The sequence below is a fragment of the Poecile atricapillus genome, chromosome 17 (assembly GCF_030490865.1).
Source record: "Poecile atricapillus isolate bPoeAtr1 chromosome 17, bPoeAtr1.hap1, whole genome shotgun sequence".
Lineage (NCBI taxonomy): Eukaryota > Metazoa > Chordata > Aves > Passeriformes > Paridae > Poecile > Poecile atricapillus.
In genome coordinates this window covers 142,256-405,526 of record NC_081265.1, presented here as the reverse complement: position 1 = coordinate 405,526, position 263,271 = coordinate 142,256, and the positions used below count along the sequence as shown (strand labels likewise).

At 49.3% G+C, this 263,271-nt stretch overlaps 24 protein-coding genes and 1 long non-coding RNA gene across 55 annotated transcripts in view; 10 read left to right on the top strand and 15 right to left on the bottom strand.

The window, feature by feature from the left end:
* HGS (hepatocyte growth factor-regulated tyrosine kinase substrate) overlaps positions 1–8,010 on the top strand; it is a 9,412-nt gene extending 1,402 nt beyond the window's left edge. The window contains exons 4-21 of one of the 2 annotated variants that reach the window (XM_058852404.1): positions 1–4; positions 1,850–1,973; positions 2,822–2,874; positions 3,327–3,395; positions 3,606–3,730; positions 3,963–4,041; positions 4,129–4,227; positions 4,418–4,513; positions 4,846–4,884; positions 4,968–5,111; positions 5,251–5,461; positions 5,641–5,813; positions 5,953–6,093; positions 6,171–6,348; positions 6,425–6,558; positions 6,807–6,923; positions 7,086–7,181; positions 7,272–8,010. The exon at positions 1–4 is cut by the window's left edge and continues 89 nt beyond it. In XM_058852404.1, the coding sequence (XP_058708387.1) occupies positions 1–4; positions 1,850–1,973; positions 2,822–2,874; positions 3,327–3,395; positions 3,606–3,730; positions 3,963–4,041; positions 4,129–4,227; positions 4,418–4,513; positions 4,846–4,884; positions 4,968–5,111; positions 5,251–5,461; positions 5,641–5,813; positions 5,953–6,093; positions 6,171–6,348; positions 6,425–6,558; positions 6,807–6,923; positions 7,086–7,181; positions 7,272–7,376 (1,987 nt within the window). In that variant the 3' untranslated portion in view covers positions 7,377–8,010. Of the gene's footprint in view, positions 5–1,849; positions 1,974–2,821; positions 2,875–3,326; positions 3,396–3,605; positions 3,731–3,962; positions 4,042–4,128; positions 4,228–4,417; positions 4,514–4,845; positions 4,885–4,967; positions 5,112–5,247; positions 5,462–5,640; positions 5,814–5,952; positions 6,094–6,170; positions 6,349–6,424; positions 6,559–6,806; positions 6,924–7,085; positions 7,182–7,271 lie in introns of both variants that reach the window. The other variant, XM_058852403.1, reaches the window with a different exon arrangement.
* A 138-nt stretch (positions 8,011–8,148) lies between these two features.
* MRPL12 (mitochondrial ribosomal protein L12) lies at positions 8,149–11,660 on the top strand. Its single transcript, XM_058852411.1, has 4 exons — positions 8,149–8,598; positions 8,682–8,762; positions 8,863–8,997; positions 11,362–11,660. The coding sequence occupies exons 1-4, from the start codon at positions 8,164–8,166 to the stop codon at positions 11,476–11,478; spliced, it is 768 nt and encodes a 255-aa protein (XP_058708394.1). The 5' UTR covers positions 8,149–8,163; the 3' UTR covers positions 11,479–11,660.
* Positions 11,661–12,409: 749 nt separating this feature from the next.
* On the top strand, positions 12,410–19,134 carry SLC25A10 (solute carrier family 25 member 10). The gene is made up of 11 exons (XM_058852409.1): positions 12,410–12,566; positions 15,415–15,534; positions 15,623–15,737; positions 15,817–15,865; positions 16,201–16,242; positions 16,483–16,526; positions 16,987–17,057; positions 17,163–17,255; positions 17,492–17,569; positions 17,677–17,733; positions 18,120–19,134. Exons 1-11 carry the CDS (start codon positions 12,477–12,479, stop codon positions 18,219–18,221), a joined length of 861 nt encoding a protein of 286 aa, XP_058708392.1. The 5' UTR covers positions 12,410–12,476; the 3' UTR covers positions 18,222–19,134.
* A 1,305-nt stretch (positions 19,135–20,439) lies between these two features.
* On the top strand, positions 20,440–31,479 carry GCGR (glucagon receptor). Of its 4 annotated transcripts, none has more exons than XM_058852406.1 (14): positions 20,440–21,034; positions 26,789–26,987; positions 27,263–27,359; positions 27,555–27,662; positions 28,501–28,622; positions 28,721–28,827; positions 28,917–29,070; positions 29,270–29,429; positions 29,506–29,566; positions 29,799–29,868; positions 30,023–30,328; positions 30,440–30,481; positions 30,548–30,682; positions 30,850–31,479. In XM_058852406.1, exons 2-14 carry the CDS (start codon positions 26,919–26,921, stop codon positions 30,982–30,984), a joined length of 1,566 nt encoding a protein of 521 aa, XP_058708389.1. In that variant the 5' UTR covers positions 20,440–21,034; positions 26,789–26,918; the 3' UTR covers positions 30,985–31,479. The 4 variants fall into 4 exon arrangements, with proteins under 4 accessions (XP_058708389.1, XP_058708388.1, XP_058708390.1 ...); XM_058852407.1 differs by having other exon boundaries at positions 20,806–21,034; positions 30,023–30,111; positions 30,190–30,328; positions 30,548–30,990; XM_058852405.1 differs by having other exon boundaries at positions 20,462–21,034; positions 30,548–30,990.
* Positions 31,480–35,469: 3,990 nt separating this feature from the next.
* MCRIP1 (MAPK regulated corepressor interacting protein 1) lies at positions 35,470–37,397 on the bottom strand. 2 transcript variants are annotated; one of them, XM_058852416.1, is made up of 5 exons: positions 37,253–37,397; positions 37,061–37,179; positions 36,879–36,977; positions 36,670–36,770; positions 35,470–35,866 (listed from the first exon to the last, which is right to left on the bottom strand). In XM_058852416.1, exons 1-4 carry the CDS (start codon positions 37,258–37,260, stop codon positions 36,706–36,708), a joined length of 291 nt encoding a protein of 96 aa, XP_058708399.1. In that variant the 5' UTR covers positions 37,261–37,397; the 3' UTR covers positions 35,470–35,866; positions 36,670–36,705. The 2 variants fall into 2 exon arrangements, with proteins under 2 accessions (XP_058708399.1, XP_058708398.1); XM_058852415.1 differs by having other exon boundaries at positions 35,470–36,770.
* Positions 37,398–37,579: 182 nt separating this feature from the next.
* On the bottom strand, positions 37,580–39,646 carry PPP1R27 (protein phosphatase 1 regulatory subunit 27). The gene is made up of 3 exons (XM_058852414.1): positions 39,187–39,646; positions 38,075–38,225; positions 37,580–37,875 (listed from the first exon to the last, which is right to left on the bottom strand). The coding sequence occupies exons 1-3, from the start codon at positions 39,401–39,403 to the stop codon at positions 37,752–37,754; spliced, it is 492 nt and encodes a 163-aa protein (XP_058708397.1). The 5' UTR covers positions 39,404–39,646; the 3' UTR covers positions 37,580–37,751.
* A 2,148-nt stretch (positions 39,647–41,794) lies between these two features.
* Positions 41,795–50,039, bottom strand: P4HB (prolyl 4-hydroxylase subunit beta). 2 transcript variants are annotated; one of them, XM_058852501.1, is made up of 11 exons: positions 49,822–50,039; positions 49,361–49,567; positions 48,467–48,600; positions 48,128–48,265; positions 45,865–45,969; positions 45,461–45,586; positions 45,027–45,227; positions 44,262–44,382; positions 43,875–44,056; positions 43,354–43,440; positions 41,795–42,825 (listed from the first exon to the last, which is right to left on the bottom strand). In XM_058852501.1, the coding sequence occupies exons 1-11, from the start codon at positions 49,979–49,981 to the stop codon at positions 42,739–42,741; spliced, it is 1,548 nt and encodes a 515-aa protein (XP_058708484.1). In that variant the 5' UTR covers positions 49,982–50,039; the 3' UTR covers positions 41,795–42,738. The 2 variants fall into 2 exon arrangements, with proteins under 2 accessions (XP_058708484.1, XP_058708485.1); XM_058852502.1 differs by lacking the exons at positions 41,795–42,825; positions 43,354–43,440 and adding an exon at positions 43,482–43,615.
* Positions 50,040–52,355: 2,316 nt separating this feature from the next.
* Positions 52,356–59,959, bottom strand: ARHGDIA (Rho GDP dissociation inhibitor alpha). The gene is made up of 6 exons (XM_058852244.1): positions 59,805–59,959; positions 55,682–55,891; positions 55,250–55,333; positions 54,723–54,799; positions 54,487–54,550; positions 52,356–54,031 (listed from the first exon to the last, which is right to left on the bottom strand). The coding sequence occupies exons 2-6, from the start codon at positions 55,869–55,871 to the stop codon at positions 53,832–53,834; spliced, it is 615 nt and encodes a 204-aa protein (XP_058708227.1). The 5' UTR covers positions 55,872–55,891; positions 59,805–59,959; the 3' UTR covers positions 52,356–53,831.
* Positions 59,960–60,210: 251 nt separating this feature from the next.
* On the bottom strand, positions 60,211–64,399 carry ALYREF (Aly/REF export factor). Its single transcript, XM_058852241.1, has 6 exons — positions 64,072–64,399; positions 63,780–63,911; positions 61,789–61,936; positions 61,567–61,630; positions 61,269–61,446; positions 60,211–60,487 (listed from the first exon to the last, which is right to left on the bottom strand). Exons 1-6 carry the CDS (start codon positions 64,297–64,299, stop codon positions 60,473–60,475), a joined length of 765 nt encoding a protein of 254 aa, XP_058708224.1. The 5' UTR covers positions 64,300–64,399; the 3' UTR covers positions 60,211–60,472.
* A 91-nt stretch (positions 64,400–64,490) lies between these two features.
* On the top strand, positions 64,491–65,393 carry ANAPC11 (anaphase promoting complex subunit 11). 2 transcript variants are annotated; one of them, XM_058852242.1, is made up of 3 exons: positions 64,491–64,623; positions 64,695–65,134; positions 65,175–65,393. In XM_058852242.1, exons 1-2 carry the CDS (start codon positions 64,515–64,517, stop codon positions 64,838–64,840), a joined length of 255 nt encoding a protein of 84 aa, XP_058708225.1. In that variant the 5' UTR covers positions 64,491–64,514; the 3' UTR covers positions 64,841–65,134; positions 65,175–65,393. The 2 variants fall into 2 exon arrangements, with proteins under 2 accessions (XP_058708225.1, XP_058708226.1); XM_058852243.1 differs by having other exon boundaries at positions 64,515–64,694; positions 64,787–65,134.
* Positions 65,394–66,623: 1,230 nt separating this feature from the next.
* Positions 66,624–77,164, bottom strand: PCYT2 (phosphate cytidylyltransferase 2, ethanolamine). Of its 2 annotated transcripts, XM_058852077.1 has the most exons (13): positions 77,061–77,164; positions 76,491–76,579; positions 75,564–75,725; positions 73,791–73,857; positions 73,224–73,308; positions 72,199–72,243; positions 70,794–70,932; positions 70,229–70,311; positions 69,972–70,049; positions 69,294–69,359; positions 68,998–69,063; positions 68,461–68,549; positions 66,624–67,801 (listed from the first exon to the last, which is right to left on the bottom strand). In XM_058852077.1, the coding sequence occupies exons 1-13, from the start codon at positions 77,144–77,146 to the stop codon at positions 67,711–67,713; spliced, it is 1,146 nt and encodes a 381-aa protein (XP_058708060.1). In that variant the 5' UTR covers positions 77,147–77,164; the 3' UTR covers positions 66,624–67,710. The 2 variants fall into 2 exon arrangements, with proteins under 2 accessions (XP_058708060.1, XP_058708061.1); XM_058852078.1 differs by lacking the exon at positions 72,199–72,243 and having other exon boundaries at positions 77,061–77,146.
* Positions 77,116–89,301, bottom strand: LOC131585695 (transcription factor MafG). Of its 7 annotated transcripts, none has more exons than XM_058852069.1 (13): positions 89,153–89,300; positions 85,512–85,573; positions 85,035–85,430; positions 81,307–81,597; positions 81,094–81,231; positions 80,370–80,474; positions 79,446–79,516; positions 79,276–79,348; positions 78,725–78,823; positions 78,029–78,265; positions 77,705–77,785; positions 77,483–77,589; positions 77,116–77,395 (listed from the first exon to the last, which is right to left on the bottom strand). In XM_058852069.1, exons 2-13 carry the CDS (start codon positions 85,545–85,547, stop codon positions 77,185–77,187), a joined length of 1,845 nt encoding a protein of 614 aa, XP_058708052.1. In that variant the 5' UTR covers positions 85,548–85,573; positions 89,153–89,300; the 3' UTR covers positions 77,116–77,184. The 7 variants fall into 7 exon arrangements, with proteins under 7 accessions (XP_058708052.1, XP_058708055.1, XP_058708057.1 ...); XM_058852072.1 differs by lacking the exon at positions 89,153–89,300 and adding an exon at positions 88,703–88,723; XM_058852074.1 differs by lacking the exon at positions 89,153–89,300 and adding an exon at positions 88,581–88,599.
* A 1,996-nt stretch (positions 89,302–91,297) lies between these two features.
* PYCR1 (pyrroline-5-carboxylate reductase 1) lies at positions 91,298–95,362 on the bottom strand. Of its 3 annotated transcripts, none has more exons than XM_058852378.1 (7): positions 95,164–95,362; positions 94,076–94,146; positions 93,802–93,981; positions 92,988–93,209; positions 92,432–92,524; positions 91,901–92,064; positions 91,298–91,802 (listed from the first exon to the last, which is right to left on the bottom strand). In XM_058852378.1, exons 3-7 carry the CDS (start codon positions 93,976–93,978, stop codon positions 91,652–91,654), a joined length of 807 nt encoding a protein of 268 aa, XP_058708361.1. In that variant the 5' UTR covers positions 93,979–93,981; positions 94,076–94,146; positions 95,164–95,362; the 3' UTR covers positions 91,298–91,651. The 3 variants fall into 3 exon arrangements, with proteins under 3 accessions (XP_058708361.1, XP_058708362.1, XP_058708360.1); XM_058852379.1 differs by having other exon boundaries at positions 95,104–95,164; XM_058852377.1 differs by lacking the exon at positions 95,164–95,362 and adding an exon at positions 94,255–94,695.
* Positions 95,363–97,217: 1,855 nt separating this feature from the next.
* Positions 97,218–102,210, bottom strand: MYADML2 (myeloid associated differentiation marker like 2). The gene is made up of 2 exons (XM_058852380.1): positions 100,764–102,210; positions 97,218–99,832 (listed from the first exon to the last, which is right to left on the bottom strand). The coding sequence occupies exon 2, from the start codon at positions 99,431–99,433 to the stop codon at positions 98,528–98,530; it is 906 nt and encodes a 301-aa protein (XP_058708363.1). The 5' UTR covers positions 99,434–99,832; positions 100,764–102,210; the 3' UTR covers positions 97,218–98,527.
* Positions 102,211–102,348: 138 nt separating this feature from the next.
* On the bottom strand, positions 102,349–109,523 carry NOTUM (notum, palmitoleoyl-protein carboxylesterase). Its single transcript, XM_058852376.1, has 11 exons — positions 108,802–109,523; positions 108,517–108,569; positions 108,270–108,365; positions 107,674–107,734; positions 106,703–106,761; positions 105,591–105,693; positions 104,635–104,826; positions 104,200–104,300; positions 103,954–104,101; positions 103,658–103,705; positions 102,349–103,547 (listed from the first exon to the last, which is right to left on the bottom strand). The coding sequence occupies exons 1-11, from the start codon at positions 109,320–109,322 to the stop codon at positions 103,241–103,243; spliced, it is 1,689 nt and encodes a 562-aa protein (XP_058708359.1). The 5' UTR covers positions 109,323–109,523; the 3' UTR covers positions 102,349–103,240.
* A 5,377-nt stretch (positions 109,524–114,900) lies between these two features.
* On the top strand, positions 114,901–151,607 carry ASPSCR1 (ASPSCR1 tether for SLC2A4, UBX domain containing). Of its 7 annotated transcripts, none has more exons than XM_058852007.1 (15): positions 114,901–115,231; positions 115,309–115,364; positions 119,890–119,990; positions 126,315–126,372; positions 127,175–127,248; positions 128,033–128,450; positions 132,964–133,103; positions 134,434–134,515; positions 135,351–135,417; positions 136,213–136,275; positions 136,566–136,618; positions 147,397–147,448; positions 148,160–148,229; positions 148,555–148,730; positions 150,091–151,607. In XM_058852007.1, the coding sequence occupies exons 1-15, from the start codon at positions 114,916–114,918 to the stop codon at positions 150,102–150,104; spliced, it is 1,740 nt and encodes a 579-aa protein (XP_058707990.1). In that variant the 5' UTR covers positions 114,901–114,915; the 3' UTR covers positions 150,105–151,607. The 7 variants fall into 7 exon arrangements, 6 of the variants coding, with proteins under 6 accessions (XP_058707990.1, XP_058707989.1, XP_058707993.1 ...); XM_058852008.1 differs by lacking the exon at positions 150,091–151,607 and adding an exon at positions 116,057–116,168 and having other exon boundaries at positions 115,077–115,231; positions 148,555–149,391; XM_058852006.1 differs by lacking the exon at positions 150,091–151,607 and having other exon boundaries at positions 148,555–150,054.
* A 1,273-nt stretch (positions 151,608–152,880) lies between these two features.
* Positions 152,881–154,320, bottom strand: CENPX (centromere protein X). Its single transcript, XM_058852019.1, has 5 exons — positions 154,202–154,320; positions 154,067–154,118; positions 153,936–153,989; positions 153,575–153,663; positions 152,881–153,440 (listed from the first exon to the last, which is right to left on the bottom strand). The coding sequence occupies exons 1-5, from the start codon at positions 154,238–154,240 to the stop codon at positions 153,426–153,428; spliced, it is 249 nt and encodes an 82-aa protein (XP_058708002.1). The 5' UTR covers positions 154,241–154,320; the 3' UTR covers positions 152,881–153,425.
* Positions 154,321–154,357: 37 nt separating this feature from the next.
* Positions 154,358–165,578, top strand: LRRC45 (leucine rich repeat containing 45). 5 transcript variants are annotated; one of them, XM_058851998.1, is made up of 18 exons: positions 154,358–154,612; positions 155,091–155,152; positions 156,010–156,080; positions 156,381–156,559; positions 157,259–157,387; positions 157,939–158,087; positions 158,622–158,680; positions 158,800–158,877; positions 159,826–159,961; positions 160,252–160,329; positions 160,511–160,622; positions 160,792–160,862; positions 161,730–161,822; positions 162,430–162,522; positions 163,381–163,554; positions 163,647–163,794; positions 164,174–164,413; positions 164,835–165,575. In XM_058851998.1, the coding sequence occupies exons 1-17, from the start codon at positions 154,387–154,389 to the stop codon at positions 164,368–164,370; spliced, it is 2,055 nt and encodes a 684-aa protein (XP_058707981.1). In that variant the 5' UTR covers positions 154,358–154,386; the 3' UTR covers positions 164,371–164,413; positions 164,835–165,575. The 5 variants fall into 5 exon arrangements, with proteins under 5 accessions (XP_058707981.1, XP_058707982.1, XP_058707980.1 ...); XM_058851999.1 differs by having other exon boundaries at positions 163,384–163,554; positions 164,174–165,578; XM_058851997.1 differs by having other exon boundaries at positions 164,174–165,575.
* Positions 165,579–166,079: 501 nt separating this feature from the next.
* On the top strand, positions 166,080–171,669 carry RAC3 (Rac family small GTPase 3). The gene is made up of 6 exons (XM_058852018.1): positions 166,080–166,204; positions 168,664–168,735; positions 169,006–169,123; positions 169,755–169,817; positions 170,293–170,452; positions 170,563–171,669. The coding sequence occupies exons 1-6, from the start codon at positions 166,170–166,172 to the stop codon at positions 170,691–170,693; spliced, it is 579 nt and encodes a 192-aa protein (XP_058708001.1). The 5' UTR covers positions 166,080–166,169; the 3' UTR covers positions 170,694–171,669.
* Positions 171,646–175,230, bottom strand: DCXR (dicarbonyl and L-xylulose reductase). 3 transcript variants are annotated; one of them, XM_058852016.1, is made up of 8 exons: positions 175,108–175,230; positions 174,921–175,018; positions 174,665–174,819; positions 173,256–173,298; positions 172,830–172,983; positions 172,604–172,668; positions 172,384–172,514; positions 171,646–171,933 (listed from the first exon to the last, which is right to left on the bottom strand). In XM_058852016.1, the coding sequence occupies exons 1-7, from the start codon at positions 175,163–175,165 to the stop codon at positions 172,389–172,391; spliced, it is 699 nt and encodes a 232-aa protein (XP_058707999.1). In that variant the 5' UTR covers positions 175,166–175,230; the 3' UTR covers positions 171,646–171,933; positions 172,384–172,388. The 3 variants fall into 3 exon arrangements, with proteins under 3 accessions (XP_058707999.1, XP_058707996.1, XP_058707998.1); XM_058852013.1 differs by having other exon boundaries at positions 172,397–172,514; XM_058852015.1 differs by having other exon boundaries at positions 172,397–172,514; positions 172,830–172,929; positions 175,108–175,229.
* Positions 175,231–175,652: 422 nt separating this feature from the next.
* On the bottom strand, positions 175,653–183,097 carry RFNG (RFNG O-fucosylpeptide 3-beta-N-acetylglucosaminyltransferase). Its single transcript, XM_058852017.1, has 7 exons — positions 182,963–183,097; positions 181,464–181,566; positions 180,934–181,087; positions 179,956–180,044; positions 179,700–179,865; positions 178,283–178,368; positions 175,653–178,055 (listed from the first exon to the last, which is right to left on the bottom strand). Exons 2-7 carry the CDS (start codon positions 181,556–181,558, stop codon positions 177,989–177,991), a joined length of 657 nt encoding a protein of 218 aa, XP_058708000.1. The 5' UTR covers positions 181,559–181,566; positions 182,963–183,097; the 3' UTR covers positions 175,653–177,988.
* Positions 183,017–193,714, top strand: GPS1 (G protein pathway suppressor 1). 3 transcript variants are annotated; one of them, XM_058852002.1, is made up of 14 exons: positions 183,017–183,616; positions 186,089–186,181; positions 186,489–186,670; positions 187,422–187,586; positions 187,755–187,890; positions 188,045–188,122; positions 188,428–188,488; positions 188,867–188,952; positions 189,524–189,618; positions 190,685–190,790; positions 191,113–191,193; positions 191,321–191,458; positions 191,675–191,809; positions 192,542–193,714. In XM_058852002.1, the coding sequence occupies exons 1-14, from the start codon at positions 183,017–183,019 to the stop codon at positions 192,614–192,616; spliced, it is 2,031 nt and encodes a 676-aa protein (XP_058707985.1). In that variant the 3' UTR covers positions 192,617–193,714. The 3 variants fall into 3 exon arrangements, with proteins under 3 accessions (XP_058707985.1, XP_058707987.1, XP_058707986.1); XM_058852004.1 differs by lacking the exon at positions 183,017–183,616 and adding an exon at positions 183,674–183,932; XM_058852003.1 differs by lacking the exon at positions 183,017–183,616 and adding an exon at positions 183,968–184,178.
* Positions 193,715–198,315: 4,601 nt separating this feature from the next.
* Positions 198,316–213,874, bottom strand: DUS1L (dihydrouridine synthase 1 like). The gene is made up of 13 exons (XM_058852012.1): positions 213,501–213,874; positions 209,877–209,985; positions 208,910–208,960; positions 207,072–207,184; positions 206,255–206,337; positions 205,987–206,090; positions 204,896–205,040; positions 204,234–204,330; positions 203,784–203,872; positions 202,829–202,995; positions 201,987–202,024; positions 199,004–199,079; positions 198,316–198,678 (listed from the first exon to the last, which is right to left on the bottom strand). Exons 1-13 carry the CDS (start codon positions 213,735–213,737, stop codon positions 198,527–198,529), a joined length of 1,461 nt encoding a protein of 486 aa, XP_058707995.1. The 5' UTR covers positions 213,738–213,874; the 3' UTR covers positions 198,316–198,526.
* Positions 213,875–213,933: 59 nt separating this feature from the next.
* Positions 213,934–218,104, top strand: LOC131585671 (uncharacterized). The gene is made up of 3 exons (XR_009279008.1): positions 213,934–214,258; positions 215,151–215,342; positions 216,228–218,104. It is a non-coding gene; the product is annotated as an uncharacterized LOC131585671 (long non-coding RNA).
* On the bottom strand, positions 216,523–258,275 carry FASN (fatty acid synthase). Its single transcript, XM_058851996.1, has 43 exons — positions 258,135–258,275; positions 251,972–252,118; positions 251,022–251,174; positions 249,324–249,497; positions 248,274–248,474; positions 247,733–247,855; positions 246,978–247,093; positions 246,605–246,739; positions 243,768–244,227; positions 243,222–243,409; positions 242,199–242,388; positions 240,689–240,783; positions 240,153–240,287; positions 239,650–239,853; positions 238,000–238,115; positions 237,438–237,613; positions 236,916–237,107; positions 236,564–236,644; positions 236,279–236,464; positions 235,788–235,967; positions 235,359–235,562; positions 234,085–234,395; positions 233,537–233,926; positions 231,667–231,831; positions 231,348–231,466; positions 231,089–231,243; positions 230,547–230,750; positions 229,344–229,494; positions 228,680–228,858; positions 228,008–228,127; positions 227,743–227,865; positions 226,715–226,938; positions 226,199–226,400; positions 225,034–225,185; positions 224,441–224,532; positions 224,140–224,291; positions 223,624–223,866; positions 221,884–222,072; positions 221,155–221,382; positions 220,539–220,759; positions 219,911–220,009; positions 219,530–219,781; positions 216,523–218,417 (listed from the first exon to the last, which is right to left on the bottom strand). The coding sequence occupies exons 2-43, from the start codon at positions 252,096–252,098 to the stop codon at positions 218,280–218,282; spliced, it is 7,545 nt and encodes a 2,514-aa protein (XP_058707979.1). The 5' UTR covers positions 252,099–252,118; positions 258,135–258,275; the 3' UTR covers positions 216,523–218,279.
* Between the last annotated feature and the right edge of the window lie 4,996 nt (positions 258,276–263,271).

Genomic DNA, 263,271 nt, shown 5'->3' with positions numbered 1-263,271 from the left:
CAAGGTAAATAGATGTATTTTACTGTCATTTTTTTGCCTGTGGAAAAGCAGCAGCAGCAGCAGGAAGAAATGTATGTGTCCTCTCGTGTCTTCTTTGGGTAAGGAGCAGAAGGGAAATTGGAAACACGTGTTAGAAAAGAGCAGACTATTGTGTGGTGTGAAAGGGTGAGTGTAGGCAAGGAAGGAGGGCTTCTGGGATCAGGAAATGTGGTGGGAGCAGAGGTTTGTCTGTACTATGAAGTGGCAGGAGTGTGCTGCGGAGGCCTGGGCCATTCCATGAGAAATGCTTCTGGTTGCAACACTTGGGTGAAATACTTCTGGATGCAACACTTGGGTTTGGACAGCAAAGGGAAACAGATGACAGCCTGGCGCCTGTACCAAGGACCTGGGCGAGGTGAATTCCCTCTCATGGAGCAATGTGAGGAACAAAGCAAGAAACAAAGGAAAAACCAACTGGAGCTGCCTCTGTGTCATGGCTGTTTCATCAGCATGTCGAGTTGTTCGGGAGCTCTGCAGGATGTGACCATGGCTGCTGGCACTGGCAAGTTGTTGTTACAAGCTGTCACCAATCTGATGCCTGCTGGAGCTTCGTGTGTCCTTGGACTGGGGAATTCCATTGGTGAAGTGGAAATAAGAACTACTGTCTCCAGCTTGCAGCTCAGAACAGCAATGCCCAGACAAGAGCTTATTAGGATCGTACTGTTCCTTCTTACAGCTTCTGTCTTCCACCAGAAATAAACAAACAGGTGACCCAGATGCTTGGAAGATGAGCTGTGTGAGTCCTGTCACCTCACACACCGAGCAAGGTGTCTTCTCCTGTCACCTTCCTATTAGGGCTGACTCAGTCTCCATGCAGGATCTTCTTCTGAGACAGGAACACTGTCTCATAGCATGACAGCCAGGTGTGGTAGCACAGCTGCTCCAAGGGCTAAGGAGATTGAATCAGATCCAGGGATTTTGTGGTTCTCTCAGTCCTTGTCTGCCTCAGGAGTTTCCCAACTGCTCCATTCTCCTCCCACACTTGGAACTTTGCTGCTCATGAACACCCGATGCTGGTAAGACAGTCCATGTTAGGGTGTGACATGTATGGAATGCAGGATTTTGCCAAACGTTCTAGAAGTTGGAGCTCCCGGAATTGTCAGTAACTGATGCTGTGTGGGCCAAGGTCTTGGCTAAAATCAGAGCTCGACAGTGCTCCTGTGCTTCCTGGGGATTTCTGGAACAGCCAGTCATGTGGATGTGATCATTTGGGCAGCTGATGACACGGTGGCTCTGAGGCTGGCTGAGGTCAGAACAGGCTTGCCAACTTTCCTCCAGTTCCCTGAAGCGTGATGCAGTTGCTCCTGCGTCCAAAGGGCAGATGTCCCAGCTGTCCTCGCTGTGTCACATCCTGAGATGGCTTTGAGAACTCCTGGAGTGGAGGTGCTGACACCCTCCAGGCACCTCCACCACTGTCAGTGGTCAGGCCAGGCGGGCTGTGCTGGACAGGGCAGCTGGGGCTCCACCGTGTTCTGAGTGTGGGATGGGTGGCTCTGGTGAGGAGCTGGACAGAGCTGCTGGGCATTTGCTCCAAGCATCAAGGCCACAGCTCTGTTGAGTTGGTCTGTGCTGCTCCGAAGGACATTCTGTTGTTTGTGCTGGAGGGTGCAGTGGGGCAGCTGAGGGGATCTGTTGTCTGTGCTGTGCATTGTCCTTACTGCAGGTTTCTGACAGCTCTTGCCTCTGCTGAGTACTCTAAAGTCTCTCTTTCCTGAATGGTATTTCTGGCTTCTCTTCAGGGGGTTCACACCATCCTTAGGGTTTCAGGGACATTTTCTGTGATGTTTTTTTCTCCTCCCTTCCTGCACAGAGGCAAGTGGAGACGAGTGTCCGCAGTAAGATCCTGTACCTCATCCAGGCCTGGGCTCATGCCTTCCGCAATGAGCCCAAGTACAAGGTGGTGCAGGACACCTATCAGATAATGAAGGTTGAAGGTGAGGACTGTGGCCACAGGTGAGGGGACACCTGGTGAAGCAGCTCTGCCTTGGCAGTTCCCTGCCTGGTGTGAGCAAAGTCTGGACTTGCAGCACTGAGCTTTTGGTTCCCAATACCCAATGAACCCTTCAGGGTGCTGCAGACATGGGACAGTCCAGTGTTCCCAGGACCAGGGCAGCCTTGCTCTGAGCCTCCAGCCCAGCCAGTGCCTCGGGGCTGGCAGGGAAACCTGAAAAGCAGGAGCTGCAGCTGTTCTTGGGGAGACTGGCAGCAAGTCATCGTGTCCTCTGGGAGGGATTTGCTGTGGGGCAGTTCCTTCCTCACAGGCTTTTGTTCCTGCTCCCAGGATGGGTCCACGCTCACACTTGCTGACACGGTGTTGGTGTGACATTTTCCCTTCTGTCCCAGGACAGCAGTGTGTGCTTCAAGGGCAGGGACACACTGCTGCCTCTGCTTCCTTCTGTGCACCACAAACTCTATGCAGTGGCACAAGCTTGAAGGGTTGGTCCACCATCCTGAGCTGGTGTTGCCAAGCTCTGGCCCTTCAAGGGCTGAAACTCACAGCCCTGCCTGCTGGGTTCTTTATCCCCCTCAGTTCAAAGAACTGAGAAATAATAAGCCTTATCCAGAGGCCTATGATGTCCCTTGTGGGTGTGTAAGGGAAACAATTGGGGATTGTGTTCAGACCATGGCTGAGGGGAGCCTGTTTCTGCTGTGTCAGAGGGAGGTACTGGTCAAGACAAGAGGTGCTGCAGAGCTGGCACCTATGGCATGAGCTTGCAGGCACATGGCCTCCCTGTGCCAGAGGATTCCTCTCACAACGGGGCTCCACTTCTTTCTCCTGCAGGTCACGTCTTCCCAGAGTTCAAGGAGAGCGATGCCATGTTTGCTGCAGAGAGGGTGAGCTCTGTGGTGGGGGGAGCAGCTGGCACTGTGGGACAGACCTGCTTTCCCATCCCCTTCCTGCCAAACCTGCAGGTCTTGCGTTCCTCCATTTTATGCAGATTGGAGACCTTGTTGGGAGAACTGAGCAGGACAGGGAGTCAGACTCATCATTCCTCCTGCTCACTGGCCTTACAGCAGCTTGGCAGGCTGGACATGGCAGCAGGGCATTGCTGAAGTGATTGCTGTGCAGACACTTTCCTAGCAAATCTTGTACTGACTGGGAAAGCGTCACAGTCTCTAAGGAACATGAGAGGAGATAACTGAGGGAAATAAATATTTCCTGTTGAGCTGCAATGCCTCCAGTCTCCCCCATGAGACATGAGAGCCCTGTTAGCCATCAGGGCTCCTGAAAGGCCTGGTGCAGATGCACTTCTCCCTCCTTACACCATTTCCCTTGACCCCTACAGGCTCCAGATTGGGTGGATGCAGAGGAGTGTCACAGGTGCCGCGTGCAGTTTGGCGTTGTGACGCGGAAGGTGGGTGCTGCTCCTTTCCCTCTGGGTTCCCTGCTCTACACAGTCCTTGGGACTTGCAGAACTCCCTGCAGGACTTGCTGTGTGGAAATGTGCTGGGGACAGACCATGTTTCCTGGCTGCTGGCAGGGAAGTGACAGGAGTGTCTGAGTGATGCTGGTTAAAGGAGAAGGAATGTCTTGCCACCACACTCATGTCTCCTGTCCTTCACAGCACCACTGCCGGGCCTGCGGGCAGATCTTCTGTGGAAAATGCTCCTCCAAATATTCCACCATCCCCAAGTTTGGGATTGAGAAGGAAGTGAGAGTCTGTGAGCCCTGCTATGAGCATCTCAACAAGTCAGTACCCTTTGTGGTGGGTTTCTTTGCCTGCAACAGCTGGGACTTGGAGGGGGGAAGCGTGGTGTGGAACTAGCTCCCTGCAGAGCACAGCGAGGGCTTCACTGCTGTGCAGCCTGGGCTGGGCCCTCTTCCTTCCTGGGAGTGGGGTTTGCTGCTGGAACATAGTGCAGAGCTGGGCTCTGGTGCGGGGAAAGGATCATTCAGTCCATACTATCACCTGTCACTACAGGAAAACTGAGGGTAAAGCTGCTGCCACCTCTGAACTGCCCCCTGAGTACCTGACCAGCCCCCTCTCTCAGCAGTCCCAGGTGAGCACCTGCCCCATAGGTGATTTGGTGATCCTGATCTGTTTGTTGATCCCATTACTGACCACCTCCTCATCTTTCCACTTCCAGCTGCCTCCAAAGCGTGATGAGACAGCTCTGCAAGAGGAAGAGGAGCTCCAGCTGGCTATTGCCTTGTCTCAGTCAGAGGCTGAGGAGAAGGAGAGAATGGTTTGTTTGCTGCTGGGATCTGGGAGGGGTTGTTGCTCTTCAGCCCATCTGTGCTGGGCCATAACAGGTCCTGCTGTGAGCAAGACTCAAAGCCTGTGGAGTGAGTGAAAGCAGAGCTGGGTACAGCTGTGTTGTGGTTGGTTTGGAGAATCCTAGACTCTCTCTGAGTTGTCCGTTTTCTCTTTTGCAGAGGCAGAAAACAACCTACTCCATGTACCCTAAGGCTGAGCCCACTCCTGTCACGTCATCGGCTCCCCCAGTCAGCACGCTCTACTCCCCACCCGTGGTATGTCTGTGGCAGCTCCTGGACGTGAAGTGGCTGGACACAGGCCTCTTCCTGAGCCCGAGTCTGCCCTGATTGTGTCCAATTTAATCCCCCTACTGAGGGAAAATACTTGCCCCATTCAACCCCTTGCTTGTTCACTGTGTTTTTTAGCAAGAAGGTGTGTTCTCAGATAGGACTTAGATGCCTCCACTCACAGCTTGTGTCCCCTTTGAGGCTCTCACTGATGCTCAGCACTGGTGGTCATACATGGCCAGGTCTGAGCTGAACATTTCTGTGGGACCTGGAGATCTCTAGTTTTTCTGAACTGCATTTCTCCATTTGTCTCTTTCCAGAATTCCTCTGCTCCCTTGGCTGAGGATATTGACCCAGAGGTAAGGATCCTGGCCCTGATAGTCTGCAGCACAGGCTTGCTCCTGCAAGGCAGTGATGTTCATCTTCCTTCTCCTCCTGGCAGCTGGCTCGGTACCTGAACCGCAACTACTGGGAGAAGAAACAGGAGGAGGTTCGCAAGAGCCCCACACCATCAGCACCCCTGTCCCTGACAGAGCCAGCTGTGCAGCCTGGGGAGGCCCACCCTGCCCCTCTCGGGGTGGTTGAGGTAAGAGGTGGCCTGGGGCTGGGTCTGGCACTTACCATGGGGCAAGAAGCACCTGAGTCTTGGGCTCTGCAGGCTGGCTGCTGCCTCTTGGCACTGGGAGGTCACAGCTGACTGGCTGCCCCATCCTTCCTTCCAGCAGCAGTACCAAAATGGTGAGTCCGAGGAGAACCACGAGCAGTTCCTGAAGGCACTGCAGAACGCAGTCACCACGTTCGTCAACCGCATGAAGAGCAACCACATGCGAGGCCGCAGCATCACCAACGACTCTGCCGTGTTGTCCCTCTTCCAGTCCATCAACAACATGCACCCGCAGCTGCTGGAGCTGCTCAACCAGCTGGATGAGCGCAGGCGTGCGTGGGAGCGGGGGGAGCTGCTGCCCTGGGCATGGGTGGGCGGCAGCCAGGGCTCCACAGTGTCAGGGTTCAGCATTCCCATGACGCAGTGTCACTGGAGAGGGTCTGGTGTGGAGGGCAGGGGCAGTCCAGGTGCTCTGTCCCCGTGTTCCTGAGGCTGTCCCTTCTCTCCCCAGTGTACTATGAAGGCCTGCAGGACAAACTGGCCCAGATCCGGGATGCGCGTGGGGCTCTGAACGCGCTGCGGGAGGAGCACCAGGAGAAGCTGCGCCGTGCAGCAGAGGAGGCAGAGCGGCAGCGCCAGATCCAGCTGGCACAGAAGCTGGAGATCATGAGGCAGAAGAAGCAGGTGAAGCAGGGAAGCATGTCCAGGGTATTCCAGGCCTGCCTGCACTGTGGCCCAGCGCAGGGCTGGCAGGGATGGCTGCCCTGGTAGGGGAGGCTGTGTGGTATCATGGCTCCCAGCCACCACAGCCCTGTTCCCGCAGGAGTATCTGGAGATGCAGCGTCAGTTGGCCATCCAGCGACTGCAGGAGCAGGAGAAGGAGAGGCAGCTGCGCCTGGAGCAGCAGAAGCAGACCATCCAGATGAGAGCCCAGATGCCAGCTTTCTCACTGCCTTATGCCCAGGTACAGCTGCTGGCGTAGGCTCCCCTTGCCAGGTTCCAGGGACTGCAGCTTTAAGCTGGCTTTCCTTCTCCCACCAGCTCCAGGCCATGCCCGCAGCCAGTGGGGTGATCTACCAGCCCTCTGGGCCCACCAGCTTCCCTGGCACCTTCAGCCCAGCTGGCTCCGTGGAGGGCTCTCCCATGCACAGCGTGTACATGAACCAGGCTGCGCAGGGGGGAACTGGGCCGTACACTGCCATGCCCGTCACCGGGACTGGTACGTTGGGCAGCTCAGCCTCTGGGGCAGGGGTGAGCCCAAGGTGGCTGCTCCAACCTCTGCTCTCTCCACCCAGATCCCAGCATGGTGAATGCCTACATGTACCAGCCGGGTGCCAGCAGTGGGCAGGGGCCTCAGCAGGGGCCGGCGGTGCCCACCACCACCCCTGCTTATTCATCCTACCAGCCCACACCCACACAGGGCTACCAGGCAAGTGAGGCAGCGCAGCCTGCAGCCAGCTGGGACAAGGGATGGGAGGTTCTGAGGGGCTGGGCAACGTACCCAAACTCAGCAATGGGATCTCTGAGCAGGGGGGAGGATGGGCTGGTTGGTTCTGAGGTCTGCTGCTCTTGCTGTGGAAGTGGGCTGGAGTTAGATCCAGTTCTGGGCTCAAGGGCCTTGTCTGGAGATGTGAGCCATTTCTGTCTGTGCCACCTCTCACCAGCCTCTTCCCACAGACTGCAGCCTCACAGTCGCAGAGCATGCCAGCCATCTCCCAGGCACCCCAGTCGGGCACCATGGGCTACATGGGCAGCCAGTCTGTCTCCATGGGCTACCAGCCCTACAGCATGCAGGTGAGTGCTCCCTGCTTGGGCACGGAGAACAAGGTGTGCATGGGCTCCAGCCCATGGAGCCATCCTGGGGGAGGTCTGCTGGAGGCTGGGGGCAGTCAGCACTGCCCCGTGGGTGCTGCATGTACCCAAGCCCCTCTGACACCCACCCCCTCATTCCCATAGGGTCTCATGTCTGCCCTGCCGGGCCAGGACACAGCTTTGAGCAGCCTGCCAGCCCAGCAGTCCTACCTGCCCGGGCAGCAGCCCCTCTACCAACAGGTGAGTGCTACCAGCCCAGGGGGTCAGGACCCAGCGGGGCACGTATGCCAACGAAGCCACGCACTAACAAAGCTGTTTCCTCTGCTCCAGGTGGCCCCAGCTGGGGGTCCCCCCCAGCAGCAGCCGCCAGCAGCACCTGCTCCTGGGCAGCAGCCCCCAGGCAGCGGAGAGGCCCAGCTCATCTCGTTTGACTGATCGCGGCCACAGGGATCTCAGGGGTCCCGTGGGTCCAGTGTAACACTACTCTTCATCCGAAATCACTCTGTACTTCGACTACTCGTCCTGCCCCCGGCCCCGTGTCCCAGGGGCGGTGGGGCCACAGGCTCCTCCTGCCGGCTTTGGGGACCAAGGGGCAGGGTGCAGCCCCCCGTGCCCTGCAGCCCGGGGCAGCCCGGCTCCCCGCGCCCGCCCTCGGCAGCTGGCGGCCCCTGGGCCGGGCGGGAGCTCGGCCTGCCCCTGTCGTTGCCCCATCCCTGCTGAGCCCCGTTCCCTGCAGCGCCCGGGGCCCTTGGCCGGCCCGGCCTGTCCCCGTGCCCGCCCCTCGGCGGAGACCGAGCGCTATCGGTGACAATAAAGGATTGGAACGAAGCGCGGCCTCGTGTGCTGGGCGGGGGCGGCTGCGGTGCAGATCCCTCAGAGCTGGCCAGCTGCAGCTCACACCGGCCTTCCCACACCTACACTTCCTCCCTACAGTGTCTGGAACCTTTCTGTGCTGTAGATGCCTAATCCGAAATTATTAAGCTTTATGGAGCGTTAGAATGTATTACTGCAGTTAGTGAAAGTCGAAAAGGTAAAATGACAAGGCTTTCAGACTTTATTTTTGTTTCTTTTAATTTGCATTCATTACGCTTTCAATTTTACCTTTAACCATGGTGTACAGTGTAGAAATACAACCAACTGTCCTTCCAAACATTCGGGAGAGGAAGCAATTTCTGTTCCTTCAGGCATGTTTTATTTTTTCTACTCTTATTCATGAGTAGCAATGGATTTATTACGGTTGATTTTGCCTCCATCTCCCATCGCGCCGTGGTTCGCTGCCTTCTCGTCACCATTGGCTGTCGGTCGGTACCGAGGGGCCCGCCGGGAGCGCGGGCGGAGCGTTCGGTGTCCTCGGGCCGCCATGCTGCCCGCCGCGCTGCCCGCCGCCCGCCGGGCGCTGCTCCCGGTGCCGCTGCCGCTGCTCCCGCCGCTGCTCCCGGTGCCGCTGCTCCCGGTGCCGCCGCCGCGCCCCGGGCCCCGCGCGCTCCCCGCCGGGCTGCGGCCGCTCGGCACCGGCCCCGCGCGGCGCTCGGAGGCGCTGGCCGGGGCGCCGCTGGACACGGCCGCCAAGGAGTACTCGCCCAAGGTGCGGCAGCTGGTGCGGGACATCGCGGGGCTGACGCTGCTGGAGGTGGCCGATCTCAACGCGCTGCTCAAGGTGGGTGCGGGGGCGGCCCGGCCCGGCCCGGCCCGGCCGCTGGCGCCGCCTGACCGGCGCTGGCGCCGCTGCTCTTCCCGCAGGAGACGCTGAAGATCCCGGACGTGGGGGTGATGCCCGCGGCGGCCGCCGCCGCCGTCCTGCCCGCCCAGGCGGCTCCGCAGGTACCGGGCGCTCCGGGAGGGGCGGGAGCGGGGCCCCGGGGACCACACGCGCGGGGGCGGGCTCGGCCGGGGGGCTTCACCGCGCTCCGGATGCTTCCAGGAGGAGGAGGAGGAGGTCCCGCTCAAGAAGGAGAAAACTCATTTCACCGTCCGGCTGACGGAGCTGAAGGCCACTGACAAGGTGAAGCTTATCAAGGAGGTGAAGAACTTCGTGCCAGGAGTGAACCTCGTGCAGGTGAGGAAGTGCTGCCCCAGGCTCTGGTGTGTTGCTCCCAGGTCCAGCAGCCTCGGCTCTCTGTTGAAAAGGAGCCTGGATTTGTGCATTCAGAAGCACAGAAGCAGGGGGATGAAGGAGGAGGCTCAGAACAAAGGACTCAGAGATGTCCATGCCAGCCTCAGCTTCTCCAAACCTGAGAGCTGCTGTGAGCTTTCTTGCAGAGCTCAGGAGTAGCCAACAGCTACAGCTGGGTTTGGCTTGCCTTTCCCAAAGCCTATGTATTTCTGGAGTTAAACGAGCCTCTCTAATTCACACATTTTGCAATCCAGGCTTCCAGCTCTTATCAAGGCCCTTCATTTTATAGATGGGGTGCTGCTTCTTTCCTTGGAGGAGATGGGCCTCAGCCCTGGGCAGTGTCTGAGCTCAGGCCCTTGACCTCGGATGTGGACTCAGCATGTTGTGTGATGAAGCTGCTACTGCTAAAGCATGTAATGTGCTGCACTTCTCCACAGGGTGATGCTTTCATATCTTGGGGTCAATAGTAGCTCTTTTCAGTATTCCAGCTGCAACACTGAGCATTGTAGTGTCAGCTCCTATTGTAGCCCAGGAGAGCAGAAATGTTTGCAGATAATCTTCTGACCCGTTCTTATTGCTGCATTGCAAAGGCAGCAGAGAAGGCCAGTGGCACAGGTACAAGTTTGGCTGTCCCATGGGGATAATTACCTGACTGTCAGTGTGGTTCCTGTGTGGTTCCTCTGGAAGCTGTTTATCTGGAAGTTGTTCATCTATTATTGGTCCCAAGCAAAAAATGCCAAACCCTGTAATAGATACAATCAGCAGATAATTTACTGGAGAGCTGATGCTAAGTGAGCTTGGCTTTGCATGTGGCACCTGCTGGGTGAGTTGTTTGTAGGTGCCAGTTTTTGCAGGCAAACTCAAGTGTGATGTACCAAGCACTTTGGGTGAAACACACACAAACAGTTGTGGAGGTTCTACCTGCAGAGGTTGTGTTCAAAGTGGAGCCAAAGCCCTTTTATTGCAAATTTTAGTGCCATCTAGTCAAGGTGTTTTTTACAAGGTTTTGGGGGGTCTGCCCATGGCCTGTAGGGCTGCTGATAATATGGAGGGAAGCACACGGAGTGATTACTTTGGGCACTGTTGGGACCCAAACATCAGTCCTGTGGCAACAACTGCATGATGAGACAGGTGCATGATCAGCACACACAGCAGACCGAGGCTGGCTGCACCTCAAGAAGCTCACTGGGAGCTGCCCAGCAGATGCTTGCCCTCTGTCACCACCAGCCCTGGGCTCTAGCTGGACTGAGAGCATGCTGCCTCTGCCCCATGGCTGCTGCTGCACAGTTCCCACTTGACTTGGGCTCTGCTCTTCTTGCCACTGAACACCAGGAACAGCTGCTTCTCTGTACCGGGGCTGCTTTAGAGTGGAGTCACACCTTGCTGAACAGGGTTCAGAAATTAATAACCTGTGTTGTGTTGCCTGTCCTCATTGCAGTGAGCCTGAACAGGCTTTTGTCCAAGTCCTGTCCTGGTGGACAGAGGCATTCCTGCCCCCACCAAGCACTGCCCACACATCTGTGCCTTCTAAGCACAGCAAAAAAAAGCATTTTTCTACCACTACAGATATGTAGGCATTGAACCCAGCAGGAATCAAAAGGACAAAACCTTTCTGCCAGCACAGTGGCCAGCCCAGTGGGTGCTAAACCCCTGCAGTGCTGTGGCAGAGAGCTGCTACGTGCAAGAGCAGCAGGGGCTTGTCCCCTCAATAGCAGCACTGCAGTAAATTAACTCTTTAAATTAACAGCTCAACAGTTTTTCAGTTTGCCTTAAGTATTGCAGTGCTGCTTAGTACCAGTAGTTTTGCCTTAAGAGTCTGTAAAACATTAAAATACTTTGTTGTCAAGTAGTCTGTGCTGGAACTCTGTTTCAGCCAGTGCAGCTGTGTCCAAACCCCGCACTGGCCTCCCCTCCTGCTGGTACAAATATGTGAACCAAAACACTGTCACTGAGCAGAGCCAGCCCAGCGCCAGGCGGATGCTGCCTCAGCAGGTCAGTGCACGGGGTCTGCCTGCACCCACAGCTCTGCAGGCTGGGGACACATCTGGGAGCACCATGCCCGCAGCAGAAGAATTTAAGAGCAGTGGATTGCAGGAAAAGGTTTCCCGGCAGATGTGCCATCGCTTGCAGTCAGGTTTAGCTGCCTTCTGGTGGGCTGTGCTGTTGTTCAAGTGTAAGTCTCAGGGTTTGTGCTGGTCAGTGAGTTTCCATGGTTGGCTTAAGCAGAGGTCAGGATCATGGCTCTAAATCCAATAATCCAGTTAGTGAAAGCCTGTTTACAAGCCTCGTACTTTGTCCCTCTCACAGGCAAAGAAGCTGGTGGAGTCCCTTCCACAGGAGATCAAGGCGAACGCCTCCAAGGAGGAAGCAGAGAAGATCAAAGCAGCGCTAGAGGCGGCAGGAGGGACTGTTGTTCTGGAGTAGTCTCGCCATGGAGAGACTGGTGCTTCAGCTGCTGCCCGAGCCGGGCTCCGGACCTTTCCGAGTGCATGTGGCACAGGGGGAGTACTCTCCCGAAGAATGCTGTACGGTTTGGCAGAGCTGCTACTGCCTGCCATCACCATGAACTCTACCGTATAAATATCAAAAAAAAACCTGTCAAATGATTAATCTTTCTCAAGCATTGATTATCCCCATGCTCCCCATTTCAGGGAATCAGAATGGTTTAGGGTGGAAGTGACCTTGAAAGATCATCTCAGTCTAGCCCCTTGCTATGGGCAGGAAGAACTTCCCCTGCCCCAGGTTGCTCCAAGCTCCATCCAGCCTGGCCTTGAACACTTCCAGGGATGGAGCAGCCACAGTTGCTCTGGGCAGGGTGCCCAGAGAAAATTCCTAATATCTAATCTAAACCTACTCTGAGTTTGAATCCATTCCCCCTTGTCCTGTCACTACATGTTCTTGTAAATAGTCTCTCTCCATCTTTCTTGTAGGCTCCCTTCAGGTACTGGAAGTTTGTACCAGCACATCACCCACCTCCTTACACTGCCTTTTGCGGACGGTCTTACCTCTCTGTTTATTATTAATGAGAAGAACACACTTCCACAGGTTGTGGAGATGCATGTGGGGTGGGAAAGAGTATTCTGGGGCTGCTGATTATCCCTGCGCTGTGTGTGCACGCTGGTAGCGCTGCCGTTTGTACCTGTACCTCCCACACCTCTTCTCTCTGCGTTTTGCTGATGGCTTCACTGCGCATTAATTAATCCCCGTTTCATTAACTATTAATTATTAACGGGAAGAGCCACTTCCCCGGGCTTGAAGTGGGGATGTGTGTGGGGTGGGAACGAGGATTCCGGGGCCGGCGGACTCGGGGATGCGAGTCCCGAGCCCGCCCCCCCTTCCGGTACCGGGCGGGGGCGTGGCTTAACGGGCGGGGGCGTGGCCGTGTCCCGGTGAGGGCGTGGCCTCTGGCAGAAGCGGCGCCCATGGCGGAGCAGCGCGTTTCGCGCTGGTACTTCGGCGGCCTCGCGTCGTCCGGGGCCGCCTGCTGCACCCACCCCTTGGATCTGCTGAAGGTGAAGAGGGGACACGCCGAGGGGCGGCTCTGGCGGCGGGGGGAGGCCGCTGAGGGGATGCAGGGCGAGTGTGAGCAGCTGTGGGTGATTGCGGTGCTCTGGGGGGGCTCTGAGGCCATGGGGAGACGGTTATGGGTGACCGGTAGCGGTGAGGGGTTGGGGGGGACAGTTAGGGGGGCTGGTAGTGGTTGTGAGGGTTCCGGAGAGGGTGTGAGAGGATGGGGAGGAGGTTAGGGGGAGTTGGGACTGGCTGTAGGGGTCCTGGAGAGTCTGCGGTGGAGCGGGGAGAACGTCTGTGGGTCTTGGAGCGGCTTTGGGGGACTGGAAGTGGCTGTGAAGGGATGGGGACGCACTCCGAGGGTCCTGGGAGCAGCTGTAGGGGACAGGGCTGCAGCAGGGGGAGCGGCTGCGAGGGGACGGGGAGTGGGTCTGAGGATCCCGGGGTGGCTGTGGGACCGCCTGTGAGGGACCTGGCTGCGGGGCTGCGGCTGTGAGGGTCCCAGAGCAGCTTTGAGGGGATGGGGAATGGCTTGGGGGGAACTCCGAGAGTCCTGGAGTGGCTGCAAGGGGATGAGGAGCGGCTCTGAGAATCCCGGGGGAGCTGAAGGGCTGGCTCTGAGGTACTGCGGAGTGGCTGCCACAGGAGGGGAGAGGGTCCTGGAGCAACTGAAGGGGATGGGGAGCTGCTCTGGGGTTCTGTGAAGCGGGCCTGAGGGTCCTAAAATGGTTGTGAAGGGGTAGGGAAGGGCTGTGAGGGTCCCAGAGCAAATGAGGGAGCTGGAGAACAGCTGTAGTGGTCTGGGGAAACAGCTGCTGGGGGTCGGTTCTGAGGAGCTGATACGCGGCTGTGCAGGGACATGGCTGAGGGGTCACACGACACAGCCCAGGGTCACGGGTACATGTGTGACTGAGGGGTCTGGGGACCTCGGGGTGCCAGCTCTAGGAGCTGTGGAGGGTGCCTTGGCCAGCCCTGCCTGGATATGGCAGTGACTCTGGGGCCAGCAGTGTTGGACACTGGCCCACTGGGCTCTGTGCCCTCCGGCCAAGATGTCACCTAGGCGCCGCAGATGACCTGGCATGCCTGCTCCCGCACAAAGGGCGCCGCGCGCAGCCCTGTGCTGCCAGCACCCACGGATGGGGCAAATGCCAGTGCTGCCCAGAGCCTTGTGTGCCAGCCAAGTGGCGACGAGCCTGGCAGCAGAGCAGGCTGCGGAGGGGGAGGGAAGAGGCAGCTCAGGACAGGACCTGCCCTTCCCAGGGCCATGCCTGTGGGAGAGGCTGGGACAGGCAGCCCCTTCCCACCCCATGGCACGGAGAGAGAGGAAGATGTTCTAGGCACAGGAGAGGAGCCAGCCCTGGCAGAGCAATGCCACCTCCCCGGTGCTCGGCCTGTTGCCTTGTCCAGCTGGCCCTGTCTGCCCAGTGGAAGTGGCTGCCAGCCCGTGGGAGCTTGTGTGGGGTGCCCTGGCAAGGCGCTAAGAAAGGGAATTAGTCTGGCACCTGCCTGTAGGTCTGTCTCTGAGCCAGTATGATGGCTGTGACGTTTGGGCTGCATCCCCATGCTGTGCTGTGTGGATCTGAAGCCTTGCACTCCTGCAGTTGTGAGCAGCACAGCCTAGCCAGCTGTTTTTGCCAGAGAGTTCACACCTGATTATTGAATATAGAACTGCCTTTAGCCAAGAGTTCCCCCAGAGCAGGGGCTGGTGCCAGGCCTGGGGAGGCACAAGGGGCCTGAGGCTCTGGCATGGCAGGGGACGAAGGGCACTTCATTACACCTCTGGACCTTGGCCCCAGTGAGAGGCCCTGGCCAGCCTGCCTGCAGAGTGCTTGTGCCCTTAGGCAAACTTCATGCAGCCGCTGGCCACACACAGGCTGCTGGCCCTGCAGTGATCAGCAGTGACCACAACCTGGCCAGCCCATCCCATGCCTGCCTGCCTCCTGCCCTTCCTGCAGACCTGGGACTGCAGGCACTGGACCGTGTCCCTGCATGGCTCTGCCTGCCCTGCCCACTTCATCTGCCTCAGGCTGTGACCAGCATAAGCTCTGGTCCCTGACGTCCAAAATCCACCTGTGGGGACTGCAAGCGGGCCCCTGCACCCCTGCTGCTGCCCCATATTGGAGAGAGTGGCTGTTCCCAGCGTCCTGCAGTGTGTCCCACGACCCAGCTGTGCCACGGCTTCTGTAGAGGGAGCTGAGCCTAAACCCTGACAGCAGCCCTTTGCCCTCCTTATCTCCTGGGGCCTTTGACCCACGTGTGGTCTCCGCAGTGCTCAGAGCATGCTCCAGCACCAGCCGACACAGCTCCTCTGTCCCAGCCAGCTTCCGTGCCTGCTGCCGTTGCCCCTGGTGATGGGGGGAAGCGTTGGGCTGCTGCAGGCAGGAAGGGGAGCGCCTGGCCTGCTGTGGGGTTCTCTTCCTGCCTATGGCATTCCTACACCGGGGGACAGGGGAAGTGGCTCTGGAGGCCTGCCGCAGAGCTTGGCTGTGATTTCACCAGCCCAGCTGCATCCCTCTGAGCAAACCCACACTGGGCACTCGCTCACCCACACACACCTTCCACCCTGAGGAGGCCCGAAGAGCAGGCACTGCCCTTCACCTTGGGGCCGGCTGTTGAGGGCAGGGCCTGGGAGGTGCTGCCGGCAGGTGCCTGGGCACTCCCCTCTCCCTCACTGTCTCCACCTCTCAGGTGCCAGGCTGGGCCAGTCCGGTGTGGGGTGTCAGGAGCTATTGCTGTTGGCTCCTGTGCAAGTGCTGTTAACCTGGCACGTGTTCAAATCCACACCTGCTCGGTGCGCTTCTATCCCTGCCCAGCCCAGCGCTGGGCTGACGCTGCTGCGCTCTGCCCCAGGTCCACCTGCAGACACAGCAGGAGGTGAAGATGCGGATGACGGGGATGGCGATGCATGTGATCCGCACCGACGGCTTCCTGGCTCTCTACAATGGGCTCAGCGCCTCGCTGTGTCGGCAGGTGAGCGTGTGGAGCTCCTGCAGCACGTGCTGCAGCTGACGAGCTGCCCTGTGCCAGGGACACAGCCACTCATTTCCTCCTCATCCAGATGACGTATTCCTTGACTCGCTTTGGCATCTACGAGACTGCGAAGAACCACCTGGGCAAGGGCAAACAGGGGCCTCCCCCCTTCTACCAGAAAGTGCTCTTGGGTGCAGCAGGAGGTGAGCCAGGCGGTGAGGCCCCTGGCCCTGGCTCCCTCAGGATGGATAAGCCCCTGACCCAACTCTTCTTTGGCCACAGGTTTCGCTGGCGGGTTTGTGGGGACCCCAGCGGACATGGTGAACGTCAGGTCAGTTCTGTCTGCACGACCGGGGCTTTTGGCCCGTGCATGACAGCATTGGGGGTGGTGGGTGCTGCTGGGGTGCTCCAAACATCTCTCCTGGCCGGCCTGCCCCCATGGTCAGTGAGCCTGGAGCTCTGTGCCCGCGATGGCCAGAGCTGTTCTGCCTTTTGGTGACAGCACTCAGCCATTTGTGACCCTCAAGGGGAGTGAGATGGAAAGCAACTTTCTTGGCCCGTTGTAAACGGGCAGCACAATTCCACTGCCCTGTGCTGGGGTCCCCAGCGCTGCAGGGGACAGTGGGGTACCGGCTCCCCCCTCACCTGCAGTGCTCTACCTTGTAGGATGCAGAATGACATGAAGCAGCCGCCGGCTCAGCGGCGCAAGTGAGTGAGGGGCCGGGGCAGAGGAGCCCGGCGGGGCCGGGGGGAGGCGGCGGGCGGTGGGAAGGGACCGGCGTGGCCGCGGGAGGGCAGCACCGCACCGGCGGCACGGCCCGAGCACCGCGGCGGGGTCTGGGCCGGGGCCGCCGCCCCGGGAGCCGCCGGTACCGGGGGGGAGCGGCGGGGCTGCCGCCCTGCTGGGAGGCCTCGGGCCCTGACCTCTTCCCCTCTCGCTCCTTCCAGTTATTCCCATGCCCTGGATGGCATGTACCGAGTCCTCCGGGAAGGTGAGGCCGTGCCAGCCGTGTGGGTGAGCCTGCTCCGGTGTCCTAGCAGGTGCCGGGTCAGGGCTTACCCTGGAAGTTCGCTCAGCCGGGGCAGGGAGAGGGCCTGGGAATGCCCTTGGGGCTGGGGGAGTCCAGGGGAGAGCAGGGTCTGGCAACTCTGCATCGTCTGGCAGGGGCTGGACAAGGTGTGGCAGGGCCTGGCAGCCTGCACATACTTGGTGGGAAAGGGTGACCTGCTGGGAGCTCCAGGAGAAAGTTGGAACAGCAGATGAGCAGAGGCAGGAAGGAGGTCATGCTGTTTTGAAGGACTCCCTGCTCCTTCAGCCTGTTTGCTATGGTGTGCTTCATGCAGGGTTGTGTGAGGAGTTGGGGACGCAGACTGGGCATGGAAGGAGGCTCCCCGAGTAATGGAGTGAGTGATTGCAGAGAAATGTGCTGATCCAAATCTGTCTGTCCGCAGAGGGCCTGAAGAAACTCTTTGCAGGAGCATCAGTGGCATCGCCCCGCGGGGCCCTTGTTACTGTTGGGCAGGTAGGACAGCTCTGCTGGGCAGTAGGTGACTGAGATAGGGACTAGGATGGTCCCTGGTGTGGCAAGGAAGGGGGAACATGTCACTGATTCACCATGTCTCTGTAGCTTTCCTGTTATGACCAGGCCAAGCAGCTGGTTCTTGCAACTGGATTGCTGTCAGACAATATCTTCACTCATTTCCTGTCCAGCTTCATCGCTGTGAGTAGGGCTGGGGTCTGGAGGGACAGCTGGGGCTGGGTTTGCCTGCAGCCAGGTTCAGAGTGTCAGGCTGGGGCTGCCAGAGCTGTCGCTCTGGGCTCAGCAGGGCAGGGCTGGGCACAGTGGCTCCAGGAGGTTCCTGGCCTGAGGTTGAGTCCCAGCGTGGCTCTGAGTCTCTCCAGTGACCACAGCAGTTGCTGGCACGGAGGTCTCGTGACTTGGATGACTCTCTGCAGGGAATATGTGCCACATTCCTGTGCCAGCCCCTGGATGTGCTCAAGACCCGCCTCATGAACTCCCACGGAGAGTACCGGGTGAGCTGCCCACCTTGCCCACCTTGCTGCTGCCTGTCCTCCCATCTCTGTGCGCCAACTTCTGCCTCCCAGCCCCTCCCACCTCATCTCTCAACCTCTCACTCCAGGGTGTCGTTCACTGTGCCATGGAGACTGCCAAGCTCGGACCGCTTGCCTTCTACAAGGTACCTGGCTGAGGGTGCATGGGTGGGGTATGCTGGGCTGAGCTGGGAGCAGGAGTTGTGCTCCTGAACACTCCTGGGGCAGGGGACCTTCCAGGTTCTGCTGTGGCAGCAAGCCCTGGCCTCAGTGGGACTCAGCCTGGGCCCAGGCACCACAGCTGTGGCCCTGTTGCACCCATCAAGCTCCCACCAGCAGTGCAGGTGCCAGAGGGGGTAGCACATGGTGCTGAGACCTGTGTGCACCGTGGTGGCCATGGTGTGACAGCGCCTGCTCCACAGCCTGGCCAGTGCTGACCCGTGCCTGCTCACTCATGCTGCTGCCGGGGTTGGGCTGCTGGAACAACCACTGGCAGGCATTGACTCTTCCCCTTCTTGCTGTCCCTTTCCAGGGTTTTGTTCCTGCTGCTGTCCGGCTCATTCCTCAGACTGTTCTCACCTTTCTCTTCCTGGAGCAGCTGCGCAAATATTTTGGGATCAAAGTGACCAGCTGAGTCTGAGGGACCGGACCCTGCCTTGCCCCAGGGGGGTGAGCGTGTGGGTCACCCCCAAGATCCCAAAACCTCTCTCTGCTCTCTGGGGCCAGTGCCATTCCCCCTTCTCTCAACTCTATTCCTGTGCCTTGCCAGCACCTGTGGCCAACAACCCCCTCAAAAACTCACCTCTTCTCTCACTCCCATTCTCAGCATCTCCACCTCTGCATTACTGCTTCTGGAGGTTTTTGTGGGGGAAGGTTCTGTCTTCCCATTTCTCTACTGGTTCTGAGTTCTGTCCTTGCTCCCCCTCAGCCTTGTCCCTGATGTGCCCTAGAAGCAGGACTGCTGTCTCAGGGAGTAGGGAGACCTGTACCTCGTCACAGAGCCCATGGAGCTGGGGGGGCTGCTGACCCCACAGCTGCGGGGCTGGGGCTTGGGGCAGTGTGTGTGAGGCCCTGTCTTCCCTCTGCCTTTAGTCCCCATGTTCCTCCCTGACCCCAGTGCAGCTTGGACCTCCTGCCCTGCTCCTGGCCTCCCACCCTCTGCCTCTGCTTGGCCAAAACTCCTCAGTGCCGCTGGCTGCTGGGCTCTTCAGGGATTGTGCCTCATAGCAGTGATGGTGGGGAACATGGCCTTGCTCTGGCAGAGCCTGCTAATGCCTGCCTGGGGACCCAGTACTCACCACAGTGCACCTACCCCACACTGGATCCGCCCTCTGTGGGGGCATCCCCCACCACCACTCTGCAGCCTCACTCACCTTGGGGCTGGGCAGACCCCTGCCCCTCACAGCCCCTCACCCCACACTGCCCAGTGGGTGGGGGCTGTGAACACCAGCCCCTCCGCTATGTGCACCCCTGTGTGTGCTGGCCCCAGGAAATCAAAGAACTGGAATATCTGAAACCTTGATGTATAATAAAGTGTGAAGGTGGCACAGGGCCTGCTGTCCTGTTAGGAGAGGAGAGATGCTGCACCCCCTTTTCATGGCTGAGGGCATGGGCTGAGAACTGAGCCCCCCAGAGCTGAGAGAGGATAGCAAGGCTTGGCCCCTGGCACAATGCCAAGTAGGGGATCCTCACCCCACTCTGTGCCAACACCCCTGGGCCCATGTGCAGAGGGAGCTGCGGGCAGGCTCCACAGCCAGGCCCTGCACTATGCTCTGCCCGCTCTCCGCTGGACAGCAGCTCCAGGGTAGGGCTGTGCCAAGAGTGCCTGCCACCTCTGCGGGAGCTGCCTCCTGGATGTGACACTAATTGGGCTCCAGCAGACTGAACAGAGGCAGACTGGCACAGCAGAGCAGTGAAAGCTCGTCACCTTAACGAGGCCTAATGATGCTAACTGGCATCGCCACTCTGGGCTTATGGCCGGCTGCAGCAGAGGCCATGGGTAGGTGAGTGCTCACGGAGCTGGGCCCTCTCCTCACAACTAGCTGGGGGCTTCCCTGCCAGGCTATGCTTCTTCATCCCCCATGTCCTGCAGCACTGCTCCTGGGGCCGACGGGTACTGCTCTGTGTCATGCAAAGGGCCAGCGTGGAGCAGGAAAGTGATGGAGCCCCACGGCTCCCCAGCAGCACAGAGTCCTGCTCTGCCCCATGATGGCCAGTGGCAGGGACATTCCAGCCGAGCTGTGGTCCCCCCAGCTGTGCCAGCCCTGTGGTCCCGGTGTGCACGTACCCTCTCACCAGGTCCCTTGTGGCAGCTGAGCTGCAGCAGTCACACTGGCAGGACAGGATGTGCCAGACACAGCCGTGAGCACAGCGCCCACAGCTGCAGTGCGGGGGCACTACTTATCTCTTGAGCATCAGAGAACATGGGGCTGGGAGCAGCCTGTGGCCGTGTCTGTGCTGGCTGCCCCCTGGTCCCACCCTGCCCTCTACCAGGGCCCCCGCAGCTGTCTGCAGGGGCTCCCCCAGGGCACGGCTCTGCCCCCACCAGCCAGAGCTGGGGGCTTTCAGTCCTCCCCCAAAGCCCCCGCAGCCCCCAGCGTGTGCCCGGGCTCCTCTGCCCACACCCACGGGGGCTTCCAGCCGGCGGCGGCTGCACAGCGTGGGACCCCGAGGGAGGCAGCTCTGGGGGGATCCGGGGCTGCGCTGCCCGGGGTTCGTGCTGGCTGTACCAGTGCTGCCACGGCCGGCTTAACCAACACGTCCTGCATGGTTCAAGGTAAATGTGTTCGTGCCGGGAGGCGGGGACAGGGCACCCCGAGGCCGGGGGCTCCCCCGGATCCCCCTTCAGCCCCAGCCGGTCCCGGTAGGTCGCTCTTTCTGGGCTGTGTTTACCTGCAGCGGGACAGGGGCGGCAAACGCTGACCCGTCACGGCCGGCGGTGGCCGGAGCGCGGCTGTCGAGGCGGCTCTCGGCGGTCCCTGGGGATCCGAGCAGCCAGCTCGGGGCACGGCAGGAGCGGGCGGCGCGCTGGGACCGGGGAAACCTCCCGGAGGAACGGGCCACCGGCCTGCTCCCTCGCGGCTGCCCCCGCCGCTCCGCCCGTCCCCGCCGCCGAACCGAGCCGGTGCCCGGGAGTGGGGCGGGGCAGGGACAAGCGGCGGCGCTCCCGCAGCTCCCGAGAGCGACCGCCGGTGATGCGGGGGGCAGCGCCAAGCGCTCGGGCGGGGCTGGGGCACCGGGCTGTGCCCCCCTCGTGCCCGCGGGAGGAGCGGGGCGGCGGGACGTGGCTCCGCGCCCGCGGTCCCTCCCCCCGAGCCGGTCCCTCCCCCTGAGTCGGCACAGCCGCTGCCGTCGCGGCTCCGCTAAAGTTTTCGCCGAGTGCGCCGGACCCGGTTCCCACCGGTCCCGAGATGCGTTCGGGAGCCGCCGCGAGCCCAGCCCCGACAGGTACGGGGAGGGAAGGGAGGAGGGCAGGGAGCGCCCAGAGCCGCCGAGCTCGGGATGTCGCGCGTCCCATCGCGGGGATGTGGATTCGAGCGACGACTGCGCAACCCCGGGGCCACGAACTGAGCCCCGGGACCCCAGAACAGAGGCTCCCAGAGCCGCCCGGATGCTGGGAGCCGGCTGTGGGGAAAATGAGCCCCTGGGTGATGGGTGTTCTGGGCTGGGGTCCCGGCAGAGCTGTGCCCGCTTCCCGTCCCACCGCTGCCGCTGGCGTCTCTGGGCAGGGGCGCTGCCGTCAGACTCACAGCACCCCTGGGCTCTGCCCTGGCTATGGTGAGCCCCCGGCCAGCGATTCCAGCTGAGCTCCGTCGCGTCGGGAGTAATTCCCGGAGCAGCCCTTAGTCGGGGTGGGACGCCGCGGTCTCCTTGCTGTGGGCACAGCCGTGCCTGTAGGTCTCCTGCCGAGGGGCCGAAGCAGGGGACACTTTGCCAGTTCCCAGCTCTTCCCAAGCTCTCTGGGTATTACGGGGGCCTGGTGCGAGTGCCCTTTGTGACTCTGTCCCAAGCTCTGCTGTGTCAACACGGTGTTGGTAAATGGCTTTGTTTAACCAGGACATGTCGGGTATGTGACCTTGCCGTCCTCCTGGTTGCAAGTGCATCTTCATAGCTGCTGCGGGTCCCCTCTGCCCGCCACTGCACTCCCCTCGGGATGGTGAGGGAAGCAGGGGCCGCGGGGGTCAGCCTGCTCCCCTCGCACAGGATGGCCTGAGGACAGAGCATCTGCTCTGCTCAGCCCTTGCCATGCATCCCACGGCACAGCACCCTGCCCCATGCAGCGCCTGCCACGGGTGTCCTGACCCACACCAAATTCAGTGATTTCCCCTGTGATTTTGTCTCTGCATCAGCAGGAAAATTTAGGGCCCGCAGGACCCCTTGTCAGCATGTTAGTGCTGCCCCAGCTGCCAGCTCTAGTGGCTTCCCACCAATCCTGCTCCTTTCCGCACACTGTGGTGCATTTTTTTTTTTTAATGTTCTGTTGCCTAGAGAGGGGAAAAGAGAAAAGGCTGAACGGAGAATAGGCAAAATGTGGATTAAAAATAGTTAATGAAAAAATGTGACCACAAACCCTGATCAGCAGCAGAGGGCTAAAGCCAGCCACTGAACACAGCATCTCCATGCACCTCGCTGTGCCAGGCAAGCACAGGGGCAGGGGAATCCGGACACAGGGAAGATGGGATGGCTGCTCAGCTCCATCCCCTTTTGCTCCACCACTGCATCCTGCTTTATCCTGCATCTTCATGTGCTTGTTTATCTACCCCAGCATTGGGGTGGAGTGCACATGCCCGTGCACAGCAGGAACCAGTGGATGGCTGGGCACGTGTGGTCCCCCCAGCCCCCCCTGCCTTGCTGGGGCTGGTGTCTGGCTGTACCCGGGGCTGCAGATGTGCTGGTCGGGTAGGCGCGTGTGGAGCTCCCAGTGCAGGGGAGTGTGCGCACTAGCCTGTCTGCACTGACCTTTTCCTAGGCTTTTCCCAGCCCTGTGCCTCCCCTGTGACATGCTAACCACACGTGTCACACTGCGCCTCTTGTGCCTTCCTTCTGTGTTTCATAGGTTTTCATGCAACGTGATGAACAAAAACATCCCTTTCCTTGAGCCAGGGATGAGGTGCTGTGTGGCTCAGCATCCCTTTGCCAGAGCCAGCTGGGCAGCAAGGTAATTTGGCTGCTGCCAGGCAGTATCATGGTCCCTCTCTGGTACAGGGCAGCTGTGCAGGTGCCCCCTGACTGCCTTGTGGTGACCAGGCAGTAGAGGAGGTGATGCAAAGAGCATTTGTCCTCTTTGCATCCTATGCTGCTTTTGACAAAAACACTGTCAGGGCTGGTTTGGGTTTTCTTGGTCCAAGGTGCCACAGAATCTGACATCACCAGTGCTTGGTGACGTCAGTTCTCTCCATGTGCTGCTGCTCAGGGCTTCCACAATCATGTAGCTCTGTGCAAACAAGTCACAGCCTTGCAGCACAAGGACTGTTCCGGGCTGCTCAGTTGTGCCTCTGCTGCCAAAGTTCCTTGTACTTAGTTCTCAAGGAAAGAATGGAGAAAGGGAGTAGGAAACATTCCCAAGCACAGACACGGGGCAGGGATGGTGCAGGACAGGCCTCCTGGGTCTCCGTGCCATGGCCATCTCCCCTAGCCTTGTCCCGCTTGCCGTGGTCCGGGGTGGAAAGTGGAGCAGCATCTGCAGGGCCAGGCTGGCATTGGCATTGCATCAGCTCTGGCCCAGCACTGTCCCCTCCCCTGCCAAGTGCCAAAGCCCCTGCCGTGCTGGCATGTAGCTCCAAGCTCCAAGCCAAGCCAGCCGTGGAAAGCACCGCATTAGCGCACGGGGGGCTAATCCCCATGTCCAGAGGCCGCACAGCCCCCACAGCTGCCTCCAGGCCAACGGGGTTGTGCTGGGTGCAGGACTGTGCTCACAGGAGGCCAGGTGCCCACCCCACTGGGTGGAGAAGAGTCCTGTGGGAACAGGGTCTGGGGGGCTGCAGCAGCCTCACAGCACTTGGGCAGGGCTGTGGCTGTGCCATGGTGCTCCCAGGTCACGTTGCAGATGCCCACGAGTGTCCTATGGAGACTTTACTGAGCCACTGATCCACATGACTATTGGCTGCAGTGATCCCAGATGTGGAGCTCGTTCATGTGCAATGGCAGCAAAGCCAGAGGGGCTAGGTTGGAAAAATCCCCAGGGGAAGCTGACCACAATGGGATGAGGAGAGTCTCTTCCTAGGCAGGTCCATGCTGGTACAGAGCTGCTGCAAGGTAGCATGGAGGCTGCACACCCATCAGTGGGAGCGAAATCCTAACACAGGCCTTTTCCCGTCCATTCCCTATAGAATGCCATATCCATTCCCATGCCAATGCCATGACAGCAGTGCACCCAGGTCCTCAGTTTGCCCTGCACCCTGCTTAGGCTGGCCCCTGCCTCCTGACCACCCTGGGGCCAGTGGCAGTGGCCATCAGCTGCAGGTCAGCTGGGGGCCACAGGGGCACCAGTCAGGGGGAACAGGGGTCCTTGCTTTGCCCCTGTGGCTGCAGGGGTGGCACTGCTGGCTTGGGAAAGGCAAATGCAGATGCCAGTGACAGCCCCACCCTGAGGACAGATGATGGTGCCTGTGTCTGACCCCTCTGGCTCCCAGCACTGGGGCTACCAGAAGTGGTGTTGCACGTAGCCATACCAGTGTTGGCTCCTTGTTCCTGCTCTCCCAGCACAAGGTCTCTTCTTCATGGCTATGGCTCCAAGTGGAGCCATACTGGGTGTTTTCAACCTGGGCTCCATGAAGGTCAGCAGCCGCTGAACTATGACACAGGAGCATACCACATTGTCCAACACCAACGTGGGGAAGAAGTCCCTTGGACAGCCACTGTCATGCACTGCAGCCCCTCAGAGGCATCAATTCAGCACTCTCCACCCACTGCTTGTGACTTGGTGTGGTGGGGAATCCCCCAAAGCCCAGGCCCAGCTGGGGATGAGGTGCCAGGGCAGGGGACGTGGCACTGGGAGCCAGTTGCGCAGAGCAGAGTGAGAGGAGGTGGTGAGGATGTGGGGTCAAGTCCCTCGTGCAGGGCTGCCTCTAGCACCCAGGGCACAGCTGAGAGGGGCCGCAGCACATCCAACTGGTAGAGCTGCTGGGCAGTGCCAGCTCTGGGGAGGTGCTTGTGCTGCCAGTGGTCCCAGCCACTCCAGACCTTGCTGTTCCACCACAGAGACACTGCTCCCTCTCTGCCATTGCCCACTGGCACCAGACCAGCGAGAGCTGGTCCACGGCTACTTCTGCACAGCCACATCTCTGCTGGAAACAGCTCCCTGTCTGCAGGGACCCCTTGTCCTGTGGGTAGCGGGGATCCGGCACGGTGCCACGGCTGTGCAGCACCACAGGCAGCTGGGGCAAAGGGCCTGGGCAGGGTGAGGGGGAAGACCCGTGCTGGGGCGAGGAGCATAACTGGCCCCTGTGCCAGGACCCCTCACCCAGTGCAGTCTGCCCGGCTTGGCCACAGTGGGGCCAGGGCTGGGGAGCGGCTGCCAGATGGGGGGAGTCCAGGGCAGAGGCCTCCCTGCTGCTAAATCCCACTGCAGCAACTAAAAATAGCGACACCTCTGCCCCAAAGTTGCTCCCCAGCTGCGCCGAGGGGCTGACAACAAGTCACTGTGACCTGTGGACCTGGAGGAGCATTCACAACCAGGGCAGGGACTGATGCTTGACCAGGGATGGGCACTGGGATTTTCCTGTGGGACTGGGACATAGGTGGCAGCGGGATGGGACAGGTAGGAATGATGTGGGGCTGGAGGGGGGCACAGGGATGGTGGGATCAGGCTAGCAGGGGGACAAGGACAGGGATGCTGGCATGGGGCCAGCATGGGAGGAAAGAGACAGGGATCCTGAGGTGGACGGGAGAGGGACTAAGACAGGGATACTGGTGGGGCAACAGTGTTGCTGGGGTGGGGTGGAGTGATGACAAAACCAGGAATTCTGGAATGGTCAGGTGGCTAGTGGGCACCCGACAGAGGTCTGTATTCACAGAGCCCACCCAGTGAGAACTTCCCAGGAGACAGTTCCCTCTGTCCTGGGACTGGCTAAATAAGGCCATCGCAGGTCCTGCTCCCCAAGCTGCATCTGGAGCCCCATGCGCTGATTAATGAGCTTCTCCAGCAGCCACTTGCGACATGGCAAGTGGGTCTGCACGGACAGAGGAAACACGACTTTCCCAGGGATAAAAATAGACACAGGCAGAGCAGCAAGCCCTGGGAGCAGAACTGGTTGGGGAGCACGATGCTCTGGCTGGTGCCCAGGGGGAGCCCAGGGGCTGGGGATGATGCCACAGTGCCTGTGGTGGCACTGGCACTGCTGTCCATCCCATCCCCCCCAGCTCAGCTGCCCTCACCCCACACAGCCGGGCCGTGCCATGGGGCTGCTGCCATAATGGGCTCTTGTGGGAAGAGCTGAAATCCTGCTCAGGAGCCCCATAACCGGCTTAGGGGGATGGAGGGAATTACAGCACCTCGTGAGCCATGGTCTGTGGAGCACCCGGACACCATGTCCCCATGTCGCTGGCAGGAGCTGGGGAAGATGGACCCACAGGGGCACAGCCCAGCTGAGCTTGTCCTAGAGCCACAGCAGCTCCACGAGCCAGAATCCCTGTGGGTTAATGGCCAGTGTCCCCATCCCTGCTGGCACCCGTGCTCTCCGTGGCTCCCCGGCACTGCCATCCTCAGTGGGTGCTGCTGCGAGACCACAGCTGAGTGTTAGTGGTCCAGGTCCGAGAGACCATGGAGATGGGGAGAGCCCAGGTGCCAGCCTCTCTGCCTGAGAGGGTGCTCAGGTGTGAGGAGGGGTCCCTTCCACCATGGGGGTCCTGCGTTCTCAGGATTTAGCAACGATGCACAGCTGGGTCCCAGCAGCAGTGTGGGGTGGCACCAGCCCAGGTTTTCTCTGGGGGTCTGGAGGCAGCACTGCCACTGCACTCCAGCCACACAGGGGCTGAAATTGTCTTGGCAGGCAGAGAACCTGCATGGTCACTGTCCCAGTGCCATCCTGGGGAGGATAATACAGGTGCTTGGTGAAAAAATGAGTGGACAAATAGCTGAATGTGAACACCAAGAAGGGTCGGGTGAGGATGAGGACAGGAGTGAGGCACCATGACTGGGGCTGGCTCTGTGCCAGAGTGGCTGCCTCCAACCTCTCCTGCCCCCAGCCCCATGTCCCCCAGCTCTGTCCCAGGAGTCCCCGTGACCAGGAATCTTGCACAGGGTTGCCCACATGCCAGGGCCGTCACCACCAGGGTGGAGAAGCTGCTGAGGGCCAGTAGGAAGCCGTGTGTCCTGCGCTGTGTCCTATGCATGTGGTCCAGAGGAGGGATGTCCCAGCCACATCTCTTTACCCTCCTGGTGCTGCTGCTCTGCTGCCAGGTAAGGATGGGCTGTTGTACACAAGGGTGCTCTGTCCCATGCTCAGCCCACAGGACTCCCACTGATCCACCCATCCCTCTGCATCCTCTCACCATGGCATGTGGTCCAGCAGCTGGTGCCCCTTTCTGCCTCCCCTGCCATCCACGAGACATGGCATGGCATGTTGGCCTGCACTTGCCTGTGGCTGTCCCCAAGCTGGGGTCACTGCCTGGCACAGCATGGTGGCCCCTGCGAGCAGGACACGTGTTATGGGTGATGCTCCCTGGTGCCTGCAGGGCCCCTCTGCCCAGATCACGGATAATGTCGTTGAGAGATGGAAGGAGTACAGCGAAGAGTGCCAGCGCAACATGAGCCGCCTGCCTGCGCCCACAGGTCAGTGCCTGTGGGGGTCCAGTGGGCTTCTGGTGGGATGGGGTGGGGACAGCGTCCTATTGAGATGGGGATGGGGCAGAGGAACCACCAACACAGTCCCAGGAGGATGGGGGATAGAGCAGAGGGGCCAGTGGAGATCCTAGCACCCAGAAAGAGGGTGAGGCCAAAGCACCACCAGCTCCTGTCCTTCTGCAGAGCTGGTCTGTAACCGCACCTTCGACAAGTTCTCATGCTGGCCTGACACGATGCCCAACAGCACAGCCAGTGTGCCCTGCCCCTGGTTCCTGCCCTGGTACCAGAAAGGTAACAGCAGGGAGATACGTGTGCATGTGCAGCTGTGCAGTGTGTTCACATGTGTGTGCAGTGTTCACACACGTGTGCAGTGTGTTCACACGTGTGCAGTGTGTTCACACGTGTGCAGTGTGCTCACACGTGTGCAGTGTGTTCACATGTGTGCAGTGTGTTCACACATGTGTGCAGTGTGCTCACACACGTGTGCAGTGTGTTCACACGTGTGTAGCATTCACACATGTGTGCAGTGTGCTCACACACGTGTGCAGTGTTCACACACGTGTGCAGTGTGTTCACACGTGTGCAGTGTGTTCACACGTGTGCAGTGTGTTCACACGTGTGTAGCATTCACACATGTGTGCAGTGTGCTCACACACGTGTGCAGTGTGCTCACACACGTGTGCAGTGTGTTCACACGTGTGCAGTGTGTTCACACACGTGTGCAGTGTGTTCACACGTGTGCAGTGTGTTCACACGTGTGCAGTGTGCTCACACATGTGTGCAGTGTGTTCACACGTGTGCAGTGTGCTCACACACGTGTGCAGTGTGTTCACACACGTGTGCAGTGTGTTCACACACGTGTGCAGTGTGCTCACACACGTGTGCAGTGTGTTCACACGTGTGCAGTGTGTTCACACGTGTGCAGTGTGCTCACACACGTGTGCAGTGTGTTCACACGTGTGCAGTGTGCTCACACACGTGTGCAGTGTGCTCACACATGTGCACCTATGCGCTGGGAACACCTGTGTGCTGCGTGCGTGTGCTGCTGCAGGCAGTCACACCTGGGCCAGTGCACGCTGCCCACAGGGGCGCTGGGGCTGGCACAGGCCACCATCCCCTCCCCTCTCAGTGAAGCACAGACACGTCTTCAAGACCTGTGGGCCAGACGGACAGTGGGTGACAGGGCCACGGGGACAGTCCCTGCGCGATGCTACACAGTGTGAGCAGGATGACGAGGACCTAAAGGCGCAGGTGGGCAGATCTGGGTAGCAGGGGTGTGGGGGTCCCTGTCTGCCCCCCTGCCTGCTCCCCCATCTGCCCCTGCTCTCACTCCCTCCCTCCTCTTCCAGGAAAAATTTGCCAAGACCTATGGCAGCTTCAAGGTGATGTACACTGTGGGCTACTCTGTGTCCCTGTGTGCACTGCTGCTTGCCCTGGCCCTGCTGCTGGGCTTCAGGTGGGAGTTTGGGCATGGCTGTCCACAGGGTGGGCAGGTGGAGGCTGGGGGCCTGTGCACAGGCATTGACAATGGCCCCAAATCCACAGCAAGCTGCACTGCATGAGGAACTACATCCATATGAACCTCTTCGCCTCCTTCATCTTGAAGGGCGTCTCTGTGCTGGTCATTGACGCCCTGCTCAAGACCCACTACAGTGACAAGATCGATGGCTACAACGTGCAGGTCTGGCTGAGCGACGAGGTCAGTGCGGCTCTGGCAGGGACAGGGACAGCAGTGCTGGTGGGGCAGGGGGTTGGCTGGTCTGAGGGCACCAGTGAGACGAATCTGGTGGCACTGGTAGGGCTGGGGGCACAGGCACACAAACACAGGCAGTGCTGCAGTGCTGCAGTGCTGCAGTGCTGCAGTGCTGCAGTGCTGCAGCCCTGACCCCTGCCCACAGGCAGCCGCAGGCTGCCGGGCAGCCACGGTCTTCATGCAGTACGGCATCGTGGCCAACTATTGCTGGCTGCTGGTGGAAGGCATCTACCTGCATAACCTGCTGGTGGTGGCCGTCTTCTCCGAGAGGAGCTACTTCACCCTCTATCTGTGCATCGGCTGGGGTGAGTGTGGGTGGGCTGGCCCCACTGACCCTGTCCTCTGCTGTGCCTCACCTGTCCTCTGCTCACCTCCCCTCAGGGGCGCCCATGCTGTTCCTGATTCCCTGGGTCATCGTGAAGTTCCTCTACGAAAACATACAGTGAGTACCAGCTCCAGCTGCTGGCTGCAGGGGGGCACAGGGCACAGGTAGGTGCATGTGGGACTGTAGGGATGTTGTGATGGCCCTGGAGAGACCCCACACCGTTGCCCATGCAAGGAGCAGGGTGCTGGGCCTTAGTGCTTGTGTGGCTCAGGCTGCCAATGCTATGCCAGACTCCAGCAGCTGCCTGGTCAAGGGGCTTCCTGGCAGTCCCCATCCCTCCATTCTGCAGGTGCTGGTCCACGAACAACAACATGGGCTTCTGGTGGATCCTTCGCTTCCCCGTGTTCCTGGCCATCCTGGTGAGCCCACTGCAGTCCCTTGCTCGATGTCTCTCTCACAGGCCCCAAGATGGCTCTGAGAAGGGCTGCTGAGGGCAGGGGAACAGAGGTGTCCTGTCTGCCCATGCCTCTGGCACTGCCTGTGCTCTTGATGGCTCACTCCATTCAATTGCAGATCAATTTCTTCATCTTCATCCGCATCATTCAGATCCTTGTTTCCAAGCTCCGTGCACACCAGATGCGCTACACTGACTACAAGTTCAGGTGGGTGCTGGACATGGCTCACCCTGTGTTCCCATGGTGCACACGCATGTGTGTCCACCCGGTGACCCCATCCCACAGGCTGGCCAAGTCCACACTGACACTGATCCCACTGCTGGGCATCCACGAGGTGGTCTTCGCTTTCATCACAGATGAGCATGCCCAGGGCACGCTGCGTTACGTCAAGCTCTTCTTCGACCTCTTCCTGAGCTCCTTCCAGGTGAGGCTGTCCTGTGGGGACAGGACCAGCCCTCCATGGGGAGACTGAGTCTCAGGAGGGACTAGACTGAGGCCTGGTTATGCACTTTATACCTCTCCTCCCTCTTCCCAGGGGATGCTAGTGGCCATTCTCTACTGCTTCGTCAACAAGGAGGTGAGTGGGACAGTGGGGGCACGGGCAGCTGGGGCACAGGGTCACACTGACAGCTGCTGCCCGCAGGTGCAGGCTGAGCTGCTGAAGCGGTGGCAGCGCTGGAAGCTGGGGAAGGACCTGGCTGAGGAGTACAAACACACCTACAGCCACGGACCCAGTGCCCGCAACGGCGCTGGCAGCACCTGTGAGAAGCACCAGCTGGTGAGTGGCTGCACCAACGGGCTGGGGCGCAGCCTGGCCCCCCACCCCAGCTCCCAACGCCTGGAGAGGAGTGGGCGCGGCACTGCCGAGCACCTCGCCCTGGGGGGCCATCACCACTGCTATGAGTTTCCCGAGACCACGGCTGAGAGCCACTTCTGAACCCGCAGCCGGGCGGGAGGGCTGTGCTGAGCTGCTGGGATGCCGCCGTTCCCTGCCCTGACCTCCCCAGGTGCTGGCGGGCACTGGGACCTGCCACCCTGGTGAGGGTGCTGCAGTGGGCACATGGACAAGGGACACAGTGAGGCAGGCAAGTGGGACCTGGACCTCTGGAAGGGGGAACTGTGGGGCCAGGGGGATCTATGGGGGTGGGAGTTTGTCCTATGGTGCTGCCCCCGTGCACCTTCGAGTCGCTGTGCGCAGTGCTGTAATTTATCTGTCATATCTGTAAATAGATGTGGGCCCGTGCCGGGCTGCAGGGCCAGCTCCGCGTGTGCCTCTCTGTGGGCTCTGGGGACACTGGGGACATGTGACACGTGTGGACCATGCTCCCAAGCCACAGCCATGGATGAGGAGCTGGCACCTGGCAGGGATAGGCTGCACCAGAAGACAGCCCCACTGACTGCCCCACTGCCAGAGCCCCAGCCCAGCAGCCCTGCTGCCCTGCTGCCTGCCCCACGGTGCTGCACAAGTCAGTGGGGCAGACGTGCAGCAGCTGCAGCCGCTGCAGCGCTGCCGGCCGGGGCTCCAGCTCCCCCAGCACGCGCTTTCCTTTGGCCGCTAATCGGCTCTGTCCTCTCGCTGCCAGGAGCCCTTAATTAAATCATTTGGCTCTGCCCGCGGCACCCCCGCTCTCCCGGTAGCTGGCCCAGGCCGAGGCCGGGCATCAGCCGCGGGCAGCGCTGAATTCCGTGAGCAGCAGTGGGGTGTGGGGCTGCAAGACCGCTGTGCCGAGAGGCCGGGCCGGCTGGGGAGGGCTCACAGCGCTGGCCTAAGAGGCTTGTGCTGCGCACATGAGCGCTAAGCCCGGATGCCGCAGCTTTGGGCACCACAATCGCCTGGTGTGTGGGGATTAGGCTGGTGCTGCTCCCCGGCTGGGTTCGGACAGCCGCCCCGCCGTGACCCCCGCCGTGGGCACTGCCCATCACCACCCTTCACTCCGCCCCACCTGGCCCCGAGCGGGTGGCGGTCCCGGTTGTCCAAGGCCCGTACCCAGCCCGGCACAGAGGGCGTGCTGAGCGGGGGGTGAGAGCCCCCTCGGTAAATCGCAGCGTGTCGCAGCATCCCCCGCCCCGCGTGGCCGTGGTGGCCCTGCCACCCGCGCCAGCCGTCGGGAGCCGCGCTGTCTGCTCCCGGAGCACCGGCACCGCCAAAGAAATGGCCCAGGCCACGCAGAGCTTGGCTCCGGCAGCAGAGCCCAGCCCAGCACACAGTAATTTTCCTCTGTTTACTCGACAACTTGCTGTCTGCCCTGGCCGAGCAGGACCCGGCGCCCGAGAGCCAGCGCAGCGCTGGCAGCGGGGATGGGAGCAGCGGAGACGGGACAGAGGGTCAGGGCTGTGGGGTTTGGGGCTGTGGGGCAGCGGCAGCAGCACCGTGGGGCTGTGAGAACAGAGGGACTGTGGCGAAACGGGCGAGGGGAGGGGAGCACAGGGCTGGGGGCCTGCCCAGGCCCCCAAGTGCAGGGATGGGCACAGGAATAGAGAAGGACAGGGATCACCCTGCTCACAGCCATGGTGCCAGAGCGGCCCAGGCAGCCCCCGCGGAGACAACGGCCCTACAGCCGCTGCCGTCACTGCGGCCTTCCTGATGTGGTAACAAGCCTAATTGAGGCAAATTGCTGGAGCACAAAGCAGTTTCTGGGAAGGTAAATATGGTCATGGCACGGGGCCGTGCCCTGCGCCTGTTGCTTCAGTGTTGCTACAGCAACAGCCGACTGTCGACCCCCAACCCTGCTGGAGCCAGGCTGGCCCCCACACCTCGCCCATAGGGTGGCCCTTTGTGTGCCACACAATGATGGAGACCCTTCAGGGACCTCGAGCCAGCCCCAGCCCATGGGTATCCTGTGGAAGTGTCCTGTGTCCCCTGGCACTGAGGGGCAGCCCCCAGCACTGCCCCATGTCCCACAACCCCTGTCACCCAACAGCCCCAAGGAGGGATGGTGTCTGCTGGTGCCCAAGAGCCCCGAGCAAGCACAGGATGTCTGCCTGCACCAGGACGTGTCCCATAGCACCTGTGCCAGCCAGATGTGTCCCAGAGCCGGGCACTGCCTGTGCTGCAGGGCTGAGTCCGCAGCCCTGTGCCTCAGTCACCCCCAGCTCCCACAGAGCTACATGATCTGGCCAGCAGCTCCCCGATAACCACGGTAACTACAGCCCCCAGGACAGCTGGGTCAGGAGGCAACGCTGCTCCTGGGACCTCCCTGGAAGTGGGGCTGGCCTTAGCCCAAGGACACAGCTCCTGTGGCACTGCAGCACTGTCCTTCCCCATCACTGCAGAGCTGCTGGAACAGCACCCCTACCTGCCCTGGCCTGGCACTGCCAGCACTCGGCTGTACCCCCACACCAAGGAACAGCTCAGGCAGCACAGCCCACACACCTGAGCACACACCTACACCCCACACACAATGTACACCACACACACACACAGACACACACACACACACACACACACACACACAGACACACACACACAGACACACACACACACACACACACACACACAGACACACACAGACACAGACACACACACACAGACACACACACACACACACACAGACACACACACAGACACACACACACACAGACACACACACACACACAGACACACAGACACAGACACACACACAGAGACACACAGATACACACACACACACACAGACACACACAGACACACACACACAGACACACACACACACACACACACACATACACACACACACACACACAGACACAGACACACACACACACACAGACACACACAGACACACACACACACACAGACACACACACACACACAGACACACACAGACACACACACACACACAGACACACACACACACACAGACACACACAGACACACACACACACACACACACACACACACACACACACACAGAGACACACACACAGACACACACACAGACACACACACACACACACACACAGAGGCGCTGCCCTTGGCTGCCCGATGGGAGCCGTTCATTCCTGGTATTCAGGGGGATGAAGGTGCTGACAGGAGCCTGGCCAGACTTGTGGGAGGTTTGGGTGGGAAGGGACCTTTAGATGTCCCCTGGCCCAGCCCCTGCAGTGAACAGGGATACCGGCACCACACCAGGCTGCTCAGAGCCCCGTCCAGCCTGGCGCTGAGCATTTCCAGGCATGGAGCACCCAAGCACCCACTGCCTTTCCAGGCAGCCCACGCCAGTACCTCACTGTCCTAAGCAGAGACTCCTCTGCAGACACCACAGTGCAGCCATGGTGCCAGTCTCTCTGGAGTTCATTCCGAGGCATGGAATGGCGCTGGCCCAGTTCCTCACCCCAAACTGGGCCATGTCCCCCAGCCAGTGCCTTTCCTGATGTGGCCAGGCACCGCCCCAGCACAGCTAGGTACCCCTCGGTGCGGCGCCTTGCAGGAAAACTCCCTTTATCAAGGGAATTGAGCACCACAAATTGGTCTCCTAAGTCGATTCTGCCTTCTGCCAGGCCTCTTCCCACCACCTAATTTGATGACAAACACGTTCCTCTCCTCCTCCCACCCTTTAATCTAATGAAGAGCACCGTGTCCAAGGCACAGGGAAATAAACCCTGATGAGGCCGATTTTTATAGGTAAACAGCCTGATTTCTCTGGCCTGTGGCCTCACTCCTCACACCCCTAACAGCCAGCACCTCCCCCTACTGCCTCACCATCCCTGCCCTGCAATTTGGCATTAGTCTTTATAAAAATCACTTGCTTATAGAATGTTTTTTGTACATTTCATTAGAGTTTGAGCAGCTGCCTTGCCTCTGGCTTTACTGTGCCCAAGTAGAGAGGAAAACAAGGCAGAGGCTAGTGGGGTTGTAGGGGGCCCTCGTGGCCAGGGGCATGTGGGTTCCTGCAGACCAGGGCTGGCCCCAGATGGGTGCCCAGACAGGGGTACAGTGCTGGGTTCCATGGCAGCTGAACAGCAGCCTGCCTGGACACAGGACATGGCTCTGGACATGCCAAGGGCTTCGAGCCGGGGCAGCCCCACTGGCCTGTCAGGCTCCCTGAACACACCACAGGGCCCATCCTGCCAGAAGAGACAAAGGAGAGGGGCCATGACAGTGACAGCCAGCATCCCCTGTCCCCTACTGCCTGCAGCTGCAGGGATGTGGGGCCTGGGGTGGGAGGCAATAGAAGCTGAGTTCCTGTCTTGCTGGGCCAGAACCAAGCAGCAGGAATGTTTTGGTGATGGGAGGTAAACAGGGTCATGGTAAGTGTCAAGATGCAGTCAAGCAGAAATTCTAGCAATGCTAAGTATAGCCTAAATGCCATTAAAGCAGGAGAGGGAAGAGGATATGAGGGTATTAATAGTCTCAACATTTAAATCCTGGGTGCAGCGACAGCTCCCAGGATGCTGGCTGCCCGAAGCACAGCCCGAGCCCAAGGGCAATGTGCCACACGCTGCACCTGCCCACAGGGAAATCAACAGCCCCAGCAAGTGCAAGGCCAAGGCCCCTTTGTGGAAAATAAACACAGCTCTTGCTCTCTGCCCCTTGTTCACAACCCAGAGCTGGGCCAGGCTGCAGCACCACACCAAGGCAGCCCCAAAAGGACACCAGAGTTTATTTACAACACTCCTCAAGTGACATACCACAGAAAGGAAAGGGTACAGTACAACTCAAGGACTCAACAAAGGAAAGGTATCGGCAGCCCCAAGTCCCTGCAGCCCTCCCCACAGCCACTGGTTCTGGGCAGGCCTGACAGCCCCATCCCCGCCAGCTCGCAGCACAGGCGGGCAGGGGCTGCCATCCCTCCCCACGGAGCAGCCCAGCAGCTCAGGTGGGCGAAGCTGACACAGTCACTCTCTCAGGCTCAGGCAAGGATGCAGGAACCATCCACGCAGTGCCAGGAGTCAGTGGCTTACAGAAGCACCCCGGTGTGGTTCTACCACCTACAGCCACGCAGGCTGAGCTGGTGGCCAGGTCTCTTCCAAGGGTGCGTATCTGGAAAACGGTGTTAGTACAAAACTGCAGCGTTGCCAGGGCAAGGAGCTCCTGAGCCTTGCTCCGTGCAGCCCCACAGCTGCCCCCATGGCCACTGTCTCCTGTGGGGCTGCAGGTGGCCCAGGTCCCTCTGAGCACCTCTCAGGAGACTGGGGCTGGTGCTGACACTCCACCACTCCATCTGTAGGGAGAGGAACAGCTTCCCCTCCAGCACCACAGGGACCAGGCCTGATCTAAGCAGGTAGAAAACGTGGCCTCAGATGCAGCCCACGTGCTCTGGCAGCAAGCAGCCCAGGCAGTAACTTGCTGCCACAGTGGAACTGGGAGGAGCCTGGCTATGGTCTGCCCAGCCCTCAGCTGCACAGCAGGGCTGGACACGGGTTGCCCCTGTGTCTGGAGGCACAGGAACAGACTTGACTGTGCCTCCTGCCCTCAGCCAGCCCCAGCAGCTGTGGACCTTCGGTGCATAGGGGAAAGAGAGACCCCGCGCTGCCCGATCCAACAGCGCATCTGCCTCGGCCCTGCCCAGCCTAGCACAGAGGGCAGCGACAGGAGGGGAACAGGGGATCGGGTTGCTCAGCATGAAGTGGGGAAGGACAGTTTGAGGCCAGAGAAAGCTATGAGTGGGGTGCTGGAATCCTTTGCAACAGGCTCTGGGCAGTCTCGGTGAGGCCCTAAGCATCCTCGACCTCAGGCAGCTTCAGAGCCAACCCCAAAGCTGACTGGCTCTCCCGCGGGCTTTTAGGAGGACAGACCAGAGGAGGAAATCAACACAAAATCTCAAATTAAATCTGCTTGAGGACCTCAGGAGAGCAGCCGATCCGCAGGGAGGACCCGCTTTAAGACTTCTTTGCATCCTGTGTGTTCCTCCTCTTCAGATCACCCAGGTCGACCGGTTTAAATGCTGCAAGGGAGACAGGAAAGACTTTGGGGGCAGAGGCAGCACAGCCCCCGCCCGGCGCTCGCAACCCCCGGGCCGGCAGAGCCGGCGCGGTGCCCCTGTCCCCCGCACCTTTCAGGCTGGGGTTCGGCATCTTCTCCACGTACTCCTCGACCAGGCCGCGCTCGGAGCCCATCTGGCTGCGCAGATCGCGCTCCACGCACTGCCAGGCTGCAGGGACAGGGACAGGGGCCGCTCGCCTCGGTCGCCCCGAGCCCCCCGCGCCCCACACCCAGCGCCACCGCCCCGCTCACCCTCGTAGATGAAGCGCACGTTCTCCTCGTGGGCCGGCGTGAAGATCTCGCTGCCGGCGCCGGGGGAGCGCGGGCCGCCGCTCCGCTTTCCGTTGTACACCACCCGGGACACGGGGGAGCTGCAAGCGGAGCGCGGGGGGGAACTGAGCCGGGCCCGGGGCCGCGCTGGGCCCGGGGCCGGGCGGGGCTCACCTGGCCATGGCGGCGGCGGCGTTCGGCGGGGCTCGGCGGGGCCGGAGGGGCTCGGCGGGGCTGCGGGAGGAAGGCGAGGCCGAGCCAGGCCGCGCGGCGCCCCCCGCCCGTCGCCGGGCAACGCGCGCCCCTCACCCGGGCCCTCCCGCCTGCGCAGCGCCACGGACGGAAGCGCCGCAGCGCGCAGGCGCAACCCCGCCCTCTCCGGCGGCGAGCGCAGCCCCGCGCAGGCGCGGCTGTGCGCGATGCTGGCCACGCCCCCTCCCGCGCGCGCCCCGCCTGTCGCGGGGCCCGGCCCGGCCGTGAGCGGAGGCGCTGAGCGGAGGCGGTAACCGAGATGCTTTATTGGAAAAGTACAAAGTGGTTCCCGATTCGCAGTACCGAGCGCCGCTGCCCGGCCGGCGCCCGGGCCCAGCCCGGGCGCAGCCCCGGCCCTCGAGCAGGCTCAGGCAGGCGCAGCCCCCCGGCCCGGCCCCGAGGCTGTCGGGCCGTGCCCGGCTCAGCGCAGCGCGGAGGCTCCGAAGAGCTGCACCAGGTCCTCGTATTCGGGGTCGATGAGGTCCGAGGGTTTCTCGCCGTCATCAGTGGTGGCTTCCAGGCTGGCCCCGAGGGACAGGAGGTACCTGCAGGACGCGGAGCTGAGCCGGCGGCCCGGGCGGGCCTGGCCCCGCAGCCTCCATCGCCGCGAGTGGCACGGCCCGAGAAGCCCCAGGCGGAGCGCAGGGACCGGGCACCCCCCGAAGGAGCCACGGAGACTCTGCTCCAGCCCGGGGCTCTCGGTTCTCAGGCTTTTCAGTACTGGCAGGCCTTCACAGCCCCTACCTGGCTATGTCAGCGTAGCCGTCGCTGCAGGCCATGTGTAGGGGCGTCCACCCGTTCTCATCTCTCTGGTGGATGTCAGCACCGTATTTCACCAGGAGCTTGACACAGTCCAGGTTTCCCGTCAGCACGGCTTCATGGAGGGCTGCCATGCCTGAAGGGACAGGAGGTGTTAGCCCTGGCCCAGGCAAGGGCTCTCCGTGCTGAATTCACAAGTTGTGCACAGCTCAGGAAAGGGGTGCAGGAACTCTCCTCAGGGAGAGGACTGTGGGGAAACAAAACAGAAAGCCAGAGGAGCTGCTGTGGGTTCCTGCTGCCCTTCTGCAGCATAAATACCCTGTCTGGGATGGTGCAGCACCCACTGCCCCGGATAGGCAGGGCAGAGGGAGGGAGAAGGAATTGCCCCTTAGAGCAGCTGCTCTGAGTCCCGGACAGGACTCACACGGAGACATGAGAAACGTCTCTGGCGTCCTGCTCTGACTGAGTTTCAGAAGCTCCTTACTAACGAAGAATCGTTGTGGACAGAAAGAAGCCCAGGCTCATTTGAGCCTCTGTCTCCACGGCCTTGTGAGAGCAGAAGCTGAAGCCAAGCACAAGTAGAACGACAAATGTGGGCTCTGCATCAGCCTGTGCAGATCAAGGCATTCCATAAACAGTTGCTGATGAGGCAAACAGAACACGAAGCTTTCCCCATGAGCCCCCAGTCAGACAGGGAGCAGTGCCTGTGAGAAACAGGCGGAGCCAGGAACCAGTGCAGATCCGGCAGTCTGGGGAAAAGGCAGGAGCCCCACTGTCCTGCCCAGAGCTCACAGACTTGCCTGTGCTTGCTGCTGCTCCTTGAGGTCCCACCACGCTGTAGGTGCTCAATTGTGCATTACAGAGACCCAGAAGCCAAGCTCCCCCTTTCCACAGCATGCACTGACTGTGCTGTTGAGGGGAGATGTTGGGGCATTGGCCTGGGGCTCTTGGGCCCTGCTGGGCACTGCTCCTTGCTAGGGAGAGGCCTGGCTTGCTCCAGTCCTGCAGGTGGCCCACTGCCCAGCTCCGGTGTCCCTCACAGCCCCACCAAGCTGTGCCGCTGCTCTACCCCAGCTCTGCCAACCAGCAGCACTCACCAGAAGGGTAGATGGTGTCCAGTGTCACCTTCCTGGCTCGTATGAACCTGCCCACCTGCTCCAGGTCCCCCTGCTTGATGTGGTCCTGAAAGACGACGTCGTTCGGGAAGTGCACAGTGCGCGAGGCCCTCAGACGCGGCGCGTAGCGGCCGTATCGCGGCCCCGACAAGGGGCAATAGTCCCTCATGCTGACAGGAGCTTTCAGGCACAGCGGCATGGGGGGGTGCTCAGCACTCAGCCCCGGCCCCTCACTGCACTGCTGTCTCCTCTTCTGCCTGTCAGGGGCCCTCCTCGCTATAGATCTGTGCCGGCCCTGCACTGCTGTGCTCCTGTGTCAGTGTCCCCTTGCTGCAGGGAAGTGGCAGCCACCCTGCTCTTCTGCACTCTTGAGTCACATGCAGGAGGTGGCACCTGGCACTTGCAGCTCACCTTGGCCCAGGACTGATGATTCTCTGGGAGGACCACATTATAAAGCCTCCCCTGGGCTATTTTGGGGACATGCAGCTCATGCTATTTGCCATGATGCTTCGTAATTGAGCCGCCCAGGCTGCAGCCTCCCACTTTTGGGCAGAAGTTGGTGTCTCATCTTACCACCCACCTGTTGATGTGCCTATCCAAGGGGTCAAATCTACTCTTGCATGGGTAGCCTGGAAGCAATTTCCCAACATCAAGCCCTTCTGGGGGAAGGGGCATGGGCACAACCAGCAACACAGGAACCGGACACTTGTGTCCCAGCTGGCAAGTGCAGTGTGGATGTGCCAGGGCTGTGGTCACAAACACGTGCAGAGCTGTCACCCTCCTGTAGCTGCAGGGGACAACTTGAAAGGAGCAGGAAGAGCTGTGCTGCCCAGCACAAGTGTGGCAGCACACAGCCCAGCATGGGAGCACAACCTGAGTCAGATGCCCCCTGTGCCCTTGCGAGGACAGAGGTGCCGCTGGTGATCCTGAGACAGGTGCAGAACCAGATGCCTGCACTGCTGGACCCTGATGCTTCCTGTCCTACTTGAGACAGGGAAGCAGCTGCTGCTGCTGAGGGCAGGCTACTGCAAGCAGCTGTAGAGGAACAGCAGAAGAATAGCACCACCACCAGACAACTCCTGCCTCTGATACTCTCCAGCTACACTGTCATGACCCAAAACAGAACCATCTGCCACAGAGGAATCATTCAGGTCCATCAAGGGTTTAAAGCAACCAGTTTTTCTCCCATCAAAGTTTGGGTCTGTCAGACACTCAAGCGTTTTGTGCTCTGTCATGTTGATAGGGATTGTGCAGGCAGGTGTGCTGAAAAAATCCCTATGCTGCTTTAGGAGTCAGGGATGTCACTCTGCCCCCTCCTGCTGCAGACCCTTGCCCCAACTCAAGCAGCACAGCCAGCCACACACCTTGGAACTCCTGCATTTGTTTATCTGCTGGCAAATGCATTGATCTCTGGGCCAAGCATCTGCTTCTGGTTAGATGAGCCTGAACATGGCACAGGGCATCCAAGCTCAGTGCTGGGAACAGAACACTTCCAGCCTGCTTTCTTGGAACAGCAATTAGGCATGTACATAGATGGCTAAGCTCCTGCTCTGCCACAGAGAGCCTTGGGCTAGGAGAGGCACCTCCTCTAAGCTGAGTATAGTGGGTGTCTGCCCAGGAACAGAGGAGAACCACTACACTGCTTGATCACAGTTCAGCTGGCTGTACAAAATGGACCTATTGGAGTCCAATTCTAGACACCATCTTTCAGTGGAACTTTACTAGTGAGTTTACTAGTGAGATTCCCTTCTTCCCCACACCAAAAGACAAGGCAGCTGTCACCAACCAGCCCAGCCACCAGCATGGCTGGGTTTGTTTGGGTGCAGCAGTGGCCACTGCCCACCTTTAGTCATGTGGGGGCACAGTCCTGGAGGGAGATGTCTTCAGAGATCTTCACCATGTAACTGCAGGTACAGGTCTCACACACACCTGGCTGCTGTTCTATCAGGGACAATCCTTCCTGATCCCTTGGTGAGTGGGTGCCTGCTCAGCCTCAGCCCTGGTGCTGCTGTGCCCAAAGCATGGAACACCACATCAGGACTCTGCTGGGGCTCAGCTCCCAGGGCACTGGAGACAGAGATAGGTGTTGTCCAACACCCCTGTGCCACTGCTCCAGCACACATTCCACTCGCTGAGAGGTGCAGAAGTGCCCCCAGTTGTCCTCTAGCCTCACTGTGCCCTCCCTGTGACATTTATAGCATATTTTCTAACCAAAATACCTTCAGCAGCAAGCAGCAGGTTTGGAAATAGCAGCGTGGCTCACAGGGTCATGTGAGCCTGACTAGAAGAGCCACAGCAGCCCTGGCGTGCCCTGACTCCCTGCTCAGCCCAGCCAGCTGGCTGAGGGGCTGCACCCTCTCAGAGCCAAACCACGGCCCGCTCACTCCCAACAGAGCACCTGCACGAGCCCATGGAATCTGGGCAGGACACCAGCATTGGAATGTTCTTCTCCTTTACAAATTACATGGAGAAAGTGACACACACCCCATTGCAGCAGAGTCCCTTGAAAATCACCCTACAAACTCTGATCTCCCCCCCTTCAAGGGTAGGGTCAAATATTCTACACTCTGATAAAGACACAGAGACATAATAGTATTAAAATCTCAACTTTATTTGGCCATCAAATTCGGTACCAATGTTATTGTAGCAGAATGCTAAGAACCAGCCTGATGCAGCTCAGGCCTGTGAGGCACTCCCTCAGTCACATTCCCAAACCCCAGTAATTGCAAATGTCCTGTTTGATCTGTTTATCAGGCCCTCCCCCACCACCCACCTGCTGGGTCAGCCCACTCAAAATAATTCATGGAAAGGGATTGCAGCTCTTGTCTTTGATCAAAAGGATGTCAACACAGCTGGTGAGCCAGCAGCCACCTCCACCCTCAGAGCCTGCCACAGCCAGTGCACACAGTATTCCACCCCTCCAGGAGTTTGGAATAGTCATCTCCAAGTGTCTTAAAGGAGAAGGGAAAGGAAACATCCGGCTAGCATGAAGAGAAGCACCTTCACATACACCTTTCCCCAGGAAGCCATCAGCCCTCTGCCCCTACATATACTGAAGGCCAGCCCCAGGGATGAACAGCTGACACTGTTAAGGACCCTGCCAGGTGCAGAAATCAATTAAGGGCTTTAGTTTTGAAAGAAAAAGAGAAAAAAAAGCTGTATTGGAAGATGTTAGTGGCAAAGCTCCAGATTGTCAGGCCACTGAACTCCTGGTACCACCTCACAACCTCCTGCTGCCCAGAAGAACAGAGTTCTCCAGACAAAAGCTGTGTACAAAAAAGTACATCACAATAGAAAAAAGAGCCCAGCTGGCTGGGCTGGCTCCCTAGTGACAGTTCCCTTTTCAAAAGCCAAAAGAAAGAAAAGGTAAGTGTACAGACAAGTGAGGGTAAAGTGTTACTTTAAAAGCCAATCCCTGGATTTCCAGTCATTTACCTTCTGCTTTAAATCTTAATGGGTTTCTGACTCACTGGGCTGCATCACAGCAGCCAATTTAGTGTCTGATTTTTTGCGTGATGTAGATCAGTCTTCTCTTTACAATTCATCCTTTTGGAGTTTCTGCTCATCTTCATCACCTTCCTCAAGTTCCGTTTCTTCATCCATCTCCAGGTCCTCCAGATCCTGTGGAAGTTACAGACAGCTCCTGGTTTCTGGCACATGAGGCAGATCTAGAACCAAGCACTGAGCAGCAGCCCTCACCTGGTCACTGCTCTCTACTGCCATGCTAAAACATTCAGAGACTTCCATCAAGAGCTTCAGGTTCAGGACACTATGGATTAGGAACCCCTGAATGCTGGTACCTGTACATCTGTAATAGCCTCCCCACACCCTCCCCACCCCAGCAGATGAGAGCTTCCAAGCAGACAGACAGGTATGTGGCATTAATCACACAGCCCTCTTCCAGGCTGAGTGCCTCAGCACTGCTAACTGTACACCCACAGGGTGCTCCAGAAAAGGAGCCCATTGCAGGCGCAAAGCCAGCCAAGCTGCACCTGAACAGATCACACTGATGTGGGCACTTTGTTCACCAGCAATACGCTCTCCTGATAGGTAACAAAACAGGATCTTATTTAGGACTGAGGATTCACCCACAGAACCACATCTGACCCATGTTCCAAAGGCCCAGAGTACTTCATTCACATTACTCACATCATCAGCTGCTGCCCCATCCTGACCTCCGCTTTCCAGGAATTTTTTGAATCCTTCTAGTGTCCTTTCCCCATTATAGTCAATTACCTACACAGGGAAAACATAAGGATGCTGGTTATGGGCACTACAGACCCACACCCCTGGAGAGGAGGATTCTCTTTCTGAGCAACAGTGAACATGCCAAGCAAAAGGGAATTTAAAAATTCACCTTCACCCATATGAGACGAAGGAAAACAGCTCAGCCACTAGACTTCAGAGATCACTGCGAGGAAAGAATAGCCTGCAGATGAGCACACTGTCCTCTATGCTCCCTCTTTTCCCCATTCCCACTTCCCACTGCCCCCCAAACTCTTTCCTACAGCCCAGACCCCACAGAGGGTCTCGGGTGTCCTGTAGACTTGCTGTGTTCCATCCCAACAGAATGCAGATCCCTCCCATAGGTCTTGTCCAACTCGAGCAAGCAGCTGAGCATTCCCGTGCTCCCTGGCTACGCAGCCACGCCAGCCTGGCTGCCCGCTTACATTTCTGCCAGAGCCTGCAGGGAAGAACTTGAGTGTGGGGAAGCTGTGGATTTTCACTGCCTCCACTTCATTAGCCGTTGAGTCCATCTTGGCAATGACAATGTTCTCATGGTCCCTGTAGATTTCTCCCAGCTTGTCCCAGATTGGAGCCAGCTGCTTGCAGTGACCACACCACGGGGCATCTGTTAATTACAGAGATAGAGTTGCACCAACAATCTATCAGGGTACCACTCCTCCCCAACCAGGCAGTTCTCACACATCTTTGCAACCAAGGCACTGCTATTAGGGCCCAATCTGCAAAAGGCTTTTCCCCTAATCCTGGTCACGCAGTGTTTTGGCAATCTTTTCACACCAGTTACTTGGAATTAACTGTAGAAAGATACTCACAGAACTCCACAAAGACATTCTTATTCTCATCAAAAGCAACTTCTTCAAAGTTTTTCCCAACCAGAACTTTGACAGGGTGCTTGTCCCAGTCTTCAGGAAGATCCTGACTCATTAGGTGGGGCTGGAATTAAAAGTGAAATCCAGATAAACAGTTTGCTACGTGGCTGCTTAGTCTGAACATGCAATCACATATCCTGGAAAACCCATGTTTCACCACCCCACTGGTGCCTCAGTCACAGACTGTAAGCAACCAGATGAATTGGTCACTTCCTCTTCTCCCACAGTCTCCTTCCCACCCTGACCCAGCAGTAATAGGAGGTGCTGTTGTGCAGAGAGAATGTCAGCAGAGCTCTGCAGGAGGGAAGCAGCACTGCTGACATTCCAAGAGGACTGGGCTTTGCTGCACCCCCACTGCTGGGTGAGCCACGGCTCCTCCAGCAGATGGGAGCTGACAGCTCTTTTCCCTGTGCCACAGAACTCACACCTTCCACAGACTGCTGGCAGAAAGAGCAGCTAGGTAAACAGTACCATCCCCACAGGGAGAGCACAACTGCTTGGCCATGCCCAAGTCCCTCTACTTGGCTTGCTCTCCTACAGCCTCCAGGCCCCAGCAGCTTTGCCTCTCATTCCTAATCACAAAGCCCATGGGATGTTCCCTGCAGAAGATGGAGGCGCTTCTCCAGCTGGCTCTCCAGCCCCTCATAGAGGGCATTTCTGTTCCTGCTCAGCTACCTTGTTCACCATCAGTACTGTTTATCCACATACCTTGATCTTGCCTGCCAGGAACTTGTTACAGAACTCTTTGATCTTGTCTGCTGTGAGCTCATCAGACTCAGGTTTGTATTTGGTCATTTCTTCCTCCAGGGTGATCAGACGTACAGCTGGGCACTCTTCCTTCTTTAGGCCAAAGAACTCCAAAATCCTCTGGTTGTCACTGTGGTCACTGTCTATGAAGATGAACAGGATCTTGGGAGGAAAAAAATGAAAGGCAGGAGGTGAACCTGAGTATCTTGTGGCTGCTGACACTTCACACACGCTCGCACCAAGTGTAGCTGAACTGGTTCTTTTCCTCCCCCTGTCCCAGAAGAGAGAGCCGGCTTAAAGTCCTCCTCCACAACTGCTCCATGGATAGACAGAGCCACACTTCTCTGCTGGAGGTGGGTGATATCTCAGCTCATGATCCAAGAAATCCACCTCACCTTCCCTTTGAAGTTCCCAGCTGCACTCTTGAAGTTGTCCAGCTTCCCTTGATAGTCAGACACACTTTTTGGTAAGAAAAGTAGAATATGAGTCTTGATCTCTCCTCCAAATATTTTAGGAGCAGTCTGAGGAATAAAAAATAAAGTTTATTTTTGGAAAAGAGGCAAATCAGTACCCAAGCCAGTTTAACTCCACTATGCTGACCAGCCCACAGCAGCCTCCAATACTGCAGGACTGCTCTGCACAGCAAGCTCAAACCTTTTTTATTCTGTGTCCTTCCCATTCCTCCATACCCCCGTTGTCAGCTCCACAATAAAACATGACCATAGAATCTACAACTGAAACTCTGCTATATTCTTGCAGCAGCCATGGGATGGGCCTTGTCAGATATCTAAAGACCCACCTGCTCAGTGAACTCTATGACCAGAGGCAATGAATTAGACTTGATGAAGTTCAGCAGATTATCTTTCGTGAGATCCCCTTCAAAGTTGTTCTGGCCTTCATCAAACTGCAAGAATAGACATTCTTCATTAGAACCCTTGTGCATCCCACACAAATCTCTCAACGCCTTCACACCGATCACTGCCCCAAGGGATCCTAGCTGCACTCATTTAGAGCAGACTTCCATCTCAGCAAGGTTACCCCATGTCCACATAAAGTCTGGGTCAAGGTGTTCATCCTTCTTGCCAGCAAAGCTTTAAATCACCCCCCACCAGAAGATAAGCAGCAACAACAGCCAGGTTTGATCTCAGCCTTGCTCTGCACCACTGTGAAACCCTTGGTGGTGCAAGTCACCAAGAAGGACCCTGAGCAGCTGCCTCCAGCTTCTCTGCAGCAATCAATGGTCAGAGCAGACACTTGCAGCCATTGCTGGGAATGTCTGACTTGCAGCAAACAGTGATTTCCTCAGGTCTGGGGGCTTCATTCCAAACTCTGTTAGGGACAGCAGCACATGTTGCACATGACACCAGAGGTGCCACATCGTGTTCTACAGGGCCATCACCCATATCATCCCTGACCAGGATCCCAGAACCCCCTGGCAGCCTGAAACAGGAACAGCTGCAGAGGGCAAATCAAGGTTAGAGGGAGGATGTGCAGAAGGGCACAGCAGTGCCCTGGCAAGACCATACTCAAGATGCTGACAGAAGGCAGCGTGTGGACTCAGATAACCTTCTGTTAGGGGAGGCACACCAGACTCAGTGGAGAAGCCAAGGAAAACACTTAAGATTGGAAAATAACTTTGCAAACACTTCAAGGAGTTTTGCAGATTCCCTCAGCACCATCAGGACAGCTGTGTGAGTGCCTGTGCGAGTCTGGACAACTCACACAGAGTAAGAGAAGAACAATGAGCCAAACCCTCTCAGGTCAGACCCAACTAATGGTATTGAGCCAAAGCCCAAAACCAAAATAGGCCATCAAGTTGTCCTGCCCTGGTGTTTGATTACTGTGGGTGCTTCTTTTCTCCTTGGTTTAGAGTAGATCTATCCAAGAGCTCCATGGCACTGCCATGCCATTGCACAGGAATGAACCCACATAGCTGGACAGCTCTAGGCTGCTTCCTCCATAGAGTCAAGCGCTGCTGCCCTGTCCCAGCCTGGTTCCTCCTGCTCCCAAGACAAACGAAAGGCTGCCAGGCCCAGAGCTCTGCCCAGCCCAGCCCTACCCAGAGTGGGACACACAAAACTGACATACAAAGCTACTCACACAATAGCACACAACTACCAAATGAGACAAGAACAAAACACTCTTCCCTCCCCCACCTCCCCCCATTTTGTCAATGCATTTTGAGCTCGTTAGCCAGATATTTCCTCAGCCACATTGACCTGAGGGGCTCTGACTCAGAATTTAAGTCTACAAGCTTCTACCACCATAAAAAAAAGTGTCATAGGTATAGCAGAATAAAACAATTATTTCAGATGAACAAAAAGAAAAGTCGTGTGTTATGTCAGACTGGGCAGAGTCATGATTGATGAAATTACAGGTTTAGTAAGTCTGACCCCAAAGTCTCACACCTCTGTCCTGCCTCACAGCACCTCTGGGTGAGGAGCCACCAAGCTTGAAGAACCTCTTCTTGTCTGCTCAAACTTGAAAATTCATCCCAGTGATGGGGATTTTCATGCCTCCAATAGTATGCTGTGATTCTGTAGGTAGTCAGCATCCCTCTGTACATAATCCACTGCCCCAGCCCAGTCAGCTGGAACTGCAAATCCTCTTAGGAGCTTCTCTGGAATCCCTGCACTGCAGAACCCACAGCAGTGAGACAAAGCAGCTCTTGGATGCACCAGGGAGCAATGAAAAGCAACTCTATACTAAGACACAACCAAACAGCCAGACAGCTCATCTACTGTTCTCTTGGGCCTGTCCAGGACTGTGTGACCACTGCTGCACTGCAGAGAGCTGAGGAACATGGAGCCGAGTGAAGGAACAACCCACACCCAAAGAAGCCCAGCAGCTCTGGAAGAACAGCACAGGCCTGGGAGACTGACACAGCTGCACACTGTGGGTCACTGAGTCTCCCCCACGCCACAAAGGGGCCACAAAACCAGCTACTAACAGTATGGGGCCTTTGCTGTTTCATCCAGGGCTGACCTTGCTGAAGTTTGACTAATTAAAGAAAAGAGACAGCAGACCCCAGTGTGGTGCTCAGACTTGGCACCAGCCAGTACCTTCTTGAAGAGGATGACACTGTCCTTACTGATCTGGTACTTGGTGAAGACATCAGCACTGGAGGAAATCCCAAAAGGAATATCATCCACAGCTTCTGCTGCCAGCAGGAACTCCTTTGCTGCCTCTGAGGTCAAATCCTGGAGAGTAAAGAAAGGTGTCTCAGAGGGGCCACATCACCTGAAGCATTCACATCCCAGGGCTCAGCCCAAAGAACTGGAAGCTCAAGTAAGGCAAGACAGCAAGTACTGCATAAGGCACAAAGCTTTCCCCAGCCATGAGGAAGCAGGGAAGACCCTGGACACACACAAGAACATCTCCAGTGGAAACACAAACGCTACCTTGAAGAAACCAATCACCACCACTTCACTGGAGTCCACCAGTGCCTCTGCAGCAGCCACATCAGTCAGGGTGGCAGCAGCTGGGCCCGTGCGCTTCTTCAGCCAGCTGACGATGTCATCCGCTTCCCTGCCAGCTACAGGAGATAAGAAGGAGTCACTTTCCCCACCGAGGAAGTCCAAGACCACAAAACACCTCAAGCTTTGAGAGAGAAGACCTTTCAGCAGCTGGTCAAGAGATCAGCAAGACTCAAGGTATCATTTACGCAACTCCCTTTCACTCATGGTGTAATTAAGCTAATCCCTAATTGATAAGTCAGGGTACAAGGGGCTCCCAGGAATCCATTCTTCTCTCACCTCCTGCACCGGCCTTAAACTTTGACCAGCAATGCGGCAATTCCCCTGTATTACTTATGTTATTACAGCACCTTTTCCTTCCAGGATCTTTATTCTGGATGTTACCCTCTGTTACCAGCACTGTGTGCCCTGGCTTAGCTGAATTCTGTCGTGGCCTTCCTTGCAGCTCTCTCACACCCTGTTTTTGCTCCCTCACCCAACAGCCCAGGCACATTTCTAGTTCTGGCTATGGTACTTGAGTCAAGTCTAGCCATACAACAAACCAAGCTCAGGTCACTTCGCTTTCCTACACAAAAGCAACTTCCTCCATTCTAGCTGACCTTCGGGATCTCTCCAGGAGACCATTAAGGCCAACAGGTTGGCCTGTTCCCCATGGACCCAGCACCATTCCCAGGTCGCTGTCACAGTGGACCTTGTCCAGGCACAGCAGCGCAGCTCCAGCACGGGGCCCTGTGCTGGGATCCGGCGCCACGTTGCTGCCCTCTGCACCCTGGCGGCACATCCAGACCCGGTTCACCCGCGTCCTGTCCAAGTCCTCACCCGTGTACTCCTTGGGCGCAGCTTTGTCGCCGTTCTTGAAGAACTTGATGGTGGGATACCCGCGTACGCCGAACTGCTGCGCCAGCTCCGACTCCTCCGTGGCGTCCACCTTGGCCAGCCGGATTTCCGAGCCCTCCGCCTTCAGCTTCGCCGCCGCCTTCGCGTACTCGGGCGCCAGCGCTTTGCAGTGCCCGCACCACGGGGCGTCTGCGGGATGGGGCGTCAGCGCCGGCCGGGCCTCCCCGACTCCGCTCCCGGGCGGACCGAGCCCCGCCTGGACTCTCGGAGTCCCGGGGGGGGCGGGCCGGGGGCCGCGCAGACCCCGTGCCCCGGTCCAGCCCCACACCCGCCCGGGTGAGCCCGTTCCTCAGCTCCTCTCCCCGGCCCGACCCTTCCGTCCCCCAGCCGCGCCCTCGGTCCCCGCCCGCCCGTTCCCCCCGGCCCGGCCCCGCCGCGCTCACAGAACTCGACGAGCAGGTATCGGTGCTCGGCCAGCGCCTGCTCGAAGGAGCTGGCGCGCAGCACCAGGACGCCATCCTCCTCCTCCGCCGCGGCGGCGCGAGCGGGCAGCAGCAGCAGGGCCGAGCAGAGCAGCGGCAGCAGAGAGCGCAGCCCCGCCATGGCTGATGGCGGCGTTCGGGACGAGCTGGGACAAGCGCGCGGCCGCGGCACCGCCTCCCTTTTATAGACCCGCCCCTGCCGGCCGCTGCCGTGCGCTATTGGTCGCGCCGCCCGCCTGCCATTGGCCGGTGCCGCTGTCCCGGCCACCGCCTGCCTTCCATTGGCTGGCGGTCCGGGCACGCCCCTCACTCGCCGCCTCGGGTTGGCCGCCAGCCCCGCTCGCCGCCAGCAGGTCGCGATTGGCCCCTTTCCTCGCCGTGCCGCTCGCGATTGGTCGGCACCGCCGCCTCGCGCGGCCCCTGCCCTCGAACGTGGCACTCGGGAAGCGCCGCCGGGCCCAACTGCGCGTGCGCACGGCCACGAGCGCGTGGTGGATCCTGACTGGGCCGCGCGTACCACGTGACCAGGCTGGCGCGCGAGGCCGGCCTGCCGCGGTTCGCTGCTGCTCGGCCCCGTCCGTTCCCCATCCCCTCATAAACGGCCTCGCCTCGGGGCCGCTCCGGCAGCGCTACCCCCCGACGCTCTCTGTCAGGCCGCCTGGGGACGGTCCCGTTTCGCTTTGCTGCAAGCTCGCCAGTCACGGAGACGGGCCGGGCGAGCTCAGGCGGGGCCGGCGTCCCCGCGGGGGTCGCGGGGCCTCTCAGCACACACGCCCTCACGGAGAAGGCACCAGCGCGGGGGCTCCTCGTGCCCCCCAGGCCGCGCAGGGCCCGCTGAGGCTCTAGAGCACGCAGAGCTTGTGGAGGAGAAACCTAGCGGACAGAGTCTGCTGACCGTGGCAGGGGAAAATCTCCTGGCTCGGGTCTGCCTGCGCTGCCCCGGTACTGCCGAGGCTCCCGACTGCTGCTGGTGTGCGCTGCCCGTGCTAGGGTACCGGTTCAGGGTACACGGCACAGGGCAGCCCCTGCGCACTGTGTGTCACCCGGCTGTGCTGCAGCGGGGCAGGCTCCGGGCTCCGGCCGCGCCCCGGCCATTGCCAGCTCGGGGCTGCTGCAAAGCCGCTGCTCTTTGCTCGGGGCCACGCCCGGTGCCCTGGGCCAGTGGGGCAGGGAGCGAGGCGCTCACCGGTTCCCCGAAGACAATCCGCCTGCCCCGAGTGGCTGTAGACCGTTCCGGAGCTGCGGCCCATACTGAACCAGACGCTTTTGTCAGGCCCGGGGACAGTCCAGCGAAGTCTTGGAAGGTAAAGCTGAGCACACGGTGAGGGCACGGCGGCCACCCAGGGTCTGGCAGGCACAGACACGTTGGTCTGGTAGGGAGGGAATCAGCTGCTGCCTTAGCCCAGCTGTCACCCCGCAGGACGAAGACGTGCCAGACAACAGAGGCAGAGAATCCCCAGAGTTGGAGCATAGCACAGCTGTCCTGCCCATCCAGGCCTCCGGTAAAACGGCCTAACAGAAGCCTCCACACCCTGGGTGTGGAAACTCTTGCCAAAGTGTCAGGGTTGCATCAGCTGGGTACCGCAGAGCGGCTGTTGGGAACCAGCACAGGGTTTTTTTTTTTAACGCAATCAGGCACATCTGGGATGCAACTAACTGACACAACTGAGAGTGAGGCCTGTTCCCTGCTCCCATCCCCACACTGTCCTCCATGGCCCCACACTGTGCAGAGGGCTGGGAGGTCACAGCTGGGCACTGCTCTCCATAGCAAGCAGCATGAGTGGCATGTGCCTGCTGGAGTGGGCACTGGCCACATGCCAGCTCCTGCCTAGCCCAGACTGTTGCCTTCAGCCCTTGTCCTTTCCAAGTTCTATCATCCCCTTTAGCAGTTTTCCAAGGCCCAAGGAAGGGACCTGTGCTGTAAGCTCCAAACACAAGAGGGAGCCTATAGAGTTCTCAGTTGCCTTCGTGAGCCTTTGACCAGGAAGAGAGCTGAGCCCCCTCCTGCAGGTTCTCTCACACCATGGATTCTGTAAAGAGCTTTTCATGGCTACGCTTTCCTTACCCTTAACACAAACATGCCACATGCTCTGTAAACATCCGCAGGCTCTTATCAAGCTGCCTCTCCTGGATTGTGTTCTGTGATCGCCTCCCTCATTCCTGTGACTGCACAGGAATTTCCCTTTGTGTCTGCAGCTGGAGCATTTGCACTGTGGGCTCAGAGCCTGCCTGTTCCTCTGCTGGCAAGAGACCCCACCTTGGAAATCCCTGTTTCCACTGCCCCACACACTCCAAGCCCTCACACTGTGGGCAAACAGCAAGGGACAGATCCTGCACACCTATTGCCATGGGCCTTCTCCTCCTCTGGGAAGGGCTGTCCCAGATCCCGGTTCACATTCTAGCAAGCCCAGAGATCCCGGTCTTCTCCCATCCTAAGTGTTTGCAGAAATCCCATTCAGTTACTTCATGCTGACAATGCAGCATGGACAGTACACTGTCAGTTCAAAGAGTTTATTTAACTGTCATAAAAGGAGAAGCAGACGATGATTTCAAACCTGTTAACCTGGGTCTAGGACTTACAGACAATACACACCAAATCAAATTAACAAAAAACTCTCTAGGGGCAGGGTGAGGGGAGTTAGAGGCAAAGACGTAGCTACGAGAAAGCCACATGTACTTGGTCCCAGTTCTATCCTCAACGTGGTAGATCCAAATCGGAGGGCTGAAGAGGTGGCGCATGCCTGCCCAGCCCCCCCGGTCTTGCAGGGGGCCCCTGGGGCTTCTTTGCCCCAAGAGGTGCAGCTGTGCAGCCAAGGGTGGAGGCCAGCATGCTGCAGGTCTGCGACAGGCACGGGGGGGGCCGAGTGTCAAGGCAGTAACTACTGACAGGCCAGGCACAGATTCTGAAGGCAGAACAGATACATAAGGCATTAACCGCTTCGGAACACTTGTCCATCGCAAGCTCTTTGTTGATCGCATGAGGAGCAGCTGCAGAGACAGACTTGTCCATCCTCAGCCCAAAACAGCCAGGAGGGCAGGTGCTGTCCTGGAATTTCAGTGCTTTGCAGCTACCTGGGCTGCAATGAGAAGTGCGAGGTGATGGCAACGTTGGTGACCCCTGCACCGCCCTGCCCTTCAGCCCCCTCTGTGCCGCAGAGGCACCCAGAGAGCTCGGGGCTCTGCGCAGGCAAGGCTGGGGTCCAGCCAGGCCAGTGCTTGGGACACCAGGAAGGGCAGCCAGGCATCACCCAGGATGTCACACCCTCTCCCCTCTGGAGATGTCCTGTCTCAGGTGAGGAACGGACCAGCAGTGAAGTGGGAAGTTGTGAATCTTTCCTAATAACACATGAGGGGCATGACCAAGCTGAGCCCATGCCAACAGACGGGGAGGGCAGGTGGCGTTTAAAAAGTGTAACAGGGCAGGACCCCCTCCCTAGAGGATACATGTTACACATTTAAGGCATCATGGTTACAGGGAACATCCACAAATGAAGCTGCCCAGGACACCGACGGGGTGGAAAGGGCAGGCAGACAACACTTGAGCCAATAAATGATTTGACAGCTGCCTGGCACCAAAATTCTTCAGCTACTTGGAGGCAGTAGCTACCCTGAGCTGTGCGCAGGAAAGCCAAGCACAGGATCCTAACAGGGGTTCCTCCCCTTTGGCACCTCCTAGATAAAGGAAGGTGGGAAGCAAGAAAGGGCCTGGCAAGGGAGTGGGCACTCCCCTCAGTGCTGGGGCAGCACAGCCCCAGGACGGGCAGCTGGAGACCAGATGCAGACAGCATGGTTTGGTCAATGCACTCAGCAATTCTCTGGGGAAGGGGCACATAAAAAACTGAGCTCTCTGGTCAAATGATAATGGGGGTGACAGGTAAGAGGGTTCCAATGTCAGCACTTTGGTACAGGGGGGGAATTCTACGGTAGCCACTGTCTGATTCACGCTCTCTGGGGTTTGGCCTCAGGAAGGGCTAGTCCTTCCAATCCTTCTTGATAGTCAGGTTCCACTCCCAGGACAGGTGGTCAGTCTTATCATCATCTGTGAACTTGGATTTGATGTTGTAGCTGCCCCGGGCCAGCATGCCCTTTGGGGCCTCTTCCATGGGGGTCAGAAACTCGTACTCCTCTGCTCGGGGGCCATAGCTCCCAACCATGTATTCGGTCTTGTCAACTGAAAGGACAAAAAGAGGTGTGTGGAGGCTGTTCAGGAACCTCCCCTGCATCTGGGGCAAGGCTAAAGCAAACGGAAGGTCTGTTACTGTTACAACAATCTGTAGAGCAGCTCTAACAATAGGAATCTCACCCAGTTCAGAGCTCCCTCCCCCCCAGGAATGGGCCCCTCCTGTGGGGAGTGACCTTGAAGGGCTAGCAATGCTGTCAGCTGTGACCTCCTTCCTGCCAAGATCAGGGGGGAAATGTGCTCGGGGTGGGGGATTGGGATCACATGCTGTGTGGCCAGGACCACAGGCTGCCCCACCACTCTCTGCCTCTGCAGAGCTCCACGGGCGCAGTGGCATTGAGGACTGTCCCCTCCCGTGAGGAGCTGCTGGGCATCCGCTGTCAGAGCAGCAAGATGAGCAGGAAGCCCTCACACACAGCAGCACCAAGTTACAGAGAGGCACTTACTTTTCACGCCTTTCCGGAACGTGTGCTGGATGTACTTCAATCCTGACACAATCTCCCTGTTTACCTACAGAGAGAGGAGCAGGGACTGAGCAGGACTCCATTCACACTGCCCACCCCACCTGCAGGAAGAGCCCATTCCTTCAGCACAACCCCACTTTCAGGGCACAGGGCTCCCCAAGCCAGGACCACAGCAGTCTGATGTTCCATCCATTCTGTTTCCAGATTGGAATCCTTACCCTAAAGGAGATTTTTATCCGGTATTCCACGCCCTCCTTCAGCACAAATGCCTGCTTCTTGTAGCTTTCCAGATCACCTACAGAGATGGGAGAGGGTTGCTCAGAGCTCCTTTGTGCTGTGCTGTGCTCTGGGGTGAATTTCCGTGGCATGAGGTATCTGGGGCAGGAGCTGCAGGAGCAGGGAATGACTCTAGCTGCATGGCCCTCTATGCTGCCAGAGCCAGGCAAGCAATGCCCTGCAAGAGGACACTGCAGCACAACCATGCAATTAATTCCAAACTGTTTCTTTGCAGAGTGTGCCCCAAAGCTGTCATGAATGTCTCTGTGCAGGCTGAAAGACTCTGCCTGGCCCATCTGGCCCCTCACACCTCACAGAATTGCTGCTGGCTCCAGGTACTGAACCCACTGGGGCCCAACCACTGTGCTCTGCCTCCAGCACTTCTGACACAAGAAGGTTCACCCACCTTGCCAGCAGTGCTCCTGCCGACTCTGCCCAGGAGCAGGGCTGGAATTCCCTCCCAACTCACCTGTCAGGTCCAGTTCCAGGGGGCCTGGAGCAGTAGTGCAGACCAAGGTCAGTTTGGTCACCACCACATTTGGAGCGTTGGGATCTAGAGACAAGAGAAAAAGGTGTTAAATACTCATCCCCAAGACTGGCCAACACATATCCTTTTCCTTTCAGGGAACTTCTTGGAAGAGCATGAAAACCAGCAAAAGCAGCCTCTCTAAGGGTCAGGGCTTCAATTGCACAGCCCACAGTCCTCCACAAAGGCAGAGTGCCAGCCCCACCCTTCAGTCCCTGAGCCCTACGCTGCAGGCCAGCCATGGGCATGGGGGAGCAGAGACACAGCTTTGTGCTCTGGGCTGTGCTCCTGCCCAACACAGAGCTGGGAGAACAGCTCCCAGGTGGGAGCAGAGGCAAGGCCAGAAGGGAGGGACCAACACATCCCAGGGCTCACCTGCACTCACGGTGACAGCGCCCAGCAGTGCCTCTTTGTACTTGCGCAGGCTCTCATCATCCTTGTCCAGCTCCTGGATCTCCTGGATGCTCTTCTGGGCAGGTGGCTTATAGTTGACAGAGTGTTCATCCTCCTCATTCTCGGCTGCAATCTGGGCCAGCTGCTCTGCCGTTGGCTCCTGCTCCGCCATCCTCACACACGTGACCCGCACTGAAGTAGAGAGGAGAGGTGTCACTGCTCTGACCAACCACACCAGCAGCAGGGTTCCCCGGAACTGCTCCCACTCTCACGGGGGCCCTTCATGCTACCTAACCCCTGGGAGACAAACCCTGCCAAGGGCCTCCTGCAGAGCCCTCCAGAGGCCAGGTCTCATCTTCAGCCTGCAGAGGCCCAGGCAAGAGTGAAAAAAAAATTCAACCTCAGTGCTTTGCTTCTAATGTAAAGACCCAAAGCCATAGGGAAGACACAAGATCAACCAGGTGAGGCTTTCAACTGGAATAAAGCAGAGCCCAGAATAAACCCAGTTCTGCTCTCCACAACAGGATTCCAGCTAAGAATAGGCCTCTGTCTCACCACTGGCATGAATGCCAGGAGCCTCTGCTGGGATCTGGTGCTCATGTTTTGTAACTCAGTCAGGTCAGTGCTCTGTGTCAGGTGCCTTGGCAGAGTGGGATGAGACACCTGGCTCAGCCCTTTGCAAGGATCTGTGGCACACACAACCAGCGGAACAGGCAAGATGTGGAGACTGGCTCAGCTGCTCAGGACTCTGCCCAGGAAATGCCCAGCTGCACCAAGGGCTGGGCAAAGGTGATGCCAACACTCCATTAAAATCCTTGGTAAAAGCCAATGACACATTGAGAAATTCTCGGTGTTCCACAGGACACATTGTCTGAAGGGTTATCCTATGGCAAATATCAACTTGGACTCTAAAGACTCAGAATACTTCGGCACAGCTTTAGAAAGGCACTGGGACTATACCACAAGCATCTGTGCCAGGAACTTTTCTGCTGTATCTGCACAGCAAACTGCTGGCCCTTCCACACGGCATCCTCCAACATCTTCACACTGAATGATGTGGAAATTTTTCTTCAAAAGGACATTCAGTCTCATGTTACAGATGAACAACTGATGAGATTTCATGCCAGTGTCTCCATATCAAACCCAGCTTCTCCCAAACAGCTGCCAGGCTTGAGGACTCCCAGAAGCGCTGAGCAAACAAACACTCACACAACCTGCACTGCTCCATCTCCTTGCTGCATCCTGCCCAATCCCCTCCTCACATCCTTTGGCTCGCCTCTAGGCTAGATTATACCTCCCACGGCCCGCAGTTCGTTCTAACTCTCACACCTTGCTCTGAGGATATCTGCAGCTTCCAGGAGTGGAAGTGACAAAATTTCAGCTTTATAGAACCGAAGTCTCAAACTTGTGGTGACTCCCAAATTCTGTGACTGGGCCTTCTGTGAGAACACACTAATCACACACGTGGCAGAGGATCCACTAGCATCCACACACCTATCTCCAACAGTGGTGGGTACACTTTTGTGCACGAGCATCCACAGGCACCCTCAACCTTCCAATTTTCAGACCAAGCAGAGACAGAATCTCTCACAAACAGCCGTATCAGTGACAGCAGGAGCCATGAGGCAGCCTCTGCTCCAGCACCTTTAACTCTTGGGGACAGTGTTCTGTGAACAAGAGCTCCAGTCCCAGCATAGCTCCCATGGCTGGGAGACTGCTGCACTGACTGGAAACAGCCTTGGCATTCACAGCCCTGACTGCCAGCAGCTGCTCATGTCCAAGATCCAGAATCCTCTCCTAAGCAGTTTGGAAATGCACTAGTTTGGTGTCAGCATAGAGCTTCTGCTTCAGTGTAACACACATGGTGACAGTTTCCTCCCACGCATCACTAGCCCCATCTCTCCACCAGACCCATGAGGAACCCCTCAAACTGGTATTTAGCACACAGGGCAAAAAGAAGAAAGTCCAAACCAACCAAAAACCCAAATCCCCAGCTCTTTGGTCATGTTCCTGTGTTCCACCCTGACTTCCATGATCCAGAGCTGAAGAATCATGCATACCGCCACATAGATTAATCACAACCCACCCCAACCCCAATTTCTAAGGTGACAGGAGCCCACCAGGACTGAAAACACCCCTGGAGACCAGAACCAGCGTGATTCCAGTCAGTACTGCAGGCTTGGCTCTGGGGAAACAGCCCTCACCTTTCCTATCAGCTTACCCGCAGATCCTGGGGATCCCACTGCTCCGTGGAACAGCACAGCCCCCCAGGAACTGCCACGGCTGCAGGAAGGGACCCCAGCCTGTGCTGGAAACAGAGTACAGGAGGGCTCCTGGATCTTCCGAAACAGACCATGGCTCCCTGCAGATCCTCAGGATCACAGCAGCCTGTAGAAGGCAGCAGGAGGCTGAATCCCCATCTGGGAATTCGCACTCTGCCTTCACTCCTCCCTCAAACCAGCAGTTTCTTCCGGATTCTCTGCATGTTTTGTGCAGGACAGAGCAGCTGCAGCAGCTAACGCGAGAGCCCCACCTCCTGCCAGGCAGAATCACCAGCGGGAATATCCCTGCTCGTGTCCAAACGGATAGTGGGAACCATTGACTTCATACCCCAGAATCTCAATCCCATGGCAGCAGCAAACCCAGCATTAGTCAGAGTATCTTGAGATGAGCTAATCAGCTTCCGACATCCATCAGGCCTCAGCGGCAGCCGTGGACACAGCAGTGCCAGCTCCAGCAGTCCCCACCCTTCCTTCTTCCCGCGCACAGGGAAAGCCTGCACAGCCACCCGGAGAACTTGGCTGGAATGTGACCCAGCAATAAGTGTTTCTACAGGGCCCTGTCCCACTCTGCTCTGCCAGGATGAGGAGCCAGAACAGCCCGACCCGGCCTGGTCATGTTCCGTGTTCCACACGGACAGCTCAGATGTTCCCAGGGCAGCACAGGGGACGGGGGGGGACACCGGTAGCACAGAAGGGACAGGAGCCTAGCTGACACTTCCTGAGGCTGTGTGCTGGCAGGGCACATCCAGGTACCACCGCTGCACCAGTCACTTTGTAAGAGCATCTGAGGGAATTCTCACCCCACCTGATCCCCTCGGCTGTCTCACAGCCCCAGGAAGGACACGGGGAACAGGAGGACACACTACTGCCCAGTGAGGACTCAGCTGTCTGGGGATGGAAGATTTTTTTTGTTTGTTTTTGTTCAGAAATATCCCTGACCTGTTGTTCACCTACACGGGGGAACTGTGCAGAGCCAGGCACAACTCTAGAAGCATAAAGGCTGCTAGCAGTGCTGCACCAGGGATGAAAACCAGCACTGTGGGCACCTGGAGCCAGGCCTGTGACCCATCCGTGTGTGTCAGCATCAGAACCCACAGCAGTGAAACAGTCCCCACTCTGCAGTCATGGAATAACATCTTCCACACTGGAAAAATGCTCGGACAAGCGGAGCAAGAAGCGCGGCCGGGGGCTTTTCTCACCACAGACAAACGACGGTAACGGGTCTCGGGAATTCGCCGCTGCTCCCGGTGGAGTCATGCTGGCGGGGGAGCGCAGGAGCCGCGGCTCCTGTGCAAACCCCCGGCCGGGGCCCGAAGCGCACCCGGCCCGCGGGGTGGAAGGGCCCTGCCTTGACACGGAGCAGCCCGACTCCGGTGCGGTGTCCCCCAGTTCCTCATTCCGCAGCCAGCGGCCATTTATGGACAACCCGCACGCGCCAGAGGCACCGCCGACCCCGGGACGTGTCGGGCCCGGCGCTCCCCTCCAGCGCCCCTCAACCCGAGCACCGGGCCGAGCCCACCGGGAGGTGCCCCAGCCCCCCGGGGGAACGGGGGCCGCCCGCGCTCCGCGCTCCGCCCTCGCCCCACGCGCTCCGCTCCGGGACGGCCCCACCGGGGGCAGCGGCTCCCCCGGCCTTCGGAAGGTCGCGCAAGGGCACCCGGGACCCCGCGCCCGCCCCTGGGCCGCGCCCGGCCCTTCCCGCGGCCCGGAGCCAGCGCGACGCGCCCGGCCCAGCCCTTCCCGCCGCGCGGTACCGCGGTACCCCGCTCCCGCCGCTCCCGCCGCCCCCGCCGCTCCCGCCGCCCCCGCCGCGCCCGCCGTACCGGTCTCGCTCGCTCGCGCTGCGCTGCCAACGCCGCGGATCCGCCCAGGCCCCGCGCGCCCCCGCACTTCCGGGACACGCCCGGCACTTCCCGTTACTCGCGGCCGCGCCGCCGCCGCGCTTCCGGCCGCGGACCGCGCGCGGATTGGCCGGGGGGGCGCGCACGGGCGGGGCGGAACGGAGCGGATGGGCGGGACCGAGGCGGAGCGGGGCAGGACCGGCAGGGCGGGGCACAGAGGGACCGCGACCGGGAGAACGGTCCAAGAACGGAGTAGCGGGGCAGGACGGGACCGGGACCGGGACCGGCAGGGAGGGACAAGTACACGGCAGAGTGGCAGAGAGCATCACGGTATGTGTGGGGGTGGGACGGGGCGCGGGGCACAGCACGGCAAGGCACCAGCCACAGCTCTAGACATGGTTCTATTTTATTACGGCAAAGGTGAAAAAGCCACCTTGGCCCAACAGGCAACCAGAAAAATTTATCCCAAAAATAACTCGGTACAAAACAGGTCTGCTGAGAATTAAAAAAAACCTTTACAGGAGTTAAAACCTATCCCAGAACGTAAAAGTAAAACAAATCCCATCCTCGGTAGTAGTAGCCACAGCCGCAGCCCCTGCCGGGAGTGTGGAGCAAGACTGGAGTCCTTCCATGCGTCCACTGCTGCCGCTTTAGCTGGTGTCCATCTGGAAGAGAGGGGAGGAACTGTCACCATGTGCCTCAGAGCAGCCCTGGCACCTTGTAGCACCCCCCTGCACCCAAACCCACCCCCTTCATTGCAGGCAGCCTGGCCCTGATGAGCCCCCAAGCACCGGGGGACAGGGACAGGCAGGTCCAAGCCACAGCACACCGTGCTGAGCAGGACAGCAGACCACACCCCTACACTGCCCCAAGGCTTCTTCTAGAATCCTGCTCATCCCATTTCTTCCACACTCTTGCCCTGACCTATCCCAGTCCTGAACCACCAACTCCGCTGTCATGGTGTCCTTGTGGCCTCAGTTTTGTTGGGATCCCGACCCAGGTACAGCACAGGCCGAGCATGTTCCACGTACAGCTGCAACCTGCCCATGGCTCCTCAGGATGGGGCTCATTTCTGCCACCAACATTACACCCCTTCCCCAGCAGCACACCACACAGTTCTTCCACGAGACTTCCCTTTCTGTTTTCTCATTCCTGCAACCTATCAGCTCTGTGAGTTTTGTTCTACAGCTGCTGCTCGCAGTGGCTGTTCCAGCTACAGAGCCTGGCAAGAGTGGAAGCTGCTCCTCAGCCATAAGGAACAGGTGACAAAGTGCTCTGGAAAGCGAAGCTGGGGCCCAAGCCAGGGCGCAGCTCAGCTTCAGAGAGAGACTGCTTCAGTCCAAGGACCTGGAAAATGCTTTCCCTCTTGTGCCAGCTCCAGACCGCCAGTGCTTTCCAGGATGAGATGCTGTGGGGAGCCCATGACCATGCCCAAGCAGCACTTACCCTGGCATTGTAAGCATCCAGCTGTGCATCTAGTTCTTCTGCAGAGAGCTGCTGTTTGGAAGTTCTTCCAGCTCCTCTGCCTCTCCCTCTGTTCCCACCACGAGTCCCTCGCCTGTTGCCTCCACCTCCAAATCCCCCTGAGACCCCGCGGTTTCTGGTCATGCCACCTCTGTTTACACTGCAAGTTTTAAAAGCAACTGTTTTAGTACCTTCAGTGAACCCAACCAGGACCCACGTTCCCCACCAGGGAGGGGTCCTGCACCTTCCCACCCCACTGCTCAGGTGGGGGTTCCCCCACCTCTGTGCTGGTCTCCGCTGCGTGTCGATCTGTGACGTCACCAGCTGGATGTTCATGGGGCGCCCTGAGGGAAGGGAGAGCAGCCTGAGTCCACGGGACCCCCAGCAGGAGGCAGCGACACGGGCGTGCAAGAGGGACATGGCGTGGGGAGGGACATGGATGTGCAGGGCGCTCCACTCCAGCTACGGAAACAGGCTGTGGAGATGGGCCACGCAGACTCACCATCCAAGGGGACCCCGTTGTACTGCTTCATTGCCTTCAGCGCATCCGCCTTTCTCTCGAAATGCACGTCTGCCGTTCCTAGACTGCGACCAGATCTGTCATAGTGCACAGCTGCCTTCTTCAAGGTCCCAAACTCCGCAAAGAGCTCCTGAGAATGAGAGGGAAAGGAGCATGCCCATCCATCGATGCTGCAAACACTGCAGCGCCCCACTCAGACACACTTGGCAGCATCAGTGCTTGTCCAACCACCACGGACAACCTGGAAAAAGACCCAATGGCAGAGGGGAGCACAACCCATCAGGAAGACTTCAGGGAGTTGTCACAAGAGGCCAAACCAAGCAGGACTCTTCATTCATGTCCTGCAGGAGGCACATTTACAGCCAGCAAAGCAGATTCAAGGGATGCTGAGCTGGTTTTTTTTCCCAGAACTGGGGGTCTTTGTTGAAGATGAGTCAAAGCGACAACTATTGGAAATACTCCAGACCCTAGACACCTTTCCCACAGAAGATAACGACCATGTGAGTGCAAGGATCCACAAGATGATGACACTTTTACTGTGCTGGACTTGTGCCCATTACGAACATAGTGAGCAAAACTGGAGACCAACCAAGTCCTCTGCTGAGGTCAGTCCTTTGATGCCACAAAGGCTGGAAATAAAGAGGCAGCAACAGAGCCACCAGTTTTGTTTCTCAGGCACTACATTTGGGAAGCCAACAAGGCTACTGCACTGTCTGTGTGAACCTGCTCCTGAGTCACAACAGGGCTCTCAGCAGGGCTGTTGGAGGAGAACTGCAAAGAGCCCCTGGCAGATGCTTTCTGGACAGAATGTGGCCTGCAAGGCTGTGCCAGCTCTGCCCAGAGCCTGGGGTCAGCTGCTCCTGCCTCAGAGGACACAAAGAGCACCGCTGCATAGCTCCTTCGTGCCCAGAGCGCCTTTGGCCTCTCACAAAGAGGCATTTGCCCAGGAACAAAACCAACCCACATCTGAGGCAACACTAAATTATGGGGCTGGGGGCCAAAGCCATTGAGTCAGCCCTGCTGCGTAACAAACCCCAGTGGGAGCTTGTGCAGCAGCAGGAAGGTGAGTGCTGACCACACAAGGCACAGGGGCCGAGTTTTACAGCAGCCTCACTGCAACAAACAGGAACTTATTTAAACCCAGTCTGAACTTACATGAGGAAAAGAGGTGATGTGCAGCACAGTACCCAGTGAGTAGGTGACCTGACAGATCTCCTTTCCAATTCCCCAGGCGCAGCCAGATTGGTGCGTGGAGAGGCTGGGATGAACGAACCAGTGAGGAAAGTCTGACAGCAGTGGTTTGGTTTTCTCCGGTGAGGACATGAGAGCCAGCAGCCAGGGTGATGGCAACACTGTGTGCTGCAGGAACCCCCGCCAGGGACACAGGTGGCACTGAATTTCTGCACAGCTCACAGCCCACGCGTGGCCCTATGACACCCCTCAGCCTCCAGCCCCGAGGCAGACTGCAGGCACTGAGGGGTCAGCCCAAACAGGGCAGGGCCATCACAGGTGGAGGACAGGACACCGAGGCAGCAGTACAGGGGAGCTGTTCCCATGACAAATAACTACCTGGTTACACTCATGGGTGCATCCTTGGGAACCCCCTGACACCCAACAGAATGTGATTTGACAAAGCACCAAAGCCCACGGCACCGTTAGGGATAGCTACAGCTGTGCAGAGCAGGAGCTCAGAGTTCACAGTGAATTCTCCAATCACAATCACAACGTGATCCAGCAGAATCACAGCATCGATACCTGTCCCCCATGCACCACAGGAGTCACTTACAAAGCACGTATAAACCGAATTTTCCAGCCCCCTCGAGACCACCACGATCGCGGCAAAGCAGGCACAAGTAGTACAAACCCCATCACTAGGGATTCGGCCGGGAATGCTCGGCCCCGAGCGCAAGCCGGAGTAGGGCCGGCGGAGTTCCCGCGGGGACCCGACCTGGCCGCAGTGCCCCGAGCCCCACCTGGATGTCCGCATCCGAAACGCCGAAGTCCAGATTGGAGACGAGCAGCTTCCCGCCGGTCTCCACGCCGGCCCCGGCCCCGAAGCCGCTGTCGAAGAGGTCGTGCTGCCACTTCTCGGGGAGTTGCTTCGGCTGCAATGAGAGCGGGACCTCGCTGACCGGCGCCAGGGCCTTGCAGCCCGCGGCCGCGCCGGGAGTGGACAAAGGGCCGCCCGCGCCCCCGCCCCGCGCGGACCCTCCACCCCAGCCCGCCGCGCCGCCGCGGCCCAAGCTCCGCCTGCCCCGTCCGTACCCGGCTGTAGGGCGCGGGCCGGTTCCTGCCGCCGCCCCGGGCCATCACCGGCCGGTTCCGCACGGGGCCGCCGCCCGCGCGCCCGCCGCCCACGCCGCCCCGGCCGGGCCCGCCACCGCGTGCGGTGCCGCCCCGGCCCCGGCCGCCCCGGCCGCCCCGGCTGGCCCCACGCTGGCTCCGGTTCAGCTTAATGATGTCGTCCAGGGACATGTCCATCTTGTCGGCCATGATGGCGGCACCGCTCCCACCCGCACTTCCGGCCGCGCTGCGCCCGCGCCGGAAGCGGAACAGGCGGGGCCGAGGCGCGGCGGGCGCGCGGAGCCCCGCGGGGCGGGCGGCGCTTCCGGCGGGAGCGGCACCGGGAGCGGCACCGGGAGCGGCACCGGGAGCGGCACCGGGAGCGGCACCGGGAGCGGCACCGGGAGCGGCACCGGGAGCGGGACATGCGGGTGCGCGTACGGAGCTGGCACGGAGTGGCGTCCTGGCTGTGGGTGGCGAACGACGAGAACTGCGGCATCTGCCGGATGGCCTTCAACGGCTGCTGCCCTGACTGTGAGTGCGGGACCGGCACCGACACCGGGCACTGCGCCCTGGGCGGGGCTGACGGTGTGTCCGTGCCGCAGGTAAGGTTCCCGGCGACGACTGCCCGTTGGTGTGGGGGCAGTGTTCGCACTGCTTCCACATGCACTGCATCCTCAAGTGGCTGAACTCGCAGCAGGTGCAGCAGCACTGCCCCATGTGCCGCCAGGAGTGGAAGTTCCGGGAGTGACGGCGGCACCGGGCACGGGCCGTGGCCCGCTCAATAAACGTGCGGACGCCAGCCGCGTGTCCGTGTCTGTGTCCGGTGTCCCGCGCCCGGGGTCGGAGCGGGGCCGGGCGGTGTCTCCGCGGGCTGGGCGAGCCGGGGCCCGGTGCTGCGGGCGGCTCGGCCCCGCACCGCTCGGTGGGTGGAACCTCGGGGCCGCTCTCCGACCCGCGCCGCTCCCACTCCGCCGCCGCCGAGCCCCGTCTGGCTGTGCTGCTGCCCAGCTCGGCCCGGCCGCCCTCGGGGATCCGCGCTGCGGTGAGGACCGGGCTGCCCCCCGGCGCTCTGCGGGCAGCAGCGGGAGCGGGGTCCCCACCCCGGCAGGCGCGGGACAAGCTGGGGGCTCCCCATCTCCGGTAGCCGGCGCGGACTCCCCCGGTGTCTCCCGCAGTGCCGTGCAGATGTGGCCGGGAGCTGCCCGGAGCCCGTGGCGCTCCCCCGTGTCCCCCGCGGAGTGTGTGGCTACCTGAGCCGGTGCTGGTGGCTCTGGGGTGACAATAAACATGCTTGGGATGGCTCTGTCTTGTCCGTCCTTGGGTAGGGAGGGGGGATGGGGAAGCCCACCCAGATCTAGGGAGCTCTGGGCTGCTGAGGCCTCCTGCGGTGCTGAGGCTGCTCAGACACCCAGCAGAGCAAGTCCCTTCGGCTCAAGGATGGCCCAGCGCCTGTGGGAGCTGCAGGGGCCAAGGGGCTGTGCTGGATAGCACATGGCTGTAGGCACAGGGTTCTTGTTCCTGTCTCCCCCAAGACAGAAAGGCCCTGCTCCCCTTTGTGCTGCAGGAGATCTGGCATGGCCTCTGCCCGGTCCTGGGGCAGCTCTGGCAGCAGGATACAGACTTGGTGATCACAGTGGGGTGGTAGCAGTCCCCCAACACCAGCTGTTCCCTGGCAAGGCCACCCCTGGACAGGTACCTGGGGCTGCCACCTCCTCCACAGAGGTGAGTCCAGGAACACAGCACCCAGTCTGGCTGAAATCCCCATCCCGGTGGGGATGCCCAGGGTTCTGCCTGGCCCCAGTGGCTACTGCACTCGGGAAAGAAGCCAAGGAGTCCCCCCTGCTCCACCAGCACCCCTGGCTGCAGCTCTGACACACCATGGACCTGCCCAGGTGGAGGCTGCTGCTGTCTGTGACTGCCCAGGAACCTCAGTGGCACTGAGGCCACCAACTGCTGCAGGGGACAGTGCTGCTGCCCCTTCTTTAATGACACCCAGTCACATATCACAGCTCACCACAGGGGCCCAAAGGCACTTGGGAGAAGGGAAGAGCATATGCCAAAGTTTTCAGAATAAACTCAGCAGCAGCTCCCAAGGCCCTGAGGAACAGCACCTCCACCGAAGCAGTGGAGTTGACACACACCCAGCAAGAGCAGCAATAAAATGCTTCTGTTATTTTTTAATAACAGCAGTACCTGTCCATGTCCTGGAGGCGACTCAGCAGCGCGCTCGGTGCAGGATGAGTGCAAAACCAAGGCTGAGCTGTTTGTCCTTAAGGACAAGCTCTGCAGTGCCCATGGGAGGGGACCACACACTGCAGGGCAGAATTGGTGCTTGCAGAGCCCAGGAAGGGGCCAGCAGGGCTGAGGCACGGCTGCTTTGGGGCCGAGAAGCCATTGTGCCAGCCCCAGGCATCAGAGCCACAGGGATGCAGTGGGAGTGTGGCACCCTCTCAGGCCCAGGGCAGTGGGGCTGTAGCACAAGTTCCGTCCTCTTTGCTGCCTGGTCTCGAGCCTCAAAAAGACCAATGCACAACTCTTCAACATTTTATTAATGATCAGCAACAAAAATTTACAAGAGAGAGGACACCAGACACAGCCTGGAAGGACCATCTGGCACAGTGCAGTGAGCTGCTCAGGATACCCACCACAGTATCCTGGAATGTAAGAGGCAAATGGGGCTTAGAGCTCAGGACCCGTTCGCCCAGGCTTGCACGTCCCCTTAGAGACAGGCATGCTGCATGTCAGCCATCAGAAAACAACCCTAAAACTTCACCTGGCCAGGTCCTGCCCTCAGGTAAGCCATCGGGCACTAGGTGGGCTCTGGCAGCAGCAGCAGGTGGGGCTCTGAGCACACTCCACAAAAGGCACTGGGTCCTGCTGCCTTGCAAATGCAAGAGCCTTTGGGAAAAGGCCCCAGGATCCCTATGCCTCAGGTGGAGAAATGCCCTGAACCAGCATCCCAGCACCACCTGCCCTTTCAGCAGCTGCCACCTGCAGCTTGTCACTGGGGCAGCAAAGGATTTGCCTTCGTCCAGCTCAACCCAGAGTAGCTCTGGGTCTGTACAGGGCCAGGATCTGAGAGGCAGCACAGTGAACTCCAGAGCCCACCTCTGGCAGCCAGCCCCTTGTTCCTAAGCAAAAGCTGTAGGAGGAACCACATGAGCCCCATCTTGTCCCCAAGGCTGCTGTCACTGTCTGTCCAGCCACCCACACCACTGCCCAAGGGGCTGCTCTGGGATGCAGACCCGGCCAGGACAGCCGAGTCTGGCAGGGCGAGGGGGCATGGGCAGCTCCTCCACTTCCCTCCTACTAAGAGCCAGAAATGGCAGAAGGTAAAAGCACATCAACATGTTAAAACATTAGTTATAATTAAAACCTTTTGTTTTTTTTTCAAATCTCCTCCTGGGAAAAGGGATGGGGACTGATTAATGGAGATAAAACTAGGCAGCAGAATCCCAACTCGTTATGACTGCATAATTAGTGCAGGAGGAGCTAGGACAGCACATCCTGGGTGCCAGCAGTGCTGCCCCCCTTCAGGGGTCCTTTCCTGAAGAGCAGTTGCTCTCCCAGAGGGTGAAGTTACAACACTCTGTGGCTCATGCATCCACGCTCTGCAGCCTAGTGCTTCTGCTCCTCCAACCTTCTCATGGCCTCCAGCACAGCCAGCTCCTTTGCTTCTTTCTTCTGGTTGCGAGCTTCAAACTCCAGCCTGCAAAAATCACACAATGCCATGAGATTCTCATCCATCCATACCTCTTGTAGACAAAAGCACCTGGAGCAGGAGAGCACTGCCTTCCCCTATGCTGCTCTGCTCTGAGAGCACTTCAGAAATCCCCCAGGACCCCCAGACTCCTCCATAGCCTCTCCCAGAGCATCCCACGGCTGCTGCCAGCACTCTGCAGTCCTGGACTCCCACACTGGTCACACATGGCTTCTTTCTCCCTCTATGGAAGAAGCTGCTATTCCACTCTTGGGTTCTCCTCCGTGTTGTAACACCAAAATCAAGCTTATCACTGATGTGAGCCAAGGTACTGAAAGTGAAGGACTCAGGCCTAAAAGACCAAATCTCTGAAAGAAGCAACATGCTCTTTCCCAGGATACAGCAACAGAAATTTATCATTAAAAGAGAAAAACCAATAAATGTGATGTGCAGAACATTCTGACACAGCAGAGTTCACAGCTGTTCCTTTCCCTGCACATTTGGTACAACCACATTCACAGTCTGCCCAAGCCATGAAAGAGGAAGGACAAGTTTGCTGACTATGCCTTTAGATAACACCTTCTCTTCCTATTTGGTCCCCTTAATCAGTCCCCAGACACTCTGGATGGAACAGTATGTGACATAACCGGGAGACAAAGAAATCCAACCTGTTCTTGATGATTCTTTGCACAATTAGATCTGTGGTGAGATTGCTGCCACTGTCCACCAGCTGGAAAATGCCTCGCTGCTTTGGTTCCTGCAAACAGACGTAGCACTGGGCTGTGAAAACATGTGGGACCTGTGTGTGCAGCTCAGCAGTGAGAGCTGAGCTGTGGCAGGTCCTGTGGCAGGCAGACAGGCAGGATGCACAGTGATCTCCTCACAGGCAGAACAAACACTTGCTGAAAGCAAAGCTCCACATAGACAGGAGCTGCCCAGGACAGACAGCAAAGCACACAGGATTTTTCACCCTCCCATGAAGGCATCAGAAACAGGCAGAGCAAAACAATGTTTGGAAGAGTAGAGCTGTTGGGAATGATTTACTGACTGCTCCACATAGCTACCCTCAGGGGTGGGTGAAAAGCTGCATCACCTGCCAAAGCTGCAGCCAGGTTGCCTCCTCTGCAATGCACCTTCTCAGTGTAGGAACGCAATCAGAGCCAGGCTCTGTCTATCAAGTGCTGACAAAGCACCTGGTACTTTACCTCATATGGATCAGAACCATCCTTATCTGGCACCACCTCAGTCATCCCATGACAAACAAGTGTTACCTGGAGAAGGACACAAAAGCTATTGACAAGATCCAAAAGATGACAGGGACATTTCCTGCCACTACTCCCACTGAGCACAGCCTGGAGACCAGCAAAGCCACCCTCCTGCACCACCTTGGCAGTCCCAAGCTGAGCTGGACACTCCCTCCTTGCACCCCTGTGTTGTCCTGCACCACTTCAGCTCCCCACACACATCACCCACCAGCATCTTGTTGTGTGCAAGGACTCACCCTGAAGTGATCCAACAGATCAGCAGTGACGGCGTAGGGAGCTCCAATCACCACCTCTGAGACATACTAAAAAAGGAACCAGATAGAGTCCAGATTTGGAAAAAAACCCATCAAACAAAAACCCAAAACCCTATCCCAAGCCAGAAGCCAGCAGAGACCTGAGCAGGTGACCTGGCTAGAGAATCAGAAGTTCAAATAAGGGAACAGAGAAGTGGGTTCAGCAACTGCTTGTCACACAACAGCTTTTTGTTCCTCTACAGAATGTCCTTTCTGTGCCTGTAGAGCAAATCCAAAAGTTAATTGCTCCAGGCACACATTTCTGGGGCTCCCCACAATTTTGTCCCAGGCATGTTCTCCCCTGCTGCAGGGAGCAGTTTTCCAGTGGCACATGTCTGTCCACACAGCAGAGCCACGCAGCACCCAGCCCTGTCACTGCCAAGAGAGCAGCTGGATGAGGCAGCAGCCAGGACAGCACAAGAGCCTAGCAGAGCCTCCCAAGAGCTCATCAGCACCTCTGGCAGCCGCAGGGGATTCATCCTGTCTGTCTTCTCAGGACACACCAAGGAACTCATGCAAGATCACTGAGCACAAGTGAACACCCCCAGGCCCCAGGCAATTTCTGGAACAGTGGAGAGACACCTGTAGTAGTGCATATTTCTGCTACAGACACCGACTCACCCTGCAGGCCAGGACACTAAGGGTTCGCTCATGGATGTTCATGATGGGATAATTCTTCCCTTTGTAGCGATTCACCTCCTACAGCAGAGCAGCAGGCAGTCAGAAGAGACACAGAGAACTCCTTTCCCTCTTGCTCTTTCCCAAAATGAAATTCCCATATTGGTCAGTACATCCCTGCCCTGTCTCCTGGGGCACAGCCTGCCTGGTTCAGAGAACAGGCCCAGGCTGCTCTGCCTTTGGACAGGTTCTACACAGACCTGATCAAAATGCAGCCCAGCAATGATATAGGGTTTCTCTGCCAGCTGGTGAACCTTCTCCAGGAAATCCACATGACCAACATCTGCAGATCTGTTTAAGGAATTGAAGCTGACATGGAAAATAGAGGAAGGAAGACAGAAATAGTCACTCAAAAATGACAGTGGGAGACAGGAATCCCTAAGATTTTATTCTTGCACTACTAATTGCCTCTTTCCAAGAACTGTTGCCACCTCCCTCCTCAGGTTCCACCGGTTATGTTCTGGCACAAAGCCTCAAAGCCTGCCCTGGGAGCAGCATGTCAGCTCCAGATGCTGTGGCAGCAACAAACAACAAGGTATTGAGAGTACCCATCTGCCTTCCTGAAATCCAACAGGATCGCTCCACAGAGGAACTATAGCCTTTTTCTCAGCATCCTGTGACTAAGAAACTGCCAGGAAGAACTCACTCCTGACCCCTCCCTCACATGCAGCTACAGAAAAGGAAAAAAAAAAACAAGGCAAATATCCATTCTGGTGCCTCCCAACGTAAGAACATCAAAGACCACTGCCAGAGAGTCAAAGATACGGAACAGGTCGAAGGCTCCAGCCACGTAGATGATGGTGTCTCCCGGCTGTGGCTCCTTCCCCGATGCAAACTGGATGATCTTCTGGGATGTCTGCAGGAACTGCGAGACACCAGTCCAGGGACTGTGACCTTTAGGTCCCTGTGGAAACATAGGCCAGACCAGCTTCTTTTCAGGCTCTGTGAGGGGGTCTGGACAACACAGAGCACAGCACTGGGCAATCTGCTCATCTGAATTTGCTGGCAACTGTAACAACTCGCAGCACCTTGGACTTTCTACATTCCTGGCATCAAGTATTTCAGCAATTTCACAAAAGCCCTTTATGCTCTGTCTAAATCATGGCCTCAGCAGCCAGCTCAGGAGATGCCAAGAGGAAAGGTCAGGAAGGAGGAAGACAACAGGGCAGGTTTGAATTTCCATGAGAAGCAAGATGCGCTCAGGAGACAACACGCGACCAACCAACGCTCTGCCAAGCCTCAGGGCACCTGTCTGGCCCCTCAGCTCTGGGGACAGAGCTTGGTCCCCACTACATGGTAGCTGTGCAAACAGCCACCAAGTCACCTGCTGTGCTATCCAAAGCTGCTCCACGGCACTTGGCAGGACACAGACACTGCAGCCGAGGCCAGAGCAGGCCCTGCAAAGGGCAGCACGCAGACAGCTCAGCTGTCAGGGTCACGTAGGGTACCCGGTGCCCTTATCCATTCTAGCCACATGCAAGCCCCTGGAAACAGCCATGCTGGAGCAAGACGCCCCAAAACACTTCCTCAAAACCCCCAAAACAGTGGGGAACTAAGGATGCCTCAGACAGGTGAGCAAATCCCCTGTTAGTAAAAAAGACTTGCTCCAGCTGCTGGTGCAGCTCGTTAAGCAGGGACAATCCAGCTGCCAAGGAAATAAACAGGGCTGACAGTTCTTTAGAAGCAGTGCAAGCCACAGGCTGGACCTGGCAGCTGCAACACCGAGAAGGCAGCGCTGCCCTCGAGCTCTGCAACACCGTGGCCACGCACCTGCTGTGCCCACACCTCCCAGACCTAATACAACACCCTCAAAACAATACAAGCACTGAGAGGAGCATCCACAGAGGCTGTCTCCAGGCTGGAACCACGGGCACTTGGGTCCCAAGGGAAGTGGCAGGAAGGCATTTACAAGCAAGGAAGAAACCCATCACGGGCTCAGTGGGGACAGTAGCCCTGTGGTCCCACTGAAGGACAGCACATGCGCTGCCCTGTGCCACACCTGCCCATCACACCCACTGCAGGCACTGCCCTGTGGGGACAGCAGACAATCCCTGAGACATTACTGTCACATGTGGGAGGACAAACAAGCCTGCAACAGGCCAGAAAGCACACTGGAAATCCTTCTCAGTCAGGACAACAACCAGACGTCCACAACCAGAACTCACATTACCTTCCCAAAGTTGTCAGTGTGCTTCCGATAGTCTAGGTCCTCATCCTGAAGGGAGATAAAGAGTCAAAATGTTTAAGCACTTGCACAGCTCATCCAACCAAGATATGCTTGTGTGTGGGAAGTGCTGGGAAGGCCAAGGCTCAAAACACACACCAGGGATCTGGGGCACTGAATGCTGACAAACTGGTTAATACCTAAACCAGAGTCCTCTCCTAGCATGAGTCAGAGGAAATGTGTCCTTATCTGATCCCAGCTTGGCACCACCAGCAAAGGTGGTTCTTTCCCAACGTGCAGCCCCAAGAGTGCTGCACAGCTGCATCCTCCCTCAGCCCAGCAAGCCCCTGACAGGACAGCATCCCTTCTCTTGCCAGACTCTCACAAGAGGCAGGCTCAGGTATCTGCAGCAGCCAGCAGCACCAGGCACATCTCGGTGTGAACTCATGTGTTACAGCTCAGCACACCAAAACATCTCCCTCTGTCCCTGAATTCGCCTGTGAGTCACCTGTTTCTGCAGTTATCCAGCTGATTCTATTCACAGATTCCTTCATTACTCGGTAAATGCAACTCATTACCTGACATAAAACCACTGACTTTACTTTTCCCTGGTTAGGTTAGCTCCAACCAGAGAGTGAGCTGAGGAGACTCAAGAAAGGTCTGACCAGACTAGAGGCAACAGAAGGCAGAAGCATGAAGCTCAGTGGGAAGGGAGAGGAGTTTCCAACTCTGGCAGCACCTGGCTGACAGATCAATGTGCCTGCACTGTGTCATTTCACTCTGGGAGAAGTCATGGGCTCGTCTGCAGTTCCCCTAACATTTCCGAGGCCCACCCTGATCATGAAGCATCAGAGTTCCCATCACGCTGTGATCTCAGACATGTTGAAGCAAACATGAGCAGGTTGTTTTGCTGCCACTGCCTGTTCTCCATGCATCTGGGAGCCAGGAGCTCTACTCCATTTGGGGCAGCAGAAGGGAAGAGCTGGCACATGCCCTGTACTCCACCGCCCAGCCAAAGCCCTCTGACTCACTATGTTGCTGTGGTGAGCCTTAGTCATGAGCAGCATGCGGCCAACAAGGTCAGTGGTGGACACGCCTTGAGTGCGTTTGCATTCCCTGCGGGAGACAAGCAAAGGATGAAGCAGAAGCCACAGGAGTGTACTGAAGCCTCTGTCTTCCCACCAGTACCACAGGAATGCCTGCGGCACCTGATAAATCCAAACCAAGGGCTGTCCTAAGGACGCCTTCCTTCTCAAGTACAGCATTTATTTGGGGAGCCTCTGCACCATCCTCACACCACAGCAACTGCTCGTGTGAGCGATTCCCTCACTCAGCCTTCCCAACAGAGCCAGCTCTCAGCGAGGCTTTAAAACCAGAACCAGCATCTGCCAGGAACCAGACAGTTCCACTGGAGAGGACTGTCTGCCCCACCTCACTGAAGCCAAAATGCCGGGAGCAATTGAAGCTCTGACACACACAGAGAACCAAACTCAGGTGTGACCTGAAGACTGGTATGTGTCATCTGACTTCCCTTCAAGGCACAAATTCCCAGAAACTCTTCCCAAAACAAGATAAACAGGTAAGCAGAAAGAGGTTACCTGTATCTCCCTGCTGTCTTTACTTCCTCATAGGTGTCCTTGCCATCGATAGTTAAGGTGATATCATCTGCAGAGAGAGAAAAGCCTCAGAACTGTAGCCAAGCTCTCCTGCACAAAGGCAGCAGCTGGCCCCTAGAGCCATACTGGAACTCTGCAATCCAAATCCCTGTGCATACACAGGGGACATGTCTTGTGCCCCACAAAAATGTCAGAGATTTTTAAGACTACTGTGTCTGTGGAGACAAGGATACTCCTGGCTGCTAAACACCATTACCCACCTGGGCGCCCTGCAGCAGCAGGCACAGCTGATTACTGTCTGAATGACAATAAACTAGCGCTACCTGGATCAATGTTAAAAAATAACCTTTTAAGGCTTCTGGGGCTGGTTTTAACCCTTGGTTCATGTTACAAGTTTTCAGTAAATGAAACAATTCATCCAATGGGAAGTTCTTCTTCTCAATGGTTGCACTTCCAGTGACACCCAGCAACCCTCCCACAGAGGCCATTCCGCTTCATCTCTGCCAGGTGGCTCCCAACTCCCCCTGCAGAAACACCTCTCACACACTTTTGGTGATGGCACAAAGCTTTCACAAGCAAAAGCTAAGCTGGTTTCCCTTTGCCAAAGCAGTCAGAGGGCAGCCCACGAGTGCCCACAGTGAGCCTCAGTCCTGCTCAGGTGTCCCAGAGCCCCACGCCCTCCCCTCTGAGCACAGGAACGGGGGGCACACACTTGGTATGCCAGAGAGGCACAAACAGCAGGGAAGGTGCTGTCACCCTCTCAGGTGAGCTCAGCTATTTCCAAACTCAGCTTTTACACAAACAACCTGGGGCAGGTGTGTTGCTCAGGAGACGCACAGAGTGACGTGGCAGAGGGGACGAAGGCAGGCAGCTGGAGCAGAGGCCACAGGCACTCCTCCACTGCCAGAACCCCGCACCAAGCCCTGTAAGAGCTCACGTACACCAAACATGTCCAGGGCAGGCAATGAAGTTAACAAGGAATTTGATAACCGCTCCATCCACGTGAAAAAAGCATATTTATCTTTTAAAGATTAAGGATTTATTTACACTTAGTGAAATACTCAGCTTATCAATAGCAGGTGGCTGGGATCAGATGAGAGATACACTAAATGAGTGCAAAGACTACTCCTGGTCAAACTAACAAAATTCCTTCAGAGGGGCAGGGAGGAAGGGCTGAGGCTTAATGAGCATTGGCAGCAGCCCAGAGCAAGAACATTTCCTCAGAACACTGGTTCTCTTCAGCAACTGTATACCAAAAAGTGTTCACACTAAGAACTAGGTCTCTGACCACACAGTCAGCTGAGCCACTGAACAGCTTATCAGCTGGATAAAGAGAGAAGCTTTTCAGATCTAACCTTGTCCCAGGATAAGTAGATATAAACATGATTGTATTTCTGCATGCTTTCCTTTTCCATAGTGTTTTTCATACTTAAGTTTTCTAAATGGCTTTGCACAATTTTTTGCTGGTGCTAAGGGTAACTTCAGGATAATTTTAAACTACACATTTCACCTTTGTAAGTTAAAACCAAGGGCCCTGTCACTCTCAAGATTGTGAGCACACTGACATGTCTCCAGACCACAAGACCAGAAGCAGCTGTGCTGCCCAGTGCAGGTGCTGAGCAGGCAGAGCTCTCCACACACCAGGTATTGCTGACCTCTGCACCAGCTGGGACACAGCTCAGTTTGCAGCAGGGCACCTGGAGCACGTCTCCAAGGGCCCATGCTAGCACAGCCTCTGCCTCAAACACCACTCACCCCCATGCACGCAGAAGTCACAGCTGTACTTGTCCAGGGTTTCCAGTGTGGTGACATAAGGAGCTCCAGGAGCAATTTCATCCACCCACTTGATGGCCTGCACCATTTTGTACCTCTCCTCCTGTGTAAAGACGGGGGGACCCTTGTGCTTGGCAATCTCCTCTGGGGGAGAAACAAAATTCCAGTTAGAAGCATGTCCTGCAGCTAGTGATTCTCGGTGACTGCCTCACTCACTTGGTGAACTTCACCAGAGGCTTATCCTCAGCTTTGGATCAGTCTGTGGCAGCAAAGGAAGCCCCAGATAGATCAGAAAATATTTTGATTCAGTTGCATTTCCTCAGCATTTAACAAGGGTCCTGGAATTCACTCAGAGGGCAAAAGGTCTCAGTGCTTCCCTGTACCCTGTACTCTTCCTGAGTGGATGAGCAGGGCCTTCTGGCATCCCCCTAGGAGAAATTTCCCTCTTAAACAGCAACTTCCTACTACACCTGGTTCATACTGGAAATTCTGCACCCATAAACCCATTTAAAATAAACCTTCACATGCTGGAACTTGATTCTGGCACTTAACTTCCAGATGGCCCTGTAATGAGTTTTCTCCACAAGGTAACTTGTTTTGGAACCTAAGTTCTGCAGATCCTATCAGTAAAAGCAGGCTGATTTTCAGCTGTTTCAACTGGTTTTATAGCACAGAAGGCAGATTAACCCGCAGAGCCTGCAAGATCTGGCCCACCTAATCCTCAGTCTAAAAGTGTGACAGGGGTAACTCCATTCCCAGAGAAGGTACATTTTTCTCTTGGAGGCTACTGATCGTGCAGCAGATGCAGGATGAAGCCTGACCCTCTGAGGAACTCTTGGCTCTCCTGGGGCTAATGCCGCTGGGCAATTTGAGCGGCTGCACGAGCTGAAACCTGGTAAAACCTCTTACCGTCCGTGTGGACCCCAACGATCAGGTAATCGCCCATGGCCCGAGCCTGGCGCAGCTGGTTCGAGTGGCCATAGTGCACCATGTCATAGCTGGAAAGAGAAGGGCCAGGTCAGCCCGGGCACACCGGGACGCGCCTCCTCGGGAGCTGCGGGCAACCTGCCCCAGGCTTCGGGGCTGAAGGTGTCTCTGCTGCCGGGCAGAGCCGTGCCGGTACACGCGGTCACCAGGGCCCGCGGCGGCGCTCCCTCCCGCCGCAGCGAGCCGGCCCCGGTGCCACAGCGCTCGGTGCCTCCCCGCAGCCGCCCGGCACCCTGCAGCCCGAGGGGAACGGGCCGGCCCCACCGACCTCCGCCAGGCGGCCGAGCCCAAGGGCGCTCCCGGCTCGGGAGCGGTGCCGTTCTCGCCCGCTCGCCCGGCGCTCCGAGGCGGCTCAGCGCGGAGAGCGTCCTCTGCCTCGGGCCCGGGCCCGTCCCGCCGCAGTGACACAGGAGGCGGAGGCACCGGCGTAGCCAACACGGTTTATTTCTGCGGCGCCACGACATCACCCGGCCCCGCGCCCACCCCACTCACCATCCGTCGCACCAGACACGCACGGGCCGGTGGCCGCCGCCGCCCGCCGCGGCCCCGCCGCCGCCCGCAGCCCCGTTGCGCAGCATGGCCGCGCTGTCAGCGGCGGCCCCGCCCCGCCCCGCGCTCAGCGGCTCCTCCTGCGCCGGCCGCCCTTGGCGCAGCCGCGGCCGAGCCACCCCCCGGGCCGCCCGACCGCCGCCTCCGCCCGCTCCCGGGGCTGCTCCTGCTCCCGGGGCTCCTCCCGCTCCCGGGGCGGCGCCACCGGTTTCCGCGAGTGCGTGCCCTCCTCGCCGGGGCGCAGCGGCTCGGCCAGCGCGAAGATGGGGTCCCGCGCCCTGCGGAAGGAAGGAGAGGGCGGCAGTGGGTGCTTGGAAGCGGCCCCGGGCCGGGGGCTCCAGGCGCGCAGGGCCCGGGCCGCTCACCGGTCGTAGCGCGGAATTTCCAGCCCCAGCTCCGCCATCAGCAGCCGCATCACGTCGTCGCAGCGGCCGTGCAGCTTCAGGGCGGCCAGATCGTCCTTCGGAGTCCACTGCGGGCGACAGCAGAGCCGGCTGCAGGCAGCTCCCCGCGGCGGCTCGGCCCCACACATCCGCAGCCCCTTGGCTCACACCTGGCCAACCCCAGTACCAAGGGCTTTATCTCACCTGCAGGTTCACAATATACAGCTTGGGCCGGCGTGTGGGGGGCTTGCTCATGCACCAGAGCCGCGGGTATTTTTTCAAAACCTGCCACAAAGCACAGAGGATCAGCACAGCCACAGGCACATGCAGCTGTGAACCGTATCAGCGAGAGGAAAAGGAATGTATTACCAGGAGGGGAAAGAGGGAGGAAGAGAGACTATCACAGATGTTGGGCGAATCCTGACACCAGAGTTTACAGTTGTCTGTTTGGGAGGAGACTGCTCAGCACCAAGGTGTATCACCAAGAGGGAATGCTGCTAACAATCTTCACCGAGTCTCTAAAGTTACCTTTAAGCTGGAACCCAGACAAAGAATCACATCTGCTTTGCTTGCAGCTTCTGTTGCTGCTTCCCAGTTCAGGGGCTGTCTCAATGTCCCCTTCTCCCCAAAGTGGACGATTGTATCTCTCAACTGTGCCCCACACTTGTGGCACATCCTGCCCGTGTGATGCCTGTGCAGGGCTGTGCGCTCCGTCACATCAAACACTCGCACATACTCTCTGTTGGGTGTACAGGAAGTGCAGACCTGGTGCAGGACAAAAGCAGAAACCCCACACATCATCAGCACCCCACCCATGAAAGGCCAGGAATAAGCCTCTTCTCTTGGAAGAAAAGCATTTTTGGGGACAACACAGAAGCTGTAGACAGAAGCACAGGGATCAGACGCTAACTTGGAAAACTTCAAGGGGTTTTTTTTGAAACTCAGCAAGTGGAGCCTTTGGCTACATGCTGGGAGGGATTTCAGAGAAGGGCTGAGGAAGAGATGTCAGAAGCAAAAGGCTCCAGCATGTACAGAGGAAGAGCTACAGAGCTGGGTTTGGTACTTTCTAAGTAGTTCACCCCAAACCTGATGGTCTGAAGACAGGAGCTGCACACAGGCCAAGCTCTTGTACTAATCCCTTCTGAGCTAGTGGCAGATCAAGAGCTTACATTCTCTTTTTGTGAGGCCACTTAACACTGAGTTTTTCCTGCTCTGGCCACTCACCTCTATGTACATGTTCCCATGAAGCTCAGATATTGCAGCTCGGGGTAACCCGCTCCGCAGGTGCAGCCCATCACAATTCTGAGACACCACATGCTGCACCTTGAACGGAACAAAACACTGAGCTCCTACAGACCACAGAGGTATCCCTCCAAGCAGGTGATGTGCATGTCCCAAATTGCACCAACAGCCTGTACAGCAGAGCAGGACCCACAAGGGAACACACCTGGACCCCCATGGTGAACAGACCTTTGTGAAAGTTAAATGGAAAGCCTCCTCCTGATGAACAGAACATTTCTAGGGCTGGCTGATTTGTGACCAGTTCCCCAGACCAGCTTCACCAGGTACAAATACAACATGTTAAAGAAAAGGCACCAGGAGAAAACCTGCCAGAGCTGCAGCCTGCAGCTCACTGAGTAAGGCTTGGACACATTTTCCTACATGGATATGCAGGCACTTGAGCCAAAAACATAGTCAGGCAATATTCTCTTCCCTGCTGGGTTTGTCAGTCTTAGGCAGAGGAATGTGACTGAGGTGAGGAAAAAACATCTTACCAGGTTGTGCTTGTGCAGGCAGGCAATGCTCATATGAGTGAGTGTGGGCTCTGCCTCACTCAGGTCTGCAGCCCTGACAAGAAGCAAAGGGGGGAAAAAAAAGTTGGAATTGCCATTAACCTCTTCCATTATCAGCTTTCTGTCACACAGTTCAGAATTTGGCTCCTCACCTGATGCTCCTGCCCTTCTGCAGCAGTGTCCAAATGCCGTTGGGGCCTCTGTAGTCTGGGATCGAAGCCGCCTGTCACCAGGAGAGAAAACCAGGCCTGACGGGGGTGGGGTTGTCACAGCTCTTGCACACAAACACAACCAACCCAGGACAACCAAAGACACCTCCACCCATGGCTGCTTTTTCATTCACTCTGAGTTTTCCAGGATAGCTGTTCCCTAAACACAGGGAAAACCTCCTCATATGTTTTCTCTCTCTCTTCTATGTTTCAGCTCTCATTTTCACCTCTAGTGTTAGCTTTCTCCAATTTTACCATTATGGAATCCCTCCAGAACTCTTTTTCATCCTTGGCATTTCCCATTTCCCTACACAGAACTCCATTCTTGAGCCTTTTCTTATTTTCCCTAGACTCTGTTTCTGGCACCTCACGCTCAGCATCTCTAGCAAACATGCAGGTGACACGAGCATTCAGCCCCCTGCCCTGACTCATGCTCCATTTCAGCAGAGAATAGAGTGGAACCAGACTGCTGCTTTGCCCCAGGCTGCTGCAACAAAACAATTCTCAAACTGCTATTTATAAATCCCAATAATCCCCAGCTGTCTCTGCATGTCTGATAACACATTAAACATTCCTGAGCTAACTGGCTTGAGGTTTTACACCAAGTCATTGAAGAGACTCGAGTGAGGCAAGACCAGTGTCCTCTTGCTTAGGCTGTGCATCCTGCATGTGCTCAGAGGCAACGCAGCCGCAGGATCTTCTGTGCAGAAGAAATGGCCCCAGGATGCAGCCTGGAAACTGTGCTGGCTGCAGGACTCACACAGCATCCCAGGCTCATCACACACGTCCTGTGGCCGTTCAGGAACCACACAACAGTCCACACAACACCGCCCCTTGAACGGGCTCCAGCTGCTGCCCCAAACCCACCGTGCTGATCCCAGCGCCCGTGTAGATGACGAGGTGCCTTGCGCTCCGCACAGCTGCTGCCAGCTCAGCTACCTTTCTTTTCAGCTCTTCTGGTTCATCACACACCTGAAAAACAGGCCTCAGCAGGTTCACACGGATCAGAGACACACTACACCACTGAGTCAGAAAGAGCAGGGATCTCCCCAGAAGTCTGAAGATGGGCTTGGGCCAACCAGGAAAAGCAGCACAAACACAACATCAACAGCAGTTTCCAAATGAAAAGGACATGGGCATTGTTCATGGCAGGATCACAGGAAAATGCTTCCTGGAGATCAGAAGCTGCTGATCCTCCCTCTCGGGAGACCTGCCCACACAGCCACACGCGGCTGGCAGCACAGCGACAAACAGGGCAGTCCCCGAGGGCAGACGCGTTCCCGGTACTGGGGCACAGCGGCTGTACGCCACGGCCTGCAGCGGCTGCAGAGCTCGGCAGCGGCCGCTCGCCGCCCTCACGGACCCGGTTCCCGGTTCCCGGTTCCCCGCCCCCGCCGCCCCCGCCGCTCCCGCCGCTCTCGCCGCCCCCGCCGCTCCCGCCGCCCCCGCCGCTCTCGCCGCCCCCGCCGCCCCCGCCGCCCCCGCCGCTCCCGCCGCTCCCGCCGCTCCCGCCGCTCCCGCCGCTCCCGCCGCTCCCGCCGCTCCCGCCGCTCCCGCCGCTCCCGCCGCTCCCGCCGCTCCCGCCGCCCACCTCCTCCTGCCGCCGCCGCAGCCGCTCGCGCCGCTTGCGGCGCCGCTCCAGCTCCCTGACGATGTCCTCGCTCTCACTCAGCACCTGGCACTCCTCGGGGCTCCGCTCCGCCGGCGGCTTCCTCCAGATGCGGGATACCTGTCCGGTGCACACGCGTGGTCACGGCGGCCCGCAGCGGCGAGATGGAACGGGTCGGGCGGCGTCGTACCGTACCTGTCTCCGGCGGTCCCGCTGCTCTTCCTGCTGCAGGATCTCGGCGCGCGCCGCCGCTTTCCGCTCGGAGCGGCTCAGGCTGCCGCCCGCCGCCATCGCCCCGGAACCGCCGCGCCTCCACCGCCACCGGGCTGGGCTCCGCCGCTTCCGCCTTCCGGTCGGAGCCCCCGCGCGCCGCTTCCGGCTCCGCCCCCCGCGCGGCAGCGCCCCCTGGTGCCGGGCGGCCCCCCAAGGACGCGCAGGCGGCGGCTGTTGAAGCGGTTTTATTGTCGCGTACAAAGGCGGCGGACACTGTACAGAATAAATAACGGCAATAACTTAGCAATAAATACCGCCTGCACCGAGCCCGGAGCCCTCTGGGTGACCCTTCTGTCCGCCAGCCCCGGCTCCGGCCGGGAGCGACTGTACACAATTCACAAGATACACAAATCCCGGGGGTGCCGGGGACGCTCCCCGGCCGGGCTGGCGCAGGACCCCTCCCCAGCGCCTCGGAACGGCACCAGGAACAGGAGAAAGGGAACACGACACCCTTCACAGCAGGAAACCAAACGGACGAGCACCTCAGGAACAAGAATTGTCACACTCCAGAACACTATATACGAGAGAGAGGTCAGCGTGACGGCTCGGGCAAGGCTCGCCTCGGGCACGGGCAGCCAGCTGGCAGGACACAGCATCCTCTAGAGCCGGACGGGACACTCCTTGGACACTGCAGAAATACATCAGTCGGGGTCCTACACCTCACTGAGAACAAAACCAAAACCATAGGGAAGCAACACTCAGGGAACCGCGGCCTCGCTGACATCCAGCCTGGCACCGCAGAGCTTGTTGAACACAGTGGCACCCTTCAGTCCTACACCTGCCCTTCCCTACACGATCTGTCCTCATCCAACACACGGGCCATTGAGGCAGACCCGGGCTCCGAGCAAGGAGGGACAGTGCCGGGGAGGAGGATGAAGTCTGGTGCAGTCAGCGCTGCCGCCAGCCCTGGGGCGCCTCATGACAGAGCAGCACAGGGACCAGATGCCAGCCCTGACCACCGGCAGCGACGACTGGGCACTCCCTGCCACAGAGCACAACAAAAAGCAAGCTCTCCGTGGCTGCACGGTTGCCCATCGTTGGCTGCTATATTTACAGGGCTCTCCTCCACCAGCTGTGGAACCAAGGTCCGAACCAGCCCCATACACACCTTGCCTGCTCCTCTGGCCCATATCAGGACTCAGCTGTGTTCCCAAGGGCTCTGGCTGATTCAGTCTCAGGCTGGGTCTAGGAGGGATAGGGTTGGGAATGATACCCCAGGACAACTGGATGCCTCTGTGACCTGTAAAATCTCATTTTTTCCAATCACCACACAACCAGCTGGAAGACCAGAGCCGGCTGAGTGCTGTGCAGCGTGTGGCCTGTGTGGTGAATGGCTGGAAGTGGCACATCAGACACTTCAGAGAAGAGAAAGTCCAGGGCCAGAAGGGGGGAGTCTACAGGCAATGTTCTAACCTGCTCCTCCTCTGGGAAGTTCACTGGGAAAAGCATCCCAAACAGCTCCCTAAACTCCCTATAAATCAGAGCAAAGCTGATCTCCTTCAGCAGGAAATCCCCATTAATTACCTGCTCCTCTCCTGCCACACTGCAGCTTTTCTCAGGCTGACCTGCTCCTCCGCTCAGGGGACAGCAGTATCAGTTCAACCATGAGAAACATCCTCCAAATCTACCCAAAATGGCCATACCTCCCCACAAGACTGTGGCTTCACTTGTGTTATCCCAATCTGACCCCTCCACTCAGATCTTCAGCAGCCAGGAGATCACATGGGCCTTCCTCTCATGTCCTGCTTCTCTGAAACTCAGTAAATCAGCTCAAATCTTTGGGAACGGGAGAGGGGAGTCAAAGAGTTTGTGGAAACACAGCCTGGCCACAAGCAGCTTCTCAGCTACATCACAGCTGTGAGTCTGAGCACTTTCCTAACTCCCTGGACAGTTATCCTGCCACAGCTCCCTGGCCAGCAATGTGTAGACACCAGGGTCTAGCTCATCCCGTTGCCCCTCTTGTTGCAGACTTGCCCCTCTTGTTCAGGTGAGCCATGAACACAACACAAGTTCTGACCACAGGATCTAATTCCAGAGCTAAATACCAATACCATCAGTCTTCTCCTAAACCTGGACAAGACTCCCTCATGTTACTTCCCTGACAGGTTTGCTGCAGGAGGGTAAGTGCAGCATTTTTCCTCTCCAGGTAACCAAGCTAACCTGGTGTTGGCTGCTCAGCAGGAGCTGCCTGTGCTCCTGCCGCACACCTCTAGGCAGGCAGCGCTACCTTGCTGCACCAGCCGGCCATTCTTGTCTTCAGAAACAGCAGCACCTTTGCCTGTGCACAAGAACCCTTCTGGAGAACTCAATCTCTCAGTCGGGTTTAGGGAAAACAACAACAGTGTGAAATGACAGCACATGGCAAAGGCACCAGCACACCACAGTGCCGCACGAGAGCTTGGGGAGCAGAGTGCCCAACACAAGGGGACGTGACAGAAACTAGCGAGGTCAAGAATAAGTCACTTTTGGTACAATTGCAAAAAGATATCAAACAGGACTTGCCTCTTTTTTTTGTTTTTTTCTAAGTTTTATAAATAAAGTCTGATAACTCTTTATAAAAACTAACCTCAGAGCCACAAACAGTTTGCGGGAGGTTCATGACAAACTTTAAAATTATTTATTTATTAACTTTTAACTAGCAAAGTCTCTGAGAATATTTCCCCACTCATATGGTCAAATATTCTCGCCTTCTCAGGTAAAAAAGCTGACTATAAATACGCTCTCTCTTCTGTCCAATTTTAAACTTAGATAATTTAATAACTCTTAAAATGATGTTTCTCTCTTTAAATAAAGGGCTATTTAACCACATAAACTGGTTGTGTAAACCATCACACTAGAGACACTTGATACCCTCAAAACACGGGAACAACTAGTGATTTTGGTCTTGTTCAGTGCAACACATTAGGCACAAAACCGGCCTGCAGTCAACACAGTACCACTGCTCCCTTCTTCCCTCCTGGGGTGCTGGGCCCTGCCGGGCCTCAGGACCACAGCGGCAGGACACAGCAGCGTCGTCCTTCCCACCACTGCCAGTTTACACAGCTAACGTCATGGACGTCTGAGGGAAACCCACGGCTAGGGCACAGAGGCACACCTAGAAAGGAATGAAAACCTATGACACAGAACACCCCAACTGTAACTACAGGTACCAAAGGAGACAAAAGCAGCAGGTTCAGGTGCTGAGATGCACCACCTGGAAAAGTCATGAAAAAAAGCCTTTGGAAGTGACCGGAAATTAGGGTTCCCAGCCCCCAGGAAGAAAGCTTTCCTCGAGCCACTCCTCCACCCTTCTGTCAGCCTCGCTGCACAGATTTTCTTTGGGTAGAAAACCAAAATCTCACAGTCTGTCCCCAGGGCACCCAAGGGCTACAGACTGCTGGGTGGGAAGCTCTGTCTGCACAGGACAAGGGATGCATCACCACTGCTCATACCAATCTGGACACAACAAAATAAACTGGAGCGATCAGCGGGCCAGTCCTGGGCCAAGTCAAAGGAACCCGGACCCATGTGGGGAGGGCTTGTGCTTTGGGGATTCCAGGCTGGTTTTGTGCCTAACTGCCCTGCACAGACAAGCTCGGGCAATGCTCGCTTCACTAAGACCGGGCGTCCGTTTTGGATTTCACTATTGTGATGACACTAGTAGTAGCAACCTTGCCAGGGACGAGGGGCCCCATACTGGAAGTGAGAGGCCCCCGTGCAGGGGTCACGGGGCTCCGGGCCACGGTTCTGGCGAAGTTCTGGAGAGCCTCGTATTTGGAGCGGAGAGCATCGAGTTCCATTTTCATGCTGGCGTTCTCTGAGGCCAGCTTCTCCACTTCTTGCTGCAGCTCTGCCTTCTGCTTCTCCAGTTCCTCCTTCTGGGTAACGCGCTTCACTCTGCAGCTGGCTGCGTAACCCCGGTTCTTCAGCGTGCGCCGACGCTGCTTCAGCTGGATGATCTCCTCTTTCGACAGGCCCCGTAGATGCTGGTTCAGCTCTCGCACAGACATGGTCACCAGCTCCTCATCTGTCAAGCTGGTCCCATTCTCACCTGGCTCCCTCTTCACCTGGGAGAGAAAGCAGCACACACTTGTGAAACCTGAGGTGGATGCCTACACCCCTCCCTGCCCCTCCTTCCTCCGCATTACCTTCAAGGCCTTGTTTCCTTTGTTGGGGGTCGTCATAACACGACAGCCTTGTCAGCTGGGTTCTGGAAGGGAAGGAAGGTCAAATTAGTAGCTGGGACACAGCAGAGCCCACGGCATTCCTCTGACAAGGTCCAGCAGCAATACCCCATGGTGCTCCACATCCTGGTCTCCACTCAACCCCGCCTTGGAAGACACTCAACAAGCAGCCAGCTGGACTCACAAGGAGCAGACTCTGTCCCTGAACAGCAACTGCTGTCCTTCCACACCTCTGCTCCCATGGAGACTTTGTGGCGATGCTGGCTTTTTGTTGATGGTGAGAGAAATTAAAAAACTAGTAGGAGTCAGAATACATGGAAGCCACATTTTTAAAAATAGCCTTGCAAACAGCAGGCAGGGTCCAGAGCACGGCTGCTCCAGGCCAGTCATGCTGACTCAGCAGGCTGGCACTCTGCACCACTCGTTCCCAGCCTCATCCTTGTCACTCCCAAGCAGGGCAGGTACCTTAACAAACCCTTCCAACAGGTGCCCAAGCACAGCTCAGAAGCTCCCCAGTCCTACCAGACTCCAGATGCCCCCAAGGATGCAGCCAGTATGGTCCAATAAGACATAACCCTGAGCAAGGGGTACAGGGCAAGCCTTGGACACACTGAAATTCCATCACAAATTTGGGCTGATGCCTCAGCAGCATTCACCTCTCCCAGTCATGCAAAACTGACCCCAGTTGTGGGTCTTTCCTATGAGAAAGTATCTGTCAATCCCTGGCATGCCAGGGCCCAGAAACACCTTCTTCCTCCTTTTCTTCAGGGCCAAGGTGTGCTCACAAAGAAACAAAGACTAAAGGTGCCAAAAAACAGAGCAGAGCAGACTCCTTCCCTGCCATGGAAAAGACTTCAGAACTGGTAAGAGCAATTCCTAGCCTGCTTTTCAGAGACTTATACCCAGGCTTCTGCTTCTTTCCCCACATACCTCCTCCCCTCAGGCTTTTCAGTTCAGACTGCTGCTACACTGCCCAAGGAACTGATCCACACAGATACTACCTGACAGACATGGCTGTGACTCAAAAGGCCCAAACTGCACTCCCCCAGCCCAGACTGCACCCACTCAGCCCTGGCCAGTATTCCTGGGCAGTCTACAGGTGCCTCTGCCCCTTTCATCTTGCAGGTGTCAAACAACAATTTTGTTTGCCCCTGCCTTACTCCCAGCAGGACTGATGTCCAGTTACAGTCCAGAACCAAATGCACACATCAGCAAATATGACTTTGTGCTCTTCCAGCAGCCGTGGCACAGGCTCCCTACAGTGCATCTACAACCTGCAGGAGGTGAACAGGACTAGCAGTCCCCAGAACAGCAGCAGAGAAGCCTGCAGCCTGCCAGGAGTCAGGCTATTTATATATACCTAGGGGACAATGCTCCTTCCGACAAGATGTCTGTTACACCCGACCACACTGGCATAGGCATGGTCATTGCTGCCCAAGGAAGGCAGCTGCAATGAGGCAGGACAGGCAGCACAGAGCAACTGCTGCACAAAATCAATTCTTCCCTCCTTCACAGACTGCTGTTTATTCCTTCTGTTCCTACCTGGTAAACAACATGTCTGCTGGGAAAAAGGGGAGGAAAGGGAATAGCTGGAGAGACCAACGTGCATGCCCCTGCAGCACTTCCGTGCCCCATCCTCTTGCGAGTGGAAGGAGTCAAGGGCAGGCATGGTCAGTGGGACCACAGGAATTTGCTTGCCCTGTGGCACTAAAGAATTTACAGCTGCCTGGCAAGCACACAGGCAGGGCACTGAGAAGAATGCTCCTCAGCAGGCTTGGGAATGGCTGGCACTGGCAGAGCTAGACACGGCAGAGGCAGCTACTCATTCCTGCCCCTGCACTCTAACACAACACCCTCTCAGGCAGGAGCCTCTCACAATAGCCATCAGAGCTGTGACAGGACTCCCCAAAAACCTGGTGATCCCACCTCTCCAAGGTGCATCAACACACATGGCATTCAGTGGAATGGGAAAAACAACCCAAAGAGTTTCTTGGGTCCCGTTTTAACCGGGCTGTTTACAGCTCACAAAGAGGACACCCAGAGAACTGGCAACATATCAGAGACGAAACTTTGCCTTACTCTCCAGACTGCTGAGGGATCAGCTTTTGATAGCTTCCTGAAGAAAGATCACACTGAAAAGTGCCGAACACTATGGCTGCAACGAAGAAACTGCAGCCTCGACACATTTCCCCAGAGCTCAAAAGGCCTGAACTCAGCACAAGCACAGCCAATTCTCCCCTCAGCTCAGCGGCAGCACACGGGAACTGACAGCACCATGCATGATCCAACACGGGCCCTTCTCCACACTCCTGATGCAGAATCTGCCACGAGCCCCGTGTAAACACGCTGACACCACCTGCTCCCCCACGGGCTCCACAGCACCGGCAGGCACAGAGCGTGCTTTGGTTCGTCAGCAGCAACGGGGCACACTGCACAACAGTGCTCTCTCCCAGTGCGGATTTCATACCCTGTTCGTTTGCTTGCGGCAAATTAGCTCACACAGTCTCATCTAGTGACTCCCCAAATTACCTGTGTAGCCAAGACAGCGCCCCTCCTGTGCTCCCCACCTCGGGAGTCCCCTGGTGAGATCATCCAACCCTGAGCACCTCCACAGCAATTTTTCCTCCAGGGATCTGCCCACCCGGCTGGATTTAACTCTGCTCACACTGCTAAAGGGCCAGCTCTGAGAGACTCCCTCTCTCCCTTGGCAGTGCCCTTCTCCGACAACACAGCCTCACATATCCCGGACAGCCAGAGCCGTCCGCAGCTCTGAACAGCGTACCCGAGCACACACACAGATCCTCCGCGCTGCTCAGGCTCTGCAGTCCCGCAGGAGCGGAAACCCACCGCACTCGGGGCACACAGCCGGGCACCGGGCAGCCCCCAGGGAGCGGGGGCCAGAGCCCCCCAGCCGCACGTCAGCAGCTAGCAAGTAACCGAGGACAAGGGACCGACTGCGGCCAGCGGGGCTGTCCTGCCTGCGGCCAAGCCTCTGCTCTGGGAACTGGGCGAGACGCCCCGATGGCTCCTCACCCTCCCGGCCCTCTCGTCCTCGGGAGAAGAATCACAGACCACGGCGAACACCCGCGGCCGGGGGGTGGCCGGCGGCGGGAGCGGGGGCCCGAGGCCCCGCCGGGGGCAGGTCGCACCCGTACCGGCGGAGCCCGAGCGCCCGAAGGTGCGGCGGGGTTGAGAGGGGTAGGCTCGGCCTGAGGGCAGCGGGTCTGCAACACGATCGGGGCAGTCGGCAACCGCGGGAGGGAGGGGCCGGATGCGTCCGTGATGCCTGCGGGCGGACCGGGAGGCGGCGGGCGGGGCCGGGGCCGGGCCCGGGGCCAGCGCCCCGCGCACCTGTTGCTCGGCCGCTGAACGGGGCCCGGACACGGCGGGGCGGGGGCCGGGCGGCGCCGGGCAGGCGCAACCCCGAAGCCTCACCATGAGTCAGCGATGGCGGCCTCGTCAGGCACCTGCCGACCCTGCGGCGGCCCCGGCCACCATCCCGGGCCCGCCGCGCCCGCCCCGCCCCGGCCCGCCCCCGGGGACCGGCCCGCCCCGCCCCGGCCGGAGCCAGGGCCGCGCCCGCCCTCGCAGCCGGTGACGCTCACCTCCTGCCGGGGCCGCCGGGCCGGGCCGGGCCGGGCGGGGCGGGGAGGCCGCGCTGGGAGGGACCGGGACTCACAAGCCGCCGCCGCCGCCGCCGCCGCCGCCGCTCACGGACACGTCACGTGATATTTGGGTCACGTGGCTCCATTCATGAAGCGCCCGGGGCCTTAAGGGGGCCGCGCGCTCGCCCGGGGCCGGCGCTGCCGCTCCGCACGAGTACTGCATCGGCCGCGGATCCGCCCGGGGCCGGCGCTGCCGCTCCGCACGAGTACTGACTGCATCGGCCGCGGATCCGCCCGGGGCCGGCGCTGCCGCTCCGCACGAGTACTGCATCGGCCGCGGATCCGCCCGGGGCCGGCGCTGCCGCTCCGCACGAGTACTGCATCGGCCGCCGATCCGCTCCCGCCAGCTCCGGCAGCAGACACCGGCCGCCTGCTGCTCTCCCCGGTGCACATCGCGTGTTCCAGAGCGCGCGGTCCCTCCGCCCGTACCGGCGGCTCCACGCTCCCTTTGAGCTGCGCCTTCGGTCCCTCCGAGCCGCGGGCTCCGCCGGCGCTGACCCGGCGCGGGGCCGGGAACGCTGCTCCGCTCGAAACGCTGCCTTCCCAGGGCACGCCGCGATCGCTTTTCCTGTTTTCCCCTTTGCTACAACCCCGGGTCCGTGGCACACACACTCCTGCCTACTGTTAGTGCCATGCTGCTGGCAAAGCAGGGAGGACAAGATGAACACAAAGGCGAGGGCGAGTGGAAGGTGCAACAATGAAAGTGGGCAGACGGGGGTTAAGGAGAAACCGAGCTCCGCAGGAGAGCAGAGGGGCTTGGCTGGGCTCGGATGTAGCTGCAGCACCGCTGCTCTCTGCTCTGTGCACAGGGGATGTGACCACAAGCCTTGCACGGCCCTTGTGGCCCCTGACAGGCTGGGTTTCCATCTGCCACGGTGGCCAGCTGAGTTACAGGTCTATAACCATCTACAAGTTCATCTATGGCTCTGTCTCCCTGCAGAGGGGCTCAAACTCAGGCATCCATTCATTCTGCATTCCACTTCTTCAGCCACGTGGGATCTTTATCCACAACACTCCCTTGCATTTTGCATCAGCCGGTACTTCAACCGTCTGACTTCTAGCTTGGGCTGTCTGCACAGGTGTTACAGATCCTGAGCAGGAAAGGGAGGAACATGTAACACCTAAGGACTCCTCACCTAGTGGCCACTGCCAGTGGCAAGAGCCTAACCCCAGTGAAAACAGTTGGGATTAGTCACAGCTCTCATCAGAGATGCAGTTTTTTATGGGAAGAGGGAAGACGAGTAACCGTCTGTCACTCCTATAGGGTCATACCTTGCTGGCAGCCAAAAGCCTAACACAAAGAATACTTTACCATCACCAGCTCCTCAAGAGACAGCAGGAAATGTAAAAACTCACTGCCCCTCCACCTGCCAAACCCCCCAGGCAAGGCCAGCAGTAAAGAAGGGGCAGTGAGAGGTCACAGTTCCCTGAACCAGACTGAGCAGAGAGAAGGGACGGGCACAGGAGAGAATAGGAGCATGGTCCAATGCTCACATCTCTCTAAGTGATGGGAGATGGTGTTTCTCTGGCAGCATCTGCTCCAGCTAATAATGGTGGTGACAGGACATAAGCTCATGTCAGCACATGCAAGATGGGTCCAGAGAGGATTAAAACTTTGAACCCAAAAGTTCTGAAACATATTTTAAAAATCCTGTTAAAAAATCCTGCATGGGACACCACAAAAACTGCTTCAGTCCTGGAAGTACCCAAGGCTTCTGGACAAATGATTTCCTTGACAAAGCTCTGATGAGAGTATCACCCTTGCCCAAGAAAGCAACAGTGCCAGGGACAGCTCACACCAACCCCACTACAGGTTAAAGACCCTCTGCTACAGCACTGCCCCACAGCTGCTGCAAGCCACAAGCCTGGTACAGGGGACACCAACATGTAGTGAGCATTTTTCTTTGGACAAAGGAGAAATAACACTGAGAACACCAACAGCTGTGGCTTAGGAATGGTATTCCCTGTATTAGTGTTCCCACTCAAATACTCAAAACCACATGCTGCTCACTCACTCCCCTCCTGTCCCTCTCCCCCTGCGGTAGGCTGGAGAGGAGAACTGGAGGCACAAAAGGTAAAGATCACGGTTTGCTATAAGAACAATTTACTGGAAACAGTAATGAGATAAGAAAACAATAACAACAGCAACAATATTAAAAAGAGTGTAGAAGAGAGGCAAGGGATTGACACGCATTTGTTCACCACATGTTACATGATGTTATTCCCACCGCTCGCTTCATGCAACCAACAAGGGACCCCTTCTCCCCATCCCTCTTCAGCCCCTCTCCCCTGCCACAAACCTTCCCCTTTGCCCACATGCATCATGTATAGAATAAGCAGGGTCCTGGCCACGCTATTCCTGGCTACTGCAAAAATTAACCCTGTCTTAGCTGCAACCAGGACATTGACATTCAGCACTACCAGAATACAGCAGTCTGGTCAATTCTTCTTGCTCCTGTTGGTGAACAGGCTGACTTTGCTAGCAGATGCCACAGACAGAGAAGGAGACTCCAGCTTCACCTTGTCCAGCAAAGTTTTCTTTATGGCTGCTGGGGAAATTTTCTCTTGGTCTGCCAAATGCTGCAGCTCCCTGCAATGGGGCAGTGGGAGAGGAAGACATAGAAAAGAGAAGATGGAGAGGGCGGGGGGCAAGCCTTGCAAGCTCTTTAAGACTTCCAAGGTACCCACCTTGTCCGGATACAGGAAGCCTCCACAGCATTGATGAGGAGTGAGCGAAAGCCACCACTCTCCAGGAAGTGCAGGGCATGGATAGTGGCTCCCCCAGGTGAGCAGACATTGTCCTTCAGCTGACCAGGATGCTGCTCGGATTCTAACAGCATTTTGGCAGCACCCTGTAGCACAGAAAACACCTCTGACTGAGGAAGCCCCCTGTCACACACTCCTCTCCTGCACAGAGCAGCACCAACACTTCCAACCAGCAAACTTATGCTCCTGCTCCTGCAGGCTGCCAAAACACTTTTCAGAGCTGATGAAGCCTGCAAAAGAGCAGAGTTTCCCAGGCCCCAGCTCCCACACCACCACCAGCAGATTGCTGCGGACACTTCCCACAGTGCCTCACCAGGAACTGGTGTGCATTCAAACCAAACACATTCTTTAAAGTAGGTTCTGTGAGAGGACCAAGATCATTTCAAACTGTGATGTGTAGATTTCTCTGAGCAGGCACAGACTCAGATTTGTTATGCAGGAGGTAACACTGACCAGCAAAGCCTGTGCTCCAAGTCGGACTGCCAGCCTGCGGGGAAGGCCCATCTTTACTCCTCCATCCGCAAGAGCATCCAGGGCAGTGAATGCCTGAGACCAGAGAGAGCAACAAGGTGACTGAAAGACTCTGCTCCAGGACTGGGAAGTCTCAAAGAATCCAGGGCTTCAGGACTATTCTGTGACTCCTATCACTTAGTCTTGACAAAAGCCTCCCCCTTTCCTTCATGGATGCCACACCAGGCTTCCCTCACACTAGTTCCAGCTCAGGAGTAGGGGGAACGGGAGAAATTCAGCTTCTGCATCATGTAAACTACAGGCCCAAGTTTTGAAACAAGGATGCATGGACACTGCACACTGGCTATGGACTTCAGACTCATCTCACTAGTAAAAAAATTTTCCAGCTGTCCCAAACTGGACACCTGGATTCATGTCCCATTGCAAATGTGTGTGATGGGGAAAAAAAAAAAGACAAGCTGAAGTTGCACAGACTTTATGGCAGGCAAAGCCAACTGCTCTCCCCAAGACTGCCACTAGCTGAGGAAACAGCACATACATACGCAGGGCCACTGCCACTGAGCCCCGTTACAGCATCGATGAGGTCCTCTTCCACCTCGGTGCAGAAGCCCACACTGGCCATCAGCTGTTCCAAAAGCTTCCCATCTTCCACATCTGCATGAGTTCCAGTGGCATAGACTGTAGCACCTTCCCGGACTATCACAGGGGTGTTGGTCATGCACCTGATCACTTTTGGTGTGGGGCAGAAGGTAGAGAGTTTCTTAGGGCAGAAAATCATTGAAGATAGAAAGTATGAAAAAAGAAAAAAGGAAGAAAAATGAGTTTAGTGCATATTTTTTATCCATGGGCTGTGTAGGAAGACCCCCAAGGGGCAAGAACAACACACGAAGAAGGAAAAGAGAGAGCCGTGTATCTCAAATGCCCTGCTTTGAGCCACAGCAGCCCATCGGTGAATGTGAAGCTTTCATCAGTACCAGCAAAGCAGGAGCTGGGCAAAGACGGGCTGGAAACGGAATCCTAAAGGTGTCAATCCCACATCAACCCACAGATCTCCAGAACAGCTCCTGCAGACACTTAGCATAAAATCTGCAGAAATTCAAGGGAGATGACTCACTGCTGTTAAAAGAAACATGATCGGACAGCACCTCATGTCCGGGGAGACCTGGATAAAACCCCTATTAGCATTTGCTAATGAAGACAGGCAAAGGTGACTGAAAACAAGTTGGCTGCTGCTGCCGTGTAACTTTAGTCCTGAGTAGCACAAGTAACGTCTGTCCCTTGCATCGGCTCCTCGGGGTCAGAGGAGTGGAAGCAGCCCGTGGCCGGCCCTGCAGGGCCCGGTCCGCTCTCACCTTCTCGATGGAGCTGATGGTGACACCGGCCGCGCAGGAGACCACGATGTGCCGGGCCTCGATGTCGGGGCCCACCTCCTCCAGGATGAAGGGGATGATGGGTGGTTTCACGGCCAGGAAGAGGACATCGCTGCTCTTCACCGTGTCCTTGTTGCTCACCGTGAAGTTCACTCCCATTTTCTGCAGCGGTTTGGGGAGAAATGGGACCGCTCAGGCTCGGGACGGCCCGGGAGGGGAGCGCCGCCACTCGGTCCCGCTAGCCGAGCGCACTCACCCGCAGCCCGCTCACGGTGGGCAGGTCAGTGTCCGGGGAGCTCGCCGTGATCTTGTGCGCAGCCAGGACCCCTGCGAACGACACCGCGTGTCAGCCCGAGGCACCGGCACCACCCGCCCCGCGCGCACCCGCGCCCAGGAAGCCCCGTCCAAGGGAAAGGCGAACTGTCCCGCGCGCACCCGCCGCCGTGAAGCCGCGGGCCAGGGCGAAGGCGAGCTGCCCCGCGCCGATGAACCCCACGCTCATGGCCGGTGCCGCGCGGTCCCGCCGCTCCCGGCCCCGCCGCCGTCCACGTGGCCGCGCGCGCACGGAGAGGAGGCCGCGCGGCGGGGCGCGAGCGCGCAGCCAATCGGCGGGCGGGGGGGCGGGGCAGCGCCGGGGCTCCGCCACTCAGCGTCCGGGGGCGGGGCCAGCGTCCGGGGGCGGGGCCAGCGACCGGCGCTCTCCAGCGATTGGGGCAACCCGCGCCCGGTGTTGCATCATTCGCCGCCCGCGCGGCCGCCAGGGGGCGCCCTACTCCCGCCTGAGCCCGCGGGCAGCGCCGCCGCCACGGGCCCGGGCTGGTCCCGCCCGCACCGCCACGGGCCCGGGCTGATCCCGCCCGCCACGGGCCCGGGCTGATCCCGCCAGCACCGCCCGCCACGGGCCCGGGCCGGTCCCGCCCGCACCGCCCGCCACGGGCCCGGGCCGGTCCCGCCCGCACCGCCCGCCACGGGCCCGGGCCGGTCCCGCCCGCACCGCCCGCCACGGGCCCGGGCTGATCCCGCCAGCACCGCCCGCCACGGGCCCGGGCTGATCCCACCCGCACCGCCCGCCACGGGCCCGGGCTGATCCCGCCCGCACCGCCACGGGCCCGGGCTGATCCCGCCCGCACCGCCCGCCACGGGCCCGGGCTGGTCCCGCCCGCCACGGGCCCGGGCTGGTCCCGGGCACCGGCCCCGCCGAGAGCAGGATTCCGCGGGGCCAGAGCGGGACTCCGCGTCCCCTGATGCTCTGCTCGGGTTCCGCCGCCCCCGCCACGCTTCCACCTCGGCCGGCCCGGGACGCTCCGGTGCCCGCGCCCTCCTCCCCGGACGGCCCTGCGGCACCTCGTGCTCTGGGAACTGCCCCTAGGTTACCGAGGGATTTGCCCGCATGTGAACGGTTCCCATCCGGTGCCGCCTCCCGCCGTGGCTCCAGCAGAGCCTTGCGGCCCCGGGCTGTGCAGAGACCGGGCCGGCGTGCAGAGTTCCCGTAAAATCCAGGCAGCAGGCAGTGATTTTTTAACCAAGTATCATCTTACCTCACTGGTTTATTTTTTTTTCTTGCTTCTTTATTGAAGAAATAAATCTCATTGCTTTTTCTGTTGATAAATGCTCCTAAACGCTGATCTTTAGGGGATACTGAAACCTGGGCTTCTGAATAAAGAGGGGAAAAAGCCAAACCAAACCCATTAACAATTCTGATTTGAATCTATCTATGCTGGAATCCTCTGGATGCTGTCTAAATTGGCTGCAGCCACAAGTCCACAATTACTCAACACACATACATCCTAACATTAGTTTACCAAAACAGGTTGGGAACGGTTGGTGACAGGAGAAACCTGGTCCATGGTGAGCTACTTGATCATCATCTATTAATTAAGGGGGTAGATACACTCTAGAAATGACAGGGGTTTGGTGAACTTAATCATGACGGAGCTGGCTGGTAAATCCTGCTGAGCAGATATCAGATGTTCTCTGTCCTGGATTGGGCAATCTCATAGTTTCCAATGGTTGGGGAGTGTTTAACCACTGAAGCATGAGGTTTTGATTTTTGGTTGTTTTTTTTGGTTTGTTTGTTTTTTGGTTTTTTTTTTTCTCCTAAAAGAGAGGATTGTTGTCCACACAATCTTTTTTTTGCCATTTTGACCATGTTCACATTTTTTGTTCAGTCTTTGGCTGGCACATGAGAAAGCTAAATCTGAACGCACTGTTCTTGGCAATGATTTGTGTTTCCACTCCTCCAGTCAGTGGGATCATGATTTTCATGTTAAATTCTCTTTCCTCTTATTGTGAAGGCACTCAATTTTGCCCTCATTGTTTCCCAAGTACCAGTTTCTCTCTGGCCCTTTGACCCTGGCTCAGTGTAAGTTGCCTCAACTCGTGGCATTGCCAGATTTTACCATGTTTCTGCTCCTGCTCCTACTCGGTGCAAAATCTTCCCAGCAAGAAGCCAGCAGTGCCTGCTCAGCCACATGCTATCAGCCAAGGAGTTTTCCAACAGCAGCCACTGCCTGAGCCACTGGTAGTGTCATCCCTGGGGACAAGCACCCCCCGCCTGTGGGCCCTTGCCTCTGCTGACCCCCTTCCCCAGCACCCCCAGAGCCTTCAGGATGGGGCTTCTCTCAAGCCCGTCCTGGACTCGCTGGATTGAATTTTATAACAAAAGCCATGGTCCTTCACAGACACCTGTTTGGTTTCTAGTGATCTGTAGTAACAAAAATTGAGTAATTTTCAAGTGTGACACAGCTTAATTTGTCCATATTGATGGGGTTAGGGTTAGCATAAGGTCAGCATAAATGCTCAGGGTCCCTTTGCATGTAATTTACAAGTGCCTCTTGTAAATTGACTCCTCCAACACAAGTGGATTTCCAAGTCAGCATTCTGTAGTTGTACAACCCATAATTTGTTTGGGTGGCAAGAAATAAAGATCTTGGTTTATATCTATAGCAGATAGCCTTGGGTCTTGCCCTATCAGCCTCCTCTTGTACCACATCTTCCAAATTTCCTGCACTTCACTGGGACTTGCAGAAGAGAAAACCCCCTTGGAAAGCTGTTCCTTTGTGCTGGATCCCAGTTCTTGTCCCATTTCCTGGATAATGCTCCCCACTGCTAAGGGCTGGTCCTTGCTCAGAATTATTCCACATAATCTGTCCCAACAAGTTTTCCCTTTGCTCTTCAAACCCCATACAAAGCACTGATGAAAAGTAAGTTTTCTTCCTTATTCCTGAGCCATTCTGCTGCAAAGAATACACTCAGAGGTCTTGCTGTGTTGTGTCTGTTCTTTTTTGGGTCTGTGTTCAGGCTTTGTACATCAAAATAAAGTGAGCTCTGTTTTCTTGCAGAAAGGGCCATGTCTGCTGGAATGAAAGTGTGGAGAGGAAACTGACAGCACACAGATCTCAGGAGATGTAAGCATACATCTGCCATTCAGCTTTATTTTATTTTGGTTAAACCATAAATCTTGCTTGACAGGCAGCTACTGGAGATTTTAATCAAAGCACTCAAGTCTGCATGTACTGCACAATCACTTGGACACTCTGGCTTCTCCCTGGAACAAATGAAGATTCCTATGGGGCCTGAAATCTGAGCTGAGAAGTGTGGAACTTTAAAGTGGGTGTTTTGTCAGGGATGGGTCTGAGAAATTCGGCTACTCAGTGATGCAGAGTGCTCAGGAATCCTGCACTTGAGCTTCTCCGGGGTACCATGTGCAAGTTCTGTCATGTCCCATCCTGGCCATGTCCCCTCCCCGCCCAGTCTGGTCTCTTGTGCAGCACTGAGAGATCAATTGGTCTCTGCCTCCCCTATCCTCTGCCCCCAGAATTTTTCTTCCAGCCTACAGAAGAAAACCCCCTGTCCTCAGTGTAAAGAAGCGGTGGCCCATGAATCAAGACGGAGCATGTGCCAAGGTATTTTCTGTGCTACTCAGGTGAGGATGGCAGGTCACACACAGTCACTTTGCAGGTTGGCTCTGCTCTGCAACCTGGTTCTCAGCAGTAGAGCCCTGACTTCACAAAGTTTCATTTCTGTAGTTAATCAGTGTTTGCTAAATAGGAATATTAAATTAAATAGGCCTCCTCCAAGGTGTGTACTTGAGGATATTCCTTTTCTGTGCTAGACAGTAAAGGAGAGGAAGGGAAAAGACTGGCAACCTTCAAAATACTGTTATGGCTATGATGTTCTTCTCAGAAACACCCAGACTGGAACTGCCCACACTTTCAGGCATTCCATGTCTTACAACACAGTCCAAACTAACCCAAACTCCGAGGGATTGATTTTCATCTCCTGGTGTTCCTTCATGCAGCTTTTAACTTTTCCACTTCTTGAGTTGTCACTTGGTTACTGGTTAACAGTTTCAAAATCCTTGGTGTCTTTCCTAATATTTGGCTCAGTAACCTGGCAGCCTGCAGCCCCGCTGCTGTGGCTACAAGCATTCCTGCTGCCTGCAGATGCACACGGAGCTGTGTAATTCCTTTGCACTGGCACCAGGCAGGCGAGGCAGAGCCATGGGGGAGTTGGGCTGTGCTTTGCACCAGCTGCAGCCCACCTGCTCCAGGTCATTAACTTGTTAGTGTAGTCAGTCCTCACCTCAAAGTTTGGCTGATGGTGTTGTGTGCATGCCTGCCCAGCACCTCTTTGCCCCTCGCCCCATCCCTCTGCACCTGCAGTGGTTCACAGCACTGAGATGCCTCCACAGAGGCCAACCCACAATTCAGAGGTGTGAGACAAAGCGGATGCGCTGGGAGTACGCCAGGTCCAAGACATAGAGCAGCAGGTTGACATAGGTGAAGATGGCAATCACCAGCTGGCTGTCCCAGGGGCACTTTCCCTTGGCACAGAGGCCAGGGCGTCGTGGGGAGCCGTACTTGCTGTCAAAGCAGAACACTGGCCAGATGACCGCAGCACTCGCGTAGAGCAGCACAGCCCCAAAGGTGTAGATGACCACAGAACGCTCAAAAGGGAACCACAGCAAGGCAGTCTTACCTGTGACGCTGAAGGCCACTACCACCACCGTCACCACAAAGCAAAAGCTGTAGACAGCCACACACCACTGCGTCGCCACGTATTTACCATATTGGCTATCGTTCACTAGTGCCCCAAAGATGATGCAGGCCACAAAGGCCTGAACGATTTTCAAGAGTCCAGAGATAGTGGCCATGTAGCTGGTGACTTGTCCTGGTTTTGCCCTGGTTAAGAACACCTCAGTGGCGTAGGCGACAAACAGAAGGCCCGCGAAGACACTGGCTGCGATACGGAAATCCCTCACCTCACAGCCGATGGGGTAACAGCCCACCTGGACAAAGTAGAGTGGGTAGATCACTGCAGCCGTGATGGACATGAGTGTGGCAAGCATGGCAAAAGCAGCGGTGAAGTTTCCCCAGGAGAGGCTCAGGCAGCTGTGCAGGTGTGTGAACTCACAGGCAATGATGAACACAGTGATGGCAAAGCAGAAGGTCCAGACAAACATGCAGAAGGTGCCATATGCGGCACTGAAGCCCCCTTGATGGGCAACCAGGCTGAATGTGGTACATCCGAAGGTCATCTGCAGCAATCGAGCTATTCCTACAGGGGAAGTCACTGCAGCTGTGTTCAGATACGGCCCTCCCGTGCTCTCCATTATCTTTCCGGTCCAGCAGACAATGCACTCAAAGCCTCCTCAAAAGTCTCTTCTGGCTCTTGCACCTTTGCCCTGGGTCACAGCTGGTCCCAAGTCAGTGGAGTGGCAGCTCAAATCCTGCTGGTCTCTGCTGGCATCAGAGGGAGCTGCCTCTGACGCTGCATCTCTGGCAGCTCTGCACAGACCTGCGGCTGCAGGGAGGTGACTGGCTGGCTCTGCCCACTGGCTGTGAGCTCAGGGTGCTGCTGTTCGCTCTCTGCTTCCTCAGGTCTGAAACCTGCCCCTGTGCTGTCCTTCGGCTGTTTCCTTTCCCACAGGACAGTACTTCTCCCTGGAGGCTGACATTTATTCCATTTTAGCTCTGCAGCTGTAGCTTTCTGCTGCACCGTTCACAGGAACCTGGAGTATAAATAGGGGCTTTATTAATAGTTCTGGAATGAGTCCTGCCCCCACTCAGCTGTTGGGAGCGGGTGTTATTTAACACTGAAGCTGCAAGCTCCATCAAAGGCTCTTGATTATCCTTCTGCTGTTCTTCTAGAAACTCTGGGGTGACTGGAATGCTGCTGCTCTCCACACAACCCGCCGTGCTGAGTGGGGTGTCTGGCTGAGGCAGTGGGCTGTGATCCAGCCCTGCTGCAGGAACACAAGCTCAGCCCTGCAGGCCCAAGAGCCCCTGAGTGGGGGCACAAGCCCAAAGGCAGCACAAACCTTACAAAAGAAAGGATTTAGGCCAGAGGCTGAATAAAAGCTGACTCACTTTGCTGCAGTGGATCTGGAGCAGTGATATGTTTACCTGTTGTGCTTTGTGTGACAGCTTGTGATTGTGATGGTTGACAGTGCCTGTCTTCAACATTCCCTTAAACTCTTCCCTGTCTCTCTTTTACTTTATGTGGAAATCAGCTTTTCTTGTATCTCTGAATGAAATAGCTGAATTTTTTTTTTTTTTTTTTAAATTTCTTTGGTATTCTTAGCTCTGTTTTGGAGCACAGATTTCAATAAATAGTGTTAAACTCTCCCTCCTGTGAGATCAAAGCTTTCACAGTGAGCCATTCCTGGTATACAGTGCCACCCAGACTTCATCCGTACCCAGAAGTCTCTTAATTATATCTCTAAAAGCCCCAAACAAAATTTCTGATGTAATTTCAGAATGGGAATGGGTGAATGTTTTTACCACAACATAGCAGAAAAATTCCTTCCTTACCCCACGGCAGCATTGCTGACTCCTCACCTGCAGTACTCATCCCAGTATGGAAGCAGAACAACTTAACTGTTGGAATGGCTCACATGCCAACCATACAAATTTTTGTCTGTAATGATAAAATGTGCCTACCTTCAGCTTTGTCTCCATCTTGTAACCTCAGTGTCTCTTTCATTCCTCTCAAGTCCCTTCCATTTTCCTTTGAAAGGCCTCTGGTGCTAAAAGTACAAACGCCTGCATTTATTTGGGTGGAAGCTGCACAATTAACATCACAATAACCAGGAAATGTAGCAGGAGAGCCGAGGAACTCCAGATGAACAGGTTCTCACCCCGAAGTCCTGCTCTACCTGACTCTCTGTTTATCCTTCACCTCTAGCAGTTTTCCAGGCCTCACTGGCAATGGGTCACTGGCACTTTCTGCACTGTGGCACTTCCTGGCGCATCCCTTCCCATCTGCCTGGGCAGCAGCAGAAAACGCAGGGACACTTTAGGGTGCCATGGCCCACTTAGGACACATCGCCCGTCAGTGACACCGCGGCTCAAGGCAGAGCTGGTCCTGCTGCTCAGCCTCTGCTCTCCAATGAGAAGTGGTGCCCATCTGGAGAGCCCTCAGCATCAGTCACTGCTGGCAGAGGGCAAAGGTCCCCGAAACCACTCCGGTGGACCAGTGCACCAGACAGACCACAGCTGCTTTTTCCTCAAATAAAGAACTGTATCTAGCCACAGGAGCACAGAATACAAACACATGGCACTAATTCTTCCAGTCTTGCCCTTTTTTCACTGGCTTCTACACAGCAGAAAACAGATGAAAAATGTAATCAGGACAATTTTACTTTTATACCCAAGTCATTAAAACATAAAGGATATCAGTTATCTCCAAACTGATCATAGGCAAACTCCACTGATGTTTTCCCATTTTTCAGTTCACTGGGAGCACCAACCACTTTCTCTTTGGTTTTTCTTCATCTTCAGTCTGTGTTAATCCCATCATGCACAGCAGGACAGCTGATTGTGGTGGTCTGTGTGTGGTCCTGTCAGACTTTCCCTGAAGTCCAAGAAAAGGAACCAAAGGGCTACAGTTTGGTTCATTTTTTGGTTTTACTTACCCAAAACAAGGGATCTCACAAGCAGCACCACTGTTCTAACCTGGCAAGGTTTGTCTTGAAAGTACAGGTAATTCTTCTAGAATCTTCTCAAAATTCTCTGTGGCAGCCACGCAGTGTAAGCATGTTCCCAAGTGCAGGCACACACACCTGGTGCAGGACCTCGCGCAGTCGGGACGTGCAGCCGTGCTCCTCGTGCAGGTGTCCCTGCGCCCCCGCACCGTGCCGCAGGGCAAAGCTCTGCTCCAGCCGCCCACATGCTCCCACCCAAGTCTCCTCTCCAGCCTCAGTCATGCATTCTCCATCCCCCCCTTGTTCTCCTCCCACTGCCATCAAAGGGGATTCTCTATGCTGTGGTGGGTGTGTTCCCAAATGATTAGAAGAGAAATATGTTGGTGCTTGTCTAGCGTTCTCTGCTTTTTCTGCCCCAAATACTTCTGATGCTCTGCTCAAACATTTCCCTCACTGTAAGAGAGGCCTTTGCAGCAAAGCCAGATCTCCCTCCACCTTGGACTACCTGGGGAATCACAGGCAAGCTGAAAAGGCTGTGAAAGTCTCTGTACTTAAACCTTACATTACAACCTCTTCATCAGAGAAACAATGACAAGGCACACTGCAAGGGGAACACAGAAATCTAATTAATACAAAATGTCAACACCACCCTTAGCCCTCTCCCAGGCACAAGTGACCATCAGGATAGCCCATCCAAATGAGCAGCATATACAACTTTACAAAGACATAGGTATGGTTCTCTGGTCAGCCCTTATAAATAGCATTTTACATATTAAAATAAATATGTCCACGTTGCCAAAGTAGCAAGAGGTTTCTTCGTTATTTAAAAAAAATATGTTACAATATCCTTTATACTTCTTGCTTAGTTTAAAAAAGTAATTAAAAAGTCATTTTATAAAATAATATGAATAAATTGAGTACAAGAATGTCCATCCCTAGCATGTGTCCTGGGTCTGTATACTGTGACTCAGCATGAGATGCTAACCTCCAGGAAGTAATAGAATCATTCCTTCACTTCTAGTTGGACAGAAGAAATCCAGTGCTTGCTTTTTTCACCACTTGTAACAAGTCTATGATGTAAAATTCATGGCAAGGGAAGATGTCCCAGATCTGGGAAAGGTTCTCATCACTGCTATTTATGGCTTTGCTACTCCCTGTATCTGACTGCCTTGTGTAACACAGGAAGAGGATGTGACTGGCTGAAACTTAGCCCTGGAGTCTGGAGGGAGGGAACAAGTTCCAGCCAAACAGTGTAAGCAAGAAATTGCTGCTTGCTTTTTTGTTTGGTTTTTCTTTTTTTTTTTTCTTTTGTTCCTGACACACCATAAGCGTGCAAGAGTGTGGGAGCAAGTGAGTGCACAGGTGTGAGTGTGCCATGGGTATGAGCATGCATCTGCCTGCAGGAACATTAAGGAAGAAGATTAGAAAGTTTGGGAGAAGGGCTGAGAGTCTCTCTCCTCCTGATCTAATCTCTGCCCCTCTGATCAGCCCTGCCTAGTTACTACTGCTGAGCATCCCCAGGAGTTTACTGGGCTCCAGGCCCTGCTGCTGTGCCATCTTCTGAACATCAAAACCCATGTGCATGAGGAACTGGATCACATTCATCTCTTGCCCTGTGAATTGGTCCCTGATTGTGGGGCACGAGGGGTTGCAGTGAGGCCATGGACAGCTGTCAATCAGGTGAATCGGGCAGCCTTTCAGAGGAGCCTTCCCATTTTTGTTGCTCTCGTGGAGGCTCCGATCCCAACAGTGGAGGGCACGGGGTAATGATGTTCCCTTCACCTGGATGTCAGTCCAGTGACTGAAAAGACAAACCGTACAGACCACATCAGAGGGGCCAGGCTGCCAGGACACATTCATTCCCAAGCCGTGTCCCCATTCATCTCTCACAGGATCCGCACAAGCACTTACTTGCGTGTGATGATCTCATGGGACAAACAAGCAGGAGCAAAGCTCGCACTAAAGGAAAAAAAGAAATGTGGATAATGTCTTGAAGGACAAAGTCCTGCTGAATCAAACCTTCCAGACTAGGGAGAGAGTGGAATTTTACACAGAAATGAAAAAGGCAAGATTATTGATGTAGATGAACTAATAGTTACAAAATTTACAACACTCCTTTTTCAGCAGAGGTCTGAGAACACAAGCACACCGAATAAGAATGTCCCTTAGAAACAAATGTGCCAGATTTTTCTCAATGAAACACTTACGTCACATCCTTCAAGGTATTTCTCAGCTCTCTACCCAAATTCTGGATGTAGAGCCACTGCCCTTCCTGAACAGGCTGGCCAGTTAGGTGCACATTGTCTACAGTAAGCTGGGCCTCATCAAAGAGCCACTGGACAACAAAGACTGGGCCTAGAAACACAAAAAAATTGGGAAAGGGATTGCTCCAAGTTAGTTAGAGATACAGAGGAAACCCTAAATCCATTTGATCTCTCTCCTTTGGTACTTACATCGAAGAGTGGGGTAAATCTTATATCCAAAAAAGCAATTCCATTCCTCTCCCTCTTTAAACTGCAGCTTACAGCGCTCAGGAACAATGCCATTCCAGTATCTACAAGACAAGGCAGTAACAGAAGGGGAGGCATGGGGCAATTCTAACAATGTATCCTCTCCATATCCTAGTTCTTGCTCTGATTAGAATTCCAACTGACAGAACAGCTCTCTCAGCAGCACTGTCCCATCAAAATATTTTAGAGCATCTATAACTGTACACATTCTTTCACACATTTAGACTTCATTGTCTTTTCCAATAAAATAATTGAAAAAACACTGATATGGACAATAAATACTCCTTAAGTATCAAAATGAAGCAGCACAGCAAAGGAGGACATTTTTTCCACACTCTAACTTCTTACAGTTCTGTACTTTAGAGTATCTGACTGTACCTTATTCCTCTTCTGATGGCCTCTGTTGGAGCACATGTTATGGTATCAATACAGTCAGTTCTGCGATACTGTTTATTATCCAGGAACCATCCAGAGTCTGCCAAACCTCGAACCTGAATCCCTTGATAACCCATCTCCTCCAGCTGCTCTGCCACTCGATCCACGTTCAGGAGCACTCCTGTCCCTCCAGCACTGCAACAGCAACATCAGCACTGCAGTCATGAGGCACCCACAGGTGTAACATCTTGCCAGCAGACTTTCCTCAGCAGTGACACGTTATAAACACCTTCATCCACTCACAGCAGAGCTATCCAGCCATTCAACATGAATTTGGTAGACACCACATTATTTCCTTGCTTTGTAACACTCAGAAATAAAGCCAATGCTGAGTATAATCTGGTAGCTCAACAAAGCCCTGTTGTTACTCTCTTTCCTGGGAGATACACATGCTCTGCATCATTTCCAAGGGGGTTGGCTGCTCAAAAACTAAAATAATCTGAAGTGAGACAAATTCACTCTTAGCAACTTCTCTATCAAACTCCTGTGTAATACACTGAGTGTACTAGAGCTGTGTCCAACACAGAATGATCCAGAGCACCTGTGTGAGGCAACTTTGGTTTTTATTTCAGTGTCCTGAATCAATGCACAGGAGGTGTGTGTCTTATGATGTGGGCCAACAGGAATCAGAATACTTGGTGCAGACAAGAACACAAAGCTTTGTTATTTTCTGGGTTTTTCTTAAGTGGATCTGGACCAGAAGCTGATGAAGTAATATTGTACCATCCCCTGTTGTACCACTTATACCAGAAAACTGACCAGAGATGCATGGATTGCTGTGTTAGTGTTACTGTACTCCTAGAAAAAATGTTTCAGGAGCTCCTGAGATTTCCTCCCTTAACAGCTTTCAACTTTGGAAATCTCCTGTCTTCTCGAAATAGAATCTTGTGGATACCTACCTGCTCCCTGCTAGCAGCAATACTTTCGCAGTGCTCAGACCTCTTCCCACCAGCTCCTTTATAACCTCCTGTATGATCAGTGCTCCCATGAAGGCATATTCATCTAGAAGACAGTTCAGTGTCAACAAAATTTTTTCCTGTCCAGGCTCAGACTTTTACTTCCTCTCCAAAAATGCTTAAGAACTTTCCAAAGTTCTAAACTCAAGCTCATTTTATTCACCTATAAAAAATACACCTAACAAGAGATTCTCCCCTGCCTCATACAAAATGTGCTGCCCTGAAAGTGAGTCGAGTAAACTGAACACTGAATTACACAAGTACCTTCCTATGATAGTGCTTAGAAGTGAGTCAACTTGGAAAAGGAAAACAAGAAGGAAGGTGCTGGAGGAACAAACACACACCTTCCTACCACCTGGAATCTCAGTTCCAATTTACTGCTTCCCCTTTTCCCCAATTCATCAAGCCAATTCAGAGAAGCAATGCTTCACAAGATGTTACATGCACAAAGACACTGCTTCCTTGGCACCACCAGCATCCGTGGTTGCTGATGTGTAACTGCTCCATAGGAACAACCCCAAGGAGCTGGGATGGAGTTAAAAGGTCCCTTACTGTGACATCACCAGAATGACAGCGGACAGCAATGGATTAGGATGAACTATGCTGTTTCCCAAAGAAACCTGCAGACAGCTTTAGCTTGACTCACAATGGCTCCAGTCTAAGGCCAGACAGCCTCTGGATAAGTCTGACACTAAATTCACAGTCCTGCCTCTCAGGTCAGACATGCTAAAGTTACATGCAACAGTCCATGGTCCTTCAGCTGCAGCAATAATTTGCTACATGCTGGAACCTGAAGATTCATCTGAAAGGAATTTTGGTCTTCTAATCCTTGCATACTGCATCAGTGTAACATCTCTTCAAGCAGTGGCTCTGAACTATGTCAAAACAGCCTGAGCTAAAGAGATCAGGATGTTTTATCTGGAAGTAGCTTGATATTCTTTCCTGCCCTTCAGCAAGAAAAAGCCTGTTTCTTGTCCACGTGGTTTCACAGAAGTCTGGCCACATCCTTTAATGTGTGATCTCTGGGGCAGCAATGGCCCATCAGCAACACTCACTTTTCTCAGACTTGGAAGAGGCACCGCTCCAAACATCACTTGAGCAATATGGGATGAATCTGTAAGAGAGAGCTCTGTGAGTCCTGCTGTGCCTCTGACACGCACAACAGGGTGAGGATGGGGTCACCTAACTGGAAGAAAATTAAATCCTGATAAGGGGAAAAGGGAAGAGTTTCTGTCCAGTTTGACAACTTACCTTACTGTACACCAAGTGGTAACTGTAATTGTCTTGAATTTTCTCCTGAACACTGATAGTTTTACTGAATTAAATCAATAAATAACATGTCTTTTATCAATCTAATTGAATCACTAAGCTCAGTGGACAGAACGATGGAGCATGACTTTGCTCTCAGCTATTCTGCCAACACAGTGGATGGCCTGTCACAGGGCAACTCTCTGTGCTTCAGTTTTTCACACGAAAAATGAGAAGACTCTAGTCAGTGCAGTGCAAATGCTGACTGCAACCACTGGAGGTTTTTGCAGGAATTAACTTCCCATGTCCCTGTTTTGCAGAGGACAAATTAACATCCCTTCTGTACTTATATATATATATATATATATATATACACACATATATACTAACACATATAGAGACATCTATATATCTCTCTCATTTCTCTTCTTTGAACTACAAGAGCTGCTCCACATTCTTCTCAAATTGTCAGATGTGTAACACACTATCAGCCCACCACTCGTGATGGATTCACCACTGCAGCTCTTTGAGAAGGGTCTCTATGCTATCCCCAGTTTTTCTTCATTAGATCACCCCACAGCTCCAAGGAGATTGAGCTTGAGTTTCTCGACCGTGTCAGCCCTACATGTTAGAAAGCTGAACAGCAGCGAATGAGGAAATACACAATTTCCTTCTCCAAGTATTAATCTTAACCTGTCTCTGCAGCACTTTTGCTAGCCTGAAAGGCAGGAGATGCTGTTTAAGAATAAAGCTATTTCCCTCTGTTGTCCCTCCTTACACCATGTTTGCATTCCACCAGTGGGGATTTTCTTCTGGCTGAGAGGACAGGATCCCAGTTCCTGCAGATGGGCACAAAGAAACAAGAAACATACAGATGACAGTCTGTGATTTCAGAGGAATCGTAGGAGCCTCATGCAAGACCTCTGACCACACAGAAACAAACATCCATGATGAAAAACATTGGCAAGGGAAGTGGAAGGAACATTTCTAAATTTGCCCTTAGGCAGATTTGACATTCAGAATTTGATTCATGCCACAGATGAAGCCTGTCTAGAAGCTTCTTGTAGTACATAAAAGACCTGTGATGCCTATTTAAGTACCTCCCCAAAAGACAAATCCTATCAGGTAAATTCCAATATACTCAGTTAGACGATCTGTGTGAGTGACGGAGGTTTGGGTACCCAGGAGGCTGCGGCATGAGAAGAGAGCGAAGAGAGGAGCGCTCATGGCCGGCGATACCTGCGCACCCACCCGCCGGCACGGGATCATCACGGGGCAGCGACCAGGCACCTCGCAGGGTGGTGACGGCGGGCGCTGCCTCAGCCCGGTCCCAGGCCCTCGGGGCTGCCCCACGGGGCCGAGGGGGCGACTCACCCACGCGGGTCGCGGGCCACTCCCGGGAGCTCATCAGCCGTCGCATGGTGTCATAGCGGGTGTCGCAGTTCTCCCTGTTGAAGCAGTACCACCCTCCTGGCGAGGGGACAGGGGTCAGCCGCCCCGAAGGGCCGGGGGCTCGCGGGCAGAGGGACGGCGGCCCCAGGGGCCGGGGCACCGAGGGCAGCCTCGGGTCGCCGCCCCGCTCCTGGCCGCCGTTGCGGAAGTCGGGGGCGCCGGCGCTCACCTTCCAGGAACAGCAGCCACCGCCGACTGCCTTTGGACTCCTTCAGGTAGTAGCTGCGGGCACAGACAACGGGCAGCGCCTCAGCGGGAGCCGGGCCGGCCGCAACGCTCCGGTGCCGCTCGGGCCGGGGCCGCCGCCCGGGAGGCGCTCGCTGCACCTGTCGCCGCCCGTGCCGCGCGCCGCCGCGCGGTGGCGCCGCAGCCCTCGGGGCCGGAGCCGCGGGGAGCGGCGGCGGCCGCGCGGGGCAGCCCCGGGGCGCCTGGAGGGGCCGGCGCGGGGACTCACCCGGCCGGGCTGCCGTCGTTGCAGGTGACCGAGGCGTTGTGCAGGAGGTGCAGGCGCAAGTCGTGCGGCAGCGCCTGGGCCGAGCAGGGGTACAGCGACTGCGCCAGGCTCTTGACCTGCGCCATGAAGCTGTCCATGTTGCCCTCCACGGCGGTGAAGTCCAGCGGGAAACTCTCGGCTGCCGCCGCCGCCGCTGCCGCCTCACCGCGCTCGCGGACCACCGGGCCTCGCCGCCGCCAGCCCTTCCTGCCCTCGCCGCCGGGCCCGGCGTGCAGCAGCCCCAGCAGCAGCAGGAGGTGCACCGCTGCCGTGCCCATCGCCGCCCGCCGCCACCCGCCGCTCGCCGCGGCGGCCGCCAGTCCCCGGCGGCGGGCAGCGCCGCCCGCGCTCCGCCGCGCCCCGCCGCGCCACCCGCGGGGACGGGGGTCGGCGGCGGGCGAAGAAGGTAGCGCCGGCGGCGCGGGCTCAGCGGCGCGGCTGCCGGCACAGGAGCCCGCCGCCCGCTCCCAGGCGGCGAGCATGACAGAGGGGCACGGAGTGCGCGGGGAGCGCGCCGGGGGCGCCGCCAGCCCGGGCGCCGCGTGGGGCAGCAGCCGGCCAGCCCCCGCCCTGCCCTGCCCTCCGCCCCCTCGGAGCGAGGCGGAGGGAGCGGGGGGTCTGCGCCGCGGCGCACCGCACCGGCACGGCGGGGCCGCTCCGTCGGGGCGCGCCCCGCGCTCGACGGCGACGCCATCGCCGCCCCTGCCGGCGCCGGAGCCGCGGTGGTGGCGGCGGCGCCCGCCAGCCTCGCCCGCAGGGCGGCGGGGGCCCGGGGCGGCCTCTCGCCGGGGCCGGGGGGGCGGTCGGGCCGCCCGAGCCCGAGACCCCGCACGTGGCAGCCCCCGTGGCGGCGCCCCAGGCCCGCGCCGCGCCCCCCGACCCGCCCCTCTCCCCCCACAGCCCCGACGGCAGCTCCTCCCCGGCTCCGCGTCGGCGGCACTGCCCGCCCCGCCCCGGGACGTGCCACCGCCGCTTCACCGGCGGAGCTCAGCCCCGCGCCCGACGATCGCTCTTTTGCGGGACCCCGCACGGCGGCCCGGGGACGGCCCGCGGTGCCGCGTCCGGCCTGGCCCCGGCTCCCAGAGCGCGGCGGGAAGCGGTCCTTCGGTGCCAGACATCGGCGTCCGGTCTGCTGGCTTCCGCGGGTGACCGGGGCCGGCGGCGGGTCGCCCCCGGCCGGAGGATGCTGCTGCCGGGAACAGGAGGGGACGTGGAGGCCCCGGGCGTGCCGCAGTCGCTGCAGGCCGGAGGCGGGGGTTCCGGCCCCCCTGCAGCCCCCGACCGCCGGCGCGGCTTTCCCGGGGGTCGGAGTCTCCGCGCCGCAGAGGCTGCGCCCTGTTGCTCTCCGCAGCTCGCGAGGTTTACCGCCCGCCGCTCTCCCCCGGGGCCCGGACGTTTCCAGGAATTGCAAGAAAAATCCTAGGGAAAAAGCCGTGTTGTCACCAGAGTGCCGGTCATCTGGGAGAGGGGGATTTCCCTGGAAATGGCCTTATCGTAGACCTCGGAGTTAAAAACCGAGGTAAAACAGAGAAAATGCTACGCTTTGAATAATTCATTTAGATACGGGATAGAGCAACTCACGCTCCTCACCAGCCCTCCAGAGGGGAGCAGGAAGATTGTCTTTAATGGGGAATATAATCTATCTGGGATCAGCAAAGGTGAAAATAGTATAATCTTAAAATAGCACGTGGAAGGCTTTTTTATCAAGCTGGAATTAGGGCTGTCCAATTGCTGCAACTACATTTTTTACCTTACTGTGTTTGGACTTTCTGAGTGTCGGCTCAGCTCTATGTTTCCTACACACGTAGCATGTGGTTTTGGTTTGCTTGCCATGTTGGTTTTTTTATCTTTCTGTTACTCGTCCGTACTCTCAGTTCTTGCTCTGGTCTCAGTGATTTTTACCCCCAAATGTTTTATTTAAGTGCTGATACTGACAACAGTATCTTTAAAGGCAAGAGAAGGTACTCAATTGCCTGTGCACCTCCTCAAATGCACTACATTCACCCCCTGACAAGTTTTCGGTCCCGGAACATTTCTGCATCATTGTATCTTTCTCTCCACTGGCCTAAACCTCCCTTCCTCACTGTCCGCGCCAGGTCCAAGCAATGGATCGCTGAGACTAGTTACAGCAAGTTAAAGAACTCGTCAGTCAGCCTGAGCAGAGCTTCATCTGGAAAGTCAGTTAGTGTAAAGTCTGAAGCAGTTAAGTCTTCACAGTGCTCTAGGATCCCTGAAAAGATGCCTTAACTTCAGGATCTCGTAGCCCATTAGGTACATCAAGAAACCAGAAGGGGTAAGATTGCTGAACTCCATCCTTCGCAGTAAGGCTGCTGTGCCTCCTGTTGCCCGGCTTGTATTCCTTCTGGAGTCCCTTTCTCCCCACAGAGGGCTGAGTTCCCGCACTCTGTAACGCCTTGCTTGGTAACCAGCTGGCGCATTAAAGGATGACTGATTATGATGCACCAGGGAAGCGTCTTACGGCAGAGAGGAATGCACGATAAAGCTGCAGATCTTTGTTGTAAGAAGTGAAGCAAAGAAATTTAAATTTTGCCTGGCTTGGCTTTACTGAGCCCTCTGACCTCTGACCTCTGCTGCAGGTCACTCAGGGGAGGGTTTGTTCAGAGCACTTCTGCTATCCTTCCCAAGCTCAGTAAAATGTTGTATTACTTTTCATGGCTGAGCAAGGGGCTATGGGGAAGAATGTAAGGCTGTGGGTCTGGTATAACAGCCTTTCTGATTTCTAAACATTTAAATATGGTACTGTTGAACTCTTTGACATACTGAACTTGAATTAACACCAAAGTGACACAGATTTTAGATAGTTTTATAATGCTTCTGCATGAGAGGTTCACTGAGTTTTAATCTTTTGATAAAAGCCTCCCTACATTGAATAGATTTGCCTCGGTACAAAAAGAAGCTCAGAGAAAACTGCAAGAATTGGAGTCCTGCTCCAGGCAGTAGAGATTTGGTATTTTTATTGGTAGAAGTGAGGCACATAAAAGGCAAGCAGGAGACTTTTAATGATTGGGAATAATGTTATGGGATATACTGTTTTCATATAATACCCTTGAAAGTGAAATGTTCTGCATAATGTGTTCCACTATGTCACAAGATATGTCTCTATATGTTCAATACATTGGACTGTGCTGTAGAAAAGCTTGTGAGACAATTCTGAATTCCCTCATACCCTGCCAGGATTAAGGCAGCCCCAGCACTTGCCCTTTAGATATTTCCAAAGGAAACTCAGAAACCAAGGGGGTTACACCTGGATCCTGTGTAAGGGCTTGTGCCACAGGTATGGTTCCCCTTCATAACCACCTCTCATTCCTGATTTGAGCCACTCTGCAGCCCTGGCTCAGACTGAGCTCCCTGGCTCATTGCTTGAGTCTTGTGTGTAAATTACCCCATACAGCACCACTCACCAACAGAATCCTGCTTTCGCACGGTCATGCTGCTGCTGCCTCCTCTGACCCCAAGGCCAGGGCTTGTAAAGAAGTCCGGGAGAGCAGCAGAGCCCTCTTAAAGCCTGGGTACATATGTGATGTGCTTGGTGATGCTCTGGTAGGAACCATCTCTTGAACATCCCCAGGACACTCTGTGGTCAGTGGTGTTGGTACAGGCAGCAGGAAACACTCCAGAATTATTGTTATTGCAGTAAGCAGCTTGTTCTGCATCACGTTTTGGAGCTCATTACTACATATTTATAGATGTTCACAGCTAATTTCCTATTCATTTTAAAAGAATAAATAAAAAATAAAAGCAGGTGAGGTTTTGCTGCTTTATGAAGATGAAAATATGTGTTACTCCCTGTGTGCCTGCGACAGCGCAGGTGCAGACAGTGCCAGGGCTATGTATTGAATGCAAAATAGCAGCTGCCTAAAAAGTGGGATTAGGGAAGGTCATTCTGTGGTGTGTTCACTGTAGTTGTCAAAGAAATGCAATTTAAGACAAATTTTTGGAGGATGTTTGGCTCATCTGGTAGATTCATAGGCATCCTCCAGCCTAACAGTGACAGAAATCAGACATAAGAGTGTTTTTAGCCATTCCCAAATGAGTTCCTCTCTCTTTGTGGCACTTTAATGGACTCCAGGTTCTAGTCATCTCCCTCATTTCTTTCCTGATGCTTTTAATTTCAGATAAATATTTGAGATTAGAAGTGGCTCTGGCTATGAAATGTGACCCTTCACCTCCATTCAACTTTGTGATTATGACATACTATTAGTAACCAGAATCACCCTAATCCCACAACTTGGAAATGTTCAGCTCAAATTACACTGGTGTCTTTTTAACATGAGCAACGTTTCTCTAAGGGATGTGTCACTTCCAGATGCAAAAAAGGAAACAGCTGCCTGCTTCAGTCAACAAATAGGAGCTATACCAATCCAGAAATGAGATCAGTGTTTTGGGCTATGAAACCCAAAATGTGTCTTTCAAATCAGAATGGCTGTTCTGCCTGAGCAGGGGGATAGTCACTGCAGTTAACAAAGTCATCTTAATTGCTTCTTCTTCTCCAGCAAAAGTATGGAGGGGAAGAATGGGATATCTTCATTATGCATGAGATAGTTGCAGAGTTTTGGATCTCTCCCTATTTTAAAGACTAAGAAGTACTTGAATATCATTATTATTAGTGTTCTTATTGACTAAGAAGTACTTTATCAGATATTTGTTGCACCCTTTTTTAGGCAAGTGTGTCAACTTTCAAAAAATCTTGTCCTTAAGTCCTCAATTTCTTAATGTATATTAATAGCAAAAGGCAATTCAAAAGGTGAAAAACTATATGTCCTGAACACTGTATCTCTATAAATGTGATGGTGATGATACTGCCCAATGGAACAAACAAAATGTGAAGACGTTTTTAAGCATTTTTAAAAATATTTTACACCTGGACATCCTTTATTACTATTTCTACCTCTCATTGAACAGTTAGGGGACTGGGTGGACTTAGGAATCCACATGCATAAGCCAGAGTAAGTCTCTCCATCCTTAAAATTTCCATTTTTCTCCCTTCTCTGACGCTGCTGATATGGTAAACACAAGCAAGTTTTATCTTTTGTGAAAGTGCCTTTCCTTGGAAGGATTTTTTTCCTTTACAAGCCAAGGAAACCAGACATTTTTGTGGGTGCTGGGGGTAGAGGTGGAGACTTAAGCTTAATATATAGGATAAATATAGAAGAAGTAGAGAAAAGAGAAAGTATTTGGCATGTGGTTACAACTTAGGCTAAATAAATTCCAGTGGTTACTCAAACTAAAAGTTTTGGGTTCTTTTTTTTTGGTGGGTTGTTTTGTTTTGTTTTTATGATAGCAAACTAAACAGACTGTCATCAGATCTGAGAGCGCCTTTGATGCAGAGGCCACGCCGAGACTGAAGGGGAAATCCATAAATGAAATAAAGTCTCTGGGAAATTGTGTGTTGTGAAATGTATTATTTCGGTTCCTTGGCCGCAGCCATCTCTCATGATCATCTGAGTTTGCAGCACTTATTACGAGGTTCCAAATCAACTCTTCTTCTGGGGAGGGGGAAAGGCTTTCAGGGGCAGCAGGATTGTGACACTGCCTGGACACTCCTGTGCCAGGGGAAGGCTGCAGGATGCTCCCCATATCCCTGTGACATGCGGCGTTCGCCAGGGCTGTTCTTTGGCCCGGGAGAACCTTCCCCGTACGCGCAGAAATTCTCGGTATCACTGCTTGGGAGAGAGACAGTAATCCTTCAGCCCAAGGGGTTTCTGGCCACCAGCGCTGCCTGGGGATGACCGGGCGGGCCGGCTCTCTCTTCGGGGTCGCCGCCTGCGCCGCTGGGTAGGGTCCCGGCACACCAGGGAATTTTCCCGACACTGGAAACCCAAGGGACAAGACAAGCGCCGTCGGTCGCAGCGAGACGCGTGGCTCGCTCCCCTCGCTCCCCGCGGGGCTGCGAGACGGCGGCGGCTCCTGAGACTCGGGCCCAGCGGGCAGGCCCGGGGGTAGCCCCCGCCCCACGCCGGGGGAGCAGCCCGAGCCGCCCACCCGCTGCCCAGTGCAGGGGTCGTTGCTGCCGCCAGCGCCCCTCGCGCCCGGGGAACCGCACTCGCCGCCGCTATGGGCGAACCGCTCCGCCCCGGCCTCAGAACCGCCTGCCCGTCCCGCCGCAGGCCGGCCCCGCCAGGCCGGGACTCGTCCCCGACGGCTCGCAGCCGCCGGGCCGGGCCGGGCCGGGCCAGCGCCCCCGTCCCGCTCCCCGCCGGGGCGGGCCCGCAGCAGGACGGCCCCGGGCCGACTCCGCCCCGGCAGCGCGGGGCCGGAACGGCAGCGGAAGATGGCGGCGGCGGGCGGGGGCGGCGCCGCGGTGTCGGTGTTGGCGCCCAGCGGGCGGCGGGTCACGGTGCGGGTGGGGCCCGGTACGGTCCTGCTCCAGGTGGGTCCCCGGTGGGGAGGGGGCTGGGGGGAAGGCTGCGACAGGGGCTGGCCGTGACGCCTCTCTTCTTTCCGCAGGTCCTCGAGGAGGTCTGCAGGAAGCAGGGTGGCAGCCCTGGCGAGTACGGCCTGAAGTGAGTGTTGCCGCAGGGCCGGGGCCGGGGCCGGCTGCCTGCGGGAGAGGCCCCGCTCGCCGCCGTTCTCCACGCCGGCCCGGGCGCTGCCGGAGCCCGCGCCCCTCCGCCGGGCGTCCAGGGCCTGGCGGAGCCCGCGGCGGCCGGTGGGAGTGCGAGGGGCCGAGGTACCCCGGCTCAGGTTCGGCACGTCCCTGTGCCAGGTGCCTTCCGCTGCTGGGACAGACGGCGAGGCCCCGTGTCGCTGTCACGGGACACCCACGCGTGCTCCTCGTCCAGGCTACAGACCAGTTGCGCCCGCTGGGGGTTTGACCCTGTGCTTTTATGGTGTCGTAACTGAGAGCTCATTTGTCTGAGTAGCACTAAAAAAAAATTAATAATAAAAAAATAACAGAGTACACTGGTATTTAACAAGGTTTGGTAATGTAATTGGTTGCTGTTCATCTCTTTAAAACCTTTAAAGGAAGAACATAGTTTTGGGTATCTTCTCTGCAACCTCTACAAACTGCAGGTGTTTTAGTATGCAGAATAGCTTTTGTTGATGATGCTTTTATGATCACCAGTCATTCATTACTGAATCATGTTTGTTCTATGGCTTCTAGTCAGCCTCCTGACTAGAAATTCCTGTCTCCAGGAATTTTCTTGCACAGTACCTGGACTTTGTATTGCTCATAGGCTCTGTTCTCCTTTAGGTTTCAGAGGAATGTTTTGGACCTATCTTTGCAGTGGAGATTCGCTAGGCTGCCCAACAATGCCAAACTGGAGATGGTGCCAGTCTCCAACAGAGCAGGAGCTGGAACTGCGGTATGTTCATTTACGCAGTGTGACCTGATTTGTTCATTTACCAGCTGTGCTGATATGATCCCATCAGATCTAATGATCAGGAGCACAGGCTGGCTTGGCCAATGCCTATGTGTGAGACCAGCTGAAGACTGGTTGCAATGAAGTTGAAAATGGTAATTAAGTAACTGAAAGTCAAGTCTGCATGAGCATGGGGTCCCAGCTGTGCTGGAGGAGATTGGGATGGTTTGGGGAGCTGAAAAACTAGTAGTCATGGATAGCTAAGAGTTTAAACATCAGTGATGACTAATTCAGTTCCCTTTCCTAATTTCTGTTTCAGTTGCTGTTGTCCAGCTCTGGATTTTGACTAAACCTCAGATTCTTTCAGAATCCTCTTTTGCTGCTTTCCCAGCATTGGTGTTCATGGTGTGTTTACACAGCTTTAGAGTCCTTCGTGGCATATTCTGTGTTCATCAGTGGCCAAATGTCCCTATTTAGTATTATTTGCAAAGGGCTTACAGATGCTGTTTTCCCTAGAAATTATGGCCACTTTTAGGAGTGTAAAAATCTTCTGTACATATCCCTGTGGCCATAGGCCTAACTTTTCAAGCGATGTTACTGAGTGTGAACTTTTCATGTTGTAAAAATTATGTGTGATCTTACTTAAGTAACCTGGGAAAGGAAATTCGTCTATCACTAACAGTCATCTTGCTATTTGTTAACTTCCTCATAGGAAGTTTCTTGATTTTCATGTAAGTTTCAGGTCTACTGGTGTTGATGTCTTAGTGTCTGTCAGCCAAGCAGCGTTAGTGGTGTTTGTTAAAGGCAGATACTCTAGCTGTTATAGAGATAAACTGATACGTTGAAAAGTGAACTTTGTGGTGTGAGAAGGCTTTGGAGTCTCTGCTTTAGTTCACTGTGTAACATAGTTTTGGGGGTCCCTGATGTTCATATTTTTCTCTGTAAAATCTCCGTGTTCTTTGTTTTGGCACTAATGCCTTTTTTTCTGACTTTGGGGTAGAACGATATTTGTGCTTCGAATGATGTCTTTGCTTAAAAAAATACCACAAACCAGTAGCATCTGCTTAAAATTTTCAGTGAAATGTTGCAATGGAATGGATTATGTCTTCCAGAGAAGAGTGTTCCTCTGGAAATGGTGCAGTAATGGCTATCTGACATTTGCATCCAGTTTGGGACGTACTGAAGGAAAACAATGATTTCATTTTTTTTCCCTGAAGTTATATTGTGAGAAAGGGCAAGAAGGAGTATTCACTGTTAGGAGAGGGGTTATAGTGTGGACTCATTACTTTAGATCAGGAAATAGAAGAGCTAATAGAAGTGTAAGTTGTTACTGTTTAGTTGCAGTTCAGCAGAACGTCCTACAGAAGTGAGGCTTCCCTGGGAGTGCTGGTTGCTGTGTCGTGAACGTGAGAAGATGCAGCAAATGTGCATGTAAAGAGTGGAATCTAAACAGAGTCCTTGTCCCTCAAATTTGAGCATATTTTACCTGGGAGAATTACACATTGTAAGAAAAGACTTTGTCTAGAACAACTGACTAAAACCAATTTGCTGCCACAGGGAGTATGTGTTAAAAAAATAGGGAATTTTATAACAGCCAGGTGCCTGTGACTGGATTGTAGTGGCACTTGAGATGCAAACTCAGTCATGCTGGCTGGCTGCAGTAACGTTGGAATGATTTTGATTCTGTGTCTTCTGTTACTGTGTGTTCTATTAAGATTATGTGTGTGGAAGTAGGTGTGCTTTCCTGTAGTGACAGCAGTTACCCTAGAGACAGAATACAGGTTTTGATAAATGATGAGTTTGTTCAGCAAATCTGATATTTTAAAAATAGAAAGCTTTTGGATTTGCGTTTACATGTGGGAAGCATGGTTTCCTGTAAGACAGTTCTTTAGTGAAAAATGGAACAAATTCCCTGTGTGATGGCAGGTGACGCAGGAGCACCATCAATACAGCTCTGGTGTTAAAGTTGTCAGCCTCTTGTTTAAATGTTTGTAAACTTAGACGATAACTGGCATTGGTCTCTATTATTTTATGTAGCTCCTGGGGTTTTCAAAGATACTTCTTTAATGGACTGAATAGGACTTTCGTGACATGTTTAGCTTTGAACTGTTGCCCAAAAACTGATGCAACTGGTAGCCTGAATTTCTGGGCTGGATTCTTACAGAATGGTGATGTCAGCTGTCATCGCTCTGCTGTAGCTGAGAATAATCTAAGGCTTGTCTCCCGTCTAGGAGAAACCAGGAGGCTGTGTTAGTGGTGGAATGAAACGACATTGTATTGTCGGCTCATTATTAATGATGCCACTGTTTCCTTTCTGTGAAAAATTCCTGTCTCCAGCAGATCAGCATTTGCAGCCCTGTGAGGACTGGTGGGAGCCAAGGCAGATGACAAACATTCTTCCATGGAAATCACAGTGGATTGCTAGAACGTGTGGTGTCTCTTTCCCATCTCTCTGTAGCCCCTCACTCTTGCACACCCACCATGCGCTCAGTGACAGGCTGCACTGAGAGTGTTAGTAGGGACACATGAAAACACAGAATGAAAGAAAGCGGCTTTGGCTATCTTGGGCTAATGTCCTTCTCGGGCTTTGGAAGAAGGCCAGTTTTTGTGGGCTTCTGAAAACTAAAGTTGACTGGAGAAACCAGGTCCTATCTAGTGGCTACAGGACTTTCTATGATTTTTCTTTAGACAGGTGGGCTAGCAGGGAAAACCTAAGAGTTAGATATTCTGAAAAAGGTTGAATGTTCTCTAAAAGGTAGAGATAACAGCTGAAGTGCTATGCCATTCTCTATCTCTTGGTTAGCTGCTAAACTCTTCTCTTGGGAAAATCAGGAGTTCGAAGTTCTTCAGGACCAGCCCCAGCATATGTGCACTTTAGAACTGTCTTGGATTTTTTTTTTCAATTTTTTTTTTTTTGTGAGGGAGAGCTAGGGAAGCAATTCTCTAAAGTCCGTGTGGTGCCTGATAATGTATGTGGATGTTCACATTCCAGGCTGGAAAATACCTATTAAAATCGGCAGCTAGCTGGCCCCTGCTTTTTTCTGCAGGTGTTCAAGAACTCGGTAATTTAACGATCAGAATTACTGTTGAGATTTTTTTGTTACTTACTTCACTCTTAAGTTGTACGTCAAAAAGTGGTGGTTAGGGAGCATTAGTGAGTTGCAAGTTACAAACGTAGTTTCTTTGGACTAGTAACAGTTGTTTAGGTTTTCAGTAACACAGGGATAGCTGGGTATTGTGTTCATCATTGCTGTGTGTGGATATGCAAGTAAGCTGTTTTGTCCAAGGGAAGTTGTTCTGCAAAATGATGCTGAAGTGGACAGAGCTCTGTGTTGGTGTTTTAGATGGTGCAGCTGCATCAGTTGTGTCTGGGTTATTGGAATTTGTTTTATGTGGCTGTGAAGACCCTTACTGTGAAGTTTCATCTGGTATAAAACAGAACACCTCCGTTGCTCACGATCGCACATTATTTGGGATTTTTGCATTGGCTTTTCTCTGAATATGTTCCAGTTCAAGATACAGCAGGGGACAAGGGCCCACGAAAGCTGATTAGTATTTTAGGATGGCCTCCCCCATGCTCAGGAGCCATTCATCCCAACAGACAAGAATTCAGGCCAGAATGCCTGCATGGATGAACAAGAAGCCCTGATATATTTTGAAAAGTTGTGAAGAAAAATGAGTTTTCATTCAGTTTTCAGATTAATTCATTGTGGTGTTCTTACAGGTTCGGATAGCATTACAACTAGACGATGGCTCTCGTTTGCAAGACACCTTCCTCTGCCAACAGACCTTGTGGGAACTTCTCAACCATTTTGCAGAGATCAGGTGAGCAATGCAGTGAGAAAATACAAGTTTGGATGGATCTCTTCATGCCACTAATTACTTGTTATGGTGACACAGCTAAGTCTTTCAGATTTGTAGAATTTGCATTTATTTGATTGTGATTTCTCCTTTATAACAGAGACGTTTGCATTTTCCATGTTCTTTCACATTTGACAATCCACAGTTCTATTATTTTTTTTTAATCCAGGAGTACCACTCCTGATTTAGGGTGTAAACTGTAACAAACTGCTAAAGCTGTGAAGATACTGGGATATGTTGCACTACCTTCCTTTTACACAAACGTGTTGGAAATTACTGCTAGAGATGTGCGTGTCAAGCCTGGATATTCTTGATCCCCAGTATTTCTGTGCTGCAGTTCCCTGTAGTGCAGGGGGTTCTTTCTTATGGGTTGCTGTTGCTTTTGAGGCTTGCTGTTGTGCAAGCTCTTCAAGGAAATCTGGAGCTCTCAGCAGGTTAATGTGGAATCTTCAAAAGACACATTAGACCCTGTTTAAACAGAAGAATTTCTGGTTCTGCATTTATTGAATATGTACACGGGTTAGAAATCTTGTTCTTTTAGTCCAGTCTACATTGAGTGCTACCTCTTGTCTTTAATTTTGATTTTAAAAGGCTGTATTGTTTTGAAATGTCAAGCTAATAAACTTTTCTTGAAGAAGGGCACTTCTTTTCTTTTTTTTGTGGTTTGGAAGAGGAAACCTTGAAGCTTTTATAGCCATTCTGTTTTTAATCATGGACTAGGTCTACGATGTGGCATTTATTCATAAGAAAAGGAACAGTGTTCATGTAAATGCTAGAGATAAAAGAATTATTTTTCTTTTAATTGAGGAAAGAGGTAGGACAAAAAATACAGGTATAATTTTCCTGAGTGTTTTAAGTCCCTTCTTGTCCCTTACTACACCCTCTGTGCCCCCTGTGAGGACAGGAGTTCTTGTTGCAGTTTGGAGACTGCTAGACTGGTAATTACTGACAATGACACATAAACTTTGTGTGGCTTTCTCACATATTAGTTGATTGCTTCTTTGGTTTAAATTTTGAGCTTTTCATATAATTTTGCTCTTTTGAAGTGGTTTTATTGGTTACAGGTCATTGTAATGCTACTAGTTAATACACATGTTCCTCTTCTTAAACTTCCAACTGCTGCAGTGTGCTAAGCATTCATAACTGCAGAACATAGCTGCCCTTTCCTACCCTCTGGAAGCTGAGTTCAGATGTTTGGATGGACTTTGCAATCTTGATTAAGTTCAACAAGCAGCAAAGGTGCTGTGTGTGATTTAATCACAGAACAAGCTGATCTACAACCATCTCTATGGATTTAATGGGCTGAGTAGCTGTTCAATGTGTTTTGATTCAGTTGACTAAGTAGTCAGCTAATTGTTGATGTTTGCTGAATTCTTCCTTGGACTTTCCAACTGGAGATGTTTTCCTGGAATGCTCAGCCGCTCTAAGTGCGTGAGGGGAAGTATTCTAAATCCACTGGAATTTCCCCTGGGTTTCCAGCATCCATCTTGGCTAATTGGGTCTGAAGAAGGTCTGGAAACTATTGTAGGGCTGCTCCTCCTCTCAGCGTGCGGCAGTCCTTGCACAAGATGTTTACAGGCCCTGTCAGATCACTACATGAAGGAATCTAATCTGCTTGCCGTTTCCCTTCTGAAGAGCAGCACATCAAAGGGAGGACAGTATGTTTGATGTGTGTGCTTGCCTCAGTGGGTTCATGTAATGGATTAGCAGCAGCTGGAGGAGGAGCCTGCTGCTTCCAAGAGTTAGACAAGAGTAAGTCTCTAGGGATCTTTGCGTGGAGTCTGTGCTGCAGAGGCTGGTTGAGGGCACAGTGTTGTCTGCCCTATGAGCAAGAACCCTGTGTTTCTATATCCCACTCTTGCCTGCCTTGCAGCTTCAGCAGCTTTATGGGCTGTTGTCCATAGAGTAGTTGCATTTTGGACACCCAGAGACATCTTTGATAGTCATTATGAGTCTTCACTGCTGCTGTGGGGTCATTAATTTGGTTCAGTTATTTTCCACACATTTTTAGAAGACTCTTTAAAGAGTTGCTTGGATAGAAGTGGAAAGAAGTTTTTGGAAAAGTGAATGAAACTAGGTTCTCTAAGTCAAATGGGCTTCCTCCCCTATTGGTCTTTAGTGAGGACATGTTCCATGTTCCATGTGCCTAAGATTTTTTTCTCCTAAATGGTTGTCACCCACCTTTCCTGACAGACAGCAGCTTGAGGTTCAAGCTTTTATTCCCTGGACTATTCTGTCTGCCTTTTCTGTGATTCTGTACTGTTTCTCTGCATCTCATCAGTTCTTTATCGTTTGTGCACCATTATTGAGGATTCCTCAAGGGATACAGCTAATCTTAACTGGAAGCAAAACCTATTGAAAGTAAGGTGGGGATGAGTATCTCTCCTGGAGTGTCTGGAGAAGTCTGAGAGCAGTAAACTGCTATGGTATGCTAAAGGCACTCTCTGGTGATATTTTGTTCCAGTTCTCCAATTGAGACAAGATTTTTCTTTTTTTCTGCCTTTCATCATCAGGCATTGGCCTTGGGAATTTCCTCAGGTACTGCTGTCAGAGGAGCAAGGGGGGCTGGAGCCTGGGTCTTGTATCACAAGACAATGTTCTTTTGTAGGAGCAACTTAATCTCTTGATTCCTGTGCAGCATTGTATAGTGCTTTTCGTTCCTGAAAGAGAATAACTAATTGCAGAATCACAAATGGAGCAAACCTGTTCTAGTGTTGATTTTGTTGTTCACCTTGAGTCAGAGTTCTAGTGTTGGTTTTGTTGTTCACCTTGAGTCAGAGAGTTAACTGAACTGAAACTTGAATATAGTATTTTGGATGCTCTGGTGTGTCTGTTGCTTTCTGCACAATGGGATTTGTTGTGGTGGCTGGGAGAAGTGTTCTGAAGTGGTGGTCTTACAGTCTTGGTACTATAAACTCCTTGGAATATGTTGCAACTGGTCTGGAAGTGGTTCTCAGCTGCTGACTTTCCTAAAATAGACCTGACCCCCAGGATTGGTTTTATAGCTTGTTCTGTTTGGATTTGCTGTGTCTCTGGGGTTTCATTGTGACCTGCCTTTTCCCATACCACTGTGTGTAAGATTTAACCATTTGATCAAGATGGCATATAGACTGCTACAGCTAAACCAGACATCTCAGTTCTAGTTTGTGCTTAACAGATTTGGTCCCTCACATCCTTCAACTGGAAACCATTGATGTTCTCTGGCTTTTCAGAATTACTCAAAGATTGAGTATCATAATTTTCTAGTGGCTCTTGATCCTGAGTGGCTTCTGGTTTCACTTACATGTCACTGTAGCTGAGTTTTGAGTCTAAGTTTAAATGTCCTTGATGAATTCTCATGGAATTCAGTGGCTACTTCCCTTCATTTTCCACTTCATAGGCCAGTTGACTCCCTCTCAATTCAGTTTCTTTTGCCAGTTCATGCTGGTCTAAATAGGTATGTGTTACAATATGGTGTAATACATTGATTGTATCTAAATTCTACTAATCTGCTCCTCCAGGGAGCATTCTGAATGTAATAGAAAGACTGTGATAATACTGACAAAGCTGTTTTTATTAAGTAGCAGTGAACATGATGATACTCAATTGAACATTAATTGGAACCGCTGCATTGAGAGCACTAAGACCTGTTTGGTTATGCAGACTCTGGTCTTCTGCTGGGCAAGCAGGTTGCTAGAGTGCAAAAGGCTATTTCCTTGTTACCATAATAGAAAATGTTACCCACATGTCCTAAGGTGGTCTTTCCCTGCTGGCTGGGTATGTTGCATGTCTTCTTGTGGAGTTCCCAGCTTTTCCAGCAGCAGCAGTCAGCGTGGGCACAGCATAATGTACGGTCACTTCAGAACCAGACACTTGACTGACTGAGTGGATTTTGGCTGTTACTTAAGGGATCCTTTTCCTACATAGCTCCTTGACATAACTTTGTGTCTGGTAGTACTGCATCTCAAAATAGAAGTGTTTAAAATATGTGATGCTGAAGGCACAAGGTTTTAAGTGCTGTGACTCTGTTCATTAAACTCCTTTCCCAGAAAAGATACAATGCAGCATAAGTCATTGATCACTGACATCGTGTTCTTAGATTTATACCCTGTTCCATGCTCCAGTTACAATGCTCACAAATTTAGGCACAGGCAATGTATCCTGAATGTACAAGTATAGGTGTAAATGATGTATTAGATAGAAGCAGTCTGAATTTCTGCTTAAATTTTGTGATATTTGAATGCCAAGCTGATCAATGTTTTGTGGTTATTACTGCTACTGTGGAATTGCAAACAATGCAGGGTAATGTGAAGTAGAAATATCTTTCCAAAACTTCTGATTTTCACTGAAAACTACTGGAATTTTTTTCAGGCCACTAGGGTCCTGCAGGTTTTGGTCTTTCCTGCGAAATTCACAGGACTAGAACCTGGTGGCTGAAGAGATAGCTAAGTGGAAGTGTTCGCATAACCCCATAAGTCAGCCATTTGCAAAGCTCCTTAAGTGTTCAGTACCAAACAGTCGTGTAGTCAGGCGTAAAATGGCAAGCTAACCTTGGGAAGTGGCTCCAGACTTCTCAGGAGGTAAGCAAGGATGCATCGTGTTCCTGGGCTGCCAGGTGGATTTTCTTATCTGCTTTGCAGAGAGGTGGTTTCTCTTCAAGTCGTGGGTGATGGTTTCCTGGTGGGCTGAGTGGAAAGCCATTCCCCCCACCCACTCCCCCCTAGACTGACTGTAGAGAGCAGTAAGATCAAGGGAGTTTACCATGAGGAGGAGTTACAGCTGTTCTGTGTTTCATGATAAGCCAACTGTTGCAGTGCAGATGGTACATACAGCTCCTTACCGAAGAATATCCTGGTGCAACTGCAAGCACAAGGAGTTTGAGACAGAATGTGCTAAGAAGAGCTACCGGGGTCTATGGAGAAGGATAAATCTTCTCAGTTCCCATTGTGTAGATGGGAAAAATCCGAGGCAACATTCTCACCTTTTGTAGTTTCCCAGGCTGAGGTAGGCTGAAATGTCTGAATCTGAAACTTCTGAAAAAATGCTTTTGAGAATTCAGCCAGGTATATCTTTCCCAACCAGCACTGTCTTAGGGTGGACAGTATTTTCCTGGTCACCTCTTAGATTGGCATGCTTGGAGTGAGAAGCAAAGTGTTCTCCTCAGTCTTGTGTTTTACCACATTTTCTTATGATACCAGTTTGAGTTTTGCTTTGCTGAAAGTGGAGAACAGTGTGACAGAGCTTCTTGTTATGTTGGGTCTGATGCTCTCATTGATTCCAGTGCTTCAGCATAATGAAGTAGAATGGCTAGTTCTTTAAGGCTTTTTAATTTCCGTAGACATCTGAGGTTTTCTTGCTGAAAGTGTCCATCTTTTTTATTTTCCCTTTTTGAAATCACAAGTCTTGGCTGGATGAGAACCAAGACTTGCTGTGATAGGCTGTGATTGTCCTTTCCCTGTCTGTCTTTTGTATTTGATCAAGTGAGCATATTATAAAGCTTCTCTGTTACTGGAATGCCACAGGTTTGCTTATCTAGAAGAAAATGGAAAGAGTAGCATCTTACTGGCTTTTCCCCAATAGCATCCCTCGATGCTAAGGGTCCTTTGCTTCTGTCTTCCTCTGCAGATGGGCTGTCTGGAGTTTGCATCCTTGCTCATATGTGTCCTACATCAGTGAAATGCTTAAATATGGGGTGATTTTCATTTTGTCTACAGTGGCAACTTTTCATTTTGCTTTACTTTTTTCATGGTTTCCAGAATCTGAAAGTTTATGCTCTTTGTTTTTGTTTGTTTACTTTCCCTTTTCTTTTTTAAAAATTATACTAAGGCAGGCAAGTTTCTTGTCCTTAGTTGATCTGCTCTAGAGTGGTATTTAATTTCATTGGTTGCTGAGCATATGTGAAAAGAAATAGACCTCTTCCCAGTGAAAGTTCAGTCTAAACTGTGATGAAGTTTTTAACTTGGATTAAAAAGAGCAAATGTAACTAAGTAATGTTTCGGATTGGGTACTGAGGCACACAAGCAGTAATGAGCTTAAATTTATCTAGTAAGATCAGCTAATTTCAGAATTTACTTTAATTATTTCTTTGTTTTTAAGCTTTTAAGCTGTGTTTGAGAAAAAGTGAATGCATTGAAGCAAATCGTTTACCTAATGTCTAATAGTGATCCTGTAAACTGTGTAATGGTTATTGCTGGAGAAACATGGAGGACAGTGTTGACAGCTGATTTCACTTTGTACTGTTACTCTGTGCTGGTTTTGGAGGGAGTAGGCTGTTCTGCACATGCTGCAGTGTTTTGCTCTTTTTTGCAGGGAGCTGATGGAACAGCACGGTGAATTGTCTCCGGTCTGTATTTACATGCGAGATGAGGTAAGGCAGCAAAGCCTCTCAACTGTCTCATGTCCCTAAAACATAAGAAAACTTAGCTCTGCTTTCCAACCTGGAAAGTGTTTCTTTTGAACTTTCTTGAGAGGGGAAGTAGAAAAATGTTGGTCTTTTCAAAGCATGACATGTCTGTATGGAAAAAAGCTCTCTTGGAACGTAACCTGGTGCCGCTGAGACCTCTGAGCCCATAAAATGAGCTCAATGACCTGTTTGTGTTTTTCTTTCCAACTTCTTTTAAAGCTTGAGTCAAAACAGTGTTTTCATTTCAGTAAATATTTGCTTTTCTCTGTTTTGATCTTTTGCTATTAATGTTTTGTTAAATATTTTGTATGTGGATATTATGGAATTCACTCGCCCTGCTGTCCCCTTTACTTCCCACTGACCTCTCTGGACAGATCGTCTTTATTCTGAATAGGTCACTACAGATGGGTAGGAGGTGTACGTAAGCAAATCGTCTGTCTTGCAGCTCTGAGATGTTGCCTGTCATTTAGCTTTTGACATAAAAGTAGCTTTGCTGTAGTTGGATTCCACTTGGATGTGTGTATGGGATGAAAATATATGTAGGTCATCTTCCACTGAGATGATTTAATAAAACTGTGAATTTGGTAAAACAGTACAGATTGATACAGGTGGATTCAGGTCTGATTTCCAGCTGCAGGAGTGGGTTTTTACCTGTTTCTTGTGTTGTGTTGTGTTTCTTTGGATACAGGCTTCTTTCTATAAAGAGCTTTGCATGGTTTCCTGGGGAATCAGAGGCTATAATTACTCTCCTCTGGTTTTGTTGCAGATATCAGGAAAAGATGCCCTGGAGAAGACAACACTGAAATCGCTTGGCCTGATTGGAGGCACTGCCATCATCAGGTTGGGAGAAGCGAAGTTTGGCCTCTTTATTTTCCCTTTCCACTCTGACGGTGAATTTATTTTGTTTCAAGTATCAAAAGAAAGACAAAGGAAAAAAAAGTCACAAAAATAGATGCCAAACTGAAACTTTGCAGCACTCAGAAATTATTGCATTTGCCTGTTTATCTCAAACTGCTGCCCAGATGCGCTTTGCACAGCAGCAGATGCTGCCACTGACCAGTCATGTGCAGATTAAAAGAGCTGGTTTGTTTTTTTCTTCTTTTTTTTCCTTCCCTTTTTTTTTTCCCTTTTTTCTTTCTCCTTGGGGTGGAACAGACAATTCAAAGTTGAAAGTCTCTCTGAGAGGGCAATCAGCTACCACTTCATTCTTCCCTGCTCTGGGTCTCAGGCACTTAATTCCCAGGCCCTGCTGGCTTTTGCAGGGTGAATTTGGGCCAGGGTAACCTTTCTGTGATCTCCTAGCCAGCTCTTTGCAGTATGTACAGAAGGCAGGAGTGATTAGAAGCTATGTTTTACAACTGACTGCTGCTGTCCTCTGGAAGGCCATTTTCTTCCAGAGGAGCAGGTCCCCGTTCTGTTGTTTGGCATAACCCCCTGACCCTCTACCCCACACTTCACAGCAACTGGAGTTTGTTCTCTGTAAGCATCTGGAAGAAGAAAGTTGTTAAATCAGGGTGTACTTGAGGCAGCTGTTGTCTTTGTGTCGTGGACACATTGAGAATAGGGAGGGCAGTACTCTTAGGATTATGATTTTATTTTTATTCCTTTTGGTGTCTTCTTTAAGAGTTGTCATGAAGAAATGCAGTTCATCTGGTGGGGCAGAAGTTGTGGGTGCCACGGTGCCTTGTAATGAGCCAACAGTGAGGCGAGGCTCTATGGAAGAAGCAGCGGATGTGCCTCTACCTCAAGCAAACACATTTCCAAAGGACTTGGAGCACAGGGATGTGGCTATATCTTTAAACAGCAGCACACACAAGCAAGACTTGATTAAAGATTCTCATGCTAGCTTGGAGGAGCTACGGCATTCTCCAGAGCCTGAACCTACCCCATTTGTCCCTTTTTTTGGAGATGGAGAGCATCTGGGGAACCCTCCTGTAGCTGTACCATCTTCAAAGTTGCCAACAACTTTTTCCAGCCCTGGAGGCCCTTCTAAGCCAAAGAAGTCTAAGAACAGCCAAGAACTGCAAAAGGAGCAAGAACAGGTAAGGGAAAATGTGTTTGCAGTTTGGGAAACAAGGGTTTTTTATTTATCCTGCCTTGCCTGAGGCTGCACTCCCATGAGGAAAAAGATGTTTCCAGATTTAGGACTTTTTCCCTATGTCACAGGATTAGGTGCCTTGATGATATACAGTTCTGCCGGAGTTCAGAAAGGAGGTAGGAAGGATTTGAATTTAAGAATTTGCTGTCCAGAGGCAGGCAAAACTTTGAATCTCTAGGTATCCTTGATGAATAGTTTAAATAGAGGCAACACAGCTGCATTAAATCACAATCCAGAAGATCCTACACCTCAGTGCCTCAGATTTCATGAACAAATGCCCACTTTTTTACCTGAGCCCTGTGACTTAATTTTCTTAGCATTGCAGATGAAGCAGAAATCTTCCATCCTTTTCCTTTTGTATTTCTGTGTGCTTATAGAAGTGTTTTTTGTCCTAATGTAAAATATCTTGCTTCTTAAATAATCTACCTCTCTCTAACTATTACTCAGAAAGACTGATTGCACATCTCACCATTATTGGTGTCTCTGAAATAAAACTGTGTTTGTTAAAATTAGAAGTGCTTGAGCCCATATTTAGATACCAGAAGTGATGGATGAAAAGTACTGTGATGCCATCCCAGAGTGACCTGGGAATGACACTGAAGTGTGTTTTCTGAAGGGCAGCTGTATGGAATTGAATGCCTTCAGGAAGATTGAGTATGTCTGGCTAGTAGCGTAACGTGAAGTACAAGAGCCATTCAATTAATAATTTACTCCTTGTTATTATGCACTGAGAGTTTCCCATTCTGGATTCTCAGTGAGTGGCTCTTTTCTTGCTCCTTTGGCTCATCACTGGGGCTGGCTTTCATGTTCAGAGATCCCCTTTGTTGTTTCCGACTCTTTGGTATCTCCTAGAGTTGGAGGTTTGAATCTCCTGTGGTCTGATCCAGCCAGGATTGAGAAATAGAAAGCTGTAAGTAGAAAGAAAGGGTGCCTGGGGAGCTTCAAAGGGAGCTTAGTCCAGTAGGAATTTAACAAGACTGTGGATGCTTTCACATGTATGTAGAGACTCTACCTTAGTTGACTTCTTTGTGGTTGCAGCCTATTTTTGATGAGTTCTGAATTGTTTAGGAACAGAAGCCAGACCCTGGAAGGACTCTGGAGCAGTTATGAACTACACAAGTAGCAGAAAGAGGTTATACCAACCTGCAGTGGGGAATATTTCAGTATATTGGAAACATGTTTGGGTCTGTCTAATCAGTGTTATCTAACCTTTTGGAGCAGACCTTTAACATGGAGAATTAAACAGTAGGCTGGATGATTTGTCCAGTCTCATGTGTTGCTTGCTTCAGTTTTCAGACACTCGTGTCTATGACTTGGAAAGGAGGAGTTTCCATTGTGTCTGGGAAGGGAGAAAAGCTGCAAGGGTTTGTGGTGGTATCCTTCACCAGTCTTATTGCCCACACCTCTCTGTGCACTGGTGGGAAAGGCAGAAGTCCATGATTTCACTGATTTCACAGCCTGATGTGGAGCTGTGCTTTTTGACATGGGCTGAGTGGTGGTGACTGAAGGACTCACATGAACTGATGTCTTTCTCAGAATCACAGTCCAGTTCAAACTGTTTCTGGAGCCAGCTGCCCTTCCACTCTGAGAGCAGCTGTGGAAGCAGCTGCAGATTCTGTTGGGGGAGTTGTGTCCTTGTGTTAAACAGCATGTGATTTTGACGGCTGCTTTCAAGCCCTTTGATCTCTGGTACTTTTGCTGCTGATTGATTACATTTTGTTCCCTCCTCCACTCCTGCCATCTTCCACTCTCCTCCCAGCAGCAACAGCCAAGTAGGGCTAGCCACATGGCATCTGCTTTTTGTCCTTTTTCAGTCCTGAGGAAAAAAACCCAAAACAAAACAATTTATTTTTAAACATCAAAGGTCCATTTTTTAAAAGAATCTTCCCATTAATGCTTTGCCTGTGTGTGGTTTTTGAAGCTGAAGAGAGGCTGGATAAAATCTGTGCCAGTGTCCCTTCGTTTCTTAGGCTAAAGATGGTTTACAGACAGCTGCAAGCTGACTTTGATGTCAGAATGTTAATTATTAGAAGGTAACTTTAAACCAGATTCACCATGAGATTAGAGCTCCCAGAGGTGGTGGGGAGGAAGTGGGTCTGTGGGGAGAGCTTGCTGCTGTGGAAAGCACAATGACCATAATCTCACTTAAATCGTAAGAGTTCTTCTTAGCTTACCTGCTTCCCTGGGACCAGGATGGTGACCACAGAGTGAACTGCATTCTTCCTGACACCTGGTTTTGTCACATGGGCTGCACTTATGTAGGTGTTGCTGTGAACATACGACTTCAGCCTCATGGTGAAAAGTGCCTGACATTTCAGCCTTGGTAGAATAGACTTTGTAAAAGGAAGGTGCCAAACCTTAGCATAGCATCTTTGGCTCCTGGAAGAAGTAGGACAGCAAAATGCACAGCTTGCTTTCCTCCAAGTTGACATGATGGAAAGTAGGACATCCTTGTGGTGGCCATTTATTGTTACAGGAGATGGTTATTGTTTGTCACAGTTGCAGAAAGCACTGCATGTACAGTGGGTTGGGAACTGGGTTGGTATTCCTGGAGTCTCTTTTGTAATCATTGTGGGAAGTTAATTTTTGGATGATCTGTCTGAGCTTTAGGATTGTTGGAGCCCACAGCAAGGAAGAGGAGTAAACACTTAGGACTGGAGTATGTCTGCCTCGTGCCGTCTTGTGATTGCCAGTGCCTTGGCAGATGCCATTAGCTGTCAACATAATTTGTATGGGGACTGGCCTTTCCCTGTGGAATCCCACTGCTGTTGGGATTAACTAAAGTCCTTATTAGAGCTGATACTAAATGGTAACTTTAGGATTTGCTAATGCAGACTTTGGAGTTCTCTCCATTGTTTCCTAGCACCCTTCACAACATGCTGTAGGATATGCCTCCTCAGTCTTTTGGGTTTGGGCTTTTTCAGAAGACGTCTATTTTCACTACATGTTTAGAATGAAATGAAACTCAAGCCTGTTTGAGGAGATTAAATGTACACTGGCTTCTTGGGGAGGCCTGATTAATATCTCCTTTGGGCTCTGACATAGATGTGCCCTCACTGGAGCATCAGTGGGCAGTGGTTGGGATCACAGTTCAGCCTGCTTCTTCCCAGCAGGTGGTCCTGGGCACTTGGGGTCCTTTCTGAAGCACTGGCACCCCCAGCCCGGTCCAGGGAACGCTGCAGTCGGGCTCCTTTGCCTGCTCCTTAGGGTTGACCCTGCTCAACTTTCTAAAAGTAGCCGAAGGTCCCACCCACACGACCTCGATCTTTTAATTTCTCAAATTACCCTTTGGTGCCCACAAGTAGAGTGAACATTGCCTTGTAATTTGTGTTGTGCTTTAGACAATTGAGAAGACTCCTGTTCCCAAGTGGCCAGTGCCAGGGGGAGGGGTGAGTGGACGGAGGGAGGACATCCGGGTGCTAATTGGGATTGGAAAGAGTGTATGAGAGAATGAGGGGAGATGAGGGTTCATTCACAGAGTGTGTGGTATTGTTAAGCTGGCAGCTGACTAGGAAGAAATGCTGGATTAACTACCAAAATGTTTGTTCCTGCGAGCCTCTTCAGCCACGAGCTGTGTCCTCCCTGCATCTCCTGTAGCCTTCAGTATGCTGTTCACTGTTTGCAAGCTTTGTTCCTTCCAACAGTTTGGGAATGTACAAAGTTTGACTTGTTTGAGAGCCAGGAGGTGTAACTGCCTCTCGTATGCTTGTCTCTGGTTGTGGTTCGTATTCACATGCAGGCGCAGCTGCTGCTTTGGCCGAAAGAGAGAGTAGCCAGCACATAACCTTTCCTGGGGAGGGATCTATTAAAGTCCTACTGCCTGCAGAGATGACAGATGCTCTTGATCTCAGTGGCTGGGGCTCTGGTTTGGGTTTCTTAGGGGATTGCGGGTCTTAGTGTTGGCTTGTTTTGGTTTGTTTTTTTCATAGCTGCAACCACAGTTCTAGGCTAGGCCCAGTTGCACTGAAAGGTTTACCATCGTGACACCCAGCTCTGGGCTCTGGAGGCTGGGGGAGCAGGCAGCCAGGCTCTCTTTGCCCTGCTGGGCAGGTGAGAGGAGTGTCTGTGTGCAGCTTGGAGTGGCTGCTCTCAGCTCTGCTTTGTAGGAAAAGTTGGCAGGAAATGTATCAAGTACCTGTGCTGCCGCTGATGCCTGCCGAGAGCTGCTCTGCGGCATCTGTGTGCTCTGGTTGCAGCAAAGGCGGATCGCAGGGTGGAGTGCTTTGTAACTGCAGAATGAAAGGGTTTCACTGTTTAAGGGATCTTTCTGCACACCAGAAATCAGGATAAAGTTCTGAAAGGTGTGCAATGAAACCCTGTAGAGGTTTAGTTCAGAGAGCTGAACAGGTCAAAAGACAGTTTGCAAATACTGTTCTTTTACTCTTTTTCAGGAACCTTATAAGATAAGCAAAGCAATGCATTTAAAACTAATTGAAGCACATTTTTTTTTCCTGTAGCTTGTAGAACGTGAGCCACTTATATGTCACCTAGACCTACTGGAACAATTTTCTGATGGCCCAGAAGAGCTTCCTGATGAATTTTTTGAAGTCACAGTGGATGATGTACGGAAACGTTTGGCACAGCTGCAGAATGAGAGGCAAGTTCCCTGGCTGCTGGGAGCGAGATTTGCTGTGTCCTGTTGTTGAGCAGAGCGACAGTGTTCAACAGAGCTTGTTGCATTTTTGGCCAGTTAGAAACACCTTATATTCTAAGTAGCAGAATTAACCTTTTGTTAGACCTCACCAGAAAGATCAACTTAGCCAGGAGTCAAGACCTGAGAATGTTTGGAACAGGCACACACACGCACATATAGAAATTATAGGAAGCTGACTAACAGTGTATTGCACTGTTCAGGTAGCTTGATTTCAAATATCCATGATTTTACTTCATCGAACTTCACTTCAATAAAAACTCAGATGAAGATAAACTGGCCTTCCTGTCACAGCAGGATTTTGCTGTCTGTATGTTCCTTAAAGAAATTAATTTAATGAATGTATTTAGTTTCAAGTGGGTAAAAACATTCCTTTAAACATTATAGTAACTCTCCAAGACTGTGAAACAATTTCCTTTATGCTGTAGCTAAATCCAAGTTGAACTTTTTACTTAGAGTTGATTTTTTTTTCCTACAGGCCTCTGAGAACATAGAATATGGCCTGAAAATTGTTCTGCTGCTTGTGGGTCTGGAGTATTTAGTGGTACAAATGTAGAGTCATTTGGTTGGGGGATTACTGAAATACAGACCCCTCAAAAAAGACCCAGTTTCCAAATTTGGTGATGCTTTCCCCTTACAGCCAGGGATAAAAATAAAGGCAAGTTACACATCAGTTACTCAAGTACAATGAAAAGGTACTAAAGCTGAGCATGGGATCTGTTTGGTCTAAGCTAATTTCTTTACTTATGGGCAAATATGTAATTATTTTCTTATATTTATTGTTTCATCTTGAATACAAGAAGACTTTTGTTTTGTCCCCACTATTCCTTTTAATAGCTGCCTACAATGCCAGTTCTTGAATGATCTGAAACTCTTCATTTTTTTTCCCCTGTTGCTACTTAATACTAATTTTTTGTGCTGGTGTTATTTTTCAAGTTCAGTAACTCTTCTGCTGCTGTGTCATCATATCCAAACAGCTTTACTGGATTAATAAGTCCATCTCTTCTTTAGTAGTCTCAGCAGACTTTCCTGTCCTCTTAGGATCTTTTCTTGCATCTGCTGTCACAAACTTACTTTTAAACTTGTACACTAAAAGTAATTTTATATAGTATTGTTGCTGATGCTCAGCAGTTTCAGGAGGTGGGGAAAATGCTGTGAGAAATGCATCGAACAGTTGAGCAGTTCTCATCAGCCCTGCTTTGGTCTTCTGCTAGCTTAATAAAGTAAAAATACGTTGTAAAATTACAGACAACTTGCCTTCTTCCCATGTCTGTAGAAAACGTCTGGAAGAAGCTCCATTGATGACAAAGTCTTTGAAGGAGTCTCAGCTGAAGGAGAAGTTGGAACGTTACCCAAAGGTAGTGTTTTTCAGTCCCTCTGGCTAGTCCAGACTTGGGGATTGAGTACCTTGGGATTTAGTTGTGATTAACAGGCCCTTAAGCTACTTATAGGAATATATTTCAAATTCCCATCCCTATTAATTGTCTGTGGGACTTGCATAACAGTTGTGCCTTGTGAAAACAGCTGTACTGTGATATGGTAGTATGTCACTGGTTGAGTGGCAGGCAGTAGAGTTGCTTCTGTTCTGTTCCAGATGTCTCAAAACCCTTCTGTTGTGCGCTCATCAGTCTGTACGACTGAGCCTTCCCACCTGCCTCTCTGTAGACATTTTAAAATCTCATTGAAAGTTAAATGATTCAATATTACAAGTTAGATTTATTTTACTCTGTAACTGTGACCCTTGTGGAGTTCTAAAGTTAAGTGCTTGCTGACCAAGCTGGAAGTACAAAGGTCAGAGGTGTGTCAGGAGGATTCTTACTGCTGTGGACACATTAGGATGCCAATAAACTGCCTGCACCTCCCCATGAGGGGACTGTCTTTGTTGTTTGTGCATCATTTAGCACAGGGAGCTCCTACGTTCTCAGCAAGTGCTGCTGCACTTTACATCGTAGTGCTTTGACAGATGAGCTCTTGTGCCCCATTTGACAGCCAGACAGCCCTTGTTCCCTGAGAAGGTGCACAGCACTGTTAGCCAGGTTGCGCTTCCATCCCTGTAAGTACCACAGATCTTCCCATTAAAGAAAACAAACTACAAACAACTTGCAGACTCTTAAGCCAAAGACAGGTGTAACAAACAAGCTGTTACAGGGCAGTGATAAACCACTGTCCTAATCAACTTTGTCTCTGCTTTAGGTGGTGTTGAGAGTTCGTTTTCCAGACCGCCATGTTCTACAAGGGTTCTTCCATCCCACTGAAACTGGTAAGACCCATCACCCCTTCAGCCTGTGCAGCTGTAACTCATGACTCTCACTCATGACAGGAGAGAGTGTATCTGAGCAGGTCTTTCTGTTGCCTGGCGAAGTAAAGCTGCTCTGAAAAAGCAGCAGTAGGTAGTTACACGGTTGTTTTAAGGCCCCTGAATGGGCCAAGAAGAGACTTGGGGCTAGTTAAGTTAGCTAAGGGCTACTTGGTGGAGATGGCAAAATACTTGTCCTTGTGTGCAGAGGAAGCTGTCCCACTTGCTATATCCCCTTGTTTGTGTCAAAATGATATGTTACTGGATGCACTTGGAGACTTCCTCTGTGATAATGCATAAAACATTTTTGGGGAAAAAACACCCCCTTCCCCAATCCAAATCAAACCCCAAAAAGCAGGAAGGAGAAAGAAACCCCAACTTTAACAACTGTTCTAAGAGAGGATGTACCTTTATGGCTCTGTCAGTTCACAAAAGGCGATCAGACCATGCACCAAGTAGCTCTTACTGTTATTACGGGAGAGCCTCTTATTTTCAGCTGTCAGCCAGGGTTACCTGCACAAACTTTTTTTGATAATTTTGCAGGCATCCTTAGATTTTTCCAGGGCACCAGCGTGCCAAAATAATTTGTTTTGTTTGTTTTTTTCTACAAGAAATTTGTGATAGCAACTGTGTACTTTGGAGGACAAGGCAATCTCCATACCTGCTAGAGGGCAATTCTGCTGTTACAAGTTAGCCTTCTTGCCCAACATTTGAAGAACCAAATGTAATTTAGCAAACCTTTCTCTCCTTTTTCCACAGTTGGCATTTTGAGAAACTTTGTAAGAAGCCACCTTGCCGATGCAGAGCTGCCATTTTACTTGTGTGAGTGCTGTTGGTAATATCTGGCCTTATTTTACAAAGGCTGTTTCTAGCTGTGGGATGTTGATGCCTGAGAAATGACCTGGGAAGGAATGCCTTCCCTGAAACATAGCTTCACAGTGCAGAGAAGGTGTAACCTGCTCCCTTGGTCATGTTATGCTTCTGCCTAAGAAGCAGCATCTGTGGGCATAGGAACGTATCTCCCCTTCAGAGGGCAGGGATGCCTCCCACACCTTTGTCTGATATTCTGGTTGCTAGGTGGTCCTGTTTTATAACTTGTTTTTTAACTTCAGTTGTTGCACCTCCCAGAATCGTCTTGAACGATGAAAGTCTGACGCTGTTTGAGGTAAGGACTCCCACGTGGGCTCTGGTTCTCTCTGGTCTGTGCTCCCCTTAACCCTGCCTCAGGCTTTAGTTACTTTTAAAAGAAGCTGTATAATGCTGTGATCCCTGTAGGCTTCTACTCAGCCAAGGCTAGTGGAACCAGGTGTTTTGGAGCACAAGCTGTTCACCAGAAGAGGTCCACCTTGTGCAGCAATAGGCAGAGTCACACTGGGGGCAGGGGTGGGGATTTGCATTGTTCAGTACACACTCCGTGCCCTCCAGAGCTGGAGCTGTATTAAACCTGGAATGTTAAAGAGAGCTGAGCTGAGCTCGGTGGGCTCTGTCTGTAGCTAGACTAGGATAGTAAAAGATGAGACTCAATGTGGACAGGGAATTGTTTTCAATTTCTGCAGTGGGAACTAGAGGCCATATTAGACAGAAATCTGACCTTTTTGAAATCACAATATGAGAGTCAATGTACACTGAGGAATATTCGTTCTCTTTGTGTAATTTTTCTCTGAAAGTACTGAGGTACAGCTTTTCAAATTCAGATTCCTGGAGGTTTTTTGCAAGTGTCAGATAGGGTGGTCTTGAAGTCCCTGGCCAGAGACTATTGGCTGTGTAGATCACACACGTGCTGGGAGTGGTTGAGTGATTTTGCCAGTGACTTTGCCCCAAAGTCACACTCTTTAAAATGTTCTGTCATTCAGATCTGCATGGACCATTCCAGACTGGTGCACCAGAGATCATTCAGACTAAAGGCTCATGCAAACAAGAGAATTCTTCTTTGATTCCCCTGAGGGAGCAGAAGAGCTGGGGTGGGGATGGGCATAGAGAAAGGGACTTTTCAGGCAGCATGGTGAATTAGTTAGTGATTGGCATGCCTCAGAAGTTGTTTGCAATGGAGTTTTCCAAGTCTCACAACTTCCTGACCAAGCCATGTGGAAGAAATACACATGAAGATGCTTTTAGAGGATTGAATGTTCAGATATGTATCTGCCTCCTGTTGATCCCCTGATGCTGGTTCTGGTCTCCTTTGTTAACTTTGGTCTGTTTTCTAAAATATTCTAAATCTTCTGCTTACCTCCGTTTACCCCTTGCCTGCCTCCCCCGCCCTGCAGTACTCTTCTTTTATTTTCTCTTTCTCAGTGCACATCTTGTATTTCTCTTTGAAATAAGAAATCTTATGGCAGGAATTTTGTTTAATTTCCTGCGTTAAAGCCTTTGTTCTGTACCTGACAGCACTACTGGTGCTTGTTACGTGTGTGGCATTTTCCTGGTTTCCTAGTTGTGACATTTACTATGAAATTCATTCTCGTGGCAGGTCCCTGAAACATGAAAACATGTTAAATTAATGCTCTTTAAAGACTTGGAGGTGCCTTACAGCCCAGTCTTAGGGACTTCATTAGAAATCACAACTTTGTGAAGAACCTGGTCAGTTTTAGTGTCAAACATCTCCAGTCTGCAGTGGCCTTCCGTGGACTGCAGTGCTTGTTGTGGCACATGGCAAAGGTGCAAAGCCTTGACTTTGGTACAGAACTGGGACTGTTCAAGATGTTATGCTCAAAAGTGGAAAGTTCTTTGCAAATGAACTGTTCTAGGGAAAGGATTTTTTCTCATTTCTCATATCCTCTCTGTCACCATGAAAGAGGAATAACATCCAACTAAGTTAAAGGGTGTCAAATCCAAACTTGATTTAAGGTATGTTTTATTCATGCCACATATAATCACACCATAGTCAAATTAAACTAGTGGTTATGTTGAGAATTTGGGTGTAATTAAATAAAATGGAGTTTTTAAACACAATCTTAATTATACAGAATCAGTACAATTACTTGCAAAATGTGGAAAGCAAGTAAAATCTCATACTTAAAATATTTTTAGGGATTGTAACATGACATTACGAAGAGATTATTGTCACATTAGTTAACAGTTGGATGACTTTGCATTTTTGGCTTACCCAGCTGGCTCAACGTAGGTAACTGTGATGATGTGCCGGGAAAGTAATTTGAGCTTCATACACGGCTCGGTGAACTCTTGTGTTGATCATTATGGCTTTGGAGCAAAGTCTTAAGGTGATGAAATCATCAGCTCATTACTGAATAGCAGTCAAATCAAAAACAACCTCCTTCCAAAGCAAAGTATTCAGAACAAACTAGAGAACTTTGCTGTGTATGGACCAGAGTTTGTCTGAATAACATCCAGATCTGGTCTCACATCTTCAAAAGGAACTGGTGAAGGTGCAGAGAAGGGGAATGAGGTTCATCAGAGATCTGCTGTCAGAGTCTCCTGTCCAAAGAAAGACTGAGTAGATTGGGACTTGCCAGTCTGTAAAAGATGTGAGTGGAAAGGGAATAACATGCCAAGGAGAAGCTGGAATGCATTGAGTTCTTGTTCTTGAGTATAAGTGAGTGGCGTCGAGTGAGGCAAGCAGGAGCTAGAATAGATCAAAGAAGGTAGTTGTTCGTGTGTCAGAAAAATGAGGCATAGAATTCCTTGTCACAGGGTGCTATATACTAAAAGCATATACTGATTTGAGAAAAGTTTGGACAAGTTTGAGGAAGATACGTAGTAAGTGTGTCTCAATATATAGAAACCTTCTCAGGAAGATTCTAAACTGCAAATCGTTGCTATCACTTATAAGCAAGGATACTATTTTCAGTTAATCTGGTTTTTGTTCACTATTAGGGTACTGGCTGGATTGAATGAACTACTGCTCTGCCTGTGGTTCTTCTGTCTTTGGGAGAGCTGTGTTTAATGCCAGTGGCTGTGTAGCCTATGTGCCTTGCTTGGGGCCCTTCAGCCCTTTCAGGTCATGGTCTGTTATGGCAGGAATGATTCTGTGTGTTTATAAACATTTTACTTGGATGAAGCATCAAACACGAAAAAAACAATTTCTGACGAGAACTTATGCTGTTCTGGTTATCCAAACTGCTGTCAAAGAACACAGAACTGACCTGTGAGGATGGTGCCTTATTCCAGTTTGGGCTGGCTGATTCTGGGAGAAGCTTTGCTGCCATTAACCAATGTAAATCCTTATTCTTCTTTAACTTTCACCATGTTAGGGCGGGCCCCGTGCCATAATTTTCCTGCTCAGATCAGTTTCCCGTTCTGCTGGGGTCTGGGTGCCTGGAAGGAAGGGGCTGGAGGGCCTTTCTTCTCTGGACAGAATCAGGTGTGGAAATCCCTGCAGCTGTTGTGTCCATGCCCGCTGTGTCATTGTTGGATGCCATGTTTAGAGGCATCTGTTCTCAAGGAGGCTGCACTGCCTGAGCCTAGGGGCTCTCAGATAAATAACCCTGGCCCAGTGCAGGAATGAAAGAGCTGGGGGTGGGACCTGCTCACTGCTTCTCACATGAGCTTGTGGCCTTCTCAAAACCTTCAGTCAGGAGGTTTGTGTGGGCCAAGGGTCCCTGCTGGCTGTGACACTGAGCGCTGTAGAGCAAGCTGCAGTGTCTGACTGTGCCCTGGATGGGGCTAGGCTCTGTGCAGGGGGGTTTGTGGAGACATTTCCCTTTTCATTCATCTTGTGCTCCATGGAAGGGAAACATCTACTTTAGGCAGAGCTGCCCTTCTAGTCCCTAATCTGGAAGGAGGGAGCTGAAAAGACAAAGCTGTTCTGTAAAGATAGGAGGGAGATGCTCAAGGTACTTTGTAAAATAGTGTGGCATCAGGGCTGCAGCACCCCTGTAGTTAGAAAGCTTGTTCTGGAATAACAGTGTTTGGTGCATGTGAATGTAAATGAAGCGCTGTGGAATATGAAGTTCCTCCAGACATCGTAGGAAAAAGAGAGCTTGGGTAAAGTAACAGTACAACTAATTGCTCAAGTTTTTTGATGTATCTTTTTTGGGTTTGGAGGATGTGTGAAAGACTTGGGAGGAAGTTTGTCTTTAGCAGTAACACATCTCTTTAAGGGATCAGTTTGTATCATGCAACTGCCAAAATTCACCACTTTTGCCCCAAGTCATGTTAGCTGTGGCCTCTTGGGATGCTTGGCACCTGATGTGCTCCCCTTGCAGAGATGCCTGCACATAACCTGATGCTTGATTTTTTCAAAGCAGGTACTACCATAGTGTATCTAGCCATTCAGGATTTTTTTTTCAACATTTAATTTTCGTGTTATTCCAAGTCCTAAATTAGCAGTAGGCTATCATCTACTCTACTGACTACGTTGGTGTTGTTGGTAAGGAAAGATGGATGGTGTCTGAGGCAGTAGTGTGAGCACATTTGAGCATTCAAATATTTATGAATTACTGAAATTTGTGCTGAAGCCAGTAACAGAAGAGACTGCAGATGGTGGAGTACCATATTACCAATACTTTTGCTCTTTCCACCTTCTCCCTCCATTCAAGCTGACAAGTTTGGCACCACATTCATCACATTTGATCACTTGCAATGAAGGAAGAACCTTTATGCTGCTAGCAAAATCAGGAAAAGAGACAAATGTTGTTGACTTGTTTGCCAAGATACTTGGACTGAAAGAACTGTCTGAAGTGAATTCTCCCAAAATCTGTGTGTATTTACAGTATAGTGAACACACAGATTGGCAGCAATGTGGAGTTTTTGGAACCCATAAAGACTTCAAGGCATTGCTTTGATTTTTTTGTTGTTGCTGTTTTTGCTGGCGGCCTTCTCCTCATGTCCCTTGAAGTGTTTTATAATGTTCTGCTCTCCAGAGCTGATCAGCCACAGGCTTCCCTGTTGTAGCACTTGGCTTAGGGTTCTTTATAGCTTCAGTGGCTTGTTTGTGTTTTTTCTAGGCTGTCTGAGCTTTTCAGAGTTGCTTCTTAGCTTCTTTCTCCTCCCAGAAACAGGCGGTTTTGTAGTTGCGTTTCTGGGGTGAGTTAGTGGAAAAAAATCATTGATTGCTGTGTTAATACTAGGAAAGATTTAGCAGAAAGTAGGAGTACCAGTCACTGGAAAAGTTGAAGCAGTAGAGAGGGCAGGAGGCCATCCTCTGTCTACAGAGGAACTAAAGGAATCCACAGGCTTCCATGTAAATATTTAGGTCTTCTAGTCAGATCTTAGAGTGCACTGAGCGTTTACTCTGTCGTATACCACAAGGCAGAAATCCAGATGAGCTGTTTGTTCCTTTTTTTGCCTTTGGTTCTCTTTCCATATCCTATTTGTTAATGCCAGTTTGGGCAGTATATCTGGCATGCTTGTTCACTCAACCTGAGTACAACCCAGGCAGTACGAAGCCTTCTCTTTTGGCAAGAGTCTGAATGCAGTTTCAGAAAAAAATGCTTCATCAGAGTCAGTCCATCAGAGGCATTTCCTGTGGCAAGGCTTATGGTTATTGCACTCACTAGCAAAGAGAATTGCAATTAATACTGAAATTCATCCAGCACAGAGGATGGCATTCACCTGAAAGCCTTAGTCTTCTTCATCCAGGATTTTGTCATCTGACTGCATTTGGAAGCAATCTCACCTTCTCTTTGTGATGAGGTCTGTTACGTATGCTCACAGAGACTGTCCATGCTTGCCTCATGATGCTGGCTTTGAGGACAGCTGGGTTCTTCTGTCCCAATGAGAGGCTGCTTGCACAAGTGAATTAGGAATTGAAATCCTGCCCAAAATCTTCACTGCTACTATCAGTTTTGAAGGCCAGATCCTTCTGAACTCAGCTATCAAGGTCTCAATGAATGCTCTTTATACTTGGATTCCTTCATAAGTAGACTTCTCAAAACAGTGTTTTAAAGTCTTATCTTTGCCTTATCTGCCCTAGCTGGATCAGACCTCCTCCATGTTGGCCACAGAATATCCATCTCCTCTGGCAGCTGATGTCCACATTGGGCAGCTTTGTTGTCAGGTTATAAACGTGAACTGTTTGATCTGCCTCTTTCACCATGACTGTGGTGTTTATTTCTGTTTCAGCAATGCTATGCAATCCTGCTGAAGAAACTTTGATCCACCGGTCTTCCAGTTGAATTTTCCAGGAGGTAGTTTATGTGCTTGGGGTGTGTGTACTGTGCAGTATTTCGTGTTGGTGGCTTGGGTTTCTCCTTCCATGCGCGTGTTCCTTTGAAGTGCTTATTTTCTTATTCATCTTCCTAACATCAGTCTAACAGCAGACCTGTGGCACTCTGATCTTCTCAGATTGTGTAACGGAAAGAATGCTGCTCCTTCTGGCAGCTGCAAGTTCCAGCAGCCTCTGCCTGGTGTGACAACATTGCTCTGTCAGGGAAGAGAACAACTTCCTGGGAATAATGTACATCATCTGCTATGCTCTGTTCTAGGATTTTTTTGCATATGCATGTCTGAGAAAGAGGAAGTATTGAAATGTTATTTGGGGAGGGTTCTGCCTGAAATGTTTTCCGTGTTCTAGAGAGCAAGTTACTAAAACATGCAGTAAAACAAAGCAGAAATGCCTCTCTGCTGTATCACAGCTGGATTCATAAGGGACTGTTGTTCTAAAGTGGATATTTTTATCATGGAATGTGAGATGCAGCAGCCCCAGTGTGCCACTCCACAGCCAAGATGCCATGCTGTCACAAACCACACTCACCACTGCAGTGTCTGAGTAACTGTTCAGTATCTCTCTGAGTAAAGCCGGAGTTACTCAGCTGCATAGTTTCAGACTAAATATGGCTTTATGAGTAACAGGCTGGTCTTCAGATCTCTGAAATAGAAGGTGTTCATTTAAACTTCTGCAACTGTAACTAAGCAAATGGATGAAGCTGTGTTAGATATTTTCAAAATCTGAGGAGCTGGTTATTTAGAGTGATACTTCTTAATTAAATGAGGAGGATAATAGGCGGGACATTGACTTCCTTTTCTCCTCGCCTCAGTGACTTTCTAATCCCTTCAGAAGAAAGCTGTCCTGTGATTATGATCTTGGATGGGGCTCTGGAGACTTGAATGTGTAGTTCTCATTGTTGCTGCTGCCATCCTGTGTGACCTTGAGTAAGTTATCTCTTTAGGTCTCAGTTTTTCATCTCGATAAAAAAAGAAAAGCCCCAAAAAACCGAAACAAAGGGAAACCCACAAAAATGAAAGCAGCCCACAAACTCAAAGTATTCTTATTTACATCGCATCTATATAATTGCACAATGGGACACCATTTTCAGTTGGATTTCTGGTGCAGTAAATCTAACTGTATGTTGTAAATATGCTTTGCACAGTGTGATTTGAACATTATGGTTCAATAGATTAATAGCATCTATTTCCCCAGTCAGAATGGCAGTTTTTTTGGCTGGAAATCAAAGCAGCAACGAAGAGAGATGCTGTAGCAACTGGCTGTTGGCTCAGTCCTGTTGTAGTAATTCTCTGCATGTATGTGAGTGGAGCTTTTGAGTTACTTGTTTTGAACATGCTTCGATTCTTTTGGTCAATCTGGCAGCTCAATGTGATTCTAAGAGTTCTCAAAATCTGTTCTGATTCACAGATGTTCTTGTAAGAACTCTATGCAGTGAAGAACTGCGGAGTTGTTCTTCTAGGAACCTTGGCACATGTATTAGAACAACTGCAAACATTTGAGTAGCTGACTTGAGGTTACAGTTTTCAGGTGATAGTCTGCCCAGTGATTGATCATTACATTCTTAGGTGCATTAGAGAATGCTAAAGGCTTTGACTTCAGGCTCATATGTTTTCATGGACAGAATCTACTAAAACCTTCTCATCTTTATGCCGAGACAGTCCTTGGACAGGTGGGATCATTCTACTGGACTGCTTTTATTTTTTAATGTGAAATTGCTGCTGATTTAAATGCTTTCAGATTATAAAAAACTCTGGGACAGCATTAGGTCCTGCCAGTGACTGGCTAGAGAATTCCCAGGTGAGGTGTAGCTCGCTGCCCTCTGCGCTGCACCCTCAGGGAGTGCTGGGATTGGGATGGTGCCTGACAATTCCGTGCAAAGGAAGCTAGAGCAAGAGTTCTGTGCACGAGCCAGTGGTTTGTTTGAATTGAAGAGAGATAACTTTGGAAAGAGGGAACTCCATGTTGGCTGACCCCTAGGAAAGGATAGGGATGCAGGGAAAGGAGCCATGGGAAGGACATTGCGTTCTGTGTACTTGAGGGCTGCTGTCTAGCTCCTTTAAGTTTCTTTCAATTAAGATTTTGAACTGAAGCATTTGGACTGATGTTTTGCCAGCAATGGGAAATGGTTGTGGACGTGGATCCTGAAACTGAACTATGGTTATTTGATGACCTGTGAGTAAATAGGGTAGAGGTTTATATTGGGGCACAGTCTGTCTGTGTGTTTGTTGGTTGAGTGAGTCTGTCTAGCTCTTGATCTGTTTCTCACTCTCTTTCTCTCTTTGTGCCTCACACAGGCCTTGCCATGAATTTTCTCTGACCCCTTGGGGCCATTCCCACATGAGGCTTTGATGTGTGTGCCCAGAGCTTGATTGACAAGGAAGTTTCGGTGGCAGCAGCAGGGAAACGAAGAGAAAAGGGCAGGGCTTTGAACTAAAGGGCTTTGAGTTCTGAGTTTCTGTGCTTACTTATCTCCTTCAGAATGTTAATTATTTACCAGGATAATTGGTCGGGAGGCAAAAAAAGAGAGGGAAGGTTATTAAAAAATTCCAACACTAACACACTACAAAAACCTCATTTTCCAACTTGCAGCTGGCATGAAAAGGATGTTGTGTGTAAAAGGGCTTGAGTGTATGTGTGTTGGGGGGGCCCTTTTTAAGGCACCCATTTCCTAAATAGACGAGTGCTGTAGAAACATCAAAGCTCCTGTGAGAGTTTTTTCTGGGTTTTCTAAACCGTGTCTGGTACTTTGTAATTAAAGAAGTTTATGGAGTGCTGTCTTTGTGACTGGAGCACAACCAGGCAATCTTAGGCCCTTTTGATTGGGGAATGAAATGTTAAAAGACCTAATAAATCATTATTTTGCTAAAATGTCAGTTCGAGGATGTGAATTCCCCTGGATGCTTTAGCAGGAGCTGAGTCTTGCAGTAGAGTGATAAATATCTCCTGTTTCAGCCTAGCGTGATGTTGACTGTGTTGCATGACACAGTATCCTATGGCCTCTGGATTAATGTCAAAAAAATGCCTAATACCACATGCTTATCTGAAGCTTGTAAGCAGGAAGAGAGGTGAAGCTATTTCATTTTGCCTTAATGCAATTAATGTATTAATTTGCATTAATACAATTTTCTTAGTCTCCATATTAGACTATTTTTAGACATATTAGCCTCCTGTGTGAAGATCAGGGTTCTGTTGAGTACTGGTAATTGCTGTGCTGGATTTGGTCCAAGGACCATCATTCCAGTATCCAGCTTGGGCTGGTGGTGGCAACAGAGGCTCAAGATAACTCCTGAGCAGTCAGTCTGCCCTGCACAGTTTCCAAGTATGTATGAGTGATACCAAGTGGGGCAGCAACTTGCTTTTATCTGGTTATTTATTTATTTATTGGATCAGTGTGACAAGTTTATTGTTACTGTTTTGCCAGGGAAAATGTAGACCATAAATTTACATTTGCTGTACGGTTTCTGGCTGTAGCGGTACTTGTCTCTTTTACACCATGATGATTTAGTTTCTTTACCTGTCTCTTACTACAAGGCTTCCTAAAAACTTAACAGAGTTGTTTCAGCTAGTTGTTCTTTATGTGGTATTATACTGGCATATAATGTAGGTAATAAATATGATGGTTATTTTTTCAGAATCCTTTCTGGTACAGCTGGCTATGCCATGTCATATTAATCTCCTGCATATCGTACCCTTTTAAAAATCTAAGCCTGAGCTTGCATTGATGTCTGTTTTTAGCATGAAATTTAATAACTCTGACTCTCTTGCTCTGTATTTAATTTGGGAACACTTGGATGCACCATGGGATGTGATGGTGTAATGCTTTGTAATGTATCACTGAGTTTTTTTGAAGATGTGGTGTGACACTGAGGTCACTGTAGGCAGCAGAGCAACCTCCCTAGGTAGATCCCTCCTTTATACCCACAGTGCCTTTGTGATTCCTTAGTTGAACAGGGGGTGTGTGAGTCCAGTTTCACAGTTTCTCTGGTGCCCAGAAAAGGACCACAAGATAAATGAAGGGTCCTGCATCTGACATATGGGAAGAGGTAGGGAGAGTGTCAAGGTTGTTCAGCCTGGAAAAAAGAAGCTCTGGGGGGGTCTTGTCAATGTGTGTAGTAAAAGAGATGGGAAACAGCAAGGGATACAGTCTTAGCAGTGCCCTGTAAAAGATGAAATAGACACAAATTACAGGAACTTCCAATGAACATTGAAATAAAAGGAAAAAAAACCAAAACAACCAAACCTACTGGATAGAAAAAAATGTTTGAATATGGCAGGTATTCTGATAAGTAGGAACTAGAAATTCAGGTTGGATTTATAAAAGGAAATACTTAGTCCTGAAAAGGTGGTGAAACTAAATAAACTTCAACTATAGACAGGGTGTAAATGTAATAAAATTATTTAGAATAGATTTTGGGAGGGCATAGCTGGATTTTTCTTCTCTTGGTGTCACAGCCACTCAGGTCTTAGATGATTCTTCATCATATTAATGCTATCTGCTCAGCAGTGGAGAATCTGGGTGCAGTACAATGGCCTGAGATATGGGGACGGAGGAGGAGGAGTGGCAGGGCATTCCTGCAATGAGCACTTGCTGTAGAGGTCTCATCACCTGTTCAGTGGAACAGACCATAACATTTTCCTTCATGTCATACTCTGAGTGGCCTGTGCTCTGCACAAGTTTAAGTTTTCATGAATTACAGATGGTTAGTAACCTTGCCTTGAACTCCATGAATTTGTAGCTGTCTAACCTTCCTCCAATGTTGACAGTGAACTGTGTAAGCAGTGAACAAGCAGTGATACCTTATTTTCCCCTTTTGATGCAGGCTAAACTTTTTCCAGCTGCTGTCATTCATTTTGGATCAGAGGAGTGCAGGGGTGAGTGCATTTCCTCTCTCCTTTAGCTGACTGTATAGTTCTTGTAGTAGACTCAGTATTGCATCCTTACTGTCAGAATTCTGTCAAAAGAAACTGCAGTCCTTGAGAATGCTGGTGAATGTCCCCATTCTGACTGGCTAAAGGTCTTCAGAGGTGGTTTGGTCAGTTAGCTTGAGCACAGCTGTAGACATTGTACCTTTTTGATGGGATTTGATAGCCTGGGGAGTAGGCATTGTCTGCCGTGGGATCAAGAATGACAGAAGAATGACTCCATAGGAAAAAAAAATCCTGTTGTTCAAAATGCTAACTAGACAAATGTCTAAGAAATGCTTTTGCAGAGCTCCTGTGGTAGTAGACCGGCTGGAGATGGTAGAACAGATCTGAATCCTTGGTTCTTTGGCATCTCTGGTTTATGCCTAGAATCCCTGTTTCTCCCAGAGACCAAAGTATGCTCTGGCTTCACAGAAAAGTTCCAGGGATGCAGTGAGTGCTGAAAGAAAATGTCAGGGTCTTGAGGTTTGGATGATGAAATAGACCTTTGAGTTGTGAAGAAACTGGCATGGTTTAGTTACGTTCTGGGTCGTTGGGGGAAGGTGATGTAGGTTTACTGTAGTCTACAGGAGGTACTTTTTGAGCTGAGAGCTGTGTGATACTGTGGTGATTGATGTATCTGCGTTACCAAATAAGTTATTTGGTTCCATTTCTAAACAGCTTGTTACCTGAAATCAGACCTGCTGGGCTCTGCAGTTTCTCCTTCTGCAGCTGATTTATTAGTAGCCAGGTATGTTGGGGTTAAATAGAGTTGCAAATGCCTTAATATTTCAGTAATGGGAAGCATGAAATGAGCCCATCTTACTACAAAAAAAATATGCTTTGAAGGTACTAGGACTTCCTTCTCTCCAGAAACTTGACTTCATAGCTTTGTGAGTCCTTTGCAAAGTACAATTTCAGTGACTTAAGTAAATACTAGTGCTTCTATCATGGAAAAAGAAGAGCTTTTTCAATCTAACTTTAGAAGTTTAAAGGTGGTGGTGGTACAGGGGGCTATTATGAAAAAATGAAGCTTAATTCTGCTTGCTTGTTTCCTTTCTCCAATGTTTGTCCAGATCACTAGTTCCTTCTGCTTCATCAACTTTAGCATCAGTGGCTCCATCCCTGTCTGCACCAGAAGTGGGAAGTGAAAAAAAGACCACTGAGCAGCCAGAAGCAGCCAGCGCTCAGGCAGCTCCGCAAGTGTTTAGAAAGGCCCCTGGGAAAATACCCAAATGGCTGAAGCTTCCAGGTATCAGTGAATCATAGGAGAGCTCTGCTCATTCTGAGCTGCCCCAAAAGGCAGCCTCCTCTCTGCCAAACGTGTTGGATATTGACAGTATTGGTACAGATGTTGGCTTATGCTTGCAGGACATTTGGTTCACCACTTGTCATTCACAAATTTGTTGGTGACTTGAACCTCAGCCTTCACTGGAGAAGTAGCTGAATGCAGATTCTGAGCATTGGGAAGTCTGATGCCTAATCCATATGCTTGTAGCATTTTTAACTGTGTTCTGAGCTTGTTCTGCTAAGCTCTAATCTTTGCCAGTTTAGTTCAAATATTAATAGGCAGGATATTCTGCATACCAAGGGCCCATGTAATCTGTTAAATCTCTGACATAATTTTCCTTTTGCTGTAGTCTGCTTTAGTACTTCTGCTTCTCTTGAATTTTTTAGTTGGTCATCCTTTTTTTAATCTTCACTGCACAACAGTAGGGGTTTTCCATCATTCAGATTGCAACCAAGTGTCCATTATGATTTTTTTTCTTGTTTTATCCTGATGGGAAAACTGTAACCTTGTTTTTAGTCCCAGAACAAATGGCTTATGTGTGTATTTTCGATGAGAATTTATACAGAATGTGAAGTAATTATAAAAAGAATTACTTTTCATTGGCAATATCTGATTTTTGATGCAGGGGGAAAGACAAGGGGAGTGGGGGGAAGAGGAAGCAAAAGAAAGGGGGGGAAAAAAGAAAAGACATTCAGTCTGTTCCCTTAAGGGCAGCAAATCTAGCAATTCTTATATGGAGTGACCTGGTTAATAGTGCCAAATGTTAACTTCAAGGATGAGAATTTTAGTGTTTGTTTCTGGAAGACAGGGCGAGGCTATCAGCTCCAGCAAGCAGAGGGGAAGGTTCAAAGGCTGCGAACAGTGGGTTGGTGTCTCTCCCTTCTGTGGCTGGTCTGGTTTAGAATGGTGCTGAGATGCTGATGTGGTGGGAAATAGGATCTTCACTGTTTCCCATTTCCAGTATGTTTGAAGCATTGCACTTGAAATAGTTTTCTTTTCCAGGATTATCTGGATAAAGTACAAAATATCATCTCACCTACCTCTGCAGGTTTTCCATTTAACAGCTGTTATGGAAGGTTAATAATATGCTCTAAGCTGCATGTTAATAACATGTAGGATTATTAGGATAATAAGAAATTCCCTGCTCCAAAAGTAGTGATGTGTTTACCATTCCATCTCCCCACATGCTCTCTTGGGGTCCCCAATGCTGCCTGAGCACAGCAGTAACCAGAACCCTCAACCACCAGATCAGAGTTACTGAGAAATGAGTAAGTGATAATTACATGTTAAGTGTTTTAATGGTGCTATGTTTATTTTGTAGGTGGAAAGAGATGAAGCATCCTGGGCTGCTGGATCACTGAGCTGTCAGCTGTGCCCTTTTCTCTACAAACTTAATAAGAATGTGCAAAATGTATTGGTGGCCCTGGAGAGATCTAACCTGTATGAACATTAGTTATAAAAAGAGAGTGGCTATTTGAGATACCAATTGCACCTGGTGGTACCTGTTTGTGGTCTGTGTAACTAGAGAAGCAAGGTTACAGGTTAAATTTAAGGTTTCTTGCATGCAAATATAAGAGTAGAGAATTAAGGGGGGCATGATACCTATATACTTTCTGCAAAGGACCTTGTTTCTATCCATATTTTTAAATTCAAATCCTCTCACTTCTACCTTCAGAAATCACTTGTGTCTAGCTGCCTGTTTATCTGTTCAGCTGCTTGGTTGTCTAGCAGCAAGATACAATCTGGTTCAGCTTTACCTATAATTGTTAAGTGGTGCCTAGAACAAGACTTCTCTCTGCCTCTTAGTGATTAGGGTTAGTACTGCTGATAATTCTGGACACAGATGGCTGGAGAATGAAGAGGAAGCATTTAAGTTACTTAAACCAGTTCAGATCAGTGAACTTACCTGTGAAGCACTTGGGCTCCTGCACTCAGGTTGTGTTTGGTTGCCTGAAATTTGATAGCAAGCAGCACAGATGTCTCTTCGTGGAATGCCTGTTGAGCTTGTTTCTGCCTTGAGCTCTAGTTTTATTTTCACTGTGTATAATTACCATCAGTAATTAGTTACAGCAAGGGAAAAACCATCCAGTTACAAGAGTCTCTTCAAATGACAGTTGATTGGTGGCCTGAGTATTCCCAGAGCAGGGTAGCTGTGCTCTGCACTGCAGTAAATGTACAGGGAAAAGGCCCAGATCTTTTTCTCCTGCAGACGTTGTAGGGGGGGATGAATATTGGTTAGAATTGCCCTTACACTGGAGATGAACTCTGTAGTGCCATGACAGTCATGGTGCTGGGCCTTTTTTGAAGTCTTCTCCATGGATCAGTGATCTGTGGAGAGCTGGGGTTCCATGGTACAGTAATACCATGTTTTCCATTTTTCGTATTTCCTCCCTGCACTACATGTGCATCTGCACAATTTGTAGTTGTAATAAAGCAGAGTGGTCATGGGGGCCCTTTTGGTCGGTCCCTTTGATAGCTTCTTGCCCTGGCACTTGGTGTGTCTGTCAGTTCACAGGAACCTGCTCTCTTTTCAATAGGCCTGTCATGCCTCATTCCCTTCCCCCCAGTTTTTTCAACAAAGCAAAACGGAACTTTGTACCATCTGAATGAACTTCAAAGTGGCTAGAAAGGGCACCCTGGGTTCCTGGCACTTGTCATTGTCTCCCTGCCTGGCCAACATTTCCCTTCAGGTCTAATTACTTCCAAATGCTCACAGAATGCTTTGAAGAAACTTGGAGGGAGGGGGAGGCATGAAAGAAAGGTAGAAGAGGGAGACTCAAAGCAGAAGGAGCACAGAATGCTTTACCAGGAAGGTTGATTGATGTCTTATATGACACCTAAATGTAAACAGGGAACGTGTGCGGCCACTGGCAGCAGGAACGCAAGAGCACTGTGTGCAGCTCCTCTACTAAATCCTCCCTGTGGAAAGCAAGCCCTTCTGCCACTTGATAGGCTATAAAAGACATACCACAGCAAACCAAAAAACCAGGCAAATAATGTTTAAAGTTTATTACTGTTTAGTGGATTAAGTGAGCCTACGCTGCATAGGACTGTTGGTGTCTTGGTTCAGGTGCTGTATCAGGCTTATTCATGTTACACAAATCAGAGGTAGGCAGTAGCTGGAGTTGCCTTGCTGAATTTATACAGGATTATCTGTGGGGAAACCAGGAGCCATTGCTAATGACAGGTGGTGAAATACTTCTGCTGGTGTTTTTGGTTTCCAGGATTAGAATATGCAGAAGCAGTGTGGTTGGGAGGAAGTTGCAGTGTGCCTTCAGATGTGCTAGTCCTTGTTTTTTGAAGCGCACAGGTGACATCAAATAGTACAATCTGCTTAACTGATTTGCTTAGTTGTTGTTTAGGGCAACAAGCAGCAATATCAGTATTCCTGGGGTGGTTTCATGGCTTAAGTGTAGGGCTTTTACACTGCTGTGTTCCCTCAGGCACTGAGAAGCTGCAGTGCTGAGGGCTGGGTACTGCCACCAAAATGTGTATTAAAACTACAGGTTTTGTGAGGTTCCCTTGGCGTCCTGAGGGAGGGATGACCCAAATAGCTCCTAGCTCAAAGTGCACAGTGAGCCCCTCTGAGCCTCTGCCTGTCACAGCTGTAGCTGAGAAAAAGACTGCTCACAACTGCTGATCCTGCAGTAAGTCAGCAAGCTGGCAGGCCCGGGAAAGAAAGCTCTTTTCCGTGCAGCGAGCCATGCATTTCCCAGCAAAGCCAGCTGGGTTGTGTGAGTCCTGCCCACATGTGTAAGGTTTCTTATTTCACAGTGGCCCCCCCGCTGCCAGAGGGGCCAGGCTGTCCCGTGATGTGGGATTCTCACACATGCTGTTTGTTATTTTGTCCTTTTTTCCTTTCGTCCTACAAAGATTTAGGGAAGAGGGTGGGTGAGGGGAAAACTCTGCAAGTCTTTGAAGCAACTTGACTTTTGATGATGAATTGCAGCAAAGAGCCTACATAAGGAAGGGAGACTTGTTTTTAACTTACTGATGTCTTTGTGAGAACAAATTTATAGCGGGGGGAGCAGCCTCTGAGGGAAATACTGAATGTTTAAAAGATTTCAAGCATTCTTTGATGTCACAGCCCTGGAGAAATACTGGAAGGTAGTGAGAGACAGACACTGTTTATTTATAAAATAAAGATCAGTTACCTGCTCTTGGCAAGAGCCTGTGCCTAAGCTCCTGTTAATGACCTATTCATTGGAAAGGCTTGGAGCTGCACCTGGAGTTGCTGTTACAGCTGCCTGCTTGAGGCAATGAGAGCCTGAAGGTTGGATGATATTTCCAGCCATTAAATCTTCTTCCCATGCATCTCTGTGAAGCAGCACCCCTTTCTCACATTAGCTGAGAAAGCAACAGCATCTTACCATGTTGTGAAATACAGGCCTCTGTTACAGGAGTGAGGCAGCAAGATGGAAACCAGCTATGCACTCAGCTAAACAAAATATAAGCCCTGTGGCAGCCTCTTCTCCAAAATATTATTGCCAGCATCGTTGCTTTGGGCTCTGTTGTGCTTGGTAAAGGCGAGAGGAAACAGAAGCAAAATGGCAGAGAGAGAAAAAGTTGAGACTTTCTCATAGAGTGTCTCTGAGGCAGAGACATGAGTCAGGTCAGGACTGTCTGCTGACAGGTGACCTGTGCTTCAGGAGGTCTCTAGAAATCCAGAAGCTGTAAGGAAAGAGCAGCAAGCAAGTCAGAACAGAGGCTGGGATCACAAAACAGCTCCCAAAAGGTGAGGATTAGGCTGTTTCAGCTCCTATCCTCACCCTGCACCCCTGCAGTTCAGGCCCACAGTTACATACCAGCTGTGGCAACACTTTCTCCAGCTGCTCAGTGTCCACCTTCTTCAGGTCCTCTGCCTGAGCCTGCCGAGCTGCCCGCGCTGCCGCTTCTGCAGCCCAAGTGAAAGAAAGGGAAGGTCAGGGAGAGGGGGCTGGGAGCTGTCACCTGTTAGTCTCGTCCGGGGCGCCGGGCTGCTGTCCTGGGAGGAGGGGGTGACCCAGCGCCCCGGATGAGTCGGGGCAGCTGGGCCAGGACTCCAAGTGCGCAGGAGGCAGCAGAGCTGAGGCAGGACAGGAGGAGTCGAAGGCCGGCCAGGTGCTCGGGGAGGAGGCGGGAGCCCATCGCTCTACGGCTGGGGCCGGGGTGGCCCTGCGCGCTCACCTCGGACAAAGACCTTCAGCAGCTCGGCCAGCAGCAGCTGCGCGTCGGCGTTAACTGCAACGACACGGCGCTTAGGGGAGAGGGGAGCTCGACCCGCCCGGAGCCGCCCGCCGCTCTCGCCGCCTCGCTACCTCGGGTCCTTCCGTCTCGGAAATGGAGGCGGAGAAGCCGATCCACGGTTTCCTGCGCGGAGAGAGGAACGGATAAGCGGGGCCGGGGCCGCGGCCGCCGCTCGGGGTAGCGCCCCGCGCCCGGAGCAGCCGCACCTTCCTGAAGCCGTCGGCGCGGCCGCCCCGCTCCTCCATGGCGCGCGTGCCGGGCCCGCCTCCCGGGGGCGCGCGGCGGCGGGAACGCGCGTCAGGGAGCGCTTCCGGGGGGAAACGCGCACGTCAAGGAGAAGTTCCGGGAGGGAATGTGTGCGTCAGGGAGCGGTTCCGGGGGGCGCGCGGCCATGGAGCGGTTCGGGCAGGAGTACGCGCGGCTTTGCGCGGCGGCGGGCGCGGCCCCGCAGGAGGCCGTGCTGCGGCGCCTGCGGGAGCCCGACGGGCTGCGGGGCCGCCTGGACCTGGCGGCGCAGAGCCTGTCGCTGCAGACGTGCAGCGCGCTGGGCCGGCTGCTGCCCGGTGCTGCGCCCTTCGCCGCGCTGGCGCTCGGCGACTGCGGCTTGAGCGAGGAAGGTGCGCGCGAGCCCCTCAGGCGGTCCCGGCGGGCCCGCTCTCCCTCCCGCTCTCCCTCCCGCTGCTCGTGCTGGACGCCGGCGAAGGCGCCCAGTCCGTGACCGTGCGGGTGGTCGCGCACCCCTCGGGCCCTCCTGCGGCGGCGGGGACAGCTCCGCTTTCGTTGGCCGGGGACTGGCGGGACAATTCGCTGGCTGAGGTGGCCGGCACTAAGTGGGGGCAGTACATCAGTGTCCGCAGAGCCTGGCCGAACGCGGGCTTTTTTCAGGGCTGTCAGGTAGATGTGTAAGCCGACATGTCTCTGTCCGGACACATTTTTGAGAATGTATAAGCAGTCTCCTGCCCTGAAAGCTCAGGCTCGCGCTTTCCAACAGCACTACCAGTTTACCAAGTAATTTGTTTATCGCTAGGATGATATGCTGCCGGTTTAGGCAGAGGGTTTTGCAGATGAAATAAACAGCTCTTTTTTTCTGCTCAGGTGTAAGACTTTTGTTGCATGGTCTTTGCTCCAACACCACAATCAAATCTTTGGATCTGAAGGTGAGTCTGTTAGAATAGAATTAAGCGTGTTCTGTGGTGGAGAAGGAAAAAGGAGCACAGGCTTAATCAGAAATAGAACTGGACAGTCCTGGTGCAGGATTGTTCAACAAGATGCATACTTCTGTAAGGTTTTTGTTCTTATGTGACTATTCCTTGACTTGTTAATACCATGTCACAGTTTTCTGAAGTTACTCTGCAGATTATCCATTTTTATTCAGTTACCCTATTTTGATAAGTTATTGCTATTTGCCTTTTGTCAATTGCTGCTCAAACAGATGAGGCATATGTAGGCTTTTTGGGGGATTCCTGTATTGATCAATGAGTTACTAGCTGTTCTGCTTGTGTTTCTGTCTTTTGACTAGCCTGGGCTTTGAACTAAGCATATGCCTTCAGATGTGATTGTCTCTCTACTGAGAGTGACTTTCTGTCTGCATTCCTCTGGCACACAGCTATTCCCTTGGATTTACCATCACAAACAGCATCACAGTCACAAACTGCATCATAACTTTCTCATTTGTGCTAGTGTTAACAAAGCCCTTCTTAACGAAGTGTGTTAAAATAGTTACAGTTATCTAGAATTGCTGTTTCCTGTCCCATTGTGGCCCGTGCTTGTTCTGTGCTATTTTGTGATTTTTGCAAGCTCTCAGTCATGGTGCCCTCATAAGAGCAGTGGTGCATATGGATCCACTGTTCCTCCAAGGTTTTTCATTTTGTGGAGGGCAGTCAAACAAATGTTGATTGGACTGTCTTTGCCTGACTGCAATTGGCATTCCAGCTGGGATGCATCTGGTGGTGTTTGTGGTCAAGGTGGACTGGGACAGGCTTAGCCTACTGATCACCTGGGGTTTCTGTTTCAGGGAAATAACCTGCGAACCATGGGAGCTGAGGCTTTGGGAAAACTTCTTAGGCAGAACAAATCCATTAGGAGGTAAAAAAATATATCTACCTCTCTTTGTGCTATTCTTGCTGGATGCAGCACGGCATTTGAAAAGGGTTGAGGGTGTTTTTCGTTGGGGTAGGAGGAATGCTAATGTAAGGGGTGGGACAGGCAAAAGCATGAAAACTGGAGGTGCTCTTTTGGAGAATGCTGGGCCCTGGCAGCGTCCTGCTCTCTAAAACCGAGCCCACTCACAGAGCTGGGTGTTTGACCGGGTATACCATGATTTGTGGATCGTTCATGCCGCTGTCCATTTACTCCACAAACACCAGTCCTGTCTGATTTCCCTAGCCTAACCTTAGAATGGAACAGCCTTGGCATGTGGGAGGAGGGCTTCTCCTTTTTCTGCCAAGGACTGAGAGCAAACAACTTTCTTCAGCGTCTGGATCTGCGCAATAACCAGATTAACCATCAAGGGGCTGGAGAGCTGGCTATGGCACTGACACAAAATACCAGCCTTCAGGAGCTGGGTAAGGGTTCTTTGTCCACATATGCATATAGGCATGCAAACATACATGTATCTTCAGGTTTCTTGCCTCAGTTTCTTCCAACTGGTCGGTGTCATTCCCAATTCTTGTCAGTCTGGAGTGCTTTGCTGGCTTTGTGCAGGGAGAGGTCACAACCCCATGGCCTTTGGAGAGTAGGAACTGAAATGGGAATCTCTGGAACCAAACCTGCATATGAAGAATTGTGTATTTTGAGCAGAACAGTCTTTAGTGGAGGAGGAAGTGTTTTCATTCCTGTTTGTGGTTGCAGTTGGCATGCCTCGTGACAGACTCTTGATACTTTAATTCACACTTGCTTTGTCCGCGTTCTATGGAATTTTGCTGGAATTTCCTTCAGGAGAATGTGGCTTTTGTTGCCAATTCTTTCTCATCCACAGATTCTGTCTGTGTAAGGAAAGCTTGTAAGAGGCAAATGTGAGATGCAGACTTCTGTCATGACGTCCTGCAGTTTACTAAAGATTTATCCTTGCCTTTCCTGCTTTGTCACTTTCTCTTCCTCTCATTCATCTTGAAAGGGGCCAGAGTAGTTGCCTGTGTTTGTGCTAAGGCTATCTGGGATTAGTTAACTGTGCTTGTAGGTACATAAAGAGCACGGGTTCTCTTGAGCCCTGCATTTTTCAGCAGACGTGTGAATACCATAGTGAAAGTTTGCTTTCTGTGTAGATTTGCGATGGAATAACATTGGGCTTCTGGGCGGCCGAGCTTTGCTGAACTGCTTGCAAAGCAACAAGACCCTGAAGAAGCTTGAGCTGGCAGGGAACAATGTTCCTGGCGACATCCTGAAAGCTGTGGGTAAGTATAATGTGTGTACAGTAATGAATCACTTAACTCCGTTCCCAGCTCAGCACTTGGGGGATGTAGGGCACCTGCTGCTCCAGAAGAGAGCTAACCCTCTTTCCCTCCCTTTCTCAATAGCATTTCCACAATGGCCTATGTCACCGCTTCTTGTCCTTTAGTGAGAGCTAGTCAAGTTGAAAGCGTCATTTTCACCAGCAAAAGCAAAAAAATAATTTGGATTGTGTTATTAGAGATTGCTGTGCCATGTGAATGTGGGAGAACTTGATACTTTTGCTCACAGTTTGCCTCTGATGAGCCAAGTTTTTATGTGGCTTACGCAGCCTATCCTGTCCTGCCCACAGCAGAGTTGAACAGCTTTCCTTAGGCTGGGGTGTTGATTACCCCTAGACACTGCTCTCTTTAATCCCATCCCACCTTGTGATGTAAGGTGGGACTCTCTCTACATGGGCCAGCCTGAGAAGGGCAACTGTCCTGGTGCTTCTGATAGCCAGTGGTCATCCTGAGTGCTGTCTCTTCCAGCACTGCTTGTTATTCTCTTGCTTTAGAAACTTGTGCATGTTGTCCTGCTCTCTCTGCATCAGAACAAGCCTTGGATCACAACCAAGACCGTGAGGCTATCCTGAGTGAGGCTCAGAACCAAGTGGACATCCTCAGCAAGGAGGTTTTGAGTCTGAAAGATGAGAAGAACAAACAGGTCAGCAGATGTCGGCAGTTCAAATGGAGTGACTAGGATCCTTTGCTTTCCCTTGAGGTCCCCTCAGAACACTCAGTGGCCGTATTATTGTGCACCTGAAGTTGCATGTGCGTTTTTGTGGCCAGGCACACAGCATCGTTTAGTACATTGGGTCTGTCCTCTGAGCTAGGTTGCCTAGGAATCAAGTAACAGTATGAGTATGGACACATCCCTGCTGAGCGAATTCACTCTGGGTTCTGGAGGAGATTTAGTTATTTGTGGTTTCATTTATTTTGCAATCAGTTTGATATTTTCCAAGTGGTGTAAACCTAGAGATCTGACACCTTAGGGTTTCCATCTGACACCTTAGGATGCAGAGTCCCTATGGCTGATGACCTTATTCAGACATGCTGATAAACCAATCAAATTTCCAGTTTGCTTCCAGTAGAGTGGCTTGACACGTCTTCAGCTGTTGTTGGGAAGATAAGGATGAGAAATGTAAAGGTTTTTCACTGATGCAGTTCATTTTCTCACTGAATTTTGCCTTGCTCACAGTTCATGGATTTTGTGGATACTGTAGACAAGCAGAAAGCAGAAAGAGCCAGGAGTGAGAAGTGAGTTAGATTTCTAAATGTTTTCTGCTCTTTGATGGGAGAATTGAGCACTCTCCATTTCCTGGCAGAAATTACCCACCTTTTTTTTATTTCCTTTTTTCCCCTTCCCAAATATGCAGAATGTCTGCGGCACGGGTCAGCCAGCTGCAAGAAGCATTGGATGAGCAGTACTCCATTATGAATTCACTGAAAACCAAGTATGGAGGAGGAAAATCTTTGTCTTCCCACTGTTTACGCTGTTTAAGCAGTGCTGAGCAGAACTTCTAAGAAGGGGGATAATCTTACAGGGTAGCTGGATTACTATTTTGGTTAGTTCTGCAGTAATATCCAAAGTTACAGTCAGATCAAGTCTTTGAGTTTGCCATACTAGATACTTAGACTGCTTTTAAGTAAAATTACAGTGCATTGGTGTAAGAGCAAGTGAATTACAGAGGGTGGGAAGAAAGAAAAAGGATTGTGCAGATGGGATGGGGGCATGTTCCTTGCATGGTTTACAGCCTTGCAGGAATCTCTGCCTTCTTCCCCGAGCAGCTGACTGCGTTCTCCAGAAACTGCTGCAGGTATGGAGGAGTCTGGCTTGGGAACAGTGAGGAAGAGGTGCTCAAAAGAAGTGCTAGGTTATGCAGAGCCATATGCACATGGTTGTGGTTTGACTTCAAACACTGCTGAGCCTGCCTAGTTTAGTTTTGCCAGGTAAAGGCAGTGTTATTATGACATGCAGTGAGGTGGACATGTCTGTCTTGGACAGAACAAGCAAATTGCTTCTGCTACCCATGTTTAAAATCCTGTCTCTTTAATTTCAAACAACTTTGCAGTGACATAAAATAGCCAGCTGTGTTCTGTGGGAGCAGGCAAATCCTGGAGGAGTCTGGGCAGGGAAAATGGCTCATGGAAGACAATGCAGAGCAAGTGCAATGGGCACCAGAACACTGGGCCCTGAGAAGTCCCAAGTCACTGCAGATGCTGCTGCATACAGAAGTCAGTGGTGTCCTTTCCCTGGAAGCAAAAAATGCTTCATTTAGGTAGCCTGATTTCATCTACTGCAAGATGGACATTAGCACCTTGTAGCAGGTGGCATAGAGAGCTTGCTGCAGTGTCTGCCTTGGAAAAGGCTCTTTTCTTTAAAAAGACGCTTTTCTTTATAGGCTGCAGATGACTGAAGCTGCCCTGGCTCTGTCTGAGCAGCGGGTGCACAGCTTGGGAGAGCTTCTGCATGCCATGAAACAGGAACAAAACTCTGTTGCTGACTGCCACTTCAGGGAGCTCCAGCAACAAAAGCAGGTGAGCTGGATAAGTCCTAGTTATGTTTGAGAGCAGGGCTGTAGGTCATAACTGGTTTGTGTACATTTGGGGGATGCTGGATGCAATAGGGAAGCATGATTTTTACCATGGCCGGGTTAAAGCCACCGTGACAAAAAATCTTGTGTAAATTAGATAGTTGCCTGGTGTGGAGAGGAGCCCTTGTGTTTACGTTGTACGTTTGACTTAGCCAAGTATGATGTTGGTTGGCATAGGCTGGTAGTGCAAGAACTAGGGGGAGTACAGGTTTTTAATTTTGGTTCTGTTTGCAGGAAGGTGCTGATCGGGAAGGCAAGCTTATGCATGACTTGTCTGCTGCCAGTGAGAAAAATCTGCTGCTGAGAAACCAGGTAAACAGAAAACCAGGAAACCAAGTCCAGGTCTGAGAAGTGGCACTTGAACATGTGTAACATCTGCTCCATACATATGGTCTCTGTTTTGATCCTTGGTTGGATGTCTCTTCATTGTCCTGTACAACAAACTTTCTCTGCTAATAGGAAAAGCCTTTGTGGTGGTAATTTCCTTATGTAGGTGGATGAGTTGGAGAGGAAGTGCAAAGTTCAGCAGGATCAGCTGTTCCAGGTGAAACAAGACTTGACCAACACAACAGCAGAGCTGAAGCTGCGGGCTGTGGAGGCTGAAGGTGAGTGGAGGAGTAGAAACAGCTTGTGGACACCTGTGGTTGGGATCATTGTTCCTGAGTCAACAGCACAGGCAGCCAAGGAGAAAGGGCTGTCAGAGAGTGAAAAAGGATGGATACAGCTGTGTGGCAGGAATGCCAGAACTGTGATATGCCTGCTTTTAATCTGCAGAACGTCTGGAAATGGAGAAGAGAAGATTTAAACAAAGCCTTGAGGACATGGAATCCCTTCGGGTAAAAGAGGTACGGATGAGGTTTCTGCAGCATCCTGGTTAGTCATTCTTTGGTCCTGACAGACATCACCACTGGAGGTGATTGTTTGCTGTCATGTGTTCTTAAAAAAGTTAGTGGGCTCAGATTTATTGTGGGAATAATGGGCCATTTCTTCAAGCAAAGCCTGATTGAACAGATCACAAGACTTTCTACCAGCTAGTAAGATTTTCTAGGTTTCAAGAGTATGAGCCAGAGTGGTATGTGATGCTGCAAGAGAGGCTGGCCTTTTTGTTGGTCTGTGCACAGAGGTAATTACAAATAAGGAATATTTTCCTGCCTCTGAAATAAATACATTTTAATGTTTTAATTGCTTATACACAAGCAGTCCTTTAATGGGGCTCAGCATGCTAGTTCCTTCTCTGTTACATTTCAAAGGGGTTGTGTCTGCGTGTGGACAGGCCAACAGACTACAACCAATTGTCTTTGTAGTGTTTCCTGAGGTTTGAAATCTCTCCAAAAGAAAATTATTCTAATAGATTTCTCTGAAGAGATTGGAATCTTTTAAGAAAAGACACAGGCCAGAAAGATTTTACCAAGATTACAGCTGGATAATGAAACTGTTGTGTTTTGTACCACTTGACAATGAGAGCTTGGAGCTTACCTTCCTTGTGGCCTGGGAAGGATCTCTGTCTAAAAGTTCCCAGTTTCTAGAGGACACATTCTCTCTGCATTACGGTTTCTTAGTGGAATTCAGAGAGAGGTAGGAAATTTCTTTGCTGGTAGGCAGGTCAGTGAGAGGATGCTTCACTGTTGTGATGAGTAGCCTTGCTGCTTGCTGTGCCTGGAGATGAGAATGGTTTTCTGTCACTTGCTTGAATGGTTTCTGCTGCTTTGCAGGTGGAACGTATGACACAGCACATGGAGGCCAGTGAACGTTCCATGCACAACAGGATCCAGAGGCTGGAGGCCATCAGGATATCTCTGGAGGAGGTGAGAGAAAGTGCTCTAGGTGCGTTTGAACACTCATATAGCTGTGCACAGAGAAGGCTTCCAGGAAAGCGTTATGGAGTCTCCCACTGCAGACCTTTGTAAAGGCTGTTATGTGCTGTAAGAAGGAACAGAAAACAGCAATATATCAGCTAAAATTATTTTAATTCTTTGGAATAAGGAAGAAGATTCCAAGGAGAAGCTTGTAAATTCAGATTGGACAAAAATAAGGATTCCATTGAACATGGTTAGAGTCTTACTAAGATTTGACTTCACAGGTTTCTCATGTTGTTACAAGTAGTGTAGCATGTTTATCCATATATATTTCCCCAGCCTACATCCAGCACTGCTCTTTCCTATTGCCTTGTTTTGGAAAGCTTTAACCAATACTTGCCCTCATATAACTGAAATCCACATTGAATTATTATTGAAGATAGCAGTCTTGAAGTGAGGAAAGGTTTGTCATCTTTGTTTGCTTTTGCTGCCCCTGAATGAGAAGGAGAGCTGTGACGTATTGGAGCCTGTGACTGGAAGCTGCTACTGTTTCCTGGTCAGTGTTGCAGCAATGCAGCTTCTCTGTCTGGAATAACTTTCCATGTTTCTGTGGCAGGAGCTGAGCCAGGTCAAAGCAGCTGCACTAACTGAGCGAGGACAGGCAGAGGAGGAGTTAGTAAAAGTCCGGAGTCAAGCACGCTTGGAGGAGGTAAGGACAAGACCTGCCTGTGGGCCTGCCCCTGTGGGAAGGAAGTGGTTTGGCTACCTAGTCCGTGTTTTAGTCTTGGGGAGCTGCTAAGTAACTCCTGTCTGGGTTTCATTGACCCAGAAACGGTGGGGTTTCTGACAAAGGAGCCCTGAAAAGTCTTAATTTGAATTGTCTTCAGTAGTAACAGAACTGATGAGGATATGGCCATGGCAGATTTAGTTTAAGTTGCCAACATCTGAAGCCAACAGCCAGATGTTGATCCTTCTTTTCAATGGCAACTTTCATGGAGTGCTCCTGTTTCTCTGAATTCTGAGAAATTTCTTCAAGTGGCTACTGCTGCTAGATATATAAAGTCACAGTTGTATTGAATCTGTGAAAATGACAATGAAGTTAATATCCTGTGAAAGAGAACAAGGGATGAGGAAAATACACAAAAATTATTAGAATATTTACTTATTTGTAACATCACAAAAGAAAATGCTTCACTGAGTTATAGACATAGAAATCTGATGTGTGGGACCCAGCAGTTGCTTAGCTGCATGAAGTGGTGCTGCAGAGCAATTTGAGGTATGGAGGAAGTGAAGGTAGAGCATTGGTTGCAAACACTGGCAGTGACATCAGTGCATCTGCCAAGGACCTGTGTTTCTCAGCTGAGTGTTTCAGTCTCTGTCGAGGTCCTCCCTGGCAAGAGGAAGCAGCTTGAAGTCACTCCTGAGTGCAAGGAGCAGTGCTGTGTCCTCTGCTTGTCAGTGCCAGTTGACTCAATAAAGGGTTCACTGTATTAGGAACAAAGAGGGAAGAATCTCTTCACGGGAATGAAGTGGGACTTGAATTTTCATTTTCCTTTGTGCGTTACAGCAGCAACGAGTAGAACACCTGGAAGAGAAGCTGCGTCTGATGACTGAGTCAAGGGATGAAGCTCAGAACTGCTGCCTTAAGCAAAAAGAAATGGTTGCTGAGGCCCAGGCCAAAGTCAAACAGCTGACCCTATATGCTGATGGACTCAGGAGGAGGCTGGATGAACTTCAGCAGGTAGTTAGGACTGGAGTAGAGATAGTTACCACAGGGCCAGAACAAGTTGCTGAAGTTTTTTGGTTGTTCATGGATTTGTCTTTGTGTGTCAGGACCTGGACAGTAAAGAGGAGGAGAAAGTGACAGAGCTAAATAAGGTGAAAGTGGAATTACAGGAGCAGATTGGGCACCTGGAGGCTGAACGTGCAGCCCAGGATGGGCTGAGAGAGAAGATTGCAGCTCTAGAAAGACAGCTGAGAGGTGATGGGTCCTTTCATGCTTCTGAAATGGTATTGCTGAGTTACCCTGCACTGGGCCTGGAACTGAGCTGTGCTTGCAGGTAGCAACAGCATTTCTTGCCTGTATGTACACCTATGAGTTGTACTCTTCATCCATGTGTATTTAGTGTCTTCATTTTACAGAGACCAAGACACAGATGACCACCGAAAGCTGTACAGCAAGCAAAGTGATGGATTTCCAGTCCCATGAAGTGTGCATGCTGTCTGTGCAAAATCTCTCATGTTGTCTCATGCAGCTCCTTTTGTGTGCCTGTTGACCATACCACTCCCATTGCCTTTGGCCTGTTCTTATTTATTCTAGTGATACCTTGATTTTCTTTACTAATGCTGCTTTTTCACAGCCCTATCCAGTAATCACCGTGAAGCACTGCTGGACAAGGAGGGTGAGATCTCACTGCTGCTGGAGAAGCTGAGAATGAAGGAGGCTGAGATCTCCAGGGTGAGGGAAGAGGAGACCCAGCGAGCAAGTTTCTTGCAGAGTGCCATCATGTCTTATGTGCAGGGATCTCGCTTGGGAACCCACAGTTCCAGGAAGTGAGAGCGTGGCTTAAAGGATCCAAATACCTGCTGTCAGGGAAAGGGTGAGCTACTCAGATACAACTCCTTCTTCTTAAATGAGACAGTTTTATCAGAACGTGGTGATGCTAGGGCTCGCAAACAGAGCTACTCTTGCTGTTCAGAAGTCTTCCTCCTGACAGCGTAAAGGAGAGGAGGAAACAACCATCCAGGCTTGTGGCTCTGAGTCCTTGATATGGAGTCCCTTCCCCTGCACTGTCACAGCCTGTTTGTTCAGGGGGTTACTGGTTACTGGGAGGGGCTTGTATGTTCCCAGGCAGGGTCCTGCTGCAGCATTTGTTTGGTTACCAGGACTGTTCACAGAGAAAAGTGAGAAAAAGTGACAGGAGTGTTTACATTTCCCTGTGGGCTGGAGCAATTTGCCTTACTAATGGGATCCTGAAACTGCTTGAAACATATATTACCCACCTGTGCTTTTTCACCCAGTGTTTACAGACAGAAGCAGAGTCTGACGGAGCCCTCTCTGGCTTGGTTAGCCTCCCTGCTGTGGCTCTGGCTGTATTGGTGGGCAGTAGATACACATTCAGCATAGATAGAAGCAGCTGTACCAAGAGGCTTCGGGTAAAGTGCTGTCCGTGTCCTTGTGGGACGGCTGGGCTTTGGCAGTGGTTCTACTTCTACAGCAACGAGTGCCAGGGTAAGGGTGAGTGGGTGAATGGCTGTCAACATCTGTGCTTCTTCACTGTGAACTGCAGCCCTTAGCTGAAGATGTTGTGGCCAGTACTGCTACAGGATTTAGTTTCACTATGGCAAATGGCAAAACTGTTCTCCTGGCTTCTCACGCTCCTAGAACTGAGTACTGTGGCCTTAACCTGGAGAGGAGCGATGCTTCTGGTGTGACACTGGGAAGTTGCTTCTCAGAGCACAAAGGGGAGAAGGAAGTTCTTCTCTTGACAGCACAAGTCCTTGCATGACCTGGAGAAAGGGAAAGGCTACAAGAGTCTGAATTGGAGAGAGCAGGAGCTGTTGTCAGGCCAGCTGTATTGAGCCTTGGGGGAGTTCTTATGTGAATCTGGGGTGGGAATGTATCTTAGAGTACATATTTTAAGAGACACCTGGTAAATGAAAGTTTCTGTGTGGACTGGTTGCTTTGTGGTCATGATTTTTTATATTGGGTTTTGCTCTGCTTAATAAAGAACTTTTGCCATTAACACTGGACACTTTGGCTGATGTGGAGGGTGGGACCTTCTGCTGTGTTACTCTCCTGAAGACCCTATCAGCCTGTCCTGGAGCTAAAAGGCTGTTAGAGGTGGATAACATGGGGATAGTTTTGGTTCTGGACTAAGATAAAAGCAAAAAGCAGGGAAGATATTCCCTAGTCATAAGGAAGAGAACCTGTGGCAATAGCTACTTTGTGGCTGCTGGGCAGCACTGCAGACCTGCAGGTAAGGGAAAAGCAAAGCCTGTTCTTTTCAGGCAGGGCCACTACTGTGGACACCTGGCAGGCTAACCTGGGGACCGGGGGGAAGCCAAAAGCCGTCTTGCAGAAGGATTTTTGCTACTCCATCTTTGTTCCTCAGCAGCTCTGGGCAGATGACAGCGAACTGTGCAGCTTTCAAAGCTTTGTCCTTGAGCCGGTGAGCCCCAATGCAGTAAAGGGCCCCGAGCAGCACTCGCCACTTGTCTGCCCCAGATGCGGAGCCGCATCTGGCCCCTGGAGAGCGGCGGGAGACGCGGGCCTGGCCCCGGGGCCCGGCCCCGCCCCGCCCCGCCCCGCGGGCGGTCAGTGCGGCGCAGTCGCGGCGCCGCCATCGCGGGCAGATGCAGGCGATCAAGTGTGTGGTGGTGGGCGACGGGTGAGTGCGGGAGGGGCCGCTCCGGCCCCGCAGCCCCGCACCGAACGGGCCCGGCGGCGCCGAGGGAAGGAGGGAGGGCTGGCCCGGGCCTGCGTCCCGGGAGAGCTGCTCCGCCGGCGGGAGGCCCCGCGCCGGGCGGCGAGGCTCGGTCCGGCCTGGAGCCACGGGAGCCTGGCTCGGGTGGGGCGGGGCCGGGGGCGGCGGCAGCGGGAGCGGGAGCGGGAGCGGGGGGAGATCGGGGCCTCGCCGCGGCCTTGCAGGACCCTGCCCCGCTCCTTTCATAGTTCGTGAACTTGGGTGCTGCCTGGGTAGCAAACACAGGCTTCTCTTGGGTTTTACGTTTGCCTCCTTGTTTTATTTAGGTGCCGGTATTTTGCCGTTTTTCATTGTACCTGCTTTATTCCTGACAGAGTTCTTCCAAAAATCTTGATGTTCGCAGGTCTCATATGTCGTTTTGTTGCTTGTTCCGAGGTGAAATGCGTTGTTCTTTATGATTTCACCATGTGCTCCTTGTCACCCTTTTTGTTTTCTTCTTTAGGCTCTTCCTAAATGCCTTTTTTGGGAAGACATTTGCCTGCAAGATGCAGGCATGCACTAGATTTATGCTTCTTTGTAACTTTCCTAGCTCATCCTGCATATTTTTGCTCACAATTCAGTTTACTTTTCTGATCACCTCTGCAAGAACAGAGCTGAGATACTCAGACCTAAATGTGAACTGGTCTTAAGCAGGGACTAGACTTCTCCTTTCTCGTGCATGCCACCCCCTCAAATACACATTTGCGGTGAGGCCTTCCTCAAGGAGGGAGTAGGAGAAAGCACAGCCTTACTGCAGAGGGGAGAGGAATGGCTGGGAGCTGAGGATGTTGAAAATGGAATTCAGCTGAAGGTTTGCTGTCTTGTGTTTTGCCTTGAGACCAAACCAACAGTGCAGACTAAAAGAAATTGGAAACATATAGATACACAGTTTTTTGTGAATTGCAAGCTTCCCTGTCTGATGGGAAAGTGAAGTCACAGTTCAGGAGTATCAGGAAAATTAATCCACAAACACCAGAGGTTTATGTCCAAAAAGGAGACAGAGGAGTCCTTTTACTTTATTTGAATAAAGGCAGAGGCCATGGGGCATTCCCCTGGGGTCTCAAATTTTTGGAGGGCACAGCCTCCTTTTTACCCTAATTTCCTGGCTGCTTGTCCCTTTTTCCCCATTGGCTGAGGTACTTGAGAGGTACAGACTGCCCAGAACTCCGGATACCTGAAACCACCCTCCCCGTGCATAATCCATACTTAATTCTTAATTTGTAGAATTCGTGGTGCTTCCTCAGTGCCTCTTTCATCTTTCAATGGAATTCATCTCATTGTTTCTGTTATCTCTCAGTGATAGTTTCATCTTATCAGCAGACCCACAGCTTGTTTGTAAAGACAAACCTGTCATTCCTCTCAGGAGCAAAGTTGGACCAGTCAGTGTAGTGGTTCGTGACAAAACCTCTCTTCTCAGAACAAAGGGACCTAATCCAGAGGAAAAGTTGTAATACTGGTTATTTGTCTCTGTGCTTTCTGTCATCCTGGTGTGTGCAGGGGACTGTCAACTCTTCCTCTCTTCTGACATCTCTCTTATGTCAGTCTGGTTGCAGAATTGGGTAGGGGATACCACTGGATACCCATTTCTGCTAGCTATTCACCTTCACCCAGGCACCTCACAGCCAGCTTTCCCTGGCACTGGCAGTCTTTCTCTGGAAGGCTGGCTGCAGTTCACAACTTTCTCCATGATAAGGAGGTGACTCACACTGATGGTACTCCTCTGTTCTTACAGTGAAACTCCATTAGGAAATGTACGGGACTGGTTAAGTCCATGCGCCTGTGCTCTTGCCAGCCAGGTCTGGCCTGGCCCCTGCCAGCTGTGCCACTGCTGGGCTGACCAATCCCACCAACCTTGAGCAAAGCCCTGAGCTGGTATTTTTATCCTTCGCTAATCTTTTTCCAAACTGACAGTGGTCAATTTTGAAGTCAATTTTTGTTTATGGATACTTATTTTTCCCCCCTTTGTGTTTACTGATACTGAATTCCTGTATCTGAGGAGCTTGCAGAATTCTGCATTGTTGCATGTTTTTTAACCTCACTGTTTATCCATTTTGCTAAATTACTATGCATCTGTTGAGCCCAGCACACAACCCTAATTTATTCCCTCTCTTGGTTCATGGAACAACTATATTTTGACTGATGTCTTGCTGAGGGGTGAATGGGTAGGGAAGAGGAGTGGCAGAGAGCAGGGTTAGGCGAGGTGCACCTTCTGAGTTCAGGTCATCTCTGTGACAAGTAGGGAATTCCAGCCTGCAACAGGTTTGTTTTCTCACATGGTAACTTTTTACCTAACCATGTGTTTTCAGTGGGGAAAGGGTGAGTTTTACTGCCTTAGTGCTCCATCCCGTACCCTTCTTTATGCTTGTTGCTCTTACCCTCTGCAGAGCTGTTGGGAAGACCTGCTTGCTGATCAGTTACACAACAAATGCCTTTCCTGGAGAATACATTCCCACCGTGTAAGTAGTGGTCTTGGGCTTCAGTTGCTTTTTGATCTGTATGCATGTGTGTGTAAAAGTTGGTTTTGTATGAGAGGAGGTGGCTGTGGCAAATCAGACTGTGAACTTGGCAGGTAAGGATGATGCTGTGGCTGTGTGTGTGAGGAAGGCAGATTGTCCCCACTGAACTGTGCTGTAGTATCTGTTCCTGATTCACTGCCCCTTTGAATTCCATATAGAGATATGAAGGTCACTACAAAATTGTCACTGATGGGAACTCCTCATTGGCAGGTTTGATAATTATTCTGCCAATGTGATGGTAGATGGAAAGCCAGTGAACCTGGGCCTCTGGGATACAGCAGGGCAAGAAGACTATGACCGACTGCGTCCTCTTTCCTATCCGCAGACGGTGAGTGCTGGGCTTGGACTGGCTTGTGACTGCTCCCTCTCAGAGAAGGAGAGGCTCCCAAGGGCAGGCATGCTTCTTTCCCTTGAGGAAAGTCTGAGTTCCTGCAGCTACACCCATAATTCTGATTGCTTAAGTATCACAACTGATTTTCTCCTAAGAAATTGTCCTGTTCTAGTCTCTTCTTTGTAATGGTCGTTGAAGAGTTATGGGTGCCTCAGGGAGGTTTAAGTAAAAGGAATGCTGTAGGGCTGCTGTGCAGCATAGTCAGTTCCATATTCCCATTCTGTCTCAGCCAGACAGATCCCCATTGGGCTGCCTTAGGAGTGTTTCTGGATGTAGCAGTTCCTAAGCAGCTGTGCTGGTGGTGAAGCCCTTAGCGCTGTTTAGATGTTTGAGGCCTCAGGCACTTAACATGCAGAGCCCAGCATTGTGAAAAACGATGTAATCGTGCACTCACGGTCCATTCCTTCCCTCTCTGAATTAGTTTAACACCTTTAATGAGGAAGAGTTTCTTCAAGCCACAGCAGTCCTTGCTTGTGGGAGAAGATTGTCCTTTCTCAGGCTCCCTCTGCAGCCTCCGCTCACTCTAGCTGTATCTTTCTGCACAGCTGACCCTCTTGTTTCTGCACAGGATGTTTTCTTGATCTGCTTCTCCCTTGTGAGTCCAGCCTCCTTTGAGAATGTCAGAGCTAAGGTAAAGTATTCTCCTCCTGGGTGAAACAGTAGAGGGGAAAGAAACAGTGATGGTTCCTGCCCCACCCAGCACCACACCTACAAGCCCAAAACTTCAAGCAGTAATGTTTTGGTGAGGGAAAGTCATAGTCTGCAGGTTTTAAGTGGGGCCTGCTTTTTATTTATGACTTCTTTGGCTAAGTTACTGCCTTTCTGAATCTGTGTTTTAAGATAAGGGATATCTTAGAAGCTAAAATACAGTTAGGGGAAACATTGGGTGCAGAGTTGGCTAGCAATGTCTGTCAGGATTCTGTGTCTTGGTGCCTTTATTATTACATCTGCACCAGTCTCTTTTTGCAGAGAACATTAGAACTGTAGGAAGCAGTATCCTGTTCAGGTGTTGCCATCATGAACCTCTTCATTCTCAATAGCAGCAATTCATCCTCATGGTTATGGCCATTCATATAACTACTTTTCTTATCATGCCTCTGTTTCAGTGGTACCCTGAAGTCCGACACCATTGCCCAAATACACCTATTATCCTGGTGGGCACCAAGCTGGACTTGAGGGATGATAAGGACACCATTGAAAGGTTACGTGATAAGAAACTGGCCCCCATCACCTATCCCCAAGGCTTGGCCATGGCTCGGGAGATCGGTGAGTCTCATGAGCAGGCAGATACCGATGGCACTGAACTTTGTGAGTGGGTGAGGGACAGTGCATGGTGGTGGTACTGGAGTGGTTGAGCTGGAGCTCTCTTTCCCCAGGGTCGGTAAAGTACCTCGAATGCTCTGCCCTGACACAGCGGGGCTTGAAGACGGTGTTTGATGAAGCCATCCGGGCTGTGCTCTGCCCACCACCTGTGAAGAAGCCTGGCAAGAAGTGTACCATGTTTTGAGGGCTGTGGCCTAGGTGTTGGCTCAGCATGCTGTCATCCCTCTGACAGATTGCATATTAAGCTGGGTGTTTCTGAAGGGGGCTGGGATGTGTAGGGCCCTTCATCATGTACGAAGTCAGTGTTTTTTAAATGTCTCTTTGATTTAACGTCAGTGTTGATGTGAAGGGGCAGTGGGGACAGGAGACCAGCTGGGGACTATACAGCCCCCAGGGGAGGTACAGTGGGGAAGGCAAGGTAGCTCCTTCGGGCAACAAGCTGTTTTGGCTCTCCTGAACTCGGAGTGGAAAGGGCTGAGACATCCATCCTGTTCTGGAAACACCTATTTTCAACCTGCAGGTGAACATCCTGGTGGGAGTGGGGAGGGAGCTGATTTCAATGGTGCTGAAAGACAAGAATAGCTGGGAGGGTGGTAGGGCCTCCTTGCCCAGCCTGCTGTGGCTAAGTTAACAAACTGGTGCTCTAGCAAAATGTTCCTGAGACTGTTAAAGAAATCATAACCAGCCCTGGAAGGGGTCAAAGTAAATGGGAAGCTGAAAAATCAATCATTAGGTGCTTTATTGGGTACTAGCCAAACTCTGTGAATGAAACAGCTCTGTGCAATCAATGCATTTGCCTTTTTGTGTGTGCACACCCTAGGACAGCATGGTGCTGCTCCCCCCCATTAGTCTTTAGCAGGGCCTCCCCCCAGAATCCAGTCTCTGCAGAGCAGGGCTGGGGTTGTTGCCTCTATTTTTTTTTTTTTCTTTTTTTTCTACTAAAGACAACAAAGGAAGCAATGAGAAGTGTGCTAACTTCTTTCCCTTCCCACTGCAAATGCAGACAGATTTGGATGGAACAGGGAGAGCTTCTGAAGGGTTGTGGGGGGGGAACAGGGTTGGAAGAAAGGTCCGGTTTCTAATCATCATGTAGAGTGACAAGATAAAACCTTATTTGGTGCAATAAACATTCTCCATGAAGGTGTATGTGAGCTTTATTATATAGCAGCCTTGCAAAGCTGATTTTTCTGCCTCACTTCTAATACAGTCTTCAGCCCTGCTGCCCCTCCAGCAGGAAGTCTGTCATTGTTTTCTATCCAATTTACATCTAGGCGGTATTCATATGAAAATTGAGGACAGGTGTGAAATGCAGGTGTCATCTCAGGAGACAAGGAAGCCCCCATCAATCATCAGTGAGCTGCCAGTTGTCATAGCACTCTTGTCACTCAGCAGGAAGAGAATGCTGTTCACCACATCATCCACCTCTGCAATCAAACAAAGAGAACATCTGATGCCCACCTCAACTTGTACCAGAAAAACAAGCACCTAAAAAGGTCTGCCTTTGACCTCTACAGGTAATGAGAGCTGGAACGAGTTTCTGTCTTCAAACTGTGCTTGATGAAGTGTCTGGGACAGTGTGGCTGAGAGCTGGACATCAAAGTGTCCTTGTGATTAAATGGTGCTTAGGTCACAGCAAACACCCAGTCAGGTTTATGAACAACAGAGTTAAGTTCATTTCACTTGTCCCAAGATGAGAAGGCTGTAGAAAAAGAGGAGGGTTGAGTCTCACCCTGTCCTGATCAAATACTGCAGCAATTCAGCCAAAAGGCATTCAGCAGCGCTGTTGCTTTGCCCAAAAGTCAGCAACTTCTGGCTATGATGACAGTGAGAAGGAAGGCTTGGAGGAAACATGAGAGCGCAGCCTGGAGACATACCTACATCACTGACCTGCAAACTTTCCCAGGGGAATCCGATTAATCATGGCAGCAGATTTCTGAGGGTCACTCCAGTTAATTCTCCCCATGTCAGTCATAACCACGGTGGGGTTCACAGTGTTCACCCTAATCTGGGACCAGGAGCAAAAAACAATCTAAACCCAACTGCTGTGGTTGTGCTCAGGTTCAGCTTTCACGCTTTTCTCTCACAGACTCCTACCTTGTGGGGTCCCAGTTCCATTGCCATTACTTTGCTCAGCATATCCAAAGCACTTTTTGTGGAACCTTTAAGAGAAGGGGAGAAGAGGAAGTACTTAGCTGCATAGCACCTGTTGTGGAACACATGGGTATTTCACTGCCCAAAACTGGCAGCCAGCAGCTTGGTGACTATGGGTCTCCCGCTGGTCAAGACTGAGAAGGGCACTGCTAAAGCTGCACACACTTACAATAAACAGCGTGATCCCTCAGCGCACGCTTCGATGCCTGGCTGGAGACATTCACGATAGCCCCTGGCACCCCCTGTGCAATCATCTGCCGAGCAACTATCTGGGAGGGGGAAGGAGAGAAAAAAAAAAAAAAAAAAAGAGGAAGGCCAGAATCCTAACAAGAGAAATCATTATTTTACTCCATAAGAACCTTGCTGGGCTATTATGGTAGACCAAAGAACAAAAACATCTGGAGGAAGGAAGTCCTTACTGCCTCCTGCTTACAAGAGTCAAAGCAAGAGTGTGAAGGGGTTGTACATGTAGTTTGTCTGATTGACTTTGGACTGCAGTCCTTTCTGCCCCCACAGTGGACACATACCCCTGCTAGGTACCACAATTTAGTCACTACTATTCATGGAGGCAGCTGCAGTGACAATTCTTCCTCACCTGGGAAACATGAAGCACAGCTCCAAAATTCACATCAAGAGACCTACAAATAAATCAAATTTAAGTTATGGAGTGGTTGTAGCCCAGCCCAGGGAGCTGTTTTGGGAGCCAGCAGAGGACAAGTGGCGCTGGTCTCTTGGAAACACTGGTGATACTCTAGGGCATGGACAGAAATGCCAAGTTGTCAGGTGAGCCAGAATGGTCAGGTGAGATCTCAGCAATGAACCAGAACTGTCCATTGGCTGGAAGCCTGGCAGTGTGTGGGGAGGTGAAGGCATGCATCACACACATTTTTCACAGGACTCTGCTCTTATGCAGCCTAATGGAATTCCTCTGTCAAAGATTAAATAGAGCTCTGGGCCTCAGCCAGGGTAGATGACTCTTAGGTCAAGCAAACACTTCACACATCTGTAAAGCAAAGCTGCTGTAAGGTAGGTAGAGGCAGCACTTCTATTTGCTACAACGTGCTTCCTTCATCTGGCTTCCACCTGCCAGTTCTGCAGAATGATCTCAGTAGAATCCAAATAGTTTATGTTCTAGTCACAAACCTTTATTGCAGATTTTCAACAGCCATTTTTAACATAGGGACACAGCATGACCCATATTCTCAGAAGGACGTGGACTCAAGATAGCCTGTATCCTAAAGTGTACTCACAACAAAGCTATGGAGCTTTTCAGAGAAAAAAGATGTCATGTTATTGTAGTTAGCAAATTTAATTTCCCACCATGACCATTTTTTACTTCCTTACCTGGCTTTGTGGTCTCTATTTCTGAAATGTCTTAGTGACAATTGCCTTTCAATTTAACCAAGCTGGAACTAGACTGGAAGCTCTGAGGTTGATAAGCAGCAAAGCCACCCTCCTCCCATGCCAGTGGGATGGCAGGTGCACCCCACCATTCTGGAAGTGAAACTGCAGGTTCTGACTACTTAGAAAGTCATGTAAGAGCCAGTGCTTTGGTTCCTTTTGCTGTTTAAGGCATGAAAGGTGATGATGTAAAGAATGAAAAGACAGTGAAGAAAAAGGACATAGCAGTAACAATCGACAAATACTGGCATTGCTAAAAGTGTGCATGTCAGCCTGTCTGGTGTTTGTATACCAGTTGCTTTTTCTTTGCAGCTGCTTCTCTAATAACACCCTTTTCTGGAAAGCTCTGACGCCGTTTTTGACGTTCACAGCTTTGAGATTACTTGGCGGGCATCCTCGGCCCCAGAGCTCCCTGTGGAGCCGCCGGGGCCGGGGCCGGGGCCGGGGCCGGGGCCGGGGCCGGGGCCGGGGCCGGGGCCGGGGCCGGGGCCGGGGCCGGGGCCGGGGCCGGGGCCGGGGCCGGGGCCGGGGCCGGGGCCGGGGCCGGGGCCGGGGCCGGGGCCGGGGCCGGGGCCGGGGCCGGGGCCGGGGCCGGGGACTCACCGCTGCAGGGCCGAGCGCGTCACCTCCAGGAAGGGCTGCAGCTCCGCCACGGCCGCGTTGTTAACCAGCAGCTCAAACGGCCCCGCAGCTCCCACCGCTGCCTCCACAGCCTCCCAGTCCGCCAGCTCCACGCAGAGGGTCTCGATGCCCGGGCACTGCGGCGAGGGCAGCAGTGGGAGGGAGCCACAGGGAGCCCGGGGCCCCGCTGCGGGGTTACTGTGGCGGGGCAGGGCGGCAGGAGGAGGGGGTCCCGCACCTCCCGCGTCAGGCGCTCCAGGTCCGCCGCCGTTCGGCTCAGCGCGGTCACGCGGGCCCCGGCCCTGCTCAGCGCCACGGCCACGGCGCGACCGATCCCTGCGGGGCCACGGCGTCAGACTCGCCCCGGCCCGACCCCCGGCCCGGCCCCCGGCCCGACCCCCGGCCCGGCCCCCGGCCGCCGTCACCTTTGCCGGCCCCAGTCACCAGGGCCCGCCGTCCGCGGAAGTCGAGATGCTGCTCCATGTTTCGGCTGGACTGTGGCCGGGGCGGGCCCTAGGCCGGGGCGGGGCGGCCCGAGAGGCCGAGCGAGCCCCGCCGCTTGACCCCGCTCCCGCGGCCGGCCCCAGGCTTATCCAGAAAGACAGGCACACAGAGGTGAAGCGTCGTGGCTCTCACCCTTGACTGAAGTATCATTTGAACCAGCACAGAAAAACCAGGCGTTTTAGAGTCTGATGAAAAAGACCCGCCAGCTCTGCCCCCTCGAAGTTGCTGCTGAAGATGACAATTAAAATCCTCATTATCTCAGTTCTTTGACTGTACTGTTAAGAAGCAGCTGCAAGGATTCTTCTTATCCATCTCTGTTCTCCACATCCCAGTCAAGTTTACTTGCTTTTTGTCCCTTGGCACCACGTTAGCCTGAGGAGGGCATAGTTTTCTGAATTAGTGAGAAATTTTGATAGGTCCATTTTTGATAGAGAGCACATGTGAAGAAATATGACAAAGCACAGCCTTTGACATATTTAAATATTTATTTTATAGAATCACTTTATGTATGAAAAAGTAGTTTGATAAAAAAGCTGCATCCTGATAGATCCAGACAGCTTACTGTATTCTCAACACAAGAAACATTGCAACGAGCCTGAACACACTGAACACCTTCATGTGGCCCTGCAGAAGAACATGGTCCTTTTTTCAAGTTCCATAAACACACTCCCAGCTTTGAGGGCACTGCCTCTCTGGCACCTAACCCTAGTGTGACCAGTGACCACAGTGTGAAACTTCTACCATTTAGTTTTGCTGCCATCAATATAAAGTGTTGTAATTTTTTAATTGCAGTTTGCCACAATTGCTGCCCAGTTTTTGCTTATTCTGTGTTATTTTACAAGAAGCTGTTCCCAGTGGAAGGGGAAGAAAAGTTTCAACAGAAGAATTCAGAAGCAGTGCTTGAAGACAAAATCAGGAGCTCATGAAATTTCACAGTTTTCTTCTATAGGATGTTAAAACCAAGAATCCAACAAGTGTTTTAGAAAAAATATATGGATACCAGAACTATGAATGACAAATAACTGAACCACAGGATGCCTCAATTCTAGTCAGCAGAACTAATAAAGAGGTAGAACCTACTATTCCACAAATTCTCCTGTTTTCTGTGACAGCCCATTATGAAACAGCCGGTGTGCTAACTGGGCTTTGATCCAGTTCCCTGCAGCTTTCTTATTTCCATACCTCATATGTACCTTAGTACACATGATAGAAAGGAGAAATACAAGAATGAGCTGCAGGACTGTAGTAAGTAGCAGTCAGCTTATTTGCTCCTCAATGGAACTACCTAAAACCATGCAAAGAGGACATTGTATTGAGGTAAACCCTGAAAGGTTTATTAAAATGCAGGCAACAGGGTGTGTTTCAGGAGGCTGACACCTGTGCTAAGTGGCATACTTGAATACACTACAGATGTTCTCCAAGAAGTTAAGTAACTAGCACAGCTGTTTAGAAACCTGAAACTTCTGCCAGGTCCACAATCAAGCCAGTAATCATAGCTCCAGATCATACAATGGCATGCTATTAGCCTTTCCTTAATTTGGCCTCAAACTAGCACTAAACAAGCAAGTATTTTTTATAAGAGTAAACAGTGATTTTGCAAAGGTATTTTTTAATGGTATTCTTCAGGTCAGGTACAATTTGCACATGGCCAAAGTCTGGGCTAACAAAAAAGTAAACATATGGAGCCACATTCCTTCCACTTTCAAAACAAAGTTTACTTTCTTTAAAAAGCAGCAGATGATACTGCTAGAGCACTGAACTGCTTGCGAGTGTGCAACCTCCTTTTAGTGACTACATGAACTATTTGTTGAAATATTAAGGAGTAAAAACAAGCACTGATCTTGACTTTATGGTAATTAAAAGATTATCTGAAGAAGCTGGAGTAACCATGGTCATACAATTAAAGGTCTTCAAATGATACCATCAAAGCCCTCCTCAGTGCATAGCTGCTATCCAGCATTCCTCCCCCCTCACACTGCTTCAGAAACAGGGCGTGTTTTGCCAGCACAAGCCTCTCCAGCTCATGTGACCAACAACCAGCCAAGTGGGAGGAACAATTACCATCTTGTCAGGCAGATATTTCTTCAATATCAAATACCAAGGGAATTAATCATAATCATCAACCATTGCAATTCAGTTGGCATGCGAGCCAGGTCTGGCAATTACCTCCACAGGAGGAACACATGTATGACGGGGTGAGTGCATGTTATAAGCAATTTATCCAGTCCTGAGTAAGCTTACCCTCACACAGGGTTTTCTCATGACAAAGGCTTTCAGCCTTGTTTACCCTAGTGATTCCAGGATTTCTGTATTCTGGCCCACTGGAGTTTTAATCTGGCAGGCCACAGAAGCTCTTAAATAATTCAGTTCCCAAGAAAGATGAGTGAAAACTTCCTCTCTCTTGTCACCATGGGGACTACAGTCTGCTCTAGCACTCCAGCTTCAAGACAGTGGCTTCTAAAAACCCTTAAGTGTAGTAAGAACACTCTCACTCCCAGTACTGCATTTACCTCAGATGTGCCCAAGCACAGGTTCACATGACATCAGAAAGTGTGAAGTGACTCATACACACAGGACTGCGGTCATCTTATGAAGAGCCACTAGACAAAAGAACAAAGATTCTTCTTGGAATGTCCCAGGCTGCAGCTGAACAAACCTTATTGCTTTTCTAAACAGTCTGTCTACCTCCTTTGTAGATATCACTGGTTGTCTCCCAGAATAAGAACAAAACCACCAAAAAACTCCACAACTCCTGCGTTATGCAAACGAGCTAAGACACAGGTGTCAGTGGCTGGTCAAGAATTATGACATCTTCTTAGCAGGGCACCAAATAGTGTCAGGATAAAGCAGACAATGGACAGATTTAAATCTATATAAAAAAGAAAAAAAAAGAGTATTAGATTGGAATTCTCCATACATGGAACATGCTAGCATTGAATATGCAGCAGTCTGATGGAGCAGAGGGTGGGTCTACCTGCTTTTGGCACAGTAACAAGAGCTGACATGAGAAAATAAGCCCATTAGTGGGTCTGACCATCTTACACATGACAAACATGAACAAGGTAGGGAGATCTTGATTTGGAAGTGGACACTAACCGTGTTGGATCTTGCTGAAGGCCAAACACTCCTCCCACACTCACGACATTGTGTTTGTTCTCAGGGTCACCATAACTCAGGGTTACCTGTAAAAACAAGCAAGTATTCAGAACTTGTAACACTAATGCAGAAAACCTAATGCAGGGTGGAGACTGCAGGGTTATTAATGAGATACCAAGAAAGTCTCCAAAGATGCTGTCTAATCTGAACACAGATCACATTTGGAGGACAGCAGCTAGTTCTGACATAAGCAACATTGGCACTGAATGGCACTAAGGGCAGTGTGGGAGAATACACAGAAGATCTGAAGTTGCACTGCCCTGCAGGACAAGATGAGTTTTAATTCCAAGCTTTGTGAGGACATTAATCCTGCTACTGTCTGTACCTTCACTAAACAAACACGTTCATCCTCACCAGACATTGCCTGAAGTCTGCAATAGCAATATTTTAGCACAGGGGGAAAATATAAATATTTGCATGTTAAATGGCATGGAAAGGATTGTCATGTTTCAAATCTGGAACAAAATTTAAATATTTGGAACCCCAGATGAGGGCTGTTCCTCCACACAAGCACGGCATTAAGAATTTTTCAGGTGTCAGGTACAAGACTTATGTTTTCTTTATAACTGTACATTTCCTGGGTTTTGCGCTAGCTGTGTTCATCTCATTGAATCAGTGATCACCTGTGAAACAATGTATTCATGCTACAGTCAAATTCACTAACATGAAGGAGATGACATCACGGTGGAACTTGGCCCCAAGAACACATTTCTGCTGCCTAATACAACTGCCAGAAAAATATAACCACGCAGCACACAGGGGCAAAACCACACTCCTGTTTCCTTAGGGTGCCAAGCAGCGTGAGGCAGGCAACACTGCTGGGTGGCCTTGTGGCGCCGTCTGCTGCCCGGAAGGTAAAATGTATCCCAGCAATTAAAAAACAACTGGATTTTTCAGAAGCAACTTTAAGTCTCTTGAGATTCAGACAAATTAATCTTAAAAATAATCAAACATTTAATTATGTCTTAGCTATTGAAGAAGTACTTACTATAGCTGCCTTTTTGAACAGTATGAATTAAGATCGAAACTTTGTTAGGCAAACCCAGGAAGACTATTCAGCAAACTTCTACACTTTCTGCTTCTGCTGTAAGAAGTCAGGGTTTAGAAGGATATGAGGAACACCCTATTTAGGCTTCATGTAGCAGAACGTGTCCCCAAAGGAGGGGACAGCTCTATGACCTAGTTGGCTGGGGTGAAACTGCACTTTTCACCTAAATGAAGGAATTGAGCAGGACACAGCTCTGAGTGAGTCTGTGGATATCCTTCTTTGCTGAAGAGTGTTAAGTCTACCCAGAGTATTTTTCTGATTAGACTGAGGTGTAATTATAAGAACAGGAGACATGAGGCATAGCCCTACCTGCTGCAGCACAGACTCGCCTTGCAGCCTCTGCAGATTTTCTAGGTGGGAATGGAACAATGGGCTGTGTAGCAGCTTTACCTCCAGCAGCCCTTCGATGATGTAGCCAATAGTGCAGTCATCGGGAAGACGCACTCTTTCTGCAGTACTAATGAAATTGCCCAGGCTGTGACAGAGAGCATAGGAGACAAGGCAAAATGTGTTTTAAAGCCTCCCAAGCATGTATTGATGGAGCTCAGCTAGGAACAGTACTTACCTGGCCCAGGGACTCATCTTCAGGGCAAGACCTCGGCTGATACAGAATCCAGCTCCACCTGTAGCAAACCAGAATTTCACGGTTGTCTTCTGAAGAGCAAAAAGAAAAAACACACAACAGTTACTGATAATCAGCTTTTTCTGTTTGGCTGGGCAGGGAAGGGAACTCAAGGTTACAGATGAAGCCCTGTCTTTTAGGCTGCTAAAAGCACAGCTAACTGCTCTCTTAAATGAAACTATTTTGAAACAGACAGCAGGTGAACTATCAAATTAGCATAAGGGAGGGAGCACACATGAAGTGGAAAATTATAGTCCCACTTCTACCCAATTCCATCTGTCCCCTGCTCATTTTAATCAAGGGTCATAGCCAGCTAAGCATTACTGATAATGTAAAAGGTGGTCCATATATATTGGCTCAATGTCCAAGGAGACTACTTTGTTGTGCAGAGTCTTCCCTAACAAGTTCTTGGAAAGTCTTCCAGTTCTTGGAAACCTAGTAACCACTTAATATTGGAAATGCTTTATCTGTCCAGAAAGCTTTTGTCACCCATCTGAGGTTGGTTCAAGATGATGTGTGTGATACTGCACTCAAAACAAATAAAAACCCCCTTAAACTTTCACTCAAACTCCCAAGCCCTAAAACAAGGAACACTGCCCACAAAGCCACCAAAGGAAAAGTAAGAGTCAGGGTGGGGAGGCTCTACTAAGCTCAGTGTGAGGGAGATCACAGCATATATGAGTAAAGGAACAGAAACAGATTGCTATCCAGGAGACAACCTCCATTGTGCATGCATATGCATACAACATTTGAGTGAAGGTGCATTTAACCTAGCATCCTGTCACTGAAAACGACCATCACTAGGTTCATCTCCTGCAAATTAAATCACTTGGGTTTATTGGGGAATCCTATGAATTGTCAGTGCTTTAAAGGCTTAGAAAATCGGGGTATCTCTCAGACAAACTGAAAAAGCTTGCTTACTGATCCATCACTTTGGACATGGTCAGCTGCTTCGATGGGATGGTCCAGACTCGGTCGCCCCACGTAGACATCCTGGCTGTGTGAAAAGGCAGACAGGAGATGTAGGAGAGTCCGAGGGTTCACATAGTTGTCATCGTCCACATGGCAAAACCACCTTCAAACAAAACAAAGCAGGAAGTTATAGGGACAAAGAAATGAGTTATAGGTTTACAACTGAGTCATAGTCTTTCAAGCTCGGAGCAGAAAATATTTATTGTCCCAAATTACAGAATAGGAAAGATGAAAGCACCCACAGATGCTAAGTCTGTAAAGAGGCTGAAATTAATAAACCCCTTAGACTATAAACCTTTCCACCTTTCAGATGATGCCTGTTTATAAACACTGCTTCATGCTGTGCTCCCTTTCCCGCACTCATCCCTACATTTTAGCTAATACTGCATTCCTTACTGGAACAGAGATGGTTACTAAAGTTTCCTTTAAGCACAGAACTGGAAGAAACAAAGTCAATCAGAGCAATGTGTTTCACTTACTTTTGCCCAGATTCCAGGAATTTATCATATTCCACAGACATCTTGCAGCAGAGAGCTTGCCGGGTATGGACAGCAGAACAGTTGGTGTTGATCATATGATCCCCTAAAAGAATAAAGATCAGACCTTTCAGGTTTGAGAAGCATGTGTAGTCAAAAAAAGACTAAAAAAGAAGCACACATTGGCACTAATACTGTACATCTGAGGTGCACGTGGTGCATGCATGGAGAAACTGCAGCACAGGCAGGGCTCATAGGTTATCCATCTGGCACGTAAGCTGCAGAGGTCATAAAATTGTGTGAATGCATAAAAACAAGTGAGGGTATATAAATAATGTCATGAGATGTGCACAAAATAAATATCTGCTATAACTTTGGACCACATAAATTTAAGCTTACTAACAAGAAAAATGGGGTTGCAAAGGTGAACCCAGTATACTGGAAGTTCCAGGCATCTTGTCTAGGTGGCAATTGGTGAGAAATTTTCTCTATTTTCTCCATCTTAACTTCCCTAATTGCTTGTACAGCATGAAATAAGGACTTCTATAGAATGCATGAAAGAAATGAACTCAGTTATAACAGACAGTATGTACCTATGCTGCTCCACAGCTCACCTGCTTTCAGGCGTAGCTCCCGATCCTCCCAGTCTGTGAATATAAATGTCTGTGGGAGACAAAAACAGTGTGCCCACATTTAAGAACTGCAGCTGCTAATTTTAAATATGCTCCATTTCAGTCAGAATTCAGAATGCTTTGTCTGTCTTGATAGTTTGTTTCACAGTATCCATTGGAATGGGGGAGGAAGTAGGGGTGCAGAGACCCCCATCAACTTCAACCCCTGCCTAATTTGTTACATTTTTTCACTACAAGCCAAAAGAGTGTCATGTCAATAAAGCAGGCTGTATTTTACCCTCATTGTCTCAGGGTAAGACAACTGATTTTGAGATAGAAAGGATCTTGGTCTTTTTTGGTACTACCTTCTTTCTCTGACTAGGAATCATATACAGCTGTCAAGCAGGTTAAGAAGAAAGAATGCCACTCCAGGTGGGAAGTGGCAGGTGGTCAACATTGTCTTGTTCCAACTGCTGGACAATATTCCATTAATATATTTGAACAGACTGAAATTCTGAAACAAGGGAACAAATTTTATGTTCTACAGAAAAACTTATGTGACTGAACAACTTAGTCCAAAATATCGGCTTAGATGCATCAGCACCAGGAATCTTTCACTATCATGAAAGCACTTTCCACAGTCATAGAAAAAACAGCGAACTATGTCTGCTTGGACTACCGATCCCACACTGCAGGTAACTGACTTAATCAGCAACAAACTCTTTCGGACGCATGTTCACACCAACCATTTATACAAGACGATCTTCCACAGTCTTACAAAGAAAGCCGCTTTTAACACAAGTAAGAGAAAACTCGTGAGAGTGCAGCAGCTGCCCCGGAAAGCCCAGGGCCCAGGCTCCCGGCTGTCCCTGCCCGCTGGCGAAGTCTCACCTGTCCCCTCGCCTGGGAGATCCAGGTTTGGAGGAGCAAGTCCAGCCGGCTCTTATGGTACTTCCTCGTGGTCTTCACCGCAATAAAGATGTCCTTCAGCTCCAGGCTCTCCCTGGCCGAGCTGCCGGCAGCCCCGAGGCGGCCCCTCCGCGCCGGCTGCGGGCTGCCCGCGAGGCCTGCGCCGCCCGGCGCTCCGGCAGAGCCCTCGGGGCCCGCGCGCGGCGGCGAGAGCACGCTGGGCCCGACGGCGGGCGGCGGGCGGGGCACGGCGGGGCGCTGCCCCCGCGGCAGCAGCAACAGCAGGAGGGCGGCGGCGCCCAGGGACAGCAGGACCCCGGCCCTGCGCAGCCCCAGGCAAGGGCCGCTCATGCTGCAGCCCCGCGGGCCCCCGCCGCAGAGCGCGGCCGCCTCATGGCCCCGCGCTACGGGAGGAGGCGGCGGCCCCGCGGAGGGAGCGCCCGGACGTTGTCGCGCCGCCGCCGCCGCGGGGCCGGGCGGGGCCGCGGCCCCTTTAAGAGCTTCACCTGTCGGCCGCGGTCTGCCCGCGACGCGCGGCCCGGAAGCGGAAACGGAAGCGGAGCGGGAGGGGCGGGCGGCCGGAAGCGGCGGTGTGAGGGGAGGATGCCGCTGCCCGTCCAGGTCTTTAACCTGCAGGTATGAGGCAGATGCGGCCCGTCGGTCCGGCCCGTCGGGCCTTGCCGCGCTCCGCCGCGCTCCACGTCCCTCCCACGCGGGGTCTGGGACCTCAGGTTTTCCGCGGCCTCCGGGGGCGCCGTGCGGCCTTCTCGCCGGACTCCACGGGAAGGGAACGGCTTTCGGCTGGCCCTGGGCCCTCGCTCGTCCTTCCGGGTCTGTGTCGCTTCCGCCGCCGTTCGGGAGGAGCAGTGCTCAGCTGAGCGTCCTCCGGCACCCGTGGCGTCCCGGCCGCTGCAGCGGCCCCTGTTTGGTTCCCGCGCTGTATGTGCCGTAGGTAGGGCTGGAGTAGTGGCGGAGGGTACGGTGAGATGGCCCAATGAGGAGGAACTGAGGGTCTGCAGTGCAGGGGAGAGCCCCAGGAGCGCCGAGTGGGTCGGTGACACTAAGTACTTCCGAAGGCTACCCTTTGCAAGTTTCAGCAATTCTCTGTCAGGGCACGAGGCTTTGGGAAGTGAGGAGAGGAAGAGGGAGAGGAACAGGGACAGTTCAGCATCCAACTCAGCTCCTTCAGTAGTGACAGGTCTGTACTGCACCCCCTCCAGCAACAGGTCACACCTGTTCCTGCCGAGTCCAGCAGGAGACTTCAGCTCAGGCACCACTTTATCTGCTTGTGTGGGGCCTGGTGTGATATCCTCAACAGAGTCTCCGTTGGGGCTCAGGAAATCTCGGGGCGTGGTTGTTATATTATTTGCTCTGTGAGTCGTTTTTAAGTTAATCTTGCATCTTCCTTTCAAAATGAAGAGCTTGAAAATGAGTTTGCTTGTCCTACTGGGACTTCCGGCCCACTTGTGTTTTATCTTGTCTGGGAGAGTTAAGTGAGAAATGCAGAGTGCAGCCTCACAGCATAGCAAGACACAGATTGTTCTGTTCCACCAGCTGGAATTACATTTACCTTTGTAATGCTGTTTTCTAAGGAGTCTGTAATTGAGTTTTTACTGCGGTAGGCAAGCACAGCCTAAACAAGCTAACCTTGGCACTTAGTGTTTGTGATATAAGAAAAGATAGAAGGTAGATAAAAGTGGAAAAAGTAACACTCCTAGCATATGGTGAATTACATGTTTTTATGCACAGTTTGTCTGAGGGGTGATCTAGACAATCAGCATTTCCTCTGTGCCCTTCCTCCCTGCCTTCCTCCTTCCCTTTCCTTCAGGAAAAGATTATTAAACTAGGGAACAAATTCTCTTGCTTTTACTTCAGATTTAGGGAGATTTTAGTGTTGAGATATGTATCTGATATGTACCAGTTTGTGAAAAAATAAGACGCCCAGACTGTGGATGAGTGTAATTTTTAGAGATAGGAAATGTGGATCTGCCCTGTTCCTTCTCACAAAAAAACCAACCAACCAACCAATCAACCCAGTAAAAAAAAACCACCCTCAATCTTTAATTTCTTAACAGACAGTAAAATCAGTAAAAATATGGAAATAATCAGATGTGTATGGGGGCAAGGCATGTCTTTTTTGAGATCCACTTTTGCAATTTACACCAAATCAAGCTTATAAAATATGTGCACAAAATCAGCATTCTATAAGAAGACATTCAGCTAAGTTTTCCTCACTTTAAATTGATAATTCCTAGGAGGACTATTCAGCACTCTTTGACTGGGAGGAGAGAAAGAATTTTGTGCCAGCAGACCAGTTAGTTTGTGGAATGGGATAGCAAGCTGGTCTTACTGGGAATACATGCAAGGGCTGGAACAATGCAGCTATGCTGAAGTCAGTGCATGGGTGTGAGTCCTTATGGCTCAAAGCAGTGCAGGATGTACTGGGAGAATAAAATTTTGTTGTTTCTCTGAAAGAGGCTCTGTCTGAGCACTGCGGTAAGTAGCTGAAAACTACGGTAAGATAGTTCAACTAATGGCAGGTCTCTGCGGTGCAGACAAATTATTCCTTGCTATATTGGAAACTCTGAAATTGTCATTCTGAGTTCTATTCCTTATGGTTTTTAATACTTCAAAGAAGTGTAACAGTTTTTGCCTCTTTTCTCCCCAAAAAATATTCTAAGCATTAAAGTAATTTTGAAAGGTTGTGGTGAGTTTTTTGGTGTATTTTGCTTTTCGGAAGTTCTAGAGCTGAGTGTTAACACCTGCTCTTGCTCAAGGAAGAGAAATGGAATGCATATACATACCTCAGGTACTTTGTAGAATCGATTTATTTGCCTCTTCACTTTTTTTGCTTGATAATTTACCAACCCAAATAAACTGCTCTATGTGAATGCTAAGCCATGCTGCTGCTTGTGTTAGACTAAGTATCATGCTGGCTGATGGTGTTGCTACTGAAAAATCCCAAGTATATCAAAAGACTGAGGAATGCTTTTTAATTTTTAAAATTTAACATGTATTTAAGCAAGTCCTTAATAGATTGAATATCATAGTTATTTCCTGCTCAGATATAAGATGTGCACTACTTTTGATCTCATTTTGCTATTTTAGGGTGCAGTAGAGCCCATGCAGATTGACGTAGATCCACAAGAAGATCAGCAAAATTCACCTGATATCAACTATGTGGTGGAGAACCCCACGCTGGTATGTGCTTCTGAGGGCTGTGGGTATAGTTCTTATGTGTAGTCTCTTCCTTTAAGAATTTTGAAAAAATCCCCTCTGAAGAATCATAAAGTGAAATTCAGAAAAAAGTAAATTGTAATGTAGAGTGTATTTCTGAGAAAATTACTTAAGTTTGAAGAAAGCAGACATGGACTAATCTTACTGATTTTTGAGTTGTGTTGCCCTCCTCAAGGGGGTCAGGTCTGCAGGAAAACCTGTGCAGATCACAGTGAAGTAGCCTGATTTAGTGTGTCCATTTTCACCTTCTCACGCCAGGTTTTGTTGGCAGGATTTGGAGCAGTATGCATCTAGTTACAGTGGGCTGATGCGAATTGAGCGGCTGCAGTTCATTGCTGATCACTGCCCACAGCTGCGGGTGGAAGCTCTCAAGATGGCTCTGTCATTTGTCCAGAGAACTTTCAATGTTGATGTGTATGAAGAAATCCACAGAAAGCTGTCTGAGGCCACGAGGTACTAAGAGGCCATGGGAACCTGGGGAGCTTTCCTGACAGAGTTAAGAGTGATGTACCACAGTGGAGAGCTTTGCATGTAATACCAGCATGTACCTTACGCAAATTGTCTTTGCCTTAGAATTTAATAGCAGGGAATGCCTTATCTCATTCTGAAATCTTTGTGCTTTAAAAAGCTGCAGGTAGATATTGAGGTGAGTTTAGTCCTTGCAACTGCCTGAAATATTAATGAACATATTTGTTTTTCCTGAGGTAGATTATGGAGACGTATTCTAGATGCTTTTGTTTTCATAAGTTAAAACCTAATCTAACTCTTTGCCTTGTCATGGTTTGATTTTTCCTTCCTCTCCACTCGATTGCTGTTCGAGGATATGCTGTTAAGGATAACCTTTGATATCTTACTTATCCATCCACGCGTCCCATCTTTGCATTATTTTTGTTGCTATGCTTATTTCATATTTTCTTGTCTGTTTTGCATGGGAAGTCTTTATCATGCGTGTGAGAATATGTTCATCCTAAGATCATTAGGATAATTTTGTGAAGGATTTGTAAATATCTGTGATGCTTGTGTTAGTATTTGCACTGGAGATTTTAGCAATATGTTTCTTTTTTTCCCCACTACCTTTATTTTCTCTTTGGTCTATTTTATGTATGTGGTACTGTTGGTTAGGGTAACCGTGCCAGGCACTTAGCAGACCTCTGTTTTGAAACTTATTGAGCCTAATAGCCTCATTCAAATACTTTCCTTTCAGAGAACTGCAAAATACACCTGATGCTGTCCCTGATAGTGGAATTGAACCCCCTCCTCTTGACACAGCTTGGGTTGAAGCTACACGCAAAAAAGCTCTTCTTAAACTGGAGAAACTTGACACAGATCTGAAAAATTACAAAGGGAACTCCATCAAGGAGAGTATCAGGTGAGATGCAGAAGGCTCTGCTGGAGCCAGGAAGAGCATTTTGCTCCTCTAAGCGCTTAACATGGGATGTGCCCTTAAGCTAGTGTGCTGAGTTACTTGTTTAGAACAAACTGACTTTGTCCCTTTCTGAGCATACAGTTCATTGATGTTTTCATTCCTATTCTCCAGGAGAGGCCATGATGATTTAGGTGATCATTACCTGGACTGTGGAGACCTCAGCAATGCTCTTAAGTGTTACTCAAGAGCCCGTGATTACTGCACCAGTGCTAAACACGTCATCAACATGTGTCTCAATGTTATCAAGGTAGGAAGAATTGCAGGCAGAGGTACCTGGTGTCTTTGTGATGCCTGCTGTGAAGTTGCCCCCTATACTTGGCTCTTGTGTCTGTAATGATGCAGCTTATCTAAGGAGCGCCATTTATCCATGCCTGCCCCACACTGTTTCTGGCTCTCTGCAGGTCAGTGTCTACCTCCAGAACTGGTCTCATGTTCTGAGCTATGTAAGCAAGGCTGAGTCTACACCAGAAATTGCAGAAGTAAGCTCCTGCTCTTTAACTTGCATATATTTTCCCTTAGTTTTCTGTTTCAAAAATTTGTAAAGTGATTTCTTCCTTTCCTCCTTTATGACTTCTCTCATGATGTATGGGTACAAAATCTGGCTCATGGTAAAATTGGATACTTCCCGTCTTCAGTTTTGCTGTATTTCCCAAGACAAATAAGATTAAGTTATTGTGCCATTGAGATTGGCAAGTTAATTATCAGGGTGAAATATCCTGGGGACAATAGTAAGCAAAATAGCTTTCGTACTGCTTGCTCACTACTGCTTTGTTTTATGCTCTAGCAAAGAGGAGAAAGAGATAGCCAGACACAAGCAATTCTCACCAAACTGAAATGTGCAGCAGGTGAGTGAGTCCTTCAGCTTCCTGTATAGTTCGCCTGTCTTTCTACCTGTTAGCTGTCCGTAGGGCTCTTGGGTTTGTTTTTTCTCTTGTACTTGACAGACTTCGTATTTCCACATCAGACATGCAAAATTTAATGAAGCTGGTGAGATAGAGCTGCTGGTTTTTGCCATCTCTTTCTTCTCCCTGAGTTTCTTCAGAGAGGATACCTGTGTGAGTGAATGTAGTTCAAAGGATGCTTGATGCAGTCTGAGGATCTTGTTTCACTTCAGTAGTGAAGGCACTAGCAGCCATGTGGGGGCCTTTCCTATTTCCCAGATTTCAGTTTGCCCTGATTTGTATACTGTCATGAAAAAAAGACTAACTCTTTCTGGTTCCTAGGCTTGGCCGAACTAGCTGCCCGGAAGTACAAACAGGCAGCAAAGTGCTTCTTGTTGGCATCATTTGATCATTGTGATTTCCCTGAGGTGAGGACCAAGAGGCAGCTGTGTGCAAGTCTTCGAGGGGATGTAGTTCTTCTAAGTATTAGGTTGTAAAATTCAGATATTGTAGTTATTCTCGCAGCATTCCTTGAACTGTTCTGTTTGGTTGGGGTTTTTTGTGGTTTGTTTTTTTTTTTTTTTGTTTTTGTTTTTTTTTTAAGTCTCTGTTTTTGGCTTTTCTAAATGTTCTACTCTAGATCACATAAGAGTTAGCTGTGATAATGAGTTTGTTATATACATATATATATACGTGTGTGTGTATATATATTTGTATATGTCTATATTATATTAGTTAATATGTTAGTTTATAATTCTGTGTTGCTCAATCAACCAAAATCTCCTGAAATTGGTGTCTGCTGTCTTAGCAGTGTTACTGCTCTGGCCCTGTCACCCCCACACACTGTGGGTGAGAGCAAGCTGGGTGCTTCCACTGCATTTGATAAGGACTGATCTTGTCACTGCATGAAAGAAAGGCCTGGGGTAGAAGACCCAATGCCACCCTTAGGCCATTTTGGTAGTCAGTGACAGCTAGTTCTGTCTCTCCCTCTCTCTGTAGCTGTTATCTCCCAGCAATGTGGCTGTGTATGGTGGGCTCTGTGCCCTTGCTACATTTGACCGTCAGGAACTTCAAAGAAATGTTATCTCCAGTAGGTGAGTGATGCCTTGAGTGATGTTTGTGTGTACTGGACATCTTTTAGAACATGGGACTTTGGTTAAGAGTGGATTCTGGCCAGGAGTATTTCTCATACGGGAGCGAAAGAACTACTGAGCCTTAGTTTGGCTTTAGCATTAGATGGTGTTTCACAACACAGTGGTAAATCACAGCTGAAATTTTCTTAGTATAAGTTTCCCACCCAGGTTGAATCCAGCATCTGCATAGCCCAGTTCTCTGTCTCCATCAGTAGTTCATATCAAGTATTAAATCGGGGGACACAGCCCTCTGTCAAAGGCAGCTGTTAGGATAACTTGCCTTCGTGTTGCCCCTTGTTCTGGTGTATGTTAATTGTTAAAACAATTTAGTAATTATTTGTACACCTTGGAGTGTAGTCTAGCTATGACATACGGAAGATTAAGAGATGTGTAGTCTTTGGAAGAAAGTGGATATTTGTGTGTCATATATTGAATTGCAATGACACTGAATTCCTGTCAGCTAGATGTACAGAAGCAGTAATCTTAAATTGCTGTGGATTGTTACCCTTTTTTATGGGTTGATATATAGGGTGAGATCCCAAGATTGAAAAATCTATAATGGAGAATTGGGAGTGTGCTGAGTAAAAGTGTACATCCCTAAGATTTACCACACTCACAGTAGGTTGTTTCTCTGAGAAACTAGGAATGCTTGACTTGTCTATGGCATGCTGTACTTAATGAAGGCTGTGCTTTGAAAGGGGGCACAGAGCTGGCCAGCACAGATTACAGTATGACATTTGTTAGCTGGTGATGTATCCTGATCTTGACCTATTCACATTCATTATTTTGTTTTGTGAGGACAAGCACTTCTACTACTTGGTTTGTCAAAAGTCTTTTGTCTTCCTTCATCACAGCTCTGGTGCTGTGCTCTGTCTCTCTGTGTTCCAGTCTGTCTGGTCTGTTAGAGGGTAAATTCTTGGAAACTTCGAATGATAGTGAGAGTTTTTAACCTTCCGATGAGTGATGGGATTATGGGGTATTTTAGTGGTGGGTTCCAGTGTTTGATCACTGCCATCTTTATCTGTAGCTCCTTCAAATTGTTTTTGGAGCTGGAGCCACAGGTTCGTGACATCATCTTCAAGTTTTATGAATCTAAATATGCTTCATGCCTGAAGATGCTGGATGAGATGAAGGTGAGTTGCAGGAGAGCAGTGCTGAGCAGACCTTAAAAGTTCCCTCTGCCTAGCCTTTTGTGACAAGCAGTAATACTAAATGTTCAGCTCTTCTGTGTCTCCTGACATGGTGCATGGAAACTGGGAGTAGTTTATTAGTAGAGAGAAATTATAAATGTTTTAAACAAATTCTTAATTATTTTATTCACTCTTGTTTTATCGTTTTGTCTTGCTGCAGTGTAATGTTCTTAAAGTATATATGCATGAATGTTTCAGAACACAGGAATAACATAGTTTTCCAGATTGCTTCTCAGCTTCTGATGTGGTTTATTGTTTTGCACAGGACAACCTGCTGCTAGATATGTACCTTGCACCTCATGTCAGGACACTTTATACCCAGATTCGAAATCGTGCCCTTATCCAGGTAATTGTTCCTGTCGTCCCAGAGGTGGATAAACAGGGAGATAGGCCATCTCTTTGCAATTGCTTTTCTCCTGGTTTCTTAGAGGGTGGAGAGTGCCCTTGGCAACTGAATATTTTCTTCTTCTTAGTACTTCAGCCCCTATGTGTCAGCAGACATGCGCAAGATGGCCACTGCTTTTAACACCACAGTGGCTGCTCTAGAAGATGAACTCACTCAGCTGATCTTGGAGGGACTGATAAATGCCAGAATAGACTCGCACAGTAAGGTGAGTGCAGTTCACCCATGGGTTAAAGACTGAACAGGTTTACTGAGCTTATAAACTCTCCATTCCTGAGACATTTGGAAGGTGCATTCACCTCTTGGGTCTGGTGTGTTCGGTAGGGGTGAGCTGTGTTTGACTTCAGACTCCATAATGCCTTAGCTGTTTTCCTCCTGTGGAACCCTGGCATAGCTCCCATGTACTGTTCTGTATTGGTTACAGATTCTGTATGCTCGAGATGTGGATCAGCGCAGCACAACTTTTGAGAAGTCTTTGCTAATGGGCAAAGAGTTTCAGCGCCGTGCCAAAGCAATGATCCTGCGAGCCGCAGTCCTGCGCAACCAGATACACGTCAAGGTATGGGCATGCTAAACAGGGACTTAAAAGCAGTGTTAATATTTTAATGTTTTTTTTTAACTAAAACTGTGAAAGTTAGTGAGTTGAAGATTCTGGAAGGGAGTGAATCTATCATGTTCCTGATTGGACAAATTCTTACAATAGTAAATACTAAATAATAAGGATCAGGTGTTTCTAGCCAGTACATTAACCTGCTTGTACAGCTCAGAATCTTCTTTGAAGTTTATATGGTTGGGTTAATTCTGAATAATTCCTTTGGTCCAGTTCTTGATAGACATATCTTTTACCTTCTCAGTAAAGATCGTTTGAAGTAATTTTTTCAGCAGAGGAAGTAAAAAATGCATTAATTGTTAGGAGTATTCCTTCTGGAATGCAATTTCAAAAGGATGCCTTTAGGGAAGATAGGCCATCTGCACAGAATGTGTTCATTTCTATAGTATATTAATCCCTGTGATTACTAAATGCCAGATAGGATTCAATTTCTGAGGTCAACAGCATCTTGTACATAGTAAATAAGAGTGGCTTAAGAGCTCTGGTTTTGACTTTTTTAGGAAAAGTTTTTGTGAGCTGTAGAAGTTGTTAATACAAAACTATCATTAATGAACCTGAGGCTATGCTCTCCCCCTGCTGCCATCCTACTGTGCTTCACCTGTGCTTTATTTTGTCTCTCAGGAAGCAGGCTGCAGAATATTTACACATCGCTAACTAGGATGTGTTTTGGTCTTGTTGCAGTCTCCTCCGAGGGAAGGTAGCCAAGGGGAGCTCACTCCAGCTAACAGCCAATCCAGAATGAGCACCAACATGTGAAAAACTTCATGCACTACCAAAAGAAATGGTCCCTCAGGACTGTACCCAGTGTCTCACCCAGTAACTGCTGAGCTTCACAAACTGTCCCTATCTCCCTCACTTCTTGCTTGGATTGAGAGGCAGGGTTGGTGGTGGATAATACAAATATTTCAGTAACTTCGATTTTCCTTGAAAAAAAATTCTTTTTAAAAGCAGCATGCCTGCAAAAGGGTCATCATTTCAGTTTTGGTAGAAAACCTTCACTCTCCTTCACTCCATAAAGAGCTTTCAGGTTATTCATACAGATGCTGAGTTGAGAGTTTTTCAGCTGCTATTAGTTTTCTTGTTTCAAAGCTGCAAAAATAGTTGAATGGACAGGCATGATACAAGATGAATTTTGCTGGCCTGAAAGTATTGCCTTGATTTTGAGCAATGCTGAGCTTTCTGTTTCCCAAATAAACTTACAAGTGCATTGCTCTCAATTATGGAGCTAGAGTTCTGATGGGGGAGATTTCCTTTGAGAAACTCTTGGAGAATTTTCACCTGTACCAGAAAACATGGCATTACTTCAGTGTGTTCAGTCACAGGCCTTTATTTTAGGGTTACGTGTTTTCCTCTCGTGTGTGACCTGGCTTTGGGGTCCAGTGTTATCATAGCAGTAAATCTCTACTTCATGCAAATATTATTGCTTGCCCAGTCTTACTGCCATAGTGTGTGATGGTTTCCCCACATGTGCAACAGTTGTTTTGAGTAGAATGGATAAATGCCATAAAACACCAGTCAAGTCTTGTGGAAGCGCTAAAAAGAGTCAGTCTAGGTGCCCACTCTCTATGTGCATTTATTCTGCTTTTCCTTTTATAAAGGGGTTAAAGATGGCAGCCGTGTGTGTGTGCACGTCTGTGTGTGTGTTCTTCCTGTGTTCATGAAAGGAGATATGCACTGAATTTTTTGATGTAACTGCAGCCTTGTATTCATCTAATTCATAAGGCAAGCTGAGAATTTTGATCCAGCCCTGACTGGTCTGACAACTGACTACAGATGTTACTTTAATGTGTTCATGCTTTTTTTTTAAAAAAAATAAGTTGTTATATCTAGTGCATTAAACAGCAGGATTGAAAAGCTTCTGAGTATTTGGAGTTTTGTGTTAAAGTTGGGTTTTAGGTATTTTGATCTCAAGCCACTGATTTTTTGCTAAGCATCATGATGTTTCATAGGCGATTGTGTTTTGTTTTGTGATCTGGTTGGAGATGGAGCTTGCATGAACTGTGAAGAAAGTGCAGTTTGAAAGAACATTCAAACAGCAAAATTCCTGTAGCAACAGTGGTCTGTCCTGGCTTTCAATGCTTTTTAGGACTTAGGTGCTGAAAATGGAAGCAGTAGTTTCTGTGAGGTCTTTGGTTACATTTGGCATGGAAAAATTCTCCCATTTTTGAGGGAAGAACTTAGTGTCGAGCATCACTAATGGCCAGTTTGGTGCGAAAGGCAAGCTGAGTCCTTGGGTAAATTGCTGTATATCCTTATAAGAAATGCAGGGAAAGTACTGTTATGCTTTCTGTTCATGCTGAAGGAAAGCTTTTTAGTCCTAAAATGCTACTCAAACATTCTTAGTTTCTTCCTCAAATGGGCCAGTGGTTCTATTTATAAGGAAAAGATCTTGCACTCTGCTCTTTAGAAGATGTTTTCACATCCCAGTGAAGTGCACCATGCCATGTTTCCAATGTTTCCACTTCTGGGATTTTATTGACTGGTATCTGTTCCTTGCTGGAGGGCTCCTCAGTGGTCAGTGATGCCTTGAGCTGACTGGAGTCTCTGTTCCAGACACCAGCAGCATCAGACATCCCTCAGCAGCCACAAGGGGCTCACAGGGTGGCAACAGCATTCTCCAGCTCTGGCTGTGGCCCAAGGCCATTCCATAGCGTTGGCAGAGGTGGTAAGTTTTTGTCCCCCCAGACAAAAGTGCTTGCAGCCTCAATAGGAGTGATCGAGCATTTCTCTTTTATTGCATTGGCATAGTGGATGCTTTGTGCAGAATTGCTGGCATGTAACTCTCTCCTTTAGCCTGTGAAAGAAACTGCTATTGCTTTAGGATATTGTAGATGGGAGTCAGGGCTGTCCAGGCACGTTTCTTCTGCCTCAGTCCTATCTGCCTGCCAGTCCCAAATGCCACAAAATACAACACAGTATGGATATAGTTCTAGGTAAATTGCATTCATAAGCAGTTTCCCCAAGGAAAAATTATTCTTACTTTAAATTTCTATGTAATTTCCCAAGTAATAAATGGAAAAATAGTGACCCACATAGAATGAACTTTAAGTGATTCCCTGTGACCACCAAGGTCATTCAGTGAATGAAGTTTTGTGGAATGTGTAGCATGTTGCTATGTCTGAGATATGATCAGAGGGGCTCATTTGTATGTATTTAATGAATGTATGGATTTAATTTATGAATTTGTGCAGCACCTTTTTATTAAGGAAATGCCAGTGGTAGGCCATGACAGGTTCCTCATGCAGTGTAAGTCCTGCTTTCTTTACATGACCTTGCTAGGAATAAAAGAAAAATAGTTGGAAAGAACCTTGTTCTTTTGGCAAAGGCAGTTTTAATTACCACAATCACTCTTCGTGGTAGAAGCTGCCATTGTGAGATTTGTGTTGAGTAGGTGGGGGTGATTGGTAATTATCTGCCCAAAACTTGTCCAGCACAGTGGTCTGTGATGCCAGGTTTTGCAGGGGAGGTCTCAGAGGTGATTATGGACCATGGCTGATGCAGCAGCACCTGTGAGCTGCTTTTGGCTGAAAGGCATCAGTGGGTGAGGGAAAAAATAACAGCTCAGTCTTTGCCCCAGGCCATGGGAGCATGATCTGTACATCTCTCCTGGGACTCTGCAGCAATGTTCCATCCTCTGGATAGCTTCCAAAACTGCTGCTGAATAAGGTATTACTTCTGATACGTGCAATGTAATATAAACTTTCAGAAAAAGAAAAAATGAGGGAACATTAATCTAATGAAGACCCATTGTGTACTGGTAGAAAGTTCTTGTCAAGCACTGATTAATTTTTCTTTTTAAGTCTCAGCCAACTTAATTTGACTATTTGAGATTCTTCTGCCATCTTCTTTACTCTTTATGAAGCAGATAGTGGGGCAGCAGTGTGCTGCACAGGACAGTGCTCCTAGTATATTTAGTATATATATCACCTGCTTGTGACAGCTAAGGCTGAGACAAGTCAGTGTTTCACTTCTCTGGTATTCCATCAGCTGTGAATTTGCAGTAGGGTGAAAAACACCAAACTGGCACGGAACTGCTGCTCCCTCTGATGCTGTTAGGGAATAGGGAAAGGATTACTGTCCACTTTGCAAATGAGCTTTGTACTCAAACTAATGTTAAAGTATTTTGGCTTCTGTGTTCTTATGGATCTCTGAACTGCATTCAACATTTCATAGGGTTGCTGTGTAGCTTTAGATTCTCTCATAGGATAACTTGATCAGGCTAAAGTACTTAGAAAGGGAACAGAAACTGGCTAACAGGGCATGTCAAGCTCTAAGAGAAAATGTGCAAGATTCAGTAATTAGAAGCTTTGTAAATTCATAATGCAATTAAGTCTCTTCACAGGAAAGAAATAATTCAGGCTTAGGCTTTAGTAGAGTTATTGAAACTACAGACTGAAGGGCAGCTGCATTAGCAGGAGATGGTCTAATTCAAACAAGAACTCAAGTGGCAGGACCTGAAAAATCTGGCTTAGGGGTAGATCAGGCCGGGTATTATTTTTGTCCCTGGCCCTGCAGGTGCTACAGTTTCAGTTCTCTAAGCCTTCAGCTCTGGCTTTGACTGTAGTACTCCCTGTGCCTGTAGTTGATATAACTGTGAACCCTCTGCACATAAAGTTTATATCCCATAAATACATGCTGAAAACTGGAGTTTCAGTCTTTATTTTGATTCACTTTTTGTCTTTAAAGTTTAAAAAAAAAATCTTTCTAATATTTCATAATCTGTCTCTCAAATAAAGGCAATTGGTTGGCTTTCTTTTTTGTCAGGTGAAAAAACATAGCTTTTTCTTTTGTGCATCTGAAAATAATTTAGATGTAAGAATCCATTTTCCTGAAGACTGAGAATCATTTTCAACATCATTCTACATTCAGGGCACTGCCTTTTCCTCCCCCTACTCTATGAAAATTAAAGTGTGTATCTCCTTAAGGGCCTGTGAAAAAGAAACAAAATAGGCCTTGACCTTGCAGAGCTGGCAAACTAAAATGTTTTGATTAAAGAGGATAATTAGTATATTGCCTAGCCTGAAAGTAATCCCTTGTTTGCGCAGGTGTGGTCAGTGTAAACAGTAAGTGGCTTTGCTTTGCTCATGTTGTAATTTGGCCTCAAAGTTCACAAGCGTTGGTTAGTGATCATCTGGACAGCTTTGCCCTTAGTAACTGCAAGGTTGGCATCTTCTTGCATGGCTGTTGAAAGTTCAGGCTGGAACTTTTTTCCATTAGTGTGGTGATTTGTAGCTGGTTGCACAGAGGGGAGTCTGTGTTGTAGTTCCAAACGGAGTGGTTTTCCAGCCCTTTGTCAGGAGTGTGGCAGCCTCAGCCACAGCTCCAGGACAGGAGTGAACAAGAGCGAAGTGTTTGTCTGCATTTCTCCACGGTGCTTGCTAAGAAATGCCTTGGGATGGGGGAAGGACAAGCAGACCTTAAATACTAATTCTTTATAGAAAGGTATCCAATTAGTACTCTCAAGCGTAGCGCCCCTCCCGAATTTAGGAGCCTAAAGCTACCTTGATTGTTCCTTCACACTAGTGATTCTGTGAGAAGATTGTATTTGTGAAAGGGAGGTGTGATCTAAAATCTGTGTGGGTAGGAAGATAAGCCAAATCATGCAGCCCCACTTCTCTTGTGCTGGAACCATCTGTTTTGCTTTTGCAGACTTTGAGCAGGAGAATGACTGAGCTTTTTGATTTTTTGGGAAAACTGTAAATGGAAACAGGTCAGTTAAACAGTTTGAAATTCTAGGCTAATGAATATTTAGCTTTTTTACTAGTGCAGGGAGGAACAGACCAGGAAACTCAGAATACTTAACAGCTTTAGCAGGTATGCCTGGGCAAGGGAAGAAGTGGGCTATTTCCACAGGAGGTAGAAGAGGTGGTTTCAAATTCCCATCTGTAAAAAAGGCATTTGTTGGACCTGCATCTGGTTGTGTCACATGTCTCTCAAAATTTATCACGTGGGAAGGACAAATGACCACATAATGAAGTATGAGACCTTGAGCAGGGAAACATTCATGGACTTGGTTCCAGCTTCCCACATATTTGTAGACAACCCTCTCTAACTAAAATAGAGATTTCATCCTCCCCCAACCTTTGGCTCATGGAAGACTCTTAAGTTTCATTATACTATAAGAAACTAATAATTATTAGTTAATAATAATTAACTATTGGATATAGCAAGATCTTATAGTTCTACATTCACATTTTCCAAGCACTGCTGCATTCCTTTTCTGCATTGAAAATGTGGCCTAAAACACTACCAGATGTGGCACATTTTCTGTTAGTGAGGAAGTCAGTGACGTAGCTATTTTTAGCATGTCAGAAGGCTGTTCTAATACAATACTTTTAGTCCACAGTATTAAAAACAAGAGCATGAAGGGTTAATGAGCATACAGGAGGCAGAGTGTAATGGCAGCTTACAGAAATTGGCTCCACCCAAAAATGCAGCATTTTCAGTCTTTCAAATGCAGCATGAGACATTTAATTGCATCTCTTTTATTTCAAATGCAGGATAATTCCCTGAGTAAAAGCAGTTTTTTACTTAAATAAAACTTTTCCAGAACTTAATCATGTGGAACAAGTTCACACAGCTGACAGTGAGCTGGAGATGACACATTCTTTGGCCCAGGGAAGTAGTGGTCTGGCAGGAGCTCTTGGACTGTTCATTTCCAAAGCTTCACCCTGTACTGTCAGCAGCCTCCTTCAGCACTGCTGTCTCCCCCACCTGTGCATCTCCTCTCTGATTGATGTCTGGGGTTTGAATTCCTCTTTGACTGTGCTGCCATGAAAGGGATTTTTCATACTTGGTCTTAAAAAGTAATCCATGACCTGAAAAAGTGAAAGGGGAAAAAAACTCCAAAATCCTGAAATGAGATTACTACAGTGCTAAACAGAATACCCCATTCATTATAAAGAATGGGTCTTTACAGACTGGAAAGTACATCCCAAGGCTTTGGAAGCAGGAGCAATAACGCACAAACAAGGAAGAGCAGTCTTTTAAAATGGTACTATAAACTATAGCATGTGGCATTTTAGGTAGTATGTAGATTTTAACACTCACCTACACCCCATAACCCAGAAATTAAAGTAATGAATATACATGGGCGATGGATAAGATGTTTGCTTGATGCTTGGTAAGGCCAGATACACTTACCTGGGCAATCTGCTACCTCCTTGAATGCTCTTTTCTTACAGCACCCTCGGCACATATTAAACACACACTTATTGCCCTGGGTTGGGAGAGCGGTATAAAGAAGCTTGTGTCAGTGAAAATAAAATTATTACTGTTTACTATAGTAAGTAACAATACAGCTCTGCACTTTCAGATCTTCAGAAAAAAACCCCATGTACTCAGCCTAATGAAGATGATGGAGTTGGTGTCATACTGGGGGCTATCCACTGTTTGCACATAAAGAACAATAAAACCCCAACCAACCAAAAAAATATCCACATTCAACTTGTGCGGCCCCCCACAGCCTGGTGGGCAGCCCAGGTTACCCACCACAAGCAGACACATGCCATAAGCCCTCTGCAACAAGCATGAACCCATTTGGTGCTGGTGAGCTTGCTCTCATTCTCTGCAACATGGAACATGGTGCCTGACGTGCTACCATCTGCTAAAATATGTTACCACCAGAATTAGTTCCCTACTTGCATCTTAAAATACACCTTTTACTTATTAAAATATAATGTATGACCCTTAGGGGACAGCAGCAGCTGAGACTTGGCTAACTGATGATGTGGCTATATGAGACTGGGTCTCTGGGATGCTTTGTTCACACACATTTTAGAAAAGGGGGTTGATGTTTAGTTTGGTTCCCTCCACCGCAGTCAGAAATTCCTTCATGTTTAGGGAGATTTTAGTTGAGTTCCTTCTCCACATCCCCCACCCCGCCACCCCATTTCATGACATAGCTCAGAAATACATAATCTAGGAAAAAGAAAAAAATGCAGGCCTAGTCAGAAGATTTCAAGAGCTACTTGCAACATTACAGGGATGCAAGAACAAAACAAAAATAAATCTAAGCCTTGGTGCAGACAGTCCTGATTTATGCACCAAGTGATGTCACCTGGATTAGCTATGAAACAGGACAGCTCTGAAAGTAGGTCAGCCCAGTGCTTAATGCTTTCCCAGTAATGAACACAGCAAAAAAAATCCCATTTTTTTCGGTAGCTGCAACTTTAAATTGAGTCCCGGCTGGCTGCCCCTGCTGTGCTGCGGTAACAGGAAGCAACATCACATGCTTGCATTGCAGGCTGCCCCCTGAGGTCTAATGCAAATTTTTAAGCTAGAACACAAAATTACTTGCATTTTACACCCTGCTTTACAGGTATATTTGCAGCAATAAATACACTCAGGTCACACAGCTCAGCAACACTGCCCTGTCAAGCAAACAGCTGTGCTCCCCAAGGGGAAAAACAAACAAGCAAAAGCAAAATTAACTCTTTTGCAAATATCAAAATATTTGGAATTTCAATACAGAACCTGTAAAACCAGCTGCCTCATTTCACATTGCTAATAGTGAAAGCCAATGTTAATCTGCTGCAAAGGCAGAACTGAGGATGAGGTGCTTATGCTTGTTTTGATAAAGGCAGAGATCCAAACACAATGCAAATCAGAGCTGCAGCTGCTGTCTGACACTCACTGCAGCCTGTACTGGGATGGCATTTGAAGTATTTATATTGGTATACTAAGAACCACACCAGTTATTCAAATTTCCACTTTGCAGAAAAACTCCACCCACCACTAACCATAAATTTGTTTTTCATTTCACCGTAAAATACGTATGTCATACACATGTGGAAGTCTGGAGATTTGCTTGGAGATTATCTGGAGATAGTTTGGGAAATTCAGTTAAACTCATTCAACTGTATTAGCAATCAATACCCTCAGCAGCAGCAGGACTGCACTTTTTTTGGAGAGCAAGGCAAATTCCCTCAACCTGTGTATGTTAAGGATTTCTGTGCAGCACCTTCAACCTCAGAGACTGGTCACAATGGTTAAAAAGCTTTTGCCCAAGTATGGACTTTCCTCCCCACACACACACACGTGTGCCTGATGGGGCACTGGCATGGACCTACCTCAGGATTTGGAATAACAATAGAATCACAGAATAATTTGGGTTGGAAGGAGCCTTTAGAGGTCACCTACTCTAACTCCCTGCAAAAAGCAGGGACATTTTCAACTAGATTAGGTTGCTCAGAGCCCTGTCCAACCTGACCTTGAATGTTTCCCGGAATGGGGCATCCATAACCTCTCTGGGAAACTTGGGCCACTGGCTCAATAAAACATCACTTTTAATCTAATGCATATCTAGTCTGGATCTACACTCTTTTACTTTAAACCCACCACCCCTTGTCCTACTGCAACAGGCTGTGCTAAAAAGTCCACTGCTCTTTCTTTTAAGTCCCCTTTAGGCACTGGGAGGGGCAGTGAGGCTCCCCAGAGCCTTCTCCAGGTTCAACACCGCCTGGTCCTTCAGCCTGTCTCCATGGCAGAGGGAATCCATCCCTCAATCATCTTTGTAGCCTCCTCTGGGCCTACCTCAACAGCTCTACATGTGTCCTGCACCAAGGGCCCCAGAGCTGGATGCAGGACACCAGGTGGGGGTCTCACAAGAGCAGAGTAAAGGCACTGGCTCAATAAATGCTGCTTTTGATGAAGCCTGGAACACAGGTGCTTTCCAGCCTGTGAGTGCACATTGCTGAATCATGACCAACCTCTCATCCACCAGCACCCTGAAGTCCTGGGCTGCTCTCAATCTGTTCATCCCCCCCAGCCCAGATTTGGTACCATGGTTGCCCTGACTCAAGTGCAGAATCTTGCAGAGGTTCCCACAGGCCACTGCTTGAGCTTGTCCAGGTTGCTCTGGATGGCCCTGTCCCTCAGGTGTGTCATCATTCCACTCAGCTTCATCTGGTGTCATCTGCAAATGTGCTGAGGACACTCATGATCCCACTGTCCACATCATTGATGGAGACACTGAACAGTGCTGATCCCAATACAGACCCCTGAGGGACACCACTTGCCACTTCTCTCCATCCAGACATTGTGCGATTGATCCCTACACGGTCATTTAATGTCCATTTAATGGAAATGCTCTATGGACACTCTTTGGACACTTGAAATGACTTACCTTAGGGTTTCCACATTGATCACATTTTGCATATTTGGCTGAGAGAGAGAGAGAGAGAAAGCTGATTTTACCAATGGTATTTTTATGTGGAAGAAATAAGTTAAAAAAATCAGAACCAGACAAAGCTTGGTGCTTTTCTAGACAGAGAGTCTTTTTGAAATAAAAATACAGTACCTCAAGTAACAGGTAAAAATACTTTGCATTTTTAAGTGCCTCTATGCTAAAATCCAAGCATTGAAAATTTTAATCCTCAAGTCAAGCATAAAACAGGAGGACATCTGTCACTAAAGGACATGGAATGATTCACATGAACACGTCTCAGTAGTGTGACAGGAAAAGAAAATACTTTTATTTTCTGACTCCAGTATGACAATGACCAGGGATCGGATAACTAAGTTACCACCTTCCCAATCACACTGGTCATGTGAAACATCCATCAAAGACGGTTCTTAGAAGGAATGTGTAAACACGTGTTTACAGTTACTTTCCTGGGAAAGTAACTAATACTATGAAAACAAGATCAGAAGGCTTAATTTTCAGGGACATCAGCTTGAAATTCGTACAAAATTTCCATTTCAAATGCTAGCGACAGCTACAATTCAGTTTGTAAACCATTTTGATCTTAAAAAGATGCTTAGAGAGATATTTTGATCCTTATTTCCTTTACTAGTGAACATGATTTAAATCATGTTACTTGGTACTGAAATTTCAACAGCAAAAATTCCCCCTCTTTTTCAAGAAGTTTCTACAAGTACACAGGACAGGAAAATTCTTAGCGGCAAGTTATGTCAAAGGTGGTATCAGCAACTGTCCATACATTCATGCCAATAAATGGAACTTACGTTTTAAAGATGGATCAAAGCTTTTATTAGGATTTCTTAACTTCTTTTTTTGTTTATTCTTTGACAGAAGCTCAGAATTCCCATCTTCCTCTTCTTCCAGAGCACGTTTCCCTCGCACACCTTTTTCAGTTCCACTATCTCCATTCTCCCTACATCTCTCCTTTGGCCTGAAACAGTGAATTTCATAATAAATTGGCTGGAGGGAAGAAGTAGGTGTCCCTGACCATTATTTTGGTTTACAGAAATATGGGTAAACCATAAACCTTTCTGTCATGGCTACAGTGAAGTGTCATTGCCCTTAGAAGTGGGATAGAAAAACCTGGCTTTTTCAGTTAACACTGGCAGTTAACAGACACACTATCAGATATATCAGTTGGAAAGCCAATTAAAGTTGGTCGGCTAAATTAGGCACCTGTTATTCCCAGGTTTTACTTAAGCATTTTTAAAAGTATTTAATTAAGTATTAATCTTGACACACTTTTTCTCTTCTTCAGCCCAATTTTCAGTAGAAGGGGAATAAGCTATCTGAAAAGCTTGTCCGTACATTAAAGGCATCCTTTACAGAATACAATTTAGTTCTTATCTTTGTTACCACAGCAGTTACCAGCAACATTCATGTTGCATGTAACAATAAAGCAGTGTCAGGTAGCATATTCGATGCACATCAGGTTCTTGTTCTGAGCTGCAGTGGGATTCCTCATTTTTACTTTCCAGAGAGAGAGAAATTTGAGGAGGATCCAAAGGAGAAGATGCAAACAATGAGCAACATCCCCACAAACAAAGCAATAACTAGGAAAAAACTGAACTGGAATAAAAATAATCCAAAGTCTTAATTTTTATTTATTTATTTTTTTAAATGAATGTAGAGCTCCTAGAACAGACTCAATGGCTGATATTGACGATATGGGTGGGAAAGGCCTATGAGTACCTCTAAGTATCAAAATAGGTAACTTACCCTGGCCTGATGTATGGCTGACAGATCCAGTGGAAAAAAGGCAACCCTTCTTTTGGCTTTTCTCCTTCTTTCTGATTAGCTATTTCTTCCTGCAGCATAGAGTTACAGTCAGTCTTCCTGGAGTTGTCAGAAAATACACTACATAACACTCAAACTCCAGGCAATCACAAACTGAAATTTAAGCTAACAATTACAATTACATATAGGCAAAAAAAACATCTACTGCAACAGATGAACTGAAGCACATTTGTAACTCCTAAATCAACTTTATCCCACATAAAGTTATCCAGGTTTAAGGGGATGCTACTGTAGCAAGCTACAAATATCATGGTTAGTAAACCACAAAGTCTCATAGAAGTGACTAAAGGATGTCAGCTCTATGACATACTTGGTACATTCCCATCAAGTGCAGGCAGTGCTGTTCTGGGAGATTAGGGCCCATCTTGGTACCTGGCATCGCAGTTTCAGCTCCCTGTTGACATCTACGATGCCTTCTAGAGTCTTCACTTTTGCTAATTCTTCACGCAGCTGCTGGTAAACTTGAAGCCTAAGGCAAATCCCAAACATCAAATTATGTTTAGACTGCAATCAACTAAAAATAAAAATATACTTTTTTTGATTAATTTGCCTTTAGTAGAAGCTTATGTTCTTCTTCATAAGTCCAAAGAAAAGCACACATATGTCTCTTCCAGACAACCAAGGTAGTCTGACATAAGCTAACCATGAATGCACAGTGCATCATCTGCTTCTCAGTAACTGCCCATAGCCATGCTCTTACTCCACAATAAATGCAACAGCACTTTGCCACACATGAACAAGGAGATAGTTAATTTGTTTGCCACAAAGTGTGTGTGTGTGCATATGGGCAATAACCACATTGCATCTGGTGTGCTGTGACCTCACAACCCTGGCTGATCTTGTGGCAACTTGTTCATTCCCCATGCCCTGTTGAAGGGTAAAGGCCTCAGCCCACACCCTTCTCCAGCCAGGAAAAGCAAAGAAAACCTTGCAGCACACTCATTCTGGCCAAACAAATCCTTTTCCAGAAAACCCAGATTCTTGCTAAGCAGGATGAGCCCTGAAAACATTAAGAGTTCTCTGGAGATACTCACGTGTGATGCCAGAGCTTGAAGAGATGTGCCCTAACATAAGACAATGGACAAGGGTACTTCCGCACTATCTCCAGATACTCCTCAGCCATCTCCCACACCAATGGGTTCCGGCCCTCAAACAAAGCTGGGTTATGAAGATTACCTTCTAGGGAACAAAAAGAAATACTCAAACTTTCATTTCAGGATTGAAACAAAAAATCTCTGCTCTGGAGTTTGATCATCTCTTCTGTAATCCTACTGCCACAGCCACATCACCCATGTACTCTCAAGAACAACACAGGGTCTGTAAAACTCTAGCCTGACCTTGGCATACTGTAATTCACTATACAGTTCCTAATGAGCTGAACAGCTGAACAGCTCATGTCTAATTAGAGTACAGTTTCTAGAAAGGTGTCTAACCTTAACACAAAGACAGTAAATCAATTAATAAATAGAGAAATCACTGCTTTTGTTGCCCAATGGTTAAATACCGGAATGACCGGTGTCTTGCCTTATGTCTTGATAGTTGTCTGGCCCAAGTTCAGAGATACAGCTTCTCACTGTGCTTTTCTCTACCGGCTTCATAAGCCTTTTGTTAATCAGTATTTTCTACAACCAAGATTCTACAACCCTTCTTTAACTGTGTGAGTGATTATAAGCTCTTTCTGATGCCTATCCTAGCTCCACCTGTAAGTTATGGAAATAATGTCAATTCTTTCTTGTCCCAACCCAACATGAGCCACCTGTAGGAATATTAATCCACAGATGTACTTAGTTAATTGAGAACCATTTAAAAACTGTTCCATTAATTAACAGATATCACAAAAATATTCCAGGACAACAGGAGCCCCATATGCCTTTGTCAAGTAGTTAGATTTAAGATCAATGAGTCAATGGTATTACAAGTCCAACATAACAATTCTTACAAATCTTAAGTGATTCCTGGTCCTGGTATGAGATGGTCAGTAGAAGATGAGGGAGAATGGCCACTCAGCTCTCAAGTAAAGCTGTTCACCAAGTCAATCTGACATAAGTTTTTAATAAATGTATACGGGGCCGCTAAGGGAATAAGAAACAACTCGTGTTTTCATCTGAGTAAAAGTTCATTTTACCTGCACTCATGACGCCATGTACTCCTGTCTTACGTATGCATTCTTCCACATCGCTGAGACACTGGATGTTTCCATTTGCAAATACAGGAATGTTTACAGCTTTTCTATACCAGTGAATAAAATGGATGCATAAAATTGAGAATTAGAGTCAACCCAGAAATTCTACTGTAACACAAATTTGTTTGCTCTTCAATGCCATTGTACACTCTGTTTAAAATCTAGAGTGTTAACAGGAATCCACTAAGACTGGCTGGTACTTCTCACTAACCTTACAGCTTGAATGTGCTCCCAAGATGCCACGCCAGCAAGTGGTCCTTTCTGTTCTTTAGTACGGCCATGTACAGTCAGCAGCTGGAACACAAAATTACATTTACTTTCCACATGCATGAACCACTGGAATAAATCCACTGAGAAAAAATTCTTTTCACTCCCTACGCCTCATGGATGCTACTGAGCTCTTCCTGCTATTTCAACAGTGCAGGGAGTTTAGCAACACAGAAAGATATCAGTAGGTCACCTACTGTGGCATGGTCTTAGGCTCCTTTCATTTTCCTATTCCATGTCATGACAAGATTCTATAATGGGAAAACCTACAGATTTCCTTTTGCACTGTATTCCATTTGTGATTCACTTTGGAATTTGTGATATATTGATCTAGCTTTCTCCTCAGCAGAAGGTCCAATACTGTCAGTACTGTCTCTAACTACAGACCATCTCTTCCAATTTAATTTGAGTTAAATCCTAGAAAGCTGCCTGTTTCTTCTAGTGATACCTTTTGATACCCTTTTTCTTCTACAATACGGTGGATTTCATGCATTCACACTGCCTCCTGCAGCACTATGTGAAGACTGAGATGCTCACAGTGCAATGATTACAAGAGACTGAAATCATTGTGTCTTCTGTACCACACTAATGACCCACAGCCTAGGACTGCAAACACACAGAATCTGTCTGCATCCCATTTGCTCTGTCTGCACAATAATGCAGCCTATTCATCTCCACAATACACCAAGAACTGGTCATCACTTACTTTACACAAAGACATGTGTCCCGTGCAAGAGTAGAGGGACCAGCTGCCTTCTTACCTGGCAGCCAGCTTTCTCCAGCATCTGTGCGTACTTCACTGTCTTGTCAATGTCTGGGAAAACGCGGATTTTGCATGTGATGGGAACAGAGAGCTTCTCGTTAGCCAGTAAAACTGAGAAAGATTGAAAAGACAGGTAAGTGGGCTGCACAATGCTATGTAAAGTGTCTGCTCTCCTCAAGATCTGATACCAGGTGTGGTATAGAAAAAGAATGAGAAGTTACTGCTATGCAGCTCTCACAGCTTAAAAATCAGCAGTGTCCTCTAGAATCCTTATTGCATAGTTCAATCACGTAACAGTAACACACGCATGAAGCACAAAATCTGCATCCTAACAAGGTGGCATAAAATAGTCACCCATTTAATAGCCCTAACACTTCCACTGCATTAAGCCTTCACTTTCAGTGACCACCCCCTCACAAATTAATTATTGATACAACTTTATTATCATCACAGGCTACTGTACTCCTCCAACATCAACGTTTGTCTACCTTTCCCACAAAAAGGTGCTTCACTTCTTTGCAAATTATCACCAAAATAATCATTATAGAGTAGAGTCTTATCCATGGCAAGCAGAGGCTTATCAAGCGAGGTAGACAGTGGATGCAATCAAGTAGTAAATGTAGGTTATAGAGCCAGGGTGAAATCTAGAACAACATGGTAAACTCATAGTCCTTACACAGTACATAGAATCACAAAAATACCATAAAGAGAGCTACCAAAGAGAGACAACAGGAAAACACTGAGTAATGCTGTGTCTGAAATTCTCTTCTCTTCCACAGCTTGGATATACAATGTAGGAAGTCACCTGCTGTCTTCTAATCCAAATGCTACGAGCTCTAAAGACAGGTACTTCCCATCACACTTTCAAAGGACCAAACAAAGTCTATACAGGTGCAAGTAGAAAAAAGTGCTCCACCATTTTAAAGGTGGCTAGGGAAAGAAGGAGGAAGAGGACAGTCTAAGACAACTCTCTTACAAGACAGCCTGGGTTCTCACCCAACTAGATGACCTTGAGGCTATTCTGATCTGCATATTTCTCAACAGACACATTACATGCTAGGCATGTAACACTGTCTTATCTTCCAGGTTCCCAGCAGCATTTTTGTACCAAACATCATTCAAGATCCCCCAGACCACTGGGAATGCAAGCAGAAATAAGACTCTCTAACTTCATGGTTCCAACACTTGCTTTGAAGTGGGGTGAAGGCACATTCTTAGTTCTACAAAATGTCCAAAACCTTGCTTTTGATATCAGTATTTCATGTATATAATGTATTTCTTAAAAAATATGATACTGTTCACAACAGCTACTGATGGCCTGAAAATAACCTACACAAATTAGAAGAAAAGCATATTTTGCCATACTGTGGACAGAAAGGGTACACAGAGTTGATTAGAAAAGAGCAGCTGTGGCTTCAAGCAGAAACATGGCTCTGGGCACCTGAGAAATTCAAAGTGAGAAACTGAGGCACTGGGACTTTTATGATTTCTACAGTTGGAGAGCAACTAAGTTATCATATGAGACTGGAACTTCATTGACTGACTTTCACCTTAAGTCTGTTTCAGGTACAAAAGTCTTTAAGTCTTTTTGCAGATGAAGTGCAAATTTACAGTGGGATACCACCAAATATCTTGAGGGTGCCACTGGAATACAGTACGAAATTGAAAAAAAACAAAACAAAAACACAAAACAAAACAAAAAACAACAAAGGCAACCGCCACTTCAAAACCCAAACAGAACTCTGCCCAAAAAAATATGATGCACCTCCTTTCCCCCAAAATCCCTAAACCTCCTCTCAATAATTAGTTCATCCTATTCCTTCTCTAAATACTTACTCATTCTCTGAAGAAGATCCCACTCCTCTTGCAGAAATGCTCCATAGTGACCTATGATAAAATAGCATATGACAGACTTGTGCAGAAGAGTAAGATCCTGAAGCACAGTTTTCATAAACTCTCACAAACAAAGATCCAGACACTCATATGCTTCACTGGCAGAAACAGAGTTGCTCTGTCCTGCCCCAACTGGAAGAGTAGGATCATTCTGTTCTTCCTGCCACCCTAGATTTACAGGATAAACAAGGAATCCCCACACCTTTTTGTTTATTTTTACTTTTTACTGGTACTGTCCAAGGCTGATGTGTTGACACTTGCAGCTCAAAGTCCAAATTCTAAGGGTTTATACCAGATGTTTAATAAATCCCATTAGAGTAACAGATGATCTTACTGAAACATCTATTTGCACTACTAATTATTTCCAATTAGTTTTTGAAAGATATTTTAGAAGAAGAATGGGCAGTTACTGAACAAATATCTTCTCAACACCTTAACTGATACAAAATTTTCAAACACTCTTTCTGGTTTTCAAATATGCAGTATCTAAGGAATTCAGCAGGTGTCATCCGCTTCTACACTATTGTGAAAAACTCTGCAAGTATCAGGGAAATAGGAAATTCTAAGTGTCTGAATGATGTAATTTTCAGTGAAGTTTTTCAAAAAAAGGCTGCTGGAGCAAAAATCAGAAAGAAAATCAAGCTCTCACTAAAAATAATGTTTCTGAAGATATTCTAGGCACAGGAGCTGTCACTTAAGATAAATTAATTAATTAAGAATGAATTATATCTAACTTTTGCTTTAGGTACTACCAAGTGTTACCTGCTACACTGGGTGTAACTGACTTCAGCAGTACTGCAACCCCTCCCAAAGGCTTGATTTGGCCCTCTTGGTATTTTACTGCCAACATTCACATTTGAAACACCATTTGCCATTTCTCTGCTTATCCAGGATTCAGATTTGCACATACCTCTCTTTGCAATCATTTGGGGGCAACCCAAATTTAGGTCTATGGCATCACAGTAATCCTGAGCCAACAGTGCTGCTTGGACAAACACTTCAGGATCATTGGCACAGAACTGTGAAAACCAAAGAGAAGTGGAATAATCAGGCAATAGCTTTCTTCAAGTACTGACAAAATGTTATGATGTGTTTTTGAAGCAACTACCTGCTACAGAATACAGGCAAGTATGCACAGTTAATAATATCAAACACTATTTCTCAAAATGATCAAGGGAAGCGATGTCATGTAATCTTTTTGGATTTCAGTAAAGCATTTGATACTGTTTCTCACAGGATGGTTTTGGACAAAATATCCAGTCCACAGCTCGATAAACACATTGTGTGATGGGTGAACAACTGGCTCATGAGTCAAGTGCAAAGGGTTATAGTGACTAGGATGACACCAGGCTGGTGACCGGTCATGACTAGGATTCCACAGAGCTCCATCTTAGATGAAACCAGAGCTCTTTAATGACTTCATAAATGACTTGTAACCTTGCTGACACTTGTAACCTTGCTGCGGATACTAAATTGGGAGGAGCTGTCCACTCCCTGGGAGGCACAGAGGCCCTGCAGAGGGACTTTGACAATCAGAGGGCTAGGCAAGCATCAACCATATGAATTTAATAGAGACAAGCAGCCTATTCTGAACCTGGGATAGGGTGACTCCACATATACGGACAAATAGGGGAACAAAAGGCTGGAGAACAGTGCTGCAGAAAGGAATCTGGGGGTCCTGGTTGATGGCAAGTTGAATATGAGTCAGCAGTCCCCTGGCAGCCAGGAAGGCCAGCTGTGTCCCAGGGGGCATCAGGTCCAGCATCGCCAGCTGGGCCAGGGAAGGGATTGTCTTGCTCTGCTCTGCACTGGGGCTGCATCACCTTGAGTCCTGGGGACAGTCTGGGATACCACAATGTAAGAAAGATCCAAAGAAAGCTATTAGTGTCTAAAGTAGCTAACAAAGATAGCGAAAGATGTGGAGGGGACATATGAGGAGTGGCTGAAGTCACTTGGCTTGTTCAGCCTAGAGAAGAGGAGACAGAGGGGAGATTCCATACAGTATAACCTCCTCACAAGGGGCAGAAGAGGGACAGCTCTGATCTCTGCTTTCTGTGACCAATGACAGGACCTGAGGGAACGTCTGGGGCTGTGTCAGGAGAGGTTTCGGCTGGATATCAGGAAAAGATTCTTCCTCAGAGGGTGGTCAGGCACTGAAACAGGCTCTCAAGGGCCGTGGTCATGGCCCTAAACCTGCCAGAGCTCAAGGAGCGTTTGGACAACACTGGTGGGATGCTGGTGGCTGTTCTGTGCAAGAGCTGGACTTTGTGAATCCCTTACAAGTGAGGATATTCTATGATTATATGAAAAAAACCCTCCAAATAAAATTTGTGACACTTACCAGCTAAAGATCCTCAACCTTCAAATAATAAAATGAGAAAGATGAGCATTCAAGAGGCAAAGAAATAGCAGATGAATATTTTACATGTGGTGGCCAAGAATAAGTGGAAACAACTTTTAACATCCTCTGAAAAAGAAACAGTATAGCATTTTAATACAGAAAGGTGGTGCTTAAGGAAAGAGTTATTCATAATGTCTCTGAGTCTTGAGACAGCTCAAACTTCATTGGTAAGTACAATTGCCTCTAAAAAGAATTCATGGAATGTGAAACAGACACATGGGCTATCGTAAAATGTTCACTCTTAATTGAATGTAATTAATATTACATTTAAAGTACAGTGCAAAAAGCAAATGAATAAAATAGGTTAATTTGAAGCTTCTTTGTTGAAGAGGAAAGAGACAGACTACTCTTCTCATTTATGCTTTTAAACAGATTTTCTAAAACTCATTTTTAACAAAAACCAGTGCCATCACCTCTTTACATAAACTTGAAACAAAATGTAAGCACTTCTGAGCAGAAGGTGTTACTTAAACCCTACAGCACTAGATAAAATTATGACTGACACCAACTAAAATTAAAAAATAATTTTCTTTCTCAGAGATAACTGAAACTACGGAAAGTCTCCAACCATGCTGCATAATGAGAAAGTTACCACAGTAAGCAAAGTCTTCACAGCTGACTCAGATGTACCTCTGCCTAATCTAATTCCAAGACTCTGTGACCAAATCTGTAAGGACTGCTGCACAAGATCAAGCCAAAGATTAGTTACTTCTGTACTTTACGTCCAACAGTGGCCAGTGGGAAGAAGGGTAACACAGCAAGCTCACAGCAACTGATCCTGTTCAGGTAGAGTCACCCAGAACACACAGCTTGCTGAGCTGAAGATCTGTGACTTACAGCTTTCTAAGATTACTTGAGTTTCCACCACTTGTATTTTTCTGTGTCAAAAGAAACTACCTCTCACAGAAGAAGAATGTACAAGATGCTGAGATTAGCTCATTCAGTTAGAGCATGGTGCTAAAACACCAAGGCTGTGAGTTCTATCCCTGTACAGGCAATTCACTTAAGAGTTGGACTCAATGTACTTGTGGGTTGTGGACTTGTGGGTCCCTTCCAACCCAGAATTTTCCATGATTCTGTGAAAGCTGTACTGAGGCAGATCAAAGGGGAACACCAAAATGACTAGGGAACAGCAGAAGCTGAAAAAGTATCCTTAAGGACTTTGGAAGTGGAGGGTGTGTTTGTTGCACCTAAAGACCCTCAAGTGTTTTCCTTCATTTGCTTTCTAAACTCATGTAATCTTTCAGAATCCAGTATATCCCACAAAAATGAATTCCACAGTTTATAACTACCACTATGCTTACTTGTTTCCCATTCATCATCTTCAAGCCAGCAAAATTTCTACAGGCTTCTCTTATCGCCCCCCCTCAGTCTAGGGAGACACTTCTTTACCAGGGTAAAGAGTCCTCATCCATTTAACTGCTCCACACGTGGAAATCCATCATTCCTCTGTTCATGACAACCGTATTTCCCTGTATTATTCTGCAGCTCCACAAGCCACTTTACCTCTTTGGGATAGAGTGAAGTACATGAACATCAGAGAGTAATCCAGAAGCAGAAGCAACACATGCTTTAAAGTCTGTCCTATCTTCATTGCATCTCTTCTCTATAGCTAAACACTGAGCTCAGGGTTTCAGAGAACTACTCCAAAAACTGTGATCCTCCTTGACTAGTACCAGATCCGGGGCACACCCTGACTCTACAAGACCAACTATAATCTGTTTCTAAAGATGAGGTGCAGGGGACTATGAGAAGTCCAGTGCTCCAGCCCCCTGTGATTAAGACAGCAAATCCTTTGCTAAACATGGGATAAACAGAAAAACACACATCTTCATGAGCTAAGTACTGCCAGTGGTATTTAGACGAAGAAAATGAGATTTCTCTTATCCTATATAACGACGTTAAAATGTGAATGAGGCTGACTACCTTCAATTCGTGCACATTTAGAAAACGCCTGGGTTTGTTAGCACGAGCGGGGTGGATGGCGCGGGTGCGTTTGGCAATGCTGACTTGCGTCCTCAACGTTACCCAAGAACGGCACCGCAGGTGAGCCCAGGGAAGCTCCTCCCGGCAGCCGCCGCCGCTCCCGGTGCTCGGGCTGCCAGGGCGGGCCGGGGCGGTGGCCGCGCTCACCTGCACGATGAGCGGGCGGTCCTCGGGACAGGCCTCCCCGTAGAGGTTCTCGCGGCGATAGTTGGCGTCCCTGACGAAGACCTGGGCGTGCAGCATCGGTGTGTAGCAGAGCTGGGCGCCGTGGCGGCGGCTCAGCAGCCTCCAGGCCAGCTCGCTCTGGTCCACCATGGGCGCCACCACGTAGTGGGCGCTCCGCAGCGTCTCCCTCCAGAAGGCTTCCCCGCGCAGCTTCGGCATCTCCCGCCTGCTCGCCCGCGCAGCGTTGCGGCAGCTGCCGCCCCGCGCCGCCGCCCCGGGGCTCGCAGCCTGAAGCCCGCAGGCTGCCGCGACCGCCGCGCCCGGGCCGGCCACCGGCGCAGCCGGACGGTACCACCGCCATCTCCCTCCGGCTGGCTCAGCGGTGCAGCCGCGCGCCGTCCCCTCCAGAAACCGCGGCGGTGCCAGCAGGGGCCGCGCGCGGGAGAGGCCCAGGGCCGCGGGGTTCCGCGCTGCCCGGGCTGACTGAGGGCAGCAGAGGGCAGAGGGGCGGCTCAGGAGCGGCTGAGGGGTCTGAGGAGTGGCTGAGGGGCGCCGTGCCTGTGCGGGCTCCCCCCGGATGCCACGGCGCTCAGGGAGCCCCGGCACTCGGCCCGTACGCGCCGCTGCCGTCCTTTGTCCCCGAGCCGAGCGGTCTCTGAGCACTTGGGCCTCCGCCACAGCCGGTGCCAAGGGGAAGCGCCGTGACTGAGCACCGCAAGAGCTCGGAAAAGCTCGGAGAGGTCTGTCCCATCCTAGGTGTCGGATGGTCGGGGCAGAGAGGTGAAAATGGTCCATCTGACTGAACCAAATACAACAGCATCCATGACAAAATCGTTCATTCTGCATAGTTTTATAAAGCTACTGACCACCACCAGGATCAGCACAGTGGAGGATTTCTGCTTCTCTCGGCCAATACCTTCCAGCATATAAAAAATGCTGCATCTCTACTCCAGTCAAAACAGCACTGTAACTTGAGTTACAGGACTCCTTTTCTTCAGAAGAGAAAAAAATCCAACAAAATCATAAAACAAAGCACCATAGCCTAAGCAGAGTTACATGTACACACTCCCATTGCTCAGTAAAGCCTGTTAAGTTCTGTCAATGACTCACATTTCAAGTTCGTTGTTAAAGCCTGTATTTCCCTCGTCTCCAGCTTCCTATCACTCATGGCTGTGATGAATTTGCTACAATAATTATGTTTCAAGCTTCTAATTACTTTTTACCATCTTTCATTACCTCTCTACAGCCAAAAGAATGAGGTTGCTATTTTAAATATACAGACTCTGTCCCTGCTATCAGCACTCCCCTTTCCTCTGATGCAGCTGTTCCAGGGGTATTTTTTTCCTTCTTTTGACCCTGATTTGCAGGCACTTGTTTAAGCGCAAAAGAAACAAACACCTGCTTCCTATTCTACCTTAAATCTTTTGGACTTCACATGCTTTCTGGTACTGCTTATTTTAAGTAACCAGTTCTATTAAACTGTGGCCCTTCTTGCATTGTTTTTACTGCTATCTTCAGCAAGAGAGGTGTAGTTCTTTGCCTTCAGGAAGGTGGTAAACTAATAAAGCAAAATAATAGCTTTAATACTGGTGACAACATATGCTGTACATTCTTGAACTCTTTCTATTGCAGATTTAAGGAATATGGACCATCATTTCAAAATGGCAATGTGCATCTGTAAGCCTAAGCAGTTCCTCAGTTAGACAACTGTTGTTCACTTTTGAGATTAAGATCAGCATGGTTTTAGCCTATGAGAAGCTCTCTGAAAAGGATGGAATGCATCAGCTGACAAGAAGAATTCCCACTTCAGTTTCACAGAGAAGGGTAAGTATGAAGGACTTCACTTCTGTTCTCGTCTTCTCAAAATAAGAAATTGCAATATTGGATTTTGCCTTCTTTATTCTACATCTGTCTAATCTGATCTAATCTGATGGGCTACTGAGAAACAACAAGCAATACCAGCACTAATAAGGTTTTTATTTTTGGCCCACTGTGTTCAGCCAGTTATGTAGCAGGTTACATGGCAGCAGCTCATAATCAGATAATTATGGGGAAAAAAAGCCCTAAACAAAACAACCTTTTGCTTTTCCAATAACAACCAAAAGAACATTAAGAGTAAGTAACAGCTGTAAGTAATTAATCAGCAACTTCTATGACTAAAACAAAATCTTTAAGCTCTTAGATGAAACCATACATACTTCTTTTTACAGGGAACTCACCAAACTCCTGCTTCATCAGACAGGATAGCATTAGTCCTTGCTCCTTCCACACAGCCCATTCAGATATTACACACTTTAGCACAGCACTATTTGGACCTGTTTGCTTTACATTTAATCCTTTCTTCTTCCTTCTAGTTTTAAATACAGATAACACAAGCAGGATTCTTTCACCTCTTTTTCAGGCTCACTACAACTGCCAGTAGTTAAACCAAACAAACTATTGCCCATTTGTTTTGTTTGAGGTAGTACCCAATGTCAGTAGGTACAGGACAGTGTGCAGTAGATGTAATGAAGTCCCATGGTGTATGCACACAGCTCATACAGTCACTGCAGTATTAGGATCCAGTATCCCTCACATATCACATACTTCCCTCCTTCTGTTACTGCCCAACACTTAAGACATCATACCTAAAACTTCAGAGCATTTATACCCATTGCCTATCTAACCCTCAGAGAGACCCTGACAATACACTTTTGTTCCATTTTACAGATGGGAAAACTGAGGCAGGAGTATGAATGGCCCGTCCAATACTGCAAATAAAAGCTCATCTAAATGTTTCCACTTCAGTATTATGGTTGTAAATTGGTTGTATCTAAGGTACCAAAATCACGGCAACAAGAAGCCATGCTTCAGAAAACTAAGCCTTCATTATTACTATTATTATTTCTACAGACTACAAATCAGGTAAGTCAGCAGCAGTTTTTGCTTTATACCAAGAAGTGAGAGATTCCAGGTGAAACACGGGATTAAGATATGATGGTAGAAAATAATCCAAAAGCCAACCAGTGATGAATTCTGTTTAATACTAGAAAAGCCAAAAAGACACTCTTCAGACCAAAAAGTATTAATTAAAAGGAAAAAAAAAAACAAAACAAGAACAAGACATTTCAAAATGGTTTAAGCTGACATTATGTTGTTTTATTTCAGATTTCACAAAAGAAATACTTTATAAAACTAAAATCAGTTAACCCAGCCACTATCAACAGAGGGTGGTATAAGCAAAAGACACGAGGTCAGAACCTGCAGTGAAGAGACATCTGTTCCTGTCATGGGAGTGCTCCTCTACTACCAGAATACTTCACTGGGGGATGAAGATGCAGAGAACTGGGGTTTTACAGCAGTTCCGAGAAGCACAGTAGCTCCTCCTAGTTGGTGCTTCGTTGCTACCCAGGTCTCCTCTGTATCATAAGTGTAACAAGGATTTACTGATTTCAGAAAGGACAGATCCAGCATAGCAAAGGCAAGAAATTTTTCAATTGAATTTTATGCAAATTTCCTTTAAAAAGGTACTATTGTGTTTTAAAATCAGACCACCAAACGTATTACTTAGCTAACTTATCTGGGATTTCCAGTCTCATTACTGAAAGGAAAATGAATACACAAGGCTTAAGCAAGCCCTGTGCTAAATAAAATATATAGGGGCTTTGAGTAGAGACTTGTGTGTTTGCCTGAGCTTTGATTATGGGAGAGCTGGGGTGGGAGGATTTATTCAGTTATTGTTAAGGAATTCTATTCCCTACCCTCCCCATTCCATATTCTTCATTGGGTGGCAAAACTGGAGGTGAGAGGGAATAAGGTAAGTCAATAATCTCAGTGCTTTACACTAAGGGTCTGATGGAGCGGGCCACAGAACCTTGCACGAATATAAACAAAGTACCTGCCTAGGCACAGCTTTGCCTGTTTTCATCATGCCCAAGTTATGGCTGCTCAATACAGCAGCATTTGTCAAACCATCCACCCTATCCCCCCAAGCCCTTCTCTCCTCTGAAGAGTACATGATGGCAAGAATCCTTCCTTCTACCTATTTCTTTCTGAAAAGGGCAGGTCAGTGGGAGAAAGGGAAAAAAAAACCAAACAAGAAACCAATTTATTTCAAAGACGGGCAACTTTCCCTTGTAGAATAAACCTTCCCCTCTAAAAAGGGGTGTTTCTTTACTCCTGTAACCCACGATAAATTACAACCAAGTAGGAAGTCTCTGGTTTGACACAATAAATACTTAGAATATAGCAAATTAAAAAATATAGTTACAAAACCCTCAATGGAATTCTCTTTCTGACCTAAACTGCAGACAGATTCTTCACAGACAAAAAGTATCTCCAAAATCAGCTGCAGCTCCTCTCCCTGTTCACTAGGCTTGGTCAACAAGTGCTATCACATACCCTTTGGAATAATGTTAAGACAAAAACAACATAAAGCACAAGAAATCTACTCCTAAATTTGTTTTTTATACTGCCAAGGGTGTAGGAAGCAACCATCTGTGGGGAACCCTCACTGCAGTGCGCAGTGACAGAGTCACAGCATTACAGTTAACATGGATAGGCAGACTAGGGGGAGAAACAGCCATAGGAAAGGAAGGAGACAGAACCCATAAAAGTTGGAAAAGATAAGCAAGAAAGAGACAGAAAAAGACCAATTGAGTCCAGCTGGACCTCCCAGTTCCGGCAGCAGAGCAGATGAGATGTTGAACAGGAAGAGTTCCTTGGGACCTGTCATAACTAGGAATGTTGTTGGCATTTTCTTTGTCATTGAGGAAGCAGAAGTTAACCCTCTCTGACACTGACACGTGGCTCTGCCAGTGAGCTGTGGATGATCCCAATAATTGATTCAACGCCATCTCCCTCCAGCAAGGTGCGGTGATCTCCTTCAATAACGTGGACAGACACTTTCCCATCACATACCTGTGTCAAGTATGAAAAAGAAAAACTTTTCATTCACAATTTACAACCAGCTGGTCACCTAGCCACTTTGGGTTTGTTCGTCTTCTAAGTTACCCATCATTTAGACCACTATCTCTACCAAAAACTCAGTTGAAAACAGCACCAGTTTTACTCTGACATATTTTCACAGATGAGCTGTGGGGCACTGTTTGGAACCAGTTTTAAAGCACAATAGGCTGACAGCCTGACAGGTGATTCACTCAAATATAAACTGGGCAGGAAGTTAACCAACCTAGTACCAAAAGAATAATTTACCTACAATATCAAAGAATGAATGAATGATAAAGTAGCTACTTCCAAGCCCTTAACTAAACCAAATAAACACCCTCTCCTCACCATCTTCTTCCCACAACCAGAAGGTCATTATGTAACCTCAATAACATGTAAATTAGCCTGGAATCAATAATGACTAAATTAGATGTCTGAAAGGATAGGAGATGCCAGAAGCAGGAAGGGAATTCTGAAAATCACTTAATTTTCCCTGGTATTTGCACCAACTTAAGCTTTGTATGTGAGCAGGGGCTAAAGAACAGTGACCTTATCTGGACTGCAGGCCAAACCCCAACCTTTTTTAGCCCACAAGAAACCTACTTCTAACTACTAGCTTCTAAGTGAAAAAAACGTAACTGAGAAAAACTGCCTTGATTGTCAGAAGACTGACACTTGGTCTTCAGAAAGATGCCCTCATTCAGTAAACTAACTTTAGGGTCTACAGTAAAAAGAGACTGAAAGTTGCTCTCTTTTAACATAGTTATTATCCAAAGTCCTTCTAGAGAGCAGCAAGAATCAGCTACAGAAAACACCTATCTACCTAGAAAAAATCCTATATACAGGCAAGACTTACTAGTCCTCACTACCTACAGAAAATGCTTGGAACCAATCAACTCATTTGCTTTTGGAGATTCTTCTTTTTGGAGATAACTTCTATTCTTGTTAGAGCACAACAACTATGGAACAATAATTTCTTTAAGGCTGGTCTTGTCCTTTTTTTCTCAGTAAGGATGATTTCCCATACTTTGGCTTCCCCAAATATCAAAAGAAACTCAACAGACACCAGTGGGCCTGAGACTGACCTCTGAGAGTTTATAGTCTCTACCCAGACCTTCCTCGTATTCATTGTGAGACTTCGCCCGCATCAGTGTCACGTTCCCATGATACTTGGAGTCTGGTATATACTTGTCAGCAGCCTTCAGCTTATGGTAAAATGAAGTAGCAGCAAAGCTGAGTGCTTCACGATTGATGTTTGTATGAATCTCAGTTATTAGATCTACAGCAGCATTCACACGAGCCTCCAGATCTTTCAGGGGCAGAAGAACCTCCAGCAGCTGGAAATATTAACATTTTTTCTACATTAATCTCAACAGCTGAGAATTCATCTCCATTTAACAAAAAAAACATACACAGCCTCTTGTGCAATGTCAAGATATATAGATCTTGAAAATAAGAAACATTACCTTATTGTATTCAGTGCCTGTAAATTGCTGAACGAAGGCACACAATGCTTCAGTCTCCAGTGCAGCCTCATTTCCTTGGGTCAGTTTGGCTCTGTAGCTCTGGAAGAGAGAATACAGTGTGAACGTGAGATGGATGTGCCTGATATTAAAAGTCAGATAAAAACAATTAGAGAACCAAAGGTGTGAACTGGGAAAAAAAAGGAAGGGGGGAAATCCCTTCAGGATGGATTAGAAAGCAAATCCACAGGTGGAAATTGCCAAGAGCCCAGTATTCTCTAATGTATAATGAAAATGAAAGGGAAGCCTTAAGCAAGGTTTCCTCGCACCACCACAAGAGGATCTTGACTTGCAGGCACCAGGATCTTCCAGAAGACATACTAACACTATGATTTATCATAGCAAGAGCAACATTTGTGCCTGAACTCTCGCCATTTAATGAGGACCACCTCTCATGTGCTTTTACCCTTCTGTCATCTCTTAAGTATCCAATGTCTACAGCTGTCTTCCAAAATACCTGTGAATTAAAGTCTGTCTGCTTTTCAGATTGCTCGTATCTAGAACAGTAAGCTTTGAGAAAAATGAGCCCTGATGATGGTCCCCAGAAAAAAAGAATCTCCGTGCCCCTTACCTGGGTATATGCTGCCACAAAGGAATGAGACCCATCAAAGAGGAATAAACTGTTGAGTGCATGGGAAGCATTTTGTTGTGCTTGCAGCTGGGAACACATTTCAAAGGCTACACAGGCACCAAAAGAGTATCCAGCAATGCGGTAAGGTCCTTCAGGCTGTATCTGCTTCATGCAGTCAATGTAATAGGCTGCCAGGCTTTGGATGCTGTCCAAAGGAGCGGCTAGAAATAAGGAACTGAGTTAGAAAGACTGGTGAAAAGACATTGGCAGAGACAAATATGTTCTCATGCACTCAGAAACAATCCTGTTGGAAACATCCAGGTTACCTTGCAGGTAAATTACTAAATTATGGTTAACAACTTGCATTCAGGACAAGTAATAGTTATATTCCTGCTTTTCAAGGACAGGTTGAACAGGATGCTTTGACTTTTGCATACATACACTCTCCAATTTAATCTTCTTGATACCACGGATATTTGACATGACCCTCTGCAGACTAATAGGCCTGACACTTGTTCCTCCAAGTTTAGTAGTCTAAAAACAAAGCCCTCTCTAAAAGCAACCACAGATCAGAATGTTATGTTTGCAAACTCGAGATGCTGAAGAACTGAGATACCTTTTGTGCACTGGAGACCATAGCAGGGCATGTGAAGTCTGGAGGCCAGAGTGTAGAAAACTGCAATGGATCCTTCAATGGGGTGAACAAGGAAAAGAGGGCGCTCCATGCTCTGAACTTCATTGAGACGAGTGATTGTTGGCCCTTCTGGGTTCACCAGTAAGTTGTTCAAATCTAGTTTTGGAGGTTCGCCTGGGCCTGTCTTCATCAGTGGGGATGACTTCAGCTCTTTGAAGGAAAGCACACCAGACAAACCCAATTAGCTTCAGGGTCAGTCTTGGTGATATAGCCATAGTCCTAAAGGACAACCTCAGGGCTGCCCTAGATTAGCCTGTTGCCTCAGTACATCATCAGGTCATAGACACGGGGTTTTTCCTACTGTCAGTTGCTTTGCAGCAACTGCAGATACTTTTAGTTTCCTATAGTATGGCATTAGATTGTTTATTCCCCAGACAAGTAAAAGGTCTCAAATGGAATCCCACACACAGCTGCATAACAGTACTCATGCATGCAGCTGCTAGCCAAGCACAAGCACTTGCCTTGCTCATATACCCTGCTCTCAGTAGTCAATACACTTCTGTGACATGAATGTCACTTAAAAGCTATTCAATTATAACTTTATTTCATGATCTGGTAGAGGTTTATGTCACTACAGATGAAATCAACAGATTGGGAGCTTAATTATTTGGACTCAGGTGACTGGTAGCAGCCCTAATCCAGACACTTTACCCTCTGCTGTCCTGGACTTGGAAGAAAGTTCACGCAGTTTGTTGATCGTAAGGAGTCGAATTTCTCTCATGGTCATAACGATGTCATAGTCTCGCTCCAGTGTCTGGCGCACCTCCACACCCATCAAGGAATCCAAGCCCAAGTCAGCCAAGGAACTCTCAGCATTCAGACTACTCACATCACGGACCCCTGAGAACAAAAGAGCATACTAGCAAAAGGCCAATTCCTTTTCAGCTCTGGGCCTCTCTCTAGCAGCTTTCTTCACTTTCTTCTTTCTCTTAAAATCTCAATAAACTGCAGCTGCAGAGCTACAGTTTACCTTCCAGGATCATCTAATACTTTCATAAATCACTTCTTCTACAACCCCCACCTTTGTCATATGGGATCTAGTATTTAAGAGTATGTATTAAATGTGTACAGATTTATGACAGGGGATACATCAATCCCAGCTATACAGCTGTGAATATTTTCACATCAGCTCTAGACCAAATACAGAACAGTCAGTCAGCTAGACAGATTCCACACACTGGAGGCTCCAATTGAAACTGCAGTCCTAGACCTAATGCAACTAATCCTCAGCTACGACGAGATCAAAGTTATCAGTGTCAGTGACGGTTGACTGCAATACTTGATGCATACGACACTGGAGGAAGAGGTGATACATTTAGGCTTCATTTGTCTTTTCCCCTTCAATTTTCACACTGTTCAAACTCTTACCCTTTCCCTACCTGTAAAAGGCCTCTCACAATAACACCTGCATCTACAGCTCTTTGTCCCCTCCTCCACCTTGTGCTGCCCCATGTTCGGGCTTTCCCCCTGTTAGGCTTCATTACTAGCTCCTCCCTTTGTTGCTTTCATACTCTCTTCTTCCAAACTAACCCTATAGCTGATGTGGTTTCCCAATCCCTTTCTGATCACTTCTAAAAGCCACATCTGCTCTGAGAGATCAGATTTGCTGTCTTTTTGGAAGATTTATCTTGCAAGATCTGCACACAACTCCTTAAGTAACACTCAGGAGACTGCCTTTCATTTATCAGTACCTTTTCTGGTAGAAAACAAAGGATCAATAGACATTTCTGCCTGCAAAACAGATAACTGAAGTGGATAGTAGTAGATAGAGTTGACAGCAATTATTCACTACCAACACAAAAATAAGAGACACAATGGTAAAAAGGAGAATCAAGACAGACAGAAGGACATGGCACTTGTAATGCATAATTAATTATGGTTATTAGATGTTCACATGGGATGACAGACAGAGCTGGTAAGTGAATGCACTACCAGTTAAGCAGTAAGTAGAGAAAAGCTTCTTTTTGTGGCATGGGGACATAAGGTGAATGTTTGAAAGCTGGAATAGTACTCAGAAAGTTAGTTATATATTTGCTATCTCATGTGCTGTCCCAGAATTTTTCTCTTGGGGGCTGTTCTTGTTGATTCTCCATTTGGAGAAAGTGTACCAGTTCACTCTAAATAAAACCCAAGACACTGGAGTATATATGCATATCTATGTAAACACAGTAACAGAGAAAACCCCATACAAGAAACAGTCATTATTTGAGAGAAGAAGCAGTGTAAAGGGAAAAAAAAAAAAAAAAGCAAACAGTCTCACAAAAGCAACATTGCCACACCACAGGAGATCAGGAAGAGCTGCTGAACAGAGCACCTACAGCAGCACCACTGCTTTCCAAAAGTAATTAGAGAGTGGGCTCTGTCCAGTAGTGCTTGAGTGACAGCACTTACCCAGGATGTGAGCAACAGCTTCTACAAGATCCCGCTGACTACCTCCTTCAGCTTTCACTGAGACCTTCTCTGCTAGGACAAAACTAGACATGACAGGATGAGGTTGGTTCAGGAAGACATCAAGCACCTCCAGGCATGAGCTCATTTGTTGGGGAATCGTTCCTCCCACGACAATGTCTTTATTTCCCATTGTCTTCATCAAGATACCCACATCACCAATGGCTCCCCATTGGATTGCCAGGCCTGGAGAAGAAATTAGAACACACTAAGCAGCTAACTAAAGCACATGGCAGCAACAGGAGTGAGTTAATAATGAGCTATGCTAAGGCCTGCATTTCCTCAGTACTGTTAAACAGTCAGTATTCATGCACACATGAATGACTCAGGGTAACATCTAGGAGTGGGAAACAGCCTTCAACTATCACTCCAGATAAGTGCACAGGTTTCTGGCAAGCTGGTCCTCACCTGGATGTTTGAAAGATAGTTTATACTGTGCAATGAGTAAAGTCATCTTACCTGGGAGTCCATCATGACATCGCTGCTCACAGATACGCTCCATGGTAGAATTGGCAAAGCCATAATTACTTTGCCCAGCATTTCCTCTTCCACAGCTTACAGAGGAGAACACAACAAAATAGTCCAGGTCTGGACACTTCTTACGAGTTACCCTTGAAGCAGAGCAGGAGAGAGAAGCCCCATCAGAAAAACCTGCTAACTGTATTACTGTTGAAGGCTAGTGCAAGACTAAAACAACTAAGTTTGATAAGTTCCATGACTTTAAAAGCATTTCTTATTTGCCCCTGCTACAGACACTTACCAATCCAAATGAAGGGTGCCTGAATACTTTGGCTTGTTTACCTCCCAGAATAATTCTGGGGTCTGATTTTCAATCATGCCATCTCTAAGGACCTATGGTGGGGGTTGGGGAGAGGGATTAAAAAAGAAAATGTCATTTCAGTATCTTCAGTTTCTCTGTTTAAATATGCCACATGGCTTGAGATATGAGAGGATATTGCTACACAATGTATTTTTGTAACTTCACAGTACAGACATATCCTGAATATCTCAAAATATGACAAAATGGCTTTTGCCAAGTCTGCTTTTTTCAACTTTTTTTTTGTATTGACACTGTAGAAATTCTGGCAAGTTCTACATGGGATTTTTCTTGTCCACAGGAGTCTAGGGCAACAGACTTCCCACAGAACTGAACTCAGTGGCCAAATACTGTTGCTTCTTAGGTCAAGGGAACAGACCCATAAGCCTTTAGTCAGAAGGTAAGACCAAAGCATAGAGTCCTTTGAAATACAGAGAACTTAACTAAAATTGTATGAATTGTATGACTGCCTTTAGCAAAAAAGTCACGTGAATGGATGTTGCCTCTTAAAAGTTCTGAGCATTTCTAGCACTTACCACAGCCAAATTAAAGATGCCTCCAACTGGTCCAAGCTGCAGAGCTTCTTCTATCAATAGCTGTGTTCCTTCTAGTGTTCCAATATCACTGGTAGATACCAACACTTTGATTCCCAGTGCCTTCCACTCTTTAACACGTTTAGCCTGGTAGCCTAAAAAGAATAAAGGTGGACAGTGCCTGGGATGAAGCATTCCAGCCATAAGGCTTTGGTGAAGCCATTCTTTTATGCTTTTCTGACTAGACAGGGACTGAATAACTAAATAATTCTTGATTCAGCTACAAGATAAAAATTGGACAAAATTTGAACAGTAGCTAGAAATCATTTGAATTTCAGAAATTCTAAATAGATGAAGTGGAGAATGGGAGGGAGGGAGGCAGGCAGGCAGGAAGGGTGAATTGAACAAAAATTTGGGTACTGAGATTGGGAAAATTGGCTAGAGTAGAGCAAAGCAACAGATGATAGTTGCACAGCCAGAAATTGAGAAATAGTATTTGACCTATGTTTTTACACACAAGTGGTGTGATTGTGAACTTGCCAAAAGAAATAAGAAACATGTTGAGACAGAGAGAAGTTATGACTGAATTTGTATGAAGAAATGAAGACTATCACTGATAAAAATCTTAATGCTGCCATTATAATCAAACTAATGCCTTAAATATGAGTAAAAATGTTCATGGATGCTATCAGATAGTAAGGTCCATCTTTATAGATGAGCTATCTAAGGAGCAAGAGTGAGCATCCACACATGTAACTTGAGGGACAAAATATCTTTAACAAGGAGTTTTTAGGCCTTTCCTTGTGGCATGTGATCCAACATGCTACAGCCAGTGGACAAGTCAGTGAGTTAGCTAGACTTTGCAGAGGGCATCATAAAGGTAAAAGAAAGGCTACAGAAAAAAACCCCTGTATAAGAGAGGAAATGGGTTGATAGAATTAGGAAGCATAAAAGCAGGAAAGTATTAGTTGGAAGAAAGGGTCAAGCTAAAAGATAGTTCCTCCTTTACAATAAAGGAGACAACTGCTTGAAGTGAGATAATACAGGAAGGGAAAGGAAAGAGATCAAGACATTGTTAGTCATCAATAGGACACTTAAGGAGAAAACTACGAAGTGATGTCTGTTTAAATGCAGTCATATTCCCTGTTCCCTTGCAATTTTTGCTTACCAGTTCGTATGCCAGAACGAGATGTCAGTATAATTTTCTGTGCTCCTCTCTCAACTAGCCACTGTGCCAACTCCAGCCCAAATCCTCCTAGGCCCCCGGTGATGATGTAGGACTTGGTAGGTGGGCAGGAGGTTCGGGAGATTGCAGAGATTTTAACTGGTTCAGACTTTCTTAAAGGATACTCCTTTTCCTCTTCTTGGACCTTCCCCCACAAAAAAAACCACAACAACCAACCAAAAACAACAAACACACACACATGAAAAAGGTAGTTACAATCAGATAATCAGACACATAATGCATCTCTTATCTTTCCATGCTATACTCCTCCAGTCAATGGGAATGAAACTTGTAGAACCAGTGCCAGACTTGACAGTTAAAATTGTGACAGTGTCAGGCATAAAAATTGACCCTGTGCTGCCCTACTCATAGAACTTCAACTCAAAATGGATCAAAATATCCAATAGTCACCAGAGGATGGCCAGATGCATCACAGAATCAAAATCATTGTCTCGTTACCTTGATCATAACTTTGCCAATATGTTTTCCTTGTGCCATGAATCTGAAGGCAGCTTCGACCTCTTCTTTGTTGAAGACTGTACTCTTCAGGGGCTTTACTACACCATCTCTTATGCCTTTCTTCAACAACTCTGATACTACTTCCCACTCTTGGTTTCCCTCATCGAATATTGAATCTAGCAGGATCCCATGAAATGCCACATTCTTGAGGAAGAGAGACATTCCTAGAAAAAGCAACTAGGTTACGACCTGACGCTGCTGACTTTTCAAAATGGAGCCTATCATCTGCTTCAGAAACATTTCTGGGCCGGTCACAGGAATAAAGCAGTCAGATGCTTGAATTCTACATTTTCCAAACTCATTCTTGCATATGGCCTCCAATACATAATGTTATGTTGCTCTCTTACAAGCAGACCAGTTTCACAGAAACTCTACTCCAAAAAATTGTGTGTTGAGAGGACAGGCTATATCATGGTCAGTCTGGTATTTAAAAGGACATTTTTTCGGACTAGTGACACCTGAGTTAGAGTCACAGGGGAACTAGAATCCTACATCCATCACGTCTATCTCCACAGGAGACTCTTCCTCAAAGCAAGGTTTTCCAACATGATAGGATCTTTTGAAATTTAATTAGAATAAGGAAGCAGGCTGTTGCACTATATGCAATCATTCTATAACAGGAGAGCATTGATGTAATTTTTCACTAACATCACTTTACAATATACAAAATTTTTTTCCCATCCAAGAGAAGTCAGGGTTATCTTGCCCTGTGCCTTCAGAACTGGTAGATTCTGTTAACTGCCTTGAGACACAAGAGGCCTTGCAGAGGGGTCTGGATAGACTGGAACATTGAGCAATAATCATTGACATAAAATTTAACAAATGCCAATTGTGCACTTGAGACCAAGTAAACCAGACACAAGTATAAATTGTGGGGAGGCTGGAGAGCTGTCCTGCAGAAAAGGACCTGGGGGTGCTAGGCAGCAGCTAAAACCTAATGAGAGGTATTTCTCAATGTCCTATCTTACCAAGACGACTGTTGTTAGACAGATCAAATTTGCCTATTTCCAAGAAGCGCCCATGTCGAGCAAGACAACGTAAACTGGCTTGGAGCTTCTCTTCTGCCAAGGAATTTAACACGAGGTTGACACCTGCAATGAAAGGAGAGGCACCTTCTTAACTCTGCTGAGAGCCTAACTTGGTCTTCTGGCAACACACTGTCTTTAGAATGCACAGCTGCATAATGTGGCTTTGTTGACTAAAAAAAAAGGAAAAATGTTTCTTGAACTTCACCTTTTCCGTTGGTAATTCGAAGGATATGTTGCTCAAAGGTAGTATCTCTGGAGCTGGAAAAGCTATTAGCATCTAGCTCTGGGAATCTTGCTTGGAGATACTTACGTTTCTCAGTAGAACCTGGAAGTAGGAGACAGGTTGAAAGAGGTCACTAATTTCATTTTTATGATGAAAAAGCCCATTTTCTGCTGCACATCTTTTCCCCAAGTACTGTTAAGTATGAGAAGCCATCTCCAAGCTTGCAGTCTCTCAAGATGTCAGACTTTAAGACAAAGGCTGTCTGATTGCTACTGCTCGTTTATGAGATAGAGCAAGGACCAGAAACAGATCAGAGCCTTTCAATGGACAGGCATTGGATTCATATTACTAAATTTAAAACGAGGAAGCCATGATTTTCTTCCACATTTTTGATTATACAGTGTACAGACACAGATAAATTTAACTGTGGTGTGGAATTTTCAAGCACAGAGTAGTAGCTGTATTTACAGTGTAACTGTTCCCAGCCCGGAAACTAGATCAAAGCTACAGGAGCTCATTTTGGGGGGAGGAAATAAGTATATACCTAAATAGGTATAGATGCTTACATAGGTATAGATGCATACACACACATGCCTCCTCTATTTATTATTTATAACCTATTTCTCCCCATGACTTCGGGCCCTCAGTACTCACCTACAGTAGCAAAGACACGGCAGCCCATGCTCAGGGCAATGGCAATGGCTGCTTGGCCCACACCTCCTGAGCCAGAGTGAATAAGGATACTCTCACCCTTCTTCATACCACCTCGAACCACCAAAGCATAATAAGCAGTGGCATAAACCACAGGCACTGAAGCTGCTTCTTCCAGAGTCCTAAGGAGCAAAGTGGAAGAGCTATCTTTAGCCTTGGGAAAGACTACTAGATTCTCCTGACAAAACGTGCCCTTCTGCAACAGAAAGGTTCTGTCACTGAGATAGATAAGGAAGTGTAAGTGGTTGCCAGTCATACAGCAAACTACCACAGCTGCCAAGCACAGCCAAGTTTCATCATTCTGCAAAAATACTTCAGTAGCTAACCAGTAACATAGCCAACACTAATATCCCAGTGTATACTGAAACGGGTGAAGCTAAGAGCCCAAAAAAAGATGAGAACCTTGTGCAAGCCACTGTACAAAAATTAGGGCTGAACTCCTGCGGTGAATCTAATCCAAAATCTTACAGTTGCCTGGGACACTACAGCCCTGTTAACATTTCCCGGAGGGGACGCTACCTATTGTGCAGCACTTAGGTTTGATCAGGGCTGTTACCAGCCCCAGGCAGGAAGGCAAATCTTAACCAGAAAACAAAAGTTGACCTACCAGTTTTCAGGCACCTCCCACAGAAACTTTTTCTCACAGTCTACCACTGTGGCCAGTCCCTTTGCTGGCAGCAATCCCATCACTCTTCTTCCAGCCAGGTCCCGTCCTGAGAACTCCATGCCCAGCATGCATTGCTGCAAAGCCCAGTTACCTGAAAGAACATTATCACCTTTTACAAAAAAATTCTCTTCTAAAATTTCTTTACTATAGTAGCAGTCCCTGAATGTCTAAACTCCAGACAGGAAGAGCGCTGGGATTTGTCTATTCTGTGCACAGTTCATAAGTTGCCATAGTTAATGTCTCACTCCAACAGCAGTGGAAAAGGACTTGCTCTCATTAAATCTGAAGTATTTATTCTTGATGATATTGCTTTACTTTCCAGTTTTATCTGAGTAATTTCATTAAAACATCTTGTTTCAGAGGCAATTCTGTTCCTCAGAAAAAGAATGATACATAAATTAGAAAGGATGATCACTGCAAAAATATACTGTGAAGTATGAATTTTTGCTAAGTCACATTTTAGGCAGACACTAATGTCAGTCATAGAATCATAGAATACTTTGTGTTGGAAGGGACCTTAAAGATCATCTACTTCCAACCTTTGGCCATGGGCAGGGGCACCTTCCATTATGCCAGGTGGTTCAGTCATAAACAGGAGCCCAGCCTTACTCAACTTACTAAGTTTTTACATATTCCATCCCCTGTCTTTTAAATACATATTTTAAAATAATTTCATAGACATTACATTAATTCTTAACTCACTATAAAGCAAGGTAATACCACCTCCATTTTGTAAACAGGCAATTACTTCATTGTGCATTTTTCTTCCCTGAAATCCAAGCATGTCCAACTACATGGCAACATGAAACTTCAACATTCTCACCTTGGTATTTACCATGCCCATCTCTGGAACCTCCATCAACTTGTTTTACCCCACACTTGGTATCTATGCAATGCAGCAAAGCAACATTTCTCAGAGCATAGTTTGTTAATTGTGCAATATAAAAAAATGGAACTGTAACTGGAAGTAGAACTTGGGAACTTTTGGTGTATGACCCTGCAGCAAGGCTGTACTTCCTTCTCAAAAGCATGCTTTCTGTCATACTGGCATGCAATCTAGCCAGTGCTAAACTAACAATCAAGAGATTAATTCTAGAACACCAATACATAAATACATTTCCTTCTAGTGTAACTTTAACTCACCAGGGATAGCATCTGGAGAAAGCTTCCCCGTAGCCAGCATAATGTCCCGGAAGTTGAGAGATGCATAATAGACTTTGCAGAGTAAAACATTGGGATTAGTTGTGTGGAAGTGTCGAAGTGGGGAGACAATCCAGCGAAGAGATGAGAGATCTCCACGAGTTAACACATTTACATAGGCATATTCTGTCAGCTCCTGAGGTTGTGCTGCAGAAGAAGGAACAGTAAGAATTTACACACATTAACAGAGGTACGTGCTTTCCAAAATGAATAAATTCCTTGTGCAATTTTCACCACCTCCTCCATTTGCTTATCCAGAGAGCCCTTTCTTGCTTTGCAATACTACGGATGGCCTAAAATAGGCTATCATTCCGCCTGGCACCACAGTGTGCTGTTCACTTTGAGCTGGAGCAGAAGAATTCAAAATTCTTCATTAAAAATAATAATAAAGGGCAACTGTGGGAACAATAACTACACATTTTCTATTAAAAAATTCATTCAGATTCAAGGATTTGCAAGTGATCCTTAGCTCTCAAAGGCTGTACCTTGCTGCAATGGGAGATGCCTGAAGGAGCCCCACTTGCCATCACGATACACATTCATCACCAGGTCATTCTGAACAATCTTCTGCATCTCCAGGGAAGAAAGACTTGTGGGTGGGACAGCAGATGAAGGGTTCAAGTTGGAAATGAACACACACCTGAAGACAAGAGTTGTCATTTTGTTTGTTTTGCTATAGGCCTGAGAAGAAGCTAACACAAATATCTCATCTCCCAAATGTGACTCAAGGGCACGCTTACATACCTGATTCGGTGGCCTTCTGCTTCAAGGCGAAGGCAGTTCACCATTCCCAAAATTCCTGAGTTCGCACAACTGGTGGCAGTCAACCACACAGGCTTCTCTGACGGGTCAGCCAAGACCTCCTACAAGACATACCCCAAAGTGTTTTACTAGGAACCATGAAGAAAATAGCCCTCATATCCTTTGGCAGAGATTAGCAACTTCTATTTCATTAAAAGTAGCTGAACACACACACACATTCTTCTTTTAACACTCCTAAATATCTCATTTAGAAAGAATAATGATTTGGAAATTCAGATACCTAGGACACAGGAATTCTCACCTTTAAGGATTCAACCCACTTATAGTTCATCTCATCTACTGGCAGAAAAACGGGTGTTTTGACAGAGGCTTGTCGACGACACAGGAAAATAACTGAGCCAAAGAATGACTTCTTCATGGCAACAAGATTCAATGAAGCTTTGCTGAATAATTCTTCCCACTGTGCCTGTCAAATCAGGCAAAGCAACATATTAACAGCAAAGTCAAAAGTCAGATTTTCAGTCTTTTTCTTGAAAGCTTGCTCTGTACTGTCTCAGTACAAATACAAGTTTGATTAACGTAACAGTGTTTTATGCACATCTAGACTACTCTTTTTTCCCTAAGGGATCTTCCAAAAGTGGGAGCACAAATATCTCAAAGTCCTGGTAAGGGAATTTCTCTTATAACACTAAGATGTCACTGAGCAGTGACCATGCCATCAAATTCCATAGGGTATCTGAATGGGTCTACCCTATGTCACATAAGCCCTTTTTGCACAGAGTTGGGGAGAAGCGCCTCTATGTCTCAGTTACATTAAAATGATATTTCAGAAAAATAAAAAAATGAAAACCCATGGATATGGCATATCCAGAAACACTTAAGGATCTACTCTCTGAATGCAATAAAGATGACTCCAGGCTCTCAGAAGCATCCATTTGCTTTTCATATACCAGGCACAGATAAGCAGAAGGTTATTACAGTGTGATCCCTTATATCAAGGGCCAGGGACAATGTCTGTATCTGGAAAACTTTGAGAACTATATGAAGTCCGGCACACTCTTGCCTAGCTTGTATAATTTCCTTCAGAAAAGGTGCATTCAACAGACACGTATCTTCTCCCAGTGATTTGCTAATACCAGGCTACTGATACTAATTACAGAGCTATGCTTTTTGTTAATGGTGCCAGTAGCATTTCAGTGTCTTCTCTTTATCCCCCTGTTTATCAGGAAAGATGCAAAGGATTTAATCTTCTCAAATACCCTTGAAAAATGTCTGCAGGAAGTGAAGGGCTAGAATCCATGTAAATGCAAAATTCAAAATCCAACTACCCCACCCCAGAATTATAAACAAAACCCAAACTCTCTGAAGTGTTACTCTCTTATTATTCTAGAAGAAGAGAGCCGAGAGGCCACATCCTCTCAAATCGAGAAAAGTAAGTAAGTTCTGCAGAGGTGCTTTTTTCCATTACTGCTTGGTCTAACAGCTGCCAAGAGAAGATGATACCCCAGTTTCCACCCTTACCCTTGCCATTCACTCTCCTCTTGTGTCAGCTTTGGCATTAATTTATCTGCATGATATACTGCTTTGAAGACATAGCGCTGACACCCTTCTCTCCCTCGTCCAACTTCTCAGGGCTTATTTTACTGTATCTCATTATGGGATCAGATAATGTAGGGAGGAGGAAAGGAAGAAAAGAAAAATACAAGAGAAAACTCTTCCTTCTGGGGGTGCTTTAACATTAGAAAAAAATAACTAGCTTGTATAATTGCACTCCAAGCAGTAGTATCAAAAGTAAGAGAGAGATACTGAAGCATTTCAGAATCCTACAGTGATAAAAGCTGTACTGCATCCAGCAATGCAGCACATGATTTTAACGATAAAGAAATTGTCCTGGCCAGTGTTTTCATATGGATTAGACATATATACAATGAATAATTTTCAGTGCACTAAGAAAGGCTTTCCCAACTGAACTTACAGTTCACTGTCTCAACCTAATATGTAGTAATTTGCAAGTCCTCTCTTCGGAAGAAATGTTTATTAGGTATTTCTGCAGAAGGCTTCAGTGGAAAGGCATGCAAGCAACACCTACTATACATTCACCATCAAGGCATCTGCAAGCATCAGTCTCAGACTATCCATGGTGAAAGTATCTGTCCTTCCAGGAGGCTTACCTCACTTAGGAAGCTGTGTTTCTGCTGCAGATCTGGGCTTGTAAGGAAACTGACAATTTCTCCAAGAGTTTCTCCCTTAAGAAGAGTGTGTAGCAAAACAAACCCTCCTTCTTTCACAGCAGCTGCCAAGTTAGAGAGCATTTCAGCGGTATTCACTGAAACACTTGTTGAACAGTTGTATACCACCAGGTCAGCATCAGTCAGATTTCCAGAGGGAAGGCTAGTGGGATCCCACTGCCTAGAGACAACACCAGCATCTTGTAGCTCTGTTTCAATAGCTGAAAGGTTTTCCAGGACGCAGTCAGTGGCAATGTAGTCCACCTGCAACAGGGGCTGAGCATTCAGAATATTTTTCACACGAGAGAACAGTTGTCCACTTCCTGCATTAGCCTGTGGGGAAAAAGAAGGGGAAGGAAAAGGAAAAGGAGAAACTAAATCAAAACATGAATGATAGCCAGAATTATAACCAGAACAACAGCAGTATGTAATCAGGTTACTGAAAGGCCTAGAAACACTAGCTACAGTCCCAACCCAGGCTTCCAACTAACCTCTACTATCTTCATCCTATGACTGATCATGTTCTCCAATGCCACATCCAGGCAAGTCCTCAACTCTGCAGAATCCAGTAATCCACTGAGAAGAGGGTCATTTTGGAAGTGCGTTTTCTCTCGAATCACAACTTGTTGCAGCTCCGAATGGAGGTTTCCATTCAGTTCCAGACAGCAGATCTCAGCGAGGATATGCTGAAGGCCCTTCTGTGTGGGTGAGGACTCTGTAGCAGCCGCTGCAGCTTCTAGTCCAGGGATAACTAATTTGACCCCATGCACTGCCACCTTAGACTGCAAGTTCTGGATCAGACCTATGGAATATAAGGGGAAATGAAAGGAAGAGTCAAGATTTTCCAAGAATTCTTTTTCTCCTTGCCTTCATTTGCTACACCAGCTGATCAGCATCACGTATTTCAGCATCCTATATCATTAGCCCAGCCACACAGATAGAGCATAGCCTCTGTACATCCACATGATTATGTATTTTGCAGTAGCTGCCCCATGCAAGTAGGCTTTGTAGTAAAATAAACTAAACCCCCACAGTTACCTGTGGTAAGACTGACTGATAGAGGGCAACTAACAGAAGACTTCTGATTGATTTAGGGAGCTGTGGAGGAAAATTTTAAGTTTCTGCAGATGCAAAAACACTAAAATGCCTTTTTGCTTTACAAACTGATGGGAAATAGTTCATCATGACTGATGATCAGGAACTGGATTACAAAAATGTCTGCAGATTACAAAAAAAAAAAAAATTACAAAAATTCCAAAAAAATAACAGAGTTCTACAAACAATTGTTTTGATGTGTGCCTCACTAAAGCATTTCCCTGTTTGGATATGCGCCCACAGTCAAATGGGAACAAGGATGTCACCTTGCCTATCTTGGCAGTTCACAGGAAAAAACAAAACAAGGACATAAACTCACTTTAGTAAGCTCTCCTGTCAGCGTCTAAAGCAAGTAGGTTGGATTTCTCCTTAAAGATGATTTGTACCTCTCTGCTTGCAGAAGGGAGTGGTGCCATCTGACATCACATCTGACTGTTATAGAAGGATAAATGTCCTTCTTCATGACTTTTTACTCTTTTCCACATTCTAGAGATCTTAGGCAGAACTAGCTCTTAGCTTCTAGCAATCGTATAGTGATCCCTTGCTGAAGTCTTCTACAGAGACCACCACTTAGTATCTTGGATATTCTGAAGTATGAACAGCTTCTCTCAGACACTTCTCTCAGGCTGGAAGATTCTCCTAGTATGACAAGAAAGCAATCCCACTCTACCTTTGCAGCACTCCAGATAGGCATGAAGATGGGCACTGGAAGACAAACAGCTACTCTCAGTGTAGGGCACAAAGCAGAATTTTTCCAGAGTGGGAGGTATCTGTTCCTGTTGTCGTCGTGGTGCCACAGAAGCATGAAGACCATTGATTTGAACACCTCCTGCTTTAAGGCTATCAAGGCAGTGGTCCACAATAACTTCAAAGGCTAAAAGTCAGGAAATAAATGGAAGTTTGAAACAAAAAAAAAATTTTGTCCAAGGTGATCTGACGAACAACACTATGTCAGGCTCTTACATAGAGAGGTTACAGAGTTGCAGAATAGCTTGGAGACTAAGAGCGCCCCCCAAAGTCCGTCCAACTACTTCAGAATTCACACATTCACCCAAGCAGCCAAAGCAACCAGCAAAAGTTCAAGCATGAGAGACATTACCTTCTATATTGTCCTGGTATTGGCACACCTGCTCTCGATGCAGCACTGGATCAATAGAGACTGAGCGAATCCTCGTGGGTAAGCGCAGACTGCGGCCACTCTCAGGTAAGATCAGCATATGGAGCAGAGTGTCAAGGAAGGTCACCCAGTTCCCATTCCACAGAACTTTCCCTGTACTTGCTGCAGAAGAGGAAGAGAAAGCCTCACTATTTCATCATTTATCAGATGCTAGAATGTCATTGCTTATTAAACGCCAAGTTTGGTGTATGTACCCAGCTTCCCCTGTAAACTCCAGCAGACAGTTCTACATTGGAGAGAACAGCTTTCCCAATGCTGTATTGGAATTCCTGCTTTTTCTCTCTTATCACACAATATATAATTACCTCACAAGACACAGTCAGGTGAGCTCTTAATACAACTGGAATTAAAAGATCAAATAGTCATCATTACAAAATCCAGGCTCACTGTGCTTCTTTTGAAAGGAAATTCACCTTCACTGTTGCATTCTAGAACACCCTGGAAAGTTGGTCCATAATTATATCCACGCAGATGCAGCTCTTGATAAATATCTTCTTTTAAGAGCCCAGGCTTTGAGCTCCTGTCTACTTGAGTACAAAAGCCATCTGGCTGGTTACGGAAATTCTTCTGAGCAGTGTTTTCTAGGAGGGAAATCTTCCCTGAAGGGCACAGTAACAAGAGTAACAATCATTATCAGTGTTTATTAATAATGGATTTTACTAAGACCATATACATGCACTTACACTTCCTTCACTTACCACTCACAGCCAGATTCCCATTTCCTGACACCTCAAAGAAGTGGGAAGCAGGCATGAGTCTTACTTCCAGCTGTGTTGATCCTGCAAGAAACATTGAGGAAGACAGCAAGGTCATTTATTTCTATCCTCAAGCAGAACTTTTTCATTCACTATCTGTAGACTGACTGCTCACAGCACATAATAAAAATGACCATAATGTATACTTCTTGACTGAATACATTTCTTTGCTCAGTCATGCTGCATTCTTCTTCTTAGTTTCTCTCCTGCAGTCCTCCTCATTTTTCCCATGCACTCCTTTCCTCCCACTCCCTCCATCCATATACTCCTCCATATACCAGCACTCCTCACTCACCCTTTTTGGGAATAATAGTTGCCTGATGAATTGTGACATCTTCAAACATAACGGCCATTTCCTCCATGGCCATGCCAAGAGACCGTGCCAGTGTTCGCCAAGCCAGCACTAGGTACCCAGTTGCTGGGTACAAAACTCTGCCATCAATACAGTGACCAATCAAGTAGTGATCAGGAGAGTCAGGACTCACATCTGTCAAAGAACAAAGAGCAGAATAAAAATAAAAAAACACTCTAACAGAGAGGGTTTTTTTTAGTTTCCCCAACTATCCTGCCTGACAATATGTAGCTCTTAAAATTACTCTTAGTCTAAAGCAACAGAGGTTCCTGGTTTGTTCATCTTCTCTCATCCCATTTCAGAAACAGATACAGGTTTTTTTCAATCCAAACCAAACATTTAAGCTTCAGAGGATGTCTTCCAGGATGCTGCTTTGACTATCTTTTCTTAGTTTTACAAAAAGGAAACACACAGGTAAAGCAGGAAAGTGACAAACAAATAATAAACCACAAACCAGCAACACACCGATATTGTAGACTGAACCAGATGCAGAGCCTTTGGAACCTGCTGGAAAGTCTTCAGCTTTCGGAACGTCCCAGTCCTGACTGTGGTCCCATTTGATGTATGGAGAAATAAGGGGTGTTCCCACAGGGACAGGGTATTCCACAGATGGGAACAAGTTATTTCCAAAAACATTTATCCTAGAAAAGCAAAAATTATCAAGACAGTGGGGGAAGGGATGGGAAGAAAAAGGAGAAAAATTGGTTATAATACTTAAGAGGTCAAGCAGTAATTGGTCTCAGACTCCACGTCTGAGATATACTGCAGCCAAATTTGTAATTAACATTCTGTAAGATGCAAAAGTTTATTTCCAGAAGCTAGTTCCAGATTCCTAGGCCTTTAAAATGGGACTTGTCTTCAGATGGCACCTTCCCTGCTAAGCATGTAAAGCACAAGTGTACATCCCATTTTCTTCAAGGTTACTTGAAGGAGTATTTGAATCCATGTGAAGACATGCATATTAGAGAAGAGACCTGAATTCCCTTCTGTTATCCCACTCACCCTCCTCCTCCCCTAGTCTCCTTACCCAGTTAAATGAATCTTTCCAATCTGTGTTAGGAAGAACTCCAAATTATTTTTGTGGTCTTTCTTCATCAAAGGTAGAATGGTACAAGTTGGTTTCAAAGTTCTCCTCAAGATAGCCTGGTCAAGCAGAATGCATTAATCACTGGTGGAAGGCATTACTTACTACTTTGTCTCTGACTTTTTGTCTATAGGTCTCAAACCACTTATGTGTTTGTGTCAAGAGTTCTGTGCTAGCTGCTGGCACATACATCCCTTTAACAGAGAAGAGTACCCTTCCAGCAACCCAAGTTGTTGCACATCTGGTAAAGCAGAATCTACAGGGTATTGATGTAATTCTGCCAGAACACAAGTATCCCTTTCCCATGCAGACAGTGAAATTAAATCAAAACCTGCACTTGAAGAACTGCAAAGTCACCTCACACCTCCCACTTGTACACACTCCTGTCCCAGGAGCAACACCTTCTAGCCTGAAGTAGCCTAGATCACTTTTCAAGCAAAAGCTATTAGACCAAAAAACTCAGCCTTGAACACCTGACCCAATTTTTATCTTCTCTTCAATTTGATCCCGTGGTCTTTACATGAGAAAAGAAAGGAATGGAAGAGAAAATCAGAACACTCTCAAACCTGACAATGAAGCCTTAGTCACTTGCATTAGAGTCCAAAATTGTTCAATGATTTCAACATGAGGCATATAGTCTCTTTATCGAGAAAAATATCCACCCAATTTAAAAACTGTATTCTTAATTCTCCCTTCAAGTCACTTTCAAAGCACAAGGCTAACATGACACAGCAAAAATACACTGGATTGAGTCTAACTATTAATCTTGATTCACAAGTAACTACTATTGATCCTAAAACTTCTCTTACCTTCTACTGACCAAATAAAGAGCAGTCCTTGAGACTTAAGGGACAGAGACAAGACCACACCACTGATCCTGTGGAGCAAGTATTTCCCAATGCACCTCACGTTCTACATTCCCTACTAGGGAGCTAATTGGATGAGAATCATTTTTTATAGGGCAGGGAGAAAGGAGTAATGGTCTGATTTCATTAGGGAAAGGAGTTTCAGAAGAAAGAAAGTTCCTGTGGTCTCAGACTACTTGGTGTAGGAGAAGAAGGGAAAACACCACTGCCACCCACCACCTTTTGAGACAAAACCTCAACCCAAATTCAGTATTCAGATGGTAATAGAAGTTTTTCATAGAGAAGGCCTGTTAAGTCTTTGCATGCCTCACTCCACCATAATTTTTGCATACACTCTCCATTAGATCCAAAGAATGAAATGCTTTCCTTACTCATTATGCAGTTCAGAAAGCTGGCTATCAGTTATCTGAAGTGTACAAGAACAAAAAACAACAATAGTGTGAATGTCTGGGTGAGGAAGTGGTAGTGTGTGAGGGATTTTTTATTTTTAATATTAACATATACCACCCCCTAAAAAACCACAAAGAAACAAAAATCCAAACTGGGTTATTAAACCAATTAAAACTGGGAAAGGCTGAGAAGTACTGAAGGAAGGAAATGTTGTCAGACCTAGGGTAAAAAATAAAAAGTAAAGCTGCTATCTTCCCTAGTCCTCAGACCCTCAAACTCCTTGCAACAGCAAGATACTATTAATAAAGTGTCATATGGAAACAATCAAATACGATACCTGTAAAAGAGCATGTGGAGCAATCTCTACTACAACGGCATTCTCTGGAACATGCTTCAGACCTTCGTGGAACAGCACTGGATTGACCAGGTTGTTCACATGGTACTCTGCAGAGGAATTCCTTGCTAGATCACCTTGCCACTGAGCTTCAGGGATAGATGTACTGAGCCATCGTGCTGAGCGAGGTTTAGGGTGTGGAATGACCTACAGACAGTCACAAAAGAAGGATAGGAGAAAGAGTTACAAGTCATAGAGAACAATATGATGGACAAAAGCAAGCAGCTCCTCCTTTAAGCAGGTCATTTCTCCCAGGTTGATTGCTCAGGACATCCTTCTGCTCAAGACCATGTGATTTCAAACATTAGATCTCATAGAGGTTTACATGCTCTTCAAGGCATTTTCTCTTCCTTCTGAAAAAAGGAGTCCCCTTAGGCTCAACATAACCTTTACTCGACCTGGGTGGCAGAGCATAAGCCATGCAAGCCATGGTTTGGCAATATTACCTTTTTCAGCGCACTGAGCAGTGCTGGTGCAATAGATGCCATGTAATGGGAGTGAAATGCAACGCCAGCACTGCGCACCTCCTTTGCGAACACACCATCTTTCTTCAGTTTGGCTACAAACTCATTCACAGAGTCCTAAGAAGAGGAATATAAGTGAACAAAGAGAAAAGCTCAGAAAATACTTGGAACCTGTACAAGCCACTGCAGTCCCTCCACACCCTTCACCAGCTACCATTTGAGGGGAGCCATAACAGGAATGAGGTTATTGCCCTTCTCAGTCTTGTAATTCACCATCCTCCTAGGCCCATGGACATGAGACATTTTATTACTAGCTGACTGAGGCACTACTATCACTTCCTCTCACAGACTATTTGAGTGGGTAAATTTATATGAAGTATTACGTCCAATCCACTACTTCAATCCAGCTCCCCTTCGCAAGCAGCTGAACTGTAAGTAAGCTTCATGCTTTCTTCAAGCCCAGACTTCACAGGTCGCACTCATAATCCCGGTAGGCACTGTTTCAGTTCCATGCTCACCAGAGGCCCCGAAACAGTGACAGTGTCCTCAGAGTTGTGACAGGCTGGCACCACATTTGGAGGACAGCGTTGTTTACATTCCTCCCACGTCAGACCTGCAGAAGGAAGACCACAGGACAACAGAAGTGTTTCTAGCTATAAACCTCATAAAGAGGAGGCAATTTTAACTGCACAGTCACTGCTCAATTCAGCACTTGGCAAAATTAGGAAGTACTTCCAAAAGACTCCCTCTCCCATCCAAAGCAATTCTGCAGAAGCTAAGAATATTTACCCTAGAGCTTTAACATGAAATTTATCACAGTTATGCCAAACATAAAAATAAACAAGAACAAGAAGGCCAAATCTTTGCACTATCCCATTAATGAATGAGGTGGGGGTAACCCCCACACTTCCAAAGAAGCTACAGAATTGGTTGTTCTGTCTCATGTTGCCAATTAGTTTCTAGGAGTCAAGCCCACACGTTCTAGCTTGGATTGCTGAAAGACACAAAATATCCATAAAAATCAGCAACTCTAGTGGCTTGCTAGGTTAACATATGAAGCATCTGATCACACACTACATAGATACAAGAAAGAACTTGAACTCAACATCAGATTACCAAAAACGTCATAGAACTTCAAAAGATGCATACAGTATAAGAGTATTATTTATTTAATCTCAAGGGGAAAAAAAGCTAAATTAGGTAGGTAGTCCTTTGTAGCATTATTTACATTAAGAAATCTGAGATTATAACTAAGTGATCTAGTCCTCTATGCTGCATTATACCTGCAACAGCTTTTCTCCTAAGTGTTTCAAGTTTTAATTGACCACTGTGTCCAATAAGAAAAAAGAACAACACTGCTACCAATAATAATTTCACTTTTAAACATGGAAGTCACTACAAAGACGCACCACAAAGCAAAACTGGTGGGTCCAAAATTTACCCAACAGTGGGCAAAACTATATGACCTACACAAACACAAAGCAAAGCTAGTTCAAGAGAAAGCTTATTCCTAAGTGCTATTAGGCCTCAGTAAATTCCACTAGCCAGCTGCCCACTACATCATAGTGGCTTGCAGACAATCAGAAGCCTCTTTTAGGGAAAAAACCTAAAAACAAACTAACAAATACCAAACCGAAACAACAAGAAACCAAACCCCCATGAAATCTGTGCGTGAATAATATAAATCTATCAAGAGCCAAAAAAATGCAGTGCTTTAGATTTTCACCTTGTTTCAAGGCGATTATTTATCAGGCCTGTCATTGGTTACCTGACAATAAATCCCTTAATTTCCACTTAAAATTTTGGATGGTTACCAAAATCCTGATGTATTCCAAGACAGAGATCACTCCCATTGTATCCACTTAAGTATTTAAGAACCTGTTCTACATCAGAAGAAAATGAAAAAGAGGCAACAGTGGCCAAGATTTTATAGTTGTGACAGTTTCAGTGACCAGCTTTATCCCAATGGCGTACAACAGTGATCAGATGCATTTTCCTGGACCATTCTTCTAGTAAGGGTGTACCTACCAACAGCAGCCATTCCTCCAGGAGGCAATTTGGCCTCTTTGACACATCGTCCCCGCCAATAAGCGGCAAGAATGGCTTCTTCATGACTTAAGGAGTTGTCTGCATAGCCACAAGCTAGCTCTCCCACCGAGTGGCCCAAAATACCATCGGGTTGCAGACCTGCAGCCTTCAGCATATCAATCTGAGCAATCTGCAAGCAGAAGTAAGATTACTGATTCCATGCCAGAGTTAGCAGGCATCAGGCCTCAAAGGTACACAGCAGTAGCAAGTACATAATAAACTTTTTGGTACAGACATTCTTGGCCTCACTACTTTTTTTTCCCCCCACAATTACAGCTCCATCCTTCTTTCAAAGCAATCCCAAGAATCATCATGCAAGTCCAGTATTGTCTGGGCCTCTTCACAATGTAATTTTCCATTAAGAAAATATTTCCAACAACATGAGGCTGCCAAGAGTGTGTCTGTACTAAGCAAGAGGCAAGACCAGCTTTCCAGGCCACTTTGAAAGCTTGACCCCTAGTTTATCAAGAAACCATGAATCGCACATTGACACTCAGAATTGTGAATAGGCTTCACTCAGCTTGACTTAGTTCATTTGCAGAACAAATTTTAGAAGGCATTAAATGGAACCTTACTCCTTGGCACAAACATTTGCCTGAAACTTAAAGACATTCCTAAATTTCTTAAAGGAAGAAACTGTGCCACATATACACACAGATACACACGCAAATCAGTTCAGACCAATATTAGTCCAAACATCTTGTAAGAAAAAAGCAGTGAGGCCAAGAACGTCTGTACCAAAAAGTTTGTTATGGATGTGTAAGTGGCAAAGCCCAAAACAGTCAAGGACACAACACACACTCCCTCCTCTCAGAGAGGTATTTCCAACAGCTGTCCCTTGCTGATTACACAAAACAAGCTTCCATTAATCAGTATAAAGTGTTACTAGCCAAACAGACACATTAGCAGAAGGTGCTTTATGTTGAGTCCACTACCCCCCTCCATTAGCCATTTGAGCCTTGCCTGAATAGCAGCTAGTCCAACAAATGCATGGACAGTGTCATCAAAAGTGTTCTCATTTGCTTGCAGCAGCAGGTCTGAGACCTTCAGGCCTGTGTTCTTCAAAGCCTCATCTGATCGCAATATAGACTGGCGGAACAGATCCAACTTCATAAGGCTCAGGCCCATGCCTTTCCACTGTGTTCCCATGCCTGCAGGATAGGCAAGCAGAAGGTGAGCCTTTAGTAATACCCTGAAACAGAAGTAGGCACAACACACTTCCTCTGGCAGTTAAAGAATTCTAACTAAGAGCAGAACATTGTATGTTTCTTATATTCTCTAAATTAGGCACTGCTTTTTATTTTGCTGGTCTTTGCTATTATCAGAAGACAGGTAAGTTGGAAGGTTTAGATAAAATATAGAAAACACAAGACTCCCAGACATGTCACAGAGTTGCAAAATATTTCCTCATGCTACACTGTAAAATAACATTAGAGCACAGAATACAATTGCTCAAGCCCCAGATCTAAAGAGGAATGGAAAAGCCTGAACTCAATGCTGCACACCTACCTGAGCATATGTACCAGAGTGGTCTACCAGATGCTTGAACTTGCTGAACCTCTTTTATGTCACTTTCGGTGCCAACCAGTGTGTAGCCCCTGTAGGGCATGGAGGACACAGGAACTGCAGAGATATCGCTGAGCAGGCTTACAAATGAACTGCATCCTCCATGTTTTCTGCTCTCTTGAATTAGTGTTTCCACACCTTCCTGGGTTCTGCCAGAAATCTGAACCAGCCTTGGCATGTTACAAGTCTCCAGAGGCTGGCACTTGTTCTTATTTGGCTTCAGAATGACATGAGCATTAGCACCTCCGAAGCCAAAAGAGTTAATACCAATAAGGCCACCTTTCACTGGTGTTGGTTTACAAACTACCTCCAGAGAGCCATCTTGTAAGGCAGGAATATCTGGATTTGGGGTATTGAAATGAAGATTTGGAGCCCACAGCCCATGTTCCAGTGAGAGAATGACCTGAAAGAAGAAACAGTGTTCTGTGCTCCACATTGTTTCATGACAAACATTCTTTTGTTATTATTTTACTACAAATGACCATGTAGCATATTCTGAAGCAGTTCTCTATGTTTGGATAAAGGGACATTTCAGAGAATAGCATTATTTATGTTACTGACGTAGCAACTGCATCACCTAGGCAAATTTTAAGACCATGCGGGAAGTCAGCAGGGAAGTTGAACATAGTAGCATAAAGTTTAGCTTCCATTCTCTTTCTAACTGGCAAGCCATGCAGTCTTGCTGGAAAAGCAGCCTAGGTACTATGACTATCACATCATCTTTTTTCCCTTTCAGATCCCATCCCTTTATCACATTCCACTTTTTCCCTCCCCAGTCCCACAAAGTCACAAGTCCTCTTCCTTATCACAACAAAATGCTTCTATTTCTTGCTTTGCTGCAAAAGAATCAAGCTGAAGCACTAGTAAAGAAGGTTGCTTGCTGCTTTACACACATTTGTTGTCTTGTCAATACAAAAAAGCAGAAACAGCAGACTGGGCAGAACTGGCAGAGCCAAAGGAAAGTACTGAAACTGTATGAGGAACAAAATATCTGTGCCAAAATAAGCAAGAACTCCCTCCTCTCAGTAGCTTCCCTCTACATGCAGCTCATCACATCAAGCCCACATCTGTGGAACAAGCCCAGCAAATTGCAGACAAGGTCAGCTGCAAACACAGCGTGCTCTGCATATTTGCTAGTTCCTTTATCACCCCAGAATGGTCAGAGAGACATTCTGTCTTGGGAACTGTTCTTCCAAGCTGACTATGAGACATGGCAGCTTACCTGGGAGAACAACCAGTATAATATATGACTTCAACTCACAGTCAACACTTTTAAAGCTGTAGTCTTAAATATTTTCATGCATATTGTCCTACACCAACAATACTATGCACTTTGACTGTGCTGTTGCTTTACACTGATACACACTGTACTTTAATTTGCCATGGTTTCTATCTAGGTTTGAGAGCACAGAACAGTAAACATATGACCAGTGCCATCAAAAAGCTTTGTCTTTGCTGCAAAGCAAGTGATTAGACAGGCTAAGTAATTCAAAGATGGAGCTGAGTTTCCCCTTCCTTACCAGAATTTGAAGAGGCCTTCGCAAGTCTTAGTTTCATTCCTACCTATCCATATAATTAATGGATTCTCTTCAAGTCTGAAATCTGATAATTTCAAGATCTAATTTCCTGGCACCTCACATAGCAGCATTTTGTGGGATTCCAGAAGAAAACATTTACACAAACTGCAGACATCCTGAGAGTTATTGTCTAAGAAACACTGGCTTCGGTGTAAGGTGTGGGCAACAGTACCTCAAAGTTATGATCCTGTCCTGATGGATCACAGAACCACACTAAACAAACTGGTTGTTACATACAACACGAATTGAGAAGCTTATTTTATGACTAAGCTATCATTCCTTCTATGAAGTATGTGTCAGTCAGAGATGACAAAGTCACTAAAAACCCCCTAAACTTCTCTCTACAGAGAGATGGACACCGCTATCACCATGCAGACGAGGCTATTCACAGTAAGTTCTATTTGGGTCACAAGTAACCACTTGGAAGAGCCTAACAGCAGTTAGGCTACACTAGCAGTGGCGGTGTACGTGACTTTGGTTTGCAGGGTTCTATGGTAATAGGCTTACAAGCAAGTGTGAACATTAGCTAGCTCTCTGCTAAGCAGTTTAGCAGCCAGAGCCAACAGATGACTGTCTGCCTACAGCAGTAGTTAGCAAGCTGGTTGCTAAAACAGTTATTCATGCTGGTAGCCTCATCCCAGAGAACTCACCTGGCTTCTTGCCATCCTAAGAGAGAAGAGGAAGAGATGATACATCCCCAACAGGAAGCCAGAAGGATCAGCTGCTGTTTTGGCACTGAAAGCCCACACTGCCTCTCATCTTTGGTCACTGTCAACTACTCCAAACATCTAAATCCCTCTATGCATATGTGCCTCAAACCCAAATGACTTGCGGCAGAGTTCTGTTGGAATGTCCAGTGTAAGGATTGACAAAGTAATCAATAAGGATTAACAAAAGGATCCTAAAAGCCTTCATTCTGAGCAGGCCTAGACTCCTAGAGAATTCAGGAGGAAGCAGGAACTGAAGTGTGTGCACACAGCAGAGGGGCACATGAGCATTCGGTGGTTTGCAGGAGAGCCACCTGAGCTTTTAAAAGTACTCACATGTGAAGCAAGTAGTTAATGAGAAACACCTGAATTCTTATCATTATCAGTGAACATTTTACCCTGAATCAACGCAGATTTTCCCTAAACCAACCAAACAAAACCCCACACACTGATGTTATCCACCACCCCAAATTTTCCTTCTCAAGCCTCCTGTTACCTTGGCTAATGCAGCAAGCCCTGAGGCAGGCTCTGGATGACCCATATTTGACTTGGTTGATCCGATCAACAGTGGTTCCCGCTCACACTCACAGAAAACACTTGTAATGCTATTTACTTCCTGTGGATCTCCAACCTAGTATGAAGAGAATCAGAATGGCTATTAGCCAGCACTTCCAAAACACACCCTGAGAGAAAATGTGAAAGGTTATGGTGTTCAGGCAAAGTCCAAAAGTAGTGAAGCAGAGCATGTTCTACTAACTGGTAGAAGGCAAAAGGATTTCACTTTGAGAAAACAAAGAATAATTTAATGGAAAAGTGTGGCAAGTGATGCAAGGGAAGAAAACATTTAGTCCCTAAGGGACTATGCTGACCTTGGTGCCTGTCCCATGAGCTTCAATATACTCCACTTCTTCAGGTTTGACACCGCTTTCCCTGTACAAAGATCTGATCAACTGCTCCTGAATCTCTCCGGATGGGAATGTCACACCTAGGATCAAAACTGCTGTCAATTTCATTCTCATCACGTGCTTCCTGTTCTGATTTTAGCATCCTTTCATTTGCTTTGGGCTGCCAGGTCCCTCCCCCAAAAAAACATACTAAACTAAAGACCTTTTCACCATGTCCTTAGCACCAAACTCTCAGGCTCTTTGTAAGAAGAGCAAAGGAACCAGAAATTAGCATAAAGCAATGGGTTAGACTAGGGTGGAAAGCTACTGGTTAAGAGAATACTAAATGTCTAGGTTAAGTAAAACATGTGATGCTTCATGTTACCACAACTGGAGAGCAGGAGAAGCTGGACAACAACAGGGTAAGAGCTTTACAGTTTTAACACTGTACCTACATTTCTACCATCAGTGCAGAAGTTACTGCAGAGATGTCCTGAGGAATGCCCAACTAGCAAGAGAACATTGCTGTTACTTCAGTACAAACCACCACTTCTCTCCTTTAAGTTCTTTACAAAACAGGGTCCTGAACTTCGCATTATCAAAAGCAGAAAATGAAAAAAAGACAAACCCAAACAACCATTCACACATCTAAAGAACCCTACAACAGACCATTTTTTATGGCAAAGACTCTAGAGTGAACAGTTCAGTAGTATCTCACTTTTCAGCAGCTCAAGACCTACCTTGCTCCTTAAAGCCATCAGTGTTAACTCCAGCATTTACTATCGTGGCATAGATCCTCTTAGCCATAGATCTCTTGGTCAAAAGAACAACAACAGCAGCTTCAGAGCGACAATATCCATTTCCTGAGAGCACAGAGAGAACGAGTCATGACTTCTGCTCTGCTTTGTAAAATGTTGCCAAACACCATGCAGTAAGATTACCGCTTACAGCAGACCGTTTGAGAATTTGACAAATCTATTTCTTTTAAAGAAAAATGTTATGACCTAGAAAGACAGTGCTCATTACAAATGACAACAGAAATTTTCCATCAAGAGACAGCTAATTTTTCTCCCCAGAGGCAGAGGGACAAACCATATGGCATCAGTTTCTTCCCCACAATTAGTTTTCCAGGTTACATAGACCAGGTACAGGGTATGTCCCAAACAGTGCACCTTGGCACAACTACAAGGTTAGCTCTTTGCTGTATTTAAAGAGTAGCTGGTCATAGACTGTACAGTAAGTTACTCTCATACATCATAAGCTTTTATACTAATGCCTTACCTGAAACATCAAAAGCCTTGCAGGCACCATCAGGACTAAGCATACCCAATTTCATGAACTGCACAGATGTGTTGGGTTTCAGCAGGAGGTTGACCCCTCCTACTAGGGCTGCACTGCACTGCCCATGACGAATTGCCTTATAAGCGTTTTCCAGAGCGATGAGACTAGAGGAGCAGGCTGTGTCAACAGTTAGGCTTGGTCCTTAAGAAACATAAGGAAAAACAATCTTAATTTCCTAGATTCTTCTCCAAAGACTACAGGGACAGGATTACAAGAAACATATTAAAAACAATGTTAAATAAGAGTTACCTCAGAACATAGCAGATAAACCTGATGCAATGGGAGGCTAGAACCATCATCTCTGCCTACTTACAAGGTAAGGCATGAGAAAAATGGGAAAAAATTGTGAACACATTTGCTTTAAGAGCATTTAAAAAAACACTGTCTCTCCATCAAAGAGAACACAGCTTTACAGGCAAGTCTCATCTAACTACCCATTCTCGTCAATAAAAATCCCTTGCCCTTCCCATTATCTCTGTTCTCTGATGCAATCCACATCAATTTCCATGTCTCCATTCCCTTCAGTGCCATCCATGGATTGAATTATACCCACGCCTTCAATCTCACCATCTATGTGGCTCTCCTACTTCTTCCACTTTACTCAAAAAAAAGCCAATTGCTACAGTCAGTAGCAGTTCATCTCTGGTCAAGCCAACTTCCACACATCTTGATATCAAATAGCAGTCTAAAGACCAGAAAGGCCTGAGGCCTTTTTATAAAGGGTTCCTGACATCACCATCTTTCAAATCAACACCAGCTATGCCCAGCAGCAGCAGCAGCTGAATTATAAAGCCTTACAGGGAGTCCTATCATATAGTCACTATATATTTTTTACTTCTCATATGCTTCCTTAGAATAGTTACATGCTATTTTCTTATTTCGAAAGGGTCTGTGCCATAATATCCATCCCAGTCCTCTACATCAACTGTGCTACAATCATGTTGAAATTGCAATTGCTGATCAGCATCAACAGGTGTGGGAGACACTTACCTCTGAAGTCATAGAAGTAGGAAATCCTGTTGGCAAGCATAGCACGCTGACAGCCAGTCATACTGTATCCCACAAGCTCTTCTGGATCTTGGCTAAGGGCTTCGGCAGCTTCTGACCCACTGGCACCAACCCATACACCTGTGTCTGTGCCACGGAGGGTGGCTGGATTTACACCTATGGGGATTGGAAGGTAGATTACAGTAAACAAAACGAGGGGCAAACTGGGGAGATACCAGGTACACTGGCACCACTTCACCAAAAACTACTTATTGTCCCTTTCTGACAAGCCTGCAGCATTGTTCCCTTACCTTTACTAACCTTTTAACTATTTCAACTGCAGACCTTACATGTCATATATCAGAGTCTGTCAGAGGTTTGTTATTGGCTTTTGCCCAGAACATACTGTGCCCTGACCAAGATTTTCAGCCTAGCTGGGCATTGCTAGTCTTGTGTAAAAAAGTGCACAGACTATGAAAAGTACAAACACTGACAGGAGAAGCTTATAGCTGACTTCCAGTACAGAGAAAAGAAGCAGACTGGCAGAAAAATCACAGCACATAAAATGTCATGTGAGCACATCAATCCAGCCCAGATCTGAATTACAAGATGGAAATGAGAATTCTTAAGTACAAAAATAGCCAACAACCAGAACAAGAAACAACTTTGCTCTAAAAAAACCATATAGCAAGGTCAACTGTCAGAAATCTCTGTTGTTTCTTCTCTGTGCTTCAGGTGTCCTGGAGACAGAGTATTCAGTCTCCAGATGGAGGCTCAGAAGCAGAGAAGCAAAAGTTCATTTCAGTTAGCCACAGAATCACAGAATGTTAAGTGTTAGAAGGGACCTTGAAAAGATCATCCAGTCCCAACCTCCAGAGCCACAGGCAGGGACATCCCACACTAGACCAGACTGCTCAAGATACCCAACCTGGCCTTGAACATTGTCAGGGTTGGAGCATCCACAGCCTCTCTGGACAACCTTTTCCAATACCTCACCACTCTGACAGTAAAGAATTTTTTCCTCATTTCCTCTAAATTTGCCCTCTTTCGGTTTGTAACTTGTCAGTACTAGTGAGGTGGTTCCAACTTTTTCCCCATGTGCTTATGTTCTGACATGAAACTGATTAACATGAAGAATAAACTTCTTGGCTTGGTAGATAAGTAACTCAAAATCTCAAAACACTGGAAGTGATAGAAGAGAGAGGCTCCTATTTCTGAAAGCACAATTCCTAGGAAAAACTTCTATAGAAACAGATCAAATGCTACAGATTTTCTAAGAATCCAGACAATAGACAGGAATATATCAGGCCATCTGTGATTCTTTTAGACCATGAATGAGAATTTTAATCAAGTCATCCTTCTTTTCCTCTAACAACAGCATTATTACGGAGTATTAGGGTAGAGCAGAACATAGAAAAGCTCTTGAATTGTTGACTGTTGAAGTGATTCTGTCATACTGGTTGTATCATACGTACAGATCGGCTAGCAGTCAGCACTGATTTCCTTGTTGGTATTCCAGAGACAACAGCTTTGTTCTAACCCTTATACTGGGATCTGGTAACCCCCATACCATGTCTTGGATTGCCTCTCTAATGTGATGCTTTTCCTTGTTAGAGTTCTCATCACACAGGTGCATGTCTGCACCTGTTACACAGAGACAATACAGCTTAATTCTCCCTCTTCAGTCATTCATCCGCTTACCTCCATCCAAAATAGCTTCATAAGAAACTTCCAACAGCAAGCGAAGTTGAGGATCCATTGTATTAGCTTGCTTGGGGTGAACACCAAAAAATGATGCATCAAATTTGCTTATGTCCTTGAGCTTTCCATTTCTCTTGGGCAATCCATAAATTCCTGTGAAGAAAAATTTGTCACTGAGACCCAAAATATATCAACAGTGAAGCAGCTACAAGCTGAGAGACACAGTACAGAATGACCACAGTTGATTGTCAATTACTCATGTAACATCACTCCACTGTGCAGCACCCAGAGGGCTGCAAGAGTATCTACCTCATCTGGAATGAGAATGCTGCATTGGCAAAAACAATTGTAATTTTTAGAACTCTCCTGGATATAGCAGAAAAAGACATCTATCCAGTTTAATCATTTTTGCTTTGGCAAGTTGTACCAAGCACATACAGTCTAAGTGGTGGTTCCAGTCAGTCACCAGTTAGAAGAAAAACAAAAGCTGCTTTTCACTTCTGCAATCACTAGCTTGAATTAGGTAGACACGTGTCAAACACTTCAAAAGGACAATGAGACAAAAGGAACATTGTAAAAAGCCATAAACCACACAACTGGAATCCCTGTGCTACTTCTGAATGCAGAAGAATGTCAGAGCTGTGTTACTGTCACAGCTATCAGGAGCAGGTATAGGATTAATGTTGTCTAGCTGCTCTGTCAGAATGCTTCTTTTATTTGAAAGTAAGTTACGTATTATTTATAAGCTGCTACTGCACAGGACATAACATTACGAAATGCATTGCGCGAGACCTTCATAAAAGTATTCTGTTACTAAATTTCTTCTTGATTTATCAGAAGTTAATTCAGGTCTGGCAGGATTTCGATTTCATAAGTTCTCTTTTCATAGGATAATTCCTCTGAAACACTCAGAACTCAGGGCTCCAAAAGAAGTGACAATAAACACTCACCTGGTTTCCACCTCCGATCATCCTCTGTGACCATATCAACTCCATTAAGCAGGTTCTCCCAAAACTCTTGCAAGTTCTCAGATTCTGGCAGCCTACCTGCTATGCCTGCAATCACCACGTCCTCCATCTCTTAACTTCTCCCTGTTGCTGAGATCCACAAAGCAGTAAGGCTAGTAAGATTTCACACCGAGCAAAGTATACGTGTCTTGTCTTCCTGACATGTTGTGACAAACAAGCGTATTTGCAGGAACACCCACACAGGAACAGCCCATGGAGTGTCTACTATTTAAAAAAAACAAAAACCAAAACCCAACTAATCAGATAGACCCTAAGACCCATGGGGTTGATAAGGATGAAAAAAATGATCCTGAAGGAGCATCAGGCTCTGAGAACCACCAGTTTCTACATGACAACCAGAAAATGAGTAAGTCTACCTCTACTACATGCAGAGCCTGTGTGAAGTCAGCAAAGAAGAAAGATTAACATGCTGGAGCAGAAGTGGGTGGAGAAATTATGAAATACACATAGTAAAATACATAATTACAAGGCAAACCTAGGAGGTAGCAAAACAAGTTCTACAATCATTGCAAAGTTAAATGTTAACTTAAGAATCAATAATCAAAAGATTTGTTGGACATGAAAAAAAGAAACCCCAAACAAACAAAACTACAAGACTGCACAAAACTACCCACCCAAATACACAACACTAACCCCCCTTCCCCCCCACAATTAACTGAGCAAACAAAAACCTGATGAAAAACCCAAACCAAACCTACCAACAAAACACCAAACCCCCGCATACACACACACACAGGAGAAAACCCACACAAAGCACAAAGATGACAGTAGAATTCAGCATCATTTTAAATGCCAAAACCAAAGAAATAAGCGTTACATCTAAAGTGTTCCCTAACTGCACCCTTCACTGCCACATATTTAAAGAACTGGGAATGTAGAACTGACTACACATGATAGAGGGTGGTGCTTTAAGACATGCTTTGCCAGAACAGATCTGGAACACAGACAGAATGAAAAACTTCAGCTGTTGTCCCAAGAAATTTGCATTCAAGACCCCAATCTCAAATACCACAAGAAAGCATCATGCTGCATAACACAGCATGGCAGGAGACCTGTATCAGACCACAGTACCAAATGATAGTTCATGTCCTACACTCCTTTATCTTCTAGTACAGTAAAAATATATTAATAACTAAATAGAGACAAGGCAAGTTAACGTGATGTTGCAGTTAAAATCAAATTATAATTTTAGATCCTAAGTAGACAAAGGAGTAGGGGAAATTCTCATATACACAGTAGTAGTTTTATAATATGAAAATAAATAAAAGTATGGCTGCAGGAACCAAAGAGATAGAAAGCATTCACAGTACTTCCTTAAATAAACCTTCTGGTAAGTAGGAGCAAAATATTCTTCAATGTGTGGGATTTTAAACAAGTAAAAACCACAAAACTAGGCATGCAAACAACTACAAGTCTGCCTTAATAACTTTGAAGGAAAAGGCTTGTTACGAAAGAGCTGAAGTTTGACTTCCATAAGACATTACGCTACATAGTGGCAAGCAGGCCCATTGCTTAAGTGTTGCTGGTGCTTCATCATCCTCTCCAAAGCACAGCACTAATGGGTACTCTCTGATGAATGTTTAGTGGCTGTTTTACCAACCCAAGATGTTTCATTTGGGCATCGTTTTGCAGCCTCTTTCGGGATTTCCTTTTGAACAAGAAACAGGCCTCTGTTCCCTTCACACCATACATTGCTCAGGCAAGGTGCCCTTTTCCCCCAGCTGCATGAGGCTGCTGGGGTGTGTAGAAGGAAAGCAGGGCCCTCTGCACAGCTGAGGCGTAGCTCTGCCAGAACGTAGCACTACAGAGGCTGCCTGACTTCTTTCACCCTTCTTTCCTTCAGCAGCAATCTTGATTCAGATCTGTGGAGTAACTGTGGAATTATGCAACACCTAACACTGAAGCAGAAGAGATGATTACTTCACCCAGTCCATTCCTTCTGGGAGCAAAACCAGAAATGCCCCCAAAAGGACAGCTTGGATTTCTAGGTCTTGTGTTAAACACCCAAACAACAGAAGGTCTATTCCACTCCCGTTCATTTAAAAAAGAAAACACTAAAGGCCAAACTGAAAAAGGCCCTCACCAAGAAACTGGTCCCCAAAACTTAAGTTGGTAGTAACAGGCCCAGTCCACTCCATGCTGAAGAGAAACCTCTCCATTTTTCCACTCACACAAAACTAGTACAGTTTTATTATTGGCCTTCTATTATTAAGGACCGTTGTACCTTTAAAAACCAGACAAGAGCCACAAATCTACTACGCTTTCAGGGGCGGGGAAAGAGAGATCTTGGGCATAAAATCTATTATTTAAGCTTAAGATATGAGACATGACAGTGACAATTTAAGTATAACTATTTTATTCCTCAGCTCTTCAGGTGATGATTTTTAGGGAAAGAAATATAATTTCTATTTCAGAAGACTGAAACATGATTTCCGGAATTGTTCCTTCCCATCCTACATATCTTTCCCTGGAGTATCAGAAAAACTCTATCCAGGTACAACCAATTGACTAAATGTTTCTTTCAGACAGTGAAGTAATGAAATTCATCAACAAAACAATTTTTGCCAACTTGTTATGAATGTAGTTGAGCAAGACTATGTCAAAGGTGGAGAAAAAGATGCTGCAGTAATCAAAATCAGACGAACAAGAGCCAAGAAGATAATTTTAACTCTTGTAAGAAGTGCGACAAATTAAAATATTTTAATACACAGAGAACCAGAAGGATTTAGACTTGCCACAAATGGCTCCAAATGCATACATCTAAGATAAGATACAAATTATGGATTAAGCAGCAGACAGCAGAGATGTTCTGCTGTTGGAAAACGTGAGTGGTCAGAAAAAAAGTCATGGATATCAAGCCATCCCTGATTAAACAGTGATTACAGAAGTTGTTACAGCTATCAACAATGTTTTCAGTCGTCCTTGACAGAGAGTAAACTGTTTTAAGGTTGATTAACTTTGCCCCCAAATGGTGTATTGTATTATTATTTTACTTTATTAATAGAGACTTGTTTTCCATAGAACATTTTTTGACTATACACAGTAACCCAGTACACTGACAGATTTTCAAGTACAGGGCATAGCACAGATCAAGAAAGAACATTTATTTCTACACATGTTCTAAAGAAAATTAGACTACAGCAAACATACAGACTGCTCCTACTACCTCTGATGAGCAAAGTGTTCAAAAGCAACAGGTCAAATCAGGAGACAAAGAAAATAACGAAGGACAAACAGGAGTTTTCTATTTCTTAAGGCTATATTTTCTGAATCCAACCAGACACCCAACATCTTTCTTCCTCAGTTTATCCCATGCTTTTGCTTAAATTGAGTTGTGTGAATTTTCCTCAGACGACTGTAAAGTGTTTTAAATTGAGTGAAAAACATACCACAGCCAACCTTCCCTCCCTCTGCCGAAGTATCAGTGCAGTAGACACCTCGGTTAAGCCTAAACTACCATCTAGCTGGATTTGCACAATATTTTTTAGCAAATCTACTTTGTTGCTGACTCATTCAGTTTGTGACTAGTAATAACTAACAATCCCTTCTGGTATCAAAGCTACTCTTAAGTTGAAATACTGTTTTCTATTGCATTGAAAACTTTTTTTTTTTCCAGCCCCTCATAATTTGGCACCAAAAATTAATCAAAAAAGTATTAATCATAATTTTCCACCATCCCTGTTTTTACAATACTTTTATCTACTGTTTCCTTACAGAAATAACCCTCTGACCATTAAGCATATAAGCTTATAGAGGGAAAGAAAAGCCAAAAAATCCCAAACCAAAACCTACACACAAAGTGAAGGTAAAATCTGATGCCTTTGTCGGCTCATACCTGACTTGCCAACCACTGAACATAAACTCATTCTGCTGTAACTTGTTCGCCTAGGGTTTGCTGAAGAAAGGAAGGGGAGAGGGAGGGAGAAACAGCTGTTCGCAAAGAAATGACAAATGAAACCCAAACCTTGTTTTGCCTGATGCACATTTCCTTTTCCTAGACAGGATCAAAATATTTATTTCACTGTTATTTGATAGCTGACATCATGGTGTGACAGAATCCTTAAAGTCAGTTCTGCTATTGTTTCTAGGCAGTCCAAACCTTCAACTTTTTTGGAGCTTTTATTATTGTAAAATGAAACACTCATGACTCCTCCATAGCTTTTTTCAGCACAGATATTGACAAAAGGACTGTTTTCTTTGTTTTTTCAGTATGATTACATCATAACCCAGGTTTCCTAATCTCTGTCTATAATTTCTAAAATTTGTGATAAAAAACTATCCTTACATAAAAACTTCACTTACGAAGAGATATAATACTTGCCTCCAAAAACCCCTCCACAGAATAGAGGCAAACACAGTCTGGCTTTCATTCTTTTGAAAGCATTTGCCTACCATCAATCTGTATGTTACAGATTCAATCTAATAAAGATCTTTCAAAGGCCTCTGTTTTGGGTAAGTATTTGTCCTGTTGGGTTGACCACAACAGAAATGAAAAACAGTAGAATGTGTTTATATTTAAAATGCACTACGTAGTGGTTCAAAGCTGTTACTGGAGAACAGGTAAGTTAAACTTTGCTCATAGAATCAACACAGCTTGGTTGATTCCCAAGTGATCAGAAATTACCTGTATAAAACTCGAAGTCCCAAATAGTACTCTATCATGTTTGTAAAATATCTATTCATACCTGCCCTCATTCTCTGAATTCACCCACTAAATGCGGCCTTTCACAATGTGCTATTCTCTTCATTTTGTTTCAAGGATAGAGGCTGCAGAATTAGCTGAAATCCTTTGCTCGTGTGGCTTGAGGTTTCTTCTCCCATTTTTTATGACAAAACAATCTCCAAAGCCCCCAAAGGTGGTCTGACGGGGTATGCAAGTTAATTTACACAGCCTTAATACTGCCTTCTTAAATTTAAGCATAACAAATAAAGCTTTTAGCTAGGAAAATACGCATTCAGTATCTTATACGGCCGTATGCCACAGAAGCAATGTGGAAAAAGAACCAGATACAAAAACAGCCAAAGAGAGATGATGACCACGTTCCTAACAGAATCGTATCATCAAATCCATACTGGTGCACGATAACCGGGCTGTTTCGTGTGCGCCGTTGGTTTACACCGAAGTGGTAAAAAATAGTTTAGCAGTATACACGGCACGTTTTTTCAGATGGATCCCCAGAACCTATTGGTGAGTCTCCCTTCCCAACGTCGAGCGCCGATCTCCTCCCGTACCAGCTTCTTCAGCCTGTCAGGACCGTGCCTTCGCGGCGTGAGAGCACAGCGCCGTCGCCTCACTGCCCAGGCAGGGCGGCCCGTCGCCCACCCGAGGCCGTGCGGAGCTCGGCGCCCACCCGAGGCCGTGCGGAGCTCGGCGCCCACCCGAGGCCGTGCGGAGCTCGGCGCCCACCCGAGGCCGTGCGGAGCTCGGCGCCCACCCGAGGCCGTGCGGAGCTCGGCGCCCACCCGAGGCCGTGCGGAGCTCGGCGCCCACCTGAGGCCGTGCGGAGCTCGGCGCCCACCCGAGGCCGTGCGGAGCTCGGCGCCCACCCGAGGCCGTGCGGAGCTCGGCGCCCGAGCTGCGGCAGCGCGCGGCCGCCCAGCCCCGCGGCGGGCGCGGCCCCTCGCGCAGCCGCTGCCGCCGGGCGCGCGCCACGACTGCGGGCAGCGGGGCCCGGCCGCGTCCCCGACGCCGCTCGGCCCGGCAGCGAGGGCTCACGGCTGTGGCGGCGGCACGGTCCCCGCCCGCCGCCAAGATGGCCGAGCGCCAGCACCACAATGCAGCCACCTTGCCGTGCGGAATGGGAGGCTGCGGCTCGGTAACCAGCCGCCGAGGTGGGGGACTCTCCCCAGAACGACCGCGCTGGGCCGCAGCAGAGCGGCCCGCAGCAACAGGGCGCAGCGACCCCAGGGCCGGGGAGCAGAACCTTCCGGTCGCGCGGACCGAGCCCGCGGACCCTCATCGCCCACCCGGCGTAGAGGCAAGATGGAGCCTCCCCAGCGCACCCACGGGGCGCAACGGCCCGCGGAGCCTGGAGCAGAAACTGCCACGCTCCGGAGCACGCCGCACCCGATAGCCCGCCGATACCTGCCCAGGTGCGGCTGGCTTCGTGTCGGTAAGACTGTGTCGTCAGCTCAGTACGGGATCAGGATGCTGCGGGGGGGACGCTGCTGCGGCTGTTGCCGAGCTGCGCACGACCGATACTCCGCGCTCTCCTCACTATCTCCCTCTAGCTCTCACCGCTATTTAAGCAGTCGCCACCTCCGGCGGCCACGCCACATGGGCTGACAGTTTACGCCTCGCCGCAGTCCAATGAGAGCCGGGGCAGGGCCGCCCCGGCCAGACCCGGGGTGATGCCAACCCCTGCTCGCCGGATCCGCTCCACGGGAGGAGGGGGCCCTGGCCAGGCCGGGGCGGACACAGGCGGGCCCCTTTTCCCGCGGTACCGGGCCAAGCTCTCGCGCCCCTCCCCGCCCCGTACTGCAGGCCGTGGAAGTCCAGGCGCTGCGGGCGTGCCTGGATTTGGGCTGGCTTGGACGGGGACGAGGCAGCGCGGACCCCTCGTGTCGTGGACCTTTTCGTGTCCCTCTCCCACCTCCCCGCGGGTAGGTACACTGTGAGGCGTACGGCCGCGCCGTGCCGGCACCGTGGCTCGGCGACTGACGCGGAGGCTCGGCGGCCACCGGTCCAAGCGCGGTCGGATCGTGCAGCGCCCGCGCGCACCCGCGGCGCACAAAGGGAAGGGACGCGGGGCCGGACGCGCAATCCCGGGACGGCACCCAATACGGAGGCGGGGGCACGTGGGCGGGGGCGCGACCCTGCCAATCGCGGGGCCCGCGCGGTGTTGCTAAGCGATAAGGCGATGTGGTGACGGCTGCGGGGTGCCTGGGGCCGCCGGCAGAGCGAGCAGCGCCCATCGCTCTCCGGCGGCGGCGGTCGTTCACCCCGGCGGAGCGCGGTCCCGGGGTTACCACAGGGCAGCAGGCACGCCGGCCGGGGATGTGCTGCCCCGTGCCCAGGCCCATCGCGCCGCCCTGACTGGCGGCAGCAGAGAGCGTCCGGAGGCGGGGGGCGGGCGCCAGAGGTTCCCTCCCCGCCGTGCCCCTGCTACGCCCCCTTTCCCACCGACGGAACGGGGTGGATCACCTTTCATCCACTTTCCCTGTAACTTGCACTCCTTCAGTTAAACCCGAACAGCAACGAATCTGAATTTTCTTCTGCATTGCCTACGACTGTCACTCCGAAACAAAAAAGCCTTTCGGTCGGCAAATGTGGGCTTGAACACGGGGATGCAAGAAAGTCACCTGCCTTGTCTCTCGTTCGTGGCTGTGAACTGGCTCTGGGCAGAGGCCCCTCTCCCGGCTAGCGTTTGCGCTGCCGTTTCGCAATACAGCTCAATTTCGACCTTCCCGGGGCAGACGTATTGCCTTCATCTATATATTCCTCAACATAACATGTTTTTAACCTTTTGATAAGGACAACAATAAATAATATCCTCTTTTACCTTTTCAGTACGCTGTGATCTGCCTTAATTCTCTTCTTTATAGGCGTTCCTTTCTTTGTACAACAAAGTTCAACAGTATCCACACTAGTACCTAACTGCCACTCTTCTAATCTGGTTCTTAGAAATTAGTGCCCATTTTGTTAAATATTTTGGTCATAAGAGAAATATATGAGAATTTTCCTGCTGGTTTTAGTGTACAACCTCCCCACACAGGATCTAAGCAGTATGTCCATATTATTTATTATTATGCGTATTTTGTTAATTTTCATACTTACATGCTGTGTTTTTAGAAGTGCTCTGAAACGAATGTACAATAACTGAACTGCTTTTTTTTTTTCTACCACAAGTAAAATAAAATTAAAAAACCCAGCCTATCATCTTTCCTTACCTACAGCTGACTTAAGGAAACCTGTTCCTCAGGGAAATGGAATAAATTAAAGCTGCATTACTGGCAAGAAGTCTGCATGAACAGGCATGTCAGGTGACATGGGAGGGGGAGTAAGTGGGACACTACACCAAACAACCACAAAGAAAGCAAAAAAAAAAACCCCAAAAACCCCTCTAACAAGCAAACAAACAAACAAACAAACAGCCATAGAAACCTGCATACAAACCTACACAAAGGCATTTCTGAAGTGTGCAGCCCATCAGCTTACACCCACGATGTAAGGAATAAAGAGAACTGTTTTCCAGGTTCAGATGCAATATTACAAATATAATGGAGCAAATGCTTTTTTATGCTGCTTTTAACACATGCACAGAATCTCATACCACCGAACTACTGTGCATCTCCATAGGTAAATATTAATCATGGAAATAACAAAAAATCTTTCCAGATGAACTACAGTTATTATAAAATTTGGAATTTGCACACTGAGTTCTAGAAATAACCAGTAAGTGCTTTAACTGGTGTGATCTGGGCCAAAATTCCTGTACTTGTTAGAAACCACTATGCTTTGTGCTACAGAAAGAGCTCATTCAGGGCCTGGTTCAAGGGAGTGCATCATGTTGTCCTGGCTCACGAACAATGTTGAATCAAATGACAGGATTTTCAAGTAATGAAAATATTTAGAAAGAACCTCACAAGCTTGGTCAGGCCTTATACTGGCTTAGTAACATCTCATTAAATTTCTTGCATATTAATCATCTGATTATAATACCACTGCATCTTTGCTCTAAATCAAAATATTTTCAGCAGGTAGTGCAAAACAATTATTCAAATTCTCAAATGGATTGCTACCACATTATGAGGTGCTGAAGAGAGCACCTCTTTGCAAAGAGTATCAGGAAAGCATTTCTATTAAAAAAGCTCCAGGGGGAAAAAAAAAAAAAAAAAAAAGAAAAAAAAGATGCTCAGGGGTAATTAGCTCTCTTCTTTCATTTATCCTTTTTAGATTTTATATGTTTAGCAGCAACTGAGAAGTACTATTCACTTCAGTGATACCACTTGCAGAATCACAGAATCTCTTAGACTGGAAGGTTGGAAGGTACCTCTTGACATCACCTAGTCCAAGCCCTCAACTCAACTGCCAGCTGTAACAGTCTGGCCAGGCCCATGTCCAGTTGGGTTTTGAGTATCTCCATAGACAGACTCACTAACCTATCTGGGCAATCTGTTCTCATACTTGACCATCACCACAATTAAAAGCTTTTTCTTGAATTTTTCATGTCCATTTCCTTTATTTATAGGAAAGTTAATCTCTGTAATATCCCAGCAGGACAGCTCAGCATTACTGGAAATGCTACAAAAATACACTGATTACTTGTATTACTGTCCTGGCAAGTTCATTACTACATAGCTATCCTTTGTTACATCACAACTCATTCAAGTTTTCTTTCAGTTTCATCTGTTTTAAGACTTACTTTTTACAACATGCCTGTATTATTCTGAGTGTATGATTCTACACAGTAGTGGTGTTTCTCACTGCTTTAAAGTCTGTACTATCTCTTGTCAAGGGAAAATACAATCACTGGTGTGACAATAGAAATTTAATTTTTAAAATTTTACTCTTTCATGCTCTCTGAACAAGTGGAAAGAGCTACAGAAGATGAGAAATAATACAGACTCAAATGTAATGTTTTTAAACCCCTTTCTTTCAAGTAGAAAGATAGCTGCACAGGATTAACGGTTGCATTGTTAATTAGAAAAAGACAAGTAGGTTGAGGCATCCCACTTGTAAGCTTAAATCATATCTACAGTTTCTCAATAAAATATCTGCTAAAGTCCTGCAAGCCCTGCCTGAAGGCACAAGGCTTTACTTATGTGTTAACTGGGCATTTCTAAATCCATGATGCAAGAAAATTTTAACATATATAATTAAAATAAATCGGTATTAACAGTGAAGACTGTAATCTCATAATGTACACAGATTAACCCTTTATTTTAGGTTTCAGTGTATGAAACAGGGTATTTGTTCTCTCTTCTGGCTGCAAATATCTCAACCTGACATCTGAGGCTGATAATTAGGCCTGATATGGAGGTGGCAAAGTAAGTTAATAGCAAGCGTGAACCTACAACATGCTGTCAACATAGAAATCAGTCTTTAATATTATAATTACGGATTTTTGCCATGCTGGAAGAGATTTTTGGTTTTACTAGATAAGCACAACATAAACTCCTGGATTTTAACTTCTGCTGAACTTCCAGCCTTGTTCCTCTGACTGTCAAATCTTCAGCTGACGTTTCAAGTTTATCCTTGGTTTTGACATTTCGCTGAGATTCTTCAGATTGCTCGATTGAATGTACAACTTCAAACTCCACTGCTCAAAAAACGGAAAAAATCTTTGTAGTTATGTTTGTATTCATTTATGAGATTGGATAGTTGAAGAGAGCTGGTTTACTCTTTTCCTCTAAATATACTGCTGCCATAGTGCCACATTGTCAAAATCTTTTATTACCAGGACCATTTCTGTACAAAGGAGGCCCAGAAGAGTCCATTAAGGCTTGCCATATTGATGGTATAACACAGCGTCTTCTGCTCAATCCCCACTTCATTTGTACATGTTCATTCTCCATTAGCATCAGACTGCTTAAGAGAGGAAAACAGCTGGAAGGTTCAAGTCAAGCACTACCTATCTGTTCAGCTGTTTTAAAAAATCATATTTTACAAGTTTACCCTTCTCTTCATTGTTAGAAAATGCGTTAGGATATGCATGATATAAAAGGCTCACAGCCTTGTTAGCTTGAGAAAGCTGCATTTACTACCATTATCTTTTGGGTCTTTTTTCAATCTTCTCTCGCTTAGGAAAGCATTTAGTATGTAAATCTTTGATTTTGTTGTCTAAAGTATCAGTCTTTCCAGAAAGGACTAACTCAAAAAGAAACATCTTTGTTTGGGAAGCAGTGTGACTGGTCCTGATACCAGTCAGAGTCCATCTTGCAGTTCTCACATAATTCTCCAAAAACTATTATCTCCAACTAACTGAACTTCAGTCTTATCACAGGTTTCTTTAGATAAGTGGAATTGTTCAATCACATTATTCACTGTAAACTATAGGTAATATTTACAGATGTTTGGCTCCAGCCACTTAATCCTTATTTTTCAAGGCATTGAGACTTTAACTTCAGATTTTCTATGGAGAGCCAAAGCAGACAGCAGAAGTAGTCATAATAAACTTGCAAAATAATACTACAGTATTCTGAACTAGTTTAACTTTATAAGCATCATAGGCTGCAGTCCCAGATACTGCTCAATCACAGCTAGAATAAAAGGTGCAAAA

What these genes read in the sequence shown, in the direction of transcription:
- GCGR (XM_058852405.1), top strand. Translation starts at nt 26,919, where the DNA reads ATGTGGTCCAGAGGAGGGATGTCCCAGCCACATCTCTTTACCCTCCTG. An exon ending in TGCTGCTGCTCTGCTGCCAG is followed by an intron (nt 26,988 to 27,262) that starts GTAAGGATGGGC and finishes TGGTGCCTGCAG; the next exon opens with GGCCCCTCTGCCCAGATCAC. An exon ending in ACTGCTTCGTCAACAAGGAG is followed by an intron (nt 30,482 to 30,547) that starts GTGAGTGGGACA and finishes TGCTGCCCGCAG; the next exon opens with GTGCAGGCTGAGCTGCTGAA.
- FASN (XM_058851996.1), bottom strand. Translation starts at nt 252,098, where the DNA reads ATGGAGGACGTGGTGATTGCAGGCATAGCAGGTAGGCTGCCAGAATCT. An exon ending in TTGGACTAGCTGCTATTCAG is followed by an intron (nt 242,389 to 243,221) that starts GCAAGGCTCAAA and finishes TTCTGCTTGCAG; the next exon opens with ATTGCTCAGATTGATATGCT. An exon ending in GCATCTTTAATTTGGCTGTG is followed by an intron (nt 224,533 to 225,033) that starts GTAAGTGCTAGA and finishes CCCCCACCATAG; the next exon opens with GTCCTTAGAGATGGCATGAT.
- LOC131585695 (XM_058852069.1), bottom strand. Translation starts at nt 85,547, where the DNA reads ATGACGACCCCCAACAAAGGAAACAAGGCCTTGAAG. An exon ending in CAGAAGGGCAGGAGCATCAG is followed by an intron (nt 79,349 to 79,445) that starts GTGAGGAGCCAA and finishes GCTTCTTGTCAG; the next exon opens with GGCTGCAGACCTGAGTGAGG. An exon ending in GAAATTCCGCGCTACGACCG is followed by an intron (nt 77,396 to 77,482) that starts GTGAGCGGCCCG and finishes TTCCTTCCGCAG; the next exon opens with GGCGCGGGACCCCATCTTCG.
- NOTUM (XM_058852376.1), bottom strand. Translation starts at nt 109,322, where the DNA reads ATGCTCGCCGCCTGGGAGCGGGCGGCGGGCTCCTGTGCCGGCAGCCGC. An exon ending in CTCTTCCAAGTCTGAGAAAA is followed by an intron (nt 105,694 to 106,702) that starts GTGAGTGTTGCT and finishes ACTGTCTTCTAG; the next exon opens with ATGAATATGCCTTCATGGGA. An exon ending in CATGAGATCATCACACGCAA is followed by an intron (nt 103,548 to 103,657) that starts GTAAGTGCTTGT and finishes TTGTCTTTTCAG; the next exon opens with TCACTGGACTGACATCCAGG.
- MCRIP1 (XM_058852415.1), bottom strand. An exon ending in CGTGCGCTTCATCTACGAGG is followed by an intron (nt 36,978 to 37,060) that starts GTGAGCGGGGCG and finishes CTGTCCCTGCAG; the next exon opens with CCTGGCAGTGCGTGGAGCGC. An exon ending in GCCGAACCCCAGCCTGAAAG is followed by an intron (nt 36,771 to 36,878) that starts GTGCGGGGGACA and finishes TCTCCCTTGCAG; the next exon opens with CATTTAAACCGGTCGACCTG.
- RFNG (XM_058852017.1), bottom strand. Translation starts at nt 181,558, where the DNA reads ATGATCAACACCAACTGTTCTGCTGTCCATACCCGGCAAGCTCTCTGC. An exon ending in AAGATGAGTCCCTGGGCCAG is followed by an intron (nt 179,866 to 179,955) that starts GTAAGTACTGTT and finishes TCTCTGTCACAG; the next exon opens with CCTGGGCAATTTCATTAGTA. An exon ending in GCGAGTCTGTGCTGCAGCAG is followed by an intron (nt 178,369 to 179,699) that starts GTAGGGCTATGC and finishes TTGTTTTTACAG; the next exon opens with GTAACCCTGAGTTATGGTGA.
- PCYT2 (XM_058852077.1), bottom strand. Translation starts at nt 77,146, where the DNA reads ATGCTGCGCAACGGGGCTGCGGGCGGCGGCGGGGCCGCGGCGGGCGGC. An exon ending in TGGAGCCTTCGACCTGTTCC is followed by an intron (nt 70,312 to 70,793) that starts GTATCTTTGACT and finishes ACAGATCTGCAG; the next exon opens with ATGTTGGTCATGTGGATTTC. An exon ending in ATGGTTCTGATCCATATGAG is followed by an intron (nt 68,550 to 68,997) that starts GTAAAGTACCAG and finishes GTCTGTTTGCAG; the next exon opens with GAACCAAAGCAGCGAGGCAT.
- ASPSCR1 (XM_058852006.1), top strand. Translation starts at nt 114,916, where the DNA reads ATGGGCGAACCGCTCCGCCCCGGCCTCAGAACCGCCTGCCCGTCCCGC. An exon ending in AAAGTCTGACGCTGTTTGAG is followed by an intron (nt 136,619 to 147,396) that starts GTAAGGACTCCC and finishes CTTTTGATGCAG; the next exon opens with GCTAAACTTTTTCCAGCTGC. An exon ending in TGGATCAGAGGAGTGCAGGG is followed by an intron (nt 147,449 to 148,159) that starts GTGAGTGCATTT and finishes ATTTCTAAACAG; the next exon opens with CTTGTTACCTGAAATCAGAC.
- GPS1 (XM_058852002.1), top strand. Translation starts at nt 183,017, where the DNA reads ATGGTACTTCCTCGTGGTCTTCACCGCAATAAAGATGTCCTTCAGCTC. An exon ending in ATCATTGTGATTTCCCTGAG is followed by an intron (nt 188,953 to 189,523) that starts GTGAGGACCAAG and finishes CTCTCTCTGTAG; the next exon opens with CTGTTATCTCCCAGCAATGT. An exon ending in GAATAGACTCGCACAGTAAG is followed by an intron (nt 191,459 to 191,674) that starts GTGAGTGCAGTT and finishes TATTGGTTACAG; the next exon opens with ATTCTGTATGCTCGAGATGT.
- MRPL12 (XM_058852411.1), top strand. Translation starts at nt 8,164, where the DNA reads ATGGATTTATTACGGTTGATTTTGCCTCCATCTCCCATCGCGCCGTGG. An exon ending in CCGCCCAGGCGGCTCCGCAG is followed by an intron (nt 8,763 to 8,862) that starts GTACCGGGCGCT and finishes GGATGCTTCCAG; the next exon opens with GAGGAGGAGGAGGAGGTCCC. An exon ending in CAGGAGTGAACCTCGTGCAG is followed by an intron (nt 8,998 to 11,361) that starts GTGAGGAAGTGC and finishes TCCCTCTCACAG; the next exon opens with GCAAAGAAGCTGGTGGAGTC.
- LRRC45 (XM_058851998.1), top strand. Translation starts at nt 154,387, where the DNA reads ATGGAGCGGTTCGGGCAGGAGTACGCGCGGCTTTGCGCGGCGGCGGGC. An exon ending in GCGGGCTGTGGAGGCTGAAG is followed by an intron (nt 160,623 to 160,791) that starts GTGAGTGGAGGA and finishes TTTAATCTGCAG; the next exon opens with AACGTCTGGAAATGGAGAAG. An exon ending in GGCTGGATGAACTTCAGCAG is followed by an intron (nt 163,555 to 163,646) that starts GTAGTTAGGACT and finishes TTTGTGTGTCAG; the next exon opens with GACCTGGACAGTAAAGAGGA.
- PYCR1 (XM_058852377.1), bottom strand. Translation starts at nt 94,321, where the DNA reads ATGAGCGTGGGGTTCATCGGCGCGGGGCAGCTCGCCTTCGCCCTGGCC. An exon ending in CCGCGGCTTCACGGCGGCGG is followed by an intron (nt 94,147 to 94,254) that starts GTGCGCGCGGGA and finishes TGTCGTTCGCAG; the next exon opens with GGGTCCTGGCTGCGCACAAG. An exon ending in TTGGAGCACAGGCTTTGCTG is followed by an intron (nt 92,065 to 92,431) that starts GTCAGTGTTACC and finishes TCTGTGCTACAG; the next exon opens with GGTGCTGCCAAAATGCTGTT.
- RAC3 (XM_058852018.1), top strand. Translation starts at nt 166,170, where the DNA reads ATGCAGGCGATCAAGTGTGTGGTGGTGGGCGACGG. An exon ending in CTCTTTCCTATCCGCAGACG is followed by an intron (nt 169,124 to 169,754) that starts GTGAGTGCTGGG and finishes GTTTCTGCACAG; the next exon opens with GATGTTTTCTTGATCTGCTT. An exon ending in GGCCATGGCTCGGGAGATCG is followed by an intron (nt 170,453 to 170,562) that starts GTGAGTCTCATG and finishes CTCTTTCCCCAG; the next exon opens with GGTCGGTAAAGTACCTCGAA.
- P4HB (XM_058852501.1), bottom strand. Translation starts at nt 49,981, where the DNA reads ATGGCGGGGCTGCGCTCTCTGCTGCCGCTGCTCTGCTCGGCCCTGCTG. An exon ending in GAATGTCTTTGTGGAGTTCT is followed by an intron (nt 44,057 to 44,261) that starts GTGAGTATCTTT and finishes TGTAATTAACAG; the next exon opens with ATGCCCCGTGGTGTGGTCAC. An exon ending in CTGCAGGCTCTGGCAGAAAT is followed by an intron (nt 43,441 to 43,874) that starts GTAAGCGGGCAG and finishes TTCCCTGTGTAG; the next exon opens with GTAATTGACTATAATGGGGA.
- ANAPC11 (XM_058852242.1), top strand. Translation starts at nt 64,515, where the DNA reads ATGCGGGTGCGCGTACGGAGCTGGCACGGAGTGGCGTCCTGGCTGTGG. An exon ending in CAACGGCTGCTGCCCTGACT is followed by an intron (nt 64,624 to 64,694) that starts GTGAGTGCGGGA and finishes TCCGTGCCGCAG; the next exon opens with GTAAGGTTCCCGGCGACGAC.
- ARHGDIA (XM_058852244.1), bottom strand. Translation starts at nt 55,871, where the DNA reads ATGGCGGAGCAGGAGCCAACGGCAGAGCAGCTGGCCCAGATTGCAGCC. An exon ending in CCTGGAACTGGACCTGACAG is followed by an intron (nt 54,800 to 55,249) that starts GTGAGTTGGGAG and finishes CCATCTCTGTAG; the next exon opens with GTGATCTGGAAAGCTACAAG. An exon ending in GGATAAAAATCTCCTTTAGG is followed by an intron (nt 54,551 to 54,722) that starts GTAAGGATTCCA and finishes CTCTCTCTGTAG; the next exon opens with GTAAACAGGGAGATTGTGTC.
- DUS1L (XM_058852012.1), bottom strand. Translation starts at nt 213,737, where the DNA reads ATGCCGAAGCTGCGCGGGGAAGCCTTCTGGAGGGAGACGCTGCGGAGC. An exon ending in GAGCACATTCAAGCTGTAAG is followed by an intron (nt 206,091 to 206,254) that starts GTTAGTGAGAAG and finishes TCACTGGTATAG; the next exon opens with AAAAGCTGTAAACATTCCTG. An exon ending in CAGCCATACATCAGGCCAGG is followed by an intron (nt 202,996 to 203,783) that starts GTAAGTTACCTA and finishes TCACTGTTTCAG; the next exon opens with GCCAAAGGAGAGATGTAGGG.
- MYADML2 (XM_058852380.1), bottom strand. Translation starts at nt 99,433, where the DNA reads ATGGAGAGCACGGGAGGGCCGTATCTGAACACAGCTGCAGTGACTTCC.
- PPP1R27 (XM_058852414.1), bottom strand. Translation starts at nt 39,403, where the DNA reads ATGCCGCTGTGCCTGAAAGCTCCTGTCAGCATGAGGGACTATTGCCCC. An exon ending in GGACACCATCTACCCTTCTG is followed by an intron (nt 38,226 to 39,186) that starts GTGAGTGCTGCT and finishes CTGTCCCTTCAG; the next exon opens with GCATGGCAGCCCTCCATGAA. An exon ending in GGCTACGCTGACATAGCCAG is followed by an intron (nt 37,876 to 38,074) that starts GTAGGGGCTGTG and finishes CGCGTCCTGCAG; the next exon opens with GTACCTCCTGTCCCTCGGGG.
- DCXR (XM_058852013.1), bottom strand. Translation starts at nt 175,165, where the DNA reads ATGGAGCAGCATCTCGACTTCCGCGGACGGCGGGCCCTGGTGACTGGG. An exon ending in TGGAGCGCCTGACGCGGGAG is followed by an intron (nt 174,820 to 174,920) that starts GTGCGGGACCCC and finishes CCCTCGCCGCAG; the next exon opens with TGCCCGGGCATCGAGACCCT. An exon ending in TGGAACTGGGACCCCACAAG is followed by an intron (nt 172,515 to 172,603) that starts GTAGGAGTCTGT and finishes TCCTGGTCCCAG; the next exon opens with ATTAGGGTGAACACTGTGAA.
- ALYREF (XM_058852241.1), bottom strand. Translation starts at nt 64,299, where the DNA reads ATGGCCGACAAGATGGACATGTCCCTGGACGACATCATTAAGCTGAAC. An exon ending in GGCCCGCGCCCTACAGCCGG is followed by an intron (nt 63,912 to 64,071) that starts GTACGGACGGGG and finishes CTCTCATTGCAG; the next exon opens with CCGAAGCAACTCCCCGAGAA. An exon ending in TTTCGGATGCGGACATCCAG is followed by an intron (nt 61,937 to 63,779) that starts GTGGGGCTCGGG and finishes TCTCATTCTCAG; the next exon opens with GAGCTCTTTGCGGAGTTTGG.
- SLC25A10 (XM_058852409.1), top strand. Translation starts at nt 12,477, where the DNA reads ATGGCGGAGCAGCGCGTTTCGCGCTGGTACTTCGGCGGCCTCGCGTCG. An exon ending in GCGGACATGGTGAACGTCAG is followed by an intron (nt 15,866 to 16,200) that starts GTCAGTTCTGTC and finishes TCTACCTTGTAG; the next exon opens with GATGCAGAATGACATGAAGC. An exon ending in TCCTGTCCAGCTTCATCGCT is followed by an intron (nt 17,256 to 17,491) that starts GTGAGTAGGGCT and finishes GACTCTCTGCAG; the next exon opens with GGAATATGTGCCACATTCCT.
- CENPX (XM_058852019.1), bottom strand. Translation starts at nt 154,240, where the DNA reads ATGGAGGAGCGGGGCGGCCGCGCCGACGGCTTCAGGAAG. An exon ending in CCGAGACGGAAGGACCCGAG is followed by an intron (nt 153,990 to 154,066) that starts GTAGCGAGGCGG and finishes GTGTCGTTGCAG; the next exon opens with TTAACGCCGACGCGCAGCTG. An exon ending in GCTGAAGGTCTTTGTCCGAG is followed by an intron (nt 153,664 to 153,935) that starts GTGAGCGCGCAG and finishes CTTGGGCTGCAG; the next exon opens with AAGCGGCAGCGCGGGCAGCT.